A 229,989-nucleotide genomic window follows, 5' to 3' on the forward strand; every position below is an offset into this window, starting at 1 on the left:
CCGCCGAGCGGTCGCCTTCCGGAGGCGGCGGCCGGCCCGCACGGACCCCCAGGGGCGCAGTGGCGTCCGCGAGGCGCTCGGCCCGATTCGCCGCGGCGGGGCCTCAGGTGCGGAGGACGCAGGACGCGGAGGAGGGGCAGCCCAGAGAGAAGGCTGCGGCGAGCCCTGCTGAGCCCCTCCGTCGACACCACTTACTCCGCGCGACCCCGCGCCCCGCGCCGCGGGTAGGGAAGGGACGAACGTGAGCCGGGGGCGGGGCGGCGGGCCTCACGCACTGCGCCTGCGGGAGGGGGCGGGGCGGCGGGCCGCGAGCTCTGCGCCTGCGGGAGGGGCGGGGCGAGCGCGGGCCGTGGGCGGGGCGGCGGGCCGCAAGTTCTGCGCCTGCGCAGGGCTCAGCCGTGCGCGCGCTCCCGTCGGTTGGCTGCCTGCTCAGCGGCCGTCGCCTCCGCCGCCGCCGCCGCCGCCCCGCCCCCGCCCCCGCGCCCGCCCGCGCCTCCGTCGCCACCCCCGCACCCCCCCGTGCCCGCGCCCCCGCCTCGCCGCCTTCGGACCTCGGCCCGGCCTCCCGGTCCGGCCCCGCAGCATGCAGCCGCAGCACCTGCGGCGGCGGTCACGGCGGCGGCTCTGAGGTGAGGTGGGGCCGGCGCGGGCGGCCTCCGGGCGGGGGTCCTGGCGTCGCGGCCCACGCGGTCCCGGCGCGGTGAGGGGCGCGGCGCCTTTGTTGCGGCGCGCCCGGCGCCGCCCGCGCTGCAGCGGCCTTTTCGTGTGCAGATGGTGGACGCGGGCGGCTGCCCGGCCGGGGAGGGCTGGCGGAGGATGGAGGCCGCGCCCGACGGCGCCCTGGACGTGGTGCCGCTGGACCGCTACGACCCCGCGCGCGCCAAGATCGCCGCCAACCTGCAGTGGATCTGCGCCAAGGCCTACGGCATAGGTGGGCCCGCGGGGCCCGGGGGCGGGGGCGGGGGCGGCCCGTAGGTGCGGGAGGAGGGCTTGCGCGGCTGCCGTGGAGTCGCGCTGCACGGAGGGCGCGAGGCAGGGGGAGCCCCCGTGTCCACGCTCGCGTGATTCTCGGCGAACGGCGGCTGTGGAATCGCCCCACGAGAAACTGCTGTGACTGGGTCGCGCTCGTTCCGAATCCTTACCTTCGGTTCGTGCCTGTTCTGGAGAAGGAGGCTTCCTTGTTACCGAGTCTCGTTGGTCCGGCCTCTTGCGCTTCCTGCACGAGGACGCCCATCTCCACTCTGGGAGTCTCCATACCAAGAGGTTCTCGTAATTGCTGGGCTCTTGATTAATTTCAGGTGCTTTGTTTTCGGTACCAAATTAAGAATTAGCGCTGTGTATTCTTCTTTCTTTTGATCTGAAGCATTGAAAAACTGTTGCCGTTGCCGTGGTGAAGGCGTTCGCGTTTCCAGAGCGAGGCGGAAGAGGAGCCGTACAGGGAGGCGCTGGGATGAGCGGGTCGCGAGCCCGCTGAGCAGGCCCTTCCCTGGGTGGGGGGCGGCCGTGGAAGTTGGTTGTGCCGTGTGCAAGGAGAGTGTTTTATTTCACAGCTGGCGGTTTTGGAATTCTTGTTCGTAGCTCCGTTGAACTTGATTCAGCTTCTGGACAGTATGATGGGGAAACACTGCCGCATACATGGATTTATGTGATTGCTGGGAAAATACAGATTCGGTGAAAAGTGTACGATATTAGAGGGATGTGTAAGGAGTCACTGAGCGGCCACTGGACAGTGTAAGCAGCTGCCGCGTCCTCCACTTCTGCCGTCTTCCCCGACACCCACCTGCGTCTTGCACTGGCCTGGGTTTGGGGCTAACGTCACCAAATGGTGTCATTTAGAGATACAGGGCCATCTTCTGGGACCGTTTCACATCGTGTTCTCAGATTCTTCCCACTCTTCTCCTCCCCTTTTCACTGCTGTGTAGTATTTCACTGGAGGTACTGGGTTCCCGTTGTCTTAAGCACTGTGGATTCTTGGGCAAGGGTTCAGGCCTGTGTGTCTGTAAGATCTTATGTGTGGAAATAGCTCAGGTTGTACTAATGAGTGCTGCACAGACACGGATACTCCTAAAAAGCCCTCTTACTTGCTTTTCAGTTTCTTCAGCAAAGTCAGTGCATTTTTGTCCAGTTGCTTTTAGCTTTGGCAATCAGCTTGGCATTTGTCAGCTATTCAGAAATGAATATGCATCTCTCTCAGCCTTAATATTGGGTTAGTCTAGTTTATTTCCAGTACCAGATCGCTCTGTTAATACTTGTTGACTCATCAGATAATTAATTCTGAAGCTGGTGTTAAAATAGGCTTTAAAGTTTTGAAATTATTAAAGGCAGGTATTTATAGAACAGAGCAGGAGCGGGTGCTGAGGAAGACTAGATTCTGTCTGAGGGATCTAAGAGTGGATTGCACGTGGCCTGTTGGTCACGACCCCTTGGCTGCCCTTTATCCATCAAACCCTGATTTTAGGAGGTCTGCTTTCCATTCAGTTTTGCTAAACGAGAAGACTTTTCTCGTCTGTACCTTCGTTCAGGAAGGGGAGCAGATAACAGTGTTTTTCCTAATTTAGAGTCTCCCAAGTCACAAATTTGGGAGATCCCAATTCAGATGACCAAGATGACTCGACTCAGTTCAGATGAAGGTATTTCATCTGTGTCGCTGGAGTGAAGGTCACAGCCATGGTGGGAGATTAGCCCTACCCAGTGTGGAGTCTGGTCTTCCAGGAGACTGGGTGGGGAGGGGATTTTGATAGGATGGTGTAGATTTCTTTCCCCCACCACTCTCTTCCTAATCCAGAGGCCTATTCTTTGTTTGCTCTGGACATCTTCCTGTGTCTGAGGCTGTGTTTTCAGTCAGTTAGGCATGGCCACTTTTACTGCATATGGCACATCAGTTTTGGGAGTAAGATGGTGAAAATGGCCTGTTTCACTTGTACAGTTGTTCACCAGGTAGCTGAATGAAACTCAGCAACCTTCCCCTTTGTACAGGACCTGGAAGCATGCAGACTGCAGGGCTGAAGGGCTCAGAGGCTGCCTTTCACGTTTTTTCATTTATCTTTCTGCCATTTGTGGTAAATGGGGAGGCTTGGGAGAGCTCATCCTTGACCAGGCCTCCTGGTGGCATATTGTTAATGCTCCCCAACTTCCCTCATCTCTGGTGCCGAAGCCAAGAACCAGGGGCTGTCTTGTACTTTAATTTTGGATTCTGTCCCATCTCTTTTGGTAAATCCTGTTTCATTGACAGTGTTTTAATTGATTTTTATAAATAATACACTGAATATGTTGAAAATTATCCATTTACAAGTGTCTGTAAGGAGCTGAACCTGATTGGCTGGAATATTTTGTGATGTCCTTTAGGATGAAAGTTGTAATAAATTGGCTAGAAAATTTAAAGGTGTGACTTGAAGTGCCATTTATTTTGCAGAATAGAGCAGTGGACTGGGGCTACTGCATTCCCGGCTTTTGGTTTTAGTCTAAGACCTGAGGAAACTTAAAAGGTGTCTAGGCCTTGGTTTCTGGGGAAATGGCAGAGTAAGAGCTTTTGTTATCTCTCAAGGGCAGTGTTGAAAAAAATAAAAAGCCTAGGGAAGGTACTAGAAGGCACTTGGTTATTTGCAAGTGTGTTGCTATGTAGTACAGTGGTGATTTCACCCTCTGAGGAGCCTTGGAAACCAAATTGAGACTCACTGCAACTCAGACTCACCATGGAGCTGAGCTGCCTAACTTGGCGGGACCGTAGGGGTCACCAAAGTCAAACTTCTCTTTTTACCAACAGCAAACTGGGATTGAGCAAGGCCACCGGGCTGTCCAGAACCCACTGCTAGTGAGGGATAGACATTCTCCTCCTCTCTCAGAGTAATTCAGTTACTGATTTGGAAACATTGTTGTGGAATGGGAAATCTGTGCACCGATGTTTTGGACTGTACAGCCATTGATGGGGTAACTGTAATTGAGCTTCTGCCAGCAGTCTTATTATATGTGTATATAAACCACAGAATAGTTTGAACTCTGTTTGCTTAATTGACGTTAGGAGCAAAATCCCTTGGTTGTCAACTCCAGGGGATCACCATGTTGCTTTGTTCTACTGACATTTGGTTAAAATGATCTAGAGCTTGGAACCCCTCTGCCCCAGAACTAGAAATGAAACCCGGCTGTGCTCTTGTCCCTGGGCTAGGGGGAGAGCAGCTGCTGCGTGAGTCCTTAGTGGGGAGCTCCTCATTCATAGGCATACTGTCAAGGGCTTTACCTGGTGATACTTTCAGATTACTGGTTTATGAGTTTAGATTGCATGTTTTAATAGTTTTTTGTTCTTAGTGAGGGATTTGGGTGCCTCTGGGATGGCAGATTACAGGGCACCCTAGGTACTTGTGCTGGGGGGGACCAGATACTGTGGGGGTGCCGGTGGTCTTCCCTGTGCTTGGATGACTGAAAACCACCTGATGTCTCTGAGGTCAGGGGTTATGCTTTTGTCCTGTCTACTGCCATGTCTGTAAGACAGACAGCACTCAGCCACTGTCAAATGGATAAAAGAGTTGGAAAAGTCCTTCTTTGAAACAGGTGGAATGGAAAGAGGTGTTTTCTAATTCCATCTTGGTGGCCTTACATGGATGAATTTATATTTCTAAAGATATCCAGTGCATGTGCTCTCTTTCCTGTCCTCATTCTGTAAGTTACATATTAATCAAAGAACATAAATCCATCCTTGACTTCCAACTGTCCTAATCCTTTAAATTTGAGCAATACTCTAAAGGGTCACCTACTGTTGTACTTCAGGATGTTAACTTTGTACATGTTCTTTCAAAAAGCCCTCAACATTTTCTTCTTTGTATTACATTTATCCTAATAGTTTGTGAGCTTCTCTTGTGATTGATATTTTTGTGTGGCCATATCCCATTATATAAACCAGTGCTCTTTCTTAGTTGAACTATTGAAAAACTCAGATTGCTATCATTTTTCATCTGAGGTGAAGGTGACCAGGATGGAGCCAATATACCATTCATTCAGTTGGTAATAATCGCGTAACACAGCATATCATGTGCATTATGTTTTGTACTACAGGAAATACGGGGGGTAGTTACATGCCCTGTCCCCAGTAACTTGAAATCCACATGAGCCATTGACGTAAAGGAGGAAAATGAAGTAGTGCAGGTACTGAGAAGTGTCAGCAGGACGTCAGCACCGGAGCTGCCGTGAGGTAGAACATGAGTCACCAGATAGGCACATCGGGACCAGAGGGCTTGGCCTGCAGGCGCGGGGCTGGCCACTGGGGGCGTGTTTGGGGAGGCTTTGGTGGGGAGGTAGGCTTTGAAGGGTGGGTAAGGTTGGAGTAGTCTCCCCAAGTGTGGAGGGGAGGGCATCTGGCCAAGTTCCCTGCAGAGGAAGAATTGTTCGTGGGCACTGAGTCGATTAACCTTGTTGTGACAGAGGTTTTGTGGACTGAAATAGTAGGTGATTAGTTCGGAAAATAGTCTGGGCCAGATTGTTTATGGTGTTACAAGCTGGTTAGGGATTTCTTTCATGATGTGTGCCTGGGAAGGCTTTTGTGTAGGGGCTGATGTGACGAGGGGGATAGCCTGGCAGGATTCTTCTAGCAGGTCGGAATGGGTAGAGGCTGTGGTCAGGTGACATATCTTGTCTTAGTCCATTTGGGCTGCTATAACCAGATACCATACACTGGGGACTTAAAAACAAAAATCTGTCTCTCGCAGATCTGGAGGCTGAAGTTCGAGACCCTGACACCGGCAGATTCGTTTCCTGGTTTGTAGGTAGCTGTCTTCTCACTGTGTCCTCCTCATAGGGCTGGAGTCTCTTCTGTAAGGGTCCTGATCCATTCAGGAAGGCTCTACCCTCATGACCTAATCACCTCTCAAAGGCCCCACCTCCTAACACCATCATATTGTGAGTTAGGGCTTCAAACATACAGACAGACACATTGAGTCTGTTGCCTAGCTTAAGTACAAGGCCTTGCCTAGTTTTCTACAGTGTCTGCCCTTATTCCAGGAAGGGTAGATTGAACCAACGGATGTTAGGAAAGCAGTCTCTGATACTGGGTTGATTGTTGCTAGGGTGGGAGGTGGGCAGGGGTGTGGAGGTTGGCTGGGACTGCCACCTGGAGCCTGCATGCAGCACTCCTATGGGAATATTTATAGTCTTTATCCCATAGAGCTTTTCTGCTTTCATGGCTTTGTCATCACCCACAGAAAGAGCATCTTTGAGCTTCTGTTTCTATTTCTGACTTTTTTTCATGCCCTCTCACCTAGCCCTCTTTCTAACTGTTCATGTGAACTGGCTTATTTAAAAACCCCTCAGTCCCTGTCCTCCAGGCACTTCAGACTTGGTCAGAATTAAACATACACCAATTCAGCTGAGCATCCTGTGGTGCGCTGTGGGTCCTCACCATGCCTGTCGGCTCCCGTCGTGCTGGGCACGTGCACTAGGAGCCTGTGGTGCAAGGCCAGGGAGCTGGTGTCTGAGAGAGGAGCTGGTGCTGTGGCAGAACAGGGAAGGAGGGAGAGAAGCTCCCTCAGGGTATTTAGAATGTTCCATTTGGGAAAGTGGAGCTGAGTTTATGGCTTAGGTGGGTGAGAACCAGGTGGAGGTAAATCAGGACAAAGAGTAGAGGGGAATACAGTGTTCTTCCTGCTCCTGGGGAGGCTGGTGTTCTTGGGATGAAATTTGAGTTTGTAGCAGAATTGGAAGGTGAATGTAGATTGGAAAAAAATGCCTAGGGCCTAGGGCCTAGGGCCAGGTCTTGGAATACCTTAAATGGCTGAGTGATAAATAGGGTTTTGTTGTGTATGAACCGGGGAGCTATTGGAGGTTTGGTGGGAGAAGAGATGTATTAAGCCTGGGCTTTTCAGAGAGGTCTCTGTTGGGATGACTAATGCCTGTTGTTGGGGATATAGTGAAGAATTTTATTCTGGACCCTTGAGAAACCAACTTTATTGAGGTATACTTTACCTACAGTAAAATGCACACATTTTAAGAGTATTTGATGAGTTTAAACAAATGTACGCACCACTGTGGACAGGACAACAATCAAGGTAGAACATTTTTATCCCCAAAGTTCCCTTGAGCCCCCTCCAGTCTGCTCGTGCACTGTAGTTAAGATTAGTCATTGTAGAGCTTCATGTACCTCTTCTAGTCCATTAGTTACTCTGTCTGGCTTCCTTCACTCAGTAATATTTTTGAGATTCATCCATGTATAGATATTTTTTGTGTGTAGTAGTGGTTAGCTATCTGTATTTTACATTCATTCCCTTGCTTATCCTCGGATTGCTTCCAGTTTTTGTTTACTGTGACTTAAGATGGTATGAACGTTCATGTCTTTGTATGGGTGTATGTTTTCATTTGTCTTATGTAAATACCTGGGCATGAAGTTACTAGATCATATAAGTGTGTTTAACTGCCCAGTTGTTTTCCATAGAGGCAGCATCATTTTGTATTTCCATTGGCAAAGTGTGAGAGCTCAGTTGCTCTGCATCCTTGCCAACATGTGGCATTGTCAGTCTTAATTTTAACGTTCAAGTGGATGGGTTGTGATACCTCACTGTGGTTTCGGTGTGCATTTCCCTGATGACTAATGATGATGAGCGTTTTTTTATATGCTTATTGGCCATTTGAATATCTTTTTTTCTATAAAGTGTTTTCAGATCTTTGGCCAGTTTAAAAAAAAATCAGACTTTTATTTTGGGATAATTGTACATTAACATGCAGTTCTAAGAAATGCTACAGGGAGGTCCTGGGCACCCTTTACCCAGTTTCTTCAGTGGTAACTTACTGCACTATCATAATAAAATGTCACAGCCAGGACACTGACGTTGACAACTTCTTTCTTTGCTGGAATTTCCTATTATTAATTTGTTTTAAGAGAATTTGTAAGTGCTTATGGAATCATTTTTACCATAGTTGCTTTAAAATCCTTGTCAGATAATTCCAGTATTGGATTCTTCCAGGAATTGTCTTTTCTCATTTAAAGTCTTAACTTTCTTGGTTGCGGTCTGACAGGTGATGTCTTACCGTTTCCTGGTCATTTTGCCTGTCATGTTAGGAGACTGGTGCTATTTAAGTATTTTGTGTGGCAGGCAGTCTCCCTGTTGAGTTCAGCACCCGGGTCCTGGCCTACTTCTGGGGACTGGGGTTCCAGTGACGGTCTGATGGTCAGGCCTCTGTGGGGGCGCTGCTGCCTGCCTGGTGTGTGTGGCTGCCGGGGCTCTGCAGTTCCTGCAGGTGCTGCTTTAGGAGGCAGAAGGAGCTTTCTGGGGCTGGACTGCCTGGTGCCTCTAGATTGGGTGGGATTCTCTGCCCACAGGGCAAAGAGCTTCCTGTCTTGGTGTTTGTTACAGCAGGTTCTGTGCCTCAGGGTGGGGATGGAGAGCATTTCTCAGGCCAGGCCCTTGTGGTGGGGTCCCACTGCTGGACTAGCCTTCTGCAAGGTGTTGGGGGAAAGGGAGGTGGGTCTCAGGTGATGGGGAGAGAGAATGCTTCTGGGCTGAGTGCTTTGTTGAGGTGGGTGTCCTAGGCTGCTTGTTAGTGGGACCTCCTGTCAGTTCCCCACAGATTCTGCCAGGCTGGCCTGGTGTGGTAATAGGTGGAACTTCTTTTTTGATCTGGGGCAGGACTGAGCCTTTTGGGTGTGCCTTCTGTGGCCAGTCTGAGGGTCAGGAAATACTAGGCCTGGCTCCCCTTCTGTTGCGTGGGAAGTCATAAGATGCCTTGTTACTGTGCTGCTCCCCCAGTCCCAGGGTCTCAAACCAGTTTGCCTTCCTCTTTCACAATTCTGAGTTCTTTGGTTGTGTCTTTTGAGTTATTTCCTAGGCTATAGTTGTGCTTAGTAACCACAAGTCCCCCTGGCTGCTTTAGAAGTGTCTGCCTTTGAATTTCTTCAGTATTACTGTTGTGATTTTTGGTGTGTACAGTTCCTTTTTTTTCCTTTTAAATCTTGCTGGGTTTCATGAATTTTATATATGTATTGCAAAATTCATGTCCATTATCTGTTGAAATACAGTTTCTGCCCAATATTTTATCTCTTCCTGGGCCTCCAGTCTTCTGTGACACAGTGGGTGTCATTTACCTTAACTACTGCATTTTTTCTCTTCTGTGTCTAATCTGTTCAACAATCTGTTACATAAAATTAAATTTAGTTACCATATTTTTCTGTTCTAGATTTTCTACTAGGTTCTTTTTCTAATTTACAAACTTCTTTTTTTTTTGTAATTTCCATTTTTCTGCCAAAATTCTTTTTTTTAAAAATTAAGATATCATTGATATATAATCTAATAAAGATTTCACAGAGCAACATTGTGGTTACTACATTCACCCATATTATCAAGTCCCTGCCACACTCCTCATGGCAGTCACTGTCCATCAGTGTAGTAAGATGTTATAGAGTCATTACTTGTCTTCTCTGTGCTATATACTGCCTTCCCCGTGACCTCCCTACATTATGTGTGCTAATCGTAATGGCCCTTAACCCCCTTCTACCTCTCTTCCCACCCATCCTCCCCAGTCCCTTTCCCTTTGGTACCTGCTAGTCCATTCTTGGGTTCTGTGAGTCTGCTGCTGTTTTGTTCCTTCAGTTTTGCTTAGTTGTTATACTCCACAAATGAGTGAAACCATTTGGTACTTGTCTTTCTCCACCTGGGTTATTTTACTGAGCATAATACCCTCTAGCTCCATCCATGTTGTTGCTAATGGTGGGATTCGTTTTCTTCTTATGGCTGAATAATATTCCATTGTGTATATGTACCACATCTTCTTTATCCATTCATCTGCTGATGGACACTTAGGTTGTGTCCATATCTTGGCTATTGTAAGTAGTGCTGTAATAAATAGAGGGATGCATATGTTGTTTTGAATCTGAGATCTTGTTTCCTTTGGGTAAATTCCTAAGAGTGGAATGCCTGGGTCAAATGCTATTTCTATTTGTAGTTTTTTGAGGAACCTCCATATTGCTTTCCACAATGGTTGAACAAATTTACATTCCCATCAACAGTGTAGGAGGGTTCCCCTTTCTCTGCATCCTCGCCAGCGTTTGTTGTTCCTTGTCTTTTGGATGTTGGCCATCCTAACTGGTATGAGGTGATATCTCACTGTAGTTTTAATTTGCATTTCCCTGATAATTAGCAATGAGAAGCATCTTTTCATGTGCCTGTTGGCCATCTGAATTTCTTCTTTGGAGAATTGTCTCTTCATATCCTTTGCCCATTTTTCAATAGGGTAATTTGCTTTTTGGGTGTTGAGATGTGTGAGTTCTTTATATATTTTGGATGTTAACCCCTTGTCGGATATATCATTTATGAATATATTCTCTCATACTGGAGGATGCCTTTTTGTTCTACTGATGGTGTCCTTTGTTGTACAGAAGCTTTTTAGTTTGATATAATCCCATTTATTCATTTTTGCTTCTGTTTCCCTTTCCTGAGCAGATGTGTTCAGAAAACAGTTGCTCATGTTTATATTCAAGAGATTTTTGCCTATGTTTTTTCCTAAGAGTTTTATGGTTTCATGACTTACATTCAGGTCATTGATCCATTCTAAGTTTACTTTTGTGTATGGAGTTAGACAATAGTCCAGTTTCATTCTCTTATATGTAGCCTTTGGCAATACCAGTTGTTGAAGAGGCGGTCCTTTCCCCATTGTATATCCATGGCTCCTTTATTGTATATTAATTGACCATATATGCTTGGCTTTATATCAGGGCTCTCTATTCTGTTCCATTGATCTATAGGTCTGTTCTTGTGCCAGTACCAAATTGCCTTTATTACTGTGGCGTTGTAGTAGAGCTCGAAGTTGGGGAGCATAAGCCCCCAACTTTATTCTTCCTTCTTAGGATTGCTTTGGCTACTTGGGGTCTTTTGTGGTTCCATATGAATTTTAGAACTATTTGCTCTAGTTTGTTGAAGAATTTTGATAGGGATTGCATTGAATCTGTAGAGTGCTTTAGGCAGGATGACCATTTTGACAATATTAATTCTTCCTATCCATGAGCACGGGATGTTTCCACTTACTGGTGTCTTCTTTAATTTCTCTCATGAGTGTCTTGTAGTTTTCAGGGTATAGGTCTTTCACTTCCTTGGTTAGGTTTATTCCTAGGTATTTTATTCTGTGATACAATTGTGAATGAAGTTGTTTTCCTGATTTCTCTTGTTGCTAGTTCATCATTAGTATATAGGAATGCAACAGATTTCTGTGTATTAATTTTGTATCCTGCAACTTTGCTGAATTCAGCTATTAGTTCTAGTAGTTCTGGGGTGGATTCTTTTGGGTTTTTTATGTACAATATCACATCATCTGCAAACAGTGACAGTTTAACTTCTTCCTTACCAATCTGGATACCTTTTATTTATTTGTGTTGTCTGATTGCCGTGGCTAGGACAACTGTGTTGAATAAAAGTGGGGAGAGTTCCTTGTCTTATTCCTGATCTTAAAGAATGTCTTTTGACTGGTGCATTCAGTCCATTTATATTTAGGGTGATTAACAATAGATATATACTTACTGCCATTGCAGGCTTTAGATTCATAGTTACCAAAGGTTCAAGGGTAACTTCTTTACTATCTAACAGTCTAACTTAACTCACTTAGTATGCTATTACAAACACAATTTAAAGGTTCTTCCCCCCCCCCTTTTTCTTCCTCCTTCATTCTTTATATGTTAGGTATCATATTCTGTACTCTTTGTGTATCCCTTGACAGACTTTGTGGGTAGTTGATTTAATTTTGCATTTGTTTAGTAATTAGTCTACTTTTTTTACTGTGGCTTTATTTTTTCCAGTGACAACTATTTAGCTTGAGGAACTTGTCCATCTTTAGCAGTCCCACCAAAATACACTATAGAGATGGTTTGTGGGAGGTAAATTGTTTCAACTTTTGCTTATCTGGAAATTGTTTAATCCTGCCTTAAAATTTGAATAATAATCTTTCCAGGTAGCGTATTCTTGGTTTGAGGCCCTTCTGTTTCGTTTTATTAAATATATCATGCCACTCCCTTCTGGCCGTAAGGTTTCGTTTAGAAGTCTGATGATAGCCTAATGGGTTTTCCTTTGTATGTGATATTTTTTCTCCCTTTGGCTGCTTTTAATACTGTGTCCTCATCCTTGATCTTTGCCATTTTAATTAGTATATTTCTTGGTGTTGTCTTCCTTGGGTCCCTTGTGTTGGGAGATCTGTGCACCTCCATGGCCTGAGAGGCTCTCTCCTTCCCCAGATTGGGGAAGTTTTCAGCAATTACCTCCTCAAAGACACTTTCTATCCCCCTTTCACTCTTCTTCTTCTTCTGGTACCCCTATAATGCAAATATTTTTCCATTTTGATTGGTCACACAGTTCTCTAAATATTTCTTCATTCCTAGAGATCCTTTTTCTCTCTGTGCCTCAGCTTCTTTGTATTCCTGTTCTCTAATTTCTACTTCATTTACCATCTCCTCTACTTTATCTAATCTGCTTTTAAATCTCTCCAGTGTATGTTTCATTTCAGATACCATATTCTTCAACGTTTGTATCTCATTCTTGAATTCCTCCCTGAGTTCTTGAATATTTTTCTGTAGCTCTGTGAGCATGTTTATGATTTTTATTTTGATATCTCTTTCAGGAAGATTGGTGAGTTCAGTTTCACTTGGCCGTCTCTCTGGTGTTTGTGGGATTTTGGCTTGAACCAAGTTCCTTTGACATTTCATATTTGTAGATGGTGCCCTCTAGTGCCCAGAAGCTCTACTTTCTGGAGCTGTTCAGCCCCTGGAGTGATGGGATCACAGGTGCTGGTGCCTGCCAGGAGGAAAGAGGTCTTTCTGCTTCCTGGCTGGAGTACCTGCCTCTACTGCCAGGGCCAGTGGGTGGAGGGCACAGGGAGGAGGCTCTGTGCTATGCACTTGTAGCTGCCGTAGGTGGGGTTGCCCTCTAGCTGGCCTGGCACAATGGTGGGGGCAGCCAGTTTGCAAGCCAATGCCAGATGGGAGGAAAGAGCAGCAGGCTGCTATTGTGGTGTGGTGGGTGACCTCATAGCTATGTTGCCAGCCAGGGGGATGGGGCGCCTGAAGCTCCTGAAAGTTCCCAACCTGCTGGGCAGAGTGCACCCAGACAATTTTGTCCACCTGTCCTTTCTCCTGAGCAGCAAGCTCTGTGCAATCCTTGCCCCTTTAGCAGCCCTCTCACTGTTCAGAAGTCTCTCAGCCTGTCTGCCTTTCTTTTGTCACAGAGCGGCCAGTTGTGGGTCCCTGTTCTCCACAAGCGGCTGGAATCTCAGTCTCTCCAAGTATTCTGCCCATGTTAGCTTTCCAACCCCACTGATCTCCAGAGCACCATGCAATGTAGGTTTGTGCTCCCAGAGCAGATCTCCAGGGCTGGGTGTTCAGCAGTCCTAGGCCTCCACACCCTCCCTGCTCCTTTTCTCTTCCTCCTGCCTGTGAGCTGGGGTGGGGGAAGGGCTCGGGTCCCTCCGGATCAAGGCTTTGGTACTTGACCTTTTTCCTTGAGGTCTGTGCTCTGTTCCCCAGGTGTGTACAGTCTGCTGCAGCCTTCTTCCCTGTTGCTCTTTCAGGATTCGTTGTATTTGCTATATTATCATATTATATGTGGTTTTGGGAGGAGGTTTCTGTCTTACCTCTCACACCACCATCTTTAAGACAATTTACTTTCTTTTCTTTTTATGTCTGAATAATAATGCATTGTGTATATGTACCACATCTTCTTTATCCATTTATCTATTGATGGATGTTTTGGTTGCTTCCATATTTTGGCTGTTGTAAATAATGTGGCAGTAAACATAGGGGTAAGTAAACAAAAAGCATATGTATTTTTGAATCAGGGATTTTGTTTTCCTCGGGAAATTCCTAGAAGTTGAATTACTGGGTCAAATGGTATTTCTATTTTTAGTTTTTTGAGGAACCTCCATACTGCTTTCCATAGCAGTTGTACCAATTTACATTCCCACTAACAGTGTAGGAAGGTCCCCCTTTCTCTGTATCCTCAACAGCACTTGTTGTTTCTTGTCGTTTGGATAATGGCCATTCTAAGTGGTATGAGGTGATATCTTGTGGTTTTGATTTGTATTTCCCTGATAAGTAGCGATAAGGATTATCTTTTCATCTGCCTATTGGCCATCTGTATTTCTTCTTTGGAAAAATGTCTGTTCAGATCTTCTGCCCATTTTTAAATTGTTTTTTGTTGTTGTTGTTTGTTTTTTGGTGTTGAGGCATATGAGCTCTTTATATGTTTTGGATGTTAACCTGTTATCTGATGAGTCATTTACAAATATATTCTCCCACACTGCAGGATGCCTTTGTGTTCTGCTAATGGTGTCCTTTGCTGTACAGAAGCTTCCTAGTTTGATGTAGTCCCACTTATTCATTTTTTACTTTGTTTCCCTTGCCTGAGGAGATGTATCCAGGAAAAAATTGCTCATACTTATGTTTGAGATTTTTGCCTCTATGTTTTCTTCTAAGAGTTTTATGGTTTCATGCCTTACATTCAGGTCCGTTTTCCATTTTGAGTTTGCTTTTGTGTATGGAGTTAGACAATAATCCAGTTTCATTCTCTTGCATGTAGCTGTCCAGTTTTGCCAACACCAGCTGTTGAAGAGGCTGTCTTTTCTCCATTGTATATGCATGGCTGTTTCATTGTGTATTAATTAACCATATGTGCATGGAATTCATATTTGGGCTCTCTCTCCTGTTTGAATTGTTTTTCTTGTTCATTCTTCTGTTAAATCCATCATTGAGATTTTGCTTATATTGTATTCTTCAGTTCTGAAATTTTGGTTCTTTTTTTAATAGTTTTTATTTCTCTGCTGAGGATGTCTCTCTTTCCATTTATATCAAGAGTGCTTGCCTTTACCTCACGGAACCTGGCTAGAATATGGGGTTTTTGTTTTTTTTTTAATTGATTTTCTTCTACAAGGTGTTTTCTTTTTTTTTTTGTAGATAATTATTTTTTATTGAAGGGTAGTTGACAAACAGTATTACATTACATTAGTTTCAGGTGTACAACACAGTGATTAAACATTTATATACATGATAATTCTAGGTACCAGCTATCACCATACCAAGTTGTTAAAATATTTTGACTATATTCCTTATGCTATACATTACATCCCAGTTACTAATTTATTTTACAATTGGAAGTGCGTGTATATATATATATATATATATATTTTTTTTTTTTTTTTGTGAGGGCATCTCTCATATTTATTGATCAAATGGTTGTTGACAACAATAAAATTCTGTATAGGGGGGTCAATGCTCAATGCACAATCATTAATCCACCCCAAGCCTAATTTTCGTCAGTCTCCAATCTTCTAAGGCATAACAAACAAGTTCTTACATGGGGAACAAATTCTTACATAGTGAGTAAGTTCTTACATGGTGAACATTACAAGGGCAGCCATCACAGAAACCTTCGGTTTTGCTCATGCATTATGAACTATAAACAGTCAGTTCAAATATGAATACTCATTTGGTTTTTATACTTGATTTATATGTGGATACCACATTTCTCTCTTTATTATTATTGTTTTTAATAAAATGCTGAAGTGGTAGGTAGATACAAGATAAAGGTAGAAAACATAGTTTAGTGTTGTAAGAGAGCAAATGTAGATGATCAGGTGTGTGCCTGTAGACTACGTGTTAATCCAAGCTAGACCAGGGCAATCAAACATCCACGTATGCAGAAGATTTCTCTCAGAACAGGGGGGGTGAGGTTCTAAGCCTCACCTCTGTTGATCCCCAATTTCTCACCTGATGACCCCCCTGCGACTGTGCCTGTCTTAGGTTGTTCCTCCCTTGAGGAATTTTACCCGTCTCTGGCTAACCAGTCATCTTCCGGGGCCATACAGGGAAATGTAAAGTTGGTAAGTGAGAGAGAAGCCTTATTGTTTGAAATGGTTAGCTTTTTATTTCTTTGCATATTTATGCCCTGTAGCTTCTATGCCCAGCATTTGTCTTGAGGTATCTTTACCACTTGGAAGAATTATGATACTCGGTAAATTTGATATGAGGCACGAATTCTATTTAAGGGTTGTAATTAGGAAGGAAGAAGAAAAGCTATAGAAGTAGCAGGCGGAAGAAAACATGGGAAGATTGATTATTTCTTTGACATATCTTCTTGTAGAGTACTTCAGCATGTATAGGTTTTAAGCTACTACTTAAATTGCGCACACACATTAACATAATAGGAGTATAGTTACATAACCAAAGCATACCTGTAATTACCAGACATCTCCAGTGAAACCAAGAAAACCAGTTAGGCACCTTAGGCATTTGTGAAAACTTATCTATGAAATGATGGATATTGTCCAACTGAACTTGAACAGTCTGAGAGAAATCAGACAAATTAAAACAACCCATTCCTGGGGAATGTTCACATCCCTTATGTTCTTTTAACAGTAAATAGTCTGTAGTTGTAAGACTTTGGAGTGCTACAATTTGCACTTCTCCAAATTCTTGGTTGAGTTCCAACAGTATAGATCCAGTCAAATTTGTTGTTTTACCGTATGCACAGGCCAGCTTAGATATCTCCTTCCTCATTCCCATGGCAAGTCCAGGAACTGGTGGGATGAGTGCATCTACAGCTGTAGCAGTGCGTGGATCTTTGTTGGGGTTTTTTGATGATCATCTTCTGGCATGAGTCTTCCAGATAGTGCAGATGTTGGAAGTTCTTTTTCATATCGTATCTTAGTTCATTTTCGGGGTAACCCAATTAGGCTTTGATCCTCTGTATAAACACAGACAGACCCTTTGCCTACACTTTTATATGCCCTTTATACCCTTGTGTAGAACTCACTGGAGGTCACCACACAGGAACTGCCCTTTTTTTTTTTTTTTTTTTTTTTTTGCTTTGTTTTTGGTATCACTAATCTACACTTACATGATGAATATTATGTTTACTAGGCTCTCCCCTATACCAGGTCTCCCCTATAAACCCCTTTACAGTCACTGTCCATCAGCATAGCAAAATGTTGTAGAATCACTACTTGCCTTCTCTGTGTTGTACAGCCCTCCCTTTTCTCCTACCCCCCCATGCATGTTAATCTTAATGCCCCCCTACTTCTCCCCCCCTTATCCCTCCCTACCCACCCATCCTCCCCAGTCCCTTTCCCTTTGGTACCTGTTAGTCCATTCTTGAGTTCTGTGATTCTGCTGCTGTTTTGTTCCTTCAGTTTTTCCTTTGTTCTTATATTCCACAGATAAGTGAAATCATTTGGTATTTCTCTTTCTCCGCTTGGCTTGTTTCACTGAGCATAATACCCTCCAGCTCCATCCATGTTGCTGCAAAGGATTGGATTTGCCCTTTTCTTATGGCTGAGTAGTATTCCATTGTGTATATGTACCACATCTTCTTTATCCATTCATCTATCGATGGACATTTAGGTTGCTTCCAATTCTTGGCTATTGTAAATAGTGCTGCAATAAACATAGGGGTGCATCTGTCTTTCTCAAACTTGATTGGTGCGTTCTTAGGGTAAATTCCTAGGAGTGGAATTCCTGGGTCAAATGATAAGTCTGTTTTGAGCATTTTGATGTACCTCCATACTGCTTTCCACAATGGTTGAACTAACTTACATTCCCACCAGCAGTGTAGGAGGGTTCCCCTTTCTCCACAGCCTCGCCAACATTTGTTGTTGTTTGTCTTTTGGATGGCAGCCATCCTTACTGGTGTGAGGTGATACCTCATTGTAGTTTTAATTTGCATTTCTCTGATAATTAGCGATGTGGAGCATCTTTTCATGTGTCTGTTGGCCATCTGTATTTCTTTTTTGGAGAACTGTCTGTTCAGTTCCTCTGCCCATTTTTTAATTGGGTTATTTGTTTTTTGTTTGTTGAGGCGTGTGAGCTCCTTATATATTCTGGACGTCAAGCCTGTATCGGATGTGTCATTTTCAAATATATTCTCCCATACTGTAGGGATCCTTCTTGTTCTATTGATGGTGTCTTTTGCTGTACAGAAGCTTTTCAGCTTAATATAGTCCCACTTACTCATTTTTGCTGTTGTTTTCCTTGCCCGGGGAGATATGTTCAAGAAGAGGTCACTCATGTTTATGTCTAAGAGGTTTTTGCCTATGTTTTCTTCCAAGAGTTTAATGGTTTCATGGCTTACATTCAGGTCTTTGATCCATTTTGAGTTTACTTTTGTATATGGGGTTAGACAACCCCATTTTTTTTGTATATGGGGTTAGGAAGTTTCATTCTCCTACATGTAGCTGTCCAGTTTTGCCAGCACCACCTGTTGAAGAGACTGTCATTTCGCCATTGTATGTCCATGGCTCCTTTATCAAATATTAATTGACCATATATGTCTGGGTTAATGTCTGGATTCTCTAGTCTGTTCCATTGGTCTGTGGCTCTGCTCTTGTGCCAGTACCAAATTGTCTTAATTACTATGGCTTTATAGTAGAGCTTGAAGTTGGGGAGTGAGATCCCCCCTACTTTATTCTTCTTTCTCAGGATTGCTTTGGCTATTCGGGGTCTTTGGTGTTTCCATATGAATTTTTGAATTATTTGTTCCAGTTCATTGAAGAATGTTGCTGGTAGTTTCATAGGGATTGCATCAAATCTGTATATTGCTTTGGGCAGGATGGCCATTTTGACGATATTAATTCTTCCTAGCCATGAGCATGGGATGAGTTTCCATCTGTTAGTGTCCCCTTTAATTTCTCTTAAGAGTGACTTGTAGTTTTCAGAGTATAAGTCTTTCACTTCCTTTTAGGTTATTCCTAGGTATTTTATTTTTTTTGATGCAATTGTGAATGGAGTTGTTTTCCTGATTTCTCTTTCTGTTGGTTCATTGTTAGTGTATAGGAAAGCCACAGATTTCTGTGTGTTGATTTTGTATCCTGCAACTTTGCTGTATTCCGATATCAGTTCTAGTAGTTTTGGGGTGGAGTCTTTAGGGTTTTTTGTGTACAGTATCATGTCATCTGCAAATAGTGACAGTTTAACTTCTTCTTTACCAATCTGGATTCCTTGTATTTCTTTGTTTTGTCTGATTGCCGTGGCTAGGACCTCCAGTACTATGTTAAATAACAGTGGAGAGAGTGGGCATCCCTGTCTAGTTCCCGATCTCAGAGGAAATGCTTTCAGCCTCTCGCTGTTCAATATAATGTTGGCTGTGGTTTTATCATAGATGGCCTTTATTATGTTGAGGTACTTGCCCTCTATTCCCATTTTGTTGAGAGTTTTTATCATGAATGGATGTTGAACTTTGTCAAATGCTTTTTCAGCATCTATGGAGATGATCATGTGGTTTTTGTCTTTCTTTTTGTTGATGTGGTGGATGATGTTGATGGACTTTCGAATGTTGTACCATCCTTGCATCCCTGGGATGAATCCCACTTGGTCATGGTGTATGATCCTTTTGATGTATTTTTGAATTCGGTTTGCTAATATTTTGTTGAGTATTTTTGCATCTACATTCATCAGGGATATTGGTCTGTAGTTTTCTTTTTTGGTGGGGTCTTTGCCTGGTTTTGGTATTAGGGTGATGTTAGCTTCATAGAATGAGTTTGGGAGTATCCCCTCCTCCTCTATTTTTTGGAAAACTTTAAGGAGAATGGGTATTATGTCTTCCCTGTATGTCTGATAAAATTCCGAGGTAAATCCATCTGACCCGGGGGTTTTGTTCTTTGGTAGTTTTTTGATTACCACTTCAATTTCGTTGCTGGTAATTGGTCTGTTTAGATTTTCTGTTTTTTCCTGGGTCAATCTTGGAAGGTTGTATTTTTCTAGGAAGTTGTCCATTTCTCCTAGGTTTCCCAGCTTGTTAGCATATAGGTTTTCATAGTATTCTCTAATAATTCTTTGTATTTCGGTGGGGTCCGTCGTGATTTTTCCTTTCTCGTTTCTGATACTGTTGATTTGTGTTGACTCTCTTTTCTTCTTAATAAGTCTGGCTAGAGGCTTATCTATTTTGTTTATTTTCTTGAAGAACCAGCTCTTGGTTTCATTGATTTTTGCTATTGTTTTATTCTTCTCAATTTTATTTATTTCTTCTCTGATCTTTATTATGTCCCTCCTTCTGCTGACCTTAGGCCTCATCTGTTCTTCTTTTTCCAATTTCGATAATTGTGACATTTGACCATTCATTTGGGATTGCTCTTCCTTTTTTAAATTTGCTTGGATTGCTATATACTTTCCTCTTAAGACTGCTTTTGCTGTGTCCCACAGAAGTTGGGGCTTAGTGTTGTTGTTGTCATTTTTTTCCATATATTGCTGGATCTCCGTTTTGATTTGGTCATTGATCCATTGATTATTTAGGAGCGTGTTGTTAAGCCTCCATGTGTTTGTGAGCCTCTTTGCTTTCTTTGTACAGTTTATTTCTAGTTTTATGCCTTTGTGGTCTGAAAAGTTGGTTGGTAGGATTTCAATCTTTTGGAATTTTCTGAGGCTCTTTTTGTGGCCTAGTATGTGGTCTATTCTGGAGAATGTTCCATGTGCACTTGAGAAGAATGTATATCCTGTTGCTTTTGGATGTAGAGTTCTATAGATGTCTATTAGGTCCATCTGCTCTACTGTGTTGTTCAGGGCTTCCGTGTCCTTACTTATTTTCTGCCCGGTGGATCTATCCTTTGGGGTGAGTGGTGTGTTGAAGTCTCCTAGAATGAATGCATTGGAGTCTATATCCCCTTTTAGTTCTGTTAGTATTTGTTTCACATATGCTGGGGCTCCTGTGTTGGGTCCATATATATTTAGAATGGTTATATCCTCTTGTTGGACTGAGCCCTTTATCATTATGTAGTGTCCTTCTTTATCTCTTGTTACTTTCTTTGTTTTGAAGTCTATTTTGTCTGATATTAGTACTGCAACCCCTGCTTTCTTCTCACTGTTGTTTGCTTGAAATATGTTTTTCCATCCCTTGACTTTTAGTCTGTACATGTCTTTGGGTTTAAGGTGAGTTTCTTGTAAGCAGCATATAGATGGGTCTTGCTTTTTTATCCATTCTGTTACTCTGTGTCTTTTGATTGGTGCATTCAACCCATTAACATTTAGGGTGACTATTGAAAGATATGTACTTATTGCCATTGCAGGCTTTAAATTCGTGGTTACCAAAGGTTCAAGGTTAGCCTCTTTAGTACCTTACTGCCTAACTTAGCTCGCTTATTGAGCTGTTATATACACTGTCTGGAGATTCTTTTCTTGTCTCCCTTCTTGTTCCTCCTCCTCGATTCTTCATATGTTGGGTGTTTTGTGCTGTGCTCTTTCTAGGAGTGCTCCCATCTAGAGCAGTTCCTGTAAGATGTTCTGTAGAGGTGGTTTGTGGACAGCAAATTCCCTCAGCTTTTGTTTGTCTGGGAATTGTTTAATCCCACCGTCATATTTGAATGATAGTTGTGCTGGATACAGTATCCTTGGTTCAAGGCCCTTCTGTTTCATTGTATTAAATATATCATGCCATTCTCTTCTGGCCTGTAGGGTTTCTGTCGAGAAATCTGATGTTAGCCTGATGGGTTTCCCTTTATAGGTGACCTTTTTCTCTCTAGCTGCCTTTAACACTCTTTCCTTGTCCTTGATCTTTGCCATTTTAATTATTATGTGTCTTGGTGTTGTCCTTCTTAGATCCTTTCTGTTGGGGGTTCTGTGTATTTCCGTGGTCTGTTCGATTATATCCTCCCCCAGTTTGGGGAAGTTTTCAGCAATTATTTCTAAGATACTTTCCATCTCTTTTCCTCTCTCTTCCTCTTCTGGGACCCCTATAATACGGATATTGTTCCTTTTTGATTGGTCACACAGTTCTCTTAATATTGTTTCATTCCTGGAGATCCTTTTGTCTCTCTTTATGTCAGCTTCTATGCGTTCCTGTTCTCTGATTTCAATTCCATCAATGGCCTCTTGCAGTCTATCCATTCTGCTTATAAACCCTTCCAGAGTTTGTTTCATTTCTGCGATCTCCTTTCTGGCATCTGTGATCTCCCTCCGGACTTCATCCCATTTCTCTTGCGTATTTCTCTGCATCTCTGTCAGCATGTTTATGATTCTTATTTTGAATTCTTTGTCAGGAAGACTGGTTAGGTCTGTCTCCTTCTCTGGTGTTGTCTCTGTGATCTTTGTCTGCCTGTAGCTTTGCCTTTTCATGGTGATAGGAATAGTCTGCAGAACTGGGACGAGTGACGGCTGGAAGGACTTCCCTTCTTGTTGGTTTGTGGCCCTCCTCTCCTGGGAGAACAGCGACCTCTAGTGGCTTGTGCTGCGCAGCTGCGCGCAGACAGGGTTTCTGCTTCCTGCCCGGCTGCTATGGAGTTAATCTCCGCTGTTGCTGTGGGCGTGGCCTGGCTCGGGCAGCTGCTCCAAAATGGTGGAGTCGCCTTGGAGGGGGAGCAGCCTGGAGGCTATTTATCTCCGTAAGGGGCCTCCCTGCTCCCTGCAGCCCAGGGGTTAGGGTGCCCAGAGATCCCGGATTCCCTACCTCTGGATTAAGTGTCCCGCCCTGCCCCTTTAAGACTTCCAAAAAGCACCCGCCGAAACAAAACAACGACCACCAAGAAAAAAAAAAGAAAAAAAATTTTTTTTAATTAAAAAAAAAAAGGTGGTCGCTCGTTTTTCTTTATTCTCTGGTGCGAGCCTCAGGCCTCTGCTCACCGGTCTTGCTGCCCTGTTTCCCTAGTATCCAGGGCCCCCTGGGCATGCACTGTGTCTGCGCTCTGGCCCGGATGGCGGGGGCTGGGTGCTCGGCAGTCCTGGGCTCCGTCTCCCTCCCGCTCTGCCTGCTCTTCTCCCGCCGGGAGCTGGGGGGAGGGGCGCTCGGCTCCCGCGGGGCCGGGGCTTGTATCTCACCCCCTTCGCGAGGCGCTGGGTTCTCTCAGGTGCGGATGTGGTCTGGATATTTTCCTGTGTCCTCTGGTCTTTATTCTAGGAAGGGTTGTCTTTGTTATATTTTCATAGATATATGTTGTTTTGGGAGGAGATTTCTGCTGCTCTACTCACGCCGCCATCTTCCGCCCCTCTCCGAGTTTCCATTTGTTGGTGTCCTCTTTAATTTCTGTTAAGAGTGTCTTGTAGTTTTCAGGGTATAGGTCTTTAACATCCTTGGTTAGGTTTATTCCTAGGTATTTTATTCTTTTTAATGCTATTGTGAATGTAATTGTTTTCCTGATTTCTCTTTCTATTAGTTCATTGTTAATGTATAGGAAAGCCACAGATTTCTGTGTTGATTTTGTATCCTGCAACTTTGCTGAATTCTGATATTAGTTCTAGTAGTTTTGCAGTGGAGTCTTTAGGGTTTTTTATGTACAATACCATGTCATCTGCAAATAGTGACAGTTTGACTTCTTCTTTACCAATCTGGATTCCTTGTATTTCTTTGTTTTGTCTGATTGCCGTGGCTAGGACCTCCAGTACTATGTTGAATAACAGTGGGGAGAGTGGGCATCCCTGTCTTGTTCCCGATCTCAGAGGAAAAGCTTTCAGCCTCTCGCTGTTCAGTATGATGTTAGCTGTGGGTTTATCATAGATGGCCTTTATTATGTTGAGGTACTTGCCCTCTATGCCCATTTTGTTGAGAGTTTTTATCATTAATGGATGTTGAATTTTGTTGAATGCTTTTTCAGCATCTATGGAGATGATCATGTGGTTTTTGTCTTTCTTTTTGTTGATGTGGTGGATGATGTTGATGGATTTTCGAATGTTGTACCATCCTTTCATCCCTGGGATGAATCCCACTTGGTCATGGTATATGATCCTCTTGATGTATTTTTGAATTCGGTTTGCCAGTATTTTGTTGAGTATTTTTGCATCTACGTTCATCAGGGATATTGGTTTGTAGTTTTCTTTTTTGGTGGGGCCTTTGCCTGGTTTTGGTATTAGGGTGATGTTGGCTTCATAGAATGAGTTTGGGAGTATTCCCTCCTCTTCTAATTTTTGGAAAACTTTAAGGAGAATAGGTATTATGTTTTCTCTGTATGTCTGATAAAATTCTGAGGTAAATCCATCTGTCCGGGGGGTTTTGTTCTTGGGTAGTTTTTTGATTACGGATTCAATTTTGTTGTTGGTAATTGGTCTGTTTAGATTTTCTGTTTCTTTTTGGGTCAGTCTTGGAAGGTTGTATTTTTCTAGGAAGTTGTCCATTTCTCCTAGGTTTTCCAGCTTGTTAGCATATAGGTTTTCATAGTATTCTCTAATAATTCTTTGTATTTCGGTGGGGTCCGTCGTGATTTTTCCTTTCTCGTTTCTGATTCTGTTGATGTGTGTTGACTCTCTTTTTCTCTTAATAAGTCTGGCTAGAGGCTTATCTATTTTGTTTATTCTCTTGAAGAACCAGCTCTTGGTTTCATTGATTTTTTTTCTATTGTTTTATTCTCAATTTTATTTATTCTCTGATCTTTATTATGTCCCTCCATCTGCTTTCCTTAGGCCTCATTTGTTCTTCTTTTTCCAATTTCGATAATTGTCACATTAGACTGTTCATTTGGGATTGTTCTTCCTTCTTTAAATATGCCTGTATTGCTATATACTTTCTTCTTAAGACTGCTTTTGCTGAATCCCACAGAGGTTGGGGCTTAGTGTTGTTGTCATTTGTTTCCATATATTGCTGGATCTCCATTTTAATTTGGTTGTTGATCCATTGATTTAGGAGCATGTTGTTAAGCCTCCATGTGTTTGTGAGCCTTTTTGCTTTCTTTGTACAATTTATTTGTAGTTTGTTTTATACCTTTGTGGTCTGAGAAGTTGGTTGGTAGGATTTCAATCTTCTGGAATTTACTGAGGCTCTTTTTGTGGCCTAGTATGTGGTCTATTCTGGAGAATATTCCATGTGGACTTGAGAAGAATGTGTATCCTGTTGCTTTTGGATGTAGAGTTCTATAGATGTCTATTAGGTCCATCTGCTCTACTGTGTTGTTCAGTGCCTCTGTGTCCTTACTTATTTTCTGTCTGGTGGATCTGTCCTTTGGAGTGAGTGGTGTGTTAAAGTCTCCCATAATGAATGCATTGCATTCTATTTCCTCCTTTAATTCTGTTAGTATTTGTTTCACATATATTGGTGCTCCTATATTGGGTGCATATATGTTTATAGTGGTTATATCCTCTTGTTGGACTGAGCCCTTTATCATTATGTAGTGTTCTTCTTTATCTCTTATTACTTTCTTTGTTTTGAAGTCTATTTTGTCTGATACTAGTATTGCAACACCTGCTTTTTTCTCCCTCTTGTTTGCATGAAATATCTTTTTCCATCCCTTGACTTTTAATCGGTGCGTTTCTTTGGGTTTGAGGTGAGTCTCTTGTAAGCAGCATATAGATGGGTCTTGCTTTTTTATCCATTCTATTACTCTGTGTCTTTTAATTGGTACATCAGTCCATTTACATTTAGGGTGATTATTGAAAGATATGTACTTATTGCCATTGCAGGCTTTAAATTCGTGGTTACCAAAGGTTCAAGGTTAGCTTCTTTACTACCTTACTGTCTAACTTAACTTGCTTATTGAGCTATTATAAACACAGTCTGATGATGATTTCTCTGCCTTCTTATTCCTCCTCCTCCATTCTTCATATGTTGGGTGTTTTGTGCTGTGCTCTTTCTAGGAGTGCTCCCATCTAGAGCAGTCCCTCTAAGATACCCTGTAGAGGTGGTTTGTGGGAGGCAAATTCCCTCAACTTTTGCTTGTCTGGGAATTGTTTAATCCCTCCTTCATATTTAAATGATAATCGTGCTGGATACAGTATCCTTGGTTCAAGGCCCTTCTGTTTCATTGCATTAAATATATCATGCCATTCTTTTCTGGCCTGTAGGTTTCTGTTGAGAAGTCTGATGATAGCCTGATGGGTTTTCCTTTGTAGGTGACCTTTTTTCTCTCTCTGGCTGCCTTTAATACTCAGTCCTTGTCCTTGATCTTTGCCATTTTAATTATTATGTGTCTTGGTGTTGTCCTCTTTGGGTCCCATCTCTCCGGAGTTCTGTGTATTTCCGTAGTCTGAGCAACTATTTCCTCCCCAGTTTGGGGAAGTTCTCAGCAATTATTTCTCCAAAGACGTTTTCTATCCCTTTTCCTCTCTCTTCTTCTTCTGGTACCCCTAAAATGCGGATATTGTTCCTGTTGGATTGGTCACACAGTTCTCTTAATATTGTTTCATTCCTGGAGATCCTTTTGTCTCTCTCTATGTCAGCTTCTATGCGTTCCTGTTATCTGGTTTCAATTCCATCAATGGCCTCTTGCATCCTATCCATTCTGCTTATAAACCCTTCCAGAGTTTGTTCCACTTCTGTAATCTCCCTCTGGACGTCTGTAATCTCCCTCCAGACTTCATCCCTTAGCTCTTGCATATTTCTCTGCATCTCTGTCAGCATGTTTATGATTTTTATTTTGAATTCTTTTTCAGGGAGACTGGTTAGGTCTATCTCCTTCTCAGGTGTTGTCTCTGTGATTTTTTCTGTTTCAGATTTTGCCTTTTCATGGCAATAGAGATAGTTTGTGGAGCTGGGGCGAGTGACGGCTGGGAGAATGTCCCTTCTTGTTGGTTTGTGGCCCTCCTCTCCTGGGACAACAGCGACTTCTAGTGGCTTGTGCTGGGCAGCTGCGCGCAGACTGGGCCTCTGTGGGTGTGGCCTGCCTTGGGCTGCTGTTCCAATATGGCAGAGCCATGTTGGAGGGGAAACGGCTGGGAGGCTGTTTATCTCCGTGAGGGGCCTCCGAGCCGCCCTGCTGCACAGGGGGTTAGGGTGCCCAGAGTTCCCCGGGATTCCCAGCTGCTGGGCTAAGTGTCCCGAGACGCTCCCGTCCAGCTGTGGGGTCCCTGTCCTTTTAAGACTTTCAAAAAGCACTCGCTTTTCTTTGTTCCTGGGGCACCAGCTGCAGGGACCCGCTCACAGGTCTTACTGTCCTGTTTCCCTAGTTTCCAGCACCCCACACACGCACTGTGTCTGCGCTCTGGCCCGGATGGCTGGGGATGGGTGTTTAGCAGTCCTGAGCTCCCTCTCCCTCCCCACTCTGACTCCTCTCCTCCCACCAGGAGCTGGGGTGAGGGGCGCTCGGGTCCCGCCGGGCAGGGGCTTGTATCTTACCCCCTTTGCAAGGCGCTGGGTTCCCACAGGTGTGGATGTAGCCTGGCTATTGTCCTGTGTCTTCTGGTCTCTCTTTTAGGGAGAGTTGTATTTGTTGTATTTTCAAAAATATATGTGATTTTGGGAGATTTCCGCTGCTCTACTCACGCCGCTATCTTGCCTCTGCCTCAGTTGAGTTTGTTTTTAAACAACTCAGCCCACCTGGTGAGGCAGAGCCTGCAGGCCCTGATGACCTGCCTTTTGTGGCTGTGGTTCAGTGTTTAGTCCTCAAAGCCTCTGTGACATCTGGTCTCTGCAGGTGTGCCGTGTGAAACCTGGTGTTCCATGAGGACCACTAAGGGTCGTCCAGAAGTATACACAGATTTGAGGCTCTTTTATCCAGTCCCCTTCTCTGATACCCCTCCCAAAACACACACCTACTCCTCAGGGGGTTTCCAGGGGTCTCCCTTCCTGGCCTTCCAGCTTGGAAGTCAGGTCTGTGTGCTTCCTGAAGCTGAGTTTCAGGAAGGGAGCATGTGGGGTGCCCACCACCCCCACCACTGGGAGTGTACGGCTGTGTTACTGGTGCTCACCTGTAGGGGATGAAAGTCTGTGGACCCTTCCAGCAGGCCTGTGTGTCAGCTGTTTTCTTTCTTTCTTTCTGGCACTTGGCATAGGGGTGGGGGGTGGGTAGAAGACCTGGCTGTGTTACCTCACATTGTAATTATTTTTGTGTGTGCTTGCTTCCGGGGCTAGAGGCATCGTCTTCACGGAGACTGTCAGCTGTGCTGGAGTGGTGACTTTCACCACGCTGATGCTTGGCCGCCCACAGGACATTCTGGTGGTCGGCTGGACACTGGTGGTTTTGAAAGCTCTGGGTGGTAGGGATTTGCTGGTCTGCTGGTGATGGCGGCTGCACGCTCTTTGCTCTCCTCAGACTGAGGCTTCACGAGGTTGGCGTGGCCGCTGTGCAGGTGCCTGCTAGGGGCTCCCTGTCTGCCTGGGGTGCATTGATGTGGCTTGGGTTGACAGGATGGGGCATGGTGTGACAGCCAGCCACAGGAGCCAGCCACAGGAGGGGTGCTTCCTTGACTCAGCTTTCCATCTTGCGATGGCAGGGTGTGTAACAAGGCTAGTGGCCAGTGTGTGAGTCTTACTGGTGCCAGGCTCTGCTCCCGGGGCTGCAGCTTACATGCATGCCTTGATGGAGCTTTTGCCCAGCTCTGGAGATGGGCCATAATTTACACTTGGAGCTGAGGTTCTGAGCGGCCAACGAGGAGGTGCCCTGGTCCTGCTCTCAGCCCTCATGCTGTCCTCCCTTCAGGAGGCCTTGCACTCTGACCCTCTGTCCACCTGGCCAGCTGCTGCCCTTTTCCATCCTGCATTTAGCTGTGACTCATTTTAACTGCAGAGTTGTCTGAGTCCTCTAATCATCATAGCACTTTCCCATCAGGTCCTCCCTTGGAGTGCTAGCCCAGGGTCTCCCCAGCTAATCACAGTGAATGCACCTGCTCTCACTGCTCATGCTTGGGAGAGTAGCACACTGGTGTCCCTCAGACCGCTCTCCCTCAGACCAGCATCCCTTGGACGGCCTTCTCTCAGACCGTGCCATCGCCAGCTCTCAGGCCGGCTCCGGTCCCTTCCAGCAGTCCTGCTTGGGTGCACATCCTTGCCCTCCTTTCCTGGGCCTCCTGCCGAGATGCCCACCTCCTGCTTTCCAGGAGCTGTCTGGGGCGCTTTCCCTCAGCTTGTTGCTTCTTCACCTGTCTTCCTGTCACAGACAGGGACATCTCTCAGGCTCAGTCTGCCCCACTTCCAGGAACCTTCTCCTGCTGTCTGCCTCTCCTGTTGATTGGCTTTTCTTCATCACCAGTTAGGGCTGCTCACACTTCGCCAGTCCTTCAAACAAACACTCGCCTCCTCGACCCTGCTTTCTCCTCCCAGGTGCATGGAGCACTGGCTCCGCTTTGCCCCCTCATTCTGCACCCTTCCTTGCATGCACTTCCCAAGGCTGCTGGCTGTCTCTTGGGTGCTGAATCCACAGATGCCTGTCAGTCCTCCGTGTGTCTCCTCTTTCACCTTTGATTGTGGTCACTCCCACTTGGAAGTGTTCCTTCCCTCACTGCAGGGACCCTACCTTCTATTACACACCTGTTTGCTCATGTCGCTGTCTGTCTTGGGCTTCTCTCCCCGTGGCTGCCCTGTGCCTTGGGTGCTCCCTAGACTCGCCCTACCTGCTTCTAGAGTCCAGGTTCATGCCGCTGGCTGGCCCCTTTCTTTTGCACTTGAATCTGCATATTCTTCTGCCCCTTGGAAGTCCCTGCTTGGGTCCTCTACACACCTCAAAGATGTCATATCTCGAAGGGCACATCTTCCCCACCCAGCTTTCCTCCGCTGTGCTCCTGTTTCATTGTTGGTAGAAGGCAAAATCCTGCACCTGGTCAGCCAAGTGGGAATCTATTGTCTCTCATCTGTTGTCTCCTGGGTGTCTGTGTGCCTTTCCGTGCTACCTGCCCTTGGCCGACGTCTACTGTGGTCAGGCCAGTGGCCATACCGGCCTCCTGCTTTGTAGGCATCTTCCACCCTTGTGTCTTGGGACCGCAGCAGATAGTATCTTGTTGTCCTCCAACTTCTCTGACCCCTGGCTCCAGTGGACCAGTAATGCCCCTCATGCTGGCCCTCAGAGCCCCTGAGCCTGCTTCACTCATGGATGTCTTCAGTCCCTTCTAGTGTGGGCATGCAGGAGACCCCCGCTTGGGAACCTGACGAATGAATGAATGAATGACATCCCATTGGCTGCTCCACATGATACTGAATTGCTGTGGTTCATAGGATGTTGCACTTTCTCCTGTTCCCCGGCCTGCCCTGTTGCCTGCCAAGAGCCTGGCTGCTTCCTTCCTTGGGACCCCCTTGCCCCATGTGCCCACCACATTGTGTGGAAATAGCGTCATGACTTTTCATTTCCCTTAAAGGCGCTATCCTGAGGCTGGTGTCTCCATCTCATCCTCTTTGACCCCATGTTCTCTGGCTCACAGCAGGTGCCCAGTAAATATTCTCTGGACAAATGAATGATTCTAATTCTAATAAACTGCCTTATTGGCTTGTAGAGGAAATGAAAAATAAGCCACTAGCAAGGTTCAAGGCATTCACAAAGTTGTCTTCTTTTAAACAGTGGTTGATTTGGATGAAGCTGGTGGGAAGTTTTAGAGCTGTGTGCATTAGGTTCCTGGAGCAATTGACTCCCTGAAGCAGATTACTAACTTCACTAAGCTCATGTGTGAGGGTACTGCCACAAAGGGGCTATGGAGTGGGGTCTTAGTCCTTCAGTGTGGGCATGAAGCTGGGGCACCCTGATCTGGAACAAAAGAGGTAATGTACGTTTAGGAGGGCTTTGTGGAAGTCCAGAGCTTTTATCTCTAGTAGATGCATCATTTTCCCTTAGCTCCTGTTATCCTGAATCTGAAATTTATGTGCATTATGTAATTCATATATAATTGAAAAACTGGTATATGAATCAATTTATAATGATTATATTTGAAAGTCCCGCTGAGTGGGCTACCCCATGGAGGGCATCTCTGTTTGGTAACTTGTGAGAGGGAAACCTGCTCCAGAGTGTGACTGCTGCCTCTCCGGCCCTGCCCAGCTCCTGTGCTCAGGCACACTGTCTGCACCTGGGCTGGGCTGCCCTTTCTGGGACCAGCCTCACCGGGGCCTGTTCCTGTTGCCTTGTCCCAGACCTGTGACCCTCCGGGGTCTTTCTTTTTTTTCTTTTGGTGTCATTAATGTACAATTACATGAGCAACATTATGGTTACTAGACTCCCCCCATTATCAAGTCCCCCCCACATACCCCTTCACAGTCACTGTCCATCAGCGTAGTAAGATGCTATAGAGTCACTCCTTGTCTTCTCTGTGTTGCACTGCCCTTTCCGTGCCCCCTCTGGGGTCTTTCTTTCCTGAATTATGCCTGTCCTGCTCTCTTAAAGGGGAGCCCATCAGGTTGTCCAAGGGGAGGTGAGGGTGGCTTGGACTGGGGGACTATGGTGGCAGGTGGTGGTGTGGTGGGAAGCTGTGGCAAGGCAGGAAGTTGTCATTTTCTGGATCCATTTCAAAGGGAAAGTCAGTGAGAGTTGCCAGGAAAGGAAGAGCCAGATGACCCTGAAGCTTTTGGTCTTAGCAGCTGACCTTGAGATGGAGCTCAGGAGGGGTAGGTTGGTGGGGCGTTAGAATTCACTCACAGGCAAATTAGGCTTGAGGGCCACCAGCCTGCATGTGCACATCTCAAAGAGGCAAAGGGATAGACGAGTTCAGGGAAGTGGCTGGGGTCAGGATGTACTTTTGGGGATGACCGCCTTCATGTGGTTCTTCAGGCCGTGAGACTGACTGAGGTTGCCTGGGCAGTGAGGTAGGACTTGCCCTGGCTGTACATGGAGAAAGGAGGAGAACTACAAAGGAGACAGCGGTGGGGCAGGCAGAGGAGGATGGGGGTGTGGAGAGAAGGCATTCTGATGCTGCTGCTAGGAGCCCTGGCCGGCTGGACTGCTCCTGCCATTCTGCTGAACGTGAGCCTTGCATCCTGCCCCAGCAGCTGACGGGAACTTCTGAAAATGTCTTAGGATCATGGACTCCCTGGCTCAGCATCTTCCGATGACTCCCATCTAGTTAGGACTAGGTTCCCTGTTCTCTGCGTGTGTCTTCACAGGCTGCCGTCTGCTTTCTGCCACAGCTCGCTTCAGTGTGTAGGGCCAGCTCTCTCCTAGCTTAGTTCTCCACTCATGTCACTACCTATAAAGAAAGCAGAAACCTTCCCACTGTGTTTTGCACTGGGACCCACTTCTTTTTTTTAATTTAATTTTTAATTTTTAATTTTGATATCGTTAAGTACAATTACTTTAACATTATGGTTACTAGACTCCCCCTATTATCAAGTCCTCCCCACATACCGCATTACAGTCATTGTCCATCAGCATAGTAGGATGCCCTAGAATCACTACTTGTCTTCTCTGTGTTGTACAGCCCTCCCTGTGCCCCCCCACCCCCACTACATTATGTCCACTAATCATAATGCCCCATTTTCTCCCTTATCCCTCCCTTCCCACCCATCCTCCCCAGTCCTTTTCCCTTTGGTAACTGTTAGTCCATTCTTGGGTTCTGTGAGTCTGCTGCTGTTTTGTTCCTTCAGTTTTTGCTTTGTTCCTACACTCCACAGATGAGTGAAATCATTTGATACTTGTCTTTCCCTGCCTGGCTTATTTCACTGAGCATAGTACCCTCTAGCTCCATCCATGTTGTTGCAAATGGTAGGATCTGTTTTCTTCTTATGGCTGAATAGTATTCCATTGTGTATATGTACCACATCTTCTTTATCCATTCATCTACTGGTGGACACTTAGGTTGCTTCCATTTCTTGGCTATTGTATATAGTGCTGCGATAAACAGGGGTGCATATGTCTTTTTCAAACTGGGCTGCTGCATTCTTAGGGTAAATTCCTAGAAGTGGAATTCTTAGGTCAAATGGTATTTCTATTTTAGGTTTTTTGAGGAACCTCCATACTGCTTTCCACAGTGCTTGAACTATTTTACATTCTCACCAGCAGTGTAGAAGGGTTCCCCTTTCTCCACATCCTTGCCAACATTTGTTGTTGTTTGTCTTTTGGATATTGGCCATCCTTACTGGTGTGAAGTGATATCTCATTGTGGTTTTAATTTGCATTTCTCTGATGATTAGCAATGTGGAGCATCTTTTTATGTGCCTGTTGGCCATCTGAATTTCTTCTTTGGAGAAGTGTTCAGCTCCTCTGCCCATTTTTAAATTGGATTATTTGCTTTTTGTTTGTTGAGGTGCATGAGCTCTTTATATAATTTGGATGTCAACCCCTTATCAGATATGTCGTTTATGAATATAGTCTCCCATACTGTAGGGTGTCTTTTTGTTCTATTGATGGTATCCTTTGCTGTACAGAAGCATTTTAGTTTGATAGAGTCCCACTTGTTCATTTTTGCTTGTTTCCCTTGCCTGGGGAGATATGTTTGTGAAGAAGTTGCTCATGTTTATATCCAAGAGATTTTTGCCTATGTTTTTTTCTAAGAGTTTTATGGTTTCGTTGCTTACATTCAGATCTTTGATCCATTTTGAGTTTACTTTTGTGTATGGGGTTAGACAATAATCTAGTTTCATTCTCTTATGTGTAGCTGTCCAGTTTTGCCAACACCAGCTGTTGAAGAGGCTGTCATTTCCCCATTGTATATCCATGGCTCCTTTATCATATATTAATTGATCATATATGCTTGGGTTAATATCTGGGCTCTCTATTCTATTCCACTGGTCTATGGGTCTGTTCTTGTGCCAGTACCAAATTGTCTTGATTACTGTGGCTTTGTAGTAGAGCTTGAAGTCAGGGAGCATAATTCCCCCTGCTTTATTCTTCCTTCTCAGCATTGCTTTGGCTATTCAGGGTCTTTTGTCGTTCCATATGAATTTTAGAACTATTTGCTCTAGTTCACTGAAGAATGCTGTAGGTATTTTGATAGAGATTGCATTGGATCTGTAGATTGCTTTAGGCAGGATGGCCATTTTGACAGTATTAATTCTTCCTAGCCAAGAGCATGGGATGAATTTCCATTTATTAGTGTCCTCTTTAATTTATCTTAAGAGTGTCCCGCAGTTTTCAGGGTATAGGTCTTTGACGTCCTTGGTTAGGTTTATTCCTAGGTATTTTAGGGGCCCACTTCTTTTATTATTGGTATGAGCTGTTGTTTCAGAACTCCAGGTGATTTCAAAATGGGATGGCTCCCAGTGGGGTTGGCATGTGGAGTTTGTCCATTTGTACACCGAGCCAGAGTGTGTCCTTGTAGCCTTGCAGAGCCAGAGCTGACCTCCCCCGTCCACCTGCAGAGCTGCTGCGGTGCTCAGTGAGGTGTGTGCCATGGCGCTTAAAACTAAACTGTAGTGGGAACATTAGTGGCTGCTGTTAGAAATAAGAAACCAAGTGTGAAGTGCTGAGAAGACCACAGGGAGCCCAGGAGGACCTGCGGACCTCAGGGCTGCATGACTTGGCTCAGAAACTAACGTTCATGGAGAGAGAGCGAGGCACCACAGCGGGGTAGAGGGTGCTGCTGGATATGCACTTGCAGGGCCTCCTCTGCGCTTGGGCAGCACGTCGGCGTAGGGAGCGGCTCTGCCAGGGTCCTTGCGCTCAGCTTGGCCGCATGCTTCAGTACGAGGCTCCCAGGCTGCCTCCCTCCACTAACACCTGTGGAGATGCCACGCCTCTCTGAGCTCTTGCAGAGGTGGGGATTGTTGCAGACAGCCTCTGTGCACAGGGGAGGTCTCTGCACAGAGTGCGTTAGTGGTCTGGGGTCCTTGTTGTAAAGGAGTCTGCCGAACTCTGTTTAACTTAGTCTTTCATGATATATTTGACTACAGTGCCCCCTCACCCCCACCCTGCTTTTTTAGGAGACAGTGATTGACATCTTGCAGAGCAAGCATGAGGGACACAGTTGGGAGAGCATTGCAGCCATCTGTAGAGGGGGCATCCCCAGCTGTACACATGTGGCTGGTGTATTTGGGAGGCAGGATAGACAGACACTGTGGATCAGAGAGGGTTCACAATTGGGTTCTGCCACTTATAATCTTGGGCACATTGCTTACTTTTTCTTTGCCTCCCTTTCCTCATTTGTAATGTAGGGACAAAAGTCTTGATTTGATAGAATTGTGGTGACACCTAAGTAACATGGCTCATGTAGCGTTCAATGCTGTGCTGTCCAAGGATGGATTAAGGCTTGTTGCCGTTCTGTCATTGTCAGCACAGCAGCAGGCCTGGTGCTCTTCTGTAATGTCCATGGTGTTTGGCATTGTTGTCATCTCTGATTTGATGTTGGAAGAGGATGTGCTTGACTCCTTCCCCAGGGCTGATGCTGAGTGTGCTGCACCCGCCCTGAGATGAGACCAGGTATTGTGCAGTCCTAGCTTGATGGCGGCTCGGTTTCCCTTCAGCTCTGCTGGCCCCTTCAGGGGCTGCTCTGCATCAGGAGAGGTGCTCGTCAATGTGAATATACCAAGTGGTGTGCATCACCCATGTCCCTGGGTGGTGTGAGCAGCTGGCTTGCCTCTGTGAGCAGAGAAGATGGTGGGGTTATGGAGCAGTCAGGTCCTTGTGTGCTACTAGGTGCCCATCATTATTACTGGCACCTCTGCCTTCTCTGAGCAGCGTGAACATGCATGTCATGCTCACACAGTCGTCTTCTCCTTGGCTCAGATGATATCCCTGAAGAGCTCAGAGACCCCTTTTACATCGACCAGTATGAGCAGGAGCACATCAAACCGCCTGTCATCAGGCTTCTGCTGTCCAGCGAGCTGTACTGCCGTGTCTGCAGCCTCATCCTGAAAGGGGACCAGGTGGCCACCTTACAGGGACACCAGTCTGTCATCCAGGCCCTGTCCCGGAAAGGCATTTATGTGATGGAGAGTGATGACACCCCTGTGACGGACCCTGACCTCAGCCACACGCCCATAAAGATGGTGAGTGGCCTGTGTGCTTGCCAGGGCCTGGGGTGAGAGCCCCAGGGTGAGATGCCTCTTGGGTGAGAGCCTCTGGTGTGATGGATATTGCGTCCCTCTGTAGCTCGGCTGCACGGAGGAGGCAAAGGCAGCCCTGAAACTTCAGGTGCAGGATGGTGTGAGCATGAGTGTCCAGCAGGATGGCTGAGGTGTGAGTGTGTGGTGGCGACCTGACTTGGGCATCTCTCTAAGTGAGGATGACAGTTCTGGAAAATGGGGGCGAGTAGCTTCCTTGCAGCCCTTTCTCATTGTGAGCTGGGGCCCTGTGTGTATGTGAGCCGGTGCCCTGTGTGTATGTGAGCCAGGGCCCTGTGTATGTGAGCCGGGGCTCTGTGTGTGAGAGCTGGGGCCCTGTGTTGTGTGTATGTGTGAGCCAGCGCCCCGTGTGTGCGCTGGGGCCCTGTGTGTGTGTGTGAGTTTGGGGCCCCATGTGTGGGCCGGGGCCCCATGCATGTGAGCCGGGGCCTGTGTGTGAGAGCTGGGGCCCTGTGTGTATGTGAGCCAGGGCCCCGTGTGTGTGTGTGTGTGAGCCGGGGCCCCATGTGTGAGCCGGGGCCCCATGTGTGTGTGAGCTGGGGCTCCTGTGTGTGTGTGTGTGAGCCAGGGCCCTGTGTGTGTGTGTGAGCCGGGGCCCCATGTGCGTGTGAGCCAGGGCCCTGTGTGTGTGTGTGAGCTGGGGCCCCATGTGTGAGCTGGTGCTCCGTGTGTGTGTGTGTGAGCTAGGGCCCCATGTGTGAGCCGGGGCCCCATGTGTGTGAGCTGGGGCCATGTGCGTATGTGAGGTCGGCTGAGTCCAGGCTCCTTAATAGCCTCTGGAGGCAATCTTAGCCTGTTCTGTTAGACAGTTTCATGCTGTAAGTATTTTTTGTTCAAAACAAATGAATACACTTTTTTTCCTAAGTGCCCCTTCCCACCTTTCTCTGAAAGCCACACCCCTGATGGGACTTGTCCAGAGCATTCTAGGTCTAAGCCAGTCCCGGTGCCTCCTGCATGCCCCTGCTATGTTGTTGCTGGCACTTTCAGCTGTGTGGTTTTCATTCCTGTCTTTGTGGAACATGTGTTGTGGGCCAAGAGGATGCTGCTCAGGTTGTAGGAAGAAAAGGCCTGAAGACATGGTTTTAGTGCACAGAGCTCATGACTGGTAGTGTGGGCCTGTCGGTGGTTGTGGGGGTTTGGGCACACCTCTGTGCCCCTTGTACTGTTTCCCTCGGCCATGAAGCCGGGATATCACCTTCCCCCGACTCTCCCCAGGTTTCCATGGAGATGAGAGAGGAGGCATGAAGCCCTCCACACTGCAGAGAGCTGAGCCTGCCTGACTGCAAGCAAGGCTAACTTGCAGATAAAGACTTCAGTGTCTCCTCCTGTGGAGAGGGGAAGAAAATAGAGGGATCTGGGCAGAGCTTTGTGTCTGAGCGGGATCTTGGCATGAAGCTGGTAGGAGAGGCAGGCCTGGGTGACACTGACTGCTGCCTCTGCCCCCAGAGTGCCCACATGGCGATGGTGGACGCCCTCATGATGGCCTACACTGTGGAGATGATCAGCATTGAGAAGGTGGTGGCCAGTGTCAAGCGCTTCTCAACGTTCAGTGCCTCCAAAGAGCTTCCGTACGATCTTGAGGATGCCATGGTGTTCTGGGTCAACAAGGTGAGTGCAGGGGCCGTGCCCAGAAGAAGAACAAGCCCCCGAGGCTCAGCCCCTCACTGGGCAGCCTGAGTGGGCCAGGGAGCTCCTTGGGTGGCTGGTCCTCTCTTCTCTGGAACAGTACTTCATGTGTCACACTGAGACCCAGGCCCAGCAGGGGCTGCAGAAGTGTGAATGTGCTGTGTCACAAGTGTGCCTGTGGGAGTTACAGCAGAATGAAGCAAGCAGGTGTTCCTCCTGAATGTGGGAAGCAAGGCGCGGAGGAGCGCGAGGCCCTTTGTATCTGGAAACGCAGTGCATGTTCATGGTGGAGATGGATGAGTTATTTTCATTTTTATCTTAGGCACTTAACATACATTAAAGGAATTTTCAATTTAGAAGGCATTTTTAAAGACAAAAATGAGATCTTTTTAAATGCTACTTTTCTCCTTGTACATTTGGAAGCTAACAGGGTAGTCTTTATTTTTTTGTGAGCTCAATTACTTTATTAAAGATTTTTTTTTTTTGAATGGGTGAATGAAGGACAGCACAGACATCAAAGAGTGACAATTCTTTGGGGGATCTAGTATATCCTCTGGCTTTTTGCTGGTTCCTTTTCAGTTTACTTTTTATTTTTTATTTTTTTGTTATTCAAATGTGTTTTTTTTTTTTTTTTGAGAGGGCATCTCTCATATTTACTGATCAAATGGTTGTTAACAACAATAAAATTCTGTATAGGGGAGTCAATGCTCAGTCATTAATCAACCCCAAGCCTATTTCTCAACAGTCTCCAGTCTTCTGAAGCATAACGAACAAGTTCTTACATGGTGAACAAGTTCTTACATAGTGAATAAGTTCTTACATGGTGAACAGTGCAAGGGCAGTCATATCACAGAAACTTTCGGTTTTGATCACGCATCATGAACTATAAACAAGTCAGATATGATTATTCGTTTGATTTGTATACTTGATTCATATGTGAGTCCCACAACAGGGTAGTCTTTTACACAGTGTTTATAAAGAATGTTTATACATACTTCAGGTGAAGGGTGTTAAGAAGTATGAACCTTCAGTTAAAAAAAAAACAAGTCACTGGGGATGTAAAGTACAGCACAGGGAATGTAGTCAACAGTGTTGTAGTAACTTTTTATGATGACAGATGGGAGCTAGACTCATCGTGGTGAGCATGTTGTAATTGTAAAATGCCGAATCACTAAGTTATACACCTGAAATTAATATAATATTGTATCTCAGTTATACTTCAATTAAACAAGAAATGCTTGGGCTGTACAATGAAAAAAAAGTTTATTTTAGTAGCATGTGATAATTTATAGGATTACCTTACCAAAGCCTCTTGGTGAGTAAGCCTCCTTATGTGCACAAAAGTGTTTAATTTGGGTGACTGCTCATAATATGAGTGACTGTACTCATAAAAGCAAAGCACATAGGATATTGAGCAGGCCCTTGTTAGGTTGTATTAGTGGACCAGACATCTTAAGTGATTTCATTTTACAATTTACTCACGTATTCTTTTTTTTTTTTTTTTTTTTGGTATCATTAATCTACAATTACATGAGGAACATTATGTTTACTAGACTCCCCCGTTCACCAAGTCCTCCTACAAATCCCATTACAGTCACTGTCCATCGGCTTAGTAAGATGCTGTGGAGTCACTACTTGTCTTCTCTGTGTTGCACAGCCCTCCCCGTGCCCCCACTGCATTATACATGTTAATCGTAAGGCCCCCTTTCTTCTTCCCCCCCCTTATCCCTCCCTTCCCACCCATCCTCCCCAGTCCCTTTCCCTTTGGTACCTGTTAGTCCATTCTTGGGTTCTGTGAGCCTACTGCTGTTTTGTTCCTTCAGTTTTGCTTTGTTCTTATACTCCACAGATGAGTGAAATCATTTGGTACTTGTCTTTTTCCGCCTGGCTTATTTCACTGAGCATAATATCCTCCAGCTCCATCCATGTTGTTGCAAATGGTAGGATTTGTTTTCTTCCTATGGCTGAATAATATTCCATTGTGTATATGTACCACATCTTCTTTATCCATTCATCTACTGATGGACACTTAGGTTCCTTCCATTTCTTGGCTATTGTAAATAGTGCTGGATAAACAGGGGTGCATCTGTCTTTTTCAAACTGGGCTGCTGCATTCTTAGGGTAAATTCCTAGAAGTGGAGTTCCTGGGTCAAATGGTGTTTCTATTTTGAGCTTTTTGAGGAACCTCCATATTGCTTTCCACAATGGTTGAACTAATTTGCATTCCCACCAGCAGTGTAGGAGGGTTCCCCTTTCTCCACAACCTCGCCAACATTTGTTGTTTGTCTTTTGGATGGATACTCCGTATTCTTTGTATGTTAAGGCTTTATCAGACGTGAAATAAAAATCAGTGGCCACGGGATCAGTGACCTGACAAAGCCAGGCCAGAGTCTGTGTGCCGGCTCCCTTGAAGGGCCTTTAATCACTGTGACAATGAGGTCTTCTGTCAAGTGTGCATCATCACTTCTATTTAAGTCAGCTGCTCTTCACTTGGTTTCTGACCTGGATGTGGCTTGGGGAGTCAGACTGACGGGCAGACCACCTTGACTCTGATTGCCTAGTGAGGATAGGGCTCTCCTAGGACTCACTGGAGCTTCTGGGTCCTGGTTCAAACTTGGAAGCTAGCCAGTGCCCATAAGGTTGCTTCTTGGTGGCGGGTACCACATCTCACTCGTCCCCTGGTTTTGCATAACACTGTGCATGTGGGAAGCACCCCGCAGGAATCGGGTTAAAAAAAAAGTGTTTGGGACTGGTGCCTGTTTCCATCGGAGGCTGAACCTTTGGGTGATCTCTCTGTAATGTAATCCTGGCGTGAGCTTCCTTTGGCTAGAAGTTCAGTCTGACTTCTTTTTTCCTTTAACAACTTTTATGATCTTTTCCCCTTATAAATGACGATGGTTATTGTAGAAAACTTGGAAAACATGGATGAGCAAACAGAACAAATGCAAATTCCCCATAACCTTATCACGTGTAAGTGTAGTGTTTTCATATAAATTCTCACAGTTTTTATTTATTTGGGTGTGATATATAGTCTTAGAAGCACAGGTGGGGTCTTACCAGGCCCTGGACTGTGAGCCGAAGTTTGTATTTGGCAGAATGCTGTGAGCAGCTCTCCCATGGCTGTTCTGTGGCGCCTGCCCGCTGTGGTCTTGGCAGCTGAAGGCTGCACTGTCTCCTGCTCTTAAGCAGTGGTTTCCGTGGACGGTCATGATCATGTCCCTCCCATGCTTCCCTGGTGGGCAACAGTTCTGATTTAGCTGAGGTTCATTTTTAAAGGCTTTTGATTGGTTTTTGCCCAATTTCTGACCATAAAGATTATACTGTTTTTCTCATGCTGTTAGGCCAAGAAGGTGTCTTTTTTTCCATGACTTCCCATATATTGGAAATTATTTTTAAAATCCTTGTGAATTTGAAAGGTTAAAAAAGGGTGTCTTCATTAACTTTTATTTTTTCATTCACTGGTAAAGTTAAAGTTTTAAAAATAGAATATAAGTTTGGCTATTGAATTTTCTTTTTGGTAAATTATTTACCCTTGGCTTTATTTATTTGGGGGAGGGGCTATGTTCCTTTTTCCCCTGCCTGGTCAAGTTTGTTGTGTCTAAGGGTGTTACCCATTTGTCATAGTTTTATAAATGACCTTCCCAGGGTACTGTTGTCTTTCTTTGTGGGCTTAGCTGATGTGTAGATGGTGATCTTCACGCAGTCCAGCACATGTGTTTCTTCGCTTACACAGCATTCTGGTATTTACCTCTGTATTTTAGAGAAAAATGGACTCTGTTTTTGACCCCAGATGTGTCTCTGTAGACATTGCTTCCTGACACACTCTTTTGACAGATGATTATAGTTCATATGACCCTCCCATCAGGTCCCCACCTTCTGCCATGGTCACACACACTACATTGGTCAAGTCTCTAGTTGGACTTGATGTTAAGATGACCAGGTATGAATTTTCCACAGCTCACGCCCCTTTTCTTGTGCTTTGCTTTGTTTTTCCTGGAGGTAATACTTGCTTCAGTTTTTCACGGCCTTTTTTTTCTTACCCAATATTTATGTTTTGATTCTGTGTTTTCCATGTTTTGCTGTTTCCTTAGCATTTCCATATGAATTTAAGTTTCTTAGGTTGACCAGTTTTCCTGGGAGTTCTGCGATGCTGACTGAGCTGACTCCTGAGGGAGGGCTCTCCCACACTCCATGCTTTGTGTGGTTTCTCTCCGGCACAGATGCCCCAGAGCCATGTACGGTGTGCGTCCCCTGGGGAGGTTCCCTGTGTCCACCACCATCACGGGGTCCTCTGAGGTGTGAGTGCTCTGATGCAGGGTGAGAAGTGCCCCCACGGGCTGTGCTCTCACAGGGCCTCTCCCTGGTGTGAGTCTCTTGGGCTCAGTGAGATCTGCCCTCCAAGTGCCCGCGCTCGCAGAGTCTCCAGTGTGGTTTCTCAGATGCCTAAGAAGCGTTGAGCTGAGCCTCAGAGCTCTCTCACCCGCGTTTACTGGGGGGTTTTCTTTCCACTGAAAACTGCTGCCTGTTAAATAGGGTTTGGGCTCTTGAAAAGTTTGCATATTGTGAGTTTTCTCTCCAGCGTCAATCCTTGATGCCTAATAAAATCTGAATTCTCTCTGAAACTTTGCTCATGGGCACCGTTTCCGAGATTGCCTGCAGTACCGGTGCACCTGAGTATGGGGTTAAGCCTCTGTCACCCATCCTGGCTCGTTTCATCTGTGAGGGTATTCCTGTGGGATCATTGCCTTCTCTAATTTTTTTAAACTTCTGTAACCCTTTATTCTAATGAGTGTATTTTTTCATAAAAATAGATTAGCTGCCCCCTTTTTTTTTAATGAAGTGTTGTTGATAGACAATTTAATACTGATTTTAAGTATACAGTGCAGTGGTTCAGCAGCTGCCTATATTATCAGATCCTCACCCTACTAGTGCAGCTGCGTCTCTATCAGCACAGGCAGATGTTACAGAATCATTAACTGTGCTCTCCATGCCATACTGCCGTCCCCGTGACCAACTTATATTATGACTGAGAATTTTTGTGCCCCTTTACGCCCCCTCTCCCTCCCCTCCCACTCCCCCCAACCCCTCCCCCATGGTCACCACCAGTCCCTTCTCAGTATCTGTGAGTGTTCTGCTATTTTATTCATTTTAGATTCCACAAATAAATGAAATCATATGGTATTTGTCTTTCTCCACCTGGGTTATTTCACTGAACATAATACCCTCTAGGTCTATCCATGTTGTTGCAAATGGTAGTCTTCTTTATTTATTAATGGCTGAATAATAATCCATTGTGTCCCTACACCACATCTATCCATTCATCTGGTTCACTGCTTCTTTGTGTCTGATTCTGCATCTGGGTGGTCTCATTCCCTTTGGTAGCTCTGGAGCCACAGAGTCAGGCCTGCCAGGTGACCTTGGTGAGTTTCTCTTTTTTCTGTGTGATGTCACTTCTGGGGGCTGTCCTGCGCCAGGCTGGATGGTTGCTCCCTAGGCCCCCTGCATGCATACCTGTCATCTGGGACTTGCCGCCTCCTGGCCTGTGCCTCTGTGTGGGAGCAGGAGGCTCAGAAAGGCTGGCTGCGCCACACATTTCCCAGACACGGGGTGCCTCCCAGCGAGCTTCCCTGGACAGTCAGGTCACCCTGGGGGAGTCCCCTCTTCTGGGGACTGGGTAGGGAGCACCACACACTGTGTGTGTGTGAGTGAGTGGCTGTCCTTGAAGTTATTTAGGGTCTTCTTTCAGTCCCTGGAGTTCTGGAGTTTACCGTGAACCCTCTTGCTGTGGGTTTTTAAATTTTTTACTGATGCCCAGCCAGTTGCTTTAGTCTTATTTAAAAACAAACAAACAAACAAACAAACAGTTTACTGATAGATGAGTTACATGCAGTAAATGAACCTAGTTCCTTGAGTTTTGAGAAGTAACTGTATCTTTTTTAACATTCATGATCAAGGTCACATTTTCATCATCCAAAAAAGGTCCTTTGAGGCCCTTTGCCCAGATAACTACTGATCTGTTTTCTTCAATAGAGATTAATTTTGCCTTTTCTAAGTTTTGATACACCTGGAATCATGTGGTATGTATTCTTTTGGTTTGGCTTCTTTCACTGACACAAAAGAGTAATTGAAGCCGATCCATTCACTGCATCTTTCAGTAGCAAAGTTCTTTTTATACTCAGACACCGCAGCTCATCCACCAGCTGATGGGTACTTGGATCGTGTCTAGTTTTTGTCTATTAGGAGTAAAGCTGCAAGGAACATTTATGTACTAGTCTTTATGTGTAGATGTATTTTCATTTCTTTGAGTAAATACTTAAGATTGTAATTAATTGCTTGGACATATGATAAGTAGGTACTTAACTTTAGAAGAAACTGCCAAAATGTTTTCCAAACTGATGGTACCATTTTAAACTCCCACAAATAAGAGCAGAGAATTGCAGTTGCTCCATATTTTTGCAAACATTTGGTACAGTTAGTCTTTTAATTTTAGCCATTTGAGTGGATATGTAGTGGCTTCTCATTGTGGTTTTAATTTGCATTTCTCTAATGCCTACAGACGTCTGTATATATTCTTTTTGTTGGGTGCTTGTTCAGATACTTTGCCCAATTTCTAATGAGGTTGTCTTATTTTGAGTTGCAAGACTGTTTATATATCTGTCTGTCTATCTATCTAGGAATCAAATCCTTTGTTAGATATGTGTTCACAGTATGCATCTTTAGGTTTTCGCAGTCTGCTTCAAATAAAGTGATAACACTTCTCAAAAAATACTAGAAATGTCTTCTCCGCTCCTGACCCTTGTGCTACTATTGTCATTCATTTCATTACAACCTCAGGTATTATTTATGCTTTCAACAGTTATCTTTTAAACCAGTTAAAAATAGAGAATATTTACGCACATATTTTTCCAGTTTTGTTGCTCTTCATTTCTCAAACTTTTTAAAGAGTTCTCAAACTTTCTGGTTTCAGGACTCCTTCACACTCTTAAAAATTATAGTGGACCTCAAACAATTAAAAATTTTTTTTACCATATTAGCAATTTAAAATGAGAAAATGGAAAAATATTTATTAATTCACTTAAAAGCTGTATTAAACTCGTTTCATGTTAACATAATGTATTTGATTTAAAAAATAAGTATTTTCCAAAAAGTAGTGGTTATTTTACAATCTGTGAGTTCTTCAAAATCTCGGTTTCTAGAAAACATCTGGAGTCTCTTACCTGCTTTTTTGCATTAATCTTTTTGCATGTTATGATATGTTGTTTTTATCGAAATACATGAAGAAAATCTGGCTTTACAATGTTTATATAGTTAAAAGAGGGGAGAGTATTTTCATAATTTTTTCAGATAATTACACATATCTTTTTTTGATTCTACACCAAAACTTGACAAATGGTAGTTTCCCAAATGTTAATTGCAGTGTAAAATTTGAAACTGTTACCAATTAACCTTTTCAAAAAAAATTAAGATATAATTCACATGCTATAAAATTCATTACTTAAAGTGTGTATAGTTCAGTGGTTTTTAGTATGTTCATGAAGTTGTGCAGCTGTCATCACTAACTCCAGAAATTTTTATCAGGCCCATTAAGAAACTATACCTGCCAGCAGTCACTCCCCATCCCGACCCCCAGCCCTGGGCAGCCCCTGATCTGCTGTGCGTCTCTCTGGATCTGCCTCTTCTGGACATTCCGTGTAAATGGGGTCACACACTAGGCGGCCTTTTGTTTCATACTACTTTCACTGAGTGGAGTGGCCTCTCGGTTCACCCACGTTGTGGCACTTATCAACACCTCATTCTTTTCTGTGACAGAATAATCCTGTGTCGTATGGGTGTGCCACATCTTGCCTATCCGTTCCGCGGCTGGTGGGCATTTGTGTCATTTCTGCTTTTTGTCTATCGTGAATAAAGCTGCCGTGAACATTTGTGTACAAGGTTTTGTATGGACATGTTTTTATTTTTCTTGGGTGTAAATCTAGGGATGGAATTGCTGGGTCATACGGAAACCATGTTTAACTTTCTGAAGAACTGTTAAACTTTTCCAAAGAGACTGCACCATTTCGCTTTTCTGCTGGCAATATCTGAGATTTCCAGTTTCCCACATCCTTGCTGTCACTTGGTTTCTGGTTTTTTGATCCTAGCTCTTCTAGAGGGTGTGAAGTGAGTGGTGTCCTGTTGTGGCTCAGATCCCCATTTCCCTGATGATGAATGATGGCAGCCGCCTTACCTGTGCTTATTGGCCATTTGTAGATCTTTTTTGGAGAGATGTCTTTTCAGTCCTTTGCCCATTTTGAAATCTTTTTATCTTTTTATTGTTGTAAGAATTCTTTCATATGTTCTAGGTGCTAGATCAGTGACCTTTTGTACTGTTACATTGAGGTCCATTTGTCTTTCTTGCATGCTTCTGGCCCTTTTGCTCAGCTGTGATTTTGGAAAATTGTTTCACTTGCTTGTATAGATCTTCCCAATGTTGCCCTGTTTCATAACACAGCATCAAAAAGTACATTCAGTATCACCACCACCAGACCAGAAAATCCTTTCCATAGTAGGAAGCTATCTAGCTTATGGCTGAAACAAATTTTCCAAAAGAAATTGCTTTATTTCCAATATTTTATCATGAAAATTTTTAAATATGCAAAAAGTTGAAAGAATTATAGAGAGAGCATACATACCCGCAACCTAGGTTTTACAATTAGCATTTTAGGGTGCTTATTTTATTATCCACCCATCCATTGCCCATCCATCTATTCTAATTCATGTATTTTAAGATTTATGCATATTGATTTTTCATTTGTTTTCCTCTAAAAACAATTTTCTACCTTCTTTATTTGATTTATATGAATTCACCTATCTGTATTATTTTTTAATGCTAAAATATTCAGTTCTCTGCTTTTTCGTCCAGTTACATTTTTGACCACATCCTTTTAAACATTGATGAATATTTTTTTCCGTGGTATTTTTTATAATTGCAAATTTGATTTTATCTTTGAGTTAATAATTTCAGGAAAGAATACTTTAATTTCTAAGACATCGAATTGTTTAAGGTTTGTACAGTTAAACTTTATGATTAAAGTTCATCTAGAGTTACTTTGTATGCGTAGGAAGCGTGAGCCTCCATTCCATTTAAGGTCTTTAGTGGGGAGTCCCAGTCAGAGTGTTTTATCAGTGGTGTTTGCTGTGTGACAGAGATACCATGCGACACAGATGTTCTGTGACGTGGCTTCCTGATCCTTCATGAGGTAGAAAGCATTGCACTGGCATTTGGAGGCAATGGCTTTGTTCTCTGTGTCAAGTCATAGATCATGTGGAGTCCATGTATTTCTGCATATGTGTAATTGGTTAAGTAATACCTATGCCTAAGAGTCAGCAGAGTTAAAACAAGTGAGGGGGTATCTGGGCGGAGAAGAAAAGGTGTGAATCCCAGTGTTGGAGAGCAACTGCCTCTTTAATGCATTTTTCTTCTACTTTAGGTAAATCTTAAAATGAGAGAGATAACAGAGAAAGAAGTTAAGTTAAAACAACAACTATTGGAAAGTCCAGCTCATCAAAAGGTAAAGGTACTTTCACGTCTCTGAAATGTGCCTAGCTAATGTTGCTCTCATGTAAAGGATTGGATCAGTATGTGCCACTTTCTTGTTCTGTCACCAGGAAGAGAGTGCATCTCCTGGGTGCTCTGGCGGTACTGCAGACTCAGGCGAGGCATCAGCTTGCTCCCCAGTTTTCCCCGGCATAGGGCGTTCTTGTGTTTGACTTGGGAGCGGGAGGGAGATGTCGGAGGGATTGGGAAGCCCGAGGAAGGGATGTCAGGTTACTGGCAGTTCATGCGTGGTGCCTGGATTTCAGCAGCAAGAAAACTATCAACTGCCAGAGGTGCCCTGAAACCCCACCCCCTGAGACCCCATGTAGTTGGACGTGTGTCTCTGAAACCCTGCACGTCTAATGACATGATGCAGTTGGGGCATTCCACAATCAGTCATTTCTGTCCTTTTCTTCCTGTTTTATCATAAGCCATGTGTGTGACTGAATCCATGTCCCTAAAATGAGTACACCATATGGTCTGGCCCTGTCCCCTTGCTCCTGGACTCTGGGGAGGCTGTGGGCACCACATGCCAGGCCACACTTTTGTTAACGTCCTTGTTCCTCAGATGGGCACAGGCAACACGCTGAGACCAAGGTGAAGTTGGCATCTGTCCTTTTTGGTGCCCTGCCTGTACCGAGTTTCTGGAGTTGCCTTTGCTCCTGCAGAGGCTAATGCAGAAGTGCCTGTGACCTTCACTGCAGTCGTCTGATAGTACAGGGTGTCCAGGGTTGTGTGCACAGGACAGAACTTAACTTCTCAGAGGACATGCCACCTCTCGTGTACATGCTGTGTGAAAGCGTGGTCCCCACACGGACCTGCCCTGCTGACGCTCCTGTCCTGCCTTGTTCCCCTTGCTTCCCGGGCAGTCTCCCTCCAAGTGGTACTGGAAGTTAGTGCCTGTAAGTGAACTCTGCGTACCAGCCGCCATCCCGACAGCCATCCTGTTGCAATCACTTGCTTCCATTAAGAATCGCTCACACCTGAACCTGTTCCTTTTTTCACATGTCTTCCCTGGTTATTGTTGCTTCACCTCATACAATAGGAGTGTAGCCTGAGTCTGGGCTGGGCTGGCTTTCCGATATGGCACTTGGGAGTTCCAAGCTGATTTATACAACACACAGAGCTTAGTTTTGTCCAGTGTCTTAGGTAGTTTTACAGTTCTGTGTTTCTTCTTTAGACACTTAGTTTCTTTTCTGTGTGGTGAGCATGAAGTAATGACAGGATCCATTTCCTTTCCAGTAAATACCAGAGGAATGATAATCTCATTTCCCAAGTGAGTCTTTGTATTCTGTTCCTTCTGACGTGACCTCCCCTAATGGGATATTTACCAGGACCTCTCTTAGTAAGTGTCACATGGATCGTCTGGGGATAAAGGCGGTGTCCCTTGTGAGAGGCAGAGAAGGACTCCTCTCTCCATGGCCTGCTCCCCGGGGGCTGCAGCAGCCCCGGCTGCCGCCTGCACTGGGGGTGTCCCCTTGTTCCCAGGTAAAGGCCTGAGTTAAGTTGGCACAGCGTGCAGGATTTCTGGATCCAGGTTAGGACTAAGCATGAGTCTTGCCATGAAAAGCAGAGGACAGTGGCGATTTGGTCCTGCGCTTCCTGCTGCGCCCCACTTGCTGACCTGTCTCAGGCAGAATCAGTTTGTTGCGCTGTGTTCTTCAGGGAAGTACCTGGTGCTCCACATGGTGCGTTTTGAAAGAAGCTGTGGAACACCGATCTCTGCCGATTCCTCTAATTGCCCATGCTTTTAGTTTAATTATTTGGACCAGCTTACCCTTAGTACTCTGGCATAAAGGAGGTACCAGCTGGTAAATGGGGTCCGTGGGGGCAGTGATCTGTTCTGTTTGTAGCTGACAGTTCTGCTTCTCTTTGAAATGTATTAACAAAGGAAAAGAAAGTCTTCTTATGAATATTTACATAACCTTTAACTTCTTGAATCCTGAAGGCCAAAAAGTTAAATGTTAAAGCAGTTGTTGTATGATTTAATGAGGATATAGTCAGAAATTCAGCTGTCCTGTGGAAGGAAGGTTTCAGATAAGAGTTTTATAGAAACAAACATGTGACCAAGACCAGTACCTCCAGGTGTGCCTTTAGTGGTGGCCATGGCTGCTGGACTGCAGCGTGCAGCAGGTAGGCAGTGAGGTGAGTGGGTGTAGATGGTTGGGTTAGGTAGGGGAGCTCAGGGCTTCCACTTTAATGCTCCACAGCTAGAGGTTTAACAACCCTGACTCAGTCTTTAGGGCAGTGTTTCCCCTGATTTTAAATGCACGCCATCCATCTTCAGACACCATTTGCCTCCTGCATGCTGTTGTGAGCCCCCCGTGTGTGCTGTGCGTGTGTGGAGCCCGGCCTGGCGCCTGCCCTTTGTGCTGCATGCTGATGCCGTGGAGCTGCCCCATGGGCCATGTGGGCGAGTGGCCCGTCCTGCCTGTGCTGTGGCCCGAGACACACGTTAGAGTCTGTGTCCACACAGATTTTAGTGACATGAACGAAGCCTTGTCATCCTTTTACTTTCAAAAGAATATGTTAGAAATGTCTTATACTGAATCTTAATATTGATGATTCTGCACTATATACTTTGATAACGACTTCAAATTCCAGACGGCTGAGAGGATTTTTCTTTGGGTTGAACTCGTCTGTGTAACTCTCAGAGACGTGCATGCTCGCTGACAGAGACTGCTGGCTTTGTGGTCTAGCTTCTGCTGTGTACTTCCCTCCTCTGGAGAACATGGGCTTGCAGGAAAGGCCTTGCTTCAAAGCTGTATTGGGCATGATCAGAACAAGCGAGCACGCTGCGGCAGGATGTCCGGGGCAGGTGCCTCTGCCGGCTGCTTTCCTTGGCGTCCTGCGTGTCTGCACCCAGGAAGAGACGCCCAGCTTGGGAGCAGCACCGAGGGTCTCGGGGCAGCTCTGAACACGGCATACGATCAGCTTCCTGATGCTTTGCTGCACTGGTTAGAGGGGCTGCTTGCTGTATTGTATGAAATTTTTGACTAACCCGTTCAGAGATTTCTTAAATTATATATTGATGCTGTTTTGTGTTTTTCTGAATGGCTGAGGTTAATGCTGATAGAAATTCTGAGAAAAGTTAACAGTAACTTGGGTCTTCCAAGACTTAGAACGTTTAACCACTTGACTTGTTTCTCATTCATTCATAGTACACTGGCTTCTGGTAGTGTAGATGTGCTTTCTGCCTCCTTTCCTGTGTGCTGTGGCACTTTAGAGTGGCCTGGCCCTGGTGTCATTAGCAGCTAATTGCTGTCAGCCTGTGTCATGATGCCCGGTTCCCTGGATCTTGACATATATGTTCCAGGCAGAGTATGTAATGCAGACATTTTGAGCTTTTTCTGTGATTGCCATCGTTCTAACTGTTGTCTGGACATTGTGTCGGCTCTGGATCCCACTGTCTGCTGTTATGTAGGTGACTGTGGAGGCGCATCATGTGTAGACCATTTGCCTTTCATCAACTGCAGGTGCGTTATCGCCGAGAGCACCCGTCCGCGAGGCAGCCGCCCCACTTCCCGCTGCTGGAGGACCTGATGCGAGACAGCAGGGATGGGGCTGCTCTCCTGGCTGCAGTCCACTACTACTGCCCGGAGCAGATGAAGCTGGATGGTGAGTGGGGCACGCCGCCCAGGGCAGCCCTCTGGGCCCACGGGAGCATCGTGGGGGCCCCGGCCTCTGTCTAGAAACCAGCAGGCAGCACGTGGATTCCTTTATGCCAGCGGGAGCCTGAGGGTGATGTGCTCGGACTTAACCTGCCTTTATCTGGTGAAGAAATTGAAGTGGGTAACGTGGTAAATATGTGTGACTGTACTTAAGTTTCAGAATGGTTAGGGTTTTGTCAGTCGTGCTACAATTGATTTAAAAGATCTAGAACTTAGTTTAGGGATGGGAAAATGAGTGCAGAACCCAGTCTGTTTAGAAACCATTTATGACTCCTCCATTCTTGGTGTTGGGATATGATGATGCCCGTGTGTCTGTCCAGGCACTCACAGCCTGATGGTGGGGGAGGTGTGTATGCACGACGTGGTTGTCTGTGCAGGAGCTGTGAGGTCCGGGATTCTGGTCTGGGAGGTTTCTGAGGGAGGGAGGTCTGGGCAAGAGCATGCCCAGACTGCTGCCCCGCATGGAAAGCACTGGTGTAGACCTGGCACTTGGGCATTCAGTTCATGGTGGTCCTGCTCCTACTCTTAAGGACAAAAGTGCTGGATTTTATAGTTTTTATAGATCAAATAGTTTTAAAAATACATAGCTGAACTTGAAAGAAAGGGAGAGTCTGAGGTTCTAGGAGAGGGTCTCCGTTTTTGAGTGAAAAACCCATGAGCTGATGCCTGGTTGCTCTGGGGCCTGTTGGGACAGACACTGTCTGTCCTTGGGGCTGTGTGTCTGGGAGCTGTAGCCAGGACCCCGGGAGGGACTGGGAACCCTCCCCTCCCTTCCCGGCTAGGAGAGGACCAGGCGGCTTGTCAGATGCCCTGGCCCTGGGGTTAGGGGTGGGGCGGAGCCCTTCTGTGAGGAAATGGTGCCACCAAGCCGCTTCACTGATGGGAAGGGGTTGAAGTGTCAGTGCCCCTGTGGCACAGGGAATGTTCATGTAAGATTGAGTCTAGGACTAGTGAGGGTTGCGGGCCCTGGCAGGGTATCAGTAGAGTTTTCCTCTGGAAACACTTCCACAAGCCAGGGCACACCAGATGCCCACAGGAAGTGAGTGCCCCACTGCTGGGAGATGGACTCGTGAGAAAGTAGGCCCCGCAGAGAGCAGCCCTCCCCAGATGCAGACTGGGCACTGAGACGTCGATGAGAAAGAGCATCTGGTGAAGGGCACAAGGAAGGGGTGGAGACCTAAGCAGGCCTAGCATGTGACACACTCTGGGGGTGTCCCTCACCCTTGGCTCCTCGGGGGCATCCCTTTTACTGTCTGGCCCTGTCTTCAAGTCTCCCTCTGGTTTGCTGATTCAGGTCTTGCTTCCGTTGTATGTAGCCTTTTTCTCACCTTTTTCCGTTGTATGTAGTATTTTTTAAAGGTGACAGACTTAAGGAGAAATGAACAGAACCTCATGTAAGTTGAGTCACAGTGGAGCAGAGAAGAATAAGCAAGGCCATACAAGATCTGAATGCAGAACCAACAGGCCTGGTCCCGTGCACCAAGCATTAGAAAACATGTTCTTTTAAAATACGTAAGCTTGGAAGCAGTTACAAAAAACGGACTTGATTAAGGCCACAAAAAAAACTTCAACAGATTACAAATATTGATACTTTCCCTTAGTTCAGTAAAACAAGAAGCCTGTAACAAAAAGATGCAGCCTCTTTCTCCAAACCTGTAAAATCTTTATGCTTAGAAACCAGAGAAGATATTCTTAAACACTTTGTGGATCAGAGTAGAGGTAATATTCTGGAAAACAAGGGATTCTTAAAATGAATGAGCTGGGCTGTTCTCCATGCATTAAAAAGGAACACAGAAAGGTGAAGAAGAGCATGAAGAGTAGTTTCAGCCTAGCCTTCTCCTTGAGGCAAAAATCCCCCAACACTGGGAGAAGAGGCGCCAGATTGAAGGTCCATCTTGGGGAGACTAGGGTGCCTGGGTTCCGGGCAGTCACGGAGTGGTGAGAGGGGCAGGAGGTCAAGTCAGAGAAGCAAGCCACCCACCCCTATGGAGCCCCAGAGAGGCGCCAAAACAGATACATGGCAAGAGGTGGGGGGGGGCAGTGGGGTTCTCCAAAAGCTGGTCTGAAGAGCAGTGCCAGTCCAGGCCTTCTTGGCCTCTGTCAGGCAGTGATGCCTCTTCCCATACGCTCAGGAGTTGGTGTGCTTGCAGGGAACACTGAGCTACACAAGCTCTAGACCCCATGGAGGTGGCAGGGACAGGGTGACACACTGAGATCAGGGCTTTCATGTAAACTTCTTCATACTGAAGATGAGAACAGTCCTCCTCCCCATTTGCCCACCCCAGGAAACCGCCTCCCCCTAACTTGGCTCCCAGCTGCCCATCTGCCTACCTTAAAAGTGGGGCAGGCTTCTCCTCCACGGAAACTGGCCCAGGCAGAGAGCCACAGCCACTGCCACCGGGCACTCCTGGGGGAGGCACCCACCCCTGCCCGTTGTTCTGCTGCAGAGCCCACCTCCTGGTACCTCACTCAGGCTCTGAGCAGGCCAGAGTTCCCCGGACGCTTGGGGAAAGCCACTGGCCTTAAGGAGAAGCCACGTCAGCAGAGACTGTCCTGGCAGGTGGACAGAGAATGTCAGAGAAGGGGAGGACGGTGGGTCGGTGGACAGAGAGCAGGTGTCGGAAGGGACATGGAGGTGAACACATGGCAGCCACCATTTAAGAATTCACTAAAGGGCTAGCTGGCAGAGTGGAAGACATCTACAGAAGGAGGTATAAAAAGCCAGAAGGAAAATGGGGAAAAGAGGTAGGAAAATGAGGGGTTCGCTAGGAAGACGTAACAGAGAACTTACCCACGAAAGGTACAGAAAATGCCCAAGGGTGTGTGTAGCCAAGTGTTAGCCCCTGTGGCCACAGCTGAGCATGCACAGTGCACTCCAGAGGGAAGAGCACCCCAGTCGCAGTTGCACAGGTGGGGGGCATCTGGACGACAGCGCAGTCGTGGCCCCATCCGCTCAATGCCCGGAGAGTGGGTTCCCTCGGGGTGGCCTAATTGTCCAGGGGAGGCTTGTTGGGAAGTGCTCCGTTTGGGAAATGTGCAGTGCAGCCTTTCTGACCCCAAGCTCCCCGCACAGAGGCACAGGCTGGGAGAGGCAGGGGCAGGCCTGGTGCCAAGCCAAGGGGTGTTCAGAGTAACAAAGGACGGGAAGGACAGTGGGTGTAAGTCCAGGAAATACAAAAATCATGTAGAAGGTCTAAGCAGAGGCACGGCACAACTCAGCTGTGGGCAGTGGTTACACGGTGTGCTGATGGGCTTACCTGGACGTGAGCCGCATCCTGCCCTGGGACCCCAGCGGGGGCTGTGGAGGGTCTCAGAGGCCAGGCAAGGAGATGGGGCAGTGTCTCCATAGGACATGAGTGTCAGGCCAGAGGCCGAGAGCTGCTGTTCTTCTTAAACTTTTTTTTCATACTATAGCTTTTTAAAGACATGTGTTTTGTCACAGGTAAACAGAATTTTTAGATAATTTCAAAAGAAAAAATTTTTAAACAAAATTTAGAAGCTTCAGAGAGAGACTGTATAAAAGTAAAAAACTTATGCCTTTGAAGGATTAATAGTCCTCTAGAAAGATTGATCAAGAAAGGATGGCAAAAATAGAGAATATAATAGCTAAGAGGATATAAATTCAGATTTAGTGGGTGGGCACTAAAGAATAATAAGGAAAATGCTAAGAGTATGGTATACCATATTCATTTGAAATGTTAGATGAAGTTGACAATTTTCTGTTGAATCAAGAAGAGCTGGGAAACTTAAATACACTCATAACTACAAAATAAATGGACTCTGTAGTCAAAAGTACTTCCACATAGACCAGGTTTTCTACAGGGTGTTTTAGCAGCTCTCAAGGAATTGACACTCTACATTCCATGAACTGTCCCAGAAAAGAGGGGAAGGTAGAACGTCGCCAGCTCTTTGTGAGGTGGAGTGTTCCTCACACCAGGAGCAGAGCTTGATGGGGATTTTGGACCCCTCCCTTGGTGATGCAGAGTGACAGTCTCACACAAAGTGCTGGAGCACCGGGGTCAAGCAGTCAAGTGTGTTCTGTACCATCATCTCATAGGCACAGAAAATGGTCTCTTGTGAATGGCCTCACCGGCAGGTGATCTGACCTGAGCCCACACAGGTTCTCTATGCAGACAGGCTTGGTGTGATTCTGCCTGAACAGGCTCAGGAGCAGCAGCTCTGTCCTACTGAGGGCGGGCAGTGGGACGGGGCTGTGGGGCCACCTTGCTCAGCCCCTCTGCCCGGCCTCCAGTGGCCACTCAGCCTGGGAGTGCTGGCACCTGGAGGGGCCTTGGAGGGGCCCTGGAGAGCCGGAGGCCTACACACACCCACACATGCTTCTGTTGCACTTGGAAGGAGATAGACTATACTCTTAGGTGCCAAGACTCAGTAGTCAAGTTGTGGTTTTCCCAGGTGGTTCATGCGCTTACAGGCCAGCCTAATAAATAATTCCCTTTTACAGAGATTGACAAGTTAGTACAAAAACTCACATGGAAGAGTGAAGGCCAAAAGGCACAAAATAAGCATTTTGTAACATTTTATTTTGACATTTCAGAAGAGTGTACAAGGAATCACTGCATACTGCTGCCCAGATTCCCAGGCACTGCATTTTGTCCCATGTGTGTACTGTCTCTCTTGCTGAACTGCTGGAGGGTAGCTAGGAGAACAAAAGCCTTCTGTGAACACTGCGAGCTTCAGGAAGAGGTAGCGGGAAAGTCACAGAGATGCAGGGCCAGCACTGGCCCTGCTCCAGTCCCAGTTGTGTCCTTCGTGGCCGCCGTCTCCCTGCCAGGTTCTAGCCAGCATTACTCACCACGTGGGTGCCGTGTCTCTGCATTCCCATATCTAGAGCCATTTCCCAGCTTTCCTGTGTCCTTCTTGACCTTGTCAAGAAGGGTCCAGGTCACTTAGTTTGTTGAATGTCCCTGTTTGGGCTTGCCTAATGTTTCCTCCTGGTGAGATGCAGGGTATGCATTCTTAGCCAGAAGGCTGCAGAAGTGATGTCTACCCATGTGTCCAGTTGGGGACGTGACGTCAGTACGCCCGGTGTTAACACCAGCTTTGGCTCAGGCGGTCTTGTGTGAGGTCTGTCCACTCTGAGATAGCTGTTCTATGCTTTATAGTTAGTAATCTGGGGAGAGGCTTTGAGACTGTATAAACATTCTGTTTCTCACAGACTTTCCCCCATCGTGTTGTCTGTTGGTGGTTTTCTGCTTTTATGTTTATTACAGCATCCTGCTGAAAGGGGCATGTTGTGGCCTCTCCACTTATTTGTTTATTCATGTTGATTTTTTTCAGGATGGCCTCATGGATTCTTATAACAGACTGTAACCCATTACACTCACTATTCTGTTGCTTAGAGTGTCCCAGATTTTAGGCAGTTGATTTTGAGGAAAGTACCAGGGGATCCTTGTTCTGCAGAGACTGGGTTTTGTTCACCTCCACAGCAGCCAAACCACTGTGGCTCTAGTAGCTGCATGGTCCAGAGAAGCCAGGCAGGGAAGCCCGAACAGTGGCACTCAGTGGGGAGCCCAGTGCCTGTGGGGTGACCCACAGCTCGTAGGGAGAGAGGGACAAATGTCCATCTGTATGGGTCAAGAACAGTGAGACCTTAGCCCACATGAGACAAACCCGCTTGTGGACAAAAGACCAAAACCCAACAAGCAAAGCTTAGGAACTTTGAAGGAATAATAGGAAGATATTTTTATGATATCTGTGTTAGGATAGATTTCTTAAGTTATAAAAAGGCAGAAATAACAGAAGGTTCTTTTTTTTTAATTTTTTTATTATTTTTTTATTTTGGTATCAAAATCTACAATTACATGAAGAACATTATGTTTACTAGGCTCCCCCCTTCACCAAGTCCCCCCCACAAACCCCATTACAGTCACTGTCCATCAGCGTAGTAAGATGCTGCAGAATCCCTATTCGTCTTCTCTGTGTTGTACATCCCTCCCCGTGCCCCAACCCCACATTACACATGCTAATTGTAAGGCCCCCTTTCTTCTTCCCCACCCTTGTCCCTCCCTTCCCACCCATCCTCCCCAGTCCCTTTCCCTTTGGTAACTGTTAGTCCATGCTTAGGTTCTGTGATTCTGCTGCTGTTTTGTTCCTTCAGTTTTTCTTTGTTCTTATACTCCACACATGAGTGAAATCATTTGGTACTTGTTTTTCTCTGCCTGGCTTATTTCACTGAGCATAATATCCTCTAGCTCCATCCATGTTGTTGCAAATGGTAGGATCTGTTTTCTTCTTATGGCTGAATAATATTCTATTGTGTATATATACCACATCTTTATCCATTCATCTACTGATGGACACTTAGGTTGCTTCCATTTCTTGGCTATTGTAAATAGTGCTGCGATAAACATTGGGGTGCATCTGTCTTTGTCTTTTTCAAACTGGGCTGCTGCATTCTTAGGTTAAATTCCTAGAAGTAGAATTCCTGGGTCAAATGGTATTTCTATTTTGAGGAACCTCCATACTGCTTTCCACAGTGGTTGAACTAATTTATATTCCCACCAGCAGTGTAGGAGGGTTCCCCTTTCTCCACAACCTTGCCAACATTTGTTGTCGTTTGTCTTTTGGATGGTGGCGATCCTTAACTGGTGTGAGGTGATATCTCATTGTGGTTTTAATTTGCATTTCTCTGATGATTAGTGATGTGGAGCATCTTTTCATGTTTCTGTTGACCATCTGAATTTCTTTAGAGAACTGTTTATTCAGCTCCTCTGCCCATTTTTAAATTGGATTATTTGCTTTTTGTTTGTTGTGGTGCGGGAACTCTTTATATATTTTGGATGCCAGCCCTTTATTGGATCTGTCATTTATGAATATATTCTCCCATACTGTAGGATACCTTTTTGTTCTATTGATGGTGTCCTTTGCTGTACAGAAGCTTTTCAGCTTGATACAGTCCCACTTGTTCATTTTTGCTTTTGTTTTCCTTGCCCGGGGAGATATGTTCATGAAGAAGTCGCTCATGTTTATGTCCAAGAGATTTTTGCCTGTGTTTTCTTCTAAGAGTTTTATGGTTTCATGACTTACATTCAGGTCTTTGATCCATTTTGAATTTACTTTTGTGTGTGGGGTTAGACAGTGATCCAGTTTCATTCCCCTACATGTAGCTTCCAGTTTTGCCAGCACCAACTGTTGAAGAGGCTGTCATTTCCCCATTGTATGTCTGTGGGGTTCTTGTATTTAACCATGCTAAAATTCAGGTGGTGACAGAGGAATATCATAAACTGGATTAAACAGTAAACTCTATCTGTGGAAAAGATGTGCACCACGTCTTGACAGTGGATCACCACACAGTCCTTTTGTAGTAAAAGAATTCCTGAAAATCACTAAGAAAAAGACAAACAACTCAGAGGCAGAATAGGAACAGGCTTTTCACAGAAGAGGAAGTCAAGGGTGAGACCAGCCAGGAGTCGGGTGTGCCATTTCAGAAAGGGGGATTTCATCCCCACCCAACGGGCAAGAATTAAAAGGCCTGATGATACCGGGGTGGGGGTAGGGTGGGGAGGTGATCGGCCCTAGAATTCCAGGGCGGGTTGCGAGCAGGTGCCAGCCAAGTGGCCTGTAAAGCCCTTCTCAGAGTGCGTGCATGAGTTTGCCTTATGACAGTTCTTGAAATAGTGAAAATTATGTACTACTTTGTAGCTGTTATAAAATGATGGACTGAAATCTACCCACATCAACATAGATCCTTTTGGAAACAGTACTCAGTGTGGGGGAAAAGCAGGCTGCAGGATGACAGGTATAGTTCGTTGTCATGCATGAGAATTAAAGCCAGGTCAGCAGTGTACTACTTAAATTGTAAGTGGCACAGACCACCTGTGATAGAACACTGGCACATGTGTGGGAGGAGCCGTGTGGGCTGGGGTGTGGGTGGGTCCTAAGCACTGTCCAGTATTTTATTACTGAAAGAAGAGAGCTGAACCAGATCAAGTTTGGTACTAGTATTTGTTCCATCTAGATATATGGGAGTGATCTTAATAGTTCATGATCAGAATTTTAAAAGGGAAACATTTCTTACAATATAAATGCACATATAGCAGGTTTCTCTCAGGCTCACGGTGCGAGGACATTGGGTGGGGCAGGTTTCATGAGTGAGTCTGGGCTGCTGTGAGGCTGCTTTGTGCTTCTAAACCCTTGGAAATGGTTTCGTAGAAATGAAGTTTTTTTAAAATCAGTTACATTTCTCAGATCTGTTTTCTATCTATTTAATTTACAGACAAAGTTAAGTCATCAACACAGCTACTTCTGACTTAGTCTTGAGCCGCATCCCTCTGTCCTAGTGATCCCTGCACGGAACTCTCAAACTCAGGGCATCTGCAGTGCCCAGGGAGCTGTCCCTGGGCCACTTGGTACTGATGGAGAGTCTGGCATCCTGCAGGGAGGTGCCAATCTGTCCCCCAGGGGCAGGAGCGCACACTCGCCATCTCTGCCTTGGAGGGAGACTTGCCACAGTTTGTCTCCTGCTTTGTGATGGGGAGCATCCTGTGTGACTCCTTGGAGAGCCTGACATTTCCTATTTCATGCCTGCCCCCTTCTCCCCACTAGTCATGGAGATAACGTCATGTGGAGGATATTCCCTGGTACAAGAAACCGGGTTAGACATTAACTAAACATTAACCTTTATGCAGCAAGGTCGTTTTATAAACTGAAAGGTGATTGTTACTGTCTGGTTTGAAAGCCCACTTTTAAAATCGCAAGTAATTTCTGTTATGCTCTTTAGATGTTAGTGATTAAATTCAGATCCTGGAGATTTCACAGATCTTTTTCTAGAGTGCTTTCTTCCTATATTAGTGTTACTTGTAGTACTTACTGGAATGTTTAAATCTCTTTGTGTTGTTACTTTTTAAAGTATCATTACTACCTTCATTTAAAATATTTTTCAGTTCAGAATTTTATATACACACACATACATTCATGAAACAATATATAATAAACTATCATTTTCTTTTTTTCTATTAGATATATGCTTGAAGGAGGTGATGTCGATGGCTGACAGTCTGTACAATATTCGGCTTCTGAGAGAGTTCTCCACTGAGTACCTCAACAGGTGCTTTTATCTCACCTTGGAAGATGTGCTCTATGCTCCAGCAGTGCTGAAGGTAACGATAAGTTTCCAAATGCTTCCCAAATGATGTACGAATAAGCCACTTACTGTGTCCTTGGTTTCTTGTTTTTCCTTTTAGCCAAACATGATGGCCTTTATTGCTGAACTCTTCTGGTGGTTTGAGAATATTAAACCAGATTTTGTTCAACCCAGGGATGTTCAGGAGCTGAAAGATGGTGAGTGACAAGCCCCATGAATTGGTATCTATTCCCTCTGAGAGATTCCAAACACTGGTCTCACAAGGGGTCCTTAACTGGTTGCCACCTTATATATAGCACTGGTGTTTAAGTGGTTTCCTTTGGGAAAGCAGAGGTCTGTGTCGTACGTTAGCTTCCTGTCTGATGCTTTCACATCATGGTCCATGGCAGTCACTCCAAGAGCTTCTCCAGACTGGACAGCTCGGGGCTGGATCAGAAGCCAAGCAATGAGCAGCGGTCATTTGGAGAAAAGCTTCCAGATCATTCTGATGAACTTCCTTGGCTAGGAAGTACAGCTCTAGTGTATGATGGCCTTTCTCACCCTCCACAATTCTTACTTTTTGCTCCTAAAACAGGGCAGAAAAAGAAAATCCATATTTATCAGAGTAAAATAATGTGCCAGCCTTGAGAATCTAGAGCTTTAAGAAGATAATGTGGGGGAGTGTCTTTGTGTCCTTGTGATTTCTTATAAAGGATATAAAACTAATAGCCACAAAGGAAAGGACTATTCAGCCACTTAAAGTTGACTTCTTTTTCATTAAAAGATGATAAAGAGTTAAAAAAAAGAAATCAACAAGCTACAGGGGGAGAAGATACTTTCAATACTGACAAGAGACAACGTATATCCAGGACTGTAGGATCATTGAGGAAGAAGAGACTAGCAGGAAAATGAGCAAGATGTAGATTGTACCTCACAGAAGTGGGGCTATCATGCAGCACACTTACAAGAGCAGGGTGACCTCCTTAGCAGTCTCAGCTAGCCCACCCTGCTGGCAGAGCACACTGGGAAACTGGTCAGGTCGGTGACGGGCTGGAGTTGTGCCTGTCTGCCCTTGTCTCAGCACTTCCCCAGCCTGGGCATCTCCCTGCCTGCGAGGCCCTCTGCTCACCTCTGTGGAGGCCTGCCCGTGCCTGCCTGCCTCCTTCCACAGGTGGCCAGACCTTGCTGGGCTGCCTGACGTCTCTGACTCCCTCCCTCATGTTCATTCACACTCCACAGACACTTAGCCGAAGCTGGGAGCAGGGCGCAGTGGATATACAGATGGGAAAAAACACTGGAAACACACAGCAGGTTAACAGCGGAGTCCTGTCGCGTGCTGAGACCTGGAGGAGCCGCTGGTGAAGAATTTTTTTCTGTTTTTTTTCCTGGCAAAGTGGCCAGGCGGCCTGGGGGCGCAGCACGCGGCGCCAGGGGCCTTGGTGACCTCTCTCGTTGTCTGCTGGTCCTGGGAAGCAGCTGTAGACGTGGTTTGCCCTGGGATGTGGCATGACCCGCAGGTCTCATGGTCATGGGACATTTGTGCACCTGCCTTCTGTGAGGTGTGTCCCTGGTCTGGTGGGTGCTGGTGGGGGCCTGTGCAGCCGGATGGTGCTCTCTGGGAGCCACTGACTAGAGGTCAGGCTGAGCCCTGTGCACAGGAAAGGCAAACACTGAGCAGATTTGTATCTGTCTTACCAGAGTGACCTGCTGGCCCTTCCAGACTGGGCCCAGTGTAGTGAAAAGGCCACCGAGTGGCCAGCTGGCCTCCTCTGGGACTGGTGTCATGCTGGGGCTCAGTGGGAGCTGGTGCCTTTCGCCTCCTGTGCAGAGGTCTGTCCCTGCCTTTGGCCACTCTGTGCATGTGCCTACCTGGTGGCGGCTGATGACAGGCTGGCCATCTGTAGCCAGCAGCTCCTGCCCACATGCTGATCAGCCTGTTAACCTGGCTTGGGCTTTTCCTCTCCTGTCAGCTAGCTATTGGCCCTGTGTGGCTGCAGTAGGAGCTGAGAGGAGGGTGCTGGTGCCTTGATGGTAGGTGACATGCATGCAGCTGGTGCCCCTGGCCCAGTGCAGGCTCAGTCCCAAGGTGTCTATTCTCTCTTACCACACAGTCATGAGGTCTCCTGTGGGCAAGGTGCACTTGGTCACCTTGGGGCATGTCCTTTGAAGGTATGTGGTTCTTTGTGGCAGGTGGCATAGCCTTGCTCCAGAATCCCAGGGTCCCCTGTGTTTCTCCCCTGGGACTTGCCTTGGACCACATAACTCTTTTCCTGCCAGCCATAAGGCCTGGGCCCTCCGAGAACCTGTCCTGCCCTGCCGTCATTCAGAGTCCGAGGCGTGGTTGAAGAAGTAGTACTCTGGGTGGGCAGCATGCCACCTGCAGAACCTCCCCACTGGTGAGAGGAGTGAGATAGAGTAACTTGTGTTCTCCTTGGGATGCGATGACCTGTCATGCGCCTGACTACAGGACCCCTAAAGGTGTTACGGGTATGGCAAGCCCCCGAGCCTCTGTTTAAGGCAGTGTGGCTGGGGTCTCTGCTTAGCATCCAGAAGGAGAAATCAAGGAGTCCCCTGGGCCAGGTCCTTGTCTAGAGCTGCTTCCAAGCTCGTTCTTGGTGGAATTCAGTTCGTTATGGTAACAGGCCCCATTTTCTCTCCAGCCATTAGAAGAGCCTTGCTCACTCAGACCTGGAGGTCGGAGGTCACCACGTGTGGCTACGATTGCACCTTCTGCTGGTCTGACTTTGACCAGGGCTCCTCTGGTTTCTTCAGAAGCAACCCAGGGAACTAAATGGAGTATAGGGCCACCCCTGTGTGTCTGTCTGATTCTTTAGGGGCACTTCCCCCATGCCCTGGATGGGAGCATCACTATTTAGGACTCACCACCTTGGCTGGGGAGCAGGAGGCACTGAGTGAGGCTCCCTCAGCTTCCCCAAAACCCAGTGTGGCTTTTGCACCAGCTACTGATGATTTATAATCCAAGTGAATGTTCAGAGATTGGGGCCTGTCCCCCGCTGGGCCCCTGGATGCAGTGGACCCCCAGCAGCCAGCCCCAAGGGGCCATGATGATGCATCAGGTTCCTGGGTCTCGAAACTGACTCAGGCCTGTGTCCAGTAGTCTGTGGCATGTTAGGTGTCCCTTTCCCTGCACACAGGCACCTGAGTAAATGGGTCTGTCCCTGTGGGGAGGAGCTCAGGGGTCCTTGCCTTCTTTGCAGGTAGGTCCCCCTCCTGGGGACTCTTCCCCAGCAGTTGGTTCCAGGTGTGAACCCTGCTCAGACCCAGAGATGGGGCTTGGAATTGACTTTCTGCAGGGGGAGACTGCCCTCAGCATCCTGTCATCTGGCCAGTCCATCTTGTGGGCTGCTGTCTGTCTGTCCCCAGGGAAGTTGTGTTCTGTTCTATTCCCACGACTCTGCCACCAGGCCCTATGGCTGCCCTTCTGCCTCACAGTTTATCACAGTCATTGCAGCCATTTGGTTCTGCTGGTTGGCACAACCACTTGGCCTCCCCATGGCAGTGACTGTAGGCAGCCCTGGTGTGCTGAACAGGGTGGCGCCTCACCTCTGTATGTTGGGGTGTGTGCCCTCGGCTACCTCAGCCTTCGGCACTGTATCAGTTCTGTCCCATGGCAGTCCTGGTGGCCCCCCTCACTTAGGGCTGACCCGTTAGTCTGTGTGCACCACATGCTGGGGGCCCTGCTGTGTTGTGTCTATGGAGTCCTCCCAGTTCAGCACCCTGTCTCTGATCCAGGCTGCCCCTGGCTGCTGCTGGTCACTGCTGTCAGGCCCAGTCCGTGCTCCTCGGCTTTGGGGACAGGATTGGAGGTGGTCAAGTCCTGCAGTGATGCATGCCATCTTCTGTGCGGCCTTGCATGTCTCTGCACACAGGTGGGAAGTGCTGGGTCATCACAGGGAGGGGTGCCCTCTCCTGCAGCCTCACAGAATTCCAGGGAGTCCAGGAATTTGAGGCTTTCCAGGCCTGGAATCCCTGTCCTATGGGTCAGGGTCTGCATGACAGCCTCCCTGGCCACCAGTCCAGCAGCCCTGGATGTGGCCCCTGCTGCCACAGAACCAGCTTGGTCCTTGGCCCTCGCTCTTGGCCACCGCCTCCTCGCTCCTCCTCTCCTTTGTCTGTCTGCCCCAGCCCGTGTGCTCAGTGCAGCCACCCAGGCCCCATTGTCCTAGGAACTCCTTCCCCACGTTCACATCACTGCATCACCATGTTACCCCTGCTGGTGACCCCCGTGGACTGCCATCCGTGCCAGGGCTCTCTGGGTTCTAGCTGCTATGTTGCTGGTCCCTTGTTGGCAAACTGGCCAGTGGAGTCCAGTCCCCAAGCCCTGCTCCTGATGCCCCTGCACCACCTGTCTGGGAGTAGACCCAGAGGCAGGGTCCCTGTCGAGGACTGGAGCTGCAGGCCTGACCTGGTTCCTCAACTGACCCCGTGGGGACTAGAGCTGAGGTGGTCGCTAAGGCGATCAGACACCCACTGGGCCCAGGCCACCAGGGCTTCCAGCAGCCGAGGCAGCGGGCCTCTTTCATGGGTCCCAGCAGCTCCAGCAGTGAAGGCCCCAGTGAGGGCCGCTTGGTGATGGCCAGGGCACACCAGCCAGTTTCAGTGTCTGCTGACCTGCGTGTGCCTTTCAGCTGTGGTACTCATTTTGGTTTTTTAATTCATTCAGTGACTGACTCTGTGTCTCATGATTGGTGCATTCAGACCATTTACATTTAGGGTGATTATTGATAGGTATGTACTTATTGCCATTGCAGGCTTTAGATTCGTGGTTACCAAAGGTTCAGAGGTAACTTCCTTACTATCTAACAGTCTAATTTAACTCACTTAGTATGCTATTACAAACACAACCTAAAGTTTTTTTTTTCTCTTCCTTTTCCTTCTCCTTCTATTTTTCGTGTATTAGGTATGATATTCTGTATTGTCTGTCTATCCCTTGACTGACTTTGGGGGTGGTTGATTTAATTTTGCATCTGCTCAGTAATTAAGTGGTCTGCTTTCTTTACTGTGGTCTTCTTTCCTCTGGTGACAGCTATTAAGCTTTAGGAACACTTCCATCTATAGCAGTCCCTCCAAAACACACTGTAGAGATGGTTTATGGGAAGTAAATTCTCTCAGCTTTTGCTTATCTGGAAATTGTTTAATCTCTCCTTCAAATTTAAATGATAATCTTGCTGGGTAGTAAAGTTTTCTTTGTTCAAGGCCCTTCTGCTTCATTGCATTAAATACATCATGCCATTCCCTTCTGGCCTGTAAGGTTTCTGCTGAGAAGTCTGATGATAGTCTAATGGGTTTTCCTTTGTGTGTGATCTTTTTTCTCTCTCTGGCTGCTTTTAATACTCTGTCTTTATCCTTGATCTTTGCCATTTTAGTTACTATATGTCTTGGTGTTGTCTTCCTTGGGTCCCTTGGGTTGGGAGATCTGTACACCTCCATGGCCTGAGAGACTATCTCCTTCCCCAGATTGTGGAAGTTTTCAGCAATTACCTCTTCAAAGGCACTTTCTATCCCTTTTTCTCTCCTCCTTCTGGTACTCCTGTGATGCAAATATTTTTGCATTTGGACTGGTCACACAGTTCTCAATATTCTTTCATTCCTTAGAGATCCTTTTTTCTCTCTGTGCCTCAGTTTCTTTGTATTCCTGTTCTCTAATTTCTATTTCAGTTACTGCCTCCTTTACTTCATCTAATCTGCTTTTAAATCTCTCCATTGTATGTTCCATTTCAGATACTATATTCTTCAATGTTTGTATTTCATTTCCTCCCTGAGTTCTTGAATATTTTTCTGTAGCTCTGTGAGCATGTTTATGATTTTTATTTTGAATTCTCTTTCAGGAAGGTTGATGAGTTCAGTTTCACTTGGCTCTCTTTCTGGTGTTTGTGGGATTTTGGTTTGAACCAGGTTCCTTTGACATTTCATATTTGTAGGTGGTGCCCTCTAGTGCCCAGAAGCTCTATTCTTTCGAGCTGCTCAGCCCCTGGAGCAGTGGCAGGGGTTGCAGGCAAGTGGTGCTGGTGCCTGTTGGGAGGAAAGAGGTCTTTGCTGCTTCCTGGCTGCAGTGCCTGCCTCCACTGCCAGGGCCAGTGGGCTGAGGGCACAGGGAAAAGCCTCTGTGCTATGCACTTGTAGCTGCCGCAGGTGGGGCTGCCCTCTGGGTGGCCTGGTGCAGTGGCGGGGGCAGCTGGTTTGCAAGTTGGTGCTGGTCCATGATGAAGCCCCGTAGCCAGCCAGGGGGATGGAGCGCCTGAAGCTCCTGAAAGTTCCCAACCTGCTGGGCAGAGTGCACCCAGACAATTTTGTCCACCTGTCCTTTCTCCTGAGCAGCAAGCTCTGTGCAATCCTTGCCCCTTTAGCAGCCCTCTCACTGTTCAGAAGTCTCTCAGCGTGTCTGCCTTTCTTTTGTCACAGAGCGGCCAGTTGTGGGTCCCTGTTCTCCACAAGCGGCTGGAATCTCAGTCTCTCCAAGTATTCTGCCCATGTTAGCTTTCCAACCCCACTGATCTCCAGGGCACCATGTAATGTAGGTTTGTGCTCCCAGAGCAGATCTCCAGGGCTGGGTGTTCAGCAGTCCTAGGCCTCCACACCCTCCCTGCTCCTTTTCTCTTCTTCCTGCCTGTGAGCTGGGGTGGGGGAAGGACTCGGGTCCCTCCGGATCAAGGCTTTGGTACTTGACCCTTTTCCTTGAGGTCTGTGCTCTGTTCCCCAGGTGTGTACAGTCTGCCGTAGCCTTCTTTCCTGCTGCTCTTTCAGGATTCGTTGTATTTGCTATATTATCATATTATATGTGGTTTTGGGAGGAGGTCTCTGTCTCACCTCTCACGCCGCCATCTTTAGTCTTCCTCAGGCTGTGGTACTCACTTTGCTGCAGTATTTGTGCTACTTATTATTGGAGAGTACATTTTCTAGACATGAAACCAGTTTTGTGGGGGAAAGTTTGGTTTCCAGTAAAAGTTGTGTTTTTTTTTACTGCTTATAAAAGCTTCAGGGTCTTTTTTAGAGGTGTCTTGCTAATGTTTGCGTATTATCTATAGTTACTGCCTATTTCTATAAAATTGCTATTTCCGCAGCTAAAACAGTGTCACACCCAAAGAGCAGTCGGCCTCCTGTTCCTATCTCCAACGCCACCAAGCGCAGCTTTCTGGGCAGCCCTGCGGCAGCAAGCCTGGCTGACATGCCACCACCGCCTGAGGGCCCCAGGCACCGCCTGTACCCTGAGGAGGCTGAGCACCCGTGAGTCTCTCTGCTCTTGGGCCCATCACCCTTTTCCTTTTCTAGACAGTTTATGATTTAATTGACGTTAATCTTTAGAGGTCATAGAAAAGGTACCAAGGAGCAGGGGGTGAGAGCATGTCCTCCTGTGGCCCTGCCCTGGAGGCAGGGGAGGGCAGCACTACATGAATGTAAGGTGTTAAAACTTGAAATTACAGACTATAACCAGGAGTGTTTGTCCCCTAGTTGCTGTTTTTGGTTATTTACTGCAGGTCTAAAGTCTTGATACTCTTTTAGTTCATAATGATTTGTCCCAAAGTCTTTCTACAAATTGCTATTAATCTTTCATGGCCTGTAGTTTCATTTGCATTTGCTTTTGATTTCAGACTGATAAACTAGTGATTTTTCTCCCTCATTCTTATCCCATTTAGGGGGAAAGGGGCTTCTGCCTTTAGCCCACCACATCCCTTATTGCCACTGAGGCAGAGACAGCACAAGGTGACACAGGGAGATGACCCCCCCGGTAGGTGTGGTTTCCTGTCTCCCCATCTCTGTTTTTCAGCTGTAGTTCATTAGAACAAGAGCTCTGAAAATCAGATGAACTCTCACTGTGATGTAGCAGTTTTAGTTATGAAGACAATGGCAGAATCGATTTTAATTTTTATCAGCGTATCTTAGAACTTATACTATTTGTAGTGAAAATATTACTGGAATCTAATAAATTATATTCAGGATACAGAAAATTGCTGCACTGTTCCTATGCAAGAACTTAGATGGTCTAATTCAAATGTTCACTTAAGGTTCTGATTACTTTGTGATTTGGATTGGTTACTATTTGATTACAGTTACTGAAACTTTTGAAAATTGTATTGTGATTACCTGCTTTCCTTGAGCAGTTTTAGTGTACTGAATTATGATGCATTTTTTAGGAAATGGTTATTGTGTTGAAAGAATTTCAGATGCTATAAAATTGGTTACTTAATGCTGAACACACTCCTTTCTCCAAGTTGCAGATCAGCGACAGCGATCTAATTCTCTCACCCGGGTTGATGGTCAGCCTCGAGGGCCAGCGGTAACGTGGCCAGAAAAGAAGAACAGGTACATTTCAAATAAATTTCTCTCTGGAAGATAAACTTATTTGTTAGAATAAACCAGCTGTTCTCCAGAAGTGGCCCGAGGACCCCGGGGGCTCTCTGAGAGCTCTGGGGACTCCACGAGGTCAGAATTACTCCCTGCAAGCTGAGGGTGCTCTCTGCCCCCCACCCGCAGTCCCCACCGGGGAGCGGTGACAGTGACATGTGGGGTCGTGGCAGATTGAGTCAGAATCAGGTAGAGATGTGCGATAGTGTGAACGACAGCCGTTTTTCACACTAGAAACTTTTTAGTTTTAGAAAGTATGATCAGTTTTCACATAATGGGTTTCATTGTTGTGGTTTTTTATCAGTGTTTTAAAAATGTCTCAGCGTTAATTTCTAGTAATATGTATTGGTTAATATCATATCAATAGATAAAATGAATAAAAGCTCTTTGGGTCCTCAGTCATCTTTAAGGGTGGAAAGGGACCCTGGAACCAAAGTGTTTGAGAATCTCTAAAATGAAGTCTAAGGTGACTCACCCCTGGTTCTTTTTTGCCTGGGAAGGGTTTATGGCATCTCCTAAGTTGAAGAGCCATGTTCTCTTTTTGTAACTGGTACTCATCACTCCCCACACTGCAGGCCAGTGTCGCAGCCGGCCCCCTTTGCCCTCCATCATGCTGCAAGCTGTGACATGGACCCCGGCTCTGGTGACAGCATCAGCTTGGCTCGTTCCATCAGCAAGGATAGTCTGGCATCCAATGTCATTAGCCTGACCCCACAGAACCAGCCGCACCCCACAGCCTTGAAGACCAATGGGAAATCCCTCCTGAACAACGTTGATATGGAGGACGAGGATGAAGAGCTTGTGGCCATCATTAGGATGGATGTGGACCCCCATGGCAGTGACCCAGGCCTGTCAGTGATCACCAGGTCCCCCCAGAGAGTGGCGGACACCCTTGAAAGTAAGCCTGACAGTTTCTTCCTGGAGCCGCTGATGCCAGCTGTGCTTAGGCCAGCCAAGGAGAAGCGGGCGGTCACCAAGGAGGACGAGTGTGGGGAGGGGCGGCCGAGGGGCTTCACGTCCCGGAGGCCCAGCGAGGGCCGTCCGCCTCCCGTGCGGACAAGGGCGCCCAGCAGCCACGTCAGTCGCGACTTGAACAGGACTTTCACCCCTGTCTCTTCTGTAGAACTTTCTGCAGGCTCCGAGCCTGCACCCACTGAGGCAGGGCTGCAGGCGGCAGGGGAAACCCGAGGTGGGCCTCTGGACAGCAGTGGTTTTGAAGCGGTATCTCAGGGACAGTCTGCTGATGGCTTCTTTCTTCACGTAGTCAGAGCCGACGAAGACCCAGAAGGCAGATTCTGTGTTAGCTGCGCCCATGACCCTGAGCCGTGGACGGGCCTGAGGCAGGACTCTGACTCTGACATTGCAGATCTAGAGGATGCCGAGCAGGAGCTAACTGGCGAGGACTATCCTGTGGTGATCGCCAGGTACGCTGGTGAGGAGGAGTCGGCAAAGCTGCAGGAGGACATGAAGGTAAAAGAACACGAGGACAAGGATGATGCCAGTGGCCGCTCGAGCCCCTGTCTGAGCACCGTCTCTCAGATCAGCAGCGTGTCCATGGCGAGCGGCAGTGTGAAGATGACCAGCTTTGCGGAGCGGAAACTGCAGAGGCTCAACAGCTGTGAGACCAAGTCCAGTACAAGCAGCTCCCAGAAGACCACCCCCGATGCCTCAGAGAGCTGCCCAGCCCCCCTGACGACATGGAAGCAGAGGAGGGAGCAGAGCCCCAGCAGGCCGAGCAGGGACCATGCCAGCCTGTTGGCCTCTGAGCTGCTGCAGCTCCACATGCAGCTGGAGGAGAAGCGCAGGGCTATTGAGGCGCAGAAGAAGAAGATGGAGGCCCTGTCTGCCCGGCAGCGGCTGAAGCTGGGGAAGGCCGCCTTCCTGCATGTGGTCAAGAAGGGGAAGGCGGATGGCCCCCAGCCGCTGAAGGCAGAACACTTTGGTGGAGAGTATTGTCAGCACAATGGCCAGGACTTCGATAGAGGTGTTTCCAAAGCAGAAGGATTTCTTGCTAAAGAAGAGGGGAGAGAAGACCTGGAGTCTCCAGATGTGGACCGAGAAAGCCTGGCTTTTGTTCAGCTGCATAAGCCGAGAGACCCTGCTGCCCTCCACGAACTGGAGAAGAGCAAGGCCCTTTCTGCTGCTTTGCTGGAGGATGGTGCCAGTGAGGTGGTGGACGTGAGCGAGTGTGACCTCTCCATCGAGAAGCTTAACGAGACCATCAGCACACTGCAGCAGGCCATCCTCAAGATTTCTCAGCAGCAGGAGCAGCTGCTTATGAAATCACCTACCATACCAACGCCAGGTTCTAAAAATAACTCCCAGGACCAGAAAGTCAAGGCGTCCATCCACTTTGTGGAGCCACTCTCTCCACCTGGAATGCCTGGTCACCGAAGACCACCTCGTCTTAGTCAGGGTCGGACTTGCCGTTCAGGAAGACCAGCTGAGCTGAAGGTTCCAAGAGACAGGCAGCAGGGTTCCTCCCGGAGCAAGACCCCAACACCCAATGCAGAGACCCTCCCGCACTTGCGGCCTTTCCCCCCTCAGACCCAGCCCTCCGACCCAGGCTGGAACGGTGCTGGCGGCCCTGGAAGTGACCCTTACGAGAAGGGCTGCCTTCACAGTTACAAGCTCCATGACGAGAGCGACCAGCGGACACTTGCCCTATCTTCTCCCAAAGATGCAAACATCCTCTCAGAACAGATGAGTTCCAAGGAGGGGCTAGACAACAGTGTGACAGAGGCAGGGCGCAGCTCCCCCGAGGCCTCAGGGAAGGAGGACGGCCCTGTGGATGAGACCCCGAGGAGCAAGGCCAGCCTCATCGAGGTGGACCTCTCAGACCTGCGGGCCCCAGACGAGGACGGGGAGGCGGGAGGCCCTGGGAGCGTGGCAGAGCTTGCCGGTGAAGGCGACCAGAAGCCAGGCGTCGGGTTCTTCTTCAAGGTAAACTGCTGGTAGCATTGCGTCAAGTGATTGTCCGGTGTCATCACATCACCTTAGTTGTGAGGGTATGCAAGGAGCTTAAATGCAGAGGAGGGCTGACACACCTTTTCCGTACAGAGCAGAGGGCTACTGTGTGCAGCCTGGCGGCGTGTGGTCTCTGTCACGAGGACTTGACTCCTCCAAAAGTGGCCCCGGGCGACACCTGCTCGCGTGGGCAAGCATGTGCCAACAGAATTTAACTTATGGGCTGAAATGTGAATTTCATGGGGTTCTCATCTGTCATGAAATGTTTCTTTTTGATGGTTTGCCAACCATTTAGAAATGTAAAATACTTTCTTAGCTCACAGGCAACTTTCTTAGCTCTCAGACTTCACAAAAACAGGTGGGCTGGATTTGGCCTTTGGGCCAAAGTTTGCTGAACCTGTCAGAGTCTGGGCAGATACAGACGCTTTACCTAAGAAACATTTTTGCTTCTGTCTGCCTTCCCTGTAATTTTTTTTCTTAGGGAAAAGAGAGAAATAAATTGTGGGGACTTCTGTGTAATAGTGTCTTTCCTCTTGGCAATTATGAAGGTGGATGACTCATGGGATCATATTAAGATTTATCAAAAGATGAATGTTTTGTTTGGTGTTTGTACTTTTAAAATGTACATAAAGGAATCTGGGTTATTAGCTCAGATTAAGGCAAACTGAATTCAGTATGAGACACTGGAAAGTTGATAGACTTTGTGAATGGTGTGGTTTTTTCCATTTGTATTTTATTGTCTAGAAAGATGTGCTTATTAGTCAAAAAAAGAGTAAGACATCTTCAGACCGTGTGTTGCAACTCTCAGCCTGTGTGACGGTGCTGTTTGGGGGACCAGCGCCGCGGGTGATGCGGGGGCTGTGTCCAGCGTCCCACGTGACGTCTGTCTGTAGGATGAGCAGAAGGCAGAAGACGAGCTCGCCAAGAAGCGGGCAGCCTTCCTCCTGAAGCAGCAGCGCAAGGCCGAGGAGGCGCGAGTGCGGAAGCAGCAGCTGGAGGCCGAAGTTGAGCTCAAGAGGGATGAGGCCCGGTGAGCTGGCTGCCGCCTCCCGCCTGCTCTGTGCCAGGGAGGGGGGACCAGGCTGATGGGCGGGGCTGGCGGCGCCAGCTCACGCCCACTGCCCTGCAGCTGCCAGCATGCGGGCCAGGCTTGGTCTCAGCGCATCCCTTGGCTCCTCCGCCTCGGCCCCCACGCCTGCCTGGGCGCTGAGGGGCTGCCCTTCACCCCGCTAATGCCGCGGGGGCTGTGCGCAGTGGGTCCGCAGCCTTGCTGTGGGGCTGGGCTTCAGCGCTGGGGGTGGACCCTGGGCCTGCCCTGTCCCCCACGCCGGTGCCCAAGGCAGTGCTCGGCCCACTCTCCAGATGAGGCCCTGCCCCCAGCGCCGTCTGGAGCGTGTTTGTGTTTGTCTCTCAGGCGTAAAGCCGAAGAGGATCGCGTGCGGAAGGAGGAGGAGAAGGCGAGGCGGGAGCTCATCAAGCAGGAGTATCTGCGGAGGAAGCAGCGGCAGCTTCTGGAGGAGCAGGGCCTGGGCAGACCCAGGGCAAAGCCGAGGAGGCCGCGGCCCAAGTCAGCTCCCCGGGAGGAGTGCAGCGATGGGGGGGCCAAGAGCTGCTCCACCCGTAAGCAGGCTGGGCTGCTGGGTCACGCCCGGGTGCCCTCTGCCCCACGAGAAGCTGCGTAAATAGCTGGGGAGCGGGCACATCTCACCAGAGCTGTTTTGTTTCCAGCAGCGGATCACTTGAGCCGGGCCCAGTCGGGCTCCAGCCTGTCCCTGGCTTCCGCAACAACAACAGAGCCTGACAGCGTTCCCTCGGGGGGCACGCCTTCCCGGCGGTAAGGGGTTGGGGCGCTGCTCGGAAAGGCATGGGGCTTTCAGCTTCAAACCTGTCCCGGAGGCAGTTTTGTGGCTTGGACTTGGTGTGGGACCAGGCACCCAGAGCAGCTACGGTGCTTTCCCGGGAGCTCCCAGGAGCCCTCCGCTGGGACCCTGCTGGCTAAGCCCTGTCATGTTTGCGCGGTCACTTGCCCTCCCCTACCCAGGCCCGCATTCGTGTCTGTGTTTTGGTCATGTCCCAGGAAGCTGGCACCACCTGCCTCTCCTGAACGCTCAGTGTCTTCTCTACAAGCCAGGAGGCTCTCTGACTTAGTCACCACCATCAGAGCAGTGTTTTCATTGTGTCACTTACCTGTCACCAGCTGTCCAGCAGGGCCCTTGAGAGCTGAGTTTCTGCAGCCACAGTCCTGTTCAGGGCCACACATGCCGCTGGATGGCTGCGTCTCTGCAACAGTCCTTAGCTCTCTTGTCTTTCTTGACCTGGTCAGTTTGGATGTCACAGGTCAGTGGTGGTGTCAGGTACGCTCACCGTGGGTTTCCCTGTGGTGATGATGCTCAGCATGTGCATTTTAGGCAGGAACACCCCAGAGGGAAGAGTGTGTTTTCTCGATGCAGCCTGTCAGGTATATCAAGCTTACTTGGATTGTTTAAAAGGTGGTGGTTTACCACTAGCCCTGAAGACTTTCCCTTTGTGATTAAAAAGTAATTTGGAAGGAGATGCTGGGGTCCCCATTGATGGCACTGAGCATCGTCCACGGGCCTTGGTGGCCAGCACCGGTCCCTTTGTTGCTTCCTCCACGTGTGGTGTTAAGCCTCCTCTGGGAGGCAGGTGTCGCCACCTGTCCTTCATTGTGTGTGTGCATCCTGTGGCTACGTTGTCCTGCTCCACATGTCTGGTGGCTCCATGTCACCTGGGCTTTGTGGAGGACATCTTTCAGGGACTCTGGATTCTGGTTGGATTCTTGTTGTGGCAGTCAGCTGTGTGGGCTGGAGTCAAACTCTAGCCTTGCTGGCCTGCCGTGCATGAGCAGCCATGTCCAGCCTTGCTGCTGTTCAGGTCCATTGCGCTCAGGAGGGCTTGCCCTGCCGGGACACCGAGACCCAGGGTTCTGGGCCTGACCCATTGTGCCACCTCCTTCCTTCCCAGGTCTTGTGACCTTGTTTGGCCCAGACCCGCCCCCCAGCTTCCTGGTTGCTCCGCTGGGGTGGAGCCTTGGGCCAGGCAGTGTGAGGGTGTCTCTTCTCAGGCGGAGGTTGCCTCCCCTCCACTCAGTCCGCTCCGTCACTCTGCAGTGCCTGCCTGAAGTGTTGGATTTCTGTGTTTTGCCCAGAGTTTGTGACTGTGCACTCCACAGGGAGCAGACTGATGCGTGGCCCTGCTGTTGCTGGAAGTCCACCCCTGCTCACGGTCCATCTTGCACTAGTGATGCGGGTTGGTCCATCAGGGTGGATTTCAGCTGCCAGCAGCCAGTTGTGGGCAAGAGGAGGTGCACCTGCGACCATCCCTATCCCGCCTTTTGTTCCTTTTCTTGAGCAGAGTTGAGTCACTGGAAGCCTTGCCCATATTAAGCCGCAACCCCAGCAGGAGCACGGACAGGGACTGGGAGACAGCGTCCGCAGCGTCCTCTCTCGCCTCGGTGGCCGAGTACACAGGTAACAGCCCCGTTCTCCATGGAGGCCCTGGGTGCACATCACAGCATACAGGGAGGCCCTGCCCGTGGCGTGGGGCAGACAGTTCTTGGCACTCTGACTCCTTCAGCTGCTGGTGATGTACCTCTGTGTCTGTGCAGGCTCGTGGCCAAGTAGTGTGCCCTGGGCACTTTGGAAATGTAGACTTTTAAAAGTTATTCTCTGCTCACTATTTTTTAGGTTTTTTTGTTTTAAAAAAATTAATTAGGGGCTAAATTAGTCTTTTCCTTAGTTAAGTTAAAATTTATAACTCAGAATTCTCTCAGATAGATTTGGAGTGGCTGTTACTTCTCATTTTCAAAAGGATCTGGCTCCCCCGCCCAGCCGGCCCCGGGGCTCGGTTGGAGGAGACGCTGGTGCTGGGCGTGTGCGCGCCTTGAGCACTGATGTCGCGCCTTGGCCTCTCACAGGTCCCAAGCTCTTTAAGGAGCCCAGCAGCAAATCCAACAAGTCCATCATCCACAATGCAATATCCCACTGCTGTCTGGCGGGGAAAGTGAATGAACCCCACAAGAACTCGATATTAGAGGCAAGTATTGATTCTACCACTGAGTTTTTATGTAGAACGAAAGGTGTTTGTAAATGAAGGTTTTTTCCTAAAAGAAAACAATTACTTTAGGTAAGTAAGGCATACACTGTGTGTCAGTTTAAATCACCCTCTTGCTAATAGCCCTGGGTCTTGGTGTCGGTGCCTGAGAGAGAGAGCCGGGTATCGTGTCTGAGTCAGGCCACATGGTGCTCCTGGGGCTCTGGGAGCTGGGTTGTCTTCCAGGGAGGGCCAGGTTCAGACCCATGGAACCAGAGGGGTGTTGTATGTGGGGCAGAGCTGGGAGCCAGGGCTGGGCCCTTTAATGAGAAGCCCTTTTGGTACAGGGCAGGATGACAGGAGGGGACAGAGGCTGAGGGTCAGCAAGGGGTGAGGGGGTAGTGGGAAGTGAGTGACTTTTTTAAAAGAGAAAACTAGTAGACTTAGGGTGGAGCTGAGGGCGGTGTGATTGCAGGTAGAGGACCAGAGCTCCTGTGCCTGTAAGATGCCCAAGGTGGTGTTGGCGGGGGGTGGAGAAGGGACTGACAGGAAGCTTGGGGGCTCATCAGGTGCGATGCAGCTGTGAACCAGGACCACTGGAGAAACAGAAGCCCCAGGAGGGAGTGACCACCCAGCTGCAGGGGCCCCTGGGAGCCTGGGGGCTGCAGCGAGGGCACTGGGGGTGGTCAGGGGCACGGGCTGCTCCTGGGGGGCCTTTGTGGCCAGAGGGACTCCTTGCTTTGCTTTGAATGAACCGGCAGATGCAGCTGTGTGCGCAGGAGGGTCAGTCCCCACCCCACCTTCTGCCCCCAAGAGAGGGTGGAGCGGGGTCTGGGAATGGTCCCTGATGGAGGGGGGACTGGGGCAGGGCTCGGAGGTGCTACTTATTTGCATGTAATGCTCATGTTTAAACCTATTTTTACATAGTTGATGTCAATATCATATATACAGTTTTGGGTTCTGCTTTTTCTGTTTAATCTTTTAAAATATATATTTACTAACTTACTTAAAATAATAACACATGCTGACAAAACAGTATGAAAAATAACTTTCCTGAAGCAAAAATAATGAGAAGAGTGGCATTATTCTTAGGTGTACAAATCCTTGTGGCCCTGCCATTGTGCACCCACTTCTCTGTCCAGTGTGTCACAAGACCACGTCATGTAAGCTCAGGAAAACTCCACCTATGTGGAGCCCTGGGAGGGTTTCTTTCAGGAGGCCCCAGATCACATTTAAGAACTGCTGGGGTAGAAAGTTAGCTTTATGTTCAAGCAGGAGGAGGACCTATTGTAAAAAAAAATTGGCACAAAAATATTTCAAAGTTGAGAAGATGATTTTGTGAGAGTTTTTGAGGTAACATTCCCATACCATAAACCCGTCCTTTCAGAGCACACCACTTGGTGTTCAGTCTATCCCAGACTAGTGCAGCTCCGCCTGCGCTCTGCTTCCAGCACATTTCATCATCCCAGGAAGAAACTGCAGACCTGTTAGCCACTGCCCATGCCACCTCCCCCGTCTGCCCAAGCCTGGCTGCCATCGCTCTGCCGCCTGCCTCTGTGGGTCTGCCTTTCCTGAACATTTCATACAACGGAGTCATGTGCTGTGTGGCCTTTGGGGGCTGGCTCTTCACTCAATACGATGTCTCTGAGGTTCATCCATGCCATAGCCTGTTAGTGCCTCATGCCTTCAGGGGATAAGCAGCGTCCCATCACATGGGTGGACCACGTTCATTTATCCGTTCATCACCGATGGACAGTGGCTTGGGAGTGATGCTGCTGTGAGCGTTCAGCACAGGTTTTTGTGGGGATGCACACTCCAGTTTCTCCTGGGTACACACTGAAGAGAAGACCCACTCAGGCACATGCTAACGCTGTGTTCAACATTTTGAGCAGCTTCCAGCTGATTTCTACAGTGGCTGCACCATCTTTATGTCCGGCAGCAGTGTATGAGGGCTCCAGTTCCTGTACACTTGTTATTGTCTGAGTCCAGCCATCCTAATAGGTATGACATGGGATCTGATTGTGGTTTAGGTTTTTTTCTCTGATGGCCAATGATGTTGAACATCTTTTCGTGTGATTTTGCCCTTAATTTTAAAAGCATGTTTTTTCCTTGCACACTGGACTTAAGTACAATCCCCATGGCATAGATTTCATACTGATAGGGAGCTTGTAATTTCAGGGCAGGAAGCCTGGGTGGTGTAAAGCGAGTTGCCCCAGAGCAGGAGGTTGCCGAGCCGTAGCCTCCTTGGGTGCAGCTGCTCAGGGCTGAGTCTGACCTGTGCAGCCATGTTGAGGTTCTCATTGTCTCTACTGCTTCTGTCCCTCGACATAGGAACTGGAGAAGTGTGATGCCAATCACTACATCATCCTGTTCCGTGATGCGGGCTGCCAGTTCCGGGCGCTTTATTGCTACTATCCTGATACTGAAGACATCAGCAAATTAACTGGCACAGGGCCAAAGAGTGTCACCAAGAAGATGATCGACAGGCTGTATAAATACAGCTCAGACCGGAAACAGTTCAACCTGATCCCAGCCAAAACCATGTCTGTCAGTGTGGACGCCCTCACAATTCATAACCACCTGTGGCAGCCCAGGCGGCCCGCGGTGCCAAAGAAGACCCAGACTCGCAAATGACACTTGTGCTGGTGGGACCTGGAGGGTATGCAGCAGGATTGATATTTATTATTTTCACCCATTTGGGTACGAAGTGTGCAAAACCACAGACATTTTTAAAGAGGCTTCTAGACAACAAAAGGAAATCCTCCCTTGCTCCCGGTACATGCAGGATGCCAGGTGGAGCACAAATGCGGCCATGCTGTGTTCGTGGCTCGTGGCTGCCATGGCCACTGCTGACTGTGGAGCTCCCAGATGCCGGGTGTGTGCACAGAGAGGCCTCTGGGCAGGGGTTCCTTTACTTGAAGTTCTCCGTGAGTGTGAATGAAGAGGGAGTTTGCTTTCTCACCCTAGCCCCACCCCCTTTGCACAGGACCTCACACCCCTCCCGTGGGCCAGCCTGACCCTGAGGGATTAGAGAACTGTGGCTTCACTTGGGTCAGGGTATTTGAATGTCTTTAGGAAAGGAATTTGTATTGGGGAGGTCTTTTTCATTCGAGAAATTGTACGATATTTATTGATCGTGTCTACTGCCAATGTTTGTATCCAGTTCAAAGGTTTCTGAAAAAATTCTTGTTCCTTGCTGCTCAGAAGTTGTTTACTGAAACGACCCGTTGGCTGGAAGCACTGAAATCTGTAGTCTGTCTTGTGCTAAGGCCACGCTTACTGTGCGTGGGGGTGACTGGGGCAGCGGCCCTGAGGGCGGCAACTGGCAGCATGAAGCTGGCACTCGCCTGACTGGAAGTAAGCAAGTGGAGTGGGCGGCAGCCGCCATCAGTAGGTTTTGGATAGTGCTCTCGCGATTTGTTCACTTGAATAAAGACAGATTTTGGTAAAGTGGAGTATTTTCACTCTGAGCATGTTTCTCTTGACAAGGCGGCAACTGAAGCCCGCAGCTCCCAAGTGTCTTTATTGTGCCACGGCGCGTCCTGTCGCGCTTCTGGCTTTGGAAGAGCGGCAGCCCGCGGGGCTGGGCTGTCCTTCAGGTCCACAGCTTTGTCTTGTTGCCTGTTTAAAACAACTCGAGTCGTTGCCTGTGGTGACTTCAGCCCTGAGGGAGTGGAGCACTTCGGGTTCTCTCTGTGGCAGTCCAGACCAGACCCACCTGGGATCAGGCCGGGTGCCTGCCGCTTGCCCTCACGACTGGCTCCTGTGTGACATGAACCAAATGCCAGAAGATTCCAGAACCACTTGTTAGTTTTGCACATATTTTCTTTGGAGTGTTACTTGACTCTATTTTGAACTACTGAAGAAACTAACGGTCAGGAGGCATAGTTCGGTGTAGCTGCACTGCAACTTTAAATGAAAAGGGGCTTGCATGATGTGCCTGGGGAGGGCGGCCGCGTGGCGGGAGTGCTGACAGGACCGGTAGGCTCTGTTCCACGGGGGGGTTCTGTGTCTGGCGGTGGAAGCGGCTCTGCCCTGTGCACGCATGCCACCAGCTGCTGACCCTGGAGGTGCCAAGGTCGTCCCAGTCACCATGCTTTTCACACGTGCGTTTGCCTGTCCCAGTGTGTTTGATGTTCTGTTTTCAGAGGCACTAAAATAATTACCTAACTTGCTTTTTCTCAGTCACACATGTGTCATGGCTCATTTTGTTGGTCAGTGTCGCAGTTCCTTGCTTTAGAGGAGTCCACATGGGTTTTAGTTAACTAGAAGGTTCAATCATTCTGTTCTATGAAGAGGTGAGGTTTCTAACCTTTGTGAAATCAAAATGTGTAACAGCTTCTTGTTTTATGACACAGTTCTGTTGAAGTAAGTGGAATTGGGTTGTTTTGAATGAAGATTTAGAGGTACTTCTGAAACATTGCTGGAAAATTACCTTCTTGCCAAACTTGTGGGTAAATTCTGGATTTTCTTGATGTGATGGGTCAGCCCAGGCTGGAAATGGTCGTCAGCAGGCCATGTTTTCCCATACCTGTTCTGTCAGACCCGGCATGCCTGGTGGGTGGCCTCCTGGCCAGGGCCTGCTCATGCGGCCGATGGAGGCATTCCTCGGGTTCCTTGCACGTGGTTGGCACAGCGACCTGTGTGTCTATGCTGAAAAGTTGCAGACACACAGGATACATGTCTGTGGTGGTGGGGGATGGTCCCGTCTGGCGTGGTGGGCTTAACAGTTCTCATTTCCTAGCTTCCAAGCACCTGTGAGGTCTGTGTTGCAGAGTTCTTATCATGGAAAGCCCGCACATCGTACGTTTCCTCTCAATTCTGGCTTATTATTTAAACTGCTCTTGTCTGCCCACATAGAACTGAACTTTGTAAAGAAAGTGTCACCAAGTGATTGTATGATGAGGCTTGTGCGTAGATCTGTGATGACAGTTCTGGGGGCCAGAGAGGGCTGGTGTCTAAATAAAGTAAACCTGAGTGTGTCCGTTATTTTAGAAATACACGTGCAGACGTGTCTTCTGCCCATGCGTGTGAGTGTGTGTGTAGATGACGGTGTGCACACATGCAGCAGGCGAGCTGTCCTCACTCACAGCCTTCGACCTGACTTCCTCAGTGCGTTCCTGGCAGAGCAGTCTCCATCAGATCTTTTAGGCCTGAACTATGCTCTTTAATCAGGCAAAATTGGAAAGTAGAATAATTTGAAAGTTACTCCTTATTTATACTTTCATTCTTTGAAACTGTAGTCAGTGTTTGGGGGGAAGGTATTTACCTGAAATAAAAGCTTTTGTTAAAATTCATCAGATGGCCTTTTACAGTGGGCGCGGATTTGTTTTGTGGCATGGCATGGGGTCTGGCCTGGAGAATGGGAATGAGCCCCTTTAGGGAGACCGCTGGTGGCTCACTGCACAGCCTCTCCATCTGGGGGCTCTGGGTGTGGGAGGGACCGGCCGCATTGTCAGCAGAGCCGGGGAGCAGCCCACGCAGGACTGCGTCAGGCAAGTATTTCAGCAAAGCCACCTACAATGGGAGTGGAAAATAGAGCAAAGAAATGTAGTAAGCACTGCAGTCTGAACTCCGCGAAGTCAAGTCCAGGCATGTAATCTGCGAACAGGGAAAATCGTTCTTGGCAATGAAAAGTTTGGTTGTTTCTGGTGCAGAGAAATTGCAGCAGCATTAACACCATCTTTCCTGGGAAAACGAAGTCGAGGCCCACATTGCTGGGCAGGTTGGGCCCCAGCAGGCGGTGGCTTGTCTGCTGGTGGTGCCTTCGCTCTGGACCCTGACAGCCTTGCAGACGCTCCTTGCACGTCGGCCCTGGCCTGTGCATGCAGCTGGCCTCCAGGGTGCGGAGGCCTTACCTGAGCACGCCGTCAGTTTTGGGGTGGTGGACACACGCTCTTGGGGTGCTGCACATACGTGTCCCACACTGATGGCACTGGTGGTGCTCTCAGGAGGCGACACAGGTGGAGAGAAGTCCACGCAACACCAGGCTGACTTGCTCTGCAGCGGGACATGACCCCACCATGTCTCCCTTGGAGAGAGAGCGCAGCTCCCTTCTTGCTTCACATCATGAAGAGTGAGGTCCATTTATCTTTTGGAATGCCACTTAATGTAATTGGCTCAGTCGATGAGGAGAGTCCTGTGTGGTTGTCGCACTGCGTGAAGCACAGGCACTGAGATTGGCCTCTGGTGACCCTGGGTGGTGCGTGATCTTCGTTTCCATGGCCGACGTGTGTGAGTGTTCAGGATGAATCTCCAGCGTGTCAGGGCCTGAGCAAGCCCCAGGCTTGGATGGAAGGGTTTGTGTTAAGCAATTATCTTCAGGTGAACTGGTAAAGCTTTCAACTCTCTGTCTTTAGAAACTGTTTCTGTATTTGTTGCTTCCATTCTGATAGTCCTGTTCTTTAAATCGAAGCAGAACATACATCCTGGAAAATGAGAGTCCCAGGTGCAGCTCCATGCGTTTTCCCGGAGTGCTTGTTCTGAGTCTGAAGTGAGTGGTTCCTGATGTTTGTCCCCCGGGTCCTTGCTGGTGGTTCTGCCCGAGTCACACTAGGCGTTACATTGCCCGCCTGGTGGGCGCATCGGCGGCTGAAGAGCCATCTTTGTCACATGGAGCGATGGCATGGCAAAGCAGGCTAGACTGTGCGGCTCGGGCGCTGTCGCCTCATGAGTACATTAGAGTGCATTGAGGGGCAGTCCTTTGGCACTGAACACTCCTGATCAGCTCACACTGGCCTCTGTGCCCAGTGGGCAGTAGGCTTCCTCACTCAGAAGAATGTGTTGCAGGGCAGACCGACAGGGCGGTGCCGACCAGTGCTGGCGGGCCGTGGGTTCCTTCTACCCTGGGCAGGTTGGCGTGGGGTTCAGGCTCGAGGGGTGGCTTCCTAAGGAGGGTTTTGGGTGTTGTCCTTAGGGTGTGTGTGGAGTGTAGAGGAGTCTGGCGAGGGCAGGGTGAGGAATGTGGGGGCAGACGTGGGGTCTTCTCTGGGGCTCAGTGGGGGGACGTCCTCCTTTGTTGTTGGCCCTCCCACTGTGTTGCTGGCAGCAGGGGGGGATTCGCTGAATGTTGGTTAGCCTTCCTGCTGGGTTGAGGTCAGGGGAACCTCAGCCTGGTCCCTCCTCCTGCATGCGATTTTATAATGGGAGGGAAGTTACGCCAAGAAGCCCCTCTGACCTGGTGTGTTACGCCAAGAAGCCCCTCTGACCTAGTGAGTGTCCGTGGTGGTGGGGCGCAGGCTCGGGGCCACGCTGAGCTCTGCAGACCAGAGGGCGGTGACGTGGGGCTGGCACAGCCTCCACCCTGGTCAGTGTGGGGGTGGATGGCAGGCGTGGACTGGGTCCCTTGAGAGAGAAGGGGGGCTGATGCTGGTGGGGTGGCCTCAGGGTTCCTCGTGGCCTTGGCGGAGGCCCTGCTTTCCTGGAGTCCTGTCTGCCGTGAAGTGGTGGGGTGGTCCCCCGGGAAGGTGGCAAGCAATCCTCAGGGTTGCGTAGACTGCCATAGAGCCACCAGACAGGTCTGTCTGTGAGAGACCCAAGAGTGATTGGGGTGTAATTTGGGTGGCGTTTTGGCTTCCTGAGCACCCAGGCCATCTGGGACTGTATGCCAGGCAAACAGGCCCCAGGCCAGGCAGCTGTGGGGTCTGAGCTCAGGAGAAGCGTCTGGGCTCTGTGGAGGCCTTACATGGTGATGAGGTGGCCGCACTCAGCATGTCTAGGCCTGCTGTGTGCGGTCTCCTGCCCGCTGACTCCTGCCCTTGGAGGTCTGGGCACTACGCCTGGCACACGTGCACTCAGCACGTGGTAGGGGTCAGTTCCCTTGGTAGCCAACCCTGGTGCAGTTAAGTGTAAACAGCCAGTCCTCAAAGGGCGTGGGTCAGTGTCCTGGGGGTGGCGTTTTGGATAGGAAACCGCAGTATGGCCGGTACTTGCTGTAATGTCTCCTGACAGACACCCGGCCTCTGCAGCGTTGCCTTGGCACATGTTGCTCGTGCACTGGCACTGTGGGCGGGGTGGTGGCAGATGGCCGTTGTGGGGTTGACAGTCACTACCCCCACTTCCTGTCTGTTCTGCAGCCCCATCCCTGAGAAGACCCGCTGCCTGCCCAGCACTTCAGTTGATACCCCACAGACCAGGGAGGTGGGTCTGGATGCTGCCGTATGTCGGAACTGGGCTCTGGAGGCCTCACTGTTTTAAGATAAATCTTCTCCTGAGTCTGTGAGTCTGCAAGCTGTTGTTGATTAGGTGTCGCGATCCTGACTTGATTTGAAGTAAAAACTGGTAAGCAGACCATGTTTAGGTTTTGTTCAGCCACAAAGAGTTAGGATGCAAACCAGGCCTCACCCCAAAAGCCAAGGTGGGATGGGTGGGCTGCGCTCCGCGGTGGGGACAGGTTGGGGCTCCCTGCTGCCACCAGAGCCTGTGCAGCGGGACGCGCTGCCCTTCAGGGGACCCTGGGCCATGTTGCCTCCTGGAGGTGGTGTCCTTGCCCTGCACCAGAAGTGGGCCGATTGAACAAAACAATCCCTGCTTTCCAGACAATTAAATACTCATTTTTATTTAAAGAAATAGAATGTTCATTGAAAGCATCAAATGTATGAGCAGTTGGTGAGAGCCAAGAGCTGCCTTACCCCCAGGACCCTGCGCAGAGGGGCTGCTGCTCACGCTTCCAGGCCCTCCTAGGCAGCTGCAGATGTGGGTGTCGCACATGTGGGATGCAGTGTGAGCAAGCGTCCCACTGGGCCCCGGGCCAGCAGTCACACGCCACGCCCTGCCCTTGGGCCTGCAGAGGCGGTGAGTGGAAGGACCCTGTCACCGGTTCGAGGCATCTGGGTGAAGATGCACCGTGACTCTGCCAGCCAGAGAGGAGATGCGGCCATTGGACATGCCCTGCTTCTGGTCTCAGACACTCCCACTTCAGCGGTGTGCATATATCTGGGGAGGGGAGGAGTGGAGAGTCGAGTGTCAGGCTGGGGCTGTGTGCCGAGGATGGGACCACTGGCTGCTGGGTGCAGGCCTGGCTGGGATGGCTAGGCACTCCCCCAGGGATGGAGGACACCAGCCCCAAGCCCTGGGATCTCAGAGCAGGTGGACGATGGTATCTGGGCACTCTGATTGGTGGGAGAGGCACGGGCTGCGCTGGTGGTTTCACTGCACCCGCTGAACCTGTGGGGAGGCGCCGTCTTCTCAGATGTCTGTGGGCCAAACACCAGCCCCCCCGGAGCCCCTGGGTCACTGCCCTTGCCCGTTTATTGCTGAGTGGCTTTAATCGGGTGGTGGTTTTCCTAACTGACCCATGGGCTTGCTTGTCCAGTCCAGATGGGGCTCATGTGCTCTGTGAGCAGCATGTGTGCCCGGGTGTGGCTTGACCCCAGCACTGTGTGTGGAGCGAGGCCGCCTCCCTCTGTGCTTTTAGTTGGCATCTCCCTGCCCGGATGGAGGTGAGCACATTCCGTCTCCTGGATTTTCTCCTTTTGTATAAACGTCTGTTCAAGTGTTCTGGCTGTTTTTCTGCTGGGTTGTCTGTTTCTAATTAATTTATAAAAGATAAATTTTTGAAAAATAACAGAAGATAATATAAATATCCCATTCTGTGGCTTTTCACTGTCTTGGTGTTGTGATTCAAGTAGAAGTTACTAAGATTTATTTGACCCAGTTACCATAGGTAGTCCTGAAGTAAACCTCTAAAGCTTTTTATTTGGGGCTTTTGCATTTAGTGCACCCAGTGCTGACTTCTGTGGGTTGTGTGTGAGGCAGAAGTCCCATGTCACGTTCTACTTGGGATGCCCAGTGGCCCCAGGGCTGTTGTGGAGTATGCCTCCCTCCCCCCAATTGTTCCACCTCTGCTGTGACTTTCTCTCCTCTGGCCTGATGGCCCACATGGGAGACCAGGGACCCCCAGAGCGTGTCCACATCCCCGTTAGCTTGACTGGTTGGCTGGTGGCAGAGGGGACTGAGGTCACAGATGACATTAAGCTCGCTCGTCAGCTGATGTGCAGTAGGAGGTGGTCCCAGGTTATAGGTGAGCCCAGGGTAATCACGAGGGCCCCTGAAGTGTAAGAGAGGCAGCGGGAAGGCACAGAGGTGCCATGTTGCTGGCTCTGAAGATGGAGGAAGGGGCCCTGAGGCAAGGAGTGCGGGCACCTCCAGACCGGGAGTGAGTCTCCCTGGAGCTTTGGGCGTGAACCCTGCTGACACGTGGTCCTCAGGGAGATCTGTGCTGGCTTCCAGCCTGCGGAACTGTTAAGGTTGTAAATTTGTGGTGTTGGAAGCTTCTAAGCTTGCAGCTGTGGCAGCCCCTGGAAGCACATGCTGTCTGCTTGTGTCTCTGCGGCTCCTCAGCACCATCACACTCCTGTAGCCTGGCCATAAGTCTTGACATTTAGGAGACCAGCTGCTTCTGTCGAGAGTGGCTTGAATATTTTTGTGTGTTATCGTCCACACCATGCTCCCAGATTGTCCTCAGAAATTTGCAGTCTTAAATGTATTTGTTAAAAATGAAGAAAGATTAAAAAAAAAAACTTTCATCCAAGGAGGCTAAAATAATAAAAATGAAGTAGAAGGAAGAAATTCAAAAGAGTAAAGGTAACATTTATGAAAGAGAACAAAATGCAGTGGAGCTGAGGAGCAGGACGGCAGTGTTGCTCTGCTCCAGGTCCGACCACCCAGCACGGACAGGGAAGCGGGTCCAGGTCTCACTGTGAGCACCCAGACAGAAGGTGGGGTGCGACACTGAACATACAACCCCAGCATTGTGCATGATGGCGTCAAACCAGGAGTAAGAGAAGACACAGTGGTGTGACTGACCCGAACGTCATGAGAGAGAAACCATGTGTAGAAAAGTAGCATTCAACGTGTTTTCAAGATGGATTTGCAGTCAGAACAGCTGTCCTTCGGCAACAGCTCTAGCAAAGCCCACGAGCAGCAAGCACCCCAGTGAGGTCAGGACAGGGTGGCGGCTGGCCCAGCCTGCTGGGCTCTGAGCCGTTGCAATAAGACAAGGAAAAATAGGTACACTGTGGAAATAGAGGAAACCTCCTTACACATGGAATTGGGGAGCCCTGCAGGGGAGTACTCACACGCTGCCCCCTGCCGTAACGGCGCACTTCGAATTCCCACAGGAAGACGCCTGCTTCGCCACCAGCAGGAGGAAAGCTTGCCCCTGGCCTCTGGTCTGCAGGTTGTTTGTGGTTCGCCCAGATTGCAGCTCTCGGCTGTTCCCGAATAAACTCATTTTGCTGGTAAAATAACTGGCTCTTTTGCTTTTTTTAAAGTCAGCAGAAGGAAGAGAAAAGCCCAAGTGGTCCTTACTTGCAGAAATGCAAAGGCCCTCCTAGAAAAACCGGAAGGAGCAGGTGACGGGGTTAGAGGCAGGTGGCTGGTGACAGTCCCACGTGCAAACAGAAGCATGTCGAGACCCTATGCAAGTGCAGCAGACATCATGGGGCGGGAAGAAAACCAAGGTCCTTCAAGCCAGACCAGCAAGGAAGCAGCAGGACGCTGAAGCTGTGGGGAAGCGGAAGGCTCCAGGATCACGAAGACTCCTCCAAGATGGGCCTGTAGGTGGAATGCAGACCCAAGCAGAACCCCCAGATGCACTTTGACCAGCTGACTGGGTTTGGATTCGGGGACCAAGGACAAGCTGGCCCTGAATCTGGTGCCTGCTGGTGCTCCATCCTCCAGGCTTGGAAAGGGGCCTCAAGGCCCTGGGAATAAGCAGGGGTCATGTGCCTCAGTGCAGGCTGTGACTCCTTCGGCCACTTGAGCCCCTCCTGCTGGGGACCCAGGCTCAGCATTACCTCTCAGGGAAGGGACTCGGGGAAGGGGGCTCCCCTTGGAGATTCTGAGCCTGTGTATATAGCAGGACAGCTGGGCACCAACCACTGGAGCCACCTCAGCCTCCAGGGTGACCTGGCCAGAGCCCCAGGCTGGGGCAGAAGAGCAGGCTTGGCGGATGCCCAGAGCAATTCTGGGGCCCTGACATCTTAGGGCGCTGTAGCCTTGGTCCCTGGGTTGGGGATGGGGCAGCAGGAAGGTGGCATGGGTGAGCTATCCTCCCTGGCACAACCCCAGAGAGACCCTGGAGGCATGGTGCTGGCAGCTGCAAGGACATGTCTGGGACCAGGTGTGCTGAAGACCTCCCAGGACCTCCCCTTGCCCACAAGGAGTTCCTCTGAGGTACAGGAGGTCCCCACCGGAGAAGGGATTTGCTTCAAGTCCAGGAGACACCAGGTGCCCGCTTATATGGGGCTGGAGGCTAATGCAAGTGCCCCCTCTAGGGAGGCGTCTCCACAGGGTAACAAGGACATGGATGGCCACTCTCCCAGGACCCCCAGGCCTGATGGTGTCATTCCTGCTCAGCCCCAGAGACGTGCTGCAGGCCCGGCCTCGTTAGGCCTGAGGCTTTGTTCTGGGGTGTCCTCAAGTTCCCCAAGACCACTGTACTTGTCCCTTAAGCTCCTGCTGATCCCACTGGGGACAGAGGTGGCCTGGCTGCCCCTGGGGTCCTGGAATGCCAGGAGATGCTCCCATCCAAGCCATGCTGGCAGGCCGAGGTCCTAGACATGGAACGGCTCTCACACCTGCTGCCCTGGACCAGCCTGTGTTACTGCCTCACCCTCCTTTCCCCAGGACACAGCCCTGCCCAGCCCAATTTCAAAGAAAATGGTAGACTCTTCTCACACACATCCACCCATCACGTGCAGCTTGAGAATCCTGACTGAACCCCCAAAAGCAAAGGGCACCTTTGAAGCCATCAGGTGTGAACCAGGGTGCAGGTGGGGCCCAAGAACGTGAGGGTTCTATGAAGGCTACACAAGGCCTGGCTGTGGGGCCGCTCCGGCTGGGCTTGGACACAGCCCGGACACGCATCCATACGTGTTCTCGTGCCAAGGCTGCAGCCATGCAAGTCTCAGGGCCGCTCAGAGCTAGCTTCCCACTTGCTTTGTGAGGCTGCATTTTGACAGCATGAGCGCCTGTCTTCCTGTTTCCGCTTTCTCTGGGCTTAACACTCGTTTTATGTGAGGGGACGTCCTTTTCCCTCCCTGCGTAGCAGGTGTTCTTTTTGAGGTCTTCAGGGGCTGCCCTGGAGTGTGGGTGCATGCTCACAGCCCGTCCGCACACCACCCCCCACAGGGGTGCAGGTGCCCGGGGCCTGCACTCAGACCATGGTCGTCTGTTCCGCTGTGCGTGAGCTGACGTTGCCCGGTGTGCCACGGGTGTTGGTATCTGAGCAGTTTTAGATTAGGAATGAAGAAAGTAAAAGGTTTCTAATCTTGTGCACCTAGAAGCTGCCCAGCAAGGCAGTGGTCCTCCTGGGGCTGCCTTCGCCTGGCAGCTGGCGAGTGCACTGTCCCCGTCTGGGCGGCCCTGCTCGCGCCACCGCCCTGTCCTGTCATGCCGTCTTTCCACCTGGATAGAGCCGCCAGCCCCAACCTTCAGGCAGGTCTCCCCATCCACTGCTTCCCTCAGGGAGCTGTGGCGCGGGCACCCTGTCACAGGGCGGCGGCGTGGGAGGGGACGCTGGCTGGTGGGACCCTGGAAGCCACTGACAACAAAGGCCAGAGGCCACCCTAGCCCCCACGTCAACGGCCCATCACTGTTACAGGCCCCTGGGTTTCCTTACCATCTGCAGCTCCCTCCTACTGCCCCTTCCCCAGCAATGCCACACCAAGGGTTTGCTGACACACTGTCTGGGTGGGAGGGTCCTAGGCGTCCAGGTGTCGGGGGACAAGCTGGAAGAGTGACCAGGGCACCGGAAGGAAAGGTGGGCTCCTGGGTCGTACCCCTTCCTCATGGCAGGCTCTTCAACCAGCTGTGTCCTAAGCCACCCCCACCCTGTGGCTGCATGGGGCCCTCCCTTCACCCAGCTTCCTGGGGCCTTCTGTGAGCAAGAGCCCCCACCTTGGACATGGGCTTTGAGGTGGTGAGGAACACACATTCCCTGCGGGCAGTCCTGCCCCGACATAGGCCCCCCAGCTGCTGGTCTCAGGAGCCGTGCGCAGCTGTGGGCAGAGTGTGGGTTTCTGTGCCCACCCAGGGGCACGCCCAGGCTCCAGGACTTTCCCCACTACCAGCCACACTTCCTGGCTGCCTGGATGCGGACACTGAAGGCCGTGCGGGACTTGCTCTGTGTTTTGGAAGGGCTGTGCCAGCCAGGCAGACCCAGCAGACCCAGGCCAGCGGCATTTCCTGGGGGTCCAGGCTTCCCTGTGGGGAAGGGGAACCACAGGTGTTTCTAACCCTTGAAAACGGGTGTCTGGGAGGGGCAGGCCCGGGCCTGGAGCATGAAGCCATGGAGGGAATGCCTTGTAAGGGATCCTTGTGTTTTCAGAATGCATCCATTTAATAGAAGTTCCAGCCATGACTGTAAAACCTGCCACAAAGGAGCCCCAGCGGCAGCAGCCAGCTGCCCAGAGTCCCTCCCTGGCTAAGGAGAAAATCTCTCCATTCCAGACATGGGCCACCAGCCAGCCCATTGGCCAAATTGTGCTTTGGTTCAGGTGTTAAAAGGGTACCAAAGGGGCCCCAGAATGCAGCATCCCTCGCCTGACTCCCACAAATGCTGCAGCTGCAGAAGTTCACGCAAAACAGGACCAGGACGTATGCTTGTTCTTCTCCAGAAGCCACAGCTGTGGGAACCCCGGCGTGTCACCAGGGCCCTTGGGGGTCTCGCAGCAGCCCCCTCCCTCCTCACACACCCAGACTGTGCACCCTGCCCCCGTCTCTGCAAGGGGATCCTGGCCCAGATGGAAGACCCTCTTCGCATTTCCTTCTGGGACGGGCACCCCTCACTTGCTGGCCGCACTGTGCTGCAGCAGCACCCACCAGCAGCGGAGCCCCTTGTGGCCCAGCTCTGGGCCAGACCCTCCCCAAGGCCAGGTGGGACCCCCAGAGCCGTGGGCAAGCCCTGTGAACAGGAGGGGAATGTGCCGTGAGCATGCCGGCCCCCGTGTGAGCTCTGCGTGTCTGCACACAAGCGTGAAGCCCAGCCTCTCCTCTGGCCTGCGCCCTCTGGGACCCAGGGCAGTGTCCAGGGTCAGGCTCCCCTCCCCATGCAGCCTCCGTCCTCCTCAGCCAGACCCCTCACGAGTTGCGGTACATTTGAGTAGAGACATGGATGGTATCGATCTGTAAAAATAGGTTAAAAAGGCTCTCCCGCCACCTTCCCTCGGTGCCCCGGGCAGTCCTGCCCCTCACGCCTGGGGAGGCTCCTCTCCGAGGCCAGGCCAGTGTAGGCCAGCGTTGTGGGGCAGGGCATGAGGCTGGCTCCGTGCAGGGCTGGCTCCGTGCAGGACAGGCTCAGAGCTGCGTCTCGTCGCGCGTCTCAGGGCTGCTGGAGGCCAGCTTGTTACTGCAGCTGCTCTCCCGGCTCTGGGAGCTGCTGGCTACGTGGGCCAGGGGGTCAGAGCGGATGAGATACCTGTGGGCAGGTGCGAGGACCCTGGGTGCCACCCTCTGCGCAGGGAGGCCAGCGAGCCAGGGTGGCTAGGGCAGACACCCAGTGGAGGGCACAGCGGCCTTACCCAGAGAGTGGAAACGAGCAGGCATCTGCGGTACTTACACGATGTCGTTGGGTTCCAGTCTTGTGTCGGGCGGGGGGTTGATGAGGACATAGGAGAGGGTGTTCTGATGGTCGTTCATCTCGTCTGCAAGGGAGACAGGGCCCCAGGGGGTGGTCACCACTCAGCTCCTGCCCACCTATGCTCTGCCAGGCCTGGAGGAGCCAGGGGTGCCCGTCCATCTGTGAATCTAACCAGCCTTTGTGGCCATTCTGCCTGAGCACCTTGTCCTCGAGAACCCGGCCGGAGCTGGTCCCCCATGACAGACACCTGCCCCCAGCCCCTGCCCTGCACGGACGGGCCACCCACCAAGGGGCTTGTTCGGCCCCAGCAGTCGGCGTCTCAGGATGTGGCAGCCCTGAGCAGAGTCACCGAGCACGCCTGTGCACACCTGCCTCCTCAGAGACCTGTGCCCCACGTGTGCCTGCGCACTGGAACGCCCCCAACCCAGTCCCCAGCCGGGCCCTGTGTCCTTGTGCTGGGCAGGCCACGCGCTGCTTCATCTGCTCACCCCTCTGCTTTGGGTTCATGCCCTCAGTTTCCCAAAACCTCTAGAAGCGTCAGCACAGAGGGCCGCCTAGCTCACCCTCCCAGAGGAGGGGCCCAGTTGGCACACGCAGGGAGGGCCCGGGCTGCTCATGCGGCAGCCTGGCATCCGGCTCCTAGGGTGGCCATGGGGCTGCTACTGCAGGGGCTGGAACGTGTCCTGGAGAAACACCCATCATCCCAGAGGCCTCCTGGCCAATACAGGATGGGGTGTGGGACCTGCTGTGGACCCGAGTTCACTGGCAGGGAAACAAATCCCCCATCCCTCTGTTTCCCCATCTGGTGATGTCTAGAGGCAGCTTCTGACCCAGGAGTGGCCTCAAGAGGGCAGCCCTCTGGAGTGGGTCCAGCCCTGGGTGGCCTCTGCTCCCAGCTCCTCCCATTTCATTTTTCTGTACTGTCCTCTCCCACCAGGAGAATACCAGTTGGGCCACTAAGAAATGGACAGAATTCTCAGCACAGCTGGGGAAGCTGCCAGTTGGAGAGGCACGCTGGGTGGGGGCTGCACCCCGTTTCTCTGAACTGGTGAGTTCAGAGCCCAGTCAGATCCCCACGGCAGCAGGTCAGCAAGCATGCTTCCTGGGAGGCAGGGGGCACAGGCTGGGCTCGGGGTGACAGACATGCGTGGACTCGGGCAGTCACCTGGTGCCAGTCTCCACGTCCATTTCTGGGAACGGGATGGCCTGACCGCCCTGCCTCTCCCACGGCAGCAGGGTGGGTTGCTCGGCCTGATGGGCATGCGCTCTTTGCTCTTTTCCCAAAGCCTGCAGCCACCAAGCGGGTGGCCCATGCCAGAGGTGTATAGAGATGTGCCTCCCAGCCCTGTGCTGGGCATTCACTTCCAGGGTGGGCACGTGGAGCATGCACCCGCAGATGATAGGTGTGGGGGGCCAGTTCTGGAAGACCCTGCACCCCTACCGTGGCCATCAGCAGGGCCGGGAGCCCATCTTCCCTCATTCACGCCTGCCTCACTGGGCCCTCCCCACCTGGCCTGGGCCCCACTTCTCCTCAGGGTGGGCAGACCACTGGTGCTCCTGAAACTAAGTGTGGGGCTCAGGCCTGGCTGTGTGCTTCTGGGGGTGCTGGGCTGAGAGTGGGGGGGTGGTTGGTCATAAGGCACTGACCCCAGTTTCCTCAGGACGCTGAGCTGTGACCACTGTGCTCTGGTGGGTGCCTGGGGTGCTGGCAGAGCTGGCACTGGCCCTCCTGGCAAACGACCAAGGGCAGTGCCCCCCACATCCCCACCTAGCGTCCCGCCTAACCCTGCAGACCAGGTGACCCCACTTCCCCGGAGTCTTGTGCTGGGCCTGTGGCTGGGGTGCCACATCCTCCACTATTTCTTCCTCTTGGAGTCAAGGTGGACATGCATCTCCCTTGGGATCAGGGAAGGGTGTGCACTCTTGTGCTCTTGATAGGTCGTGTCTGCGTGTTGGGGCCTGGGGGCCACCCTGCCACCCTGCCGATAGGGTCCTCTTCCCCCCCAACAGCCTCTCCTCTGGTTTTGGTCCAGGCACTCGTAGATATCCACACACAAGGGGCCCTCAGTAGGCACCACCCAGTGAGTCTTGGTGACCTGCCCGGGAGTCGGTGGGAAACAGGTGCAGCTGGGTGCAGGTGGGGAGGGGCCATCTGGTCCTGGGAGCCCCATGCTGGCTCACATGCTGGCTCGGGGGTCTTCCAGGAGTGCAGGCTTGGGTTGTGGGCAAGGAGAAGCACACAGGATTGAGTGCGTGGCCTGCGTGAGCCCTGCTGGGTCGCTCCCAATAGCCCTGGCTGTGAGCCATGGGGGTGTCCGTTCCAGGGCCTGGGTCTGCCCCAGACACTCCGGGCCATCCTCAGAAGCAGACTTACCTGAGCTAATGCCCACCTGGGCACAGGAGAACCTGTCATCTCTGGGGCTGCCCTCAGGCCTGGGCATTCAGGGAACATGGAACCCCCCAGGGAACAAAGAGATCCCGTGGCCTGGGCTCTGCTCTGACCTCTGCCAGGGCTTCTGGCAGGTCTGGGGCTGTGGGGCATGTTCTTGGAAGGAGCAGGGCGCCCAGGCAGTGCCCGAGCCCCAGGATGAGAAGTGAGGTGCAGGCGAGCTCTGTCCCCACCGGCAGCAGGGTCCCCGTCCTGCAGCCCAGCTGGACGGGGACATCACCCATCCTGGCTGAGGGGGCCCACAGCGAGCACCCCGCTGTGTGGGCTGCAGGGCCCTGGCTTGGCATTAGTCTGAGTGCTTTCTGAAAGTGGGCTGGGCCCAGGGTCCTTGGGCACCTCTTGCCAGCTGCAGGCTGGGGTGGGTGTGGAGGCCCACGTGTGTGGCCAAGGCGGGCATGGATGGCTTGTCTTAAGTGTCGAGCGGGGTAAAAAGTCCTGAGAGCTGAGCAGGAACGGTCCGGGATCCAGTGCTCAGCAGGCCTTTTTGGGGTCAGTCTCGCCGTGAGCAGACATTGAGGAGGGCATCCAGGTCCCTGCAGGGGGCAGCCTGGGAGCACAAGAGTCCCTGCCTGCGGGGACCTTTTCCCATCCTCCTGTCTGCCTGCCTGGCCGGGTGGGTGGGCACCTGGCTGCCCACTGGTGAAGGGTTGCCATGCCCTCTTCTGCGGCAGCCGGAGTTCACCGGAGCACAATTACCTTGCAAATATCCCAGGTTTACCCGATTCATGACATCACTGGCTGTTAAATTTGCTACATCCTCTACGGAACACACAGGAAGAGGGACAGACAGAAACAGAGAGAGAGAGGGGTCAGCAAGCAGCCTGCAGTGGGGGCGGCCAGCAGCACACGGGAGGCCATCCACAACGGGGCCGCCTGGGAGGCCGGTCTATCACTGATGGCTCGTCAGCCACACTCAGGCTGGAGCCGAGGCCGAGGTTAATGCAGGGCAGATGACAGCTCTGGGGTCTGGGGGTTGGTAATCTCCCTCTGCTAATGCTGTGGGGCCGCGAGCACTGGACGACCCCGGGTGCCCTGCTTGGAGCCGTGACATCAGTGCACCCTGGGAAGGGACACCTGGGTAGGGACTCCAAGAGGGGACAGAGGTACATCTTGCAGTGTCAGCATGGCAGAGATGGGACTGGGATGGCTGTGTGGGTCCCTGTTCCCCAAACCCTGGCCTCTGAGACTCCTCTGGAACCAGGGTGCACAGCCAGTGGATGGCCCAGCCTGAATGAACCCTGGGCAGCTCCTGGGACAACCCTGGGCTGCCTGATCCCACTTGGAATGGAGCTCAACAGCTCTTGACCCAGAAGACAAATGACAGATGACAGGAAACAAGGCGGGGAGAGCAGGCACCAGCTGCAGGGCAGAGCCTCGCCCCAGCCCCGGGGGGGACTCGGCAGGGCAGTGGCGGGAGCTTGGGCCCCCTTTAGCCCCAACAGAGGCAGCGTCTTGCAAGTCCAGGAGGGGCCAAGCTTCTCTCTGGGCCAGCCAGGGCACTCCAGGCCAGCTGTTGGTCAAGGCCACAAATGTGTCCCCAAAACAGGCTACAGAGAAAAGGGGCTGCCTAAATGGGCTGTGGAGCACATGCATCTGGGGGTGTCACTGTGAAGCAGCACAAATGGGTCACTGCCCCTATGCTCTGGCTGCTGAGAGGGCCAGAGGATAGTGGCCCGAGGGCTCTGGGGTCTGCCTGCCACAGTCCTGTTCCCTAGGACAGCACAGCAGGCTCCTGAGCCCTCGATTCCAGCAGGACTGGCTGGAGGCGGCCAGTCTGTCCCCAGCCAAGGCCTGGCCCTCCCCACCCCACAGCCTGATTCTCCAAGAGCCTTGCACACGGAGCTCGGCCCACACCAGTCCCTTATTTTACACATGGGAGCCTGAGGTCCCAAGCACGGGGGCAAGCACCCTGCAAAGGGGCCCAGGCCAGTTTTGGGGGGTCCCACATCTTCCCCCCAGCAGATGGGCTGTGACGTCTGCGCGGAGTGCCTGGAGCTGGGCCTGGCAGCAAGGTGGGCAGAGGAGCCGGCGGGCAGGAGGAGGCCCTGCAGCGTCCCGCCTGCGTGTGTGCCCGGGCCCTTACCGTAGCCGGTGGTGGGCAGCCCCAGGTGCTTCATGCGGTTCCGGACCAGCTCCGAGAGCTCCTGCCGCTCCGAGCGCTGGTGCAGGCTGGGCCGCCTCTGGCCGCTGCATTCGGCGGCCGCCGCCTTCCCCGCGTCTGTGGGGCTCCCGCGGCTCCGCCTCCGGGCCCACTGCAGGCTCTTCCGCCGCGGTGGCAGGTGGTCGGCTGGCTCGCCACCAGCCACGCCCGGGCCGTGGGCGCTGCCTCCGCGGGTTCCGGCCCGTGCGCCCCAGGGCCCCCTCACCTCCCGCGTGCCCTCGAAGTCCTCCATGCTCACTGCGGTCTGGGATGGCCGGGGGCAGAGGGGTGAGGGATGGCAGGGCAATGCTGATGGGGGCCCCACACTGCCCTGCCCCAGCCCTGCTGCAGGTCCGCCGTGATTTGCTGGGTGGGTGAAGGCAGCCCATTGAGCCTCTCTGGGCCCTCATTTCCCGGGTCGCCTTGGAGCCCTGCACGGCCGCATTTTGGAGGGTCACTCTCTGTGCCTCAGTTTCTCCATTGTAGGGGCGGGAGAGGGCAGGGGTGGGGAGTGTGGTGGTCTGGGAAACACCAGGACCTGTGAGGGGCTCAGTGGGCCCACAGCTTTCGGGGAGGGGGTGATGCAGAGGCCCCATCAGGGCGGTGCTGGGAGGCAGGGTCTGGGGGCCCAGAGGTTGGGCCTGACCAGCCGGGAGGTGGGGGTGTGTACTGCCATGATGGGCCAGGGTGGGAGGTGCACACGGTCTGTGGTGGGAGCCTGGGCCTGTTTCCTGTCCATACAGGGGGCTGGCGCCACGAGCCCACTCTGGGCCGCACAGTGGCTGACATGCTGGGGACTTGCTCCCTGACCTTGCAGGTGCCCAGAGCCCAGGGCCCTGCAGCCCCCAGGACCCGGTGGATGTGGGTTCAAGCAGGACTCTGCACACACCAAGACACCTCGGTGTTAAGCTCGAAGTGGCCACTCACCTGGGCTCTGAGGTCGTGGGGCTGCAAAGGAGACCAGGGCAGCCTGGGTGTGGGGCTTCCGCCCCAGCACCCAGACACTCCTGAGCCCCTTGTGGGCTTGGCACCAGCAGGCAGGCTGCCCACTGCAGTTCGGGATGGTACAGGGAACCCTGTGCTCTCAAGACTCCTCTCGACTGGGGGTTCACAGCCACCCAAGTGGGCACCCGTGTATGGGGCAAGTGGACCTAATCCCAGAAGGGCCCAACAGCAGAGTTCCAAGTCCCCAAAGCCACACAGGGAAGTGGGGGGCCTGCTTAGCTCCTCGGGGCCCTCACGAACCTCAGAGCCAGAGAAGACGTGGCACTCAGTCCTGTAGATGCCGATGGGGACCTCGGCGCTGGAGGAGCACAGCTTCTGGAAGAGGCGGCCGTATGTGCGGATCCACAGGTCGCCCTCAGTGACCTTCATCTGGGACACACGGTGCTCTGAGCAGCAGCCTGCCTCACCCCTTGGCTGCAGGGCTCACCCATGGGCAAGGGACAGAGGCCTCCTGGGAGTGGCCCACCCCCTGCCCTGGCCCAGCCCGGGCCACTTACCGCACAGAGGTAGCCGGAGCCCGGCGTCGTGTCGAGGCCCAGCAGCAGCCTGGTGATGGAGATCATGTAGTCCTTCACAAAGGACTGGGGGGGGGTAGGCTGCGGTGAGGCCGGGGCACGGCGCCGCCCACAGCCGCCCACACAGGCGCACAAAGCTGCCACGACTAGCAGGTGAAAGCCGGAAGCTCCCTGGCCCAGGCGATTCAGGTGCGTGAGGTTGAAGGGCTCAGGCCCCCACCCTTCTGGGGGAACCCTGGGGGTGGCTGGAGGAGAGCCACCCAGTCTCAGCCTCCCCAGGACCCGGGAGGGATGCTCGGAGGTAAGCTGGGTGTCAGCTCCCATCGCCACTGACCTGATAGAGCAGCGTGTCCAGCATGCTGATGCTGAAGACGCGGCCTGCGGCGAAGGGCAGGCGGAACATGAAGGCCAGGTTGGAGCCGTTCTCACGCTCCCTCTGCGGGAAAGGGGGGCCTCAGCCTCGCCAGTACCCAGGGCCACAGCGGCCCAGGCCAGTGACCAGGGCACACGCGTGTGTGCACGCACACATGCCGACCCCACTACAGTGCCCCCAGAACTCAGGAGTAAGGATTTGGGGCCCTGACGGGAAGACAGTGGGGCCTGAGGCCTGCCACAGGTGTGTGGCCTGGGCGTCACCCGGGGCCCAGGCTTGGTGTAGTGCTCTGCTGTCACCGTCCTGAAGTTCTTAATGATCTGAGTGACTTTTCCTTGGACTTGTGTTTGTAAGAGAATCCACAGGGGCAGCAGAGGTGGCAGGAACCCGTGAGGCCATCCGCCTCCTGCTCATCACGCCGTTCCTGTGCTCCACGGGCACCGAGGCAGCTGGAACACGTTCCCACAAGCTCAGCCGCTCAGACCAGCATGTCTGTTCTCTCGGCCCTGGGTGTTGGGGGTCTGAGTGGGCCGCAGCGGCGGGGGCCCGGGCGCCAGGGCCACACCACCCGGAGCAGGGGCGGTCCTCTGCTTCGCTGTTCCTGGCTTCGAGAGGCCGGCTGCTGGCTCGTGGCCCCCTCCTCCATGCTCGTGACCCGCCACGCGGCACCTTTCAGTCTGACTCTGACCTGCCCGCCTCCCTCCTGGGACCCTGGTGATGGCGCTGGGCTGGCCGCGGGGACATCACCTGTCAGGTCGTTGGCTTCATCCCCTCTGCACAGCCCCTTGGGCCATGTCCCATGTTTGGACCGGAGCCTGGCGATAAGGACGCGGACATCTTTGGGGCCATTGTCCCCTCCACCCAAGGTCCTCTGCCACCGGGGCTGCTCACGTGCCATGCTTCAGTGCTCTGGGCCTGAGCCTGGGACGCGGCTGCGTGACTGTGGGGACCCCAAGTGACATGCTCCCAGGTTTGCGCTGGGACTCACAGCACGTTGAAAGCAGGATTGACAAGATGCCTGAAGTCGTTAAACCGTTAGTGTCCTTTACTCAGAAGAATGCTGAGACGGAAGAAAGCGCACGCTGCTCGAGGGACACTGTGGGTGGGGGTGCGGGGCACCTAGCACCTCTCAGAGCCGTGGTTTTGGAACAAGGGCCCCATGTTTTCATTCTGTGCAGACCCCAAATTCTGCAGCCGGCCCTGGAGGGACCCGAGGGCTTGACCAGAGCTTCAAGGTTACAGGCGAGTGAGACGCAGGACACTTCCCAGGAACAGGGGCCTCGCAGACAGAGTGGGACCTGGAGGCAGACAGGCCAGGCAGCCGGTCACAGGCAAAGGTCCTGCTAGAAGCACTTTTCAGATGCATGAGAATCTTGGAACAATGACACCACCAAGGAGCCGGGGTCCTGGGGACGGGGACAGGGCAGGGGCAGCCCCTCATCTTGCCTCGGTTCTTGGAGATCTTCCGGAGAGCCACCCCTGGGGGAGCCACGGAGACCAGGCTGCCCCCGGCGTCCCCTTCCCTCCGCCGTTGGCAGGGCTCTTCTCTCGTGGAGCCACAGGTGCTCCAGCGTCCCTGCCACCTCGCCTCCTCGGTCACATCTAATGACAGCAGGCCGCCTGTGCAGGGAGCTCCCTGCCCTGCTCTCCGCTGCTGTGGAGCCCAGCCTTTTCCCCAGGTAAGGCCACCCTCTCCCTTCTCTACGTCTGTGTCCCTTGAAGTAGAACATGTGTATAAAAGACATGCACGCTTCTATAAAAATTATTAATTTCTTTCAAGAAATGTCTCCAGCCACCCAGCTGCTTCTGCAGGAAGCTGCCATCATCTGCTGGCCCATCTAAGCATCAGGAGCCACATGTCCCGGGCAGACACTGATGGTGACCTTTGGCCACATCTGGCTGGGGCCTTGGAGCCTCCTGCAGGCCTGGCATCCGCAGTGGCAGGTGAGTCCTGCCCCGGTCATCCCCCGACGTGGCTGTCTCCTCGGCCTCCAGGCCCTGCTCACCCCTGGTGCTGCCCAGGGTGTCCGCCCACAGGGACCTCAGCCAGGGGAGCCGGGGCTGCTGCCCCGCATGCCGCCTCACTGACTCCTCCCAGGCCTGCGTCAGGGAGCCACCCTGGACGGGGACGCCTGCGCCTGCCCCGGGCCAGGAGCCACCAGCCGGAGAGGTCTGCCGCAGAGGGGAGGCGGGGGCTGATTCTGGGTTTGCCTATGCAGGTTCGGGCAGAGGCTTGGGGCCTGCGACGGGCTGGGTCCAGGGCCGTCAAACGGGGGCTGCGCACACTCAAGGCGGGCTTCCGGGGCCCAGGACTCCTCTGGACACAGAATCCGGCACGCTGGGGCCGCAGAGGCCATCAGCAGGCTGTCCTGTGGGCTGCGTCCAGGAGCTGGCGCTGGGCCAGAGGCACCCCCAGCGGGAGCAGGCGGGAGCGGTACAGGCCAAGGACAGCCCCCAATGCCCCCCCAGGCCCTGAACTGAGGTCTCAGGCCGCCAAGGTCAAGGCTAGCCCCAGTCTCCTCTGAGGACCTGGAGACTGCCTGCACCTGCAGACGCGGGGCTCCAGCTCCCCGAGGGCCTCCCAGTCGGCTGCTGGGCAGACGCACGCTGTTGTCCACCAGGCGTTCAGGCAGATGAAGCCCCCACACTTGTCCCTCTGTCTGGTTTGATGGCCAGGCCTGGCTGGGGTGGACGGCTGCTCTGGGATCTTCCTGCTGTGCCACCTGGTCAGCCGTGCAGGTGGCAAGGTGGCCGGGGCCGCGTCTGAAGTAACTTGCCTGCTCCTTGGTCTCCCCTCCCCTCCCTGGTCGCCTCACCCCACCACTGGGGAGGGGGCACTCACTGGTCTGGGCAGGGGGCAGTGCCAGCAGATGCACTCGGGGTTTCACAGGGGCCACGCTGCCACGCCCCTGGCTGTGCCTGTGCCCCTGGTGGGGCCTCACACTGCTGGGCTCCTCACCCAGCCCCGGCTGAGGCCCTGCATGGAGCCCCAAGGGGCAGAGGCTGGTGCCGGCTCCCCCACTGTCTGCTGTGTGACCCAAGCCAGATCCTCCCCTTTCTGATCCCAGTCCCTTGTCTGTGAGGGGTTGAGCGCAGCATCTGGGGTGTGGGCAACGAGTGGCCGGTGTCACCTGGGCTGCTGGTTTCAGACATGTGGTCCCCTCGGCCCAGACACAGCCAGGCCTGGACCTGTGTCGGCTCCTGGCAGTGCTCCCGAGGGCGCTGGCTCCCCTCGGTCCCCACCAGCACGGCCGGTCAGGAGTGGGGGCAGGGGGCTCACCTTCTCCAGTTTGGAAAGAGCCAGAGAGTAGCTGTCCTTGGCTCGGAACTGCATGAACCGCATGTTGGAGGGGTGGGTGAGCTCCGTGGTAATGCTCAGGCTGGGGAAGAGCCTGGGGGAGGGGGTCCGTGGTCATGGGCGGGGAAGGGTCAGGGCGGCCCCTGCACAGCGGCACAGCTGCCCCGCTGAGCGCCCCGAGCCCCCGCACCGGAACATGGTCTGCACGTTGACGATGGTCTTGGCGTCGGCCATGTAGTCCTCCTCGGCGCTCATGGTACTCTCCTTGTCCACCACCACCAGGTTGTCGGCGTAAATGACACCACACTGCAGCAGGCTGTCCAGGCTGGGTGAGGGAGCCACGTGGCCGGGGGCCCCTTGGGCCCGGTCAGAGGTCCCAGGAGGTCCCCTTGGGTGCGCCTCGCCCTGCCCCCACCCCTGGGGAGTGGTCTGCAACCACCTGGCCTCCCAGGAGGAGGGCACAGGGAGCCTCTCAGAGAAGGCGGACGCCCCCTCCCACCCTGGTCTCTGCTGGGAGGCCACATGGCCCAGCGCCTTACTTGTCCACGGAACCCTCCATGTAGTAGACCATGGGGAAGCAGCAAATGGCCTCCAGGAAGTGGCGGTCAGGCCTGTGCAGACAGCAGGTCCTGGAGGCACCGTCCTGCCCTGCCGCCCACCCCCATGCCCAGCCTGGGACCTGCCTATGAGCAGGGACCCCCAGGCCCATGGCACACCAGACCTGGGGGCCTTTGGAGGCCAGTGGGGCTGTTCTCTATTCCACTCCAGGGGAGACCGAGGCTCTGGTGGGGGAACTTGCCCAGGCAGAGAGACCCTGGGCTCTGGGCTGCCAGGCCTCCTAGGGGGCTCACAGGCATAGGGGGCCAGCTGGGACAGGAGAGGCCTTGAGGGAGGAAAATGCAGGACAAGCAGCATGGCCCGGGGGCACGGGAGACAGAGCCAGGCAGGGGCCGTGGAGCAGCGGGAAGGGGCCAGCAAGGGCCCTGGGGCCCGCCCAGGGTGGCTGAGCCCTGCATGTTCTGGGTGGGGCCGGCCCTCACTTGTTGTCCAGCAGCAGCACGATGGGGTTGAGCTCCCGGCGGGGCCTGTAGTAGGCCCGCAGTGGCACAATGAAGTTGTACAGCCCGTTGCCCGCCGTCTCTGCCGAGACGATGATCAGCTTGTTCTTGAAGCCGTAGGCCTTGGCGTCCTCGTAGCTGTTGTGCTTGCAGCCCTGCGGAAAACGTGTCAGAACCAGGGCTGGCTCCCTGGGACCCCTCGCCAAGCGCGCCCAGGAGCAGGGTGGACAGCCCCTCACCCCAGTCCTCTCCTGGCCTGCATGAGCCCCCCGGGAGCGCCAGGCCTGCAGACCACATCAGCCTGCCATATACAGCAGAGCGGTGAGCAGGGGCTGTGGCAGGGGACAGTCACGTCGGGGCGGGAGGTGGGTCTGTGCCAACACGGGGTTTCAGCCGGTGCAGAAGCAAACAGAATACGGTGTGCATGTGTGTGCATGTTTTGGAGCTCTGTCCACTGGGAGGCCCAGGCATGATGGCGCCCTGCAGACATCACTCTCCTCTGAGAGGAATCAGGGCTCCTTGGAGGAGGGTGGGTTCTGAACCCAGAGTGGACAAATACAAGCTGCGGTGGAACACTGAGTTCGAAAGCACGGCTGTGCTCGAAGGATGACGGGATGCGTCAGGAGGCCCTGGCCATGGCCTGAGGTCCCCCTGAACCGGAAGGCTCGAGTGTCGTCAGTAACGATCTGGAGTGAGCGACCCCACAGCAACAGAGGGTCCCCCCTCGGGATGGAAGGCTGTGCGTGACACACCAATCTACGCGATGACGAAATCGGGGGTGCAGGAGGGGAGGCACCTCCCCAAGCCATCTGCAGGCCGGGATGAGCAGTGGGGAGTGGGAGCAGAGTGGTCCGTTCACCTGCTCTCGTGCGTCGCCCACAAATGGCTCACCACAGAGGCAAAAACAGTGCTTCCCGCGGCGGAGCGACCTAGGTGTGCCACTGTGCCCCATGGTCCCGCTAGCCCACCAGGGACGGGGCAGACCGACGTCTGTGCCTCTTGAGGGATGCACCTCGCCTCCGGCATTACAGACCAAACGCACACCCACAAGTCCGCCCAACCTCCGAGCTCAAAAACGCCAAGGCCAAGAGCCCCAAGGGGATGTTGGAGAACGTTCCAGAATGAGGGTGGCCACGAAGTGCAGAGCGCGCCCAGGACTGCCCTTGACGGGCACGGGGTTGTGAAGGGCAGTGGGGGCCGACCTTGCTGTCAGGGTGCTTGCACACGTGGGCACAGAGGCTGCACCCCCTCGAAAGCGACAGGGACACCATCCGGGGAGGACCAGGGCAGGTGCAAATGGGCGAGTTGAGGGCTGCGAGCCAGGGTCCATTCCCTGGACTCCAGGCCTGTTCTGGCAGCTTTTCCTAAGTTTGCAATCAGATCAGGACACGAGGTCCAGCAGACCATGGCTGCACGCCACCCACCTTGTCCAGCCGCAGGCAGCAGAAGGGGGCTTTCACGGGCAGAAGGTGGCACAGCGTTGGGGAACTGCCAATGTAGGGTGAGTTGGGGGGGTAGCCCTTCATGTACCTGGGGTGGGAGACGGGAGTCTTCAGCTCAGTGCCTGCCTTCTTTGGGCCGGGCAGGAGCCGGGGCAGCCAGTACCACCCCAGCACCCAAGTGGCAGGAAGTGCTCTGAGCCTGGGCCCACCAGGGTCCCACCTGGCCCTCCACCAGGCCTGCGTGTGCTGCAGACCCCAAGGGCCTGTCCCTGCCCCACACCACATGTGAGGGGTCCTGGCTGCTGTTCCCCAAGCCCAGGATCCGGCGGTCAGCCCCTTGGCCCCTGCAGCGCGGGTCAGGGGAGGACTGTGCTCCTACTGCTGCCTGTTCCCTGCGGGTCTGGGGTGACTCCATGCAACAGGCACACATAGATACACACGTGTGGACACACACAGGTATGTACACAGCCCTCTGACACACACACAAGCTTAGGCCACGCCTGGAGGCCATGGGCATGACCCTAAGGGGCTCTGGGAGCAAAGTCAGTCCCCGCTGACGCCCCAGCACCTGGCCGTGGCAGATGCGGGCCCCTGGCCCCTTCCCAACTTACTGCCCCCGGCCAGGCTGGGCTCCCAGGCAGGCTGCTCCCCGGGCCTCCAGCAGGGCCTGCACTCTGGCAGCCGCCCTGGGCACAGCCCGGCTTTCGGGAGCACCTGTTGGGGTCCCCAGGGGGTTCCATTTGCCAAAAAGGTCTGCGAAGCTGTTTGGAAGCCACATTTCAGAGCACAGGGTAAGACCCAGGACTGCCACCCATGGGAGCCCAGTGCCAACACCAGCGTGCCCCGCCTCTTCGCTGGCACCTCGCTCTCACGGGGACACTGCCTTTCCTAAGAGCCAGGCACAGCGCCAGCCCTGCGCCTCCGTCCAGCGGCCCATTTCCTCCCCACCTGCCAGGAGCATCTGTCACTGCAGATGGCACTCACTCTACCACGGACAGCCCCCCGTCGTCCAACGGAGCCACCTCGTCCTCCGACGGGTCGCTCAGCAGGTCACAGGGCAGCAGGGCCGAGCTGTCAGCCAGTTCCAGGACAGGTGCAATGCTGGGCCGCCGGCTGCCCGAGCCGTTCTCCGTGGGTGGCACTAGCTTGCCGTCCCCACTGCTCGGTGCCGGCCGGCACTCCGTGTTCTGAAGGTCCATGGCCACTGTTCCTGAAACGGAGTGCTGACCTTGGCTGGCAGACCCCCACTGGCTCTCGGGGGTGGCTGGGTCCCGGGGTGGGGCTGGACAGAGGCTCCCAGGGTCCCTGGCGCAGGGCAGCCTCAGCTGGGGCAAGGCACTTGGAGGCAGATGGCGACACGGACCCCGGAGGAGCCGGGCTGCAGGCCTCACCCATGGAGGCGAGGATGCTGTGCACCGGCAGGTGGGAGGACCCCTCGCTCAGGCCCGGCCCTGCACGGCTTCTCCTGCGGTGCTTCTCCTCCTGCTTGAAGATGAAGGCCGAGTTCTCTTCCTTGGTGATGTTGATGTAGAAGCAGGTGTCGGATGCAGCCAGGATGTGCCGGGGCCCCGGGTTCAGCAGGATGTTCCGGTCGTCCTCCCGCTTCAGCCCGATGAGGCACACGCCGTACCTGGGGGCAGCAGGTGGCTCGAAGGGCACCCCTCTGGCCGCCGGGAGCCTCTGGGTGCACAGCCTGGCACCCAGGCTTCTTGGAGGCTGGCCTGCAGGGACCTCATGTGGCACCCCCAGGGCCCAGCCCTCCACCCTCTTGACCCAAAGGCCCAAGGCTGCCCGCCCACCAGAGGCCGTACTTCTTGTGCGCGTGGAAGGCCGCAAAGCTGAAGCTCTTGCCCTGGTACTCCCGGAAGAACTTGCTGTCACCGGTGCGCACGTGGTACACCTCGTTGCCCGAGCAACGCCCATACATGCGCTGCCACTGCTCCGGGGACTCCTGGCCCTCCCTGCACAGGCGGGTGGCAGGGGTCACCATGGGGGCCGCCAGAGCCCCGCCGCACCCATCTCTACTTCTGCCGGATGGATGGAGGCCAGGGACGGCCGCCCTGCCTGGCTGGGCCTGGGGGCCCAGTTTTGGAAAGCCGTACAGTGGGGACCAAGACTGGTCTCAGGGGCCTGTGGGTCCTCTTCCGAGCCCAGCTGGGGTCTCCCTCCCTGGCCTGGTCCCTGCCCTAGGGCTGCCCAGTCCCCCAAGGAGCCGTGTCTGGGGTGCCCAGCCCCCCAGCCCAGTCTCCCCAGATAGAAGACGGTACCCCTTCCCCGTAGAGGATGGTACCCCTTCCCCATCCTGAATCTGCCTGGAACCCTCACTGAGGTGCCAAGGACCAAGCCAGCTTGTCCCTCAAACCCCAGGGCTGTCCCGGCCCGCACCTGGCCCTCAGCTCCCAGCCCGGTCTGCACCCCCACAGCCTCTCTGCACGCGTTTGCCTGCTGTGTGCCCCGCCCCCACGGTGTCCTGCGCCCCTGTGCCCCGCCCCCGCTCTGGGGCCTTGGGGGCCCGGCACTCACTGGCCGCGGGACGTGTGCACCAGCAGGGTGATGAGGGTGGACGTGGCCGGGCAGATGCAGTTCAGGGCCAACATGGCAAACTTGCACTCCTCTTCGCACACCACATGGTCTGCAGGCAGGAGGGTCCGGTGGCCCACCCAGGCCTGGAGCCCCTGCAGATGCCCCTGCCCAGTGCCTCCCCAGGGCCCCCTTGTTGCCAGCACCTGCCCAGGGAGCCTCCCCACTCTCCTGGTGCTTCTGTGTTCTCCCAGCCTGACAGGCTCTCCGCCAGGAGCCCTTCATAGACGAGCTCAGGCCCTGGCGCCAGCCCTCGGACTCACCCCCAGTGCAGGACCTGCCTGGGCTGCACCTCCCCACCCAGCATACGTCCTCTTGCTTCCTGTGCTCCCTGTGCTCCATGTGCTCCGGGCACTCAGCCTTCCAAGGTGCACATGCCCCTTGTGTGCCTACGTGGACCCTGAATTACCTGCAAACTTGACGTGAAATTTGTTCTCGGGCTTGAGGATCTGGACGTAGAGGGGGCAGTTGGGGGCAAAGTCTTTGACAGCCCAGGCGCGCAGGATGGTCTGGTGGTCCTGGGGGGGAGGGCGTGCTTTGGGGTGGCGGCAGCAGCCGGCTGGGAGGAGAGGCACATGCAGGCACAGCTGCGGGCGGGCTCCCCCGGGGCCGGAGCACTCACTGCGGCCGTGCGATCCACCTCGTTCCGGCTGCTGAGGATGAAGCAGGCCTCCCCGTTGTCCATCCTGCGGAGACCAGGTCAGAGTGCTTCCCGGGCCACCACGCTGCTGTCCAAGAGGTCAGGGGCTCGGGGCAGCAGCTGGAGGGGTGTCCCGTCGAGGCCCCACCTCACCTGTGCTGACGACCCGGCCAGCCCCTGGGGTGCCTGTGCTTTGCACCCTCATTAACCCAGGGCAGGGGGACTAGAGCACTCGGCAGATTCTGGACTCTACCTGCTGGCCTATCCCTTTGTCTGGGGACCTGGAGAAACTGTCCACTCACGGCCCAGGGCAGGGAGACCCGGCCTGTCCCTGTCCAGCCACTACCTCTCGGCACACTTGGGGCCTGGAGCTGGGCAGTGGGTCACAAGAGAGCCTGGGTCCCTGGCCACTGCCGCCTCCTCTGGTCTGTTTCCCCAGTTTGATAGGCGAGACAGTGGGGCCCAGGGCTCAGGAGGGGTTGGGACCAAGCTCCCAGACCCCTGCTTCCCCTGGTCCTGCACAGCCCACATCCTACCACAAAGGGAGAACAGTGCTTCTGGGACGAAACATGACATGGGGGGTCTCTGGGTTGTCCCTGTGCTGCATGTTCTGGAAAGTTCCACCTGACAACTAGCCTTCTTAGGTCATTGTCAGCTTGTGTTTAAAAGAAAACTAGCCTCACCCGCATCTTCATGCCTGACATGGCAGCGACTGTCTACCCCCACCCCCCTTGAGCCTCTCCTAGAAGCTGGCACACAGCCCCCCAGACGCTGAGCAGTGGAAGGGCAGTCCTGTAAGGTGGACCCTGTCTGGGCCCATGGGAGGCAGAGGAGTCAGGGTGCGTCCTGGGGGCTGTGGGCTTGGAGCTGCCCCCACTGCAGCGGCCCATCCCCACTGGCATTGTGCCCACCTGGCCCACCCTCAGGCCACTGCCCAGACAGGCCCAGGGCCCCTCGTCCCCAGCCGGCACCCACTTAGCTCGCATGAGGTCCTGGTCCTTCAGCGCAGAGCCCTGGAGGTAGATGACCCGCTGGGACCACAGGGGTATCTGCAGGACCCTGCGGACCTGGATGTCCATTTCCGTGGGGCACAGGATGACCACGTAGTAGTCCTGCGGGCGGGCTGGGGTCAGCCCACGTGAGCCACCCTGCCTCCTGAAGTTTGCATGCCCACCACCCTGCCCAGGGCCCAGACTCCCCTGTGACGGTGTGTCTGACAGGATGGGGGGCAGGACCCTCAGCACTCCCCCCACAGGGCGGGAGACCCCGGCCAAGCATCAGGGCCTGCTTGGGGCAGGCCTCACCTGGAGCCGCGGGTGGGCGTAGAACTCATTCAGGAAGTCCATGAGCAGGTCGATCTTGAGGGAGCTGACGCACAGGACCACGTGCTTCTCCGTCTGTGCCCGGTGGCGGCTGTAGTTACCCCCAGACTTCTGCCGCTCCATCCACAGGTAGACCAGCTCTTCAAACTGCAGGTGAGAGCAGGTGAGGGTCAGGTGGGCGAGGCATGTGGCTGGAGACACTGGGGGTCCTTTTCCTTGTGGGAACCCCAGATGTGAGAGACCCAGACAGTGCAGAGCGGGGAGGAAGATGGCAGCACATGTGGGGCTCAGGGAGGAGGGCAGCCATCAAGGCCGGTGCGGGCCGGGGATGGAGCCCCATCCCGACCACAGCTGCAGACGGAGGTGCCCGTGCGGGGGCCTCGGGGGGCACGTGGGGCAGCGGCGCTGCCAGCTCCCGGCCCCCGCAGACCAGGCGGCCACTGCTGGGGGCCCGGTCTGCCCTCTGGCCGGCCTGTGGTCCCCATGAGCAGCGGGGACCTCTTGTGGATAAACCTGGACTCAGGAAATTCTCAGCCGCAGAATCAGTCAGCCAGACTCCTGGCCTGGAGGGGCCCCCAGGCTCATGACCGTGAGCCAACACCCCGCGTTTGGTGTCTGAAGCTGCAGGGCTGGGGCTGCCGTGCCCCTGGCCCACACTTTGTGGTCGTGAGCTGCGGGCGCCCGGCTGGGCCCTGGCTCTGTGAAGCTGTCTGGGGTGCTGACCGGCCAGGGCCTCTCACCCAGCTCTGACTCCATCTGGAGCTGATGGCTGGGCTCTGGGACGGGCTTGGCTATTTTTTGTCTCAAGTGTTGGGGCCACTCATTTATTTCACGCAGTTTAAGGGGAATGGAGCAGCCACCCTCTATGGCCCTGGGCCCCGTGCCTGTGTGTCTTTGAAAGAAGATCATCTCAGAGCTTATCCAGCCCCGACTAGGTTCTAGTGATGACCCAGAACAAGACACCGCTGGGATGCGCCCAAGTCCCCAGGGTGGTTCTTGAGGCCCCTGCAGGATGGGGACCTTGACGGCAGACACGCTGGGCTCAAGCCTTACCTGTCATAGGTGTGTGGCTCTGGGCCTCCTTCATTTGCACAAAGGCACGATGGTGCGTGCCCCCCAGGGCTGTGCGGTGATAAACGACCTAACTGTGGAGGGTTCAATAGTGACCCCCAAGTTCAGGCCCACCTGGAGCTGTGAATGGGACCTTCTTTGGGAATGGGGTCTGTGCAGATGTAACTGGTTGAGATGAAGTAAGACAGGACTAGCCCTAAATCCAAAGGCTGGTATCCTTCTAAGGAGTAGACAGGGCACAGAGAGACAGGAAGAAGCCATATGCCAATGGAGGCAGACATGGGGGTGCCACGGAGTGCTGGCCCCACACCTGTAGAGAGGCCTAGGACGGGCCACTCCCCACGGCCTCCAGAACGGGGTTGGGGAGTACGTGTGCCACTTCGAGCCTGCTTTGGGGGCTTGTCATGGCAGCTGAGCACATATGTGCACACTGGCCTGAGCCTGGGCGCTGGGGGTCCTCACTGTTACCTGGGGAGGCGCACCTTCCGGGAAGCATTTCAGGTTTTCAGGGCATCAGAGGCGAATGTAGTTGAAGGGGAGGATAGAGAGAGAGGAACTGGGATCACCCCTCCTTATCACTGTGAGCTACTCAGTCTTTCCAACTGACGAGGAGGTGCTAGGAGCTCCCTGCTGTCTGCCGCCACCTTCCAGGGTGAGGACACCCGTGGGTGTGCACACAGGGTGACAGCCCCCAGCCCTGGGGCCCATTCTCCTGATGTGGTTCCTGAGTGGGACAGACATTTTTTGCATGCCTGGAAAAGTTCAGAACAATAATGTAAAAATTAAACTTTAAACTGAAAAAATAGAAATAAATATAATTCATAATTTAAAACATTAAATGGTCACATTCATAACTTATACTTACGTAATCTAAAAATGCAACTTAAAAATGTAATGAAAACTACATGCAAGAGAATGAAACTGGATTACTGTCTAACTCCATACACAAAAGTAAACTCGAAATGGATCAAAGACCTGAATGTAAGTCATGAAACCATAGAACTCTTAGAAGAAAACATAGGCAAACATCTCCTGAATATAAACATGAGCAACTTCTTCCTGAAGCCATCTCCTCGGGCAAGGGAAACAAAAGCAAAAATGAACTCATGGGACTACATCAAACTAAAAAGTTTCTGTACGGAAAAGGACACCATCAGCAGAACAGAAAGGCATCCTACAGTATGGGAGAATATATTTGTAAATGACATATCTGACAAGGGGCTAACATCCAAAATATATGAAGAACTCATATGCCTCAGCACTCAAAAAGCAAATAACCCGATTAACAAATGGGCAGAGGATATGAAGAGACACTTCTCCAAAGAAGAAATTCAGATGGCCAACAGGCACATGAAAAGATGCTCCACATCGCTAATTATCAGAGAAATGCAAATTAAAACTACAATGAGGTATCACCTCACACCAGTAAGGATGGCTGCCATCCAAAAGACAAACAACAACAAATGTTGGCGAGGCTGTGGAGAAAGGGGAACCCTCCTACACTGCTGGTGGGAATGTAAACTAGTTCAAGCATTGTGGAAAGCAGTATGGAGGTTCCTCAAAAAACTAAAAATAGAAACACCATTTGACCCAGGAATTCCACTCCTAGGAATTTACCCAAAGAATACAACTTCTCGGATTCAGAAAGACAGATGCACCCCTATGTTTATCACAGCACTTTTTACAATAGCCAAGAAATGGAAGCAACCTAAGTGCCCATCAGTAGATGAATGGATAAAGAAGATGTGGTACATATACACAATGGAATATTACTCAGCCATAGGAAGAAAACAAATCCTACCATTTGCAACAACATGGATGGAGCTAGAGGGTATTATGCTCAGTGAAATAAGCCAGGCAGAGAAAGACAAGTACCAAATGATGTCCCTCATTTGTGGAGTATAAGAATAAAGCAAAACTGAAGGAACAAAATGGCAGCAGACTCGCAGACTCTAAGAAGGGACTAGTGGTTACCAAAGGGGAGGGGTGGGGGAGGGTGGGTGGGGAGGGAGGGAGAAGGGGACTGGGGGGCATTATGTTTAGTACACATGGTGTGGGGGGGTCACGGGGGAGCAGTGTGGCACAGAGAAGGCACATAGTGGATCTGTGGCATCTTCCTACACTGATGGACAGTGACTGCATTGGGGTGTGGGTGGGGACTTGATAATATGGGTAAATGTAGTAACCACATTGTTTTTTCATGTGAAACCTTCATAAGAGTGTATATCAATCATACCTTAATAAAAAAAGTGTAATGAAAACACATAACTTAAAAAATAATACAAATTAAAAAATCTAAAAAATACTAAAAATGCAATTTAAAAAACCATGGTATAAAAATATAATACAGTTTGGACATTGGGATTCTGTGGCGGCGGGGGGTCGGGTGGGGGCTGATGGGAGAGGCGGCGTGGTGGGGAGGGCATGCGGGGAGGACAGGCTTCGGATGGAGGGGCAGGAGGTTCTGGGGGAGCAGAGGGCAGGCATGGGCTGCTGTTTAGGGGTCCCCAGTGCACGGCAGGCCCCTGTGGGAGGGGCTGTGCTCCACATCAGAGTGAAGCAGGACAGGCGGGTGCCAGGTGTGGCCGGGGGCTCTGAGCTGTAGGGTGGGGGTGCGAGCGGGGGCCAGGAGGGCGGAGCTCAGGGCCAGCAGTGGCCCCCTGGCCGGACCTGCCCTACTGCTGCTGCACCTAGCCCAGCCCACCACGCCCTGGGTGTCCACCTCCGCCTGGCTCCCCCCACACCCCTCTTTCCCCAGCTGGCCCCCCTCCAGGCCTCCACCTTTCATACCTGAACACATGAGGGTCAGGATGGGCTGGGTTCCCACACTGCCCCCACCTCGGCCTTGGTGACAGGGAGGCAGCGGGGGGGGGGTGTGCTGGCGGGTGTGTCCCCCCCGGTCCTGACGGCTGCTGCCGCACTGGCTTAGGGCTCCTGAGCCCCTGCCCCGACACAGATGCCCGCGGGGACCCTGGCGGCCCCTCCCACCACACACTCTGTGCTCTTTCCAGGTCTGGGAGTGACCAGCACATGGCGCCCACAGGCCTGACATCAATCCTCCCTTGTGGCCTCATTAGTGACCAGACCCCCAGGGGGCCGCTGGCAGCTGTCACCCTCCCTGTCCCCGGTCGGCCCTGCTGCCCCGCGCGGGTGTCTCCATCGGCACCCTCCTCTCGCGGGGGACTGGGCTGGGTGCCCACCTGCAGTGGGAGAACCACGAGTGCCACGCAGATCATGACGACCACCAGCAGCTGGGACGGCCAGATCTTGGGTGTCACGTCCCCGTACCCCACGGTGGAGAAGGTGACGATGCAGAAATAGAAGGAGGTCAGGAGGGACAAGTTCTCGCCGGCTCGCTCCAGGTGCTGGATGCCGCAGGTCCTAGGAGGCCAGCAGGCGGGGGCTGCGGGCGGGGCTGCGCCCTCTGAGCAGCGGCTGGAGCCCTGCCTGCCCAGGGGACCATGCCCCCGGGGGGCTGAGACATGTTGCCAGGTCGCCCAGGGCACAGTGCTGGGCGCGTCCCTGACGGGGGACCCCTGCCGCCACCTGGGCCTGAGTCCGGCTTGGCCCCTGGGGCCCCTAGTGTTTCTGGTCTGGCCTGAGAGGTGGCCCAGCCCAGCCTGCCAGGTTCCCCAGAATCCTCCCTGCCCAGCTTGTGGCTCTTCTGAGGCCTCAGGAAGGACCACCAGGAGTGTGGGTGCAGGGCTGCACAGGTTAAGGGTGGGCCTGGGGTCAGCTGAGTCCCTGCGAGCTCCTCATCGCCACCCAGGAGGCCAGAAAGGGCCTGGGGCAGTCCTGCCTCTGAGGCTAGGACCCCGCGTCCCTGTCCCCAGGCTGGGAGTGTGGACACCAGGGCCTGGGGCCCCTCAGCACACAGAGAGCAGGACACTCCATGCTCAGGGTACCCCCCAACTGGCTGCTGCCAGGGGGTGGCTGCCCAGTCACCACAGAGCTTTCTTCCCCGTGCATGCGCCGTCCTGCTCCTACGAGGCCTGCATGTTGGGGGGGACAAGGAGGCAGCCAGCACACGGCCCTCCTGCCCTCCCTCCTGGGCCTTGGTGCCCACCCTGCTCCTTGCCTGGGGGACAGGAGGTGGTGGCCAGCCTCACCAGGACCAGGCAGGGCAGAGTAGCCAGACCCAGGGCCGCCCAGGGATGTGGGCTCTGAGCTGCCGCCCACACAAGGCCTTCCTGACTGCTGGGACATGAGGGCCTGGCTCTGCCCTGGGTGGGGCTGCCCACCGCCTGGCAAGGCCTCTGGGTGTGCGAGGGGCCCCCGGATGGCAGCACTCACCCCGTGAAGACCAGGCAGAGCAGGGTGCAGAAGAGGATGAGGACCTGGTTGAACATGGCCGACTGCGTCCGCAGGATGGCGCGGTGGAAGTCGTTCTGTGGGACGTGGCGCCGTCAGCCTTGACCTCGGCGCAGAAACTTTATGGTTTGGTGGGGCGCGCCAGGGGGCCTGGGCTCCCAGGGGCAGCCTCCCTGGGGGCCTGGCTGCTGGCACGTTCGTAGTGGACCTTGCTCAGCATCTCAGCAGGGTCCTGCCTGTGGCCCTGGGCTCCGTGAGCCTGGTTCTGTGGCCCTGCTTTGCTCTCACCTGGCACCTTCACCCCCACCCCGGGGTCAGGGAAGGCTCTGGGGTGGACCCCCTGCATCCTGGCCGAGGTTCGGCAGTCGGTCAGGAAGGAGCCAGAAGGGCGCTTGATGGTGACAGGGATAACGTGTGTCTGCTGTCACCATGGCCCCTGGGGCACCAAGGGAAGCTGCCAGCTCTCTGCCAGGCCAGGGCTGGGCTGTGGCACCCTGCACAGGGGCTGCCCAGCCCGAGGCTTACAATCATGTTCTCCAGGGTGTGCTTGGCCAGCCAGCAGTTCAGGAACACAGGGATGAACAGGTTCCGCAGCGGTGCCCAGAATATCTGCGGATGAGCTGGGTCAGGGCGCTGGGGGCCCGGGGCGCCCCGTGCCTCGGCCAGCGGCTCACCCACCGTGATGATGAAGGGCAGCGTGTTGATCATCTCCAGAACAAAGGAAACGCGGAAGATCTGCTCCCAGATGTTGCCCTGGGGAGCCAGGGGGAGGGGCGGGGGGCGGGGGCAGACACGCAGACCAGGTCAGGGGGCGGAGGGGCCCGAGGGGTGGGGGGCATCAGCTGGGGCGCACTCACCTTGTAGCTGAGGTAAATGAGGAGCATGGTCTCCAGGAAGCTTACTGTGGCCACGATGACCTGGGGGCAGGAGCCTTTGAGCAGGACTGGCCGGAGGGGGCAGGGCCACCCAGAGCCACACCTGCCCACCGCTCACCTGAATGGCCCACAGAGATACCTTCCTCTCCACCCACAGGATGGGTGCCCTGTGGAGACAGCAGGACAGCCTTGGCCACGCCTGCCACCTGGGAGGTGCCCACCGTGGGGCAGGGCAGTGGCTCGAGGGCCCTTTGCCTGGACACGCTGGGGGCAAGTGCAGCCTGAGCCTCAGTGGCTTCCCTTTGCCCCTGGCCCCTGGGAGCAGGGCCCCCGGACACGTCGCTGCAGAGGAGGCACTCAGGCCCCCCACTGTTACTGGGAGGCATGGCTTCTGGAAGGTGTGGGGGCTGCTCTGCAGCTGGGCCAGGGGTGCAGGGGTGGGGGGCACAGGACCGCTCATTGTCTGGTCCCAACAGAGCTCTGGGTACTGGAGACGAACCGGGAGAGGCAGGAAGGGAGAAGCACGCGCCTCGCGGGGGAGGTGGCCGGGCCCCTGGGGACCATCCTACACCAGCCAGGCATCCCGGCCGCTCTGGGCCACTTCCCACTGCTTGACCGGGGCACCCACTTTCCTTGGCTGGAAGCGCCCTGAATTGGAGGTGCGGCGCAGGGCTCATCTGTAGGTGCTCCCTGTGTCCCCCTCCCCACCCGTGACAGGGGCTGGTCATTCTAAAGTCGCTCCTGGAGCTCTGCCCACCGCATGGCCAGGGCCTGGGGGTCCAGGAGAACGTGCCTCAGGGGACCCAGGGGTTCAGGCACTGAGGGTCCTTGGTCCACCCACCCCGCCCCGCCTTGGGCCTGGGAGCGCGAGTCCGGGCAGTGAAAGGTCAGCGAGCCGAGCAGGGGGCTCACCAGTTGATCTCGGCAGAGGACTCATTGAAGGTAAAATTCTGCTTTGCGCAGCCCCAGCTGTGGAGACACAGAGCCGGCTTAGCCACGGCCCCTGCCAGCAGCGCCCGGGAAGGGGCCCTTCCCAGGCTGGCCTGGGCTCCGGGAGCGCAGGGGGCGCCCGCCCTCCACCCAGGCCACCCTCCACATCTTGGGCAGGCATCTGTCCTAACACTCGGGCCAAGAGCCGGCCGACCTCACGCTGCGCACGGCGCCTGGGGAGAGCTGGGCTCTGCCCGGTCTGCCGGCTGCGGAAGGCTGCTTGTCGCCAGACTGACCCTGGAGCACGCAGGGCCTCCCAGAGGCCAGAGCGGCTGCAGGCAAGGCTGGACAGTGCGCGTGAGACAGGAAGAGGAAGCCAAGCTCGCACCCCCGCTCGGGGCTGTCCCGAGGTCGCGCCTGAGGACAAGCCTCCCCCTTGCGCCACCTGGACACCCAGCCACTGGGAAGGTGGACGGCATGGGGACCTGCTAGCTCCGCCCCAGGCTGCAACCAGTACCAGGTTCGCTGACCAAGGGGACCCACTCTCACAGAGCCCTCCCCCCTTTCTCTCTACTGACCCACTTCACCCTAAACCCAGTGAAGTGGCCGGCCATCCTTCCTTCCATCCACCATCCCTCTGTCCACCCACTAGCCACCATTTACCATCCATCCATCCTCCCCGCATCTGTAACCCATCCACCACCCATCTATCCATCACCCTTCTCCCCGATCCACGTACCCTCCCAGCCACCCATCCCTGAGCCAAATGCTGTGCCGAATACAACAGTCCCGGGCCATGGAGGACGTGCCACCAGATGTCCCAGGAGCCTCTGGGAGTGGGACAAGGTGGACGGAACCCAACAAACTGGCTTGAAAGTCAGTTAGTGCCCCGTTTTTCTTCTCAAACCACAAAGGCAAGGTCTGCTCTCCCCACCCCAGGATAAAGCTGGGAGGCTTCTTCTCAGGAGGGAGAGAGAGTCCGGCCCAGGGTCACCGGTTCCCTGCGCCTGTGGGAGTCAAGCCTGCGCTGCAGGCCTTCAGGCCCAGCCCGCCCCAGGCTCGGTGCCAGGGCCCAGCAGCCAGGCCTTAGCCTCCAGGGAAGAGGTGGGAGAACTGCTCTGGGGAGAGAGCAACCGGGCTCTCCCAGGCGACAGCAATGCCAGGCCACAGCCTGGCCGCAGGGCCCCGGGCATCGCAGGGCCCACCCTTACTGTTCCTGGTGCCCAGGCAGCCAGGCGTTTAAGGAAATCGACTCAAGGTGCGCCTGGGAGAAGCTGGCTGGGCAGGAGAGGAAAGTGTAAGGAAGGAAAGATAAGACACCCTCCAATGCTGGGGGCAGCGCACGCCCGAGGCAGGACCGACACTTGAAGGTGGAAGTTCTTGGAAATTAGAAAATGACAGCAGAAATGGCCAAGTCATCCGAGGAGCTGGAGATAAGGCCAAGGAAATCCCCCAGGAAGAGCGCAGTGGGTGCACAGGAGAGAGGGCAGGGGTGTGCAGGGCCGTCCCAGAGGCCAGCACCTGCCCACCGAGAGCCTGGGAGGGGAGGCCATCCCTCAAAGGCAATTCAGGGAGCCCAGTGCCGGGCCATGGCCCACGGAGACAACAAGCCACCACACCAGGGCCACATGGAGACTCGCCAGGCCCAGGCAGGGACCTGCCGGCGTCCAGGGAAGAAAGCTGCTCCCCACAAGCACTGCGAGTGGACACAGCTGCAACGCCGCAGTAGCACGGGGGGCAGGAGAGTCCTTCAGCAGGGGCCTGGGAAGCCACCCGAGGCCCCGAGGAAGTGAAGTCACCGGGAAGAGTCGCCGCGGGGCTAGGGCACTGGCAGAAGCCCGAGTGGGGGGCACAGAAGCCTGCCTGCTCGCTCCTGGCGCTCCAGGACCCCGCGCACTGCTGGGGGTCACGTTTCAGGCCGGGGGTGGCCGCAGAGGCAGCCACAGTCCACAGACGGGGGCGCCCCCCAGCCCCCTGCACTGAGCCCGTCGGCCAGTGGGAGCCTGCGTGCGGCTCCATGGGCCGGACGCTGGTTGGGCGCAGGGAGGGCTCTGCACGGTGCCCGGCCAGGATGCCGGGGCAGACCCCACGCCAGCCCAATGGGCCCCACAGGCGCACCGGGCACCAGGCGAGAAGCCCCGCCGCGCCCCAGACCTCACGGGGCGCCCACCATCCGATCCCCAGGGCCGGGTCGTCCAGCAGGACTCGGACAACGTAGAGCAGGCAGGTCAGCAGCTTCAAGGAAAAGTTGAACAGTCTGATTCGCAGGCCTGCGGGGGGCGTGATGTCAGGGCTCCCAGCTGCCTGGGGCCCGCACCGCCTCCTGCCGTTTGGTCCTCCCTGTGCACCTCGGGTGCCCACCCACAGTTGCCCTGGCACTGGGCCCGCCTCTGAGGGGCACAGGGCAGGGTGTTCCCCACACCACCCACTCCTTGAGCAGGGCAGGCAGGGGCCGGGGTAGTGCGCCGATGGACGCAGGCCCAGGGGCATGCATCCAGGGGGGTCTGAGGTGGCCAGGCTCCTACTGGGAAGGCAGGTAGGAGGGGCCCGGCTGCAGGGCGGGGGCCACAGGGAACAGGTCCCATCTCCCACTGGGAAGGTGGCATGAAGCTGAGCCTGCCCCTGTGCCCACCACAGACACCCCGCTGGCCCTCACTCACTGGATCTCTGGTTTTTGATGAAGAACAGCTTGAGTCGCTCCTTGAACGTGTTCTCATTGACATAGAACTCCACCTGGACCCTGGGGTGGGGGGGAGAGCAGCATGGGGGCCCTGGGCCAGTGGGGGCCGCAGGGAAGAAGCCCCGCCCTTCAGGAGCCAGATTGACAGACGGCAGCCGCGGGGTCAGCACCTCCACCTCAGGTGGGCAGTGCACTGTACCTACCTGCACGCGTGCCTGCAGACCAGCCCACCAGCCCTCCAGGCCCGGCACAGGAGGCCCCTCCTACCTTAGGCTGTCACAGGCAGCCACCAGGATCAAACGTGCCCTGTGTGGCCCTTGGCATACAACTCAAAACATGCCTTATTGGATACACAGAACATTCCAGAAGCTGAGGGTCAGCTGCTTTGTCTGGTGGCCCTGGTGGCTGCACCTGTGGCTCATTGCAGGTTGGAGCAGAGGGGCCGGCAGGAAGTAGCCTCCCCTGCACCCTCCCACAGGCCGGCAGCGGGGCCCCTGCACCCCAGGCCAACTCCAGATGCCCCACGCCCCTGCCCAGGCTCCCAGTGACCTGGAACAGCAGACCACAGCAGGCCCAGCCCGAGCTGCCAGGCATCAGACGTGGGGGCCATCTGGTCGCCCACAGTAATGTGGGCCCCAGGCAATGGGCCGCTGGCCCCGCCGCCCGCCGCCTGGGTGCCTGGTTCCACCAGGCTCAGCATCCCACCGGAAGGAAAGCTCCGGCTGACAGCAGGCAGGGCAAGCCAGGGTTCCCTCGGCCAGCCTGGCCTTCCCCACCCCACCTCCCTGATGCCAATGCCAGGGCAGGGGCTCTGCACGAGGAGAGGGTGTGGCATCTCCCTCTGCGCAGGCCCCGCTCCCCCAGTGCGGACGTATGGCGGCGGGAGTTTTGGAGGGTCTGAAACGCCCATCCTTGCCCAGCACCTGGGGCCACAGTCGCGATGCGGAGCTGTCCATGGGGGCAGTGGTCTGGGCCCGCCCTGGAGATGGGGCCTGCAGGAGGGGGCCTGGGCAAAGCCCAGCACCTTCTCCCCCTGCCCAGGCCGGTGCCTCAGCCGGGCCACAGAGGCCTCCCTGGTCACCGGGCTCAAGAAGGCCCCAGAGGAGGTGGGGGTGCTGCACCCTGCCCCACTGTCCCTGTGCAGGGGGGTCACCCACCACACCCAGGGCCAGGGCAGCACAGGACTCCCGCAGGCCAGCAGGGGCCACACCCACTGCACCCCAGCATCCCCCACTCTACCTGAGCACCCCCCTGCACCCAGAGCACCCCACTGCACCCCAGCACCCCCACTGCACCTCTCTTGGTACCAGCAGGGGTGCTCCTGGGATCTATTTGAGAAGTTGGCTAGATAAGCTGGGCCAGGCCTGGGCTCAGTCTGGTGGGGTTTTGGGGGCAGATGCCCCTCAGTTAAGCCTGAGGGGTCACACAGACCCCATCACTGCAAAGCCTGGGTGGAGGGCTCTCCAACCCCAGTCTGTGTCTCTCCCCTCAGGTGTGACCCCCACAGGCTCCTACCTGGCAAGGCCCCACCTGGCCCCTGTGGCTGGTGGCCGAAGGCTCCTTCATCCTTGGCCCCCAGCACCACCCACACGGCCCTCCCTGCCCAGCTTGGATCCTGCCTCTCCCCATTTCCCAGCTCCCCCCACCCCCAGCCTACATGTGGGGCTCTGCTGGCCTGGTGTGAGGTGACCCCCAAACCCAGCTCTGCTCAGAGCCCCAGCTTACTCCTGCCCCCCAGCTCCCCAGGGGGCGCCCCCCAGGCTCCCCTCTGACCCAAGGGGGTGGCCACACTCCTCTTCTCAACCCACATCGGACCCCAGGCCCATCGCAATTCCGACGTTGCCCACGTCCCCCTCGGCCGCCGGAGGGCTGGGCCACCCTTCCTACAGCTGAGCCTCCTCACCCTGCTGGCTCCAGGCCCTCCCGGGCCGCCCCCCCCATCAGCCCCCCATCCTGCTGGCACTGGACCTCACTGGGTGAAACACTCCTTCTTGTCCACCTGCCCATCTGTCTCCCAGGCAGGCTCACCTCTGACCTCCCACCTCTGGGCCTGCCCTGGCCCACCTGGTCTCCCCTCCCCGGGCCTGCCCGGGCCCCACAGCGCCCTCTGACACAGCCCTCTGCCCCCTGCCATCCCCCAGCCTTCAGGACTGCCGGCTCCTCTCTGCTTTCTCTGTTGCAAAAACCCAGGGAACCCCCCCCAACCCAGCTCCTCCCCAGGGACCCCAACCTGAACCTTTAGCCTTGCCCCACTTCTAAGCAGAAGCCCCTCCCCAGGCCCCAGAAATGGAACCCCAAGGCTCCCCTCAGCTGGGCCTCCTCCCTGGCCTGGACAGTCCCCCGCAGCGCTGAGAGGGCCCGCGGCACCTCGCCTGTAGGCAGGGAAGTTCGTGAAGCCTTTTTCTCCTTTAATTTTTCATGAGCTGTGGCCGCATCCTCTGGCCCCACCGCAGAGTGAATTACAAGCTGTCCATTCACCCAAGGTACCTTCAGGGATGGGGCCTGGCGCTGGACCTGCGGCCCCGGGGCTCACCACACAGGCTGGGCCGGGGTGGATGGCGGCTCTTTGCTTGGCAAGCTCCTGGGAGGAAGCAAGCCAGCTGGCCACAGTCGGCCAGGCCTGCCAGTCGGAGGCCCTGCCCTGCGTGAGCCTCGGCCTCTCACCTGGGGAAGGGCAATGGCAGGAACCATCTGCCACCGGAGTCCGGAGGGTACCAGGCAGGCACCTCTCTTACAGGCCAGCTTCACATTCGTTTAGGGTGGAGGGCAGAGTGGGGACGGCCCAGGCTGCCTCGGGACCTGGTGCCCGTCTGCTCCTGCAGTGCAACCATCGGGGCCGGCCTCGTTCTGCGTCCCTGACGTGGCCTGTACCTATTGTTCACATCACCCGTGAAAGACAGGCCCCCAGGCCACAAAGTGTGGCTACGGATCAGAGCCAGCTGCGGCTCGAGGCCCCGCGGCGGAGCTGGTGACAGAATGCAAGGGAGGCCACACTGGGGCGCCAGTGTAAGCTGGGGGGGCAGGGGGCACCAGGCAGGGAGCTGGGCCAGGGCCCACACAGGGCACGGAGCAGCCTGCAAAGGGCCGGTGCACCACAGCAAGCGTGGGCCAAGGGGGTCTGCTCCTACATTGGCTTCCCTGCCCCCCACCCATTCGCTGCTGCGGCTGGACCCGGCAGGGGGCTCGGGGAGGTCAGGGCGCAGCGGACCTGCTGCCCAGGCCCAGGCCTGTCTGAAGCAGGTGTGACTCACAGGGCACGGGGGAGGCCAGGCCTCAGACAGCTCCTGGGCACTGCTGGGGTCAGGCCCTGGGCCCCGCGCCCTCTGTCCTGTTCTGAGCAGCCCTCAGACTGGCGAGGCAAGGTACCCAGGCTGGGCGGGCAGGAGGGCCATCCCCCAGAGCCCTGCCACGGAGCCCCTCAGAGTGCTCGGGCCAGACCCGCCCAGAAACACATGGAAGCCGAGGCCCACCGAGGCTGTCCAGGGTCCCCCAAGGGTCAGAGGCCCGGGAGCTCTGGGTCCCCAGGGGCCTGGGTCTCAGCATTCAGAGGCAGGTGGGTCAGTCCCCAGCTGGTGGCTATGCCCGTCCCCATGAGGCCCAGAGTGGGCGCAGGCCGCATGTGGGGCCCAGGCCACCACCTGCCTGTGCCTGGGGTCCTGTCCACGGACCTGAGGAGGAGGCCGCCCTGCGCCGTCAGAGTGGCTTGAACCCCACCCACCCCACACACCAGACAGCGTCTGCCCGGCCAGGAGCCATCCAGTCACTAGCTGGGCAGGTAAAGCCTGGGGGCTCCAGCTCTGCCAGCCGTAGCAGGCTGGGCAGACCTTCCAGGCCTTCCTGGCAGGCAGCTCTGGCACAGATGGTCTGTGCCAGGAAGCTCCAAACACAGGGCCAGGCAGCCAGCCCCAGGGGGAGAGTGGCCAGGCACCGGTCCACAGCCCGCCGGCCCGACAGCCTCGCACTCACATGGGGCCGGGGTCCAACTTCCTCCCTGCCTGGGTCCGTCGCTAGGTGCCCTGGCTCTCGGCAGGTGCCTGGGAACTCCACCCAGGAGCCCACGGAGCCGGCAGGCGAGAAGGAAGAGTGGTGCCCAGGCCCAGCCACCAACCCGCCAACACAGACGCTGGCTATTCTGAGAATGGGCAGAGCCTGCATGCAGCCTAGGGGCCCAGTAAGGGCAGACGTGTGGCTCACTGCTCCACCCCCTGGGCAGCGGCACTTCCAGGGGGTGGGTGGACAGGAGCTGGGCCCTGGGCAGAGGACTGGCGGGGTAAGCTGCTGGGTTTTGGCCCGCCTCTCCCAGACCCTCACGGAGGCTCTCCAGAGCCCCCTGAGAGGGTGTGGGGGTGTTCTGGAGCCTTCTGCTGAGCCAGGGACTCTAGCAGGGCAACTCCGGCCAGCAGACCCATAGCCTCGGCCCCTTGGGCGGCTGGGGACTGTCTGCTCCCCTGCTCCTGCCGGGTACAGGGTCGCAGCTGCAGGGGTGCCGGGTGGGACTGCCCCGCGGGAAGCACTGGGCGGCGGCTGCCCCCAAGGCGATGCTGATCGGTGGAGGTCTCAGGGCCATGAGGTGGCCCCACTGCACCGCCCGGGCCTTGCTGCTCTCAGGGCTTGGTGCCCTAGGCCTCGCGTGCCCTAAACCCGAACTGAAGCCAGGAAAAGGGGGGTTCTCCATGGGGGCTCCCAGCAGGCTGCCCGGCCCGGCGCCCTGGACCTGCTTAGACCAGGGGTGCCAGCAGTGATCTGCGTGCCTGGTCCCACACAAGCACCATGTTCCTGCCGTCTGGCTGCTCCTGACCGCTGTGGCCACCACGGCAGGAGGCTGTGGGGTACCTGGCTCTGCACGGCCCCATCTCCTACTCCCAGGCTTTCCCCCGGGGCGCGCCCTCCTTCCTGTCCCCAGCCTCAGACCGCCCCCGGCCAGCAGCCCCTGCTCTTGCCTAGTGGCAGGGCAGGTGGTGCCTGGCAGAGTGGACCCTCCCACGGGGCCGCACCCTCCTCCCAGGGCCCTGGCACCCCTGCGGACCCCACTACGGCTCCCTCCCTGCAAAGCACTTACTGAGACAGGGAGGAGTCCAGGCTGAAATCTTCCACATGAAGCCTGGGGACAGACACGGGTGGATGCATCAACATGGAAGACGGAATTAATGACGGAGGGCCTGGACTCCCGGGCCGGCAGGGACACAGACACATCGGGAGGCTCCCAGCAGGGTCACAGAGAGTTGGGGCGAGCCGTGCACAGACACACCCTGGCCGCCAAGCCCCCAGGCACGGTGGAGGTGCCCTTCCACCTGGAGGCAGCCCGCACTCGGGGTGCGGCGGGCACCCACCAGCCTGGCCCCTCAGCGCCCTGGCACTGCCAGGACATGCACCCCCTGTGCAGGCCCAATGGGGGCCACCCCACCTTCAGCCGAGCAAGGAGGTAAGATCAGCAGGTGTGGCGAGCCCCCAGGGTCCCGCTCCCGCCAAGCCTGCCCCAGGCACCATGTGACCCCGCGCCCAGGAACAAGACCCGCTTCACGGCCAGAAGCTGATGGCAGTGAGGGGGCGGGCCTCCCGGTGCCCAGTCTGCCGGCCCCCCTCACTCCCCTGCCCTCTAAGTGCCTATGCCCAGCAGCCCTGCCCCTGGCTTCCTGGTGCCAGGAATGGCTGGGAGCTGACGCTTCTTGGGCTGCCCTTTGGGCGGCCCGGCTGGGGTTCTCCCAGCCAGCTGCAGGCAGCTGGCACCCAGATGGGCGTGGCCTGTGCTGGGGGAGAGGCGGGGGGCTGGCCTGCAGGGCTGGGCCTGCAGCACGGGTGGGTCACAGGCTTGCCTCGGAGACCACGGGGCGGGCAGGATCCCGTCCTGGCGCCTGGGTGGTGAGCGGGGCTGCGGGGCACACTGGCAGGGTGGGGGAGATGAGGTCCTGGGGGGGCTGGGCTCTGCACAGGGCAGGGGAGGCCGGGGCTCAACTGGGCCCAAGCCTGGGTTTACTGGGAGGTTCTGGCAGGTTCTGCATGTTTCAGCTCAGGTTGCCTCTGGGGCCTCGGTGCTTGCCTGAGCTCTGAGTCGGGATGACAGCTGCACCAGGGGGTGGCAGGAGGCTGGCAGGGCCACAGCGGGGCCAGGAGCTCGCCAAGAGGTGAGGGGTGCTGCTGGGGAGACAGTAGTCGGGTTTCTGCAGTGGGGTGGAGGCCACGTGAAGGTGTGGGTCTGCAAAGGAGGCGGGGTCCCGGCTGAGATCCTAGGGCCACCTCCTGAACCAAGGGACACGGGGACAAGCCAGCTTGGGCCGGGGTGGGGGTCTATCTGCTGCAGCTGGACGGACAGGCCTGAGGTCACCACAAACATCTGACATTCAAGGCACGAGTCCAGGAGAGCAGGGCTCCCCTGGAGGTCCGAGGACCCCAGCTGTTGGCCAGGCCAGGCGGGAGTAGGGGTGCAGACTCAGGCGCAAAGCGGACAGCTGATCCCGAGCTGGCCGGGCGGGTGCCAGCAGGTGAAGGGTGCTTCCTGAAGCTCTCCCGATTCCCAGAAGCCCCCAGGTCTCTGCACACAAAGGTGGGCTCAGACCTCAGGCCGGGCCTCAGATGTCTGGGGAGGGGCCCAGAGGGCCGGGCTGCCCTGCAGCCACTCTGCAGCCCCCTGTGCTCCTGCTGCTGCCAATCCCCTGCCAGGCGTCTGCACTGGCCCCTCCCCACCCAGGAGGCACCCCCCCACCTCTGGACCTTTGACAAAGCCCCCTCAGCTGGAGTTCCCCGGTCTCTCTCTCCAGCCCTGCGTGTCAGCCCAGCTCTGCCCCAGCCGCCTCTTCGGACATCCTCTTCCGGTGACAGGCCTGGGTCAGTGAACCCTGCGCCTGAAGCTACCTAGGAGGGGGTTGCCTGGCGCCCAGCTCACGGGCCCCACCTGCCGGCATTTCTCTCCAGCCCCCCTGCTTCCTGTCCTTGGACCTCTCCCCGCTCTCTCTGCCCAGGGACCCCCCAAGACCTCTGCCCGCAGCCCCCATCGGGATCTTAGAGCTGACCCTACTTCTGCAGAGCCTTCGACTCCTCACCCCCCGGGGCCCATCCACACCCCCAGGAGGGTCCCCTCTCCCTGGCCTGGGCCCCACCTCCTGGGGCTCTCCCGGGCTGTGTCTCCAGGTACCCCAAACTCAGTGGTCCACAGAGTGCTCCCCCCACCTGCCACGACTCCCCACGCTCTCAGTACCTGACCTTTCCGCAGCCAGGCCACCAGCGTCCCCTCCAATGACAGACCCGTGAGCCCTCACTTGGTACAGAAACCAAACCCAGGGGCTGTAACCCTGCCCCTCGGCCTCGGCCTTCCTCCAGGTCAGCATGTGTGGTACTGGGCCCAGGCACGAGGAGGGTTTGCAGTGGCACCTGTGGGGTCCCCCAGGGTGGCCCCAGGTACAAAGGGGCATCACCACATGGCCAGCCCCTTCCTCACTGGCTCTTCGGCTCGAGAGCTTGAATGACGGCCCTCATCAGGCCCATCCCAGGTCACGCTCTCTGGCCACCCCCACCCACTGCCGCCTCACCGTGGGGCACAGCTGCAGACCCACAGACTCTGAGCCCAGGGAGCCCGGGATGGGGGCAGGGGAGAGAGAGTGGGTGCCACCGGCCCGCAGGGCCCATGAGTGGGGGTGCAGGGCGTTGGGGCTCTTGGGCACCGCAGGGCGTGGCACTGGGAACAGGCCCCTCCCTGTGGCTCAGTTCCTTGGGGCCAGTGGAGACCCCTCCCTCATCCTCGCTGCCTCCCTAGCAATGGTGAGGCCTCAGGAGGCTCTGGACCAGCCGGGGCAGGGCCGAAGCCTCGCAGCCCAGGGCCACAGCAGGCACCGCAGCTGACTGCCCCTCCTGACAGAGGCCCGCCGCCCCCTGTGGCTGTGACGGAAGCCCCCTCAGGCCCATGTTCCCAAGGAGCAGGCCCTGCCAGCACCCCTGCTCCCAGCCAGAGACCCTTGGAAGTGTGCCTCCACCGCTCCAGGGTGCCAGCTGGGCAGCTGCAGAGCTCCCTCTACTCCATGCTGTGCAAGGAGGCTGGCAGGACCCCGCACCCCAGGGCCTGCTGCGGGACCAAGGGAGGCCACCCAAGGAAGGATCAGCACAGGACCTAGGGTGGCAGAGTGTGGGGAGGGGGAGGGCTTCCTGGAGGAGGTGGCCCCACCACCCAGCTCCAAGCTGCACTGTGGCTCAGATTCAGCTCAGGCAGGATGTGCCATCCCAGTGTCCCTGCAGCAACGGGCAGCAAGGGGAGCCAACCCCTGGCAGGGGCCAGGTTGGCTGTAACCAGATCGTCTGGAGGCACTGCCCCGGGTACATCCAAGAAGAGGATATTGAGGGAGTCTGGGCCTCAGGGTCCTGGCCAGCACTGCCTCCTTCCTGCACATTAGCTGTTTCAGGGCCTGTTGGGGGCACTTAATCTTCAGCCTTAGCATCTCCTCTGGCAAATGGGAATGACTGCTGGGCAGCAGCCTCCCCCAGGGTGGCCTTGAGGAACGGCAAACGGGGTGTGGGGGTGGGGAGGGGCCTGGACAGCCTGGGGCCAAGTGTGGGGGGGGGTAGGGAGGGACTCCTGTTACCCAAGGTCCTGCCATCTGCTGGGCTGAGTCTCTGCCAGCTCCCAGCCCGACCCTGACATGGCATCACACCCCTGCCCGGCCCTGGCTCTGGCTGTCCCCTCTGCCTGGAGGGCGCCCGCCCACTGCCCCATGCTCTCCTCGCCCAGGCCCGGCCGGTGCCTCCCCACCTCTCAGGCACAGGTCTCTGCCTACACCAGGGTGGGTCTGATTCATCTCTGGTTCCCCCGCAGCATCCAGACAGGCTCCCAGCACGGGGAAGGTGCTGGCACAGTAACAGCGCTGCAGACGGGGCCTCGGTGTCCTCATCCGTGAAGTGGGGGTGCTGTGCCCTGCCCTGCACTCAGACTATGCCCCCCGCCATCTGCAGGGAGCCACCTCCTGCACCCTGCCTGCACCCCAGCTCCAGTCTGCTCCGCAGCCTTTGACCAGCCTCCGCCTTCCCTGGGCCCCCGCTGCCGCTCATCTCTGAAGTGGGGACGCGGGCGCTGGCCCTGCCTCCCCTAAGAGGCCGTGGGAGCCCGCATGAGTGGGGTCTCCAGTGGGACGGGGCTGAGGCAGGAGGCGCCGATCCACCCGCACGCAGGTCCCTACTCGCTTCTGCCCCCCACCCTTACCCGCGGGCTCACTGCGCTCGGCGTCTGACAGCAGTAGGGGACTGGGGGTCCCAGAGGTGCCCCGGGGCTGGCTGGAGACAGTGGGTGGCCGGGGCGGTTGGGCGGGGGTTCCAAGGGAGACCCGGGCTGCCCTCCCTTTCCCCGGCTACAAGCGACGCGGCAGGCGCAGCCGAGCAGACCCCGAGCCGATGCAAGCGGCAGAGATGCAAAGCCCCTCCTGGCGGCGGTGCGCGGGGTCCCGGCCCGCTCCCCTACCTCTGGCCCACGTCGCTGCCCACGGAGCCCCCGCCGCCGGTCGGTAGCAGCGGGCTCAGCCCGTGCGGCTCCTCGGAGGCCGAGCCTCCGGCCGGGGCTCCCCCCGGGCCCGCCTTGCCCTCGGACGGCGAGCGCGGCAGCTTGGCCCGCGCCATCCTGCGGGAGCGCACGGCGGCTGGAGGCGGCGGGGGCGGCGCCGGGCGCGACCATCTCCGCGCCCCGCCCCGCGCTCCCCGCGCCGCCGCCGCAGTGGATCGGCCTGGGGGGCAGAGGCAGAGAGGCGGCGCTCCCCCCATCGGCCCACGGCGCCCGCGCTCCCGCCCCTCGCCCTGCGCGCCCCGCCGCGGCTGGCCCCCTTTCGAGGGATGCGAGTACCGGGCCTGACAGTCGGCGCTGTCGGAGGGGACGCCTGGCGGCGCGGTCACGGCGAATGGCTCTTGGCCGCCCACCTCCGCAGGCAGGAGCTGCTGGAGAGAGGAGAGCTGGCGCTGGTGCCTGGCCTGGGCCTGTTACAGCCGGCCTGTGGGTCCTGGGACCCTGGGGTGCTGCAGATGGTCTGTCCAGAGCTGTGTATGCCCCACCCCTGGTGCCCTTGCAGGTCGGGTGGTCCGCCGCCAGGCCAGGTGGGAAACAGTCTGACCTCTCTCCCCTGTTTCCTGGACCCCACAGTTGTGGGAGCTCAGGGCAACCATCACTGATGGGTGCCCGTATGCCAGGCTTAGCCTAAGCCAGGCACGGGACCCCAGTGCTGTCCTGGCAAGCGGTCTGTGCCCAGGGCCCTGAGGACCCTGCCCTGCTACCTCCCTGCACACCTGGGCAGCAGGTCTCTGGTTTGCAAAGTAGTTGCCCCAGGGACGAGGTGGCTTCCTGGGAGCTGGAGGCCTGGCAGGGGGAACGCAGCGAGGACCCTGGAGGGCTGGCCGGCTGGACCGACTCTTTGTGGCCACACGACACAGCGTTCTGCTCAGCCTCTCCATTTCACAGGTGAGGCGGAGGCCAGAGACGTGGCAATTCGCCCAGGGGACAGCGGGCAGGTGCTGCACTGGGAGATTCAAGGCTCTGAGTCTGGCTGCCCAGAGCCACCCGGGCGCAGGACACTCTGAGACCCCACTGTCCTCAGCAGCCTCCAGGCCCCCCTGCCTCACCCAGACCCTGTGCCAGACCAGAGGCTCCCACCTGCCCGACCTGTCTCTGAATCTCCATCCCACTGTGACCCAGCAGACCACCACGGCCTAGTGCTCATGGGAGGTTTGTGGGAGGGAGGCAGACCTCAGAGCACCCGGCCCCTGGCCTGACACCTTCCAGACACCCCGAGTCAGGGACATGTGGGGTAGAGCTCTGCGGCGGTCCCAGCGGACACTCACATGTGCTCCTCCCTGTGCTGCTTTTCCTGGCCCATGTCTGCCCTAGAGGAATGAGGTGTTTGTGCCCACAAAACCCCCTGCCTTCCCCCGGGGAGAGGGGTGAGCAGCTGGTGGCCACTGTTTGCCCTTCCTGTGCAGCAATCCAGAGCAGCGGCACAGGGAGACAGCCGGAAGCGTTTGAGGGCTGCTGGTGGTGGCACTTGCCCCGACGCAGGGAGATGCAAAGCAAGCGACCGCGGGCACCGGCAGGACCACACGCGACCCCAGCAGCCCGACCCATCCCAGGAAGCTCCTGGCATGCAGGACAGCAAAGGGTCCCCCATTCACCCAGCAGCGGGAGGCCCGGCACGTCTGGCCTGCCGGCCCACTGTCATTTGGCATCTTTTCCCGTTTCTGGTTTTTGAGGGGGCTTCAGGCACTGATGGCATGTGAGGTCCAGGCAGCCAGGTGACAGGGGCGGGACAACCGACGCTGCGTCTGATGGGATCTAACGGACACTCCCGTCTGATGTGCAGGGAAGGCCCACCTGCCAGCTGTTAGCAGTGGTCACATCTGGCTGGGGCCAGGGGGCCTCTTCAGCTGACTGCTGCGTCACTTATGTAGGGTTTGATTTGTTTTCAAGACAATCATTCCCTTGTCATAGAAAGTCAAGTGGCATGTTTTCTGTGTGGGGAAGAGAGACACCCGCCTCCTTCTCGCCCCCCAGTCCTGGACCATGAGGGGTGGGCAGCGGGCAGGCCAGACAGGCTCCAGGCCCCAGTGTGTAGAAGCCCTGCCTGCTCCCATGGGGGCCAGACAGCCTCCGGCCCCAAGCCTCACAGCGTGGGGGGCAGGTAAAGGGATGAAGCACCCTCTTATGCCTCCTACAAACATGACTTCATCCCCACCCAGAGCAGCAGGCCCCGTGGGGGCGTGGGGCCGCCCTCTTGCATCCCCCGTGCGGAGTGGGACTGCGGCTGGCAGGGGGAGGAGGCGGGGGTGGGAGCGGCCAGGCTCGCTGGAGGATGGGGTGGTGGGTCGCTCAAGGGAAGGACATGGTGGGGAACACAGGAGGAGCAGGGGGGCGGCCAGCTCCATTCTGGACATTCTCACAGTGCCCCCAAGACCACGTCCACACTGGCTGAGCATCCCTGCCTGGCATTCCAGAGAATGCCTGGTGCTCTGGGGTGACTGGGCTGGAGAGGGACCCAAGAGCAGGTGAGGATGGCAGGGCCTCTGGGGTGACACCTGCAGGGGTGAGGGCAGGTTGAAGGCTGCCCCCGGAGCCTCTGAGCCCAGGGACGTGGGCGTAAGACACTGAGGAGTGACTCAGAAGCCAGCAGGGAGACGGCTGCGGCTGGCATCACAGAATCCCCAAAATCACATCCAGAGGGCACTGTGGAGCAGCGCTGGGCAGGGTCATGCCTGCCCTGATCCCACCCTCTGAGGCCAAACTGCTGCCCCTATGGGTCCAGGGAACCCTCACCCGCGGCCCCACGGTGGGAGAGGTGAACAAGAATGCATCCTGATGGCCGTTGCGCCCCAGCTGGGGAGGCGCCTGGACTGCCCCTCAGATCAGAGCAAGGCCCCCGGGGCCACCGCAGGGGCAAACAGGCCCCCAGGAAGAGGCTCGGCTCCACCGATTGGGGAAATGCAGATCAAGTCCACCGTGAGACCCCCCTCCCTCTGGTTAGGCCTTGGAAGGCTGCCCTGACCCTCAGAAATCAGCAAGTGCTGGCCAGGATGTGGGAGGCAGGAGTACTCATGCGCCCGGTGGGGGGGATGGAAAGTGGTGCAGCAGCGGGGGAGAACAGCCTCGGTCTCCCCAAGAGTAAACAGAACCACCACGTGGCCCAGCACATCCCTGGCCGGGATCCACCCGCGGAACTGCAGGCAGGGACTCGAAGAGATGGACATACACGCAAGTTCACAGCGATGCTTTTCACAGCAGCCAAAATGTGGAGCAGCCCCCGTGTCCGTCGCGGATGATGGACCCACAAACTGCGGTCCGTGCCCACGTGGAATCTACTCGGCAGCCCAGGGAGGAAATCCCCACGTGTTCCTGCGCGGGGCACCAGAGGGCGTGCCGAGTGCAATAAGCCAGACACGGGACACATCTGGGGGAGGCTGCTCCTCGGAGGCCCCTAGAGGAACCAGTCCTTGAAGACAGAAAGTAGGAGGTGGGCCGGGGGCCAGGAGGGGCAGGGGCATGAGTGCCTAACGGGGACAGTCTCGGTCCTACAAGGTGGGGAACGCTCCGGGGTGATGTGGGAGCGCTGCATGTGTGAATGTGCTTATGTCCCTGAGCTGTGTTGTAAAAACAATGAAGATGGTAAATTTTATGTCACGTGTATTTTCCACACTAGAAATTGGGGAACAGTGTACAGAATTCAGCTGGGAGGGCTCCCACTGGCCCAAGTTGGGACAACTGGGCTTCAGAAGGGACGGTGACAGAAGCACGTGAGTCTCCTGTAACAGTCAGCACACATTTGGCACCTTACAACAGCGCAAAGGTGCCCCACAGCTCCGGAGGTCCGAGTCCCGCCCTCCATGTGTGCAGGCGCTTCCCCAGGGGGCTCCAGGGCAGAGCCTCCCCGCCCTTCCAGCTTCCAGAGGCTCCGCGTCCCAGGCCCAGGCTGCTGCCTCTGGCCGCCCTCAACTCCTCTGACCCCGGCCCTCCTGCGTCCCTGCGCCAAGCACCCTGCGATGACCTAGGCCCACACACACAAGCCAGGGTCGCCCCACCTCGCAGTCCTTCACTTCATCACGTCTGCAGGTCCCTGCACCCCCCTGGGGTCTGCCACAGGGGTGCATGCACCCCTTAGATGGGAGCTGATGTCCACAGGTGATGGGTCCCTTGGGGTGACACGGCAGAGCCTGACTGCCCGGTGCGCTGGCCCAGGCATCCATCGCCCATCTGCAGTGGAGGGACGGTCTGGGCGTGAGGCCCCATGGGGACTACATGGCACTTGAACACTCCCTTGCCTGAATCACTCAGGTTTGGCCCCCAGGCCCTCAGACCTAACAGCCAGCGTAGGAGGAATACTGCAGGCAGGGGGTCCATACAGGAGGGCGGCAGCTCGCCCTGCAGGACCAGAGGCCTGGTGTATCAGCTCGCAGTGCCGCATGACAAGTCACCACGCTTCACAGCCTGCGCGGAGCACCTCACGCTGCTGCAGGCCGGGTCTGGGCATGGCTTAGCCGGATTTCCTGCCTGGCATCTCACAAAGCTGAAGTCAGTCTTGGCAGGGCTGGGCTCCTGGAAGGGCTCTGGGGCAGAATCCCCTCCGGGCTCACTCGGTCGTCAGAAGGATTCAGTTCCTGGAGGCCGCAGGGCTGAGGCCCCCTTTCTTGCTGGCTGTCCGCTGCTCGGTTCCCGAGGCTGTCCCGGCCCTGGGCATGCGGCCCCTCCATGTTTAAGGCTAGCGATGGTGTCAAGTCCCCTCTTCTGCTTCCAGCTGAAGAACACGCTCTGCTTTCGGAGGGCTCATGTGATCGGCTTGGGCCCACTTGGATAATCTTTTGATTAACTTAAAGTCAACTGATTAGTGACCTTAATTATAACGCCAAACCCCCTTTGCCACGTGATCAGTTTCCAAGAGCTGCAGCACAGGGCCCCAGGCTGGTCCCGAACAACGGAAGTGCTGTCTCGCAGTTCTGCGGCCGGCATCCCCCACCGGCGTGTTGGCAGGGCTGGCCGTGCTGAGCCGTGGGGAGGGCTGCTCCCGGCCTCTCTCCTGGGCCCGAACGGGGACGTCTTCCCTCTCGCCTGTCTGCCTCCGGGTTCCACTTTGGGAAAGGATACCAGTCGTACTGGCAGGGGGCCCCTGCTACTGCCCACACGTTTGCTCGGTTACCTGTGAAGACCCTGTTCACAAATAAGGTCAGAGGTTGAGGTCCTGGGGGTCAGGGTGGGGCTCAGCCCCCGACTGTGTGAGGCAGCATATAGTCACAGTCTCGGGGACCAGGGTGGGGGTCTTGGGGCCGTGTCCGTGAGGAGCCATTCGGATTAAAAGAGACTTCTGAATCCCAGTGACCAGGCAGCAGGGCGCTCCTGGGTGGGTGGGGGGCTGGCCTGGCTGCGCTGTGACACCCCGCCTCCCTGCAAGGGCACTTAGTCCCCAGCAGGCACAGCTGGGGCCCTCAGACACCCTCCCCTCTGGAAGGGGACATGGGCTGGGGTCCCTCTCCCAGCCACCTGGTTCCCTTGTCTGGGCACTGCTCAATCGCTCTGAAAGGTGCCCCTGGAACAATGGGAAAACCTGCTGTTTTTGGTTTCACAGAGACCAGAGAGGAGAGACAGACAGAGACACAGAGAGACAGAGACAGAGACTCAACATAGAGAGTGAGAGACAGAGCCAGCTAGGTGGGGGCGGAGCAGGCAGGCCTTTGGGGCTCAGGGGCTCCCCAGGGAGGGGCCAGGTGAGAGAAGCACCTCTCCTTCCCAAGGCGGCCCCACGTTGCCTTCTGAAGCCCCCAGGTGGGCACTTGCTGTGGGGCCCACCGAGGCTTGGAATGTCGGAATGGGGCCTGGGGGGAGAAGGGGCCTGGACTTGAGTCTCCCCGGTCCAGGCACAAGGGCGTGGCCGGCTCAGCTTCCGCAGGGACTGAGACGCTGGGCCTGGCTGGGGCCGTGCCAGGCTGGGGTACTGCCCCTGCCCACCACGCTGCTGCGGAGAGGAGCTGGGGGCGTCCCACCACGCCACACCCTCAGCCTCCCCCGGCACCCCTGCTCTGGGCTGAGCGCCCCAGCCCAGACACCTCCCCAGCTCCCCCTTGGCCCCCTTGCAGGCCTCTCCCCCAACGGCTGCCCTGGGGGTTCACAGGAAAGTGGCCCTCCTGGAGCCGTGCTCCCTGCCCGCAGAGCAGCCCCGTCCTGGGCTCTTGTCAGGGTCACGGCCATGAAGGGTGAAGGCTCCCTCAGTCCCCCCTCTGGGGCTCACTGCTCCCACCGGCTGGGTGGGAGGCATCCGGCCCCCAGACTCTGGGCTCTGCGGCTGGGTGGGGGAGTGGCCTCTTCCGGCATTTCTGCTTTCCAGTATATTTTCAATCAATTTAGGACCTGCCCCGGGAAACAGCCCAGCAGAAGGACCGGGCCACGTCATTCCCAGATTCTGTCCAACCTTAGCCTGCTGAGGGTCCCACCTGACCTGGCGGCGGCCACCTTGCACACCAGCTCCCCACAGCCCCACGCTGGAAACCCTAAGGACGGAGAAGGGGCAGGTGCTGGGGCTCCGCATCCCCACCTTCTCGAGGCCACCCCACACCCCATGTTCATCCTCTGGTGGAAGTAGGTGTCCGTGTTCTGGCGCCGCCATAACAAAATGCCACAAACTGGGGGCCTTAAAACAACAGAAATGTATTCTCTCCCAGTTCTGAGGCCTGAAGTCCGAAATCAGGCTGTGGGCAGGGCTGCTCTCTCCCAGAAGTGCCAGGGGAGGGTCCTTCCATCTCTCCCAGTTCCTGGTGATCCCACCAGGCCGGCACCCTGATCTCAGACATGCAGCCTCCAGAACTGGGGGAAATAAGTGTTTAAACTGCCTGGTCCTGTGGTGTTTGCCACGCGGCCCAAGCTGACTGAGACGGCCCGAGCACTGTCACCTCCTGCTCCCATTCCAGCCAGACGAGGCCGTGGTTTTGTGACCCGGAAGGACGCCAGTGCCCTCTCACTGGGCGTCGTGTTTTGCTTTGTGCTGATCGGGGGTGGGGAGAGGCGGGGAATTTAACCTTGAGACATGCACACAAGTCTCCGGGATGCAGGCTTAGAGGCAGAGATACGCTGAGATGTGTGAGCCCAGGGGTTCGCCGTCTCTGGGGCTCCCCAAACGGCCCTGGGTGTGTGCAGGGGGCCAGGGCCCATTTCTCATCCCATAAATGCCCACACATGGAATGATGCGCCCCCACCTCCCAGAGGACCGAGCAGCACGCCCATCCCACCAGCACAGACGGGCTCAGGGGCCTTGCTGACCCACCTGGGCGCCCACAGGCCAGTCCGGGAGCCGCCGCACTCAGGTGCTCACATGCCCCTCCACCACTGCCCCCCTCTCCCGTCCCGGGGCCTCACCCCTTAACCTTCCATTTGCTCACTGCTCATCCTGCCTGCTCCTGGCCTCCCAGGAGGGTGACCCCAGTCCCTAGAGGACCCACTTGGAGGGAGGGATGGGGCAGGAGGAAGCCACGGCCCCAGCCCTGGGAGCGGAGTTGGGGAGAAGCAGGCAAATGGCCCTAGACCCCGAAGTGACTGGAAAAATCCCAGCACAAATCTGAATCCCTCCGGACACCTTAAAGCAAACGGACTCAGCAGCCTGGCACCGCCAGGCCTTCCCTTGACTTGGTCACGGAGGCGGCAGAAAAGCTTGTCCAACAGGAACCAGGATGCCCAGGAAGCAGCGGGTAGAGTCCAGGGTCAGCTCCTGGTGTCCACATGCCCAGTGCCCTCTCTACTGCTGTGCTGATGGTTTAAAGCCAGAAGCCACTAAGATGGCAGGCCAGGGCCAGGGCCAGGGACACCGGGGAGGGGCGACAGGCACCCGGCCCTGGGGGAGCGTAGCTTTGGGGCGGGACTGAAAGAAGAGTTAGGGGCGTGGCCGGCCCGTTGGAGAGGCTGGTGTGACCATGGGCAGCCGTCCAGTGGATGACTGACTGCGTGCAGGGAGGGGCCTCTTGGGGAGCTGAGGAGCTTGTCTTCCAATCCGTGTGTGCCTGGGAGCCTGTGACATGTCCCCTTGGGGGCACATCAGTCCTATTCTGCACGGAGCTGAAGGTGGCAGGAGACCCCCCGACCTGGCCTGAACCCCACGGCCAGCCGTGGCCTCTGGGGCCTGTGGGTTTGCAGGGCTGGGAGCCCGCCTGCCCCTCCCTGGTGATGGCGCTGGTGGAGCCACCAGCCCAGCCTGCCTGTCGGTCACCCGTGCAAAGCTGAAGGCAGGCCCCCAGCGGCCCTGGCTCAGCTGCTCTGCGCAGGAGGAACCCAGGGGCCCTGGGCCTGGCAGCGCCGGCCCCACCCAGCCTGGTCGGCACAGGTCACGGCCACATCCTGGCCTCCCTGGTCCCCTCACTGACAGAGTCTTCCTGCGACCCACTAGTCTGCGTGAGACCTGCAGGCACGAGGCTCGGCCCAGTCTCTGGGCCGCTCAGGGCAATGGCAGGGTCCCAGCCCTACCAGGGGGACACACCTCTGTCCTTGCCCATCTGCACCCCCCCCTGCAGCAGCTCCCTGCCCCCTTCTTTAGCCCCCAGGGCCCCAGATCATCACTGTCCCCTGACTCCCGGCCTGAGCACCCTCCCTGTCTCTGTCCCTGTCATTTCCCTCAGCACCGGGACCAGGCCTGCTGTCACCTCCCTCCCACCTGTTCCTCTCTGTGCAACCTGACTTTCTCTCGCAGGGACATGCCAAGCAGAAGGTCAGGGTGCCCAGAGGTCAACATGGCCCCCCACAGCCCTGAGCTCGCCCCACTGCCCCCAACTCCTCTCTAGCACCCCTGACAGCTGACAGACCCCTGCAAGCGCTTGCCCTCTCTGCCCTCGGGAAGGTTCTGGGTCCTGTGCTGGGGGCAGAGCCCAGTGCCCACAGCCCCTGAATCCTGCCACCCTCCCAGGCCACTCGTCCCACCATCTCCAGGGAGCCTCCCCAACCCCCACCAAGGAGGCTGGCAGGAGCTGAGGGAGGGAGGTGGGGGGCAGGGCCAGGGCCAGGGGACAGAGCCAGGTGGGAAGGAGGGGACACTGGGTGTGGCTCTGGCCCTCCGGCTCCCACCCAGCCCAGCTCAGCTGTTGCCAGAGGGGAGCAGCCCCGAGGGTGGCTGTCCCTAGAGCCCTTCCACCTCCTGTGGGCCTTCACCCTGGGGCGGAGCCTCGTTTGCCCCCAGAATGCCTGGTACCTAGGAAAGCCTGGTCCACTTCTGCTCAGCCGGGGTGAAGGTCATGGGAAGGACGCCCGTGCTGCGGGGACCCTGCACCCGCCCAGGTTAGGGGCCCCTGCTGGGTAAGCCCTCGTCCCCAAGGCTGTCCTCACAGCTCCCTGCAGTGCCTGTCCTCCCTGATTCTAGGCTGTTGTGTGAAACAATATTTGTGTTGCTCAATTCCAGAGAAAGGTCACGTTCCATCCTCTGTCGTCAGAGGAGCTGAGGCAGACAGCCCAGTGGGGCCCTTCTGCACGCGTGCTGCCCCCGGGAGCCCGGCCTCTCTGTCCATCCCACTCCCAGGCCCCAGAGCCTCGGTCCCTGGATGCTTCTCTCCCCCACCTGTCCTCCACCAGGTGCCCAGCACAGGGGAAGGGCATGGACCCTGATGTCACCTTCAGCCACGGCTTCGGTCTACCCCACAGGGTTGGGTCCTGGCCGGGCAGGCAGCTGTGGAAAGCAGCTGGTCCCCAGCATGTAGGCCAGGAGGTGGCCACCTGACAGGCCCTTTCTTCTCACCTGTGGCTCTTGCCACCCCAGCCGTTTTGCAACTCTGCCCACTGGGGGACGACCTGGGGTCTCCTGTACATCATTGCACAGAGCTTGGGGTGGGTGGTGCTGACTCCTGGTGTCCACGTTACAGGCCAGGAGACCAAGGGACACTTACAATGACCAGAGCCCTTCCCTCCTGTGTCACAGCACCTCCTGCAGGGATGGGGACCCTCTCAGCCCCTGCACAAGGACGATTTGCAGCCTGGCAGTCCCTGGACTGAGATGCCACAGGCTCAGGTTTCCAGGCTCCCTGGAGGGTCACCTCTAGATGGGGATGGGCCAGGGCCTCCTTGACCTGCTCCTTGGCTCCAGGGCAGAGGGCTATGAGCTGTCCCAGAATTGGGCAGAGGACCCCAAGACCCCAGCCTTGGAGGGTCCAGTGCACTTTTGCTGAGAGCCCTGAGCAGGCAGCAGTGAGGGTCACTCCAGGGCCTTGGCTACCCCAGAAGGTGTGCATGTGCCGGTTCTGCTGCTGTGCTGCCTCTGCTGCTGCACCCCCCGCCCCGGGTTCCCCCAGGAGAGGCCACAGCGGCGCAGCCTCCGTGGCCCGAGTGGGTTGAGCCCCTCCCTCCCCCGAGGCTGTGGCGATTCACGGCTGGTGGCCTTACTGCCCCTGGCAGCAGGAAGCCCACATGGGCTCCCAGCCCGCCAGGAGCCAGCAGCTGAGCCCCTGCTCACGCGGAGCCTGCCTGGGGGCCACGAGCAGCGCAGAACTGGGGGGGGAGGGGCTGTGGGCGGTACGCGGGGGCAGGGAGCCAGCGCTGTGCTGTGTTGGGGTCCGCCAGCCCTTTGTGGGGCAGAGGAGGGCACACACGGGCCCCCTTGGCAGTGCCGCTTCATCCCAGCCACGGGCTCACCGGCTGGCAGCCTCGGGACGCCCCCAGGGCCCCTGCCCAGGCCTCTGTGGCACCGTCCCAGGTCACAGCCAAGCCCATGTGAGTCCCTGAGCGCCCGCTGAGGGCCCAGGGGCCAGCCGGGGTGAGCGAGGGCAGACAGGCCTCGGGCTCAAGCCCCTCAGCCCTCTGGCCACTGTCCAGGCTCCAGACCCAGAGCCTGCTCCCCGATGACCCCCAGGGCCACGGCAGCCTCACCTCTCCAGACGCAGAGGCCTGCCGCCACCTTCCACTTTGAGAGTCAGAGACAGGCCCGGGTATGGAGGATGGGGCTGCGGGAGGGGAGGGACGCGGAGGCTGTAGGGCCTCCAGTGGTCCCCCTGCCCCCTGGGCCTGGGGTGGCAGCTCAGAGGCCAGCCAGGGCCTCCACGTGTCCTTACAGCTGGGTGCTCGGATGATCTCAGGGCACCCAAGAACCTCACCCGTCTCCAGCACTGCCTGCCCCAGAGGACCTGCGGGCACAAGGGGCTCAGGAGCAGGGCCAGGACGGACTCACAAGCCCTCCACAGGCACCGCACAGCCACCTCAGGGCAAAAAAGGTTTGCATTTGTGGACAGCAACTGGCAGTGATCGGAGGAGAGGCCCCCTGTCCCCTGGGGCTGCCCACTCCTGTACCTCGCGCAGGCAGCGTGAGCTTCACGGGATTCCCTCCAGCCCCACTGGGAGCAGGCGCACAATCCCCCGGAAACTGGCTGGGGACGTGTGAACCAGCAACCCCACCCCATGAGACCCCTGGCCAGCCCCCTTGACCCAGGCTCTGCGTCTCCCCTCTGGGGTGAGAAGAGGGACCCTTGCCAAACAGCCTGGCAGGGGCCAAGTGTCCTTCCTTCCTACTGGCGTCTCCCAGGGCCCAACACAGTGTCTCCACACCTGGGCCCACAGGGGTCTTTCCTCTGAAGGATTCGCACACACATGCACACGCTCATGTGCCCACGTGCAGCCCGCCTCTGAACACCATTGCACACAGCTGTATGGCCCCTGGGCCCAGCACACAGGAGACTTTCCCCCTCAGAACCAGCGGAGCGGAGTGGGGATCAGGGCTCCCGGGAGCTACGGCTGGGGTCGGGGGGCCGGGAGCGACTGCTAACGGATATGGGGTTTTCTTATATCTGGGGCAATGGAATGCTCTGTAACTAGACAGAGGTGGTGGCACACATGTCAACGTACTAGTGTCACTAGTGATACAGCTCACGCTGTGTGCTCTTCGCCACAACAAAAAACCCTAAACCACAGGATCCCTGGAGGATTTGGTGCCCCTGCCCATTCCCCCAGGGACGGGAACGTTCCCGCAGGCAGACACACACCGCCCTACGGCCAGAGGTGAGGGCTTCTGCCACCTGCCAACCGAGGGGTGTGTCTTTCCAGACACAGCACCGCAGTCCCTGGCATTTGTCGGGCAGCTGGAGGCCTCTGGCCCACTCAGGAGATGGACACTGTTTGCTACCCAGTACTGAAAAAATCTCTGGGCTGCTGTTTTCAAGAATTAGCCAAGTGCCAGGCAAGTAGGCACCAAGGGGCTGGTGCTGATTTAGGAAGATGTTGATCACGCAGGTTCGGCTAAGTGAAGCCCCCGGCCCAGCCTCACGCTCCAAGAGAACAGGAGAGCCTCCCCCACAAGCCCCCAGCCACGTTCACCACACCAGGACCCTCCTGTCCACCTCTGCCCAAGTGGGAGTTAAACTCAACTCCAGGGGGCACGCGGGGAGCTGCGGGTCCAGACATGGGCACAGTGTGGGCTAACAGGGCGCTGGCATGTGTGTCACAAGGCAAAACAACATCTCGTTCAGAAAGCTCCTCTGCTGGACTCGCGTCCTTGTTCTAAGTGGGCGAAGACGCTGCCCAGTTTCTCCTCCCTGATCCACTTGGAGGCGGCAAGTGAATGTGGTGGGGTCTGCAGAATACTCGTTTCCAGCAGGCAGGGTGATTTTAAAGTCACTTTCCATGAGCTTTAGCAGCTCCTTGGGCAGCCCTTACATACTGACCTTATTCACAAACATGAATTCTTCCCCAGCTGCAGTTTCAGCAGTGAATTACTGTGAGAGCTCAGTTGTGTCCTGACAATTTCCAACCTCGCGTACTTCGTGTGCTAACCTGAATAAGTGCACCGTTGGGGAAAACTGCAGATTCGCCCACCAGTCCAGGGCCGGGCGGGAAGGAGACCTGCAGATACGGACAGCCCCCGGCACCCCCGGGTGCGCTGCAAGGAAAGCTTTCTGACCCAAAGCCCCGCAGGCTCCAGCCCCCGCGGGAGCCCTTGGTCTTCACTTGCTGGCGTAAAAGCATCTCCCTGGAGGCTGACAGTGCTAAAGTGCTGGGTGTTTACCCAAGACAGCTATTTGGGGAAAAAGCAGAGAAAAGCAACATTTCTCCTAGCTTCCTGCCAGCCCCCTCAGCGTATGAATTGCTCCCAAGGGCTCATTCTGCTGGTCTTTTACCGAAAGACTCAAGTTCATTTTGCTGTTTTCCACCCAGAAGAATTTGAGGTGAGGGACTGTTGTCAGCCTCTGGAAGTGACCACGGCACGAGTCTGAAGGACACTACCTCTCAATTAATAGTGAATAACCACAGCCCGAGTCTGGCGGGCGCCGGCCTCCTCCGGACTGTGGGGCCCGTCACCCCGCGCTTCCAGCCCTGGCTTATTCCCAAAACCAGCAGAGCTGCCAGCGGGGCCGGGGCGCCGGGAGCAGGCTCGGGGAGGCCAGGCCCCGCGGACCGGCGCCTGGGGAGACTCGCCCCACGGGGCACCGTGCCCCCTCCCCCGGGCCCCCTCCCGCACCCCCGCGGGAACTTCCCCCGTCCGCCCGCAGCCCCGGGGACGCGGGAGGGCGGCCGACCGGCCTTCAGCACCGCGGACGCGGACAGCTCCGAGCGCAGCCCTACCTGTCCTCGTTGGCGAAGGCCTGGTCGCCCAGCAGCAGGTCCCGGAGGCGGTACCGCGGCGGCAAGGGCAGCACCTCCGTGTCCAGGTCGCCCATCTTGAGGCCGGCGGTGTCCAGGAGCACGCCGTCCCCGGCGCCCGGCTGCCTGCGGGCAACGCCAGCGCCTCTCAGCCCGCGCCCACGGCCCGGCCCGCCCACCCCGCGCCCGCCGCGCCCACGGCCCGGCCCGCGCCGCCCAAACCCGGACGCAGCTCCCGCGGCCCCGGCAACCCCCCATCTCGGCTCGGGGGCTTCCTGGCGCCGGGACTCTCTCCAAAGCACCTCCAGGGCACAGGGAGGTTTCTCAGCGCCAAGTCGGGGGCAGGCACCGACGCCCCCCCCACCCCGGCTCTCCCGAGTGCCCAGCCTTCCCCAGGGTCCAGAGTACCCACCCCCACCCAAGGCCTCCTCTCAACGCAGGTCGGATCGGAACCGAGGGCGCAGGCAGGACCCCTCTGGGATCCGGTGTCACCAGCACCTGGGAGCACAGAGTCCCTCACCCCAGGCACCCGAGCCAGAAGGGCCTGGCAGTGGTGGGGCGGGTGGCGGGGCCAGAGCCGGTGAGCCGCAGGAGTCCCTGGTGGTCTGCAGGCTCTCGGGGCGCACATGTGTCCTCAGGGCCTCCTGCGCCTTTCCTGACCCCAGGCCCACACTGAAGTGCTTTGGCTGCAATCACCCACACGCTGCAGGTGGGGGCGGGGCTCCCGGAGCCTCCCAGTTCCTGGTCCCCCGGCCAAGTCTACGCCAGCCCCAGCTCTCCGCCCCTCTGATCCCGAGGCTCCCTAGTGATCCCTCGCATCCCCACAGTACAACCGGGCAAGCAGGGGTCCAGGCCATTGGCTCAAGTGGAGGACGTGGGTCAGACCCCAGGGCTCCTGACCCTGACCCGCACCCTGGACTCCTGGTCCTCTGGCACCACCCGGCCTTCCACAGGAGTCCAGCCCCAGGCCCCACCTTGGTGCTGCCGCTCAGAGAGCCCATGGAGGGATGCCTGCAGGAGCAGCATCTTCCCCCCACAGCCTCTGCCCACTGGGCTGAGCTTTGTCCTCACCCGGCTCCTTTAAGAGCCAAGAGCCTAGGAGGGCAGCATGTCAGCTGCGATCAGTGTGGGTGGACTTGGCATGGGCCTCCTGGGTCCCACGTGGGCTGCTCCAGAGAGACAGAATGGGCCTGGGCAAAGCGGTTCCCACCCCATCTGCCCGTCCCCTGATGAAGGCCAGACTGACAGGAGGACCCCAGGAGGATAGCAGAGCCTGGCTCAGCCTCCAGGCAGTGTGGGGGTCTGCTGACCACAGTCAGCAACTGGCGCTGGAAAATCCAGGACTGGCTATACCCTGAGGCTGGGAGTGGAGGGCCACTCACCTGGCAGGAGGTCCACGCGGGCAGACAGGCGCTATGAAGCCCTCCCGTCCCTCCTCAAGCCGGAAGGGCAGGCACGTTCCCTGAGCCTACACCGGGGCCCCATCCCATGCTCCCTGCCCCTGGGACAAGCCAAAGGCAGGTGCTGGCACCTCTCCCACAGCTGTGGGGAGCTGCTCAAGGGCCACCCCAGGCTGAAGCTTCCAGCTGCAGGTGCGGGCCCAACTCGCCTGCATGCTGTGTCCCGGATGCCAGGGTCAACCGCGGGATCTGGCAGCACTTGAAAAATAACATTTTCCTAATTGCATCAGCGTGGCTACATGTTTTTCCTTAGTCACAAGCTGGCTAGGCCATGGGGAGGTGGGGTGGGGGCAGGCGGGGAACCACATGGCCAGAGGCCGGGGGCTGTGTTTTCTTTGTTTCTGTCCCTTGCTTGCTGGAAGAAGAAAGAAACCACAATAAACTGCCGGTTCCCCAGGCATGGCTGCCTCTGACCCTGCCCCATTTTGGGTTTCTTCTCCCTGCCTCATGACCTAGGCTTCGCAGGGCCTGTGGAAGAGCTCAGAGGATGGGCCTTGGCCTGCGTTGGGGGGCTCTGGGAGGGAAGAGCCCTGGGAGGCCGGTGGCCTGGCCTCCACCCCAGATATGGCCTAGGGAGGGTGACAAAGGTGGGCTGCCCCTCACCCTCACGGAGCTGCCTTGACACCAGACGCTTGAGTGAGCAGAGGGTGGTCAGTAGAGGCCTGCAGAGCCCTGGCATCATGGTCCTCTCCTGCTCTGCCCCCTGGGGAGCCGAAAAGCCCCAGGGACCTGATACTTTTTGTGCTGGCCAAGGGCCAGGGGTCTCCTGGAAAAGTGCCCATTGTAGGAGGGATGTGGCTGAGCAGCTGCTCCCAGGTTGTCGGGGTCTGGTTGAGACATCCTCTCTAGCCAGAAAGTGTGTCACTGAGAGTTCTGGGGCACACAGAAGAGGGGCGTCCCATCCCCGCAGACACCGAGGTGGTCCGGGCAGGACGAGAACACGACTGGGCTTCTCAGCTTGCCTCCCTTGCTACCCCCTCCTCCCCGCAGGGCCCAGGAAGTCTGGGACCTGGGAGACCCTGCCCGTGATCTTTCCTCCCTCTGTGTGCGATGGCCTCACTGAAGGATCGCTGATTCTACAAGAAGACAGTGGTTTGGTGGCTTAAGGCGAGTGTGCCCCTCCCCGGCCCTCACTCACCCCCAGGACAAGGCGTGGAGTCTGATCTGTGTGGAGAGCCCCCTCCCAGGCACTCCTGGCTGGGAGAGCCCCCTGCCCTCCTGCCCCATGTAGACTCTCAGGGCCAAACCCGCTAGGTCCAGGGAGCAGCCGAGGGCCCTGAAGATGGGAGAGTGGCTTAGTCCCACCCTCTGTCCCTGCCAGGCAGCCCCGGGGAAGGAGGTCACTTCCCCTCTCTGAGCCTCAGATTCCTTCCCTGATGCCTTCCATCCTTGTGGGGTGGTTGTAAAGACGTAACAAGGCAGGGAGTGGGAGGTGTTCACGTGGTGTCTGGCACGTAAGTGCTTAGTTGATGTCAGTTTTACATTTTGGGCTGGTTAGCCAGCCATTTAGCTGAGTTCCAGCAGACAAGGGCTCTGACCCCAAGCGTGAGGTTCCTGGGATGGCCAGCACCCCCCACCATGCCTTCTTGAGGTAGCTGGAGGCCCCTTTGGGGAACTCAGGTCTGGGATGCTGACCTATGGGATCCAGGCAGAGAAGCCAAGGATGAGAAACGAGGTCTCAGCACACATGATGGGAAGTCCACCTCAGTGGTTTGGTGTGCACACAGTCATATGCCCTGACCCGCTGCCCCCACGGGAGGGAGGGTCTCGGCAGCGGTGCAGAGCGCCAGCTGTGTGCCAGGCAGGGTGCCTGCAGGGTGATGGCACAGAATCCCGAGAACAAACTGCATGGAGCCAGGACTCACTACCCCTTGGTTCAGATGAGGACCTGCGGGCTCACAGAGCCTAAGGCTCCACTGAGGCCCCACCGTGTGGGACGAGGTCCACAGGGCGGGAAGCCAGGTTGGCTTAACGTTGAAGCCATCCCATTTGCCACCAGGGTGAGCTGCCTCTGGTAGCCGAGGAGAGCTCTGAGGGCCAGGGATTTCCTCTCTTCTGTCTACCACATGTCTATGCTCTTGGCAGTCAGAGTCAGTCAGCCGGACTAAAAGAGGTAAGTGGTCAAAGATATGCTTCCCCCAAGGAAGGCACCAGGCCCTAACGGTTTTACAGTCAGGCTCTCAGTCAAACCAAAAGCACAGAAAGAAATAGAGGCTGCTCTGCTCATTTTCTAAGGCTGCCTAATCCCACCAAACCCAGATGCGGACAGGACCAGGGCAGTTATCAGGGAGCCTCCTTCACGACTCCAAATCCTAAAGGAACTGTCAGCAAAAGTCATTAAAACAACACCGCACCATCAAAATCCAATATGGTTTATATAAAAAAAGCAAAGTACCTCTTTACACTAACTTCCAGGAGAAAATACATATGACCATGTTAGTAGATACAAAAAAGACATTTATTAAGATTCAAAATCCATTAATAAGTTAGATACGGAGAGAAACTTTTGTGATTTGCTTAGCAGCAACAAAAGGAATCTACCAGAAATCTAGGCAAACATTGTCCCCTGGCGAAACAGTGGGGCCGTCCCAGCTCCAGCCAGGAACACCCCACCGCCAGCCAGCACGGGAGTCCTGCCGGGGCACCGAGAAGAGGAGCAGAGCGCACTGCGAAGGAAGGAATGGGCTCTAATTGTTTGCAGCCGGCATGACCATTTACCTAGAAAACCCAGGAGAATCAACCGAAGCACTATTAGAACAAGCGAGAGCATCTAATGACAGCCAGACCTGAGAGCCTCACACCCCGGGAGCAGAAGCGATGATGCAGCAGCAAGCCCCGGGGGGGCCCTGCTCTCAGCGGCCATGCATGCTCAAGGGCCCTGGGGCTCCCCCCTCCACACACACCGGCAGGACCATCCCAGGGGCCACACATCATCCCGAAGGACGCGCAGGAGGCTGTCACCAATGGGGGAGAAGCACATGGTCCCGACACTCAGCAGACACAGCGGCAAAGCCAGTCAGCTCCCAACAACACGTGTGGTCATTGTCTCGGAACTTGACCAGTTGTTTATGGAATTCCTACTGAAGAATAAATTCACCAGAATAGCCAGGACGAATGTGAGAAAGACAGAGATGGGACTGGCCTTCCGGCTGTCAGGACTAATTCATGTCATGGCGATGGAGGCTCTAGGGGTTGGCGTGAGAAAGGACACCCAGTCAGGGAATTCAGGATGTGACAGAGGAGGCCTCAGAGGTCCCTGTCCTGAGGGTGACTCCCAGGATGCACACAACATCCTGTGCGGTGGGCACAGCCCACCCCCAACCCCTGCTGATGGGGAAATGGAGGCAGAAGGCTGAGGCAGCTCATCACCTGACCTTGGCGGGGTCTGTGCTGGGCCTGGGTCCCCTCAGCGGCTAAGCTACCTGGCCGTGGGCCTCCCTGCAGCTAGGAGAGTACCTCAGAGCCCCACACTGAGGAACAGACGGGGGAATGCAGGGGAGGGGCTCTGCGTGGAGAAGATTCTCATTCAATACCCACAAGCCAGCCTATGCAGGGGGCAGGGGGGGGAGGGCGACAGTGGGGAGGGCCACACACGGCCATGGCCAGCTCACCGCCAGAGTGCCTGCAAGCCCGCAGGGGACAGATGGGCAGGAAAGGAGGCGAAAGATGGGTGAACGGCAGTTCACAGGAGAGAAAACAGAACCATAAACCAATATCCTCGTGAAGGGCTCTCTGCCTCGCTGGTCATGAGGGAGACAGAGAGAGCCAGGGCAGGCCATGACATGACAGCAGGCTCCCTTGGACCCCCCACCTGCATCCACACAGGCCCGGCACGGACGTCCACCACAGCCCGAGTGCTCAAACAACGCTGCGCTGTGCACAAGCAGGTCAGCACGACCGCGTGCACACATCTCCACAGATGCAGAACAAACCAGTCAATGGATCCTATTTATGTTAAAAACCAACACAACTATGCTCCGAAAGCACCCCAGCCAGAGGGGTTTCTCTGGGCAGCCAGCTCATACGCTAGGCAGACAGTCCCCATGGCACAGGGGCCGCTCAAGGGCGGCGGCCAGGGGTGGGGTGTAAAGGCTGAGTCTCACCGCAGTGCAGTACGAGGAGACCTGTGCTACTGGGCATGAGGAAGCCGAGGGGTTGGCCTCCAAGCTCACCAGACAGAGCCCCCAGGCCCTGTCGGGGGCCCATCGCCCCGCAGGCCTCTGTGGAGGAGCCCACTTCTCAGGCTGGGCAGGTGATGTCCTGGGAAGATGTTCCTTGTCCCCAGGCTCCTTTTAGGAGTCCAGACTGCTTATAATGCTCCAGCTGACCAGCCCAGGGCCAGGGTATGACTGAGGGACACCCCTTCAATCATTCATGTTTGGTTCAATATTTCCCAGGAGCCCGGAGGGCCACGTTTGGCAGGAGGACTGGGGATGGGGGATGTGTGTGCATGTACATGTGTGCATGGGTGTGAAAGGGTGCGTATGCACGTATGTGAGTGTGTCCATGCACAAGCATCCCCGTCCAGCGTCCAGGAGAGTCCTGAAGACACTGCGGTGTCACTGGCGTGGGGGGCAGTTGAGTGCTGGGCTTGGTGCCCAGGCAAGCGGAAAGCTGCCGAGTCTCTCTGCCGACCACAACAGGAGAGCTAAGTGCTTCCTTTAAACGGTGATTAAAAAGCCAGAGTTGCTCAACTGCCCAGCAGCTGGGCAGGCGGGCACCTCTGGGGAATGTCCACCCTCTCCTTAGGGGAAGGGGCTTTGCATCACGCCGTGGAGGGCCGCTCACCGCCATCCCTGAGATGCACTCAGTGCCAAAGTGAAAGCTCTGATGTGCGGTTCAGCTGAACCCAAACTGTAAAGTCATCCAAACTGATGCCGTGCAGCAGCTTTCTCTGTGTACCAACCAAGCCCAGAGGGCACAGAGGAAAGGCCTGGCAACAGTGTGGACTTGGGGCCTCAGGTGTGGGTGTGGGGAGCCCCAACCACCTCTAGCCGTGAGCCCACAGGTCCACCCCCAGGGCACGAGGGAGGCCGGAGCATGGGGGACTGTGGTTCCCACCTACCTGCCCCGCCGCCCACCTGGACTTGGGCCAGCCTCCCAGGAATGCTCCCCTGCTGCATGTCCCCCATCAGGGACGCCGCATGCCCGGGTCCCTCAGGGTCAGGGGCAAGGCCATGACCAGGTGGCAGGGCCCAGCACTCACCCCCAGGTGCCCGGGACCCTTGCCCGATCCTACCACCAGCCCATTCCCTGGCTGAAGCTGCCCGGGTCGCTGCACCCTGACTGGACACACGGTGGCCGCCTGGAGGGGCCTGGTGGCTGACTGCACACGGGCCTGAGTTGGCTGCTGGGGCAGCGCTGACCCCTTGCCCATTAGAGCTTTGAGCCCTCAGCATCCCAGAGGACCGAACTCCCTGGCCTGCTTCCCCTCCTCTGTCCTCAGACACCAGCCAGACCTCCAGACTGGTTCTCCCACACCCTAGGGGCCCCCATATCAGCCGGGTGGGGTGAAATTCTGAGCTTCATGGCACCTAGAGGCTCTGCTGCTGATCTGAGACTCTGAGCATCTCTCAAGAAAGAATCTGCCGAGGAGCGTCCGGCACAGCCTTTGGCCCAGTCTCCGGGGTCTCTGGGAAGACCTCTGAAGGCTTTGGCAGGACCCATCCCATGGGCAGGAGTGGGAGCCTATCCTGTGGGAAGGGGCTGCTCTGCTTATGGGTGAAGGCTGAGTTGCCTCCCACCGTCGAGGGCTACCATCTCTGTCACAGGGCACCACATCCCCAAGGTCTTGGACACCTGCTGAGGAGAGGCCTAGGTGGGCATAGCGTCATCTCCAGGTCACGGTGCCCCAACAGCCCCATGAGGGCGCCACACCAGACTGCCAGCCTCTCCCGGGCCTTGTGCATGCCGGGGACTGTCACAGCTGGGGCAAGACCCTGAGCTTGGGCCAGGGGTCAGCGCACAGGGGTCTCCCAGGAGAATGGGAATCAGGTGGCGTGGGTCAGTGGAGAAGGTGTTCAACCTCCCTGGGCCTGGCTGCCCCCACAGTACACGGGGTCAGGGAGTTGGAGGCAGTGCAGGAAGGTCCTCAGGCCACCAGGCCCCCTTAGTCCTCGGCCATGGGCCCTGGGAAGCCCCAGGAGCCACTGCCCGGCTGTAGGGCCGGCCTCCTATCCCCCAGTGCAGCCATGACGGATGCCGCACGTGGATGCTGGGCCTGACTCACGCTCTTGACCCTGGCTTCTCCCCACTACCCGCTACGTGGGAGAAACACGATTTCATACTCTGTCCCAGTGTGATGGGTGACAGACAGCTCAGGCTGGTCGGCAGGGTCAGAGCTGACAGGAGGAATGTGCTAGGGCCGCAGGGAGTCGAGCCTCTGGGATGGCTGGCAGCTGGCACCTGCTGGCACAGAGTGCCCCGTGGGGCTTGCACCCCTGGCTACAGCACCCTCCTGTGGCTGCTGGGCCCCCAGGGGCCTCTGGACCCCCTCCACCAGCCAGGAGGTGGTGTCTGCCCTTCTTTCAAACAGACCAGTGCCAGCTGAGGAGCCCAGGTCCCCGGCAAGGAACCTCTGGTTATGTCACTGTCAACATGTGGGAGCACCACAGGCAGGCTGGGCTGGCACGGTGGGGCGGCCTCTGTGCCTCACTACCCCACGCAGGAGGGGCCAGCTGTACCCAGAGTGACTGCAGGAGACCCAGGCCTCGCCCTGGAGCCGGGGGCCAAAGGACAAAGCAGGCCTCTCGGGAAAGGCCTTTCCGGGACGCAGCCCAGGAAGAGGGCCCCCTGCTCCTGCCTTTGTCTCCGCAAATGTTCTAAGCTCACCGGTGTCCAGTACAGATCAGCACGGACCGTGCCTCCCAGGGCCAGGCCCCAGGCTCACGCCCAAGTTCCGTAGGAGGAAGAAGTCCCGAGCCTGGGTGGTCCCATCCACACACAGCCCGGAGAATCCCTAAGACACCCCTAAACCTCCCCGGGTAATTGGATACCCCTCCGAGGCCAGCACCTGTCTTGGGGCCCCACCCAGAGGCCCCCATGCCAGCACCAGGCAGGGCAGGACCACCTCAAACTCAAGGAGGGGCACCACACCCTCTCTGCCCCAGCTCGCCATGTGGAATGCAGGTGTGCACACACACCCAGCTACGTGCGTCTGGGGCCACGGCGTGCATGTACCCACCCACGAGCCCTCCTCACCCACGGAGGTTGGGAGTACTCGGGGGACATCCCTGTTTCAGAGAAACCCTGTCTGGTGCAGGGTCAGCCTGCAGACGCCCACATGCTTGGGGAGCCGAAGGAGGAACCTCAGGGACAGCTTATAACTCGGTCACAAACCTGCAGGAGAGGGGAAGTCACCCCAGGCGAGCATGACTGCCACACCAGGGCGTCCTGAGCACCGTGGGGGCCTAGCAGACCCAGGCTGGGACACCCCCATGGCCAGTGCCGGCCCCGCATGCTTGGGGGCTGCGGCAGAGCTGAAGGGAGGGAATGTGACACCCGTGGCCCTGCACCCGGACTCCTCCTCACTCACCGCTGTCCTTCCAAGCTGCTGCAACAGCCACCTCAGTCAAAGGCAGACCTCCGAGATCCCCCCAGCGCCCCCAAACTAGGTTGCGATCTGTCCTGCCAGGCAGGCTGGGCTGTGCCTCTGGCCCTGTGAGACTTTCCCACGGGCCTGGCTCACTTCCTGCTGTGCTGCAGGCCCTGCTCCCTAATATGGGCCTGGAGGGCTGGCTGGGACCTCTGGACAGGCACGAGTCCTGGAAGGATGCCAGCCCCGGATCTCTGCGCCCTCTGCCACGAAGCCGCAGACGGTCCCCTCCAGCCTAGGGAGCAGGGCTGCTGGGAAGTGGCAGTTCTGGGAAAGGCCAGGCCAGGGGCCTTGGTGAAAAGGGTGCTTGGAGGATGTGGGGCCACCTCGGCTGCCCTATCCCACCATAGCCTCACCTCCAGGGCAGAGGCGTCCAGGCCTGGGGTAGAAACAGGAGAGAGATGCAATGACCATAGAGGGGCCTGGGACCCCACAGTACAGGAGGAGGCATGGGGTCCAGGGAGGGGCCAGGTGCCAGGGCAAAGACTCCTGCAGCCCAGAGAGCCAGGAGTTCTCCTGGGATCCCCACTTGGTGGCCTCACAGCCTGGGGGATGGCCTCCACCAGGCAGGGTCCGGGGACATAGACTGGGGCAGACAGTGGGGCTGAGACAGGGCTCCCAGCACTCCCAGCCCTGCCTGCCCCACAGTGCTATGGCTGACACCATCCACTCCTTTCAGTGCAGAGACCCACGCAAGGTCTAGGCAGGGGGCGAAGCCAGGCCGCCGGGCTCCAGGCCCCCTGCGAAGCCGGCTGCAGGAACCTGCCCTGAAGAACTCCCCACCTGGACCCTCACGAGCCAGAAGGCCTTCCTACTCTGAGCTGAAGCCCACCCTCCGGAGCCACGAGCTTTGGCCTCAGCCGCCCCTGCCCAAGCCCAGCCGGGTTCTCCCTCCCCACCCAGCCTGACCTTCCTGCGAGCTCTTCACCCGGCCTGTCCCATGTTCCCTAGGCCCCGGCAGCCTCTCCGACGGGCCTGCATGACAGCGAGTCTCTGCAGGGAGAGGCCAGTCCAAGAAGCAGGGACGAGGGGCTGTCCCCAGCACAGGAGGGTGGGGGGTGGAGGTGTCTAGGGGTACTGGGCCCACCAGGCTCAGACCCTGAGGCCATAGAGCTCCCACCGCGTCTGGAGCAGGTGGTCACATGGGGCAGGCGAAGTTGGAGATGGGTCACCAGGGAGGGTGACACCCAGCTGGGGAGGGTGGCTGGCCGAGTTATAAACTGTCCCTGAGGTTTCTCCTTTGGCTCCCCAATGGGATGGGCAGAGGGGGATGCCTGACCCCCAACGTGACAGAAATCACGAGTCCTCTCGGGGCCACTTACTCTGTACCTGATGGACGTCACCTGGCTGACCCCTCAGAGTGGCCAGAGGGAGGTCCAAGCTGCACTCACTCACCCGTGAACTCTGCTTCCCAAGGGTGTCACCGGTGATGGGTGATGGCTTGCTCTCAGAGCACCTGCTCCTCACCCCAGGCTGTAACCCCCAGGATCCCGTAGGCGCCAGGCTGGCACTGTCCCTGGGGAGGGACCACACTATCCTCGACATGTCACCAGCAATGGCTCTTAAAGACCAGCCCCACTTTACGTTTTCAAGGAAACCGAGTCCCTCAGAAGAGACCTTCAGTGGCAGCACCTGGCCGGGGCCCAGCCGCTCACCATCCAGGTTTGCTCGCCCACCCCTGACCGGAGGGTGCGGGGCCCCGGGACCAGAACCCCGAGGCATACCCCCTCCGCCCTGTGCCGCCCAGTTCTTCCCAGGCCCCTCCAGGGGCTGAGCCCTTTGTGCACCTGGATGGGCTCGAGCCCCGCAGCACCTCGGGACGCCAGGTGGAAAGGTGGCCCACTGCGCTGGCGCCCAGGCCACCTGGAAGCCCTTGTCAGTTGATCCTCTCCTCTGATTAACATGCAAATGGAGACCCCAGAAAAAGAAGTGACCAGCCGAGAATCCCTGAGCTGCTGGGGCCCGGGACTCCCGCCCTCACCCGACAGCTCACCTGCACCCCACACCCAACCAGCGCTCTTCTTGGGAAGAGCTGCCCTTGAAAAGCCGCTTCTGTGTGGGGTGCCCTTGCTCCTGTGCCTGACTTGGGCGCAGCTGCCACCTCACGCGGGAGCACCCCGACGGGTCCTTCTGCCAGCTCATCTCCCCAAGCCTGGGAGGGCTCGGAGCTCCCCCAGCCATCTGCAAATGGCCACGCTCTGGCCACCAGCGCGTTCAGGGCGCAGCCGGACAGACACTGGCAGGGCACCTGCCGGCCCTGGAGTAAGCGCCCCCTCGCCCCAGTCGGTTCCTGAGGCGCGCCCCTACTCCCCACGGTGGTGGGCGGAGGGCGCTCGCGGGTCCTGAGGGCTGGGTGCCCGGGGCGATGGGGCCCGCCCCGACCGCGGTCCCTGAGCAGCAGCGCCTACCTGGAGGCGCATCCGCCGTCGTCGAACACGAAGGTCTGGTTGGTGTGGCCTCCGCTGCGCGTCCCCGCCTGCGTCCCTCTAGTCATGCCCCCGGGCTGCGCGCCCCGTCCCTCCGTGCAGGCCGGCGGCGCTCGGACCCAGGGCCGAGGGAGAAGCGAGTCGGAAGCGTCAGATTTCTTTCTTCTGCGCGGCAACAGCACTTTTCTCCGATCAGGGAGAAAACCTGCGGCAGGGTCGGGACTCAGGGGCCTGGTCGGGCGCGCCCCCTGCCGGCTGCGCCGGGAACCACGCCGGGAGGGGGTCGGCCCGCACCCCCGCCTGCACCCCCACCCGCCCCACCCATCTCGACGTGCTGAACCCTCCTAACCGCGAGAAGCAGTAGGCGGCTCTTTAACGACTAGAACCCCCCAGGCGTGCCGCTGGCCCACTCGCCCTGGGGGTTGGCTCTGTGGTGGGCGGGGGGCTCAGTCCCGCAGGGGCTTCCGTGGGGCGGGGAGTGTGCGTGGGTGTCTGGGGCTCACCACACCGCGCTGCTTGGTCCTGCCGGACTCCGAGCTGGCTGGAGGGTCGGCCAGCATCTCCACTCTGACCTGCCCACACCTACCGCCCAGGACACTGGTCACTCATGCAGAACCCTGCAGGGAGACCCTGTGGGTGCGCACCAGCCCTTGGAGGCGCCGGCCTCAGCTGGGTCTGGGAGAGGGAAGGGTCACCTGCACCCCTTAGGCAGGAGAGATGCAGCCTGCCGGCTCTCACCCCAATTGAGCACCTTCTAACGGGATGCGAAGGACCACTCGGCAGGCAGCACAGAGGCCACATCCTGCCGCAGCCCAGCCACCCTGGGATGCCAGCTCTGGGAGGCCCCCCAGGAAGTGAAGGGTCCTGAGGCAGGATCCCTCACACAGACCCCCAGGCCGGGGAGCCTAAGGCAGGGCCCCGGGCATGCGGGGCCCTACATTCTGTCCCTGGCGTCCGGAGCCCTGGTCGGTCTGCCGTGCAGTCTGGACCCCCACTGAACCAGGAGTGCTGCAGAGACGGAGACGGTGGGGGGCCAAAGGGAGAGGCTCTGGGAGGCCAGATGGGGGTGGGGGGAGCTAAGCAGCATCACCCACACAGCTTTTTCCCAAAGTCTGGGGCTCCAACCCAGACTTGCCTGGGGGTAGTCAGAGCCGGGGTCTCCCCAGAGCAGAGCCAGGCCAGGTGATTGGAGGGCACATGGTATGTTCCCCCTGGCCCCAGCCCCTGCCCGCAGCTCATCAGGAGCTGCCCCCCTTTGCCTCCAAAACACAGCAGGCTGAGCAGGGATGCTTTGGGGGGGGACACCACTGCCCCAAAGTGCTCGGAAGGGGTCTAGCTTGCTCCCCAGTCCAGCTCGTCAGCCGTCGTACCTCCTAGGGGCTTCCCCTTGGTCCGCAGAGATGGATGCTGTGCAGGGGTCCTGGCCGGGCACAGCCCCCAGCAGGAAGGACTCGGCCTCCCACAGGACCCCTATCTGGGTGCCCTGCCGGCCGGTTGGGGAGAGATGAGCACTGTGTCAGCAATGGGGGGCTCCGACAAGGCAGGTGGCATTTCTGAGGGCTTGAAGGAAACCAAAGCTTGCTCCCGCTCTGCCCCATTAGAGCCAAGGCCCTGAACCCTGGCCCATCCACCCCTCCCCAGGCAGGCATCGCAGGGAGGAGGCTGAAAGGCGGCTGGCCTGTGGGGGTGCTGCTGGGGCCTCCCACAGTGCCACTGCCAGCTATGCACCCACTCTTGGGTGTGCACCGGCTGTGCCTTCTCGGGCACCCCTGACCCTCTAAGGGCAAAGAGTCTGGCTCCACTCACATCGCCCATAAATGCCAAGGCCCTTACACGCTGACAGAACTGAACCCAACGTCCGCAGCCTTTCTGGGCCTCAGCGCTGCATTTCCCCCTCCCTGCGGACACGGAAGCACACGGGCCCTGCGTGAGTTGGCCGACGGGCTCCCCGACCCAGCCCTCAGGGCCTGGCCAGCTCCGCAGCAGCATCTTCTGTCCCCTGCCCCACCCCTCTGGCACCCACTGGCGGATGGGTGAGGGGCGAGCACACCACAGCAGGAGCTGGGCTGACCCCCTGGAAGTGGGGTGCGTGACCCCTACGCGGGCGCCGTGCTGGGCTGCGAGCCGGCAGGCCTGACCTGCCATTTTCCGACAACTTCCGGAAACTTTGGGGCGAGGGGAGGGCTAGACGTGCATAGGGGAGGCAACACGCATGCGTGGGCGTGGGAGGTGCTGAGTGGGTGGCGCACGTGGCTGGGCGGGGCGCACGTGGCTGGGCGGGGCTGCGGGGCGGGGCGGGGCGCGCGTGGGCTCCCAGGCCGCAGTGCGCCTTCTTGCTCTGAGCTCATGGCGTCTCAGGGCCCCGAGCCCGCCTCCGGGGGGTGCAGGTGAGGAGCGCGTAGCGGGCCCGTGCCCTGGGATTCTGATGCCCCCAAACCCCCTTCTGCCAGTTCAGGTGGACCTGAGTGCCCGTCCCCCCAGCAGTGCCCTCCTGGGACAGAGCCGCGGCCCTGGGGGAGGAGAGGGTTCCGGGCCGAGTTCCTGGGCGACCCAGGCCCTGCCTGGCACTCACGCCCCAGCTGCTCACAGCTCTTCTTGGCAGCAGCTCTTTGGCGTGCAGTGCCCAGTTCTGCGAGGACCCCGGCCTGGTCACGGCCCCTGTGGTGGCCGAGGGCCCCCGCCCCAGCCTCCCGCGGAACGTGCTCAGCGAGAGGGAGCGCAGGTGGGCGGCCAGGGATGGGGAGGACGGGGTCACCAGGCTTGGGACAGGGAGGGGGCGGCAGAGGACATCAGCTTTGTGGCTGTGACTGGGTTTCAGGCAGCTGGGAAAGTGTCGTGCAGCCATTGCTGTAAGGGGACAGCCAGCATGTCCCCAAGGCAGACAAGGAAAGTGGGGGTGGGGAGTTCCGGGGCCAGCAGCGCAGCCGCCCTCTTTGCCCTGAGGCCCTGGGCTTCTTGAGGTTGTGCACTGGGACCTCTAGACCCCAGACTGTGCGTGGAGCCCACTCCTACCCCACCCTCAAGCAGTGATGGTCCAGGCCTGGGCTGGCCATGGGGGCTGCAAACGTCTGGGAAGGCTGTGGCTGGGGTCCTGGAGTCAGGGCCAGGTCCTGCCCTGACACAGACCCCTGGGGGGCTCAGACCACTTAGAGGGCCAGCCAGCGTCCTTGGTCTCGTGGCTCCTCTCCCTGAGAAGCCCCCAGGGCTCTGCTGAGGGGGTTCTGGTGGCTTCAGCCCTTCCCTCTGACTGGGGCCGGTGGACTCATGGCCATTTGTCGCTTGCCCGGAAGCAGGAAGCGGATCTCCGTGAGCTGTGAGCGCCTGCGGGCCCTGCTGCCCCGTTTTGATGGCCGACGGGAGGACATGGCCTCAGTCCTGGAGATGTCTGTGCAGTTCCTCCGGCTTGCCGGCACCCTGGGACCTGGCCAGGAGCAGCACGCTGTGAGTTGGGCCCTGGTCAGCCCTCTGTGAAGGAGCCACTGTGGGGCCTTCCTGCACAGCCAGGTGGGCTGCATCCTCACCTCCCTCTGTGCGTGCACCCTGAGGCCAGCATGGGGCAGAAGTCTAGTTGCTCTGAGGCCTTCAGCCCCCTACCTCCAGGCCTCAGGATCGGGTCTGCTCTCAGGGACCTCTGGGGCCCGAGGCAGGGCAGCTGAGGACAGACCGCAGTCTGCTTTTCCTGTGTTTCCCAGTCAGCTGTCTTTTTGGTATTTCCACGTTAGGTTCTTGCTTCCACCAAGGACGTGTGGCGCACGTGGCAGCGGGACACTGTGCAGCTGGCCCTGGCGAGCCACCCGGCAGGCGCCCCAGACGCTGGTGTGGGGGCATTCGGCGTGACCATGTTAGTGTCCCTGCAGGGCCGGGGGCCCTTGGGGGCTGTGGACACAGGCTGTCTGCAGCCCCACCTTTTTTCTTTGTATCATTCAGGCAACAGGACGTCCCCTGCTGTGTGAGCTTGGGTGAGGTCCTGTCAAGGGTGGCCGAGGGGCTGGACCGGCCACCGGTCCTCCCTGGTAAGCAGAGCCGACCTGGGCCTGGCCAGACTGACCCTGTCCAAGGGTTAGGCAGGCAAGCCCTGCAGGAGGGCTTCTGACCCCGAGGACCTCAGGGACTGTTCCTAAGGGTCGGGCTTTTACTGCCAGCTCTCTTGTGCCAAATCCTGCTTTGGGTTGAAGCGCAAAGGCCCTCAAGCTGTTTTTGGCTGTCATGCAAAATAGGCTGATTTCCCATGAGGGGCAGGTGGGCAGTGGGGCTGCCTCAGAGGTCTCTGCAAGAGGGGTTGGCCAGTTTCAGGCTGTCCCCTCCAGGGTGGCCCCTGCCAAGATCTCCCTCTGCCAGGGAACAGGGTCCAAGCCATCAGACCGCTCTTACCCCCTACCCTGGTCCCCCCCCAGGAGACTGTTGCCAGCCTCTTCACCCCTGCCAGACACTGTCTCTGTAGGCACCCCCCACCATGCAGCCTGTAGTGGCCTTGCCCAGCGGCCCTCCCTGGCACCCCACCCTGGCACCCCTTGCCAGCACTGTGGCATCCCAGCAGCCCTCCCTGGCACCCCACCCCACTCCTCTGTTCTGCTGTGGGGTGAGTCAGGGGCTTTGCAGCCGCTCCCTTCCCTGCATGGGGCCTTTGTTCCCTGATCCCCCCAGCCAAGCCCACAGGGCCTCTGATGACTGCATCCCCATCATACTGGACCCCCTGCCCTGGCTGTTTGTCACTCTTGGCTGCCGGTGACAGTATTTAAGCCACGTGCTGTGTTGGCCACGTGCCACAGTCCCTTAGTACTTTGGGAGGCAGAATGAGTGCCCCCAGAGACCTTGCTATCTTCGGGGCTGGTGGCAGAGCTGGGGCCACCAGGGAACCTCGGGACCCACACCCAGGGCACAAGGATGCAGGGTTCACGCAGCAGGGAGCTGGACCTGAGGTCAGGGATGGTTGACCTGAGGTAGAGAGGGCACCCCCTCCAGGAAGCCTCCCTGGTCCCAGGTATCAGACACCTGGCCCCTGGGATTCACCTTCTCCTGGTTACTTGTCTGCCTCCCCTTTAGCCCCCAGTCCCCAAGAGGGCACAGCAGCAGGCTGAGGACTTCAGGGGATGTGCAACCTCCAGGTGGGGAGGCTGGCCCACACCCCACTTCTCTCACAGAGCCTGCCAGCCTGGTGCCCAGGCCCCCAGGCCCGAGTCACCCCAAGGTCCCAAGGCCCCTCCCGCTCTGGCCTTCCCGCTATCGGCTGTCACCCTCCTTCCTGGTGAGTGAAGAGGCTCAAGGCCTCCTGGGGCAGCCTGGGCCCCAGGCCGAGGGGACCACACCAGCCACAATACTGGACAGCAGGTGAGTGCCCCTGAGGGCCACGAGGTGTTTGCTCTGTTCCACCCCCCAGCCCTGCCCACTTGTGTCTGGACAGGGAAGACTGTTCCTGGCTTCCAGGCGTCTGTGCCTGGGTGGCTGCAGGTCCAGCCGCCGCTCTAGCCAGACTCCACCCTGTGGCTTTGTAATGTGTGTTTCTGAAAACACTTTTGTCTTCCTAATTGTCCTGTTTTGGCTGACTTAGGGCTGCCCCAGCTGGGGCTGGGAGGGTAGTGTGGTGGAGGCTGGAGGGAAACCAGCAAAGCAGCAGGGCGGGCACCCCCTGGGTACACCCGGGGCCATGCAGGAGGGGCCTTCTTGCCCGCTCAGGTCCGTGTCCGGTGGTGATGTGGAAGACGGCACCTCCTTGCTGCTGACTGCCAATCCTGACTGGTGGCTGGGTGAGTGGGAGACACTCTGCCCAGGCCACCTTCTTCCCTGGTCAGGGGCAGGCTGGGGGCCTCAGCCGACCCCAGTGCAGAGCCAGGCAGGCAGGCTGCCGGGACTGTGGGGGGAGATGCGACCAGGCTCAGCTTGCTGCGTGACACCAGGGTCCCAGGGTCTGTTTCTGAGCTCCTCTTTCCTCCCTGCTGCTGCTTGCTGACTGCTGGGGGGTGGGGGGAACAGTAGGTTGTACGTGGGTGTGAGTGTGTGAGCTGGCTTGAGCACGCGTGTGTGGCTAGCTGTCGTCTGTGAGTTAGCGTTTCTGCCCTTTTCTTTAGGCCGTGTCCCTGCAAAGGCATCTGGGTGTGCTGTGAATTGAGTGTCTGTAGGATGGATTTAGCATTGGGGGAGCCACCTTCCTGGGTCTCATGCAGGGCGGGCAGAGGGGCAGAGGTGGGACCCTGCCCTGTGTGCCCTGGGGACCTGGTGTCCACCTGCTCTGCTGATGTATCCATCTCCTCCCAGGGTCCCTGGAGGGCAAACAGGGCAGTGGCTCCTCTCGGGCCCTGGCCAGGAGCAGCCCCCTGGAAAGGGTGGAGCCGGGCTCGCTGGTGGACCTGGAGCCCGGCTCCCAGGAGCTCCCAGATGGCGCCCTGGAGCTGTGGGGCTCAGACGTAGGCTGCCCCAGTCCGGCCCTGCAGGATGAGGTGGACGGCATCTTCCCTGACTTCTTTGCTTACTAGGCGGCTGGGGGTCCTGTTGGGCACAGAGCGACGCACAGCCGTGGTGCATGCTGGCGTGTTATTTTGGGTTTGGGTCACAGCTGCGCTCTAATTTGGGCAAGGCTGGCAGAGCTGTGGCAAGCGGAGGCTGAATATTAAATGGGGAAGCAATTTTCCCGGAGAAAGCAGAACTTGTGTGGTTTTTGTGTAATTAACGCGATTCAGTGGGCAGATGGCTCCACTTCCGTTGAGGTGTGCACCCGCCCGGGCTTTATATCTGGGATGTTCTGGGCCTGTGGACTCAGTCCCTCAGTAGCTGTGGATCCTGGGGAAGGGTCCACGCACAGAGAATTCTGGGTTCCAGGCCACTCCTTGGCGGGGCTGGCGTGGGACCCAGCTCCGCGTGGCCGGGAGGCTGGTCTGAGCCGGGACTCTCACGGTTTGGAGGGTTGGTCCGCAGAGGCCCTCTGCCCTTCCTCCAGGCCCGGCCTCCACCTCCAGGGCGGAGCATTTGATCCTGTGCCAGCAGTGGGGTCTGGGTCAGAGGCCGCCTCCCCTGGTGGGCACAGCTCCAGCCCCGTTGCTCCTGCCCCCTGGGATGCCACCCCTGTGGTCTGGCGAGGCAGCCCTGCCTGGGGCCTCACTCAGGTTGGCCCCTTCCAGAGACACTGGGCTCTGCACCCCCAGTGATTCCCCAGGCCCATGAGTGCTCCAGGGGCCAAATGGGTCTCTGTCCCCCAAGAGAGGACCTCCTGGTGCAGCTCAGCCCCCTGCCCTGGCCACCCACCCGCCCCTGCCAGGCCTCTAGCCCTGTGGCTGGGAAGTTCTGTCCATTTCCTCAGTGAGTCACTGCGGGCAAAGCTGGTGAGCAGCTGGTGCTGCCAAGGGAACGGTGACCACACACAAGCCCTGGCGGGGCTGCTGCCCGCAGACCACCATGTGCAGGACCTGCTGTGGGCTTCCTGAAGACGGAGCAGAGCAGGGGTGTGTCTGAGAGTCTGCTGCGGGCCTTGGGCCCAGCACAGTGGGTCTGGGGTGCAGACCCTGCCCCAGGAGCCCGGCTGTGGAAGAGCCTGGTTCCAGGAATGTTCCAGACCCTGAGAGCTCAAGGGAGTGGGAAGTGGCAGCCGTCAGCTCCCATGGCATCTGATTTCACGAGCGTCGTCACCTGAAAGACCGAGTGTGCCCGTGCGTGCACACACCTGTGTGTGAGTATCTCCAGTCCAGTGTTTCCCCTTGGGGTGGCCCCCTGACTCTGGCTCAGTGCCCTGAGCTAGCAGGAGGCCAAGCACAGGTGGTGGGTGACCCCGCTGGCTGGCTGCTGCCACAGGACTGAGGTAGGCGCCCGCCTGCTGCCATTCCTGGTTCTGAGAGCCCGAGGAGGACCCAGGGTGGAATCACACAGCATCCAAGCCCCAGGTTCCCCTCCAGGGAGCAGGCTTGCCTCCCCTCTGAACCCCGACTGCCTTCCTCTGTTGAAGTCCGCAGTGTCCCTGGTCACACTGACCTGGAGGAGCCCTCGGCAGCCGCTCCTCAGCACCCTGAGGTCGGTCAGGAAGCAGGGAGTCCGACTTGTTTCGAGCCCCAAAGGGGCAGAGAGAGAGGACCCGTCGCCCTTCCCCAGGCACCCCCAGGTCCCAGCCCCACGTGCAGGGGCAGACTGGTCACCTCTGTGCTGCTGCAAGCGCCTGGAGGGGTGCCCAGGGCCTCGGGAGTGATCCTGAGGCCCAGTGGGGCTTGCGGGTTGAGGGTGAGGTTGATTAGCAAAGCCTGACCAGCAGTGGGAGCGAGGGGCCTGGCACTCGAATGCTCAGCCCTGCCCTGGCCCCCAGGATCTGTGGATACACAGCCTCTCTGCCCTGGCAGGCTGGCTGAGCCTGGCTGCTGCCCCGGGCAGCAACAGCAGGGGCATGGGAGGTGGGCCCCCGTGAGCGCCGAGGAGGCGTGGGCTCTGTCTGGGCCTGGTGGGGGGCTTGGCTGCTGGAAGGTGCCTATGGCTTCAGGGAACAGCGTTCCCACTCCTCCGGCCCTTTTAGAACCAAATTACAGCTCCCGGTGGCTGCGATTGCGTGTTCAGGGTGGGTGTGAGAGCCATCACGCTGGTGGTACTGGCATATTTTGGGGAGTCATTGGGGAGGGGAGCTTCCACACCCCCGGCTCTGAAGGTGACCTGCTCTCCGTGCAGCTCCCACCAGGGGTCTTATTTGCCTGGAAGCAGGACACACAGAGGGGACCCCAGACACTCCCAGGCCATACCCTCGCCCAGGTGCACCCAGCCCTGGGTGTGGAACAGTGTCTGAGCTGGGCATTGGGGACGGTCGGCTGGGCCAGGCCGGAAGCCGACTGGCTGCTCCATCCACCTGCCTCCCTCTGTCCACCGCCCCTGTCCTCACCCTGCCCTCTCCATGCTCCCTGGACCCTACCCTTCCCTCTGGGCCAGAGCATCCCGTGCTAGGGAGGAGCGTGCCATCGTGGGGCCCTGCCCCGGCCCCCAGACTGGGACCACCTTTCTGCAGAGATGGTCCCCCTAAGGCTGCTAGGGGTCCCACCAAGCCTGGAAGCCGAGTCTGGGCCATTACCTGCCTAAAGTGGCCAGAATCACCCTCAGTCCTGCTCCGGGCCTCCCGCTGGACCCTTGACACCCAGGATACCCGTCATCCCCTTGCTGGGCTGGTCACCTGAGTGCAGTGGGGCACTACCGGCATAAAGGTGGCCACCAGGGCCGCCTGGCTCCGTTGGTGTTTGGGGCTGTGCCTGACCCTCCGCGTGGCCCATGCAGGGGTCAGTGGTGTAGCTCGTGCCTTGGCCAGGGGCCGCTGTCGCCTCTGGGTGCCCTGCCTGGTCAGCCTCCAGAGGCCCTCCCTCTCCTCCTCCTCTGTCCAGAACCTTCTGGAACTTTTCCAGCTACTGCAGAGGAGAAGAGGACACTAGTTCTGGCGGAGTGGTGTGGGTGGGGCCAGGGAAGCTGGGCCACGTTGAGGGTGGTGGGAGGCCCTTGGGGAGTGCTGACCCCCCTCCAGGGGGTCTCTGCAGAAGTGGGCTTCGGGGCTGGTGGTGGGCGGGGCTGTCTCCGCTTGCCGGGTTCCCTCCCTCTGCCCCAGCTGCCTCTCTGTTCCGTGAAGTAGAGGAGGCCCCGGCCCTTGGCTTAGGCAGATGGTGTCTGCGGAGCTGCCGGCCGGAAGGAGGCAGCCCCCCAGGGAGGCCTGGAGCCTACAGAGCCCACTCAGGTCAGTGGGCCTCTGCACCCAGCTGCTGCTGATGGTGCGGGAGCGGGTGCTAGGGGTGTGCGGAGCCAGAGGTGAGGAGGCCGTGCCCCCATGCCCTCAGGGACCCTGGTTTTGGCCTGGCCTGGGTGCCAGGAGAGGGGTGAGCCCAGTGAGGCCAGAGTCAGGGTCAGCCCTGCCCCCAGGGGGTGCCCTTGATGATACACTTCTAAGGAACATTGTTTCAGGGTCCTCCCCGAGCCTCCGGGACACCAGCATCTCTGCCTTTTAGGATGATGGGAGAGAAGGTTCTAGAAAATGTGAATCCCTCATCCCTCTGCTAATGGGGGTGGAGCTGATGTCCCCCGTCCCTGTATTTACTTCTGACAAATCAGACCAGAGGGTTTGGCTGGACAGGGCAGTTCTATTACATCCTCGAGGAGGAAAGTGGTTGCAGTCATGTTATACTCTCCAAAAATTGGGGTTTTATCCTTAGAAGGTACACTGGCCTTGTTTCAAATGCCTGGGACTCGAATCTGAAAGGTAGAGACGTGGGTCTGGGAGCCCCTCGAGGGGCAAAGCAGGCTAGGGTCCACTTCTCGGCCCTGCTCCCTGCGTCCTTTTACAGGCAGGTACCGATGTCGGTTTGCAGACTGGCGGGGCAGGGGTGGGGTGGGGCTGGGAGACCAGAAAGAGAGGCAGGCAACCCAGGTGGGCAGGTGGCAGGGTTAACATGCAGGGGGGCTTGCTTCTCAGCCTGCTGGGCCTCACAAGATGGTGGATCGCACCCCTCAGCCCCACTTGCGAGCATCTGACCCTTTCTACGGGGCCTTGAGGGCCAGTTCCGTCCAGTCTCAACACCGTCTGACCCCTAGGCCGTGTCAGCGAACAGCTCCCACTGCAGCACTGCGGGCAGGGTGCACATTCCAGGGATGGGAGGGGGTGAGTCTGATGGTCAGCTTCCCTACACGGCCTGCCCGTGACGTCCAACCCCCAAAGTCCAAAACAGGGCCTTGATCTCGGTTCCAGATGCTCTCCCTGTGGGTGTGGGTGTGGGAAGGAGCCCCCCGCCAGAGTCTAGAGTGTCGGGTTTTGCACAAATGGCTCCCTTGGGCTCTGCCCGCACCTGCTGCCCAACCTGTGCAAGGGCTGGGGGCTGCCTGGCTGACACCCCATGTCCATGTCACATGCTCCACGGTGAGGACTGGCCCGGAGGCTTCGAGTCTGAGGGGAGGATGTGGACTTGAGGTCCCGTCCCCCTGCTCAGAGGGAGCCCTGGGGCCTGGCTGCAAGGGGCATGTGAAGCCTCTGGAGGGGCCAGGAAGGACCAACCCTGCCAGCCAGTTCTGGCTTCAGCCTCTGGAATCCCTGTGACCAGTGAAGTCCAACCCGGGTCTCTCAAGCTTTGTGGGCCCAGCGTGAGGCCACCAGCCTGTACGTTTCCTGCATACAGACATTCTAACAGGCTGCCGTGTCCTAACATGGCTGTTTCACAGAGAAAGGACATTTAAGCCTCCAAACCCAGGGCCCTGAATCTCCCGTGAGAGAGAGGGCCATGTCACATGTGACACACGGACCCAGTGTCACAGCTTGCTTACTGCTGGAGACCAGGGCCCATGGGGGCGGCTCCGTGAGGCTGCGGCCGTGTGCCCCCAGGCAAGGCCACGGGGTCCTCGCTCTGACACGGGAGCCGCTGCCGCTGCAGTTTTTCTCAGAACTTTCCTAAATGTTGTTATGTTTTTGGCACTGAAGAGGTGAGAGGGCCAGGGGCTTTGTCTGAGCTGCTGGTCTGTCTCGGGGTCTAGTCCTTTACCCTCTCCTGTACTCAGCTGGCCTTGAGGTGGCTGGGGGCTGGCAGGGGCCGGGCCTGCAGGCCTCAGTGTGTGGGGGGCCTCTGGCTGTGGGTGCGGGAAGTGGGTGCACCTTCTCCAGGATGGTCACACCGTGGCTGCATCCTTGAGCCCGGGTGGGGTGGTCGGGGGAGTTTCCACCGGCCAGAACAGGCCCCCGGACCCCTGGACCCCTTGCTCTGGTGACTGGCCTAGCCCCAGGCAGGGGTGACACGGGGCCAGGCCTCCGCCCTTCTCAGACACCTCCTCCAGCTCAGCCTGCCACTAGTGCAGAGAGCACCCCAGGGGTGCCGACTGGCCGGCACACTCTTCCCAGAACTCCCTGGGGGCTCCCCACTCCCAGGCTGGGTGGTGCCGATGATTTACATGGAATTTCAGCATGTGAGTTTCCGTCCTGTTTTAATCACCATGATTGTCACTGGGACATACCCATCCTTTACCCTGGAGGGGACGACAAGCCCCCTGGAGCCGGGTGGCCAGAGGCATGGCTCAGCCTTCTTCCTGGGGCCCTCAGTGGGACTGGGGGCTTGGCCACACTGGGCCTGGACAGCAGCCCCACGAGGCCCCAATGAGTCCGGCCTCGGCCGTGGGTGGGCAGGAGGCAGGGGCTCACCTGGGCCTCAGCCTTGTCAGGCCCCCTCTTCCCAACTTACTTCCTGGCAGGTTGGGGTTCACCTGGGTTTTGTGGATGAAGACCCTCACGTCTGCATCCTCACTTGGTTGGTTCGAAGCCACTGCAACTGAGACCCAGCAGCTCTGACCTGCTGAGCAGAGGTGTGCGTGGTGCGGGCGGGGATGCGCTGGGCTGTGGGCCTGCCTGTCCAGTCCTCACTGGCCACCGCCCAGCCACCTCCCACCCCTAGTGCCTGACTACCACGTTCTCTTTGAAACTGGGGGCCCCTGAGAAGAGTCCGTGCTGCGGCCAGCAGCAGGAGGCCAAGCTGAGGCCCGGTGGCTGAAGGGTGACCAGTGGCACCTCAGACAAGTGTCCAGTGCCTGTGGTGGTGGCTCCTTTGTCCCTGTAGGGAGTGGCGGCATGGGCTCCTCCCTTTCACCCCAGTCACCCTCTGTTTGCCAAGGCTGTGGCCGTAGCCTCCCGGCCTTTGTCCGCAAGGCCCCAGCCCATCGTGTGGGGACTCCCGGGCTGGCCTCCAGGGGCCTCCTGTGCCTGCCCAGGACGTCTGATCCAGCCACGGGGCTCCGTACTCATGTGGTGGACTTGGGCGGCCTTAGGCTCCCCTCCAGACAGCCACCGTATGTCTGAGTGACTTGGCTGTGGTGTCCGGGCGCTGGGCGGGCAGTCCCAGGGGGCCGGCACTCTCGATGCCCTGCCACGCTGGAGGCTGACTGACCATGGCCTGGGGGCCACGGCGGCTCTGTGATGTGGGCTCGGGCCATGCTGGTGGGGTGTCTCTCCCAGAACAGCCCACCCTGGCGGAACAAGAGGGCCCCGAATCCTGAAGACTGGATGGGGTAGGGGAGCGGCAGGCAGGAGCCGAGGTGAGCCTCCCACAGGACTCAGGTCAGAGCCTCGCCCCTCCAGGTGCCTGGTACGTGGCAGAATTCTGGGTTCCTCGCAGCGTCACAGCAGTGGGGGGAGAGCAGGCGAGTGCCAGCCCCACCCACTGCTGCGTGCCCGGCGCTCTGCCCCAGCTGTGTCCAGCGGGGAGCAGCAGCTCCCTGAAGCTGCACACGTGGGTCTCCCCACCGGCAAAGCTGTGACCCTGTGTGGCCCCCGACGCCTGCTCTTGCCTCTGTGCCCCCTTTTCTTCACACTGGCCACACGGGGATGCCGAAACCCGACCAGGACAATTGCGAGAAAGGGAGGATCCCAAGTCACACGCACACGCGAGTGCGGGTTCCAGAGCCCCAGAGGAACATGGCACGGGGAACCCAGCAACGGCAGAAGGCTGGCTGCCATGACCCGGCTTGATCCAGAGGTGAGCACAGGTCCAGCAGAGCACCTGCGGATCAGTCATGCATGCATCACATTGGTCAAGATGCCAGAGTAGAAAAAGCATTTGGTAAAATCCAGCAACTGCTCGTGGTGAATACTCACACCCTCCAGAAACAGAAGGGAATTTCTTGACCCGATCAAGGGAGATCACAGGATCCCCGGAACGACCATCCTGCCCCTGGCGGAGCATCAGAAGCTTCCTTTCCCGGGTAGAGAACAAAGCCCAGTGCTGCTGTCACCCTATGCTTCCCGGGGGGTGGGGGAGTGAGGGGACAGACGCAATAGGTAGAAAGGCTTGCGGGAAGGGAGAAACCTGAGATTGCTCATGACGGTGTGAATCTATGTGAAGAATGATAACCTGCAGATAAACTGTGCAGATGAGTAAGTGAGTTTACAAAGATGAGCAGTCATAAGGTCTATGCACAACATGAACCATTTCTGTAACATTAGTGCATAATTAGAATAGGAAACTTAAAAGGACTTTATTTGCAATTCAGTAGAAATATCGAGTAACTAGAAGTAAATTAAAAAATTGTGCAACGGACACCATCAGCAGAACAAAAAGGCATCCTATGGTACGGGAGAATATATTCATAGATGACATATCCGACAAGGCGTTAACATCCAAAATATATAAAGAACTCACACACCTCAACACCCAAAAAGCAAATAACCCTATTAAAAAATGGGCAGAGGATATGAAGAGACAGTTCTCCAAAGAAGAAATTCAGATGGCCAACAGGCACATGAAAAGATGCTCCACATCACTAATCATCAGAGAGAGAAATGCAAATTAAAACCACAATGAGATACCACCTCACACCAGTTAGGATGGGGAACATAGAAAAGACTAGGAACAACAAATGCTGGTGAGGATGCAGAGAAAGGGGGACCCTCCTACACTGCTGGTGGGAATGCAAACTAGTTCAACCACTGTGGAAAGCAGTATGGAGGTTCCTCAAAATCTAAAAATAGAAATACCATTTGACCCGGGAATTCCACTCCTAGGAATTTACCCAAAGGAAACAACTTCTTAGATTCAAAAAGACATATGCACCCCTATGTTTGTCGCTGCACTATTTAGAATAGCCAAGATATGGAAGCAACCTAAGTGTCCATCAGTAGACAAATGGATAAAGAAGATGGTACATATACACAATGAAATACTAGTCAGCCATAAGAAAGAAAGAAATCCTACCATTTGCAACAACGTGGATGGAGCCAGAGGGTATTATGCTCAGTGAAATAAGCCAGGCAGAGAAAGACAAATACCAAATGATTTCCCTCATTTGTGGAGTATAACAATGAAGCAAAACTGAAGGAACAAAATAGCAGCAGACTCACAGACTCCAAGAAGGGACTAGTGGTTAGCAAAGGGGAGGGTGGGGGAGGGAAGGTGGGGAGGGAGGGAGAAGGGGATTGTGGGCATCATGATTGGTGCACATGGTGTGTGTGGGGTCACGGGGAGAACAGTGTAGCTCAGAGAAGACAAGTAGGGACTCTGTGGCATCTCACTACACTGATGGACAGTGACTGCAATGGGGTATGGGGGGGGCTTGATAATAAGGGTTAATGTAGTGACCACATTCTTTTTCTTGTGAAACCTTCATAAGAGTGTATATCAATAATACCTTAATTAAAAAAATTGTACAAGCCTTCTGCACAGAAAACTATAGCACTGAGAAATTCAGGCTAAGTAAATTCACATACCATGTACACGGATTGGCCGTCTCAATACTATGAACGTGTCTGTTCTTTTGCTAAGATCAATAGGATCCCAGTAAAAATCCCAGTAGGGTGTCTGTCCGGTGGACCTTGACAAGCTGCATGTAAAACACGAGGACACTGGGAGTCACAGGAAGCCGGCACCCTGGAAGCCCAGTGGGGTAGGATTTGCTCTAGCAGACATCTCATCTTTAGTGATTAAGCCTTCATGTAACGGGTGCAAAGCTGAAAAGTGAGCGAGCCAAAGGTCAGGAGGGCGCAGGGCAGACCCTCAGGTCCGGGCACTCCTCCCGGCGGGGGCAGGGCTGAGCGACGATGCTCAGTGCGGGGCTCTGGGTGAGCTGGGCTCCCACCAGGACAAAAATGACCTGGGACCCTTACCTCACTGCAGACACGAAATCAGGTCCAGCCGTGCTGAGCTGAGTGGTGCCCCGCCTCACAGACGGGTTGAAGCCCTGACCCCCTGACCTCAGAACCTGGCCTTGTTTGGAGGGAGGGGCTTTGCAGACTCAAGTTAAAATACGGTCCAGTCCTATTCAACTGACATCCTGGTCAAGAGTGGAAATCTGGACACAGGCACCCAGGGAAGCTGATGCGAAGGCAGCCGTGTGACCCCAGAGGCAGAGGCAGAGGGGTCAGGGGCACAAGCCAGGGGCGTGGCAGCCCCCAGGAGCCGAGAGAGGCCCGGCTGGGCTGCTGCTCTTCTGGGGAGGCGAGTGAGCAGCTGGTGGGGCCGTGGGAGGCGAGCGTGTCTGACCCTGGCACTGCGCCGCCTCTCCCACAGCCCAGCCTCCTGGCACAGAGCAGCCACCACTGGGCTAGCCACCATGCCAGCCCGAGGAGAGGCCCCAGGCTCTGCGCAAGGCCGCGGTGCTCTTGACCTGAATCAAATAGAGTGGGGGGCAGGACGGGGTGGGGGGACCGACGTCCTGGGGCCGCCCTGACACTGGATCACAGAGCACCAGGTGGCTTTATTCTTTCACAGAATAAAGAGAGGCCAGATGCCCAAAATCAGTGTCCCTGGGCTGAAGGTGCCGGTGGCTGGCTCCTCCGGTCGCTCCAGGAGGGTTCTTGCTTCCCCCAGCCTGGGGGCTCCGGGCCTCCCTGACCTGCAGCCACGCCCCCCACCCCTGCTTCGGCTGCTCATGCCTCCCCTGGGCACTGTCTCCCTGTCCATCTGGGTCAGCTCTCCCACAGCCTCCCTCTGTGTGGTGGCATCGAGGGCCCGCCATGTAATCCTCACCTTTTTTCCTGGCAGGTCTCCTGACAAGGCCAGCGTGCTTCCGAACATGAGTGCCCACACCCTTGCACCCTGGGCCCCCGGGAGGCATGGGTATCTCGCCCCTTCTCAGAGGAGCCACAGGTGGGCTTCACCCGGAGCTGCCCCACCTGGCTGCCCGACTCTCCACAGCATCCTCCTGCTCCTCGGGGACGCCGTGCTGAGTGCCCTCCCCCAGAAAGGGTCCTTTCTCAGCCAGGGCTTGACAGCAGTGCCGTCACCCCATGCCCGAGGCAGAGGCTGCGCCATGGCACTGTGACAAAGAGGTCCCCGGAGGCTGTTTGGGAACAAAAGCAGGTGTCATGTTGGCCACTTCCTGGAACACTGGTTGGGGACCAGTGCCACACACCTGTGTCCTCAGCCCTTGGAGCAGGTGTGGGGATTGTCTTCATCCTTCCCTGGGGCCCAGGCAACCTCAGCCAACTGCAGGTGCTTGCTATGCACTTAATACCAGGGTGTTTGCTTGGTGCCCTTCACCTTGAGCCTCTGTGAGGACCACACAAGGGTGAGTCAGCAGCTGTTGTAGGTCAACACACAGCTGTGCAGCAGAGGGGGCCCAGGCAGGGGTCAAGCGGAGGTTGGAATGGGCTTTTCTGTTTCTGTAGAGAAACACCTGTGAGTTTTGAGAGTGATTTGCGTTGAATCTGTAGATTGCTGTGGGTAGTGTTGACATCTTAACAATATTAAGTTTTCATTCCACGAATGTGGGATGTGTTGCTGTTAGGCAGGAAAATAGATATGAGTGGGATAGAAAGAGAATACGGCCAGGAAAAAGCCCACTAAAAAGCCCCAGAGCATGGATGAAATGAAAGTTCCTGTGGCCAGGAGTCTCACCTGGCCCTGGTTGGCTGGCTCACTACGCACGTGTGGGCAATACTTTGCTATTGACTCTGTATGAAGAGCTCCGCCCAGTGCTCTGGGTGACATGGTGGCAGGGCTGCAAGGCTGCAGGAGAGCAGAGACGAGGCCGGAGTGGTGGCAGCACGGAGGGCAGAGGCCCAGAGTGAGACAGGCACCGTGGGCTTAGACACAATAGGGTGAGGGCCTCCGGAAACAGCAAGGCAGGACATTGACAGTCAGAGCAGTGTAACTACATGCAAGGAAAACCCTTAGAAAACTGTGTTAAGCATTAAGCTCTAGTCATTCTTCAGTGAGATAAGTTAATGTTCCCCAGATAAAGAAGAGTAGCACATGTTTCTATTATGCTAATCATTTGTAATCATGTGTAGGACTCACCTTAGCATGCTAAAGGCCCAGGCCTATGTGCTGTCTTTCCTCCTTCAGACCTGATGAGGTGATTTGCAAACTGGGCAACTAATTTAGCTGCAGACCCAGCTGTAGACGACATAGTAAAAGGCAGGAGGGATTCCACCTTAAAGATAAGATTGCATTTTAACACCCAGGAAGTTTAAGAAGTAAGATTCTTAACCTACTCTTTAGCAAACAGACAATAACTCAGGCCACCTTGCAGCCCTGTTTGATATGCTCCCGGACCAAGACGCTGGTATCCCAGGGAGAAATCAAAGCAGGAAATTCCTTATGTTAAGTTAATTCTAAATATTCAGGGACCACTTAACAAGTTCACACCCCTAAGCTTTTTTTCACATTCCCCAAAATTCTCAACCGCCTATAAAACCCCTAGACAATGCACCACTATGGGCTCTTGTCCCCTCCTGGCGGGAGCCGGGAGCTCTGTCCTCTCCCTGAATCTCTCAATAAAAGCCTCTCCCTGGCTCTCCTACCTTGAGTGTCTGCTAAGTTCATTCTTCAACTCTGCAAACAAGAACCCCGGCATCAAGAGGATGCTGTGTGGACGGCTGTGCAGGCCCAGAGGCCCAGAGGACGGCTGTGTGGACAGAGAGGCCCAGAGGCAGAGACCGGCCTGCTGCCTGCAGACTCACTCTGAGTGAACGGGATTTTAGTGACTGACCTGCCACCGTGGAAATAAAGTTGGGTATAACCCTTTCACCCCAAAACTGTTTTACTGTCATTTTTTTGGTCACACTGAATCCACAGTGAACTTGCCTGGGGCTGAAACCCACTGGCAAGACATGAATACTAAACAATTAAAATAAATAAAACCTGAACATACAGTGAAATGTTTAGGAGTAGAGTTGCTGGATCCTGAGCTTCTACTGTTACTAAAGACTACCAACCCTTTTGCCCAAGTGTCTGCACCAACTTGCATTCCCGCCGGTGACACCTGACTACTCTCCTTGCACATCGCGGCTGGTGCTGGGTGAGTCAGCTCTTCATTTTAGCTGGGCTGCAAGGGCAGGGCACCGTGGCTTCCCCCAGCCTCTCTGATGACAAATGGTGTCCAGCACCTTTCCGAGAGCTTATTGGCCACCCACACCACTTCTTCGGGGGAGTGTCTTGCATTTGCTGCTTGTGTTTTAATTGGGTTGTTAGGTGTTTGAAGGAGTTTGTTGGTTTGAAGGAGTTCTTCATATATTCTTCACATGAGCTCTTGCTTGATATACGTAACTTGAGTATGTCTTTCCTCATTTGCAATATAATCATTTGATGAAAAATTTTAGTAATAAAATGAAAAGGAATTCCCATGGACTTCAATCCTCTGAAATGTACTGAGACTTATTTTATGGCCCAAGACGTGGTCTGTCTGGATGTCTGCCCGCACCCCTGAGGGACGCTGTCCTGCATGGAGGGCTGAGGGTGCCGTCCTCTACACGTCCCCTGGGTCATTTCTATTAAAAACTACATTGTTACTAACTTCTTGTCTAATTGTTCTGGCAATTACTGTCTAAGGGCCCCTGTGACGTCATGTGGAAAAATTGTCTTCGCAGGTGCGTTTAAGTTAAAGACCTCGGCATGGGAGATTGTCCGGGAGGGTCTGGGTAGCCCTGAATGTCATCACAAGTGTCCTTACAAGAAACAGGGAGAGGGAGATTTTGTTTGAAGTGTATAGACTTTATTTTTCAGAGCGATTTCAGGTTCACAGCCAAATGGAGTGGCAAATAGAGTCCCCCTTATGCCACTACTGCGCAGCACCCCCATCAGCAGCATCCCCACAATGTGGTGCTATTTTATAATCAGTGAACCTATACTGATGCATCATTTGCCAAGATCCACAGTCCACTATTAGGGTCCACTCTGTGGGTTTGCACAAATGTATAATGACACCCACCCACCATTGCAGTGTCATACAGAAAATTCCGCAGCCCTAGAAATCCCCTGAGCCCTACCTACCCATTCCCCCTCCCTGACAACCACTGAGCTTTCTACAGTCTTCCTAGCTTGTGGCAGAGGGCGGTGTGAAGGGGTTAGTGCCCCAAGCCAGGGCCGCCCAGGGCCCCGGGGCAGGGAGGGGCAGGAAGGACCCTCCCCTGGAGCCTACGCAGGGAGCGAGCCACACCACACTTTGGTATCAGCCAGGGAAACTTACATCAGACCTTTGACCTCCAGCACCTGCGAGGCCAGTTTGTGCCGGGCAGAAACGTTACTGGTCAGAGAGGCCGGGGAGGCCAGGTGGGCAGAGCTGATGGCCGCCGGCATCCTCTGACCGGGGGTGGAGCAGACCACAGGCCCAGCGTGCCTGCTGTGCTGACGGGAGGCTCCCGGCCCCGCGCCTCCTCCCCCCACCACGGTCCCTGTCCACACATCCTCTCCAGCCCCGGAATTGCCCAGCACCCAGACCAGCACCAGGGTACCTGCAGCTGGCCCATGGGGCTCATTAGCACATGCTCATGTTAGCAAGAGGCTTCTTTTCTGGGCATGGGACCCTTTGAGGACATAGGGACAGCAAATGGCTTTCCCAGAAGAATGCAGTCAGTTGTCTCTTGCACAGTGTCGGGGCCCCATGAGCCCCTGCACTGGACCGCCGCTGCCCAGTCATCAGGACAGCCAGGTTCGGAAGGCCCATCCGGAAGGCACTTCCTGCTCCCAGGGCTCCCCAGGGGTTCTGGCCACCCTGGGGTCAGGTCTGGCGCCCCCTCCCATCTCTCCAGCACCCTGGGCATGTGCTCATTGGCCGCAGTGAGGAGGCCTCTGCAGGGACTTTGGAGAGAGACCTGGGCTCATTCCGCTGCATTTTGAGGAGGAGGAGTTGGGCCGTGGCTGCCAGCAAAGGAGCCAGTGAGGGACAGAGGGAGGGAAAAGGGGCAAGAGACAGACAGAGCTGGGCTGTGCACCTGGATGTGGCCGCGCCTGAGGGCAGCCCCACCTCAGCACCTGGCACAGGTGAGAGTCGGTGCTCTCCACCTTATTGCTCACACTGTGTGTGCACATGTGCAATGTTTCCTGTCATTTCAAGCCAAAACGAATACCTTTCTGCATTATTTGAAAAGGTGAAAAAGTAACAAGTACACTTGGTCAAGTGGCATAATTTGTGACCTGAGTCCCCTGAAAGCACAGCGTGGGGGCCCTGCTCCTGGCTCCAGCCAGGTGCTCGGGTGGGGCGCTGCCTCCATCACTGGCTTTGCATGTTTTTGCAGCCCCCCACCTTGGCAATGCAGAGAGAAATGACCCCCTCTGCAATTCTGACAGGCGCAGAAGTCACGTTTTGAAGGAAACACCTTTTATTGAGCAAGAAAGGACCACAGCAGGGGTGTGGGCAGAGGGGTCCCTACCCCGGGGTGGGGGGTCCTGGGCCCTTCCTGGGTGTGGTGGCAGAGCCCATCCGGGCAGGAACGGCCGGGGGCAGGGAGGGCGCACAGTAGAAGCATGGGTGGTGGTGACCGGGTTCCTGCAGTTTGGAGGGGAAGGGAGGGCTGAGGAGAGGGCTTCCCTGTGTCCCCAAACCTCCAGTTCTGGAACCCCAAGCTGCTGAGGCCCCGTGTATTGGCTCACTGTCCCTGCGGGGCGGTGAAGGGGAGGCGGGGGGATGGCCTGGGGTGGTGATAGGAGGGGACAGGCGTGGGCTTGGGAAGGCAGGTCAGGGGTCAGGGAGCAGGGGCTCTGGCCCCCAAGTGTGCCCCTAGCCCCCTGGCCCTCCAAGCAGCTCAGGCCCTCCAGGCCGAGCTCCAGGGAGGGTCACCCACCTGAGGCTGGGCAGCGGCCTAGTCCTCGAGCCTGCGGCAGTCACCTGAGGGCAGAGTGACCTGGGGTGAGCCCCAGCCCAGCCCCCTGCCCACCTGTGACTGCAGGACGGCCACTGAACCGAGGGGGCCTGGGGTGGCACTTACTGGTGGCTTCCACAACCATGACCTGGTCCTTGTGGAGGCCAAGGCCGTCACAGACGCTCTCAAACACGGGCAGGAGCCTTTGACGCATGGCGGGGTTCCGGACTGCGGTGAAATACAGGACAGTCAGGCTGTGGCAGGGTGGGCCACGGGCAGTGGGGCCACGGGAGGTCCCAGATGGGAGGGGTGCCAGGACTGGGGGTGCTGGGGGTGGGGCATCATGGGTGAAAGGGTACCATCGGGGTGAGGTACCCTGGGGGACATGTGGTGGAGGAGTGCCCTGGGGGGTGCCGAGGTCGGGGGGCACCAGGGCTGTGCTCTCTGGGATGGAGAGGGAAGTTCTGTGTCTTGGGAAAAACTTGAGCTGGTTTGGGGGAGGAGAGAGCAAGGGAGACCCCTCATTCCCCCCGGATGAGGGAGGAGCTGGTGACCCCCCCAAGTCCAAGCAGCAAGGAGGTAGAGCCAGAGGCAAGCGGGTGGTCGTGGCCGAGCGGCGGGACTGCGTGTGTGTGAGCGGGTGTGCCGGCTCGGGGGCTGCCAGGGGCCTGGGCCCTGCCCGCCTGCCGTTGCTGCCCTGCTCCCCAGGAGCCGGCAAACCAGTCTCCCACCTGCCCCCGGGGGTGCTGCTTTCCACGGAGGGGAGCACGTACCCAGCAGGCCAGCCACCAGGCTGGTTGTGCCCTCATACTGGTTGATCACGTAGAGAATCAGGAATTCTGTGGGCTTCATTTCTGCCAAGTAGAGGTGGTTCTGCCCCGAATCTGTGGAGGATGTTCAGGCTCATACAGGCTGGGGGATGGGTGGTGTGTCCCGAGGGTGACTGCAGGCCCGCCCGGGAGGGCCACCTGTCCACTTTCTGGGGCCAAGTCCCCATCTGCAAGGGGCAGTGCACAGCCCTGCCCGCCTCATGGGGCCTGGGCACAGGAGTGACCCTGGCCCCCTGCAGTGGCTGCCAGGGCCCAGGCTGGCTGGGGGCCCTGGGGCTAGGGCCCGAGTCCATCTGCCTGCTGGCCCCGCAGACACGCGGGGCCGTGACTGGGGCACCCCCGACCCGTGCCATGTGGCTCTAAACCTGAGCTCGCCCGGAGCGGCCCGCGCTCGTCCGCACACACTCACATTCCACCGTGAACTCTCCTGTGGTCTCGGTCTTGAATGCGGTGACAGACAGTTCACTGCACTGGTCGTCCTGCCTGTGGACACAGGCAGGTGAGGTCCCTGTCCACCACACCTTTTGTTTTTTAAGTCGAGGTATAATTTGCACAGTGACAGTCACTGCTTCCAGACCAGGGCCAGAAGTTCGGCACTGACCCCCTTGAAGGCGTCTTTGTGCCCCTTGTTCCGTGCCTCCCCCCACAACCAGCACCAGCTTCTCCCAGGGCCTGGGCTGGTGTTAGCAGCGGCTGAGCAAGCCCCCTGCCCTTGCACACGCACGATCCCCCACCCCACACATTCATGTGGAGGTGCTGGCATGTCCCCTGTGCGGCAGGGCTGTTGTGACATGTGTGCACGGGACACCTATGTCTGGGAGGGGACAGGGCCATAGCTGAGGCCACAGAGCAGGTGACAGGGTCTGGAGTCAGACCCCTGATGCTCCTCCTGGGGAGCAGGGTGTCGCCGTCCCCGCCCTGGGGCCCTCCTGGCCCACCCGCCTCCCCGGCCCTGCCCCTGCACCCACGGTACGAGGATCTGTCCATGCAGGTTGCCATCCTCCACGTCCAGTCTCCTGATGAAAACCCGAAAGTGCCCGCTGGGCCTGATCAGAGCCGAGTTGTTGGAGGCCAGGGCGACAGTGTGCCATCTCCCGGAGAGCTGCAGGGTGGCAAGGGGCCAGTGAGGGGTGGGCCGCAACCCCCTCTCTGCACCCCCTCAGCACCCTGCAGTGCCCTGAAGTTCTGGCGGGCTCAAAGATCGACCCCGTGTGCCCCGCCTGCCACTTCATGGCTAACAGACTGGCCAGTGTGAGTGGGCCTGGGGACATGGGGGTGTCGGGCCATCACCCCCTTGGGACTGAGCTCAGAACTCCTTCCAACACCGTAGCAGGGGCTCCAGGCCCCAAAACTGCTCCTGGACTCCCCTGAGGCTGGCCCATTTATAAGTTGTGCAGAGGTGCCTGGGCTCCAGTCCCATGTCCTGTCCTGGGTCTGTCCGTGGTCCCCTCTGATGCCCGTTGGCATCTGTGGTAAGGGGGGCCTCTCAGCCCTGCTTCTGGCACAGACTTGGACAGGGTGCCCCTGGCTGCCTGAAGCCGAGATTCTAGCCTGGAGCCCGGCTCCCAGGAGGAGCCCCGGGAAGGCCCGGGCCATGGGCATCCACCTCAGCCAGGGGGCCAGGCTGCCCACCGTCCATGCCGCTCACTAAGGTCTGGCCGCCTCAAAGCTGCTCGGAAACTGAAGCTGTCTCCGGCCCCGCTACACCTGGGAGCAGCCGGCCCCCACAGCCCTTCGCCTGTCACCTCCAGCAGGCCGCCCTGGGGGTCCAGCTCTTCCTGCTCATGGTCCTCCCCCTGAGCCTGGAGACCACAGGCCAGAGCCAGGCCCACGGTCAGAAGTAGGAGCTGCATCTCCGCCGCACCGTCTGTCTGGATCACGACTGGGGACTTACTGGCTGCGGTGACCTGGCCTGCACTGGCCTATATAGCTGCACGGCCCGGGGTGAGGTCACGTAGCACGCGCTCCTGCCCAGGCCCTGGAAGTGGGGGAGCTTAGATCTTAATCCTAGTGTCTTAATCTTAACCTTAACGTCAGCCAGCTCTTGTCTGTTCTCTGTTGCTTTGGACACCCAAAATGTTATGTTCTCACAGAGCTGATTTCCAAAATCAACAGACAGTTGTGGGCCAAGCCAGCTTCCGGGCCTGCATGGTGCTGGAGTCACCTTGACGTGTCCTCTGAGTCTGCCACGTTGTCAGGACACGGCCGGGGACACAGCTGCGGGCAGGCCTGCCAGTGGGCAGCGGGGAGGCGGAGGGTGTGCGGGCTGGGGTCTCAGGTGCCTCCCATTATGATGAGCTCCGCGGGCCCCCTGGGAAGTTGTCCACAGAATGAGGTCGGTGACTGCAATTTGTGCTGGGCTCACTTGTGTCCCCCACAAAACACACATGTGAGCTCCTAGTCCCCAGGACCTCAAGATGGCACCTCCCCTGGAAAGGAGGTCTTTGCAGATGTAATTAAACGAGGTAGGACAGCATTTGGTGGCCCCTCAATCCATCACTATTCCCCCAAGGAATGGTGCTGCCTCATGTGGGCCCAGTTAGACCACCACCCTCATTCACCCTCTGGGGCCACAGTGGGCTTGGTGCTGGGGAGACAGGGTTGGGGGGTGGGCTGTTAATGCCTCTGCCCCCTCTCTTGGGGTCACAGACCTGGCCATGCATGGACCTAGGCCTGGCCCCATCTATGCCTCATTCATTCTGGAGCTCTGAACTCCACAGCCCCTACAAAGCTGAATTCAGTGGGTGCAGGCCAGGGAGCGAGTGACCTCAAGGGGGCCTGTGGGTCCTGCGAGCTTGGCTGATGGGGACCCTGACAACGTGGCCTCCCTGCCTCCGAGAGGGCGGCCTCAGACATGGCCACGGCCACCTTCCACCCTGCTGCTCAAACCTGGCCCGTCAGGGGTTGGTGATGCCAACAGGACACTTTGAAATGTCAGTGTTAAGAAAGAACAGGGAGAGGCCCAGGGTCTGGGGCACAGCCTCAGCGCTGCCCACGTGGACCCAGAGCCCAGCCCCAGACCACCCCCTCACCTCGAGGGAGGGCAGACTGGTACACCGGTCCCTGGCCCACAGCAGATACAGAGATTGATGATCTAACCGGACGTATTTGTGTGCCAGATTCCTTCAGCGGCCGAGAACGCACTGCTCTCCCGGCGGACCCGGAGCCGCCCCAGGAACACAGCTCCTGCCCAACAGCAACGCGCGGCACTGACTGAGCCAGCCGACAAAGCGCACTGCCTGGCTGCGGGCTACGAATTTGCATCATTCATGGACTTAATCCACATAATGACCTACGGTGCTGTGCCCCTATCATCCACAGATTGCTTGCGTGGAAACTGAGGCACAGACAGGTCAAGGACGTGGCCAAGGTCACACAGCGGGTCAGTGGCAAAGTGACCCAGGGTCTTCAGGGCAGGCCGCACACCCCGGGGCCAGCTTCTGTGCCGGGATGTTCGCTGCTGGTGGGAAGGAAGGAGCCACCCCTCCAACCGCCCCACGTTCACCAGGGAGGAGTGGGTAGGGACTGTGAGGCCTGTTAAAGCAGACAGGCCTGTTAAAACAGGGGGTGCTGGACCGAGCTGGGGCTGAGCAGGGATTTGAGCCCCAGCGACCTTGGCAAGGGCAGGTCTCCCACCCTGCACCCTCCCAGGCCCTCCCTGTGGACTCAGGACACCCACAGCCCCTGTGGGCCACGCCCTCCCCCGGCTGGGGACGGACACATCCCCCAAAGGCCAAGTGCGGGGCCGGGAGGAGAGGGCGCCCGTGACGGCTCCAGATGGTGGGGGGCCTGTTGGGGCGGGCCGGTGCCCCCAGAGCCCCTCCCAGGGTGGTTTCATGTCCTCGGGTCAGACCTACGAGGGCTGGCCTGGGACTTCGCACCCACGTGGCCATGAGGTTTCCAGCCAGGGAAGGCTGCGCTCCCGCGTGCAGCGGACTCCTTCCCAGCCTGTCAGCCAGGTCCTTTGACCTCACACCTTTGCCGCACACTTCAACAGGTCCGGCCGGGCTCAGCTGTGCTTGCTGTAGCCGTCGGGTTGTTCTGCTCATGTGCCAAGGTCACGTCCATGTCAAGCCGTGACTTTGCTGGGCCTGCCCTGCCTGGCCTGGCTGTGGCCCCTGTGGCCCTAGCGTTTGTGGAGTGTGGTAGCGCTGAGCGGGGACCGTGCCATCCGGCCATCAGCCCCAGCCCAAAATGCCCAGCAATGCCCCAGCCTTCCTGGACCCCCAGGCTCGGGGACCACAGCTCACTGGGATGGGATTCTAGGCACGTTTCTTGGGAGTAACTGAAAACTCCCAGCTTTGGGAGGACTTGGAAAGTGGGGCACCAGGTGGGCACACAGCAACAGTGTGCATGTTGTGAAGGCGAGGCCAGCGTTCCCTCTGTGGCAGGGTTTGGCGGGGCCCGGCCTGGGCTGCCCATCCCCACAGGGTCTGGATGCGCACTCAAGTCATCCCAGGCCCTAAAGCCGGTTGAGGGTCTGCCTGCTTCATGACAAGGTGACACCAGCTGGTACAGATGGGGACCTTCTGGGGAGCTGCCCACACCCATCCCCCAATAATCGGGCAGAGCTGGCCGCCTCCATGCCGAGCACTTTGGGTTTGGGGACCTTGGCCCTCCTTCCTAGCCCCTGTGCCCCTCGCTCCTAAGCCTGCTGTCTCCCGGCCGTGCGTGCTGGCCTGTGAGCTCTGCAGCCAGGCCCTCCTCCTGGCCCTCCCTGCAAACTGCATGCTGGGGATCGTCCCACACTCAGAGGCAGCAGCAGGGGTGTGACACACAGGGCTGTATGCGTGGCGCGGGGAGCAGTGTGTGTTTGGTGGGCCCAGCCCGATGCCTCCCCTGCTGCAGACCCTCTCCAGTGGGGACGGACTCCTTGGGTCTGGCTGCCCCTCTGCCAGGGGCTCCTTCCTTGTCACGCACATCAGTGTTCGGGATCCTCCTCCTGCCCTCGGTTATCCAGAAGGCCATGGGGGAAATCAAAGGTGAGAGAAGGCAGGTCATGCCTGGGGGCTGCTGCTGGGGCCAGGAGGGGGCAGTGGCCCTTCCTTCCTGGCCTCCCCCGGCCAGGCCCTGCGGTCCCACCCCTCTGCACTTAGAGAACAGGACTCCAGAACTGCCCCTGCCCTGGGGCTTCCCACACTCAGGGTGACTCGCACCTCTGTGGTGGGGGGCATCCCAGGGACCCTTCACAGGGCCCTTCTTAGGTCGCCCAGGAAATTCAGGACATGGAAGCCCGCCCGACCCAGCACCTGATAGCACCCCGTGTGCTGGGCGCTCTCCTCCGCCTGGCAGCCTGGTGCCTTTCACGGGCCTCCTCGGGGCCTCGGGATGGACGGCAGCGATGTGACAGGCCGGCGGGGTAAGGCGAGCGCATCGTCAGGGCTGCCAGCGTCCTGTGTCACCGCAAGCGGCACCGTCTCTAATCAGAAGGCAGTCGCGGCTGGGGCTCAGGCCCCCACTCGGGGTTGCACTGGCCTTTTGGAGGCCGTGGGTATCTCTCTGCTCACCTGGTGTTGATGAAGCCTCACCTTTTACCCGAGTCTTGACCACAGCCACCCAAGTGCCAGCAGCCCCACCCGAGTCCTGCTTTGCCCTGGCGCCTGACCCCCAGGCCCCGGGCCCCAGCTTCCCTGCCCACTGCACCCACTGCCCACCTGGGGGTCTCCGGGTTGGGTTGGGCTGCAGGAGCCTGCACATTGGGCACAAGAGCCCCACTCAGACGGCCGGGGGCCTGGGTGCAGTCCCTCCCTGCACCTCTTTCTGGGTGGGGGTGTCTTCTCTGGGGTCCCAGGGCCTCTGTGCCTTTGTGCACTGCCTTCCCTTTTGGGCGGCCCCTGTTCTCCTCAGATGCCAACTTTCCACACCAGCAGGTCCCAGCTGCGTGGGCAGCTTCCCACTTGTGCCCTGCCATGGCCCAGCAGGCTGGACCGAAGTTCTGGACAGAGATGGAGGCCAGACTGGCTGTGGGAGTGCCGGGCACCCCCCAGAACTCTGCCCACCCGATGGTGCTGCTCTGTCCCAGCATCGGGCTCCTTTGGTGGGGGCACAAAGCCCTCTGTGCCCCAGAGCCCGCAGCGCCCGGCCCTGGCCCTGGAGCAGCCGCCTCAGCTACGATGAGCAGACACTGGTGCTGGGCAGCGGCGAGTTACCCCCCAGCCCTGGACTGTGGCGTGAGGGAGACCCCCCTTGGGACTGGCGTTCGATCCTGTCCTGCTGACTTCAGCCGGGGCTGGCCAGCCGATGGGCCCGTCCTGCAGTCGGCCTTGGGGGGGTCTCGGGCTGTGCTCTCCTGTGGGCCCAGCTGCTCTCACACTGGGTGTCAGGGTCAGGAAAGCCCCTCGTGGCCGTGCCCGGCCTCCACGCCCTCCAGCTGTACAGCCCCCTGGGGAGTTGGGGCGGGCGGTGAAGGCAACACTGGGCGGGCAGAGGGGTCTGGCAGGCAGGGCCGCTGGTGTGGGGCCTGGGCCCCAGTCCAAGCCGCTGCACCATGAGGCCAGGGCTGGCTTGCGGGGTGGTCCCTCTGGACCCACCGGACCCACCCCACGGGACCGGGGGAGGCAACGGGGAGCCTGTCAGCCTGGGAAGGAAGGACAGACACTTTCTCTCTTTCCCTTTTACTCTGAGATGGCGGCAGTCTCCACGCAGTGTGAGAGTTCAGAGACCCCGGAGCCTCCACCCGTCCTCCCGGGGCACACGACTGGCAGGGCACCACCCAGCCTGCCATGGTACAGTCCGCTCACGCAGCGGGTGTGAGCGTGAGTGTGCTTAGGGCCTGTGTTCGTTTGCACATGCAGGTTCCTGCATCTACTGCCACCGTTCAGATCCAGAACTTTCCATCCTGCGAAGACTCGCCCTGTGGCCCTTGTGAACCACACCCTCTTCCATGTCACCCCGTCACCACCCCAAGCCCTGCAAGTCACGGGCTGTATCTCCTCCTCTGCAGCTTTGTCATTTCGAGAATGTTCTACGGTGGAGTCTTAGTGTGGCCCTGGAGGTGGCCGCCTTCTCCTGACACAGCTCCCTGGGGATCACGCGGATCTGCGCGGAGCCGCGTCCTGTGGTGTGGGCCTCTCTGTCAGCCCTTCACCTGTCGAGGGCCGTTTCCTTCCGAAGGCTGTGGGCAGGGCTGCTGTAAACCCTGACGCCTGCAGCCTGGGAACGGGACCTTCTTTGGAAAAAGGGTCTGCAGATGTGATGAGGGATCTTGAGATGGGCGCATCCTGCATTGTCCAGAGGCCACACCCAGGGACGCATCGCAGACAGGAGAGGAGAAATACACAGGAGAGGCACGGGGCTGGGAGCCAGAGGATGGGGGGACACAGCCCCGGGCTGGGGACGCCGGGAACGCCGGGGACCCCTGGGAGCTGAAGAGGCAGGAGGCGTGCTCCCTTGGGTGCACAGGCCTGCCCACACCATGGCTTCAGGCTGCTGGCTGTGGAGCTGGGAGAGGGGGTCGCGGCCGCTCCAGGCCCCAGCCTCTGGTCCTCTGCCACGGCAGCCCCGCCCAGCCCCCAAGGGAGGCTCGTGCACCGAAGGCCCGCGGCTCCTCTGCCTCTCCTGTGTGAAGCAGACTTCTGGGAAGACAAAGCCAGGCTCTCAGGGGGGCGCCAGGGCCACCCCCCTGTCCCCCAGCCCTGGGCTCCTCATGGTGGGGCTGCTCTAGAAACTTCCATCCTCAGAGCCCCCTTGCAGGCCTTTGGCTGCCGGTGTGGGGGCGGCGAGGCCTTCCTTGGGTGCCTGGGTTGATGATGTTTTGGGGACCAAGTCCATATTTTCAGCAGATTTTTTCAAATCTGTTCAGGAAGCTGGAGTTCAGCTCCGGGATCCGTCCTGAGGACAGAACAGCAGGGGCTGGGGTCCCTCTCAGGTCGTTTGGGACGATGTGTGGGGTGGATCTGGGGGGACATGGGAGACTGTGGAGGGAGGGGTCCTGCGAGCATGGGGTGTGGACATGCGTGGGCAGCTGGACGTCCACTCTTGCCCCTGATTGCCCTGCTGGGGCCGGAGCCTGGAGGCAGGGCGAGACCCCACCAGCGGTGGGCCAGGTACCGTAGAGAGCCAGCACGTGCGTCTCCGTCCCGCTCGTGTTCAGCAGGTGAAACGTGATGTACAGCCTGTAGTCCGTCTCCAAGAGGGTCAGCTTGTTGTCCCCCTCATCTGTGTGGCATGGACGCTCAGCTCAGAGTGGCCCTGGCCCCCCGGGTTGTGCTGTGTGTCCACAGTGTGGGCGGCGGGCTCGGTGGGAGGAGGGGAGTTTGAGCAGGTGCTGGCCTGCTGGCCCCTCACGGGCTCGCCTCCTCTGAGACCCCTGTGGACACACCTGCTTTTGCGGGACTTCCGGGGGCCCCTGTGGGGGTGGGCAGGTGTCCAGGGGTCCCATGTAACCCCCTACATCTGAGCTGGGCAGGAGACAGCCAGGCCCTGAGGAACGGGAGCTCTGCCCCAGACGGGAGGCTGGGCTGCTCACAGGCGATGGTAAACTGCCCACTTTTCTCCACCTTCCTGCAGACCACGTCCACCAGCTCGCACTCCCCCTGCACCCTGAAAACCGGCATGGGGGCAAGGCAAGCCCCGCCAGGGCTGTGGCCCACCACCGAGCCACCGCCCGCCCGGTGCGTCCACCCCCACCTGCGGCCAGTGGGCTCTGCTCACATGAAGCGTCAGCAGAACTTCAGACTGCGGTCCTCCAGGCCCTGCAGGCGCCGCATGAAGACCCGCAGGTCCCGGCTCTCCTCAATCCATCTCAGGTCGCTCGAAGCCATGGCGACAGAGTGCCAGGTCCCCGAAACCTGTAGGCAGAGGCCCTAGATGGCAGCCCGTGGGACAGCCTGCTTCCTGGTGCCTCCCTCCAAGGGACAGGCCCCTGGGCAGATGGTCCCAACCAGGGACCCCTGCACTCCCAGGGACCCCCTGTCCTCCCAGGACACCCCCTGTCCTCCCAGGATACCTTCATCCTCCCAGGGACCCCCTGTCCTCCCAGGACACCCCCTGTCCTCCCAGGATACCTTCATCCTCCCAGGGACCCCCTGTCCTCCCAGGACACCCCCTGTCCTCCCAGGATACCTTCATCCTCCCAGGGAACCCCTGTCCTCCCAGGACACCCTGTCCTCCCAGGGAACCCTCCATCCTCTCAGGGACCCCCTGTCCTCCCAGGATCCCCTCTCTCCACCCAGGGTCCCTGTGTCCTCCTAGGCTGTGTTACCGTTGGGGGAGGAGAGGCCAGCTCCCCCAGGAGTACAGCCAGAGCCCCCCTTTTGCAGGAGGACAGTCGCCCTGCACCTGGCCCTGGGGAAGGCCTGGACCCCAGACTCACCCTGGCCAGGTCAAAGTTGCTCCACACGACAGTTCGGAGGCTGAACTCCTGGGCAGAGACCAGGCTCAGCCCCAGGCTCAGCAGGAGCAGAGCCATCCCCTCCTGTGGGCTCCTGGCCTGAGGCCCACCCCCTTTATAACCGTTTCTGCGCTGCCATTTCCAGGCCCCGCAGCCCGGCTCATCCTGCACACATGCACCCTGCACTGGGAACGCAGCCAGTAGCCCTGCGGCCACCCAGGCTGCCCCCGGGTCCACTTAGGGCTCTGTCCTGCTGGGTCGGAGGCCACAAGGCAAGTCAGGACAGTCAGGGTGCTTCCCACCAGCGGCAGAGGACCCTCCGTGCCATAGGGCCTGAGCAGCAGAGGACCGTCCCCTGCCCCCCGGCCTGGGTCGCCTTCCCATGTAGATGCTCCTGTTGACATCTGCTCCGTGAACACTGGGCAGACGAGACACAGAGATGTGCACACACACACGCACACACACTCCAGCCCTTCAGGCAGCAGCCTCACCTCCCCATGTTTCTTGCTGATGGAGGGGACGGCCATGTGATACCCCGCACGCAGGAGTCTGAGCAGCACGTTGGCCCAAGCCTGAGAGCTCACTCTCTGCCCAGACTCCCTGGAAAATGCATGGGCATTTGGGGCCCAGCAGGTTCAGGGAGAGGCCGAGGGTGCTGTCAGGAAGGCAGCCTGGGGAGGATGCCGTGAGTGGCAGTGGGGGTCTTGCCCACCGCTGGGTGTCCCCCTGTCACCGATGGAGGAGCCGAGCTGCCAGGCACAGGCCCAAATGCTCCTGCTTTGGCATCAGTAGTGGCTGGAGCCCTCAGAGAGGACTCGAGCGTACCTGGAGGTGAGCGGGGAGGGCTCTGGCCTGCAGCCACCTTCCATCGCCACCATCCCCAGTCCTGGGGGGCACTGGACAGCACACAGGATGCCAGAGAACCCTCCTCTGCCCCATCAAGGGGCATGTGCGGGAAGACCTCCGAGTCCCATGGAAGCTTCCCCGGGGGCCTGGCAGCCTGAGGAGGAGCTCCATCGGCCCTGGAAGGGGGCTGCCTGTGCCCTCAGGAAGCCATGTCCCTCCCTGGTGCCAAAGGAGAAGTGGGGGGCCTTGCCTCTGGACCTCACTCCAGGGGATCACCTCTGAATCGGGGGGTGCAGAGGAGACCTGCCCCCAGCCACACCCTTCCTGTCCTCCTAGGGACTTGCAGGGAGTGTCTGCCAGGCCCCTAAAACACACCCCACCCGACGCAGGTCCCTGCCCACATTCTCCGTCTCCTGGCTTCCCAGCAAGCTCCAGTTCTGGGAAGACTTCCCTCGGGGGGGTGGCAGCCTGGGGGACCCAGGAGTGGCCACACTGGGGGCCAGGACCCCGATCCCCTCACAGGGCCCCAGGCCAGAGGCAGGCGCCCTCTCTGGAAACTGTAGGGAGAGCTGGCTGCATCCCCGGATGTGCCCATGCCTGCCTGCATCGGGGTGCGTAAAAGCTCTTGTGGATTCTATAGAACTGACCTCCCCCACATACGTCCACCTGGGCAGGGCTCCCTCCAGGGAGCAGGTAACTTGGGTAACTGTGTCGTCGTGTTTTTGTGGAGGTGAAAGTTGCATGCAGGGAAATGCCCAGGCTCTAGATATGCAAGGGGTGTGTGACACACGCAGGCACCCAGGTCTGGATGTGCAAGGGGTGTGTGACAGATGCAGGCACCCAGGTCTAGATGTGCAAGGGGTGTGTGACACACGCAGGCACCCAGGTCTGGATGTGTAAGGGGTGTGTGACACAAGCGGGCATGCAGGCTCTGGATGTGCAAGGGGTGTGACCATGCAGGTACCCAGATATAGATGTGCAAGGGGTGTGTGACACACGCAGGCACCCAGGTCACCCTGCCAGTCAACACGTGGAACATTTCTGCTGGCCTCTTCCGACTGCGATAGGAATCACAGTTCTGATCCTATCAGAGAACTTCACGAAGCTTCCAGATCCCCAGGCATGAGGTGGCCTGTCTTGAGTCCTCAGGCCTGCCAGGAAAACCTGATGTCCAGGGCCCCATGGTTGGGGGTGGGGGAGCTGCCTCTGCACTGGGGGCTGCGTGTCCTTTGACCTCGTGCTACCTTAGGTCTGTCGTGGGTGAAGTGCGGTCATGACACCCCCTATACTCAAAGCCTGTATCAGTGTCCTGGGGTCACCATAATGAAGGACTGCAAACAGGGAGCTCAAAACAACAGAAATGCATCCTCTCTCAGTTCTGAGGCCAAAGTCTGAAATCCAGGTGCAAGCAGGGTGCACCCCCGCCGGGGGATCCAGGAGAGGGCCCTCCTGCCTCTCCCAGCACCTGGGGCCCCAGGTGCCCTCTGACTTACAGCCATGTCCCTCCCGTCTCTCACACAGCCTCTCCTGTCATCAGCCACTGGATTTAAGAACCACCAGCTTTACCTTCACTACATCTGCAGACCCAGAGAGGCAGGTGGGGACGGAGACCCCAGGATGGGCCAAGTCCTGTTGGCATGAGGGGCTTGGTGTGGCACGGGTCGGGTGCCTCTCCGCTGACCTCTGGGTTGCCTGCCAGCCTGTGCGGAAAGCACTTGAGGCGAGTGCAGAAGTGAGAACTGGTGTCTGTCTCACTCATGGACTCAGATTTGGAACGTCCCAACATAGTATCTGCAAACCGGCCCTAGTTTTGTAGTAAATCAGCATATGTCATACCCAAGCGGAATTTATCCCAAGCACAAGGGGTCATTCAAACTGGGAGAACGTTTCAATGCAGTTTGCCCCTTAAGCAGTTGAAGAAAGAAGACAGTAAAATCACTCCCCAGACACCAAGTCATTTTTGTTAAATTCAGCCACCATCCACGATAAAAGGCCAAGCAAACCATGGCACTGGTCGTGGTTTGATCAAAGCCTCCCACAGAACCTTCTGGGCAGCAAACAACACATGCCTGTTGGGGAAACAGCAGCGTCCTTCCAAAGACAAGGACAGGATGAACGGACAGCCACTGGCACACTTCTCTTCCTGCACTTGGGGTGCCACCAAAATCAATACAGGAGGCAAACAACCGGGAACAGTATGTATTGGAAGAGCCCCACGTCTCTGTGGCCCCGCGGTCACCGCCTCCCCATGGCGAGGTGCTTCGCCCGCTTGCGCCCTGGCCTGGAGGAGCTCAAGGCTGGGCTCCAGCCCCTGTGGGCTGCAAGGCAAGGCAGGGGCGGCCATTCAGAGAGGCCACGTTGTCTGTCTGGTCCTGGAGTTCAGAGGCAGAAACAGTCCAAAGGCAGACCAAGGAGAGGAACTGAGAGTCACCACACACACTGACCACAGCCCGTTCGGCTTGGCGGAACGGCAGCCCTGTGCGCAGGTGTCTTCACAGGTTTGCCTCCGGCCTGAGAGAGGACACAATGTCCTTTCAGGAGTTTTTGGGAACGTCAGGCCTGGACCAGTGCTGACGGGAGTCCACTGGCCGAGGACCAGGAGGCTCATGACCCCCTCAGACCCTCGTGGATGCTGGGGCGTCCGTGGCTACCTGCCCCTCCTGATCCCCTTCTGTCCTCTCTCCCAGCATGAAAGGAGCTTGGAATCAGCCCTCAGCTAAGGTGGGCCTTCAGGACATTAGCCCCCATCTCCCAACCTGCAGGCTGACTGACTAAGGCTCTTTCTGTACTCGACACCTCATCCCTTGGTGTACTGGCTGACCTGGGTGCCAGTGGGGCCCAGCGTACTGGGAAGACTGGTAAGTGGCTGCTCGCAGGAGCCACGGTCTTCCCAAGTGCAAGTGCAGACCTTTAGAGAGGCAGCCGACAAGGTCTTATCCACCTTGATGACACACATCTTGCAAAACGAGCAAGACCCCTACCAAGAAAACAACAATCTTCCCTGAAGAACCCAAAACCCTTTGAAAGCAGTGGGGATGCGAGCGGTGTTCTCGGGGGAGACTGCCTGTGATGGAACCCCCCTTCCCTACTTACCTATGGGAAGATCTGCGCACCCGACACAGTAACAGCTACCGTCCCAACAGGACAGCTTGTGTTCCCAAGACAATTCCCTAAAACGGGAGAACAGTAAGTAGTAAAAACGTTTGAAATGAACCTCATGTGCATTGGTTTGCTTTGCTGCCCTAAGATATGCAAGAAAGTTTTACACAGCAACACGGGATAAATGTCAAAATAATTTTGCTGAGCAAAAGGCACATAAAGAGTCCACTTACGTGAAATTCTGGAGAATGCACACGATCTCTAGTGGCAGCCAGCGTAGCAGTGGCTCCCTGGGACGGGTCGGGGTGTAAGGAGGGCAGGATTGATGGCAGAGGAGCAGGAGGAGGTTCTGGGGGGCTGCTGAAAAGGTTTTCCTGTGCATCATGTGCGTATATGTCACGGTGTGTCACATCTCATGCTTTAAACACGGGGGGCTTGTGTTCAGGTACACCCAAATAAAGTTCCAAATACAGTGGAGCACCACGGTGATTGGAGAGTGTGGTATATTTTCAGGTACAGATAAATAAGTCAGTGGGGCAGAGTCTGAAAACAGAAATCTGTTTCATGATAATGCTTCTCTTTCAAATTGGTGGAGACAGGGCCACTGGGGAAACGGTGGAGGGCGAGTGGCTCTCCCCTTGCGGAAAAGCACAGCACCCCCACCTCCAACCTAAGGTGCCAGTCTCGAGGGATTGGGGGACAGAGGCAAAGCAAAGCCTTAGAAGGAGGCATTGAAGGTTACTGTTAAACTTGAAGTTGGAGGGGACTTTCTGAGCAGGACACAGAAGCTGGGAAGAGCCGTGGCAGTGTAGAGACCACAGACAGATGCGGAGACCCGGGGCCTCCAGACCCTGCAGAGGGACTTACCTGGACACAAGGTGTGAGGGGCCTTGTCCTTGGGGCCTGTATCGTGGCTGAGGACCGTGTGTCTCTAACCCAGGATTAGGGCTCATAGCTTACAAAACATGAACACAGCAGGCAGGGCAGTGTAGAAACAGGGAGCGGGGCAACTTCAGGCTGCAGCCCGATGGTCTGGGCAGGCGGGCACTTTACTTGGTGGCCTGGGGCTGTGCGAAGTGTCCCCTGTGGGGGAAGGGGCTCCGTGGCTTGAACCTCCCGCTGATGCCAAAGGAGGGGTGCCTGGGTTTCTGACCAGTCTGCCCCCCATGGAGCAGTGGGGGAGGAGCAGGGTGCAGTCAGGCCCAGAGAGGGCACCCACGGGGGCCTTCCATTCGCCCCTGGAGGACTCCCACAGAGGCTGGCAGAGAGGGGTGACCGCATCCAACCTTGGCCGCTTGAAAAGAGGGCACAGTCCGAGTCACTCTTCTCAAGGACTAGGTGTAAAGGCGGGGGTCCTGGGCAGGGCCGGCCAGCCTGGGTCTGCTCCCCCAGGGTGCAGGCAGTCCCACGCCCCAGGAGTCTTCTGAGAACCCCAGGCCTTACAGCCAATGTGCCCTCCTACCATCTGTGCGCCGTCCCACGGCTGACAGCACAGAGGTAGTGGGGACAGAGGCAGAAAACTGGTGCTGCCGCCACCAACTGGGGTGCATCGAGGACGCCACCACCGAGGCTGGAGAGGGGGCGCAGCCTGCCCTCATCGGACCATGGACGCCGGGCCTCCGCCACCATGCAAGTGCGGCCCTGTTGCATGTGGCTGCCCACCGTGAGGCAGCCCTGCTCACGGAAGCCCTCGGAACTCACACAGCACGCACACACGTTGCTTTCTCAATGATGAAAACAAATTCATTTTCAGAGGAGTGGGCAAAATAAAAGTATGTTCCAACCACAGATGATGGTGGTTGTCTCGAGGTGCTCCATCACCCACAATCGTTTCCCTATGCCTTGATGCATGTAGCAGCACCTAACACACAAAAACATGCATGTCTATGATCAGAAAGAGAAGTACTTAACAACACTTGCAAAAAGCATCAGAAGGGCCTGTTCTGGGGCGGATTGCACACTTCCTGAGGAGCACGGTGAGGCTGGTGCATCTCTCCCCCTTCCCGCATGTACGCACATACCGTCCGGATGCCTCCCTGCACATGGGGACCGGTCATTAGATCCGAGGGGCCACAGAGGAGACAAAGGGCAAAACAGAGTTTAAAAACAGCATTTAATTTTTCAAACAAAAGTCTTTTTGTCTGGCAATCCCGAGAAGCCCCCGCTGGCAGGGGTGCCATTATGACCACGACTTTCCGAGGCTTGCATCGTTACAGGGTCTGCTGACATCGCCATCCACAGGGCGCACACACTGTGAGGGCAAGTGAGGTGTCTGGCTTGTGGTTTTACAAAGACCCAAAACACACTCGGGGGCGTCCGACCTTGGAGGCTGCCCTCAGCCGTCTGATATCGCCAGGCCAAGGCAAGGGAACCCTTCAGAAGGGGTGCTGGAGAGTTCAGATAACGGCGGTGAAAGTGGCCTCTGCCGTGGGGATGGTGTTGCCAAGGCGCATGGCAGGAGAGAGGCCTGTCCTGCTCTAAAGCCCTTGAATTTTTTTTTTTTTTTGAGAGGGCATCTCTCATATTTATTGATCAAATGGTTGTTAACAACAATAAAATTCTGTATAGGGGAGTCAATGCTCAATGCACAATCATTAATCCACCCCAAGCCTAATTCTCGTCAGTCTCCAACCTTCTGGAGCATAACAAACAAGTTCTTACATGGAGAACAAATTCTTACATAGTGAATAAGTTCTTACATGGTGAACAGTGCAAGGGCAGCCATCACAGAAACTTTCGGTTTTCATAACGCATCATGAATTATAAACAATCAGGTCAAGTATGAATATTCGTTTGATTTTTATACTTGATTTATATGTGGATCCCACATTTCTCCCTTTATTATTATTATTATTTTTTTTTTTTTTAAAATAAAATTAAAGCCCTTGAATTTAAGAGGTAGCCAGATCCTAACGGGGACCCATCCGGTGCGCAGCTGCCAGAGACCATCAAGCAGAAATATAACGTGAGCACATCTGTAATGTCTTATTTCTTAGCAGCCACATTACAAAAGGCAAAAAGAAACAGGCAAATTAATTTTCATGTTGGATTTGTATTTAGCACAGTGAATCCAGACTGTTATCATTTCAATATATGATCAGTATAAACTAACAGTGAGAGATTTTAATTCTTTTCTTTTGTGCTACACTTGTCTTCAAGCCCTGGTGGGCACAGTTACCTCAGCGCGTCTCAAGCGGGTGCAGCCACGTTTCCCGTGCTCGGGGTCCACATGGGAGCTCGCCGTGCGGGCATAAAGCAGCTTGCATGCTAACCAAGTGCCCTGGAAACACTCCCGTTTTGCTTCAACACTACAGAACCCCACAGACTGGTGAGCAGAAACGCATGTAGAACCCCCAGCAAGCCTGGGGCACAGGCTGGGGCCAAAGGTCCATGTTGGAGATTACTACCCCCATTGACAAACATCGACCTTCAAGAGAACTCGTGCCTTTAAACAACCGCAGTCTCGGGGCAAATGGCCCATCGCACTGTCTCTGTGAGTGAAAAAAATGAAAATGGTATTCTCGGGGCAGATTCCATCCTCCTGGTTGGGGAATACATCCTCCGCATGACCTCATTCTGTGTTACAGGATAATGGAGAGATTTTGCAATCAAAGTGGACTTTGGGCAGGAAGTGAGGGGGTGTGGGTGACTGTGACTCTGTCCCCAGCAGAGCAGCCAGCGCCCTGGGGAGCTTCCAGGGGGACAGAGCCTCCCTGCTCAGGCTGGCCTCCCGGACGGACACCGGGCATTCCCGGGGCAGACGGGCTGGTGTCCTGACGTCTGTAAAATAGCCCATTAACCCATCGTTAGGAGGTGGAAAAGGCGTGACTTTTTACTACTTAAAACCAACTCCTTTCCACTTTTTCTTCTAGGAGACAATGAATTACAAAAGAAAGACGCTGCTTTTGATTTCACGTGTTTTATCCCTCACGTTGGTTAAGCATCATTTCAGGTACTCATAAAACTCTGTCGGAGCAAGACCAGTAGTGATGGGCGGAGACGGCGTCAACTGCCGAGTCTTGGCCGAAGGCGTTACAGACACTTTTGAAATTAAGCGGTTATCACCTCCTCTCTGTGGGACTAAGCAAAGCAGACATCCCTTAATTCTTCCATTCTTAACGTCCAGCAGTCATCCACGGAGAGCCGTCTGGGCGCCGGGAGCCCCCATCCCGAGGGGCGAGGCAGACGACAAACGAAGCAGGGGACCGGGAGTGCTGCACTTTACGCAATACGTGTCCCGAAGAAGAAATAAGGCAGGTAAGAGAGAGCACCGGGTTGCTCTTTTAGACAAACTGAGCTGTCTCAAGGTTCCAGCTTGTGTCTGACGTGAGCAAAGCTGAAGGTGACCTGCTCTAGGGCCTGGGTGCTCTGGGGACCCGTCTGTCAGACAGAGAAACTCCAGTTCTCAACTTCCTCTACACCCCTCCTCGTGGTCTCTTTATAAGTGTGCAATCTTCCCACACGCTCTCCGAAAAACAGTCTCTTATCAGACCAGAAATAGACTCATAGACACAGCGGACAGACCGGCGGTGGTCACAGGGGACAGGGTTGGGGTGGGCGGGCGAGACAGGTGGAGAGGAAAAACATCAGTGAGGATGTTTGGTATCTCAATCAAGAGGACGGACGCATGAGTTACACGCATGACCTAATGCACCGAGCTGTCCTTTAAGATTTGTGCATTTTATTGTATGTACCTCAATAAATAATTTCTTTTGAAAATCATCACGTGAGAGATAATGGCTTTAAAATTTAAACTTTCACAAAATATGTATTTGATAAAAGGATTGCACCCAAAATATGCAAAGAATTCTTAAAACTCAACAATAACTTAATTAAAAAATGGGCAAACTCTGACGAGACATCTCACCAGAGCAGATATGAAGACAGCAAATGGGCGATGAAAAGACGCTCAACATCACCTGTCATTAGACAACTGCGCCCCGTCAGAACGACCTAAACCCGGGACCGCGACCCCGCCAGTGCCGGCGAGGACGGGCAGCAGCAGGAATTCTCAGGCCCGCTGGTGGGAACGTGGATGCTGCCTCCGCTGGGGGAGGGGGGCAGTTTGTGGATTCTTACACAACTAACTATAGTCTTTTCAGTATCCAGCAGTGATGCCCTTGAGCATTTAATCCAAGTGATTTCAAAATTTATGCTCACAAACCGCCTGCATTTGTTGTTTATAGCAGCTTTATTCACACTTGCTAAAAACTGGAAGCAAGCAAGATGTCCTTCAGCAGGTGACTGGATAAACTGTGTTCCATCCAGGCAGTTATTCAGCATGAAAAAGAAGTAGGCTGTCAGCCCTGAGAAGATACGGAGGAAACGTAACGGCACGTTACTGAGCGAGGGGAGCCGGTCTGAGAAGGTCCCATTCTGTATGGTTCCAATCACACGGCGTTCTGGGCAAGGCAAGGCTGCACAGACAGCGAAGGGTCAGTGATTGTCCGGGAGCAGGGGTGAGGGGGGCGGTGGCCAGGAGAGGCGCAGAGGGTTTGGAGGGGAGGGGACTGTAAGGCGTCTGTGTGACCCTGAAATGGTAGACGCATGACACCGCGCAGCACTTCACAACGCAAAGACTGAGCCTTAACATACGTTAAGTTAAAGAATCGTTTAGGAGGCCGAGGAGTCCCGGGAGGAATGCTCAGTGAGAGAAAGTTGGATACCTACCGGCGCTGAGGCGCGCTCCCCGCAGGAACTGACCCCGGGACTTGCAGAGCGAGTAGGACCGGAGGAGGCAGAGGCTGCACGCGCGCTGTCTCTGGCCGAGGGTGTTGTTTTCCGCAGGCAGGGAGCACTCCCGAGCCCCCTGTGCACGGGCACCAGGACGGAGCCGTGGAGGGAACGGACGGCGGAGGATGGGACCCGGGGCTCTTGCATTTGGAGGGAAAGTTTACAGGTAGGCAGGGGGAGGGGAGATGGTCCAAGCCGTGTCAGCACTCCAGGTCAGCCTCAGAGAGCCCTGTGCAAATCCTGCACCCGTTAGGGTTCGGCTGCACACGGCCAGTTCCTTGTCCTGTCAGTGGCAGTGCCTGGAAACGAGCCCCCACCTAGCCCCAGAGCTTGGTTTCTGATGTTATTCTGCAAAACTACACCGACCCGGTAACCAGGGGTCCCTGGAGAAAGGGCTGGTTCCAGGGCTGGGGCAGGAGACCTGTGAGGTGAGCCTGGGACGCCCTGCAGTGCCGGGAAGAAGGAGATTCTCCAGAGAGAGAAAAGCCCTCTGTCGAAGGGAATATGTCAGAGGAACTCAGGACCCAGCTGAAAGTCTCCAGTGGATGAGGTGGAGGAGTTGGAGCAAGACAGTGAAGTGTGCTGGATTATGACCCAAAGTACAAAAAATGGCCATGATTCCACACGATATAAATGACTGAGCAAACAGTAAGTGAAGGGGAGAAACAAGACAAAATTCCCATTCTCAAGAATTCCGAATAATTCCTCTCCAAGGGGGGGGATGTGGCCCCTACCCCCGCTCCTTACGCATAGGCTGCATGTGAAGATTGCAGATGGGAAAGAGGGAGAACATGACCTTGGAAAAGCCTGAAATCGCCCTCAGCCTGCGGTCAAGGCCGAGGCCAGCTGTGACCCATGGGTCCTGTGGTCTGGGAAACTGTCACAGCCCAGGGGAGCCAGACCAGCCTGAGGGCTGAGCATGACCAGGTCCTGGATGGGACCCTGGGAAAGAAAAGGGCAGGAGGGATGCCCAGGGGGCTGGCTGCAGCGCGGACCTGCGTCCATGGCGGCGTGTCCCTGTGGTGAGCCTGTGATGGTGCGTCTGTATTGCGAATCTGCATGGGTGAGACCCTATTACTCCGTGACTAGTAACAAAGGCCCCCACAAACACAGTGGCTGAAATGGGGTAACTGGATTCAGGGGTTCTGTGTATCACCTTTACAATTTTCTTTGTAAAATTGCTCTAAAAATAAAGTTCATTTAGCAAGATGGGAAAATAAACAGAAATAAATGAATGCTGCACCACCGACAGGGTCCGCTCAGGGCTGCCTTCCCCACTGTAGGCTTCCCGAGAGCTGGAGCTGGGGCTGCCTGTCCAGCTGTGAACCAGCACCAAACAGCACCACGCCCCGTGGCTCAGTAAACAATGAATGGATTACTTGTAATGACTCAGTTTTCCCTTTGCACCCAGGAGCCAAGGAGAACTTCGACTCTCAGATCAGCTTTCACCTTATCCTAGGTAAGGATAAAAATGTCACTCACACACACACAAATAATAGAACTCAGTGTGGAGTGGTAGTTTTTTTTTTTCCCAGTCACCAGATTCACAGTTATCCTGGGGGGTTTCCAGTAGTTGGAATTTTAATTTTTAATTTTAATTGTTAATACACACTTCACTGGGGTTAACCTTCCTGGTTTATTCTGTGAAAGAATCTCCTTGGAAGCAGTGTGCGAAGGCCATGCACAGCCCCTCTGGTTTGGGTGTCAGCTCTCGGGGAGATCCTGTTCTTTGTAATGGTTGCATAGTTTTCTCCTTACGACTATACACCATATTTATTTAACCAATTCCCTACTGATTTTAGATTGTTTACAGTTTAGGGCTATTGCAAATAATGTTTCAGTGACTAACCTTGTACATATGTATTTTTACATTGTCATGTGAGTTTCTCTGTGGGATAAATTCCCCAAACACAGGCTTTAGGTCAAAGAAGGCAGACATTTAAGATTTTGATGTAGGTTGCTAAACTACCTTTTAACAATCATACCATTTTATTTTCTTATCTACGGCGGATAAACTAAGGTACCATAAAATCTTTTATTCTTGGCAAAACTGCCCATTAAAATGTTCCAATGCAATTTGCATTTCTGCAATTACCATTGTATTTGAAGATATTTTAATAGATTTATCATTCATTTAAGGGAATGATTTATAGCTAATGATTTGTATTTAATCTGTGAATTCCTTTTCTGCATATAAATAATGTTAAATGGATCTCGAATGCTTAGAATTAGTCATAATCCATGATTCAAGAAACAGTATCATCGGCTCATGCAAAACTATTAGTTTTTAATTATGTATTTATTTGCTTGCTTATTTTTAATGAAATAAAATTCCAACTTCAGTAACTTAATCGAACTTTGTGTCCTTCCTCACCCTTTACCCTGTCCACTTCCTGACCTCCTCACCTCTGAAATAATCACATCCTGAATCCTGGTTGATCAAACTCTTGCTTTCCTTTTAATACCATTTTGTCTCATCTACATATATTCTGAAAAAAGTCTATTTTTGAATTTTAGTTGTTACTTTATAAAGAGGATATTATGCTTACATAATCTTCTGAGACTTGAATTTTCCCTTGATACTATATTTCTGAGTGTCACCCAAACTTTGTGTATCCCTGGAATTCATTTTGAAGGACTGTATAACAGTCCAGTGTGGAAATATACCAGTTTACTCATCAACTGGCCTGCTCGTAGGCACTTGACTCGTATCTGTGCTTTTGCTATATGACACTGCTGTCACCATTATTGCACGTGTCTGGCATACGTGTGCAAGAGCCCCCCTTGGGTGGAAGTGGAGATGGGTGGCGAGGCATTTGACAACCTGACCTGGAAGGTAGTGCCAGATCAGTTTCCGAAGTAGGTATCTCGAAGTAAATTCCAGAAGGTCTTGCTTTCTGATGCTTGGTGCTGCCAACAGAATGGGCATAAAAGTATCTCAAGTTGTATCACCAGAACAAATGGAGTGATAACCTCCAAATTTTTTTCCTCTGTAAAACCAATGAGAAAACATGCAAAAAGTGCTACAATCAACTCTTTCAAAACTCTGGAAATTGACCAAAAGCCTGCACCACTTTGCTCAAGAAAGAAACACTAAGTCTGAGTAAGAAACGTGAGCTCTGTGGCATTTTCATGTGCCAGGCACCGACCGCCCCTCTCCAGTTCCACACGAGCCTCGGGCTGGGCTCTCCCTCCCTCCCCAGGGTTTGTTTCTGCTGTTGGTGGTTCTGTTTGTTTAATGACTTTTCTGATCTAATTTTATAAAGTCTGTATTCTTTGTTATTTATGGCCACTGAAATCTCTGCTCAGTTAGGGAGAACCTGATATGCAGAGTTGCCATATTATGTCATTTAAATTATCCATTCTTCAACCAAAAGTTACCAAACATGCAAAGAAACAAGACAGTATGGCCTGTACACGGGAAAAAGAGCCATCAATAGAAACAATTCCTGACAGAGCCCAGGGGTGGACCTTACTAGACAAAGACCTTAAATCGGCTATTTTAAAAATGTTCAAGGGACTAAAGGAAAGTATGAGGGCAATGTCTTTCCAATGAGAGAATATCAATAAAGATAAATTGTAAAAAAAGAACCAAATAGAAATTCTGGCGTTGAAAAGTGCAATGTCTGAGAGCCAGATGATTTCCCTCATGTGTGGAGTATAACAACGAAGCAAAACCAAAGGAACAAAATGGCAGCAGACTCAGAGACTCCAAGAAGGGACTAGTGGTCACCAAAGGGGAGGGGTGTGGGAGGGAGAAGGGGACTGAGGGGTATTATGTTTAGTACACATGGTGTGGGGGTCACGGGGAGAACAGTGTAGCACAGAGAAGGCACATAGTGGATCTGTGGCATCTTCCTACACTGATGGACAGTGACTGCACTGGGGTGTGGGTGGGACTTGATAATATAGGTAAATGTAGTAACCACGTTGTTTTTTCATGTGAAACCTTCATAAGAGTGTGTATCAATAATACCTTAACAAAAGAACTAAAAATAAAAAAAAACAAATGTAAAAATAAAAGAGAAAAGGGCAATGTCTGAAATAAAAAATAATTCAGTAGAGGAGCTAAACAGTAGATTTAAGCAGCAGAAGAAAGAATCAATAATTCAAGGAGCTGAACAAACTCCAGATAGGATAAACTCAGAGACCCAGTGCTAGACGGATTGTAATCAAACCAGGGACGAGGACTGAAAGCAGCAAGAGGGGAGAAGCTCAGTAGGATTGAAGGATGATTTTCAACCAGACACCATGGAAGCTAGAAGACAGTGGGATGACATATTAAAAATGGTGAAAGAGAAACCTGGCAGTTAAGAATTCTACATCCAGAAAAACTATCCTTAAAAAAAAAAAAAAAAAAGAAATCCAGACACTCCCCAAAAACAAGAGCTGAGAAAATGTTTTACTAGCAGAGCTGCTGTACAGGAAATACTGAAGGGAGGTCTTCAGGCTACAACAACAGGCCACTAGCTGGTAACTTGAAGCCACATGAATACAGAACACCAGCAGAGGTAACTACGTAGGTAAATATAAAAGACAAACTTAATGTGTTTTTGTTTGTAATTCTCTTCTCCAATCTGATTTAAAACACAGCTGCATAAAGCAATAATTATAAATGTGTGTTGATGGCCACAAAATGCATGAAGCTGTAATTAGCATGACGGTGACAGTGCAGGACAGGAGAGGGAGTGGAGTCATACAGAAGCAAATTTTTGTATCCTATTGAAATCAAGTTGGTGTTCATTGATCTAGACTGTTACAAACAGTACGTTAATTGTAATCTCCAAGACAACTATTAAGAAAATTACTAACATATATATATAGTAAAAGAAACAGAAAGTGAATTAAGATGGGACTCTAGCAAAGATCTGTTTCACATAATAACAGGCGTTAATGGAAAGCCAGAGGAATGAAGAGGACATAAGACACACAGATGGCCATGTGAAGGGGTCAGACTCTCCAATTAAAAGGCGGAGGTTGTGAGCATGGATAAAAACACCCAACTAAATGCTGTCTACAAAAGACACTTTAAATCCAAAGACACAAACCTAGTGCAGACTGAACGGAAGGGACTGACCCGGGAGTACCATGCAAAACGCAGACAGTGCCCAAGGAGGGCTGGAGGGCCGTGCCAACACCAGGCAAAGCAGGACATTTCATAATGACAAAGGGTCAACAGAGTCCTAAAACACATGAAGCAAAACCTGACAGAAATGAAGAGAGAAATAGACAATTTAGCACTAGTAGTTGGAGACTTCAATACCTTGCTTTCAAAAATGGACAGAGCAACTGGACAGAAAATCATCAAGGAGATGGAAGGTTCAAGAACACTGTGAACCAGGCCTAAGGCACATGCACAGAACACGCCTGCCAACAGGGCGTTCATCCTTCTCACACAGGGAACGTTCTCCAGGACAGGTCATCTTTTTTGTTACATGATGAAATAGGTCTCAATAAATTCCAAAGGATCTGATTTATACAGAGTTGTTCTCTGACCAAAATGGAATAAAAGTAGAAGTCAGTAATAGAAATATATTAGAAAAATTCCCAGGTATGTGGACACTAAACAATACACTCCTAAATAACCAGTGTGTCAAAGAAGTAACAAGGAAATTAAAAAATACTTTGAGATGATTGAAAATAAAACCAAAATATGCCAAAATGTATGGCACGTGGGGGTAGCCATGCTACAGCAGAATGTATAGCTTGTAAATGCCTCTGCATTAAAAAGCAAGACCTCGAGTTCATCACCTAATGTGACACATTAAGGAAACAGAAAATGAAGAACAAATTAAACTAAAAAGCCAGCAGAGGGAAAATGATAAAAATTAGAGTAAATAAATTAAATAGAACATAGAAAAATAGAGAAAATCAATGACACCAAAACTGGTTCCTGGACGATAGCAACAAAACTGACAAACCTCTAACTAGACTGACCAAAAAAACAGAAAGAGAGAGAGAGAGAGAAGACTCAAATTATTAATACCAGGAGTGAAAGAGGGGGCATTACTTACAGACATAAGCCACAAATTCCTAGAAATTCCTGGAAAGACTCAAGAAGAAAGGGAAAATTTGAATAGACCTATAACAAGTAAAGGGATTGAATTAGTAATACAAATTTTTTCCATGAAGAAAAACCTTGGACCAGACGATTTCATTGGTAAATTCTACCAGATATTTAAAGAGGAATTAGTACTAATCTTTCAAAAACTCTTCCAAAAATCAGAGGGGAACTCATTCTAGGAGGCCAATAATACTTTGGTCCCAAAACCAGACAAAGATGTCACTTGAAAACTTCAGACCAATATCCTGTATGACTATAGATGTGAAGATTTTCAACAAAATACCAGAAAACAAAATCCAGTAACACATAAAAAGGGTTATATACTACAAACCAGTGGGCTTTATCTCAAGAACGCACGGTCGATTCAGAATAAACATCAGTGTAGTACACCATATTAATAGAATAAAAAAGCTACACGATCATCTCAATATATGCAGAATTATTTGACAAAAATCCCACATCCCTTTATAATATAAACATTTGACAACATTAAGACTGGAAGGGAGTTAACCTCCTCAACCTGATAAATCAAAACACACCAACAAAAGAGAAAAATGGGTTAAATGGCTTTGTAAAAATTACAAACTTTTGCGAATCAAAGGTCACTATCGAGAAGGTGAAAAGACAACACAGAATGGAGAAAATACTTGCAAATCATAAATCTGATAAAGACCGCGTGTCCAGAATATGTGGAAAACTCTTACAACTAGACAACACAAACACAAATAGCAGTTTTTGTTTTAAAACGGGCAAAGGATCTGAATAGATATATCTCCACTGAACATATACAACTGGCTAAAAAGCACAGGGAAAGATCCTCGACATCATTAGTTATCAGGGAAAGGCAAATCCGGATCACAAAGAGATGCCTCTTCACACCCTATGATGTATAAAGATGGTAGGATGACTGGGATCAAAAAGTCAGACCACCAGAAGGGTCGGTGACGGTGTGAAGGAATTTGAACTCTTATAAAACTGCTGGTGGGAATGTAAAATGGTGCAGCCGCTGTGGAAAACAGATTGGCAGCTCCTCAAGAAGTTAATACCGAATTGTGATATAATCCAGAAATTCCACCTCTAGGTACATACCCAAGAGAATTAAAAACATATGTTCACACAAAAACTTGTACACAAATATTCATAGCAGTATTGTTCATAATAACCAAAATATGTGAACCACTAAAATGTCCATCAATTGCTGAATAAACAAATTCCATACAATGGAAAATTATTCAGCCATAAAAGGAATAAGGTGATGATGTATGCTCCAATGTAGATGACCCTTGAAAAAATGCTAAATGGCCATAAACTGTATGATTCCATTTATATGAAATTTCCAGGCAAATCCAGAGAGACAAAGTAGATTCGTTGCTGCCACGGGTTCAGGCCGGTGAACCTCGTGTGTGACTGCAAACGGCACAGTGGTATAAACCGAAGGACTGCATTTTCTTGGGAGCAACCGTAATCAGCACTGTGTTTTAAATTTCAGTTTCTGCATGTTCATTGTTAGTATATAAAAATGAGATTCATTTTTTTGTATGTGCTGATCTTGTATTCTTCGATTTTGCTGAATCCACTTGCTAGTTCTAGGACCCTTTTTGGGGTAGATTCCTTAGGATTTTCTGCGGAGACAAGTCTTCAGCAAACAGGCACAGCATGGTTTTTCCCTTTATGCACGGTCCTTGTCTTTTTGCGCGGCTGAGAGCTCCCCTTTCTCTGTTGATTAAGCGATCCTGGCCTGGTTCCCAGTCTGAGAGAGAAAACACCGCCTTTCGCCATTAAGGATGGTGTTCGCTGTAGGATCTTTGCGACGTCCTCGACCGAGTTCAGTAACGGCCTCCCCTCCTGTTTCCGCGAGCTTGTGTCCCCTCCTCCGTGGTCCCCGCGCATGGCTGCGGGACTTCGCGTGACGCTCTCCTACCTGGGGGCATCTGGCTGTTCTTTAGCTGCAGACACGGTGGGTGGCGCCTAAAGGGTCTCGAACCTGGAGCCGGCTCTGCGTGCCTTGAATCCTGTTGTTACTTTGTCCTCATTGAAAGCAAATCGGGTATTCCTCCCTTTGTGGATTCTTTTTCTTTCTGCTGTATTGCACTGATGGATTTAGCGCACGAGGGGAAGGTCTTTAAAAAAAAAAAAGCGTCCTCTGGGTCTGGGCAACGGGGAGGGAGGGAAAGGAAACTGGCAGAAGCGAGGGACGCGCAGGGAGGCGGTGGCGCTGTGCCCGCACGGGCGTCGCACGAGGACCGGGGCCTCCCTGCCTCTGGGACGCCCCCGTTCGGGCCGCAGTCGGAGCGCAAACACGGAGCCCCGGGAGGCGGTGGGCGCGACCGACTGGCCGGCCGCTCGCTCCCCCGCCGCGGCTCTGCCTCCCCCGCACGGAGGCCTGGGCCCGGGTCGGGCCGCCGGGGGGCCTCGGGGGCAGTGCGGCCCCCGCCTCGGATCCCGGATCAGTGCCGACGGGCGGGGGCACCACGGCCGAGCTCCTCCGGGGGGCCGCCGGCGCCCGTACCGCGGGGTGCCCCCTCCGCCCGGCCGGCTCCTACGCCCCGAGGCTCTCGGACCCCCGCCGTCCGCTCTCCCGAAGTGACCGGCTGCGCAGCCGCCCTCCGCGTCCCGGTGCACAGCCTCCCCGGGTGCCCGACCCCAGGCCCGGGCCTTGTGGTCAGACTCACGGCCGCCGTCCGGCTCTGCCCCCCACCCCCCGCCGCGCCCCGGGCGGGCACTCGGTGGGCCTCGCCGGGGTGGTGGCGGCTCCTCTCCAGCGTGACCGTCCATCAGGTCCTCCGGGGCAGCGCGGGGTGCGGGCCTGACCACGTGCGAGGCCCAGCTCCGCGCCTGGTGGTAACTTTAAAAGCCCCAAGAATCTCCCCTGGGAGAGGAGGCCCCTGTGAGCAGCCGGCATCCTGCGCGGACAGGGGCATTTCCACTGTGAGGGCACGTTTGTGGGACCCCCGCCCTCGGGGATGTCATGCCTCACCAGAGGCTACCTGAAGCGGATATTCAGGACGTGAGAAACGGGCCGAACCGCACCTCGAACGCTACCGAAACAAGCACTTCGTCCTCAGCGAGCCCGGGCGCTGGAGGAGAGCGCGGAGGCCGCGCCGTGTCCCCCGCCGCAGGTTCAGCGCCCCTGATCGCCACCGCCCTCCCTCGTCATGTAGGACGTCCTAAACCTTCCCAGTTTTCAGACACACAGCAATTTACCGCGTCCCAGAGAGTCTCCTGTGCGCGTTTTGAACCATCAACCTGGCCGCTGCAGGGTAAAGGATGAAAATATGGTTGTTTAATGTCTAATACCCAGGAATCTTAATTAGATCTCTATATTGTAAATAGCCCTGATGTCATTTTGAAGCATAAAATGAAATGTTTTTTTTAAATGGAGAAAGACTTTAGTTCAGAAAACTATTTATACTCACCCAAAAGAGCAAAGATCCATAGGTAAAGAAAAGACATTCTTCGGCTCGCTCAGGGAGTGCAGGGCACGTTCTGGGTGTTGGGAGCTCCAGCAGGGTGCAATGGGATGCAGCAAATTAAGGACTTTCTGCAAAATACGTATCTTTCTCTTGTTACAAGGAAAGATGCCAAGTCCGTTAAAAAAAAAAAAGCTATAGGCATCTTTTATTTCATTTTATTTTTTTTAAATATACACCGAGCTCTGAGGTGAAGGCACCCTGCCAGACGCAGTGAGGGATAGAAAACAGTCCAGGGCAGGACTGAGGTGTCCCGCAGCGCAGACCTGCTGAAAGTGACGGGGAAGACGTGGGCAGCCAGGGCACCTGCGGCTTGGGGGGGCCACGTGTGCGGACTGTACGTGCGCGGCAAGTGTGGGCCTGCCATTTGTTCGTGACAGTGAGGTGACAGTCCATATATGGGGGGGTCTGGAGTCACCTTACAGGCTTCTTCTCAACCCTCTTTCCTGGGAGAAAAACAGGTTTAGTGGGTTTTGTGACTTGGACTGTGTCCCCCCAGAGTCAAAGGTAGAAATCCTGACCCCCAGGACCTCAGGAGGTGATTAATTTGGACACAGGGTCTTTAAAGAGGTATTTAAGGTAAGATGGGGTCCCTAGCAGGGCCCTGATCCAGTCTGCCTGGTGTCCTTCTGAGAAAAGGTGTCAGGACTCAGACACGCACAGAGTGACGGCCACGTGAGGATGCAGGGGGCGGTGCAGGAGGAGCCGGCCCTGGGCCTCCAGACGGAGAAGGCACACCTGCGCTGCTGGGGCCCCGTCTGCGGAGCCTGTGGCAGCCACCTGCACAGACTGACACAGCGAGCATCCCCAAGATAATGGCAATCAAAACACAAACACCTCCGGGAACGCTGACGGTCACTGCACGGGGGTGACACCGGTGGCCGGGTAGGTGAGCCTCATGAAGCCACTGCAGGGCTTCTCGGACCCGGGGCTGGGAGCCACCTGTTCCCTGATTGTATTATGCCACCACCCTCTTAAGTACAGTCATCACCAAGTGTCTTAACACATTCGTCAAAGGTTAGCTGATTCTACTTTTTTCCACCTGTGTCTTCCTCAACTAGATGACGATGCTATTTCCAGTGACACATTCATTCTTGCATGTTACAGAATAGCTGGCAATTTTTAAAAATGTATGAGAATTTTCAAACAGAGGGAAAAAGATGTTCCGCCAGGCACAGAGACTGGTGCCGGCTGTCTTAGGCCAGGCTGGGCAGGAGGAGGGCAGCATGAGCCAAGGCCCGCTGAAGCTGACCCTGCGCTCCTCCCAGCAGAGCAGGTGTCGGGCCAGGAGGCCGGTGGGAAGGGTTCGCTGAGCAACGACGTTTGCAGCAGCCATGGGATCAACGTGAAGGCGCTGGGAGCTCCTTGACTCCTTTGAGAGGAGAACAGGGACTCATTATGTCAAGATTTTGCGGTCCGAAACCAAGCTTGTTTGTGAGATGTGGAGACCAGGTCACCACACCCGGCTTCTCCGACTTCCACCCCTCCTAGCAAGAGTGTGGGCACCAACTGAGTTAATGTTTTAGTTTTGCATTGATAAGCAAAAGGAGCACCTTTTCTTCTTGGATTACTTAGAAAGTTGAACCTTTTCTAAACTATAATCATCAGCCACTCGGTTTGCCTGTGCTCTGAGGGACGGTGTCTGTCTTTGTCCATTTCCCTAGAGTGTTCCCGTTCAGCCTTCAAGGGGTTCTGATAGACGCCTATATTCAGAGATGTAATAGGAACCCCGTGTCAGGTTTGTTGAAAATGCTCATTTCAGGTATTTTTGTATTTAATTTTCTTGATGCTTTTGTTTTTTTTTTTTTTTTTTTTTTTTTAATAATTATTTTTTATTGAAGGGTAGTTGACACACAGTATTACATTACATGAGTTTCAAGTGTACAACACAGTGGTAGAACATTTATATACATAATTCTAGGTTCCAGCTATCACCCTACCAGGCTGTTACAATATCTTGACTATATTCCTTATGCTATACCTTACATCCCGGTTACTAATTTATTTTACCATTGGAAGTCTCTCCTTTTTTTTTTGTGAGGGCATCTCTCATATTTATTGATCAAATGGTTGTTAACGACAATAAAATTCTGTATAGGGGAGTCAATGCTCAATGCACAATCATTATTCCACCCCAAGCCTAATTTTTGTCAGTCTCCAATCTTCTGAGGCATAACAAACAAGTTTTTACATGTAGAACAAATTCTTACATAATGAATAAGTTACATAGTGAACAGTACAAGGGCAGTCATCACAGAAGCTTTCGGTTTTGCTCATGCATTATTAACTATAAACAGTCAGTTCAAATATGAATATTCATTTGGTTTTTATACTTGATTTATATGTGGATACCACATTTCTCTCTTTATTATTATTATTTTTAATAAAATGCTGAAGTGGTAGGTAGATACAAGATAAAGGTAGAAAACATAGTTTAGTGTTGTAAGAGAGCACATGTAGATGATCAGGTGTGTGCCTGTAGACTATGTGTTAATCCAAGCTAGACCAGGGCAATAAAACATCCACGTATGCAGAAGATTTCTCTCAGAACGGGGGGGGTGAGGTTCTAAGCCTCACCTCTGTTGATCCCCAATTTCTCACCTGATGGCCCCCATGCGACTGTGCCTGTCTTAGGTTGTTCCTCCCTTGAGGAATCTTACCCGTCTCTGGCTAACCAGTCATCTTCCGGGGCCATACAGGGAAATGTGAAGTTGGTAAGTGAGAGAGAAGCCTTATTGTTTGAAAAAGTTAGCTTTTTACTTCTTTGCATATTTATGCCCTGTGGCTTCTGTGCCCAGCATTTGTCTTGAGGTATCTTTACCACTTGGAAGAATTATGATACTCGGTAAATTTGATATGAGGCACGAATTCTATTTAAGGGTTGTAATTAGGAAGGAAGAAGAAAAGCTATAGAAGTAGCAGGCGGAAGAAAACATGGGAAGATTGATTATTTCTTTGATATATCTTCTTGTAGAGTAACTTCAGCATGTATAGGTTTTAAGCTACTACTTAAATTGCACACACACATTAACATAATAGGAGTATAGTTACATAACCAAAGCATATCTGTAATTACCAGCCATCTGCAGTGAAACCAAGAAAACCAGTTAGGCACCTTAGGCATTTGTGAAAACTTATCTATGATATGGTGGATATTGTCCAAATGAACTTGAACAGTCTGAGAGAAATCAGACAAATTAAAACAACCCATTCCTGGGGACTGTTCACATGCCATATGTTCTTTTAACAATAAATAGTTTGTAGTTGTAAGACTTTGGAGCGCTACAATTTGCACTTCTCCAAATTCTTGGTTGAGTTCCAACAGTATAGATCCAGTCCAATTTTGTTGTTTTACTGTATGCACAGGCCAGCTTAGATATCTCCTTCCTCATTCCCATGGCAGGTCCAGGAACTGGTGGGATGAGTGCATCTACAGCTGTAGCAGTGCGTGGATCTTTGTTGGGGTTTTTTGATGATCATCTTCTGGCATGAGTCTTCCAGAGGGTGCAGATGTTGGAAGTTCTTTTTCATATCGTATCTTAGTTCATTTTCGGGGTAGCCCAATTAGGCTTTGATCCTCTGTATAAACACAAACAGACCCTTTGCCTACACTTTTATATGCCCTTTATACTCTTGTGTAGAACTCATTGGAGATTACCACACAGGAACTGCCCTTTTTTTTTTTTTTTGCTATCACTAATCTACACTTACATGACGAATATTATGTTTACTAGGCTCTCCCCTATACCAGGTCCCCCCTATAAACCCCTTTACAGTCACTGTCCATCAGCATAGCAAAATGTTGTAGAATCACTACTTGCCTTCTCTGTGTTGTACAGCCCTCCCTTTTCTCCTACCCCCCCATGCATGTTAATCTTAATACCCCCCTACTTCTCCCCCCCTTATCCCTCCCTACCCACCCATCCTCCCCAGTCCCTTTCCCTTTGGTACCTGTTAGTCCATTCTTGAGTTCTGTGATTCTGCTGCTGTTTTGTTCCTTCAGTTTTTCCTTTGTTCTTATATTCCACAGATAAGTGAAATCATTTGGTATTTCTCTTTCTCCGCTTGGCTTGTTTCACTGAGCATAATACCCTCCAGCTCCATCCATGTTGCTGCAAATGATTGGATTTGCCCTTTTCTTATAGCTGAGTAGTATTCCATTGTGTATATGTACCACATCTTCTTTATCCATTCATCTATTGATGGACATTTAGGTTGCTTCCAATTCTTGGCTATTGTAAATAGTGCTGCAATAAACATAGGGGTGCATCTGTCTTTCTCAAACTTGATTGCTGCATTCTTAGGGTAAATTCCTAGGAGTGCAATTCCTGGGTCAAATGGTAAGTCTGTTTTGAGCATTTTGATGTACCTCCATACTGCTTTCCACAATGGTTGAACTAACTTACATTCCCACCAGCAGTGTAGGAGGGTTCCCCTTTCTCCACAGCCTCGCCAACATTTGTTGTTGTTTGTCTTTTGGATGGCAGCCATCCTTACTGGTGTGAGGTGATACCTCATTGTAGTTTTAATTTGCATTTCTCTGATAATTAGCGATGTGGAGCATCTTTTCATGTGTCTGTTGGCCATCTGTATTTCTTTTTTGGAGAACTGTCTGTTCAGTTCCTCTGCCCATTTTTTAATTGGGTTATTTGTTTTTTGTTTGTTGAGGCGTGAGAGCTCCTTATATATTCTGGACGTCAAGCCTTTATCGGATGTGTCATTTTCAAATATATTCTCCCATACTGTAGGGATCCTTCTTGTTCTATTGATGGTGTCTTTTGCTGTACAGAAGCTTTTCAGCTTAATATAGTCCCACTTATTCATTTTTGCTGTTGTTTTCCTTGCCCGGGGAGATATGTTCAAGAAGAGGTCACTCATGTTTATGTCTAAGAGGTTTTCGCCTATGTTTTCTTCCAGGAGTTTAATGGTTTCATGGCTTACATTCAGGTCTTTGATCCATTTTGAGTTTACTTTTGTATATGGGGTTAGACAATGGTCCAGTTTCATTCTCCTACATGTAGCTGTCCAGTTTTGCCAGCACCACCTGTTGAAGAGACTGTCATTTCGCCATTGTATGTCCATGGCTCCTTCATCAAATATTAATTGACCATATATGTCTGGGTTAATGTCTGGATTCTCTAGTCTGTTCCATTGGTCTGTGGCTCTGCTCTTGTGCCAGTACCAAATTGTCTTGATTACTATGGCTTTATAGTAGAGCTTGAAGTTGGGGAGTGAGATCCCCCCTACTTTATTCTTCTTTCTCAGGATTGCTTTGGCTATTCGGGGTCTTTGGTGTTTCCATATGAATTTTTGAATTATTTGTTCCAGTTCATTGAAGAATGTTGCTGGTAGTTTCATAGGGATTGCATCAAATCTGTATATTGCTTTGGGCAGGATGGCCATTTTAACGATATTAATTCTTCCTAGCCACGAGCATGGGATGAGTTTCCATCTGTTAGTGTCCCCTTTAATTTCTCTTAAGAGTGACTTGTAGTTTTCAGAGTATAAGTCTTTCACTTCTTTGGTTAGGTTTATTCCTAGGTATTGTATTTTTTTTGATGCAATTGTGAATGGAGTTGTTTTCCTGATTTCTCTCTCTGTTGGTTCATTGTTAGTATATAGGAAAGCCACAGATTTCTGTGTGTTGATTTTGTATCCTGCAACTTTGCTGTATTCCGATATCAGTTCTAGTAGTTTTGGGGTGGAGTCTTTAGGGTTTTTTATGTACAGTATCATGTCATCTGCAAATAGTGACAGTTTAACTTCTTCTTTACCAATCTGGATTCCTTGTATTTCTTTATTTTGTCTGATTGCCGTGGCTAGGACCTCCAGTACTATGTTAAATAACAGTGGAGAGAGTGGGCATCCCTGTCTAGTTCCCGATCTCAGAGGAAATGCTTTCAGCTTCTCGCTGTTCAATATAATGTTGGCTGTGGGTTTATCATAGATGGCCTTTATTATGTTGAGGTACTTGCCCTCTATTCCCATTTTGCTAAGAGTTTTTAACATGAATGGATGTTGAACTTTGTCAAATGCTTTTTCAGCATCTATGGAGATGATCATGTGGTTTTTGTCTTTCTTTTTGTTGATGTGGTGGATGATGTTGATGGACTTTCGAATGTTGTACCATCCTTGCATCCCTGGAATGAATCCCACTTGGTCATGGTGTATGATCCTTTTGATGTATTTTTGAATTCGGTTTGCTAATATTTTGTTGAGTATTTTTGCATCTACGTTCATCAGGGATATTGGTCTGTAGTTTTCTTTTTTGGTGGGGTCTTTGCCTGGTTTTGGTATTAGGGTGATGTTAGCTTCATAGAATGAGTTTGGGAGTATCCCCTCCTCCTCTATTTTTTGGAAAACTTTAAGGAGAATGGGTATTATGTCTTCCCTGTATGTCTGATAAAATTCCGAGGTAAATCCATCTGGCCCGGGGGTTTTGTTCTTTGGTAGTTTTTTGATTACCTCTTCAATTTCGTTGCTGGTAATTGGTCTGTTTAGATTTTCTGTTTCTTCCTGGGTCAATCTTGGAAGGTTATATTTTTCTAGGAAGTTGTCCATTTCTCCTAGGTTTCCCAGCTTGTTAGCATATAGGTTTTCATAGTATTCTCCAATAATTCTTTGCATTTCCGTGGGGTCCGTCGTGATTTTTCCTTTCTCGTTTCTGATACTGTTGATTTGTGTTGACTCTCTTTTCTTCTTAATAAGTCTGGCTAGAGGCTTATCTATTTTGTTTATTTTCTCGAAGAACCAGCTCTTGGTTTCATTGATTTTTGCTATTGTTTTATTCTTCTCAATTTTATTTATTTCTTCTCTGATCTTTATTATGTCCCTCCTTCTGCTGACCTTAGGCCTCATCTGTTCTTCTTTTTCCAATTTCGATAATTGTGACATTAGACCATTCATTTGGGATTGCTCTTCCTTTTTTAAATATGCTTGGATTGCTATATACTTTCCTCTTAAGACTGCTTTTGCTGTGTCCCACAGAAGTTGGGGCTTAGTGTTGTTGTTGTCGTTTGTTTCCATATATTGCTGGATCTCTATTTTGATTTGGTCATTGATCCATTGATTATTTAGGAGCGTGTTGTTAAGCCTCCATGTGTTCGTGAGCCTCTTTGCTTTCTTTGTACAGTTTATTTCTAGTTTTATGCCTTTGTGGTCTGAAAAGTTGGTTGGTAGGATTTCAATCTTTTGGAATTTTCTGAGGCTCTTTTTGTGGCCTAGTATGTGGTCTATTCTGGAGAATGTTCCATGTGCACTTGAGAAGAATGTATATCCCGCTGCTTTTGGATGTAGAGTTCTGTAGATGTCTATTAGGTCCATCTGCTCTACTGTGTTGTTCAGTGCTTCCGTGTCCTTACTTATTTTCTGCCCAGTGGATCTATCCTTTGGGGTGAGTGGTGTGTTGAAGTCTCCTAGAATGAATGCATTGCAGTCTATATCCCCCTTTAGTTCTGTTAGTATTTGTTTCACATATGCTGGTGCTCCTGTGTTGGGTGCATATATATTTAGAATGGTTATATCCTCTTGTTTGACTGAGCCCTTTATCATTATGTAGTGTCCTTCTTTATCTCTTGTTACTTTCTTTGTTTTGAAGTCTATTTTGTCTGATATTAGTACTGCAACCCCTGCTTTCTTCTCACTGTTGTTTGCTTGAAATATGTTTTTCCATCCCTTGACTTTTAGTCTGTACATGTCTTTGGGTTTGAGGTGAGTTTCTTGTAAGCAGCATATAGATGGGTCTTGCTTTTTTATCCATTCTGTTACTCTGTGTCTTTTGATTGGTGCATTCAACCCATTAACATTTAGGGTGACTATTGAAAGATATGTACTTATTGCCATTGCAGGCTTTAAATTCGTGGTTACCAAAGGTTCAAGGTTAGCCTCTTTAGTATCTTACTGCCTAACTTAGCTCGCTTATTGAGCTGTTATATACACTGTCTGGAGATTCTTTTCTTCTCTCCCTTCTTGTTCCTCCTCCTCGATTCTTCATATGTTGGGTGTTTTGTGCTGTGCTCTTTCTAGGAGTGCTCCCATCTAGAGCAGTCCCTGTAAGATGTTCTGTAGAGGTGGTTTGTGGAAAGCAAATTCCCTCAGCTTTTGTTTGTCTGGGAATTGTTTAATCCCACCGTCATATTTGAATGATAGTCGTGCTGGATACAGTATCCTTGGTTCAAGGCCCTTCTGTTTCATTGTATTAAATATATCATGCCATTCTCTTCTGGCCTGTAGGGTTTCTGTTGAGAAATCTGACGTTAGCCTGATGGGTTTCCCTTTATAGGTGACCTTTTTCTCTCTAGCTGCCTTTAACACTCTTTCCTTGTCCTTGATCTTTGCCATTTTAATTATTATGTGTCTTGGTGTTGCCCTTCTTGGATCCTTTCTGTTGGGGGTTCTGTGTATTTCCGTGGTCTGTTTGATTACTTCCTCCCCCAGTGTGGGGAAGTTTTCAGCAATTATTTCTTCTAAGATACTTTCCATCTCTTTTCCTCTCTCTTCTTCTTCTGGGACCCCTATAATACGGATATTGCTCCTTTTGGATTGGTCACACAGTTCTCTTAATATTGTTTCATTCCTGGAGATCCTTTTGTCTCTCTCTATGTCAGCTTCTATGCGTTCCTGTTCTCTGGTTTCAATTCCATCAATGGCCTCTTGCATTCTATCCATTCTGCTTATAAACCCTTCCAGAGTTTGTTTCATTTCTGCGATCTCCTTTCTGGCATCTGTGATCTCCCTCCGGACTTCATCCCATTTCCCTTGCGTATTTCTCTGCATCTCTGTCAGCATGTTTATGATTCTTATTTTGAATTCTTTGTCAGGAAGACTGGTTAGGTCTGTCTCCTTCTCTGGTGTTGTCTCTGTGATCTTTGTCTGCCTGTAGCTTTGCCTTTTCATGGTGATAGGAATAGTCTGCAGAACTGGGACGAGTGACGGCTGGAAGGACTTCCTTTCTTGTTGGTTTGTGGCCCTCCTCTCCCCCTTCGCGAGGCGCTGGGTTCTCTCAGGTGTGGATGTGGTCTGGATATTGTCCTGTGTCCTCTGGTCTTTATTCTAGGAAGGGTTGTCTTTGTTATATTTTCATAGATATATGCTGTTTTGGGAGGAGATTTCCGCTGCTCTACTCACGCCGCCATCTTCCCTATCTTGATGCTTTTGATGTACCCAAGTTTAGAGTTTTCACAATTACCGTCTTTACCCTTGATGTCTGTCTCCACAGTGTAGGCAAGTTACAGACATTCTAGGACTTCCAAGGTTGCTTTTTATTTGGAATTAATCAGGAGTTAATTTTAAGATAAAGTGCAGAGTTAGATATCTAACCTTATATTGTTCCTCCAAAGATCTTGGCATTTTCCCCGACACTATTTATTATAAATAACGTGCCTTAAAGCGGGCTGTCTATACAAGCTATCGTCATACCTACTGGTGTTCATTTCCGGACCCTGAGCTGATGGCACACAATCTGATTGCCTCACTTTCATGCTGGTTACAGTAGAGGGGAAGATCAATCACATTGCTTTTCTCTCTAAAACATTTCAAAACTCCCATTCCTTCATGTGGATTTTAGATTTGGGTTTGCAGTTTGGAGAAAATACCCCATTGGAATATTGATCGAACTGCTTGAAAAATGTAGGTTGGTTTGAGGATTATTAAATATTTATGATGTCAGAGACTATGCTGGATACCCCATATCTATTCATTCAGGTCATTTTCTCAGTGTCCCAGAGCAAGGATTAAAAAAAAATCTCTCCATACAAATTCTGCAGAACATGTGAGCACGTGCTTTGTGATTATAATGGGTCTGTTGTATCTTTCCAGTGGGGCTTGCTGGTCCGTAACACAGCTCGCAAGCCTTGAGGCCCTGGTCCTCACCAGCTTCTGAGCCAGCTTGTGAGCCAGCCGCAGGCAGAATCTGCCCAGCGGTCAACTGCGTGTGCTGCCTACCCTGTGCTGAGCTCAGAGGTTGGCTGTGGTGGACGTCGTCTTGCTGAGGTGTGGCCTCCTGGGAGAACTTGCCCTGGCTGAGGGTGTTTCTAGGGCAGGATCTGGTCATACCTGTCTCCAGCTTTCCCTGACGGTGCGTACTGAGCCCCTGCCCCAGATTTCCTAGGAGCCTGCCCCGCTGGGAGTGGCCCCTGGCTTACCTGGGCAGAGGTGGATGCCCTCTGTGCATCCACCTCCCTCGCAGGGCCTCTGACTATCACTGTCAGGAGAGGGCGGTGACCTGTCTCAGTTCACCTGTCGTGCAGGTGCACGGCCTCTGTTCACCTGGCTCTGCTGGGGAGTGCAGGCTAGTGCTGAGGTCACCTTGTCCCTCTGGCCTGGGCAGGCACATACTGCGCTGGCTCGCAGAGCCCAGAGCCCCTGTCCAGAGCCATCCAGGTGGAGGCAGGTCAGGGGAGTGCTAGCCAGGCCCCCGCAGGGCCGCCATCGCTGAAGAACGTTGCGGCTGGAAGCCCGGGGCTGCCTGCTCCTCCTCGACCCCCAGTGGTGTTCCCAGGCCCAAGGGCCAGGCTGGGAGAAGCTGGGAAGGGGGCAAGGAGTGGGCCAAGGGTGGAGGGGCTTCCTTGGGTGACAGAGGGGATGGGAAGCCCCTGAGAAAGCCAGAGGCGGGGGGAGGCAGCGAGGGCAGGGTGGCGGGTCAGGGAGAGCTGCCATGGGCCATGCCCTCTCCCTGACCCTGGGCCCCCCCGCCCCCATGCCCTCCTCCCAGCCTCCCAGCCTTCTCTCCTCTGCTGCTTCCCCACTCTGGCTTCTCCCCAGCAGCATTTGTCTCTGACGAATGACTGAGCCAGTGTCCCCGTGCAACCTGCACAAGGACTGCAAAATGTGCGCCTTGTTCCCTATGCATCCCCAGCCCCAGGAGGAGGGCCTGGCCTGTGCGTTTGTTGATCAGCTGAATGATGCATGTACTAGGGACGCCCATGGCACCAGGCTGGGGACAAATGTTCCACCTCCTTCCTGGAAGCATTCTTCCCTCTCAGGCTGCCCTTCGCCCACACCCCCTTCGACACCCTCTTTCCCTCCCCCCTTCCTTCAGCTCCTGCTGTGTCTGGTCCAGCTCCGTCCTGTTGGGTCCACGTGCCCTGGTGAAGCCCCTGGAACTGCTCTGGCAGCAGCTCCCCGGAATGGGCAATGGGCCGGTGGCTCGGGGCAGGGACTGACTCTGGGCCCCTTTGTGGAGCCAGGACCCGCACCCTCCTGTGATCCCAGTGGTGACACTGCCAGCACTGGCCTGGGCCCCCAGAACCCCTCTTCTGGCCTGGGCACCCCCCAGTGACCAAGCACTTTGCTTCTACAGCTGCCCTGTGGGATTTCCTGGGAAGTTTACCCACATCCTGATCCTGCCAGGACAGAAGCCCCGAGGAGCAGCTGACCCTCCAGCAGCCAAGCCCCTCACTGGCCCCTCTCCATTCTCGTCTTGCACCTCCCCTGCCCGCCTGCCCCAAGTGCCGCCATCCTGGCTGCAGGGCTGAGTGGGCCCCGACCCCACACAATCACCTGCTGGATATTAAAACCTGGCTGCACCGGCACTTCTAGGGTGTTCTGGGCACCGGCCAGGCCCAGGCTGAGGGGCAACAGCAGGAGTGGCCCACGCTCCAAGGCCATGACTGCAGGGCCCAGAGGGAGGGGAGGCCGGGCAGCCGGCGCCTTCTCGTGTGTCCTGGGCCAGCAGGGCGTAGGGCTCGCTCCCCCCTCCTGGCCTGTGTGTCTCCCGGGGCTCCATCCTCCCACAGAAAGAGCCGGAGGACAGTGCCTCCCTCCTCGCCTCCCGCAAAACCAGCCCCAGGTGTCTGCTCCATTCCCTCTCCCAGCAGCCCCCACCTGAAGGCCAGGGACCAGGCCTCTGTGTCCACCTCCTCCCACCACCTTCACCCGGAGGCCTCCGAGAGGCCAGATCCCGCGGGCCAAGGGGCAGACGAGAGCCAGGGGCTGATGCAGAGCCGGCTTACTGCACCCGGGGCAGGGAGGTCAGGACAGCCACGTGGGGTGGGCACACCCTGGGGACAGAATTTAAGAGGCCCTGGGGTCACACCCACTGAAATTCTGGAGAACCAGCCCAGCGGGGCCCCTCCCCCCATGCTGGGGTCACGTGGATCTGGGGTCCGGGGTTGTGGGTGTTTCCCATGCCTCTCCGCTCACCCAGAAGTCCCACCCCTTCCCTCCATCTGTCTGCTGCCCTAGTGCCCCGGGCCCTGCACACGCAGTGGCCACTTGAGGTGGTCAAGCTGGTGGCCCCTGGAGCCCCCTGGTGCTGTGTCTGTGCCCCTGCACGGCCACAGCCCTCAGGGTCCCGGACTCTGCTCCTCGGCCCCCTCCTGGATGTGGTTCTTTCATGAGGGTGAGAACTAGGGGCCCTGTCCTGGCTGCCCTGCAGGGAGCCCCGGGCTGTGTGGGGAAGCCTGAGCATGGGGGAGCTGTGAGTTTTTGGGGCTCTCTGAGCCAGCGCGAGGAGGAGGCTGGTGGGGTGCTGGGCGGCCACCCCACCCTGGGGCGAGGGGACATGATGTCCATGCTGTGGTTTTCCAGGAGTTTAGCGTCACGTGGACACACTGGAAGGAGCCTGCCGCTTCTGTAGGGACCCAGGCAGCCCTGGACCCATGTCCCGGCCCCCACCTGAAGCAGCATCCGGGCACTTTGGGGCTTTGAATGGTGGACGACTCCCTAGGCCAGCCAGGCATCTGGTCACGCTGCAGCGAGGTGCGATGGCCGGACCAGAGCAGCAGCCAGGTGGGCTTTGTCCTCAGCTCAGGGCCAGACCGTTTGTGGGGCCAGCCCACCTCCTGACACCGGGAGAGACCCTAAGAGCTGTGGGTGCTGTGAGCTGGGGGGACCCCCGCTTGCTGGATGCCACCCCCACTCTTCTGGGGCCCCAACCCCACAGTTTTGCCAGGAAACCCAAATGCCAAGCCCCCTGGAGGCGCCCCCACCCTCCGCTGCACTCTGGGAAGGAGATGAACCCCTGCCTCCTGGGAGCTGGCGAAGGGGTCAGGGTCCCCCAGCACAGTCATGGAATATGGGCCCTGTGCCCTTCCTGGGTGACAGAAAGGACAGGAGGGAGACGGGAGGTGGGTAGACCTGTGAGAGCGCATGCTGTGTCCCCAGGACAGCCACCAGGGGGCTCCGGCTGCCGTCCTGCTGCTCTGTCCCTGGTTTTGGTGGGAGGGGGTTAGAGCCGAGCAGCAGCCACTTGGATCGCGTGGTGCATGTGCACTCAAGTGTGTGTGAGTGTGTGCACTAGCATGGGTGTGCACAGCTGTGTGTGCACATGTGTGTTCAATCATGTTCCTTGCCCATACTTTGCCACACTTCCAAAGGGTGCGTGGCCTTCTGGAATGGACAGCCTCTTCTGGCCGGGTCAGCCCAGAGACCGCGGTGCCCCAGGTGACCTCTGTCAGCCCCGGGCTCGGCGCCCCTGTGTTGGGGCTCCCCCTGTACCTTCCTCAGCTCCCGGTCTTGGCTCCTGATCTTCACACCCTGGGGACAGAATTTAAGAGGAAATTCAAGATTCTTGGACTGTACTGAAAGGCCACAATCACCCGGAAAACCCACAGACTCACGTTCCAGAAATCGTCGTAGACGACATCCGTTGAAGTGTGTGTGGGGCCTGGCGGGGGTCCGTGCCGGGGGCGGCGGGGGGCAGCAGCAGGGCGGGCAGCCGGCCCTTCGGAGGCTGAGCTGGGCCAGGAGCCGGGAGCTCAGCCTGAGCAGGGCCCCTGAGCATCTGACCTCCCGAAGGGGCTGAAGTCGGACTTGACCACCACATCCGAGGCCCCAAAGCCCGGGAGCGTCTGGAGCAGCAGCAGGTCTGCAGGGCAGGGATTATGCTCAGCCGAGAGAGAAATGGGAGCACAGCCACTCCGTGGTGTCACTGCGTCTCTAACGAGGTCCCTTTGCAAAAGCCCACGTGGCCCCTTGCGGGGGGTTGGGGTCTGGCGCAGGAGTCCTGGGCTGCAGTGGTTGAGCCCCCGGGTAAAATTCCCCACTGACAGTTCTGTAGTTTGGGCCACTTTATTCCGGGTGCGTTGGGGCGACAGGGGGACTCGGGCGCCACCAAGTGGCCGCTGGGGACTTGGCCCTGCGGGAGCCCTGGCGTCCTCCCTGCGGAGGGGCAGATGTTCGTGTCTGAATTAGCTCCGTCAGGACTCCGGGCGAGGGCCCGGAGCTGCTTGTCCGCTCGGCAGCGGCGTGCCTTTCCCGCCCGGGCCCAGCAGTGTTGACCCTTCCGCCCGAGTGCGGTGGTCTCAGCGACCCCAGGGCCCTGCGGGTATCCGGCGCATTTCACAAGCCATTGCCTGCTTTCTCTCCGCAGGGCTGACTGAGCCGGTGACGGAATCCCTTCCCCGCACGGCGAGTCCGTGGAAGCCCTGCGGCCGCTCCGTCACCGGGGCTGCTGTGACTCCGTGCGGGGTCAGTGCCGGCGGCCGGGCACCAGGGAAGGAGCCGCCTCTAGCCCGGAGTTCAGAAGTTGCAGCATTGAAGGCACAAAATAGACCTCCATTTTTTAAAGATAGGAGGGAGCCGTGAAAAGTACTGCTCCGGGGCTGTCTAGGGGAGAACGGGTCCCAGGGGATGGCGTTCTGGGGGTGGGGGTGGGGGCAGCGGCGTCCTGCGGTCACAGCTCGCCCCGCCCCTGCAGGCTGGGGTGCCCAGCCGCAAGCTGTCTACCGGAGCAGCTTTGCTACTTGGGTGGAAAAAGGCCAGGAGCTCCGAGGGGCTAGCCAAGCAGCGCTGGCCTGTGATTTGGAGAAATAAGGCTCTTTCCTATGAGGGACCCACAGAGAGAGGCACAGAGAGGCCGCTGTGTGCTGGGAGCCTTGCCTGGCGCAGAGGGACTGGAGCAGATGGCACTTAGCCTCAGAGGAGCACCAGGTGCGAGCCGGCCTGCGGAGCACACCCTCATCCTGTACACACAGTAGGAGGGCTTGGCGTGGTTTGGGGGACGCCCCAGTCCACACCACTGCATGTCGGTGGGCACATTTGTGTGGGTCTGTTTCTGAGTTCTCTGTTCCGCTGATCTGTGTGTCTCTGCCTCTGCAGATACCAGTCTTGATCACAGTGGTGATATAATTAGATCTGAAATTTGATAGACCGATTCCTCCATGGTATTTGCTCTCAAAATTATCTTAGCTATTCCAGTTCCTTTGCCTTTCCATATAAATCTTAGAATAATCTTATGTATGTCTACAAAAAAACCTTGCTGGGATTTTGATAGGAATTGCATTAAACCTGTATATCAGTTTGAGAAGTGTTGACACCTGCCGTGTTGAGTCTTCTAGTCCACGAACACGGCCTCTCTAGTTATTTGGATCAGCCTTAATGACTTTTACCAGCATTTTGTAGTTTTCACACACACATCCCATCCATGTTTTGTTAGATTTACACCTAAGTATTCAAGTTTTTTGAGTGATTATAAATGGTATTGCATTTTAATTTTGGTGTCCACACGTCCATTGCTAATATGTAGAAATGCAATTGATTTTTGTGTGTTTATCTTGTATTCTCTCACCTTGGTGAACTCCCTTATTAGATCTAGGAATTTTTATTATAGGTTCCTTAAGATTTTCTACATAGACAATTGTGTTATCTTCAAATTGAGATGCTTTTATTCTTCCTTTCATATCTACATGCCTTTTATTACCTTTTCTTGCCTTACTGCCCTGGCTAGAACTTCCTGCTCTATGATAAAAAGGGGAGTCAGGGCAGGGATCCTCGCCATGTTCCTGAGCATTCATTTGCTCATCATTGTTGAAAGCATTCATTATTCCCCATTAAGCACTGTGTTGATTCTTAAGTTTTTTGTAGATGCTCTTGCTGAGTTGAGGAGGCTCTGTGTTCTTATTATTCTGAATTCTCTTTTCCTTCATCCTCCCCCCAACACTTCACCTGTCTCTCCCACCCCTTCACTCCTCCTTCCCTATGGCAACGGCTGATCTGTTCTCTGGGTTTATGCGTGTGTTTCAGGTTTGTTTGTTTCTGAGGTTTTTTTTAAATATCATGAATAGGTGATGAATTTTATCAAATGCTTTTCTGTGTTGATTGATATTATCATATGATTTTACCTTGTTAGACTGATAATATAGTGGATTACACTGATTGATTTTCAAGTGTCAAACTAGCCTTGCATTCCTGGCATAAATCCTATTTGGTTATTGTTAAAAATTCTTTTTATATATTGCTGAAATCTATTTGCTAATGTTTTCTTAAGGCCTGTTGATGCTATATTGGCGAGAAACGTTAGTCTGTAGTTTTTGTTTCCTTAAAGAAAGGTCTTTGTATGGTTTTGGTATCAGAGTAATATTAGCTTCATAAAATTAGTTTAAAAGTGTTCCATCCTCTTCTATTTTCAACAAGAGATTGTGTTTTTTGTACATTTGTGATTCGTAATTTTACATATAGCAGATAAAACCATCTGGGCCTGGAAATGTCTTTCTGGGGAGTTTTAGAATTAATTCAATTTTCTTAATAGTTGTAGAGCTATTGAAATTATCTGGTTCATATTGATGAATTTGTATTTTTTGAGGAATTGTTCCATTTGATCTAAGTCGTCAAATTTATGTGTGTAGAGTTGTTCATTGTAATCCCTTATATCCTTTTGATGTCTGTAGGGTGTAATGATACCTCCTCTTTCATTCCTGAGACAGTGATTTGTATCTTGTCTCTTTTTTGCTTTCTTAGTCATGCAAGAAGCTTCCTTCCCAATGGTTATGCCATTTATTTTTATTGCTTTACTGCACCAAGACTTTCAATATGATGTTGAGTAGGAATACTGGGAGGGGACAGCCTTGCCTTGCTCTCCATCCTAGGGGGAAAGTATTCAGTCTCTTCCCTTGAAGTGTGATATTAAGAAATTTAAAAAAAATTTTTTTAATTATCAGGTTAAGGGCATTTCTCTCTGTTCCTAGGTAGAATTGTACTTTCTGGTTCCCTTATAATGGGGCAATAATGTCTGACCAACACAGTGAGAGGGGAGACGTTGTGTGTACCTTTTAGGGTACAGTGTTGAATGGACACTGAGGCCCTCCCGATGTTTTTCCTCTGGAATGGCGACCAGCAGCCCCCCAGGTGGTGGCTGCCTGAACACCTGGATACTTGAGTGACTGGGAGGTGCAGACACCCCTGTTAACCTACAAAGGAAATTTCACATAGACAAGAAATTGATCTTTGCTCTTCTAAATCGCTGAAATTTTAGAGTTGTTCATTAATACACCTAAGCCTATGTTGAATGACACTCTTGATAGGTGAAGAATTTACCTCATGAATAGAGTGTTTTTGAAACATGTATTTTTAAATCAATTAAAAGTTCTTATATGAGTGTTTCTCTCTTAATGTATTAAGTTAGTGAATTTTTTATATATTTTCCAATATGGAAATATCCTTGATTTTTCTGGATTCAATCACGATGTACTGAGTACATCAGTAGATAGATGTTTGTGTTTTTATACTAAAAGGTAATGGCTGTCCTCTTTTTTCTCTGGCATCATCCTCATCTAACTTTGTTATAAGGTAGTCCAGCAACTTCCCAGCTGTCTTTTACACCCTTGAACACGTTGTGTGAGACAGGAACCTTCTAAGAGAGGTTTGGGGTTCTCCTCCATAGAACGAGAAGATATGGAACTGTTCAGTTATTTTAAAGTTTTCTTTTATAGCAGACATTGGTAATTGGGGTTTTTCTAGAAATGTACCATTCCATCTACGTTTTTAAAACTTAAAAATATGTATAAATTGTTATATACATAATTTTGTATTGTATAATTTTACATATATAAATGTGTATATGTTATTCTATGTAAGTTCTTATTTTTTTTAAAAAACTATTTTTCTGTTGCTATGTACCCTTTTTCCATTTGTGATGGTCAAAAGTTTGTGAAAAACAAATTTCTTTTCCACCTCTGACCTCTTTTGCCAACTCTCTTTGTTTTATGTCAGCCCAGAAAGATCAATACATTTACAGGCATGTAAGTCTGATAGCAAACAGCTCCCATGTAGCATTTATCCTTATGTTCCTAAAAGATGGCCATGAGGGTCATGGGGCTGCATTTTTAAAAGAGTGCAGAATTTGATTTGCAAGTAACTTATTAAAGTTATATTTATATCAATATTTTTTAATTAAATGACAGGTGGTTTTTTATTTCTTGTCCTTTGTGAGGTGTTTGTACTGACCGGATGTGCAATGGGAACCAGTGACCTCTTCTGTAGCTCTTCTCTACTTCCTGAAAGTTTGAAGAGCCCCCAAAATGTGTGCTGATCCCCAGATGTCACAGACCTACAATGCAGAGGCCTGAAGCCCAGCCCTTTTCATCCCCCGCTGAGCCGCCCCCTGGGATCCATCCCACCCCCATCAGCCAGAAAAGACCCAGGCGGAGTCTGCACAGGGTCACTTCTTTATTGCTGAAGGAGGAACCGCTCAGAGCAGGAGACCCCGGGCTGGGGCCTGGAGGTGCCTGGCCCCCAGGCGGAGCCCCGTCCTGCAGCCCCCTCTGCCTCAGTCCCTCCTGATTGTTCTGACGGGGAGGCAGGGGGTGACGTCGTCTCTCTGCAGAGGACCAAGGCTCCCGGGCCCTGTAGTGGACGGAGCTCCCCTGTGATTTCTGAGGAGCCTGTTGGACCCTCGCCAGCCCCTCCCTGGGCAGCCCGAGGGCAGCCCCTGACGCCCTCCTTGTCTGAGTGGTGTCACCCCCTGCCAGCCCTTCCTCAGCCTCTGCGTCCATCCACACCCTGGCAGAAGGAGTGGTGGGGACATCAGCATGTGTGTGTGGCCAGGACACAGGGACAACACCCCCAGAGAACACTCGAGAGGGTGGGTACGGGGCCAGCCGCTCCTGCAGTCACCTGCAGGGGACCCAGGGACCGGACAGAGGAGAGTCTGGGGTCCCGAGGAGCTGCCCCCCCTACCCGGGATGCGGGGCAGGGCTGGTATGTTACTCCGGAGATGGACGGGCAGGTGCTCACCTAGACGCGGCACTGCTCTGTGGGGGGAAAAGGGGAGGAAGAGTCACAAGGTGGCCACCACAGCCCCTGGCCCAGGGTCGGGAGGGAGCCCCCAGGGGCTCTGCAGCCCTCCACCCGCCTCCTGGGAAGTGGGGGGCCTGGGGAGCACCGTGGAGAAAGAGGCCCCCAGGGCTCATGGCTTTCTGGTGCAGGGGCCACAGCAGAAGGCCAGCATTGACTCGAGGCCCGGGGATGGTCACCTTCCGCCTGGGTCGGGTTGAAGAAGAGCTGGGTGCGCATGGACAGGGGCCTGACAGCTCTGTTGAACTTCTCCATGACCTCATCGTCAACCTTCAGGGTCCTGGCTGTGGGGGCAACGGGTCAGTGCCCTGGCCAAGAGCTCGGGGACCCTGAGGGTTCCACCTGGGGAGCCAGCGCAGGGAGGACATGCCAGCGTCCTGAGGCCGGCAGAGCTTGGCCTGGCCCAGCTTCCGGGGTGGTGTTCAGGCTCAGTGCCCCCTCGGGGCCCCTGCCCCTCCTCTCCCCGCAGGGAAGTGCTTGGGGGTCTGCAGGGGCATGGGAGAGAAGGGCCCTCAGCTCCGGGCTGTCTGGGGCCGGCATGGCTGAGGTGTGACGTCTCCGTAACCGCACACAATGTGCTTCATTCAGGGAATCCTGCGCTGTTTCCTCCCAGGCTGTGCTGGGTTCAGAACATCGTAGTCCTAATGGTGCCCTCCCTGAACCTCACCGCCAGGGGCTCTGAATCAGCATTGATCTTTTGACCAGGCCAGGGACGTTAAGCCCGCAGGCCCTGGCCCCCCTCCTAGTCGAGCCACATCAGGGACGCACCCAGGTACTGGCAGGCCAGGCTCCGCTGGGGGGCGGCGGTGTTCTCCATGCAGAGGAACAGGTAGCGGGTGTAGTCGGTGTCGAGCACGGTCAGCTGGTTCTCCTCCATGTCTGGGAGAGACCAAGACAAGGCCAGAGATGAGTTCTGGGTCTTCCTCTCCAGCAGGAGGGGTGAGCAGTCGACTCCTCTGCATGACCGGTGGGGCCCCTCCATGGTGACTCCCCGGTGAGGACCGGGCATGGCGCGGCTCTGCCTACCGCGGCCCCTGAGAAGCCGGAAGGTTAACACCTCCACCAGGGCTGTTTCTTGGGCTCCCGGACCTAGGCTCACTCATCCCTCCATCCAAGATGCCCCCTGTGTCCTGGGACACAAAGTGGTGATGAAATGGGGTTTTCAAGCTGATCTCCAGTGAGACTGGACCCCACCCTGTGAGGGGGGAGAGGACCCTCCTGAGACGAGATCGCACTGGGGGCAGCCCTGGCCCGGGAGCTGCGAGCAGCGTCGCAGCAGAGTGCCCTGGACAGCCTCGGCGGGGCGCTGCTGCCCCCGTGCTGCACTGGGTCCCTGGGGTGGGTGCCCTGGCAACAGCACTGGTGATGGCCGGTGCAGCCAGGCCAGCCAGTGGGGGTAATGTAGGATGCAGCCCAGGCTGCAGGGGCAACGGCACCAGTGGGACCTCCCCCCAGACGCACGCTCACCTTGGACTTAGTGAGGAAGGAGTGAATGAATCCCAAGTCTGGGGCAGGCTGGGGTGCGCCGGGGTGCCCTGGCCCCTGCGGAGGGTCAGCGGCCCCCAGTTCTGCCTGGGCAGCCGGGGAGGCATGGGGCAGGGCAGGCAGTGGCCACCCGAGCTCATGTCGGGATCGCCATTGTCCGCTGCGCCCTGGTGCCCTCAGGCCAGAGCACAGCCCTGCTTGCCTGCACCCTGACGGCCCGCACTTACAGTTGATCTTGAACTCAGCAGCGACCCCGGTTTTTTCCGCCAAGATCTTCCTCTCAACACAGTGGTCATCCTCCCTGGAAGGCGGTTGTGTCTGTGAGCCGCCAGTGGGGGAGCAGAAGCCAGGCCCCAGGAGGGTCCCTGGTGGAGGGCATGGGCCCTGGGCTGGTCTCCCGGGCCTAGGCTGTGCACACTGTGACCTCTAACGGCCGGCAGGTGACCAGGTTGGACAGGGCCATGAGACGTCAGACGGAGGCAGAGGGAAGGAGCCAGGAGTGCCCCGGCCCCCAAGGTCGGGGGCAGTGGCCTACACTGGGGGCAGCCCCGGGTTCCAGTCCTCATCTCTGCCCTCCACACCACCAGTGTTGTCCTACTGCACCCCCACTTCAGGGGCTGACCAAGGGCCCCAGCCTGCAGCTGGCCACCCACCTCCACTCAGGCCTCTCCACACACTGGCCCCGGGGCTGAGCTGTGGAGTCACCCAGTGGGCCCAGAGACCTGGGAGGGGCCTCTAAGAGGACTAGGAACCTCCGAGCCCCCTCCCCACACCTGGGGCACAGTGCCTGCCTACAGGGCCCCCTCGGGAGCCCTGCCCCGCCTGCCCTGGAGCCAGGCCCTCGTGGGGGGCCCTCGGCACACCCACTGTTGGCTCGTGATGATCTCCAGGTTGTCCTCGGGGGTGGGTCTCAGCTCCTGGATGTACATTCTCAGGGGGCTGCTGGCAGAGTCCAGGAGGGAGATGTCGCTGGCCGCCATGGCCATGGAGTGCCAGGTCCCGGCCACCTGGGGGGGAGGGGAGCCTTCAGCTGCACTTGGGGGCAGGAGGGGGTCCAGGCCCACAGAGGACGCTCCGCCCACCCCGTCCAGCCGGGCCCTGCCCGCCCCCAGCTCCCCCAGGCTGGCCTTGGCATGAGCTGTGCTGTGGCTCTTGGGGCATGCGCTGGCCGGCCCCCACCGGCCCCAGGGCCCCCATCTGCCAACATGAGGGGTGCTCTGCCTAAAGTCACCTGAACCCACCACCGTGGGTGAGTGGGGAGGCACGTGGTGGAGCAGAGAGCACATGGGGGAAGCCGGGGGCCCTGCCATGGACCAATCTGTGTCCCCCAAATTCACTGTAACCCTGACTCCCAGGACCTCAGAGCACTATTTGGAGGGAGGGTCTTAAAGAGGTGATTAAGATGACATGGGTTGACTGGGAGGCCCTGATCCAATCTGCCTGCTGCCCTTAGGACAAGAGGGCGTCAGGACTCAGACACGCACAGTGACGGCCATGTGGGGATGCAGGCAGGGGTGGCATCTACACGCCCAGGGAGGGGCTGCAGCAGAAGCCAGCCCCGCGGCCCCTGGATCTTGGGGCCTTGGGCCTCCAGGACGGGACAGTGGTTTCCGTCCAGCCACCCGGTCTGCGGTGCCTTGTGAAGGCGGCCCCGGCAGGCGGGTGCAGAGCCCTGATGGTGGGGCCTCCCTCTGGCTCTCCTTGGCCTCTGGGGCCCCTGCCCCCCTCAAACCTTTGTTAGGTCCAGGCTCCCCATGGTCTGGGGGACGTCGGCGGCCCGCATGCCACACAGGAGGGCCATGCCCAGGGCGAGCAGGAGGCACGTCATGGCTGCAGCTGTGGTTGCCCTTCTGAGCTCAGGAGAGTGGGGAGGCCGGGAGGGGGCTCAGCCTTATAGAGGAGGAGGGCTGGTGGGGGCTGCCAGCCAGCGCCCCAGGGCTCCATGCCCTGCAGTTCCCCGAATGCCCCCAGGCTCATCCTTGGGCCCTCAGGGCTTCCTCCACTGGGACAATAGGAGGCCTTCTTCCCTCCAGTGCCCTGTGTCCCCAGGGCCCGGACCCTTCCTGGTAGGGCCCAGATGGGAAGGGTCTGGGGTCTGGGGGGTGGGTCCTGGCTGGCCACCAGCATCAGGAACACTTCCTGGGTCTGGCTCTGGACAATAACAGGTGGGAGCCAGCGTGGAGGGGAGCTGTGTCCCAGGGGGTGGGCCCCATGGGTCAGCCAGTGGCCAGAGAGCCCATGCAGCCCAGTAACTGTGGACGTTGCCCCAGTGGCTGTCTATCCTGCACCAGGAAGCACATCATCAGCCCCCCTGCACCCTGTCCTGTCTGCCCTTCCCCTGTGCTCCCACAGGCTACCAGTGCCACCACCCCACCGCTCTGCCTGCCGGCCCGGCTTCCCCCGAGCCTGGGGCATCTCCTGTCTTCCTCCCCTGTTTGGCCTTCCTGCCTCGGGCATCAGCTCCTCTGAACCCACAGCCGTGGCCTTAGGCAGGCAGGTTCTCCTATGCCCACCTGCTGTAGGAGGGGTGGGGGTGAGGCGGGGCTCAGGTAGCCCTGGGAGGATGGGCCTGGCCCATAGTAGGCACTCTGCAAGCGTTTGCTGCTAAGTAAGAGCAATAATAATAGTGACAAGGTCAGTAGCCATAATTGTAACTAGGGTTACCCAGACGATGGCCCAGATGGGAAACGACCCAACCTTTGGGGAGGGCTGTACCTCGGGGCAGCACGGACCCATGCCCAGCAGGTGGGTGTAACACAAGCCCACAGTATCAGAACCTTAAGGCCACTAACCCCCACATTTCAAACCTTGTAAAGCACTTCCATATGTGACATTGCCACAAGCCACTGTCCACACGTGGGACCTGCAGGGGTGCTGGTGATGATAAGTTTGGAGGCCAGAGAAGGTCACAGGCCATGACTTGCTGGTTCCACTTTGGCAGACCAGCCCTACGGTGGTGTGTGTGCCTCTGTGCCTTTGCTTGACGTTCTGGTCAGCCTGCTCATCCCCAGAGGCGTGGGCATCGGGGTGGGGGATGGGAGCAAGAGGGGGACAGGGCCTCCAAGGTGTCCTGCAGTGGGCGGCCCCACTCTCCCGACGGGGCCTGGGGAGCCAGCCCTCGCCCCGCCCTCTGTGGCCCATGTCTGTGCTGGGTCTCGCTGCCCACACGGCCGCTGGCACCTCAGAGGGAGGCTGAGGGTCCTCTGGCCTCGCTCTGGTGTGCGGGCTGGTCTCCATTTCTTTCTTTCTGGAAGAGGCCATTCGTTACTGGACCAGGAAAGATCCCACCCACCACAGAGACTGCAGGCTGCAGACTGACCCCCTTTCTGAAGGTGGGTGCGGTAGGAAAGGAGGTGGGGCAAGGGCCACACCCAGCGGGATCCCCAGAATGCGCCCTTCCGTGGAAATAGTCTCTCCAGGGGTGACCAGTTCAGATGAGCCAGACTGGATGGGTGGCCCAAAAGGATCATCTGGTGGCCTTACAGGAGAAAACAGAGACAGAGGGGACACAGGGAGGTGGCCGGGTGGAGGATGGAGGTGGAGATTGGCAGAAATTGGCATCTACAAGACAGGGGAAGCCAAGGGTGGCCACCACCAGCAGGAGCTAGAAGAGGCCAGGGCCTCCTCTCGATCCCCCCAGCGTCCACAGTGGACCAGGTCTGGATGAGAGATGCCACCTGGATTCAGAAGAGTGTCAGGCAGAGAGAGGGAGGCCTGCAGGCAGACACGGGTGTCTAGTCTCCCGGTAAGCTTGAGAAACACCAGATCCTGCCAGCTGCAGGCTGTGGTGTTCGTGGGAATGGCAACCGCAAAGCATGCTTCTTGGGGCACACCTATTCATGATTTCTAGGAAGAGTGTTCCACAGATGCCACGAAAAACAAGCACATGAGGAATAAAAGCTACCACCGGCCTTGGGCAGCTGGCGCTGCACGGCTCGAGAGGGAGGCCCCCCAGCACCCAGCCCTGCCTTCCCGCCAGGACAACCTTGCACTTTATAACAAGGTCAAGAGGGCAAGCCTGCCACTGCAGAATTAGTTTTCTCAGAATGAACTCTCAGGGTCAGTGGGCTTTTATGGGGTTGAGAAGGAAGGCATTGACTCCCTCCCTGTTTCCCCAGGACCTGCCCCCAGCAGCTGGGGGTCCACCACGCTGGGAAGCAGCCAGAGTTCATGAGTGTGGGGTGAGCACCAGGTGCCCACACGTACGCACCGTCGTGGGTGGCCTTTCATCTGGTTGGCCAAGGGCTGGGAAGGGGAGGGGAGTGAGTGTTCAGTGTGGACAGAGACTCCGCTTGGGAAGATGGAATGTCATGGAGACAATGGTGGGGACAGCTGCACAGCAATGTGGATGTGTTAGGTAGAAAAATAGACGTGGGTGAGTGGAAGGAGAATAAAGCCAGTGAAGCCCACTGAGAGGCACTCAAAGAGCCGACCAGACGAAGCGGAGAGCCAGCGAGGACGCAGAGTTAATGAGTTAATCAGCCGGAGCTCCAGAGGCCAGGAGCTACTTGGAATGTCCGGACAGTCCCCAGTTAAGGAACAGCATCTGGGCGCGGCCCATGCCTTCACTGTGTCAGTCAGATCGCGCCGTTGTAAGGTTTCCTTTAACCTGCTAAAGGGCCCGGCTTGCTCTTTAACTTAACCTGTATGCTGTGTTTTCCTCCTCCGCCAACCCCTCATCAAGTAATTTGCAACCTGGCCTACAGACAGGCATCATGGCAAATTTTCCAAAAGAGCCCAGATATAAACAGCATAGTAAGAATAGGAGGGACTCCACCTTAAGGCGAAGATTCCATTTTAAAAACCAGGGGGTTAAGAAGAGAGATTCCTAATGTAGTCTTTGGTAAACAGACAATTACTAACCCACCTTAAAGCACAGCAAACAATCTTAACTGAAATGTATCCGCAGAGAGAAGTCACTATCCTGGGGAGGAAATGGATTAATAAGTTTCTTGTGTTAAGTTTATTCAGCAGAATTAACTGGAGAACTGATAATACAAGAGAGGAGACATGGGGTCTCTCACCAGAGATAAGCATCTCGAGACCACGTGACAAGTTCCCACCCCTGGCCCTCTGTCACATTCCTGAAAAATCCTTAACAGCTTGTAAAACCCCAGACCCTAAACCCTTAGTGCACCTCTTCTCTGAGGTTGCCCACACTCCCCTTTCTTCAAGGGTGCAACTTTTTGCCTTAAATAAACTTCTCGCTTACGTTTTGTCTCTGCATTATTCCAGTGGTGAGTGTCTTTGTTTCTTTGCTATTTCATTCTAATCCTCCGATTTAAGCTCAAATCTTCCTATTTATCTGTCCTATTTCAGATAACTGGGGGGGGGGGGGGCTGCTGAGAGCTCTGATTTGGGCCTGCAAGTTCCCGCTGCATGGACGGCCCGGACGGACCTGAAGCTGTACGGCCACACTCTTCAGCAGCCTGCCTGGGGGTCTCCCTTTTTGCCTCTAGGAAGTTTGCAGAACATAATCTCACTCCACCCAGAGCTCTGCGGCTCGCCCAAATCCTGGGGTGGTGAGGACTCAGTTCCCACACCATGCAGATCCAAGTAGTCACTGGACGCCAGGGGACCCTGGCTTTAGGAGTCAGCAGGGAATGTGCCCCATGATGCGCAGCACTGCAGAGAGCGTCCCTTGCAGCTCAGCCCTTCCCGGCACTCTGCTGCCTGCACGGCCACTGCCATTCCAGATACTCTCACTGGATGCCCCCCTCACCCGGTGCTCCGACTTCCCTCCATCTCCAAACCGAAATCCTCCCCAGCAGATGTGCCTGATGCCCTGATGGCAAATGCTATGTTGTACGTATTTCACTGCAATTTTTAAAAAAGTCAGATTGCCCGCGGATACCATCCACTCTCTGACTTCCGTCCCCAGGGTTGCCCTCCTGGTCCTCCTGTCAGAGCCTCATTTTGGGGGTAGATTCCCGAATGCCCATGGGGGCCTCGCTCTCTCTCCTGTCCTCCCCTGAGGCCCCCGGAGCCTGCCTGCTCTTCTGCAGCAACGTCAGCACAGCCCATCCCGTTACCCCCTCCGGGCACACTGTCCCAACAGGCATCTCCACGGTGTGCGCCCCACTCCACCGAGCCCCAGCCAGCGCACTGAGAGCCACCGCCCTGCTCTCGGAGCTGCTCCCTGGGCACCAGAAAAAGCTAAAATCCTGCGGGCAGCTCGTCCTGCTGCTCAGACCTATGTTCTTGCCGACTTCACGTCCAGGGCTCAGCCTGCCTTCCCGCTGCTCCACGGGACGCCCACGGCCTGACTGCGCGCAGGTCTGTCCTTCTCCCCCGTCGGCCCCGTCGGCCTCTGCTGCAGGGGGCGGTGAGCTCCTTTAGGGCTGTCGCCTGTTCCTGCTGGCCGGTCTCGCGTCACTAGGTAATATCTTCCTGCAGCCATTTCCTTTGCTCTCAAGTCCGCTTATTGGCTGTTAAGTCAGCCGCCTCTGCCCTCTCCGCTAATGTCTGCACGGCCTGCGCTTTTCCGTCCTTCCCGCCCGACCTGCCTGAGTCTTTGGACTTGTCGTCCCGCTCTGCCACCGAGCCCATCCAGGGGACCCATTGCTCTTACTGCGCTTTTAGTTCTAGGACTCCCATTTGGCTTTTTTCCATAACTTGTATTTCTTTGCCAAGAGTTTCTGTTTTCATTTGTTTCAAGTGGGTCCACAGTCACATTTTTATCATAGTTGCTCTAACAGCCTTGTCAGATAATTCCAGTGTTGGATTCCTCCAGGCTTTGCCTTTTCTCATTTAAAGTCTTGACTCTCTTGGTTGTGGTCTGACAGGTGATGTCTTACTGTTTCCTGGTCATTTTGCCGGTCATGTTAGGAGACTCTGGTGCTATTTAAGTATTTTGTGTGGCAGGCAGTCTCCCTGTTGAGTTCAGCACCTGGATCCTGGCCTACTTCTGGGGACTGTGGTTCCAGTGACGGTCTGATGGTCAGGCCTCTGTGGGGGCGCTGCGGCCTGCCTGGTGTGTGCGGCTGCGCGGGC

At 55.1% G+C, this 229,989-nt stretch overlaps 6 protein-coding genes and 1 long non-coding RNA gene across 19 annotated transcripts; 2 read left to right on the top strand and 5 right to left on the bottom strand.

The window, feature by feature from the left end:
* Nucleotides 1-305: 305 nt before the first annotated feature.
* CAMSAP1 (calmodulin regulated spectrin associated protein 1) lies at nucleotides 306-80,168 on the top strand. Of its 5 annotated transcripts, XM_057499248.1 has the most exons (19): nucleotides 311-629; nucleotides 772-931; nucleotides 35,200-35,462; nucleotides 36,984-37,145; nucleotides 46,631-46,711; nucleotides 47,607-47,639; nucleotides 50,214-50,355; nucleotides 59,388-59,527; nucleotides 59,612-59,708; nucleotides 66,573-66,735; nucleotides 67,146-67,237; nucleotides 67,722-67,812; nucleotides 68,430-70,797; nucleotides 71,715-71,851; nucleotides 72,236-72,441; nucleotides 72,550-72,655; nucleotides 74,194-74,309; nucleotides 74,756-74,874; nucleotides 77,203-80,168. In XM_057499248.1, the coding sequence occupies exons 2-19, from the start codon at nucleotides 772-774 to the stop codon at nucleotides 77,503-77,505; spliced, it is 4,779 nt and encodes a 1,592-aa protein (XP_057355231.1). In that variant the 5' UTR covers nucleotides 311-629; the 3' UTR covers nucleotides 77,506-80,168. The 5 variants fall into 5 exon arrangements, with proteins under 5 accessions (XP_036757445.2, XP_057355231.1, XP_057355232.1 ...); XM_036901550.2 differs by having other exon boundaries at nucleotides 306-931; nucleotides 67,728-67,812; nucleotides 72,553-72,655; XM_057499249.1 differs by having other exon boundaries at nucleotides 311-931; nucleotides 67,728-67,812.
* Nucleotides 80,169-89,191: 9,023 nt separating this feature from the next.
* Nucleotides 89,192-140,289, bottom strand: KCNT1 (potassium sodium-activated channel subfamily T member 1). Of its 8 annotated transcripts, XM_036901554.2 has the most exons (31): nucleotides 126,580-126,890; nucleotides 122,203-122,244; nucleotides 117,124-117,203; nucleotides 116,634-116,733; nucleotides 114,446-114,502; nucleotides 113,652-113,700; nucleotides 113,516-113,575; nucleotides 113,337-113,411; nucleotides 113,184-113,267; nucleotides 112,641-112,735; nucleotides 111,548-111,728; nucleotides 107,259-107,423; nucleotides 106,930-107,066; nucleotides 105,937-106,000; nucleotides 105,724-105,832; nucleotides 105,258-105,366; nucleotides 104,546-104,695; nucleotides 104,126-104,364; nucleotides 103,719-103,944; nucleotides 102,717-102,822; nucleotides 101,275-101,447; nucleotides 100,774-100,845; nucleotides 100,425-100,559; nucleotides 100,217-100,328; nucleotides 96,898-96,999; nucleotides 96,546-96,629; nucleotides 96,289-96,417; nucleotides 94,987-95,308; nucleotides 93,600-93,662; nucleotides 90,434-90,518; nucleotides 89,192-90,292 (listed from the first exon to the last, which is right to left on the bottom strand). In XM_036901554.2, exons 1-31 carry the CDS (start codon nucleotides 126,873-126,875, stop codon nucleotides 90,172-90,174), a joined length of 3,822 nt encoding a protein of 1,273 aa, XP_036757449.2. In that variant the 5' UTR covers nucleotides 126,876-126,890; the 3' UTR covers nucleotides 89,192-90,171. The 8 variants fall into 8 exon arrangements, with proteins under 8 accessions (XP_036757449.2, XP_036757454.1, XP_036757451.2 ...); XM_036901559.2 differs by lacking the exons at nucleotides 122,203-122,244; nucleotides 126,580-126,890 and adding an exon at nucleotides 140,149-140,288; XM_036901556.2 differs by lacking the exon at nucleotides 122,203-122,244.
* Nucleotides 140,290-153,992: 13,703 nt separating this feature from the next.
* On the top strand, nucleotides 153,993-158,276 carry SOHLH1 (spermatogenesis and oogenesis specific basic helix-loop-helix 1). Its single transcript, XM_036902558.2, has 8 exons — nucleotides 153,993-154,033; nucleotides 154,147-154,368; nucleotides 154,940-155,087; nucleotides 155,369-155,487; nucleotides 155,574-155,659; nucleotides 156,788-156,974; nucleotides 157,320-157,390; nucleotides 157,899-158,276. Exons 1-8 carry the CDS (start codon nucleotides 153,993-153,995, stop codon nucleotides 158,114-158,116), a joined length of 1,092 nt encoding a protein of 363 aa, XP_036758453.1. The 3' UTR covers nucleotides 158,117-158,276.
* A 14,353-nt stretch (nucleotides 158,277-172,629) lies between these two features.
* Nucleotides 172,630-175,875, bottom strand: LOC118920283 (minor allergen Can f 2-like). 2 transcript variants are annotated; one of them, XM_036900936.2, is made up of 7 exons: nucleotides 175,703-175,875; nucleotides 174,926-175,059; nucleotides 174,367-174,440; nucleotides 173,901-174,011; nucleotides 173,254-173,355; nucleotides 173,110-173,153; nucleotides 172,630-172,814 (listed from the first exon to the last, which is right to left on the bottom strand). In XM_036900936.2, the coding sequence occupies exons 1-6, from the start codon at nucleotides 175,808-175,810 to the stop codon at nucleotides 173,128-173,130; spliced, it is 555 nt and encodes a 184-aa protein (XP_036756831.2). In that variant the 5' UTR covers nucleotides 175,811-175,875; the 3' UTR covers nucleotides 172,630-172,814; nucleotides 173,110-173,127. The 2 variants fall into 2 exon arrangements, with proteins under 2 accessions (XP_036756831.2, XP_036756832.2); XM_036900937.2 differs by having other exon boundaries at nucleotides 172,630-172,923.
* A 5,856-nt stretch (nucleotides 175,876-181,731) lies between these two features.
* Nucleotides 181,732-183,366, bottom strand: LOC118920545 (epididymal-specific lipocalin-9-like). Its single transcript, XM_036901564.2, is given in 4 exon segments — nucleotides 181,732-182,114; nucleotides 182,425-182,498; nucleotides 182,610-182,746; nucleotides 183,271-183,366. Coding segments are annotated over 4 exon segments (690 nt in total).
* Nucleotides 183,367-186,003: 2,637 nt separating this feature from the next.
* On the bottom strand, nucleotides 186,004-187,526 carry LOC130683204 (uncharacterized). The gene is made up of 3 exons (XR_008996824.1): nucleotides 187,467-187,526; nucleotides 187,228-187,304; nucleotides 186,004-186,645 (listed from the first exon to the last, which is right to left on the bottom strand). It is a non-coding gene; the product is annotated as an uncharacterized LOC130683204 (long non-coding RNA).
* Nucleotides 187,527-220,875: 33,349 nt separating this feature from the next.
* On the bottom strand, nucleotides 220,876-224,873 carry LOC118920284 (beta-lactoglobulin-1-like). Its single transcript, XM_036900939.2, has 7 exons — nucleotides 224,729-224,873; nucleotides 223,864-224,003; nucleotides 223,224-223,297; nucleotides 222,280-222,390; nucleotides 221,691-221,795; nucleotides 221,452-221,468; nucleotides 220,876-221,061 (listed from the first exon to the last, which is right to left on the bottom strand). Exons 1-6 carry the CDS (start codon nucleotides 224,822-224,824, stop codon nucleotides 221,452-221,454), a joined length of 543 nt encoding a protein of 180 aa, XP_036756834.2. The 5' UTR covers nucleotides 224,825-224,873; the 3' UTR covers nucleotides 220,876-221,061.
* Nucleotides 224,874-229,989: the final 5,116 nt, after the last annotated feature.

This window comes from Manis pentadactyla, chromosome 3 (assembly GCF_030020395.1).
Source record: "Manis pentadactyla isolate mManPen7 chromosome 3, mManPen7.hap1, whole genome shotgun sequence".
NCBI classification, from domain to species: domain Eukaryota; kingdom Metazoa; phylum Chordata; class Mammalia; order Pholidota; family Manidae; genus Manis; species Manis pentadactyla.

Coding starts and splice junctions, on each gene's coding strand:
- SOHLH1 (XM_036902558.2), top strand. CDS start 153,993: ATGGCGTCTCAGGGCCCCGAGCCCGCCTCCGGGGGGTGCAG. Junction 154,034..154,146: donor CCCGCCTCCGGGGGGTGCAG/GTGAGGAGCGCG, acceptor CTCCTGGGACAG/AGCCGCGGCCCTGGGGGAGG. Junction 155,660..156,787: donor CCGGCCACCGGTCCTCCCTG/GTAAGCAGAGCC, acceptor CTTCTCTCACAG/AGCCTGCCAGCCTGGTGCCC.
- LOC118920284 (XM_036900939.2), bottom strand. CDS start 224,824: ATGACGTGCCTCCTGCTCGCCCTGGGCATGGCCCTCCTGTGTGGCATG. Junction 224,004..224,728: donor GGAGCCTGGACCTAACAAAG/GTTTGAGGGGGG, acceptor CCTCCCCCCCAG/GTGGCCGGGACCTGGCACTC. Junction 221,796..222,279: donor CCTGGCCTGCCAGTACCTGG/GTGCGTCCCTGA, acceptor TTGCCCCCACAG/CCAGGACCCTGAAGGTTGAC.
- KCNT1 (XM_036901554.2), bottom strand. CDS start 126,875: ATGGGGGGAGCGCCGCCTCTCTGCCTCTGCCCCCCAGGCCGATCCACT. Junction 113,412..113,515: donor TCATTTACCTCAGCTACAAG/GTGAGTGCGCCC, acceptor CTGGCTCCCCAG/GGCAACATCTGGGAGCAGAT. Junction 112,736..113,183: donor ACACCCTGGAGAACATGATT/GTAAGCCTCGGG, acceptor CACGTCCCACAG/AACGACTTCCACCGCGCCAT.
- CAMSAP1 (XM_057499248.1), top strand. CDS start 772: ATGGTGGACGCGGGCGGCTGCCCGGCCGGGGAGGGCTGGCGGAGGATG. Junction 67,813..68,429: donor TGGCCAGAAAAGAAGAACAG/GTACATTTCAAA, acceptor CCCACACTGCAG/GCCAGTGTCGCAGCCGGCCC. Junction 72,656..74,193: donor GGGGGCACGCCTTCCCGGCG/GTAAGGGGTTGG, acceptor TTTCTTGAGCAG/AGTTGAGTCACTGGAAGCCT.
- LOC118920283 (XM_036900936.2), bottom strand. CDS start 175,810: ATGCAGCTCCTACTTCTGACCGTGGGCCTGGCTCTGGCCTGTGGTCTC. Junction 174,012..174,366: donor AGGAGAGTTCACGGTGGAAT/GTGAGTGTGTGC, acceptor CATCCTCCACAG/ATTCGGGGCAGAACCACCTC. Junction 173,154..173,253: donor CATGGTTGTGGAAGCCACCA/GTAAGTGCCACC, acceptor CTCTGCCCTCAG/GTGACTGCCGCAGGCTCGAG.